The 288,358-nt window shown below is 35.0% G+C and overlaps 3 pseudogenes; 2 read left to right on the top strand and 1 right to left on the bottom strand.

Moving 5' to 3' along the window:
* The first annotated feature begins 62,857 nt into the window (after positions 1 to 62,857).
* On the top strand, positions 62,858 to 198,417 carry LOC140512352 (ubiquitin carboxyl-terminal hydrolase 16-like; annotated as a pseudogene).
* Positions 198,418 to 198,429: 12 nt separating this feature from the next.
* On the top strand, positions 198,430 to 199,114 carry LOC140512351 (ubiquitin carboxyl-terminal hydrolase 16 pseudogene; annotated as a pseudogene).
* A 55,673-nt stretch (positions 199,115 to 254,787) lies between these two features.
* Positions 254,788 to 259,235, bottom strand: LOC140512350 (uncharacterized; annotated as a pseudogene).
* Positions 259,236 to 288,358: the final 29,123 nt, after the last annotated feature.

The raw sequence follows: 288,358 nt of genomic DNA, 5'->3' as shown, positions 1-288,358 counted from the left end.
TACCTCACTACTGTACTGTCTTTATCAGTAAATCAACACACATTTTTTGAGTATCTATTATGTGGCATGCGCTGGGGATGAGAACACAAAGAAACAATCCCTACTTTCAAAGAGTTTATATTCTATAGGAGAAAACAAACAGCTCATAAATAGATAGCTACTTAAAATAAGTACAAATTAGTTAAATGTAAGGTAATTTGGGAGGGAGGGATTGTTTGGGAGGAACAGGAAAGGATTCTGGAGAAGATGAATGCAAACCTTGTAATGAAATAATTCCTACCTGAAATGCATTTGCATTTTCAGAGCCTGTAATCATACTTATAGAATATATATAGCATGAAGACAAAATGAATAAATGCAAGGAACCAAAGTAGATAGATACAAATTCAAATTAGGTCATATTATACTATTAGTTGGGAAGGATCAGGAAAAGCTTCCTGCAGAAGATGGTTCTTAGTTGAAGTATGGAGGAAAGAGATTCTAGGCATGATGAGCCAACAAAGGAGACTGTTTGAATAAGAAATATTTTAATACATGTATATGTTCATTTTATATATTATATATTCATTATATATATGTATGTGTGTATGTGTGTGTGTGTGTGCGTGTGTGTGTAATTGTTATCTAAACGTTCAATTGCTTTTCTCCAGTTAATCTTAGGGAAAGTGAGGAATAATTTTCTTATGGTTTGGTTCTCTAATGTGAATATTAGCTTAATGGGGATGGGAGAGGTAGATCTAGATCTTGGGATGAAAATAATAAAGAACCTTACTTATAGCCCTGGGGATCTAACCAAGGACCCTATTAAATGTTAGAATAGCGGATGAAAAATAAAAAGGATCATGTTGAGTTGTCCCTTTATAGAAAAACAATGTTTTCTAGAAGAAGTTTGTTTATAAATTTTTAAAATATTTTACATTTCTGAGTTGCATTTGGTGCTGGTCATTTCACATAAGCTCACTTATAGACTGTTCTGCTTCAAAATTAGTAGCATATGAATATAATAATTCTAGACTATGCCCAGAAAATGCCTCATCCTGATCATGGGTACTGAACAGTAGAGCTGATTTTTGATTAGTTGATAGCTGATACCAGTTATGACAAGTACGCATAGGTGTGGTAATTTTGGATGATTTGTATTGAATTAGAACCAAAAACTACTGTAGAGTGGTCAAATGCATGTTTAAAAACAACGATAATTTCGTCGATATTGAGGTGGACAGTGTTTTGTATGTATTATAAAGGTTTATTTTTTCGTTCATTTAGCTATTTGTTGATTTATTGATTCATGTCCAAGTAGTAATTAAAACTTCTAACTCTCCTTCCTTCTTATTTTATTTGAAAGTCAAAATTCTATTTTGCTTCAGGTATAACCATTTTTTGTAGAGATTTTGGACAAATGATTTTTATTCTATGATGTTTAAAGGGAGAATAAATAAATGTTTTATATGCAGTTTGAATCAGCATGACCTTTTTTTCTTCAGATTTTTCTGACCTACACAGTGGGATGGTTACAATTTTAGCCATGTAAAGTCAAGTAGAAATATATTTTTTTCAAAATCACATAAATAGTAAAATGATGACCTATGCAGCATGGCTAAAGACATTTGATTTTTAGAGCTGTGTTTGTAAGATTTCATATTTGCTAGAAAGCAGAAAAATCATTGATTCTCAGCTGAAAACTTTGAAAATATTGTTATGCTTATATGTGTCCATGAATGTTTGTATATATGTGTGAAAAAGACTATAAACTAAAACTGATTAAAATATATAATTTTCATTCCAGTGAAATTAAATCCTAAAAAAAATTGACACACAAATATCTCTTAATGTTATCCCAATAAGAGGGAAACAAGATGATTGGACTTTGCTTTGATTATTCTTTGACCTTCAGTACTTAGAGCAAGAAAATTCTAAAATACAAAGTAATAATAAATGTAAATCATTTCCTTAATAGTATTCCCTGAAAATCAGTGTAGTAGAAAAGATGAAGAGTTAGACTTGAAATCATGAAGACATGGTATCAATCCTTGCTTGTTACAAATATTGACTGAGTTACCTTGATCAAATTGCTAACCTTTTCATCACCTCCACAAAGCTTTGATCATAAATTACATACGAACTGCAAATTATTGGAGGGAGTTTTCATGTTGAGGGCTTCCCAAACTGATGAAACTCCTCCCACACTGAATCTGCAATTGAAGAGAGAACTTTTGTATGGTGAATGACTAAGCCAAAAACCAAAACAAACTCCTGAAAACATAATAATCTGGCTTTGAATTTTATTAATATTATCAAAAAATTGATATTACTTGTTCAATATCAATCTCTGGGAGAGTTTAATTACTATTGCTGGGGTGAACTTTCAGGACCTGAGATTATTGTATACATATGTGTGTATATGTGTATATATGTATCTGTCTATCTATTCATACATCAATCCATCTATGAGTCTATCATCTATCTATCTATTTATCTATTCCTGTTAATATATGATAAATTAGCAAAAGCCACCTAAGTACTGTAGTCAGGGTTCATATTCCTATGACATGTAAATGCCAGAGAAAATCCAAACTGCACAGTTCCAGAGCAGTCGAATGTCAAAAAAGTTGTTGATAACTTTGAGATGATGACTTTGAGATGATTTTGATGTGTTAATGAACTAACCCCTAGAAGAAAGAGATAGGAGTTGGTCTCTTTCCCCAAAAAGCACTATAACAATGAAATTTCAAATTTCTATCCCCTGCGCAATCCTCTTTCATCTCCATCAGATGCATATTATATAGTGCTCCCAACTCTAATCCATGGTTACATGAGAGATATTCTCTGCCTCTCTTCCTCCTCAATTTCTTCCTCATATTTCCTGTTTTCTTTTATCATCCCATTCCTTAGTTCCTGAGCCATACCATCTGTGTCTATACCTTTTTCTGCCCTTATCTCTGAATTATAGGCTTTTTGTCCCCATATGCTCTGTGTCATATAAAAATATGTCACATACTTTTGTCTCTGCCCTAGGTCAATTATTATCTCTCCTAGAGAGTTTCTAAAGAACCAAACTACACAATGCCCTCATTTCATAATTTGTGTGTGTGTGTGTGTATAATATATATGTATATCATGCTTATATTATATACATATTATATACATATATGTATATATATCCATGATGCAATATCATTGCCAACATACAGTTAGACATAGAAATATATAGGTATAGATAGAGATAGGTAGCTCCATCTATAGATAGAGATTAATTTATAGAGATAGCTACATAAATAGATAGATGGATCCTGGCTATTTATTAGAGTTTTAAAAAAGGAAAAAGCTTTAGAAAAGCACACAAATTCCATGATCATATCACTGCATGTTTATCACATTACATATGCCAAGAAGCAAATTAAAGTGGCGTGAAATTCAAGTAAATAATATAAATATTCTCTATTTTAAAAAGTCGTAAGTATTAAAATATCGTAAGTGAATTAAAAGGTTATATAATCACTGACTTCTATTTCTTTAAATAAAGGATAAATGTACTTATGTAGAGTGAAGTTTATTTAACTTCTATTCGAGCACCCTGCTTCTATGTATTTCATTGTTGGATGAAGATGATGCCAGTCTCTTAATTACTATGCTAGTAGAACACATGATCTGAAGGTTTCTGGAAAATTGCATCAAACCTAAAAGTTTTGATGTTCAAGAAAGGAAAAGAATATCTGTCACCATAGGACTATTTATGATGGCAGGGGGCTTAATCAGCATTTAGCCTGGACATTACTGATCCATTCTTAGCTAAAAACAAAAACAAAAACAAGAAAAAAATAGGTTAAAACCATAACTCCCATGTAGGCTCTGCCTCTGTATTAGTATAGTACAGGTAGAAATATATACTGGGGATGCTAAGAATGACATAATTTTTAGATTATTTGTAAATATTAATTTAAATATTAGTACCATAATTATGAGTTGTGTCGAACAATCAATAAATTTACAACAGTATTGAATGGACTGAAAAATATTCATATTCTAAATTATATCAAATATGTCATTTATAAGATATCCCAAACTGAATTAATTTGATGTGATAGCTATTTCCATCTCTGTGAAAAGACAAATAAATAAATTAGGAGAGTTGGTGTGACAGGAGAAATACAATTGCACTGGATACCTTGTCTTTCAGATTTATTTCCTATTACTGCATTTGACCATATTCTTATGTTATAGTAGCATTGACCCTCTCACTGTTCTTCAAACACAACATACCATCAGCTGTTTCTGTGCCTTTTCACTGGCTGTCCTCCATGTGTCAGCTCTTGCCTCACCTCTAGGTGCTGTTTCTCTGGCTTCTAAACAGCTCAAATTTCCCCTTATGCAAGAGGTCTACCCTGGTCTCTCCTCTGCTCTATAACTAATGCTTTCCCTCTAAAATCCCCTTCCATTTACATTGTATACATCTTACGTGTATAATAATTTATGCAAACTCCTTGAGCAGAGAATCTATTTTTACCTTTCTTCTCCTCCCCAGCACTTAGCACAGTGACTGATACATAATAAATTCTTCATAAATGCTTGCTGACTCTTGACTAGCTGATATTACACTGCTTATGACAGACCAAAATGCCAGAAGTACGATTATAGCTTACGCATCAACATTTGTTGAAACTAGTGAAGTAGAGAAAATCTATTAAATTTGTCAAAATCCTGCAGACCAAATCCACATATAACTTGATCCTTAGTCACTCAAAAATGAAGTTAGCCATAGGAAAACATGGTTTTAAAAAAGTTGAAAAGTATGGCTTTGGGAATAAGCAAGAAGAGAAGCCAAGGTTTTTAGACTACTCAGAAATCTTATATATGAATGTGATGAATATTTTTTCATTTAGAATGTTAGAAAGATCTGGGTATAATGATAACTAAAAATGTTACCCCAAATTAAATTTTGAATTCTTAAAAAGAAAATAAATATCTAGTTACTGATATAAAAGCTATACCAGTATCTTCTGACTGGTTACGTTGAGATCATCAACTAATAGGAAATCCAAAATCCATACAAAGTTAGAAGAAAAACTTAAGATGAAAAGTGCTTAGTATTGAAACACTAACAGCAGCTTCAGCTCATTTATTTAAATAAGTCATTGAATTAAAAATATTATCAATTGATAATAATAAAGATGTTACTTTTCATTATCACAATTTCTTAGCAAGTTTAACACACTTGAAGCAATCCCAACAGTCTCATTAGGGCTTCTCATTGCAACAATTGGAATGAGGGCTCCTTGAATTTAATGAGTTTAAAAATGAAGAAATTTGATCTTTTTCTTTTAACCATTAAAGCTGAGTTGGTGTTAAATTCCTCTCCAAATGAGGGATTGCATGCTAACCTAAAAGTCCACACTAGAAAAGGAAGAAGAAACCAATCAGCTAATCAAAACAAATGGCTTAATCAAATTAACACATTGAGTCTTCTAATTTTCATTAATTTTCCTTTTTTTCTAACTAGTTTATGATGTGAAAGCTCCTAATATGGCACCCCAGCTTTCCTTCTTTGTAAAGGAAAATTCTCATCTGTGATGGGTGTATGATGATGACAAGATTACAAGCAGTACATGCCTAGAAGTCCTGGGTAATTCTCTGTTCATGAGGTCACACTGTTTCTGATAGCAAGTAAAATTAATTCATTTAAATTCCTTAGAATAAGGAAATATAGTACTTGTAGTAAGAGAATTCTTAGAAGCAAAATATGTTTGTGCCCATAAATAAATAGATCTTAAAACCATAGTGAACAGACATCATAAAAAGGATTGCAGAAGTTAAGGTTTTATTGGCTCAGGCACAAAAGTAAAGACCCTAGAGGAGCCTAGAAACTATGTCAGTCAATAAACATTTGATCTATTTACAAAGTATAGAGCTATATCAGCCAAAAGCAAAACCAATATATGGTAAAAACTGTTTTGAACACCTTTCAAGTTGTACATTACTTCTTTATAGCAATTGTGTATATATATATATGTATGAGTATTTTTTCCTATATCAGCATGTAAGAGGACTGCAAATTATAGTGAAAGCTTGCTAATTTACATTAAATGTGAGGGGAAGAAGAGTAATAGTGATAGTAAGAGCAAGAGTAAAAGGTAAATATCAATGGGATACAGAATTAACGAAAAATTAGAGAAATGTCTAAGGAAAAAGTATCCAAAAGCACTCAGGGAAATTGACACTATTAGGGGTCCTTATTAACTTGAATTGACTCATTTTTTATATTTGTCTTCCAAGATGCCAGTAAATAACTTGAAAAATATTTATTGCTCTAAAATATCTCTGCCGATTGAATTATTTAATTACTGGCTTTCTTTAATATAAAAAGATTCATTCATTTATGATGGGGGTTGCCAGATACCAAGCTTTCTAACACTTTCAGAGACAGTGATTTCTATAAAATATAAAATGCTATACTAAAGTTTTCAAAGAAGTTGTAAAAAAAAAAAAGCCCTTGAGATATTATTTACACTAATAATCTGTTTAGCAAATTCCTATGTTCCCTCACTTCCCCATAGATAGTCCATTGCTACAATTTAAAAGAGCTTCCCAGAAGAATAAGATCAGTTATTCAATGCTGAAACCAACAGGTCCTTTTCTCTAATCTTATATGATTTTATTGGGGAGACCCAAGACTGGGAGCACAGAAGAGGAAGTAAAATCAATAAAGGGAGGATATCAGCACACCATGTGCTTCTCAAGTAAAGATGTCACTGACACTTCTGAAACCTGAACAGCCCCCTTCAACCCTTCAATTCAGCTCCAACTCTAGGTGATACCTCCAAAACAGGACTGGGAAAAGAAGGAGGAGGATAAAAAGCAAAATGAGGAAGGATGAGGAGGAGAAAAGAAACAAAGAAAGAAATAAATTACTATACAAAGTTGTACACTAACAAAATGGAAAATATAAGAGACAAATACCTTCAAAAATACAAAATATCAAAACTAACAGAAGATCAGAGACATATTGCAAAATAAAAATCTCTAAAAAATAGAATTAGCTGTAAAAAAAAAACAAAACAAAAACAGAAGTAACAACAAAAATTACCAAGGGGAAAGATTCACAGGATAATTTCATCAAAATTTTAATGAAAGATTAATTCCAATTCTACACCATTTATACTAAAATTTGAGTAAAAAGCACTTCAGCAGATTCTTTATATGAGACAAATGTAGTCCTAATGGCTAAAACATGAAAAAATAAAACAAACAAGAATCGTAGACCTTTATTATCTCAAAAAAAATTTAAACAATAAAATCCTTCAAGGCAAAAGCAATTGATCCAAGAAGATTCACATTCCAGTACTGGGATACTCTTTTATCTAATATCCCTTTCTCAGACAAGTAATGACTGTGTCAATGAGAATATCTGGCAATGTGATTAATGAAAACACTGAGAGAAAGTTTCTGGATAGCTAATAACTTATTAATGAGGTCAACTGGCAATCAATAAATTCATGGTCAGTGGTTTCAGTAACCAAAGATGCCAAGGGAGACATTGAAATCCCCTTCTGAAAGGAAACACTTTTGACAAGTGAAACTCAATGCTGATTGGTGAACATTTAATGAGAAGGTGAGGTAAAGTCTTCAGTTCCTCTTGCTGAGAAGATGGCTTGATGATGAGACTCAGAAGCCTCAAGATACCAGGGCAGGGGAAGACATTCTTACCTTTACATCTTTAGCAAGTCTTCTCCTTTATGAGCTTGGCCCTAAGTTCTAATGGAGGGGATCAAGAACAGGGAGTTCTTTCCCCAGTCAAAGGTTCACCCAGACTGGATTCTGCTTATACGCTACACAAAAATTAGATATCCTGGTTGGGTAGGGTCCTGCCCAATCTAGTTAACAAGTATGTTCTTTGAGGGATATGAGCAATCACTGGGTCATGCCCTTCAGTGAATGACTGTCCTTTTAAAGAGTTGGATTTTAACAGAAATAAAAGGAAAAGGGTAGATCACAAATTAGTAATTAGTTATTAAAATAATAGCATAATATTAATTTCTCTCATCAAGAACAATTTTCCAATACACATACATGCACAATATATATTTAATATATACAGATAGATATAGATGTGTTTATCTACATGTATTTCACATATTTACTTTTATGTATACATACCTACATACATACATATATATGTCTGTTATATACATATATGGAGGTCATTTTCAGTTGTCCTAATCTATATCTTGCCACTGGATCCAGATGACTCCATAGGAGTCTGGTAACTTTGCACAGTCCACCTTCACTTAAATGCAATTCACTTGTAAGTCATGGCATCACCTTCCTGGTGTCATGGTCCTCTTCAAGAACAAAGGACAAACAACAACATAAATGAATATGTGTGTATCTTCCACCTCTGTGATACCTTGGCCAAGTTACTTTAGCTCCTTTTAACTCAATTTCCTCATTTACAAAAAGAGATGATGGTTGCACTCTATGGCCCTGTGTGTTCCCTGCAGGTCCTTCCTATATTAGATCAATGATTCTACAAGTCTATGTTTGTGGTATTCTAACATTCATTGCTTTATAGTTGAAGTCATCACATGTAAAAGAGCATGTAGGAATTTTAGTACACAAGAAAATTTTGACAATCCAGCTATTTTACTAAATTCTAGAAGTAAATATTTAGCCAAAAAGGAAGTATAGTTCCCTTCTCCACCCTCCTCCCACCTTCAGTATCTAAAAGTAAAGCAAGCAAGGAAGCAAAGAGATGGGAGATAGAAGAAAGTTGGTGGGACTTGTAGAATTATAGTAATTCTTTTATCTTTGAGGGGGTGGAGATGGTTCATAAGTTCAGTACTTAATCTTATTCTTTAAAATGGATTTCTTGAAAAGAAATATTCTAGATCACTATTGATTAGAAAAATGCAAATTAAAACACCTCTGAGGTACCACCTTACACCTATCAGGTTGACTAATGTGACAGAAAAGGAAAATGATAAATGTTGGAGAAAGTGTGGGAAAATTGGGACACTGATACATTGTTGGTAGAATTGTAAACTCATCCAACCATTCTGGAGAGCAATTTGGAACTACTCTCAAAGGGTTATAAAACTCTGTATCTTTTTATCCAGCAATAACACTACAGGTCTATATTCGAAAGATCATTTTAAAAAGGGAAAAGGGTGCACACCTACAAAAATATTTATAGTAGCTCTTTTTGTGGTGATAAAAAGTTGGAAATTGAGGAAATGCCCATCAGTTGGGGAATGGCTGAACAATCTGTGAGATGTGAATGTAATGGTATAGTATTGTGTGATAAATAAGGATGAGTAGGTGGATTTCAGAAAAATCCTGGAAAGACTTAACATGAATTGATGCTGCATAAAGTGAGGAAAACCAGAAGAACATTGTACATAATAACAGTAACACTGTGCAGTGATCTACTATGATAGACTTAGCTCTTCTCAGCAACACAGTGATCTAAGACAATTAAAAACAACAACTGAAGACTGAAAATGGTACCCACACCAACAGAAAGAACTATGGAGTCTAAATACAGATAGAAGCATGCTATTTTCACCTTTTGTGTTTGTGTCACTTTTCTTTTTGTTCTATTTCTTCTTTACAACACGACTAATGTGGAAATATGTTTCATGATTGTGCATGTGTAGCCTATATCAGATAGCTTACTGTCTTGGGGAGGAAGAAGGGAAGGAGAAAAATTTACAAATCTTGTAAAAATGAATGTTGAAAATTATCTTTAAATGTAATTGGAAAAAAAAGAAATTATTTTTTACAAAATAATTCATTTCTACGTATTAAAGATATCTTGAAACCAAACAATCAGAACTCATGATTGAATTAACAATACCTCCGTTTCCTGTCATTTGTCTTCCAATACAGTGACTTGCCTGAGATCACACTTGGCATAGATAGGATTAGGACACAAGTCCTGTGGCTCCAGTTCTAGCACTCTTTCCACTCTAACATGCAACTCCCATTTATGTTGTCACTTACGTTGATAAAACTTGCCCACTGCCCTTTATCTTCCATCCATCATTGCCAATGTTTGCTGTAGTCCATTCTAGGCTTAATATATTTCACTAATTCCACTTTCTCTCTCTCTCTCTCTCTCTCTCTCTCTCTCTTTCTCTCTCTCTCTCTCTCCCCCTCTGTGTTCTTCTCCTCTTACCTTCCACCAAAGAATAAAACTTAGCTGTCAAGCAGGCCAAAGTGGGAAATAACTCCAATTGCTTTTTACTGAATTTCTACCTTCTACTTGACAGGCGATGAGCAGAATGAGGGCACATTTCTCTGATACATCTTGCCAGGGCTATCCAGTCCTATTAGAGCAAACTCTGTGTTTGCTTTATTGCAGTCATTATGATTGAGTCATATCCTGCTTGATTGAAAGTAATGATACATATCATATATAGGTTGCCTCTTTTTAATTAATAACATAAAATATACTCTGTAGCACTACAATTATTCTGAACATAATTTCATTTGTTTTCTGATGTTTCAGAAGTCACTTCAGAATTTTGAAATACCATTTGAGTATCAGTGGATTGGTCAATCACAAAAGTGTCATTTTATTTAAATTTTCTATTAACATAATTTCAGGTGACAACATTTGTTATATTAATACTAACCTTGTCAATATCTCGCTTCCACATAATAAGGATATTTTGGTTTTAATAGACATGAATGGTAAAGAGCAATCCAAGGTGAGAATTGTTTTCTTCCTGTCTCCACAATTATTTTTGGAAATATAGCAGGGTAACTGTCCCTAGTACACAACCTGTTCTCAGTGCCAAAATCTTACAGATGATCATTTAATATAATTTTAAATAACAAGTGAGGAATATGTTACCGAATATATAATTTGTTCAAATGCATTAAAGAATGCTTTCACAAAAAATGATCTTATAATTTTATTAATTTTTTTTTCTCCATATGGAAATACTGATGGCTCTTTGGTTGATGAGGCCTTATTTGTTTAGAAATGAGCAGTGGCACCCCCACAGGGTCACAAAGAAGCCTTTTATCAGTAACAGCCTTTAGGCCACAGTTTGCAATCAGTGAATATTTATATTAGTAGCAATTGCACCAGACAGTAATTATCTTATCACAGAGGAAAAGGTTAGAATGAAGCTTCTCCATTGGCCACCTACTGTGTGGATAATTAAGTATCTCCATGGTTTCTTTCATTACTGCATTCAATAATAGTTAAATACCAGGGAATCCAACCATAATCAGACATGATTTGATGAGACATAGAGAAAGAGAAAAAAAATTTCACTCTCAAGTTTTTACTCTTTAATTTGAAAGGCAACAGCAAACATTTCTATAACATGCTCCAGTCAACTTGTGATGCCCAATGAAACAATTTATTAAATAGGAACACTTCCCCGTACCTTGTAACTTTCTAGAAAGCAAATTAAAGCAAATATAATCAAAAACAAATAATTGTATATTTAAAAAGTATATGAAAATATAATTTGGGGAAAAGATAATCACTGAAAAAATCAGTATTCAATGTTTAGATTAATTTCAGCAATATTTTTTTTCATAAACACTAAATCAACAATTTTATTTCTTTAGATAAGCAAGAGTTTCTTCGGGGTGCACATTAACTTTTTTGTGTCTCAGAAATACATTCTAGTAAATAAACTTTCACATTGTATAACATGGAAGCCTAGTGATCTAAAAAGATTTGTATGACTAAGTTGATTTATATTTTAATTTTGGAAATAAAAGATTGATTATAAATAACATTATGACAAGGCACAAATTTTCTCCAACATAATGATACTGAACCATGTTCACTAATTTCAGGTATATATGGAACAAATACACTCATAGCTACATAGTTTTTTGTATTGTGGGGTGGGAGTGGGAGTAAAAGAAGATGAGCACTGACAGCTAAAATATGTCCTTTCTAGAAACCCTCAAGTAGGGAGTGAAGTCTGCAGCAGAGTGGAGACTTAAGAGAGGTATAGGGAACCTTCAGCCTTTTCTTTAATCTCATCCTGTTCAAGGCCAATGTTACGAAAGATTATATGGCCTTAGTTGTCTAGAATTTAGAAAATAACATTCTCCAAGTGGATTGCCAAGAATATCCCTTTATAGTGAAGTTTCTCGATAATTTTAACAGCTAAAGAATTCGGAACAATATTAAAGTGTAGTGCCTGTAGGCTCGTCTTCCCTGCATACATCCAGTTCCTCAAGTAGAACTTTGGAAACATTTTAGGGTCAGTGTTTTCACTTGGTTCCACTAGCATCACAGTATCACCCCACTGTTCTCACTAAAACTTCAGAAGTTGACAGAGAAGTTTCAGGAAAACCAATTGACTACCAAGGGTAATGAAAGTATTACTTGAGTGGCCAGAAGGGAATCAAATTGCACATATTACTGGAACACTTTGAACAGTACATATTTTTTTTCTTTTTTGGTACATGTCCATTGGTACAGGAGTATTACACTGCATGCTCACTTGTCTTATTCGAATAATGTTAGTATGTCCCCATAGCTCTTCCGTTCAGGATGTACTCCATTATATACTCAAGAAAAAGGTGAATGCACCTGATCAAATAACTGCAAAAAAATAGTTGAAAAACCAGTTTAAAAATAGGAATGCTTCTCTGCTGATGCTAGAGAGATTGAGAGTCAGTTTCAAAGTCAGGAAAACCTGGATTTAAATTTAACTTGTGACACCTACTGGCTGTGTGATCATTGGCAAGTAAATTAACTTCTCAATGCTATAGGAAACTATAATAAATTATGTGTACATATATGCATATGTACATATGTGTATAAATATGCATAAATACATACATATCTATAAATATATAAGTAAAAATAATAAATCCCTATATTTTCAAAGAAAGAGCTTACTCCTCTTGGTAGAGTGAGATACCTCCTTTGGTACTTCTCTAGAATAATAAAATCATAGATCCAATTCTTATTTCTAGGCTAGCACTGATGCTGAAACACTGAAAAGTAAAGTAAATCTCAATTCAAATAGATTCAATAAATATTTCTTAATTGGCTATCCAGTGCAAAGAACTGATTCAGTCATAGGTAATATAAAAAACAAAAACACAACAGGCCTTGCTTTCAAGTTTACATTTATTATGGAGAAATAAAAAATAGTAACAATAAAGCAACAACGAGAATGTGTATGACAAGCTAACATTCGTAAAATACTTTATGCATACTATGAAGTACTAAAATAATAAATATTAATATCAAAAATAATAACATAATAAATATTATGATTAATAATTAAATAATTTGAAATTATATATAATATGTGCATATCTGTCTATATCCAATTTTCATTGATCCTCACCACAATCCTATGAGTTAGGTACTATTATTATCCACATTTTACAGAGGAGGATTCAGGCTTTTCTAATCCTCTCCTCTCAATCCTATTCTCTGGGCTAGCCTTACCCCCACATCTGAACTTCTTGAAGGATGATTATCTTCAATTCTATGTACCATGTGAGTCCATATTTCTAAAAATGTAACTAACTAATCCCCTCATACGTGGATTTCAGTGGTTCACTAGTTTATAGAGGATTTATATTGGGGGAAGTTAAGTCACAGTCTCCCACAAAGACTACAAATATACATCCAATTAGTGGAGAGAAGCAAGTATAGATATCATTCATGAAAGGCTCACAAGTTGAGAACACAGATGGATATGTGGAATGGCAATTCACAACTCTGAAACTGTTAGATAATTGATGCCTTCATATGATATCCTCTACGCTGCTTCTTGTTAGTAAAGTTGTCTTGGCTAGGCTAATTACTTTGCTGGACTCATTGGTCAGCCTCTCCCTGGGGCACATTATTCTATCAGGTGACCAGAGTCTTAGCTGATTCCAGTTTCTGCCTTCACTGAAACTCTTGTTTAGGAAACTGTTAGATACTTTACAAAACACCATGTCTTTACCCTATGAAAAAAAAGGAATAGAAAAAAGCTGCCTCAGCTCTGCTTTCCAGTAGTTTTAACTGTAAAGCTTACCTTCTTTGAGATGCAGGATCATAGAGCCAGGTGCTAATCTCTTTCTATCATCAACTTCCTATACTTTAGAGGGAGTCAGAAAAAAAACGGATTTATCTTATTTCAGGTAGTAGGCAAGTGCTAGTCTCCAAAGGTCATGTTTTCTATTGAAGACATTGGTGCTGTTGGGTTTTATATTATTCTATTTCATTTTGTTTTGAGTGGAGAAACATCCCCTCCCTTTCCAGATGCACTCTGTAAAGATCACAAGGGAATTATTCAAAGTCAAAGCCAAAAGCATCCTGTTGATCTCAGTTTTTCTTCCATAGTTGTCTCTCATCTACACTAACTCTCCAGAGTCCATCTATCAATATAAAAAGCCTCAATTTGCCCATATAAATAGAACAGAAAAATATACTGAGAAAAATCCATATCCAAGGAGGGATAAGTCTGTTGTCTTTATCAATTTTCAGATGAGTTTCTAGATCATTTTGTATTTAAATGTCACTAAAAAGCTACAGTCTTTGCAAATTAAATATGAAATTGTCAAGGTTTCATAACTCTGAAAATATTAGATAACTGATGCCTTCTTATGATATCCTCTACACTGCTTCTTGATAGTAAAGTTGTCTTGGCTAGGCTAATTACTCTGCTGGACTCACTCATTGGGCTTTCTCTGGGGCACATTATTCTATCAGTTGACCAGAGTCTTAGCTGATTCCAGCTTCTGCCTTCACTTGAAATCCTTGCTTAGGAAACTGTTAGATACTTTACAAAAGACCATATCTGTCTTAATTCTGTGAAACAGGTAGAAGGCCTTAATTAATCTCAAAGTTCCCTGATTACTCCCCACTATTAAAAAATAGACAAACTCAGAAAAGAAAATGGATATCTATACTTGAATATTGTCTTAATGTAGTTTGAGTGAGATTCCCTCTACATTCTAAAGTGTAGACATATATACACTATAGGTGTACATAAGGTAGAGATGCATTATTGCATTACTTTGGCACAGTGATTCAAGAATTTTGAAATCTCTTCAGCTCTTTGTTGGGTAAAGAGAGACCACAAAAATCCATTAAAATGTTGATGCTGATTTACTTCTTCTTAAAGTCAATGGTCTTTTGCAGTCCTCAGTCCCAAGGATGACTAACTCACCTCTTTTTATAGCACTGGAGAATTGGGAAGGAGGAACTGGACTATGTTAAAGTAGGCAAGATGATGATGATGATGATGATGATGATGATGATGATGATGATGATGATGATGATGATGATGATAACGATGGTGGTGGTGGTGATGATGATGACAATAATGATACAATGATTGTAATGAAAAACAAATTGTTTGCAGCTAAGATAAGTGGATAGGTAAAAGACCATTTACATCCCCAAGGCACTGAAATAATATCTCTGAGCCACTGTCAGATCTTTGGAAAACTGTGAATAAAGGGACAGGTATCACAGTACTAGAGATAGGTGTGTCCTGGTTTTCAAGTGTAGTATCACTAGAAATAATACATTAAGAGCCTGTCTTCTTAGCTGTTGCTGGCAATATCATTTTTAAAAATCAATTTCAGTGAGACATTTTATTTTTACATTGTCTTAGTACATTCTCTCTCCTTTTCCTAGAAAGTTATCTATTAGATCAAAGGTATAAAAAAATGAAGAAAAAGCAAAACTGATCAATATCTCAGAGAAATTTGATAATATATGCACTATCCCATACGCTACCCCCAATGCCAAGCAAAATCAGGCCTTGGAAGCCACTGAATCAGCAGCAGCAACATCTACTTCCAAAGTTCCCATAAATAGATGGTAAGGGGGTCACACAACTGATGAGCAGGAGATTATGGGATCTCTTTGTAGCTGCAGTGGAACAGGGACCCTCCTCATAGTTCCAGGGCAGAAAAGAATGCTTGTGGTCACTCATAGCCCAGGAGAGTAGTAAACACACCTCTTCTTAGATCATACTACTTGGAAAGAATTGAAAACTTACAGGTCCCTAGCAGTATCTCTGCAAATAGCTGCACAAAACTGAAGCTTGGGACAGACACTCCCTACCCTGGAAACAGAACCTCATGTTAGTCAAGAGTTAAAAGTCAAGGAATAGACTGGAAAAATAAGCAAACAACAGAAAAAAATTCTGATCATAGAAATCTACTATGGTGACAAGGAAGATCAAAAAACAGACTCAGAAAAAGACAGCAAAGTCAAAACTTGAACATTGAAAGCCTCCCAGAAAAACTTGGATTAGTCTCATACCATGGAATACCTCAGAAAAAATTTTGAAAATCAAGTAAGAAAGGTAGAAGGAAAATTGGGAAAAGAAATAAGGGTGATGCAAGAAAATCATGGGAAAACATCTAAAGCTTTTTAAAGGAAATGGTAAGAGAGATACAAAAAAGTCAATGAAGAGTAAAATGCCTTGAAAAGCCAAATTGGTCAGATGAAAAAACAGGCATAAAAATTTGCCAAAAGGGAAAAAAACTCCTTAAGAAGTGGAATTGGCCAAATGGAAAAGGAGGTACAATGTAAGGGGCCCAGAGGGTCCCAGGGGGTGCAAGTCAGAGGCAAAGCCTGTTCCCGTGGGAACGGTGCTGATGCGCACCCTGGCAGAAGCTCTGTGTGACCCTGGAACCTGATGTTCCTGCAGATACCAATGTCCTGTACAGTAAAGTTACAAGTGAGCCTGGGAACCCAGGAACTAGCTGCAGGAACAAGATAAGCTTTCTTCCTTACTGCGGGTGTAAGGATGTGGAACAGTCATGAGATGGTGAAGTAATGGGATGAGCTCAGCATGTATGTGATTGGTGGATCAGCCTTTATAAACCCTAACCCTCAGCTGAATAAGGAGTTGTTGTTGCCTGGATCATCTTGTCTCCAGTCTCCTTCCTTCAGGGCCCACAGAGTAGAAGCCTGTGGGTCAGGGGGATCCAGGGGTTCGGGCTCTGACCCCGAGCAATTGGCGCCCGAACAGGGACTGGAAGGGAAACCGAGGTCCCCCTGCAAGGCGTGGGCTCGGAGTCGCACGAGAGTGATGCCACCTGCATGCTCCAGTCAGTGCCCCGGTGGTTCTGTGGAGCTTGGGAGAGACGTGCACTCGGCTGACTGGGACAAGAAGAAGAAAGTTACAGACTGTGAGTAACTCTGCTTATAGATAAAACAGGTAGAGAGCTTAGTCCAGAGAGATCATATCCAAAGCTACAGAAAAAACGAACAGGAACTTATACAGATGGCAGAATGGCTATGACAGGATTGCCCAGAACTGCAGGAGTGGAAGAGATGATGCAAAGGTGTGAAGATGTAGGTTCGGTAACATTCGCAGCTCATGTGAAGGAACAGGTAAAGAGACAGTATAGAACTGAAGCTGCCAGCATGAGACAAGGACAGAAATGTTATAGCTGTGGAAAAACAGGTCATTTTAAACAAGACTGTAGGAGCAGGCCAGGAGTGAGGCCTAAAACACCATGCCCAAAGCGTAGAAGAAAGGGTCATTGGCCCTCAGAATGCCGAGGAGCCCTGCCACAACAATACTCTAGCCCAGGACCTGAAGGAGGGACAAACCTGACAGCATGGAGAGCCAAGCCCAACAAGGAGACTCAACGCCTCAGACAATGGTACCGAGTGGCCACAGTGAAAGAAAGAAAGCCACATACCTAGGTTGTACATAGTGTCTGTGTCTGTGTTCTGTCTTTCTGTAATTTGTGTGCATGTGTTTGTGTGTTAATACCGCCGATGCCCTTGTGCTGGTTGGAATGCAGTTATCTCTTTTCCTCCCCCTCTGTTTCTCTCTCTCTGATGGCTGCAGCATCAGGGAAGAGAATGGGAGAGAGAAAGAGAGGAACTCCTCTTGTGTAGTTTATGTGACTGCTAAAGTCAGTTCAGGTCAGGTCAGAAACACGTACCAAGAAACAATGAATGTGACTTGCTCAATAGTTGTAATAGATAGAAAAGATTTTTAATAATTGACTTTTACATCAGGACAAGTTTTAAATTTGAGTAGGAAGGATTGTAAATGAAATCCCATATGTATGTGAGCCCTGTTAATCTTCATTGCTTATTGCAACTCCATGAGTATAGAAAGAACTGTGTCTGGTTCTGAGCTGTGAGCAGTGAAACTTGCTGTTTAAGGTAAAGGCATTTGGGACTATAGCTAGTTTCATTTTAAGTTTGAGTTTGAATTTGGGTATCGTTGCTTGCATTAAATCAGTATCTGAGAGAATTGCCACAAGTTACTCAGAAGGACTGTGATCCTGCACTGTTAACAGGTGAAGTTTGTATCTGGATAGGAAACACCGAGGGGACAATTCTAGACTCACTCTAGGATGGGATCCTCCTGGTCAGTTTTTCCCTTGTGTCCTGGAAAAAGGAATGTTTCTCACCTGACTATTCCTGAGTCTGGCTATGGAATAGATACTGCATGGTTTGGAGTATTGCACTGTTACCCAATTCAAACAGAGTCAGGGATGTTTTACCCTGTCTTATTTGGTATGCCACATGTCCCTGCTTTTCCTTCTATAGCAAATTTCTCTGAATATAGCAAGTGACCAGCAACATATGTGAGCCCTTTTGTACTGGGAACACCAATATTAGTTTTATCGGAACACTGATATTATTTTACCTGAACTTGGTATGATCAAACATTTATGTACATTCCTTTCACCCTAAGATGTCCTCATTGTGTAGAAGCATTTTAAAAGAAGTACCATTTTTCTGTAATCAGTCTTATACTGTTACCAACACGAAATTCCCCTGCGCATTTTCCCTGGGCATTCTGTGATGATTACGGCTTTGGTTCATTTGAGGAATGTTACTTTCGCTTTCACTATCATTGTAAACGGTTTTGTCTTCAAGTGACACTGTTGTAAAGGCACCGGACAGATTTCCGGAAGATGTGCTGCAGCAGAAAAGATCTTGCTATTTTGACACGCAAAGGTTGAAATCCATGTGTGCATGTATTCTCCACTTCATTTCTACGAGTTTTCTTCCAGCATGGACATAAACAAGCCTGTGCAACATTGCTGGACGTCTCTTCAGTTGTGCAGTTCGAGTTAGGGGTCTCTTTTGTGTATGGCCCTACAGCTCTGGTAGTGACGCTATGCCTTGTGTGCTACCTGTCTGTGGTAGGAAGGTTGTGGAAGGTAAAGCAGTCTGGATGGTGGGTTCAACAGCTTTGGATGCATAACAGGTTTGATTGACACTAGGGAAAGCAGACGGGAAGGTGGGGTGTGTGGGGTCATCAAGGTCCTTCATATCCCCCGATCGTTGCTCCAGGTACTTTTGTGCCAGTATCAGGGGGTTTAAGCATGTCGGGAAAGTGTGGGGATGTATGTTCAGAGGAATGATGTAACTACCATTTTTAACCCCTTCTGGTCGATTTTGGCCTTTGCTTGCTTCACCTCCTTGCCAGCTTTGTCTCCTCCAGGTTTCGTGTCTTCCACTTTGGAGATACCGGTTCTGGCTCTCTGTGACTTACTGTCTGCGGCTCGTTACCCTCTGGGCTGCTGTGGCCTCTCCACTATCGGGACCTTGTGTGCCTGGGACGGCTCTCCGTCCCCTCTCATCAGGATGCCAGCTGCAGACGCTGAGACCTTCGTCCCTTACGCCGTAGATCTGGGTTCTTCCCTTCGTCAAAAAACAAAACGGGGGAGTGACGTGGGCCCTCAGTTTGGCCGTAGTGGGCCCTCAGTTTGGCCAGATGTACTTGGGCCCTAAGACTGACTTCGCATTGTATACAGTTGAACGTATGTCCTCGGACCCTAATACTGAAATCACTTTTCCCAAATATGTTTCTCTCTAGCCCCTAAATACCATCTCAGGCAGTGTCTCCCTCAAGGACACAGTCTGCCCCAGCAGCAGCCGTTATCTCCCTCAAGGACACAGTCTGCCCCAGCAGCAGCCGTTATCTCCCTTCCTCCTGTAGCAGTCAGCTGAACCTATAGGAGTCATGTGCCAGTTACGTAGTACTGTTCACTGACCAGTCATGTGTATCCTAGACTCAATTGTATTTATATTGTCACTCAGATGTCAGATGTATGTATATTGTTACTCAGATGTATATATTGCTATTTTGATTGGAACGGGATCCTCACTTATTAGGCCACCACTCCTTCCAGACCAGACACACCACCATGAGGTATTAAGGATGATATGTATTGTACTTTATCTCGATGTATCAATTCTCTATCAGACCCCTTTGCTATGATTATACAGCAACCCACATATGCTATGTTCCCTGCTAAGGTAAATCATACTTGGTATCAAACTCAAGAGTATACATTCTCTGTAGAAAGAGATGGTGCAACATCTGGCTGCTAGATGTGACAAAAACTATGTATTAGCTGTGTTGTGATTGCTTGTTTCTTTACATCTGCTATGGCCTTAGGCCTGCTAATTAGCTATATGTACTATATGTAGGAGGGTTAGCGAGTATGTGGGCAGAGGTGCAGAGCAGTATAATAGTAGTGATTGTGATGGGACAGATACCAGACTTCACCTGTATAGAACTACGGACTTGGATCACAACTGTGGCTCCCCTGGAATTGCTTGTATGGTACCTCAGAGCTGCAAAAACAAAAAGGGGGAGTTGTAAGGGGCCCAGAGGGTCCCAGGGGGTGCAAGTCAGAGGCAAAGCCTGTTCCCGTGGGAACGGTGCTGATGCGCACCCTGGCAGAAGCTCTGTGTGACCCTGGAACCTGATGTTCCTGCAGATACCAATGTCCTGTACAGTAAAGTTACAAGTGAGCCTGGGAACCCAGGAACTAGCTGCAGGAACAAGATAAGCTTTCTTCCTTACTGCGGGTGTAAGGATGTGGAACAGTCATGAGATGGTGAAGTAATGGGATGAGCTCAGCATGTATGTGATTGGTGGATCAGCCTTTATAAACCCTAACCCTCAGCTGAATAAGGAGTTGTTGTTGCCTGGATCATCTTGTCTCCAGTCTCCTTCCTTCAGGGCCCACAGAGTAGAAGCCTGTGGGTCAGGGGGATCCAGGGGTTCGGGCTCTGACCCCGAACAGTACAAGAGCTCACAGAAGAAAATAATTCCTTAAAAAATTAGAAGGGAGCAAATGGCAGCTAACAACTTGACAAGAAATTAAGAAATAATCAAACAAAACCAAAGGAATAAAAAAATAGAAGACAATGTGAAACATCTCATTGGAAAAGCAACTGATCTGGAAAATAGATCCAGGAGAGATAATTTTAAAAATATTGGACTACTTGAATGTCATGATCAAAAAAGAACCTAGACATTATCTTTCAAGAAATTATCAAGAAAAAACTATCCTGATATTCTAGAACCAAAAGGTAAAATAGAAATGGAAAGAATCCACCTATTACCTCCTGAAAGAGGTCCCAAAATGAAAACTCCTGGGAAAATTATAACCAAATTTCAGAGCTCTCAGGTCAAGGAGAGAATATGGGGAGCAATAAGGAAGAAGCAGTTCAAGTACAGTGGAGCTACAGTCAAGATATCACAAGATTTAGGAGCTTCTACTCCTAAGGATCAAAGGGCTTGTAATGTGATATTTGAGAGGGCAAAGGATCTAGGATTACAACCAAAAATCACCTACTCGACAAAACTGAGTATAATCCTTCTGGGGAAAAACTGGCATTCAATGAAACAGAGGACTTTCAAGCATTCTTGATGAAAAGACCAGGGTTGAATAGGAAACACGACTCTCAAATACAAAACTCAATTGAAGCAGAAAAGGATAAATAGCAAAGGGAAATCATAAGGCAGTTAATAAGTTTAAAGTGTTTACATTCCTACATGGGAAGATGACACTAGTAACTCACAAAAAAACTTTCTCATTATTAGGAGAGTTAGAAGGAACATATATAGACAAAGGGCACAGGTGTGAGTCAAGTATGAAGATATGACATCTAAAAACATAACATTAAGCAGTGAGAAAGGAAAAGGGAAATGTAGAATGGCATAAATTATCTCATATAAAAGAGAAAAGAAAAAATTTTTGCAATGGAGAGGAAGATGGGGAATATGGGGAATCGTTAGTGAACCTTACTCTCATCAGAACTGGCTCAAAGAGAGAATAATATACACTCATATGAGTATAGAAATCAATCTTGTTCTGTAGAAAGATAATAGGAGAAAGGGCTGAGAGGATGAGTTGGGATATGATTGAAGAGAGGACAAACTGGGAGAGGTGGTAGCCAGAATCAAAACACTTTTGAGAAGCCCACAGTGAAAGAAGAGACAGAACATAATAAACAAGGAAGAAGTTTTCTCTGATAAAGTCATCATTTCTCAAATATATAATTATAAATCAAATTTATAAAAGTAAGAGTCATTCCCCAACTGATAATCAAAGTTATGAACAGTTTGCTGATGAAGTAATCAAAGCTTTTTATAGCCATCTGAAAAATTGCTCTAAATAACTGTTAATTGAAGCAAAGGAAATAAACTTAATTCTGAGATACTATTTCACACCTACTAGATTGGTAATAAAACAGCAAAGACAAAGTGGCATATGTTGGAATGGATGTGGGAAAAATGAGACATCAATGCACTGTTGGTGAAGTAGAGAACTGCTTCAACCATTTCATAGAGCAATTTGGAAGTATACCCAAAGGGCTATGAAACCAAGCAAACCCTTTGACCTACCAATAACACTACAAGATCTTTATCACAAAAGAGATAAAAAAATAAAAAGAAAAATACCTATATGCACAAAAATATTTATAACAGCACCTTTTTGGTGGCAAAAAAAATTGGAAATTGAGGGGATGTCCATCAATTGGGGAATGGTTGAACAACTTGTAGTATGTGATTATGATGGAATACTATTTGACTATAAGAAATGATAAGCAGGATTCTCATCAGCTCAGAAAAACCCAAAGAGACTCACACGAGGTGATGCACAGTGAAATGTACTATGTACAAAACAATATTGAAAGGTGATAAGCTGTGAATGGCTTAGCTATTTCTAGCAATACAATGTTTCAAGACATCTATGGACTTGTGATGAAAAATCCTGTCCATCTCCAGAGAAAGAACTGATAGTGTTTGAATATAGATTGAAGCATACTTTTTTACTTTATTTTTCTTGAGTTTTTTGTCTGTTTTCTTTTACAATATGACTAATATAAAATTTTTTACATGACTACATGTGTATAACCTATATAGAATTGCTTGCCTTCTCAATGGAGTGTATTTGGGTGGGAGGAAGGTGTAAAATTTGGAATTCATAGTTTTCAAAAGTTAATATTCAAAATTGTTTTTACATGCAATTGGGGAAAAAATAAAATACTAAATATTAAAAAGAAAAAGAAAAATGGAACCCAACCTAAGACATGAGCTTTTGGTGCTAATTGGAAAAAGCAAATAAAACAAACTATGGGGTCAGAAAAAAAAAGTTTCTATTCTATCTGTCTCACAGATCATTATATTTTGTTTATATAGCAAATATATGCTCCTTAATGTTCTTGCTTTTGGATTCTCTTCTTCTAGATTGTTCTTCCTCTGAGTGGATTCATATTCCAAATCTATGATTCTCTCATTTGCTCCTTTGGAGAACCTCATTGTTCTTGATTTTCTGCTAATTATTTCTTCTGTGTCATCCTAGGAGTTTACCATTTCTATCTATCTAACATCTTTTGTCATGATTTTGATTTCTCTCTTGAATCATTTTGGAATATCCTGTTCCAGTTCCATGATGTCTTTGAAATGTTTAATACTCTGTGAGTCTTTGAGGTGCAGCTAAATTTGTTTTGGCAATATGTACATTCTCAAATTCTGGTTAAATTTATTTTATCTGGAATATTGGGGACAGATGTTTTTCTTAAAGTTATCTTTTTTTCATATCTTCTATGTTAATTTATCTGCATATACTCTGGATTTTTAGCTGATTTTTGTTTCTCCTGATATCTTCAGTGATTTTCATGTTATTTTTTTATATTCCCCCATCCTCCACTTCTTCTATCTCTTTTTTGTTTTTCCTTGCCTCTTTTTTGGTTGGATTATCTCTGGGACTAAACCGCAACTATATCTCCAATTTCTCTTTGGTTGGATTTGCTTTTATCAGCCTTTGTCCCCCAAGAAATTTCTAGGCTGAAAGTATCGACTCCAGTTAGATGCCAGTTCCCTTTCCTTTAAAGTTCAACCTGCCCTTAATTCCCGGCATTCTTTAGTTTTCTGGATGACCCTACCAAGTGTTTATCTCTTTATTTCAGTTTTGGAGATGGGTAGGGTATGTTCTTGGCAATTTCTGAAATCATTTTGTTTCCAAACACAGCAGCCATGACAGGAAGAACACATGCCTCCTTTTTAAGGCTCCTTTTCTTCCATATGTGACTTAACTGATTTGAGTCCCCTGCTTGTTGTAACAAGGTACTGGGGAAAAGTTGAGAGGGAGATTGCACAAGTCAAACTGTAGCAAGGTAATCCCAGAGTAGGGTCTCAAAGCAGGAGCCTGTAGGTGGCTATGTGTTCCCTGAATGAACATGCAAGGTGGTGGTGAAGAAGGGATGCGGAATGAGTATTTTACTTATTAGCATCATACACTGTTACATCCTACACTGTTCTGGACTTCTTGCTTTCTTGTTAAGAAGGAACAGCTATATTTCTATTTTATCTGGTACAAAGTTCCATGTGTGTGTATTTGAAGTAGTAGGAACTGAAAAAAAAGTTTATTTTCCATCCTGTTTGTCACATGACCCAGAAGTCACTGTCATTTATTAATTGACACCTATGCTACTTTTTACTTATTTATACTTGTGAATGGAGAGGAGGCATAATCATTTATTTCTCTCCCTTTTTATTTCTTCCCTGACTCCACTCCAGTTTGAACAATAGGTCCTGAAAAGGGAAAGTGTATTAGGAATGAATTATATGACTGGATTCAGGAGGAGGTTTTCTGTTGTTAATAAACTTCAACCTCTTCATCAAAACTGTTTTGTCCCTTGAAAGTGGGCATTGCTTCCTTTGGTCCAAACACATTTCATAGAGCCTGAAAGGAAGAAGAAAGTACAGAGGAACAAAAGATACTCTTAGCAGGAAAAGAATTATATGAACTGATTAAACTGACATTATTGACCAAGAATACTTGGCCTGGTGAGCTTATTCCCTCTGTCCTCCTCATGATGAACAGTCTGGCAGGCTTCAGCTCTTTCTCCAGTTGGCCTGGTAAGTGAGTGACAGGACAAGTCTTAGTCTGTCTTTGTCTGTCTACTTCTGTCACTAGATGTCTCCCTCTGTCTATCTGTCTTTCCCCATTTCTGCCTCTTTCTCTGCTCAAAATTTTATTGGTAGTGACTTGAAGACACAGAATGCAAGTTTATTACATTTGCAGATAACATGAAGCTAGGAAAGTTGGCTAATACATCAGAGGAAAAAAAATAATGATCCAAATAGGTCTTGAAAGCTGAAAATAATGGGCCAAATGCAAAATCATGCAATTTTACTTGGACAGTTTGCTTTTAGGCGTCATGAATTGAGATATAGCATCCAAAATATGGGAGGTAATTAGTCAGTACTCTGCCTTGATCATGCCAGATCAGGAGTGTTATATTCAGTTCTGAATGCTTATCTCCTTAAGAAGACTATTTTTAACATGAAACTGACTTTTCATAATATACAAGATACTATCCCTTTAAATATAAAATGCATTCAACATATAACTTTCAAAATTATCCTGTATGTTTGTGTCTCCTTCTAGTTTGTTTTGTATCCCAATTTTTTCTTCACAAAACAATTCAGTGATTTATGGACTACACAGACAAAGGAAATGTTTCAGGTGGTGTTTGACTATGATAGGAACAAGATTAGAAACTATGCCATATGATAGCAGAAATGGGTTATTTTGGTTGGGTGAAAAGAAGATTTGGAAGGGCATGATTATAATTGCCTGCTAGAGTTTGAAAAACTATCACATTAAGAGAGTTTACCATTGCCCCAACTGGTCCAAGCAGACGTAACTGAGAGCAATGGTTGCTGTTGTTGTATTTGTCCTTCATTCTCTAAGAGGACCATGACATCAAGATGATGACATGACTTGCAGTTGACTTGGATTTGAGTGAGGGAGGGCTGTGCAAGGTCACCAGCCTCACTTTCTCCTCCCAAGCTATCTGGGTCCAGTGGCCTGATATTCATCAGGATGGCTGGAGAAGGCCCAGGATGCGATGGGAGACCCTGTCCCTTTCAGGCTAAAGTCTTAGAGCATTCTCACTTTGAGTGAGATACACCCATCCAATGAATAGGCTTTTTTAAGTTGTAAGAGCAACAGAAAACATTACAGAGAGGCAGATTTTTTTTTCTCAATATAAAGGAAAAAAGAAAGGAAAAAAATAACCAGAATATTAACCACAAGAACTTTATGGAAGTGAGATGATCTTTCCCTTTGCACTGGTTCCCTGCTGTGTTGGTCCCTGAAAGATGTAACTGTCTTCTTCATTACTCTTTCTATACCATTGTTATGTTAGTCTTCCTTTATATGCCCAAGTTCTGAGCTCAAATGTGATCTCAGACACTTAGTAGCTGCGTGACCCTTGGTGAGTCACTTCACCCCATTTGCCTCAGCTTGCTCATTTATAAAATGAGCAGGGGAAGGAAATGGCAAACCACTTCAGTATCTGTGCTGAGAAAACCCCAAATAGAGTCATGAAGGGTAGGACACACCTGAAAAAAGGGAAAACAAAACCATGCAAAAGCTAAGTGACAGTGAAGAGAGAGCTGGGCTTGGAGTTGGGTAGCTAAGTTTCGAATCTGCCTCAGATACTTCCCAGAGCTGTCTACTGCTGAACAACTCATTAAACCTCCCTGGACTTCATTTTCTTCATCTGTTAAATGGGAATAATAATAGCATATATCTCCTAAAGTTGTTATGAAAGAAAATGAGATGACAGTTGTAAAGTGCAGCTATATAAATACTAGCTAGTAGTGGAAGTGGTGGTAGTATTGATGGTAGCATTAGCAGCAGCTGTACCAGTGTCAACAACAGGTGAAGCCTGATTCAAAGCCAAGTCTTCTAGGTCAAAATCCAACTTTTCATGCACTACAAAACACCCCACTTCTTCTTTTCCCCCTAGGAAAAAAATGTTTAAATATTAATCAAGTCTAAAGTCTTAACCATATTAAGTACTTATAGTTAAGGAGGTGAGATAGGAGTAAGAACAAAAGTCAGAAAACATCCAATCAGATATAAAAAAAAATGGAGAAAGTCAAAATAAGGTAGAATTATATGTCAAGGAAAAAGTCTGAAGGGCGAGATGTCAACCATGTCAAATATAGTTCAAAAAAATAAGAAGAGTGTGAAAACTATTAAATTTGGCAAGAAGATAGTCTTTAGTTACTCAGATTGAGTGTTCCCCATTGAAACTGAACGCCATTACTGATGGGAATGGACTTCAGATCACTTTTGATCCAATGCACTCTTCTTGATTTTTCTATTTGAAAAAGACTTCTATTATATTTCTATTTGATGCTACTTCGTGTTGTTTCAGTATAAGCATAGAAGACAGCAGATGAGTTGTCCACTCATTTTTGTAAAGAAGGAGTTGAACACATTCGATTATCTTTGTCATGGAGATGTAAGAATAGGAAAACTATTGGATTTGGTCTCAAAAATCCTGAATATAAATCATTACGACTCTGGTGTTGGCTAATCTTTTGTTTGCAAAAAGTAAAATAAAAATCTTTATTACCCATTTCAGATAATTAAAGTGAAGCAAGTATTTTAAAACTTTTATTATGATTATAAAACACCCCCCCATTACATTGTGAGTGACACAAGGAAAGAAACCATGCATATCTCATAACCTGATGTCTTCTCTTTATTTATTGTGGTTTTGTACAAAGTAGGTGCTTTATCAGTCTAGGGAATGGAAGTTTTGCATCCTTGTTATTCTTTCTTGTATGGATAATTGAAAATACTTCTTTTAAGAAGTTGCTGTTGTTACTGTACCATTTCAGTTGTGTCATATTTCATGACCCTATTTGGAATTTTCTTGGGAAAGACTGGAATGGTTTGCCATTTTCTTCTCCAGTGCATTTTGCAGTGTAGGAAACCAAGGCACATCGTGTCACAAGGTCACATGCCCAGTAAATGTCTGAGGCCACATTTGAGCTCAGATGTTCCTGACTCCAGGCTCAGTGCTCTTACTTTTTAAGAAGACAACTTGCAAAATTACCATGGCTTTCTCTAAGCAATAGGCTGATTTCTTTCCTTCTTTTCTTTTCCTTTTCTTTCCTTATTTTTTGTCCAAATTGGGGGGAAAGTCTAATCAGCAAATAGTCTTTCCATAGATATTTTAAAGGGCGAATAGATGTTATCACATCTGTGTGTTACCAAGGAAAATCTGTTGCATATAAACTGTGAGTAGGAGAGGCAATCATTAAGAGATAATATAACTACTAATTTTTTATTCATTTACCTGACCAGATAAATTGTAAGCTTACCTTTTAATAGAGCTTAATGGGATTTCTCACTGTTTATGAGCTGCCGCTATACCGTGGTAATTAGTATGGAGGTGTTATTCACTTTTGTCCTAATAAGGGTTTCATTTTAACCTTTGTAAGAGGTCCTTGCTATTTTTTGCTTCATTGCTTTGCTTTATTGAACATTATACTACATGGCAAGCAATTAAGTATGATTGTGGAGGAAATTAAATCAGCAACAGTGCATTAATGGTCAGGCTTAAATGCCTAAAAGCAACAAAACTGAAGTTAAGGTTGCACTTCTATACTTAACTCTTCTCATTGTGCCCAGGTACTGTGGCATGTACGATGTGTTAAATCATTCATGCTTTGAAGCCCTCGACAATACTTTCACACAATGGATTTAGTTGAAGACAGGATTTAAGTCTTGTCAGGGCAGAACTGAAAGCATCCTTTATTAATAGGATACCTGGGATTTAGGAGAATTAGTCTCTACCCGTTGCCCACATGTTGGCAGATGGAGAGTTCTCACTGACATGGGCAAAGTCCAGTGAAGTCTGCTTTATGTTCAGAGTACAAAGAATTATCTCAATCTTTCAGATCCAGTGATCAATGCTTATATGAACATAAATTATTCTGCAATGCTCTTATAAGTGTGCTTTTTTTTTCTTGTATCATTTAGTGCAGTATAGCAGAAACTAACATGAAATAACAAAAAGAAAAGGTAGGAGAGTTCTGGTTCCACCACTTACTCAAGCTCTAAGCCCACTGCTTCATTGGTTAACTGAGAATGAGGGCCTGTAATGTCTAATTAAGTATTTTGAAGGACTCTTCACTAGAATGTAATTTTCTTAGAAGGTAGGGAATGCATTTTATTTATATTGGTAACTGTCTTGGTATTTAGCACAGTGTGTTTTACCTAATAGGTGTATAATAAATGCAGTGAAAACATACAAGTCTGAATGAGAATTTAATGGATTAAAATATGTGACATCAATTGAATAATATAAAACATATGAAAGAAGAAGAGGAGAAGGACAAGTGGAATGACAATCTAAATAAGTACAGCTCTTCACATATTTAAAATGCTAATGAAGAGACAGTGAAGTAAGTACAGGGAATTTACTTTGGGGGATACTATATGATTTAGTGGGAAAAAATTCAATTACAAGTCAAGAATGTTGGATTCTGGTTCTAAATATGTAGCATGTCATTTGGGATGTCAATTACCCTCTCTAACAATGTGTTTCACCATTATGAAAACTAATAAAACTTCTCAAAAAATTCTCATTCCAAGGTCTGGAATACATTCTGCTATAATAACTTATATTTACAAAAAAAAAAAACATGCAGGGAACATTTAGTGAATATTCACTCTGTGCTGAGGACTGTGCTAGGCATTGGTGCTGCAAGCAGAAAAATGAAGCAATCAGTATCTTCAAGGAGCTCCTATTCTATAGAATGAAAAAACATGTATACATATGTATGCATATAATGGGAGCAGCATTCATGTGGAAGACCTGGGAAGATTGCTTCTGGATAGGAAAGATGATACAATGGAAGTGTCCTCTCCCTTAATTAGAAATAATTAAAATCATGTTGCACCTATTCTGGTCTTATAACTACATGGGAAAAAGAAGATATTTTTATTATTTGTGGAACTGGAATCAGGGTTGCAGTCAAACTAACAAACATGGGTGCACTGGACCCATCTCATCGCACATATAAGAGCAGATTGTGATCATTTACATATGACAGAAATGATTATTAATAACCAATGATTTGAGGAGATATAGAGTTTCCCCTTTCTCTATAGTCCTCATTTCAAAGTTCAGTCTTTTAAAGGACATTACTTATAATGAGATTGGATCATCATTCTGCCAGTCTTGGGCAGATCCCAACCAACTAGAGTTGTGCTCTATCATTGTGCTGTACTCAGGCTTGGGTGGGAATAAATTCTTTGAATAGATTTCCAAAAGGATAACTTAGAAGTAAATGAAATAATCACAGTTCATTAAAAGAGTTCTAGCTCCTCATTGTAATATTCATTCTCTCATTAATTGTTAACCAATCAGAGCTGATCACCACCCTCAGGAGCATCTCTGTTCCATGAGCATATATGCTGAGAACCCTCCACTGTCATGATTGTCTTGGCGATCAAGAGTGCCACTAATATTTTTTTGTTAAAATTCTGTCAATAATAAAATAGAACTTATGTCTCTTAAATATTTTAAACACCACACAGCTCAGAAAGTGCTACAAACTGAAACTTGATTTATTATTTGATTAATTGTCTAGACTTTAGAAAATGATGGAGAAAATGGTAATAGTGAAGATCTAACTTAGACATAATATACATATTTTTTAATCTTCTAAAAATAGGGACTCATCATTGAAAATATACCAGAAAAATACTGCTAGCAAGCCAGATAAAATGTGTCACTCTGGCCCTGCCTGGGATGGAAAGCAGATAAGCTTCCTGGCTCAGAGTGAGGCCTCAGGTCCTCTCCTACCCAGAACTGGTTTGAAGCCAAGAATGTATAGCTCTGTTATTACTTCTATCTTTTTTTCCCGCTGTTCTTGCTTTTGTCTATTCTTTCCCATTTTCAGATGAAGGACTTGGGAAATCACTAAGATTTCATGAACTTCAATAAGTCAAAAGAGTAAGCCATTAGAATTCCAAAAGTTGGAATCCGTACTATGATTTTCCATACGCTACATCATGAGGATCAAAGTCCCAAGTGATCTGTTCCACCCATTCCAGGGAATGGTAGAGAGCCATGTACAAAGTGAATTGTGTTAGCCTCCTATCCACTGGACCGATGTATTGTAGGGGAAAATGAGCCCCACATGTTTGGGAGAATTCTTGGATGGGAATTTTAAAACTTTTGGCTAGTTATTCAAAACAAATATGCCTCCATAAAAAGAGAACTGATGCTAATTGGTTAAATCTAATTGAGACACTAATTACTGGTAGCTACTAGTGAGAGAGGAGGCAAGAACATACATGAAAAGGGGCTTGAGCCAAAGGCATTAGAGCAAAATCATTCCCTGTGATTTAGAGGTACCCAGAACTTATAAAGGAGAAATGTAGCCAGCTTTGTTCTGGGAGTGAACACAGAGTGTGGCTACATAAGTATGTACAAAATAAGTTTATACAAAATATCAAGTGACCTAAAGAGCTGGCTTTAAAGCCAAGAAAACCTGAATTCACTTTGTGTTTCTGACATTGGCTGTGTGACCCTTGGGCACGCAGAAACCTCCCGAAACCGATGAAATCATAATTTAACTCCTATTAAAATATGAAATATTATGTATCAGTTTTAGGGGGAAAATATTAACTTGATCTAGTTCTAAAGGTCTACAAGACTAGTAATAAATTCTAAGGTCAGTTACATGACTCTGAAACTTGGAGTTACAAAGACATGTTTGAGTGCTGCACTATATAGTTGCATAGTCCGGTGTAAGTCACATACTCTCTGTGTTTCAGTTTCCCATTTGTAAAATGGAGATAACTTCTGTCTCACAAGGCTGCATAACTTAAAGCACTATATAAAATGAAGCTATTACTGCTACTCTTATTAAACTCTATGATTCAATTACTCTAATACTATAAAAATTTGCCAGATTACCATTTCTCATCTTTGCAAAAATGAAACTAATGTTTTCCACTCCTTGACATATTCTCTTTGGTTTTCCCTTATCTGTTCTTTTACCAAATCCCTTCCCTCTTGTCCCCCTTTTCCCCCTGACAGTCCTCAAACTACCCCCATTCCCTCCTTCCCTATTATGACTATGGCTAACAGATGCTCTAGCCAGACTGAACTCATTTCTTTTTGCTCACTGCATTCAGCCTTGTACTTAATTCTGGGCTTGCCTCTTATCCCCTTACTATGAAGGAAAATGTTCACTTTGGACCTCGGTAGTCATTGATTAGCAGAAGGGAAGAGCAATGACTATGCTCATTATACCTGAATATAAATCCTGTCCTGATACTTGCTACCTGTGTGATCTCGGGGGAAAAAGTCCCTTAACTTTTATGCTCCTTAGTTTTTTATCTATAAAGTGAGTCAGTTGGGTTAGATCAGGTTTGGGAAATATGCAGCATCAAGACCACATGTGGCCTTCTATGTCCTCAAGTGAGGCCCTATGACTGATTCAAAATTGTTAGGGCTGCACTTGAGCACCATCTCTGTAGTCCATTATAACTGTCTATAATACTTCTGTAACCCTTATAAAAATAACAGATCTTACCTACAACAACTTCAGCAAGCCATAGAAAGTCATTCAACTCCTATTAAAAGGTCTTCACTTCTCACTTTGCACCATCCTTTCCTAGGAATCTTATTCTTCTACTAAACAGCTGTAGAATTATGGAATGTGCTGCTTTGTGGGTTAGAGAGTTCCCTATCATTAGCTCTTAAAAAAAAGAAAAGATGGGGGGCTGCTTGTTAGAGTTACTATAGACATGATGTATCATTCAATTTAGAATTGCATTGGGTGACCTCTGAGGTTTCTTCTAATGCTCTATGATGGGATGATTCTTTTAGCAGAATATAAATTTTAGGTTTTACTACAGATTTAGGTAACAAAAATGTTAATGGGCTGTATCTTTTTTTCATCTAGGTCTTTCTGACAAACTTAAATTGCTTTAAAGTTGTTGAGATTGCTTTTCTCCATTTCATGACACTAATAGCAAAACTTATTTTAGTTCACTTGTAAATATGAGTGATTATTATAATATTTTAGAGAATGCAGTTACTGAATTATATTTCATTATATCTTTGCATGTTATTAAAGTGCATCCTCTTCAGAGTTTACATAGGAATCTCACAACTTTTCTATCAAATAGCAAGTCAAATTATTATTTGAAGTTATATCATGAATTCTGTGTAACAATTCAAATTTTTTTTAAACACCATTTTTGATTAATCAGAGAAAAATTTCCAAATTCTGCTCTTTGCCATGAAAGCAGCAAATTCGCATTCTTGATCACTTGACTAAGATATTTTGAATCTTTGTTCAACCACAGAGGGCTCAAACTATTTTTCTGAATGATGTTACCTCTTACATCAGTTACTGAGGGCTCATGTGAATACTTGCACAGGCTCCCAGAAGGGGAAAAAAGATCTATTGACTTTAGGCAAATAAGCAGTAACACTGAACTTTGAGTTTGCCTTATACTTTTGTAGGTTGATAACATGACGTGAGGATAGGCATGATAGTATGAAGTTCTAAATCATCAACTCATTCACCAATTTTGCAGTCATCTGGTATCATTTGGTGGAAGCTAAGAAATTATTGATACAACATTTTTAATACCCAGAACTTATTCTCAAGTACTCATTCTTTTGAGATCTAGGTTATATTTGTCTGAACCATAGTAAGTATATTTACTTGAAGGTAGCAGCACTTGCTGATATCAGTTGTTTGGAGACTGCAATGTCACATAGAGGCTTTATAATTATCCAAATAATTAATGGTTGCCTCTTGAATTAAAAACCTTCACTCAAAGTCTGTATGAGTTTTGTGTTTTCTGGAATGGGCCTGTTCTAAAACAATAAGTGTGGGTGTTCCTCAGAACTTTGATTCAAGTAAACATTCTGCATCCTGTCCATGCGAAATAAATTGCATGTTACTGTCTTCTCCATTCAACTTTTTGAGTGAAATTCTGCTTTAAGAATAACTAAGGGGTGGAGCCAAGATGGCGGAGTAGAAAGACGCACATACACATAGCTCCGAACCCACAACCCACAGAACGACTAGAGGAGACCAACCCACGGTGAATTCTGCACCCAGACGCCACGGAATATTGGAGCGAGGGAGATTTCTGTTCCGGAGAGACCTGCAGACCTCTCGCGGGGGGTCCTTCGCGCTGTGGACGGGGCGCCGGGACTGGGAACTGAGTGCAGCCCTGCAGCGGCCGCGACACCGTGAGGAAAAGATCCGAGCAGGCTACGGAGACGGGATATCCTGCGGCCACGCGGGTCCCTCCACCCACAGAGGGACCTGCAAACCTCTCGCAAAAGGTCCGTCACGCTGCAGACGTGGAGCCCAGCCCAGACCTGTGGCGGCTGCGGCTCCGAGAGGTACAGATCTGAGCAGGCTTCAGAGACGGGATCTCCAGCGGCGGCACAAGCCCCTCCACCCACAGGTGACGAGAGTGGGTGAGAGAGTCTCTTTGGCGGGTCGAGAGGGGAGTGGGGTGCCCCCATGGCTCGGGCCCCCCCGGAAGATAGAAGCTGAGAGGCGGCTGCAGACAGGGGCTCCCCAAGCGGGCGGGAGCCTGGATCCATTGTGGAAGGTCTGTACATAAACCCCCTGAGGGAACTGGGCCTGAGAGGCAGCCCTGCCCCGACCTGACCATCTGAACTTAATTCTCACACTGAATAGCAGCCCTGCCCCCGCCAAAAGCCCTAAGGCGGGAAGCAGCATTTGAATCTCAGTCCCCAAACGCTGGCTGGGAGGACCAGGAGGCGAGGTGGGTGTGAGGAGAATATGCAGAGGTCAAGTCACTGGCTGGGGAGAATGCCCAGAAAAAGGGAAAAGAAATAAAACTATTGAAGGGTACTTTCTCGGAGAAAAGACACTTCCTCCCTTCCTTTCTGATGAGGAAGAACAATGCTTACCATCAGGCAAAGACACAGAAATCAAGGATTCTGTGTCCCAGCCCACCCAATGGGCTCAGGCCATGGAAGAGCTCAAAAAGAATTTTGAAAATCAAGTTAGAGAGGTGGAGGAAAAACTGGGAAGAGAAATGAGAGGGATGAAAGAGAAGCATGAAAATCAGATCAGCTCCCTGCTAAAGGAGAACCAAAAAAGTTGAAGAAATTAACACCTTGAAAACTAGCCTAACTCAATTGGCAAAAGAGGTTCAAAAGGCCAATGAGGAGAAGAATGCTTTCAAAAACAGAATTAGCCAAATGGAAAAGGAGATTCAAAAGCTCACTGAAGAAAATAGATCTTTCAAAACTGGAATGGCACAGATGGACGCTAAGGACTTTATGAGAAAGACAGATATCACAGAACATAGCGAGAAGATTCGAAAAATGGAAGATAATGTGAAATATCTTATTGGAAAAACAACTGACCTGGAAAACAGAATCAGGAGAGACAATGTAAAAATTCTGGGACTACCTGAAAACCATGATCAAAAGAAGAGCCTAGACATCATCTTCCATGAAATTATCAAGGAAAACTGCCCTGAGATTCTAGAACCAGAGGGCAAAATAAATATTCAAGGAATCCACAGAACACCGCATGAAAGAGATCCAAAAAGAGAAACTCCTAGGAACATTGTGGCCAAATTCCAGAACTCCCAGGTGAAAGAGAAAATATTGCAAGCAGTTAGAAAGAAACAATTCAAGTATTGTGGAAATACAATCAGGATAACACAAGATCTAGCACCCTCTACATTAAGGGATCGAAGGGAATGGAATAGGATATTCCGGAAGTCAAAGGAACTAGGACTAAAACCAAGAATCACCTACCCAGCAAAACTGAGTATAATACTTCAGGAGAAAAAATGGTCTTTCAATGAAATAGAGGACTTTCAAATTTTCCTGATGAAAAGACCAGAGCTGGAAAAAAAATTTGACTTTCTAACACAAGAATGAAGAGAACCATGAAAAGGTGAACAGCAAAGATAAGTCATAAGGGACTTACTAAAGTTGAACTGTTTACATTCCTACATGGAAAGACAATATTTGTAACTCTTGAAACATTTCAGTATCTGGGTACTGGGTGGGAGTACGCACACACATGCACACATGCACACATACATAGAGACAGAGTGCACAGAGTGAATTGAAGAGGATGGGATCATATCTTAAAAAAAAATGAAATCAAGCAGTGAGAGAGAAATATTGGGAGGAGAAAGGGAAAAGTTGAATGGGGCAAATTATCTCTCATAAAAGAGGCAAGCAAAAGACTTATTAGTGGAGAGATAAAGAGGGGAGGCAAGAGAAAAATATGAGGTTTATCTCATCACATTCCACTAAAGGAAAGAATAAAGTGCATACTCATTTTCATAGGAAAACCTATCTCATAATACAGGAGAGTGGGGGACAGGGGCACAAGCAGGGTGGGGGGATGATGGAGGGGAGGGCATGGGGAGGAGAATGCAATCCGAGGTCGACACTCATGGGCAGGGAAAGGATCACAAGAGAATAGAAGTAATGGGGGACAGGATAGGATGGAGGGAAATATAGTTAGTCCTATACAACACAACTAGTATGGAAATCATTTGCAAAACTACACAGATTTGGCCTATATTGAATTGCTTGTCTTCCAAGGGGAAGGGGTGGAGAGGGAAGGAGCTAAAGAAGTTGGAACTCAAAGTGTTAGGATCAAATGTAATGTTCTTACCACTAGGAAATAAGAAATACAGGTTAAGGGGTCAAGAAAGCTATCGGGTCCTACAGGACAAAAGAGAAGACGGAGACAAAGGCAGGGAGGGAGGATAGAGGAGAGAGCAGATTGGTCACAGGGGCAATAAGAATGCTTGTGTTTGGGGGGGAGGGAGGGGATAAAAGGGGAGAAAATTTGTAACTCAAAATTTTGTGAAAATAAATGTTAAATATTAAATAAAAAAAAGAATAACTAAGAATAAGTGTGTAATATTTCATTTAAATAAACTTTCCTTTTCAACTTCTTCAGGCCACTATTAATTATAGGAAACTTTCCATATTGCTACTTCAAAATCAATGCTTTATTTTTCTAAATTATAGAGATTCCAATTCTTTGTTGTGTCTTTCACCTTTGCTCACAAGGAAACAGACCTTTTTTTCCCTGCTCCATGTTAAAGACTTTGCTTCTCTTTACAGCCTCATTAGACTGATTCATTCTTTAAAGCATAGATGTAACATGTCTTAAGAAGTCAAGGATTTGAGTGAGGATTTTAAAACAGCCCTGTTTCTCATCAACATCAATTAGTATTTTTTGAACACCCACTGGGTGCATGACACTCCTAATCACCTTTCTTAGCAGTGCAGCTCCTTATTTAGTTTGTTAGTATGTCCTTTGAGAGAATAGGCAATGAAAAGAAGAGGCAGTGAAAACACAAATCACTCAAGTGAGATTATTGTACTCGTTAAGAATTTTTTTTTAAATAAAGACTTGAAGAAGATTGAAAGCTTGGTCAAACTTAATTCTCTGTCTGCCTGTCTGTCTGTCTCTCTCTATGTCTGTGAATGTTTTGTGTAGATTTACTGTAATCAGCATTCCTTTTAACTCAAGAGAAATAAATGAAATATATCTATGACTGAATAGGAACAGTGCCAGATTCCTAGCAAAAGTATTATATGAATGGAAAATAAATAAGCTTCCTTTTTTGTATTTGACTCTTGGCTGGGCATAAAAATGAAATTGTCCCTTAATTTGGGGAATCTGCATAATAAATTTCAAGCTATAAAATGCTGAAAGAACAGAAGACTGACTCATGAAGACTGGCTGTAATTGTTAGGTATAGTTTCTGTTTGCTTGGTTTTGTTCACTTTTATGATTTCTTGGCTTTAGGGAATTCCCACTGAGAAAACATTTTCTGCTCATGCAGATGGGCAGCTCTTTATAACTTAGGATCATAGCACCAGAGATTCAGAGCAGCGGAAGAACTTAATCTTAGATTTTTTGTTTGAGACACTGAAAGGTAAGTATTTGTCATAGATTTGATAGTCAGTGTATATCAAAAGCATGACTTAAACTCAGGTTGTTCTGAGTTTGAAGCCAACTATCCATTTACTATATTGTATTGTGTAAAAGTATATTGAGGATGGACAAATAGATTGGAGACATAAGGAAGGTAGAGTAAAATAGATTTTTTTCAAGTAAATGTCATCTGAAAGAGAAAATCCCCTTCTCTCCCACTTGACCCCAGAAGAAAGAAATAGAAGCAGTGTTTAGAATTTGCAAAGAAGCAAATGCAGTCTTGATGTGAAGAAAACATGGGAGCAAACTCATCCAAAGGTACAATGTGTAGCAACAGAGTAGGTTTCTGATTATGGAAGATCTTTAAGTAGAGATAATCAGTCAATAAGCATTCATTAAGTGCTTACTATGTGCTATTTCAAAGACATATGGGAAGTGGAGCAGCATGTAGTAAGGTGGTAATAATTAAATCTCAAGGTGTGTGGAGGGAAGGAATTTGAAAAAGAATAGAAAATCAGATGATTGCTTGTTAAAGATGTTACTGCAAAGAATGTCTATTTCGTTAAAATTTGAGTTCTGCAGTTCTAAGATTCTGGGAAATTTTATTCAGTTTGGTGAGATATCAGGAACTTGTCAAGTATACTTTGCCAAATATACTTTGGCAATCTTTGGTGAGAAATCTCCACTGTTTTTGCTTACTAATTTGTCATATAATCACACTCTATGAACATCAACTGCTATAAAAATTAAAAGAAAAATAATAATGATTTAAACATGCAATTGTTTTGCAAACAACAGGTAATATTTGTTATATTTGTAATAGGATTCCATCTTTCCCTCCTTCCAACAATTGAAACCAAAACCAAGTAGTTATTTGGTTAAAATACAATCTTCTTGTTTGGAAATTCTGCTGTGAAATTATAGTCCATAGGTATGTTACAGCATAAAGGAAGTGAAAAGAAGCATTTACACTTCTTTGTTCCTCACAGTGGCATAATCACAGGTAATTGGCTAGCCTTTGGATAACTAAAGTACTGGTCACACCCTCGTTAGCTTTTGGAAAACCAGAGAGCTCTACAGATGACAAACTCTCTGAGGACTCACTGAGAAAAAGAAAACTTATTTTCTGTTAGGAACCATCTCGGTCAAATGGGTAGAACCAGGAGGATATTGTGGAAAGTAACATTTATATTTTGATGACAATCAACTGTGAAAGGCTTAACTACTCTAATCAAGACCGTGATCCACAACAATTCTGAAAGACCAGTGATGAAAAATGCTATCACCTCCAGAGTGAGAACTGATGAACTCTGAGTGCAGACTGCAGCAGATTTTTTTTTATTTTCTATATTGTTCTGTCCTATTTTTTCCCATAAGACTAATGTGAAAATATATTTTGATATCTTCATAAATATGAAGTCTGCCCCATTTCTTGATCACTCAATGGGTAAAGATAGGAGTGGAGGGAGGGAAAGAGTGTGACATCACTCCCTTAATTTGATTACTTAATTTATTTGATCACAGCTTGCAATTCACTGACTTAGCTTTTGAACATCCATATTCCCTTCCATATCAATATGAGACTTTAGAATAAAATTTTGATATAGGGCTCTTATAGCTACCCTTTGTTTAAAAAAAGGTAATAATATTATTTTGAAATGAAAAATTTCAAAGCTCTTCATAAATTTACATTTGTTTAACCTCAATATTAGGACGAATGTGATCTTATCAGAATGGGCTTTCTCTCCTGGAATGAAGAGCCTAATCTATCATAGTTCATTTTTTTTTTGTTTGTAATTTTGTCTATGTCCTCCCATCAAATGTACATAGCGTTGCTAACCAATCAAATAGAAGATTTTGACTTAAGTTTTTAAAATTTCATGGCCAGCACTTATATTACTACTATTTCATCAGAATTCTTTATTCAGGTCAAACATTTCCTGGATGAACATGTACACTTTTGGGTTAGAAGTAATCATTGATAATATGCTTTATCTTACTTATACCATGGTATGTTCTTCCATTGACTTTTGGTACACCCACAGCTTTGCTTCTTTGGAGACCATAATTCTCCATATATAATCACTAGAAGAAAAACTATGTTAAAAATAAAATAAAAATAGGTTATTATATCAGGGAGCAACTTGGGATCTCTGAAATTATTGTGCATACCTATCAAATTGTGCAATGGGAAATTATTGTGCTATAAAGAATGATGAAAATGAATTCAGAGAAACACAGTAAAAATCTATATGAACTTATGCAGTGCAGAGTAAGCAGAGGCAAGAAAATAATATATTCATTGAGTACAATATAATCAGAAAGAACCACCAAAAAAATGAATGTTAAAAATTTGTCAAAAAGAAGCATGGTTTAAGGGATATGAGAAGATACTCTCTACTTATGCCACATAAATTGTGATAGTTCTTTAAATTCACTGCATATATTTTAAGACTTTTTTGGATGTATTTATCATTTTATCTGATTTTTTCCTCTTTATGATTTGTGACATAATACAACTCTCTTGGAAGTGAAGAGATCATTTGGAAAAAGTGTGATGTTAAAGATAGATATCAATAAAACTTAATATATATTACATATATATATATATATATTACGCATTTTCTCAGATATAATACAGCCTCCTCAATTCTAGGGTCACCATAGTGACCATCTATGCAAATTATATACAGTAATAGACTAACTCAATTTTATGTTTATTCAATATATTATAATCTAGAAAACACTCAACTATTATTTATTTTTCTATGTAGGCTATTAAATAAAAATTTTCAGTGTTCATTAATTTCCTTAGAGAAGCCAAAGTATGCTGGTGTTCATAGAAATCAGCACATAGTCATCAGAAAGGAGGAGCATAAGGATAATCATGTGTCCGTTAGCATATTTTTCCATTTGCACTCCAAGCAGGACACTCTCTATGACAGTGGCAATTACCTTTAGGAACAATATTTATCCCTCTTTTCTCCCATGCTTGCTATGGATATTTGGAGGAGGACAACTACAATTGCTGCTACCCAAGAATGTGACAATCTTAACATACACATGTGTGTATATAAACATGTGGGAGAGAGAGAGAGAGAGGGAGAGAGAGAGAGAACAATGGTATTGAGTAACTGTGAAGATTGTATTTTGGTCTACTGAGTCAAACCTCTTGTTTTATATAAGCTATGACTATAACCACAGTGAGGTCTATTCTTCACAACTTTCAGTCATTTTTTGTTCCTGGGAAGATATAGTCTGCTATAGAACATGATTTATCAAAGTCTTCTCCGCCTTTCTTTAAGGAAACCTTTGACAGATGTCATTCTATTAATGATTTTATGAAGATGATAAAGCAGGTATCATTCTGTAGTTGCTGATATTTTCTCAATTGATTTTATTTATAATACCCACCAAATTTTCTATTTTCTTTGTAACCTTAAACCTTGAAGAGCTACATAAATGCTTACCATTTTCATTATTGACATTTCTGTCTTTCAAATATCTTGAAAATTTACCTTTCAAATGTTTTCAAAATTGTTTTACCATCAGCGTAGATTTCCATTGTATAATCTATAATTGGATCTATTCTTCCCATCTTTGTCTTCTTTAGTAAACTTTTAAAAATTTAATGCAATTTTTTTAATTAACAAAAATCTGACAATCCCTTCCTTGAATTTATCTTATCCTCTTGAGAAAAGGGAAAAAAAATAATGTTGGTAGCAAATATGCCTAGGGAAGCAAAACCAATTCTTGTGCTGGCCATGTCAAAAAATAAAGGTCTCATTGTGCATTGTGAATCCATGACCTCTGTAGCAAGAAGTGAATAGCATATTTCATCATGAATTTTCTGGATTTCTGATTGGTCATTGCATTCAGTGTTTTCAGATTTTTTTCATTTCATTCCATTCAGAGTTTTCAAATATTTCAAAATCATTTGTCTTTACGATACTGTTTTTGTATAAATACTTCTCTTGTTCTGCTCATTTCAGTTTACATCAGTTCATATTAGTCTTCTGATTTTTTTCTCTGAAACCATCTTTTTCATCATTTCTTACAACAAAGTAGTACTCTTTACTGACATTTCCATTTAATATTTTGGCAAATCAATGACTATGGTTTTTAGATCACAGATATATCTATCTAGAAATGTTGATATAGGTTTCCACTATATTGATGGTGAAAATAATTTTTCAGTTATAAAACAACTAAAAGTCTTATTTGTTTGTTATTTTCCTTCAGATTTTTAATATATAAATGCTTTTAAGATGATAAGACTTATTTGAGTTTAAAAAAGATTTTCCTTGAACAGGCTAATTTTCCTCCACATAAACTTTGTTTCTTTGTCTTTGTGTGGCACAGAGGTGCACTTGACTTGCTAAAGTTTATCTATGCCAGCAATTCACAATATCTGCTTGGTTTAGAGTTTTCTAGTTCAATGTCAATATCACTTGCTGTATCAGAAACAATACTAGTAGTTTGGAGACTCCTAACCAGTTTTTCAGTCACCCAGTGATTAAATATTTGGTTATGGCAACCCAGGAAACAAATAAATATGTAAATAAATAAAATTACTTATGACAAAAGAAATGTGATTAATGGTTAAAAAGCAGCATTAAGTCATATTATTTTTTTCTGAGGAGTTTGAACTCATGAGCTATAGAATCCCCATAGTTATGCAGTGTTGTAAATATCCCAACATGATAAGAAGTCATCATCATACCTCTTCAGTGGGAAAAAATATTCTGAGTCCACCTAAAATTCCTTTCAATGATCAAAAAGAAGTAGAAGTAAAACCAGCTGAGGAATATCAATATGGTATTTGCATCCATTCCAATATTCCATACATTCATTTAGCAATTCTTTGTTGTGTGCCTGTCGTGTGATAACACAAATCACTGATTTCTGTGTGTGGTCAACACATATTTTAAAATTAATTTCTCTGCCAAGACCAATATCTTGGTTGTTTTCTCAATTGCATTGAGTTTTAATTAATTTAATATAATGCATCATTTTATGTTAATAAGTCTTTACTGAAATTGAGTTCAAATATATATACACATACATACACATGTATGTTTATGTGTGTATATTTATGTCTTTATCATATATGCATACACACATATATACATATAATATATGTGTATATATACACACATATATATAGAGAGAGAGAGAGACAAAAAGACAGACAGACAGACAGACAGAGACAGAGACAGACATTAAGCTTTTATAGCAATTGCAAATAAAACGACGAGCAGGGTTTGTGCTATTGTATTGCATGCTGGGAGTTGATAACCCATACATAAATGAAGATTTCTTAAACAAGTGTTTATTTCAAAGATAAACCTATCCACAGGGTTGATGTATACTTATAGTTGGCACAGGATTTGAACATTGCCTTCTATCAACTGCTGCTCACATTTTCCCACATAATTTTCTCCAAGCCAAGAAGTCTAGGCATTTACTAGAGATTTCCGTAAAAAGCCTCATATTTAGGATGAACAGCATCTCAGATGCTTTCTTGACCAAAATTATTGCACTGTCAGCTAAAGGGAAGGGAAAAATAATTTTAATACCATGTACTTTCAGCAATGTTAAACCACATTTTGTTTCTAATATAATCTGATATATTTCTCACTAATCTTTTTGGGCATGTTACTTTATGTGGTTGACCTACCCCTACATTTAAATTCATAGGAATGGAAATTAACTTTGGATATAAGGAGAAATTTTGTATTGAGCCATGTTTTACCCAAAAAGTTGTATAGATTTTACATTTTTAAGAAATGTTTTGTAAATTTATTTTTATTCTTACTCTAACTACCTATTGTTTCTAAGAACTGGCATCCAGGTGCATGGTGACTAGAAGCAGAAGAAATAGAAGAAAATAAGAAAAGGAGAATAATAATATAATTGAAAGTCAAATCCACCATAGTAACGGAGACATCTATACACAATAAGAATGAAGAGGGCATCACCAGCCCCAGCCTTCCCTCTTTTAGGTTTCCCACAAACTACCTCTCTTAAACAAATCACAAACAGTCCCCTTAAACAATATTCTCACTCACAATCAGCTGCAGGCTTGCCTGTGTCCTTCAGTTTTGACTGCTCTCTCATTAATTTCCCCTCAGCTCTGCTCTAGCTCTGCCTTTTCCTATTCTACCCTTCCTGTTTCTCCCATTCAGCAGACTCATCCTACCACAGGCTCCATGTGACTCAGACTTCCAAGTGACCCAGGCAGGTCACATTGACCTATTAATGAATAGGAAAAATCTTCCCATTTAAAAGGCCATTACATCATGTTAAACATATTTTCACATTAATCATGCTATTAAAGAAGACTCAGAACAAAAGGGGAAAACAATGAGAAAGAAAAAAATCATAAAAAAGAGAAAGTAGAATGCTTCAATCTGCATTGAGACTCCATATTTCTTTCTTTGTATGTGTTCAGCATTTTTAATCACAAATCCCTTGGAAATGTCTTGGATCATTTCATTGCTGAGAAGATCTATGTATATCATAGTTTGTCATCAAACAATGTTGTTACTGTGTATTAGCGTTCTCCTAGTCCTGCTCATTTCATTCAGCAGGTGTTCATATAAGTCTTTCCAGGTTTTTCTGAAATCTGCCTGCTCATCATTTTGTATAGAACAATGGTATTCCATTACATTCACACACAACTTGTTCAGCCATTCCAAAATTGATGGGCATCCCCTCAATTTCCAATCCAATCATTGTTATGTTACCACAACAATGGTGGTTTTATATTTATATATGTATGTATGTATGTATATTATACATGTGGATCCTTTTCCCTTTTTTATGATCTCTTTGAGATACAGACCAAGTAGTGGTATTGCTGGATCAAAGGGAATGCACAGTTTTATTGTCCTTTGGGCACAGTTACAAATTACTCTCCAGCACTACTAAGACTACAGTCTTTGGAGAGATAACACTCATATCAAAACTACATTCTTTCATTATATAATCCTAGAACAGTAGGCTCACATAACTGGTAACTATTCTCTCCTTAGCCTCATATACCAAGCTTATGTCTTCTCATCTCCAATCTATTTCCTTTTCTCCCCATTTCTTGGCACAACTCTTAACCAGCTGCCCTTCATCCTCAGTATCATAAATCTACACTCTTTTTGTCCTACTTGTGACGATTGACTCTCTAAAAGAAACTAAACCATGTATTACCCACTCCAGTTCCAGATGTTCCAATTCACATGCTTCCTTCCTTCCCTCCTCCTGCTCTCATTTCCCCCTCTCCCTAACAATAAAGTAGGAGGAGGAGATGGTGTCTTCTTTACTCCATATTGATACTCCTTCTGCTACCCATTATTCAATGCCTTCTTTCTTTCAGGTGCATGCCATCTATCTATATTATCCAGGACGTATCCTAGTTCTTTTAATCTACCGTGTTCCAGATCACTCTATCTACTTTTTAAAGGAGTTGACTCCCTATCTCATAATCTTCTCCAAACCAAATCCTGTTCTCGTACTTGGGAACTACAATATATACCCTGATATCTCCTTAAATACCCTGTCCTCCCAGTTTATCCCATAACCTAAATCTTCAGTCCACATTTCCCAACCAAGACATGGGTCACACTTTAAATCTCTCCGTCACCTGTAATTGTAACCATCACCATCATTTTGAACTTTGAAATCCACTTCTTTAATTAATGATCATTTCCTGACAGCCTCTTTCCTTCTACTTCCTTTCTTCTAAAGCTATTCTTTGTCCTGACCATAATTTCTAACATCTTTGTCCCTGTTTTCCCTCAGTATTCCTGATCTATTACTCTATTTACACCTTCCTCTTTTCAGACTTACCCCTTTAGTTAACCATTTCAGATGTACACTATCTGCCACACCTCAGTGCCTTTTTATAATGTATTAATGCCATTCCCACAGCTTTCAATCATGAATAAACCTAGACTGACCGCTTATAGTCTTAAAATGCTTTATAAAAGCTTTGGAACTTGTGAACAGACTATGACTTGTTCTATTCTAAATTTGGGTTATCTAATCTTAACAGTGTGTTTAACAACAAGATTAATTTGGCTATTCTCTCATGTGCATGAATGTCAGCCAACTATGTAGCAAAAGCAGGTGATTATAAGGATAGAAAGAATTTTGCATTTCAATCTATCAAAAAACCCAGAGGAAGTTCTCATCTGAATTCTGTGGAAGAATTATGAAAACAAACATGGACAAAAAAATCATACAGTATAAGAAAAGAGTTAACACTGATGTGAATAGACCCAGACATACTGTTTGTCCTGAATTATAAATTCATTCTCTGCTACTAGTTTACCATCTAACATGCTCCACCACTAATGCATAATTACTCTCATGATTCTTTTACCTCCATACTTGTTACCTGGTCCCTTGAGGACAGTAATATACTTGAACTCATTGTTCATTGATTAACATATTCCCAACCCATTATACTCTACTCATTCCAGTAATTAAGAATCTCTAGTTATTATTCTACAAATTCATTCAAAGTCTTCCTCTGCCTGTTCACTTACTCCCATACCTCTCAATATGATCCTTTCAATGTTTCATTCCACATCTACCTACCTCTTCCACTTGGTTCTCTAGAATGTGTGCCCAATAATTAACTGATATGCTTTCATCTTAAAATATTTCCTTTCCTCATGTTTTCATCTTCTTTATTCACTAATACTTAGCTCTCTCATGAAGTGACTATACCTCTGGTTACCCTTTGCAGTAATGGTTGCATTTTTACTTATATGCCAACTCACTTGTAATGGTGGGGAAATCAAAATATACTACTTCTCCTACTGACACTTCTAGTCTCATTTGCCTTTGTCACTCATAACCCCCCTTCCTTTGAAGTTCATCCAACCTACATAGATCACACAACCAAGATTGTGGTAGCTATTATCTACTGAGCCCCATGACTTCTTGCTTCCTTCCTGTGCAAGTTCAATGCCTACTTCTTTCAAGGCTCTTCTTCCTCCTAACTACTGTCCTCATAACAGGAATTCAACATACAGTTTGATATTTCCTCAAATACTTTCACTTCTTACATGTTCAACTTACTAATTCTTTCACGACCTCTTCTTCTGCCCTACGTTAGCTTCACACTGGGATAGTTGTAGTATTGACCACCCACAGGTGCCATCTACTTCTACGTTAATGAACTATGACATTCCTGTATCTGATTATGATCAATTGTCATTCTACCTTCCCTTCTGCCTTATGACTCCTATTGTTGATTATCAGCATAACCTTTACTTCCTTTTATTTTCTCAGTTTTTTCCAGGGTCATCGGCCTTTCACTGCATCTCGATTTCTTGGTGACCCAGTGTGGTGGTAGACTATTCTCTTACTCTCTGGTAGCTTACCTCTTCTTACCTGTCACCAATTTTGCCATGCTGAGTCCTAGCCTTGGATGACTCCCAACATCCACTGCCTTTATCTTACTCTGCTTCATTGTTGTCTGTCTCCTGTGCAACTTCCATTATTCCTTAGTCTTTCCTTAATCATTCTCCTCTCAGCAAGTATTACAAATCTTTATTTTCTCCTCAAACCCCCAAAACCTCCATCACTTCTCTGTCTCAGCAGATGTCTTTTTACCTGCTTTAATGAAAAACATTGAGAAAATCTTTCATGAATTCCTTCTCTTCCATGATTCCACATTTCAAAATCTCATTAAATGTTTTTATATCTTCTAGTTATTTAATCCAACCATCTAGTTTTTACCCTCTATCATCCATTGACTGTCTCTGAACTCTACTTTCACCTTTTTACTAATCAAATCATATCTGGACAGATAATATAATTTTCTCCTCCGCTTTTATGTGTTATTTCCCCAATTAGAATATGATCCTAGAAAATAGGGGCTATTTTACTTGCCTATATTTGTATACCCTGCACTTAGTAAATCGTCTAGCACAAAGTAATTTTCATTTTCACTTTCAACCCCACTACTACTCCTGGTAGTCCCCCTGAGGTTACTATTGCTCCCTTAATTGCTAAAAATAATTTCACATTTTTTTTTCACAGCATATGACACTGTTGATCATCCTCTCCTGTTGGTACTATCTCTCTCCTCAGTTTTTATGGCAGTGTTCTCTCATTTCTTTTGCTACCTGTCTGACAGTTCTTTCTCAGGTTACTTTGTTAATTGGCAATCCACTTCCTCAGTGTCTCTCTCTTTTGTCATACTCCTGTTCTTTGTCATCTCATCTCCTTCTCAGTCTCCTTCACCCACATGGATTCAGTTAAAATCCCTATATAGAAGACTCCCAGAATTTTCTCCCCAAACCCATTCCCACAACTGTCTACTAGATATCCTCTCCTGGAGGTTCTAAGAGGATTTATCTTCTACCCCAACCCTGCCTTTACTACAATATGTTTTTTCTGTTGAGGACACCATCAGTGTCCCAGTTCCCCAATTTTATAATCTTGGACCATTCTTAACTCTTCCATATTTCTCAGTTCCTTTATTCAATTTGTAGCCAAATCTTTTCAGTTCTTCATCAACAGCACTTCTTATACCTTTCTCCTTCACCACCCACATTCATGTCCTTATTATCTCTCACCTGTATCCTAATTGGTTCTACTGCTTTCAGCCTTCTCTCATCAGTTCTTCACACAGCTCCCAAAATAATTACTACGTCCATGCTCAGAAATCTTCAGTTTCTTTCCATTGTCTCTAGGACAAAATGAAAACTCTTTAGATGGGGATTTCAGGCTTTCAAATCTATTGCCTACTTTCTTTACCAGCCTTATTGCATACTACTCCCTTTCATATATTATATAATCTAGTCAACTTGGAGGGAAAAATGTGCTCTCTGAATTCCATGTCCACCGCTTTGCTTTTACACAAGACATCCTTCTTGTTAGGCAAAAAATAACACTCTCCCTATCTCCACCTCTCAGAATCTTTGCCTTCCTTCAAGAATCAGATCCAGTGCCACCTCCTGTGCCTTACTGACATCTACTAGTTTGAATTGTTCTCTATTCCCCAAATTTTCCTTGTACTAGGCCTACTTCTGTACTTGTCCCTAAATTGGAATGTGAGTTTCTTCAAAAGAGAGACTTTTTTTTTGCCTTTATGTCCCTAGCACCTAGAAAATATCTTATACTTAGGTACTTGGGTATTTATTTTAATAAATGTTAATGTAAAATGTTAGTCTAAAATATTTGTCATTTCACATATCAGAAATGTGAAGCTCAGAGAGAATAAATGGCTTGCTGTAAAGTTGGTAAGAGGCAGAGAAAAGAATCAATGTATACATACCCTCTGAAACTAAATACAGGAATATATCTGTGATAACATGGTGTTTATTTAATACCATGCATTGCTTCCTTGAAATTTCAATGTTTAAAAATTAAAACTTCCTACCATCATGGATCTATAGCTAGAAGGAACTCATAGCCCATTGAGTCCAAACCCATAATTTTGCAGATGAAGAAACTGAGGATCAAGGAGATATGGGGACTTGCCCAAGGTCCCAGATTCATTAAAGCATCAGAAGTAGAATTGAACCAAGACCCTTGAACTTTGGAGCCAAGGCACTTTTCACACGGTGCTACTTTGAGGAAAAATTTCTGGGAAAATTCAAATTTGTCATTGGATTTATATAGTACCAAATTCATTTATATTTCATTCTTCCCTTAATTTATTAAGAATGAGAGGTGAAGAGAACACCTTCTACTGGTTAATACTTGTTCTATTTTCAAACTTTTAATTTCATTCTATTCTTTCATGTCCTATTCCAGAGATTCAGGGATAATTTCTGAAAGTGTAACTTTAAGGTTATGTTTAGAATCTCATCAAAATATGGAAGTAGGAAGTTACTCAATGTATAATTCAAAAAGTGTATCTGCCAAATATTTATTTCCTACACACACACACATACACACACACACACACACAGCTAATCATTATCACATAGGAAAGCAGTAGCATAAATACTTAAAGAAGAGGTAATAATAATTTCTGTAATACTCTCCCAGGATTTTGATATTTAAATCTCAACTGAGCATAAGATACTTTGATTACTAGTTAAGCATTTTATATTTTCTGCATTGTTAGCCTTCATGTGGCTTATCTTCTAGGAATGAAGACCAAGACTTTATCTCAATCGTTTATTTATTTTCTTCTACTCTAAGATTACTAACAAAGTTTCTTTTTTGGGGGGGAACGTGGGGAGTCTTTCCATTGCCACCAGTCATCTCTGATCCAAGGACTACATATTGCCAAACTTTCTCAAATTACATGATGGCCTCCAAGTCTGGACACATTAAATCTAGGATCAATACTATTTTAACTTGAAAGTAGAAACTCTTTTGCCTTTTTTTGTATGCTTAGAACTTAGTACAGTATAATAATTTCCTAATAAGAAACTCTTTTGCCTTTTTTTGTATGCTTAAAATTTAGTACAGTATAATAATTTCCTAATAAAAGCAAGTTGAGTGCCTGAACTAACATTAGAAAAGAAACAAACAAATAAAAAAGACATGAGGCAACCCAAAAGTGGATAGTGCCTGCCTAGAATAGCGTGGAATTTAACCACCATGTGCTCATAGCAGTCAGGTTGGAAAATAGGATGAGCTACATTTCCCCCACTGCTTATCAGAAAGTCCAGTGAAAGTCAGCTACTTGTTCCCATGGTAAAGTCGAAGGAAGAAGAAATCAGGGAACAAATAACTTTTTTTATAGTGGTCTACAGTCATCAGCTTCTCCAGCTCAGTAAGTAATAAATAATGGTCTTGCTATCCCAAACTGTCAAGGCTTTTCAGTTCTTAGTAATGCTCACAGATCAATCAAAGCACATGTGGTCCACTGGAATGAGGAAGGACAGTTTGTGTATGTCTTCTATTTCCATTTATAATAGTACGTGTGAAGCCATGCCCTTTAGCATGAATGATCAAGGGCTTATTCTCTAGCTTCTTGCTTCTTGTTGGGTTGTCAATCATCATTTACCTCCTCACCATATACTCCTATCATGAGGACTGCAGGACCAACTAAACAAAAGGCATTGGTCACAAATATCTTTTAGGAATGGTCCAAGAAAGCTCAGAGCTTAATAAAATAGAGAAGCAAAATCAGTGATTTTGTGACTGGTAGACATGTATAATAAAGGCAGGCATAGAGATCCTATCTGTACCACTTAATTGCACTTAAATTCAACCAAAGCACATGATGGGATTAAGATTCAACTATCTAAATCTGAATTCACAAAGCTGCTCTTGGAATTTTAAAAATAATCTTCCTTAAAGAAGTAAGGCACAAATTGATCATCTGTAGAGTTGAAGGAGTTTTCAACCTACAAATGAAATAGATGATTGAGGTTATGGTTCTTGAATTTACACTAGACCAAATGTGACCAAAAGCAAGACTGCCTTAGCCTCAGATAATCCTGATAACTTTTTATTTTTATTTTTAATTCCTGCTCAGAGTGGTGGCTCTGAGTGTGTACTATGCTCTACCAAAAGATGTTCAGCCTTCCCTGTTCAGAGAGAGGCTTCCTAGCTAATGGGCAGTGGATGACCAGCAGAGAAAAATAAAAATCATAAAAATAATGTAGTCAGAGGACATAGAATCTGCTCCATAGACAGTTTTACTTGGAAGGTGAGCATTATTCAGGAAATCTGGGTGTTCTGACCACTTGGGTTGTGACTGTACAGTCAGACATGTTTGCTAAGACTTCTTTTCCCTAATGGTGGTGCTTCTGAGTTTAATAGAATTAATAATAACTTTTTTTAAAACAAAAAATGATTTCTGTATTTTTCATTTAAGTAGAGACAACTATAAAAATAATTTTCCTATTTTATTCAAATGAATTTAAGAATTGTTATGATTTGTGACAACAAGCAACTCTTAAATATATGATAAAAATTCATTAATCTGTTTTTAACCTTTTGGTTTGTCATGAATTCATTTGACAGTCTGGTAAAACCTAGGGACTATTTACAATGATGATTTTTAAGTTCATAAAAACGTATCTAGAGAACTTCAAAGAAACCAAGGAAAAAGATGTAAAAGAAGCAGATTCAACAATATCAGACCTTCAGTTATAAGGTAAGAGCACTGTTGAAGTACAAAATGCATAATTTTGACTACTTTAAATTAATATTTTCTTACATAAATAAAACTTATGTAGCCAAGAATAGGAGGAATGAAGAAAACTGGGCAAAATGCTTTCGTAGGCAGTTTCTCAGATTGGATATGATTGGGTTGGAATCTTTCTGTGATATAGGAAATGATGAGTACGTTGATTTGTTTCTGCTTGTCCTTTGTTCTTGAAGGGGATGCCATGTCTTGGAAATGAAGAGAATTTAAGTGAAGGAGGAGTGTGCAAAGCCACCAGTCTCACTCCCTTACCCCAACCCTACCATCTGTATCCAGTGGCAATATATAGATCAGGATGACTGGAGATGGCCCTGTATGTACTTGGAGACCTTGACCTCTTCAAGCTAAGGCCTTTCTTAGGTCTCAGTTTGACTGAGGCAATGCCCAATCAGTGATTAAGACTAGGTAAGAAATGAGGCAAAAAATGGCCTTTTTCTCTAGCGGAAAAAAAATTGCTCAAAGAAAATGTAAAGAGTAACTGTTTCTGTTTTGTCCTGAAACACTGGGATCTTTCCTTCCCAGATTGGTTGCCTTATAAAAACATGGAAAGACTTAGACATCTGAAGGAAGATGCTATCCACCTTAAGAGAAACAGACAAGAAGTCTATTTGATGCAGTACATTTTGTCATATCTATGTGTGTGTGTGTATGTATATTTATATATTATATGTATATGTATGGTGTACACATGTATACAATTTGTATACAAGTAAGTATGGAGTTATATATTTATAATAGCCATACTTAATTATAGCCTTCTTTAGGGTAGAAGTGGAGGGGAAATAAAGTAAAAGGTGTACAGCAGAGAATAAAAGAAAACCTACAAGCAAACAAAAACTGGACAACTTTGAAAACAATGTGTAATTTTTTATGTTTCCTTGAAATGGAAATTTGTTCTTTATATTAAATCCTCTCTCATGTCCTGCTGTGTTCATGACAATTTTTTTCCTTATCTCATTTTCTATTGAAGTTTAAAGTAAAAAAAAAAAGGAAAAAGAAACATTATATAAAAATATAGTTATCAAATTTAAAAAAAAATGAACTCTCCTACTCCCAGATTAAGAACCTCTTATGTAAAATACAATGATTAATGCATATGATCATAGATATAAGTGATAGATTTAGACTGGGGTCATTTAGTCCACCCACTAATTTTTAAACTGAAAGAAATAAAGACCTAGAGAAATAAAAGTTATTTGCCCATTTATAAAGTTAAGTGGAAGAACCAGGATTTCAATCCACATTCTATGTTACACACACACACACAGACACACACAGACACACACACACACACACACACACACACACACACACACACAGATTTTCACAGGCAAAGGGAAAAATGTGAATTTAACACCAGAATGTCTACCCTTAGACCAAGGAGAGAAGAAAGCAAAGAGCTGTAACCTCGTTCCATCAGAAAGGGCCAATTCACCAGGGCAGAATGTACCATCATCAGAGGGGCTACCAGGACCCATATCTGGGGACTGCTTTGGACTCTTGATATTTAAGTATAACTTTGACGGAAGTCAAAGCTTACCTCTTCCCTCTGATGGATGGTTCAGGTCCTTTGCCCTTTTTACTCTGAAACTAGTCCTTCTCAAGGGTGAAGGAGATGTGTGCCCATTCCATACAGCTATCCATGACAGAAAAGAAGTAAGGGGGTATCTGAGCCCCATTACCCTCTCTTTGCTTTGTATGTTCCCTTATTGAAATTCCACTGCTTCTAGAGCTAATTCACCCTGAGAGTCACATTCTTGTTCACTTTCATTTCAGCTTCAGTGAAAAATAGTGGTTTAATTCATGTGGGGACTGTAGGATAGATAGATCTGTATACAATAATTGTCTTTATTGCTTTAAGGAGGCACAACACACATTTGGACAGCCACTAGGGAGGTTCAGGCTACTAGTCCTTATATGAGACTCACCACATCCCAAACACATTCAGCCTAGGTGTGTGGGGTGAGGTGAGGTAGTTGTCTTTAATCTCCTAGGACTCGTCTCAAGACCATTCTGTTCTTTCTCCATGCCCACTAGGTTCAGAGACATGAGTCTTTATGTGGAATAACAGAAAAGTCAAATGGTTTTAGATTTTTAACCATTGTATTGGCTATTTTTCCCCCAAGCATAGAGGCCTTTAGGTTTAAAGAGACATCGTTTGTTCACACAGCTAAATTACATTCTTGGGTGTACAGATTCTTAAGTTCAGTGCTCTTTCTTATATCAGACTACCCAGACTGTACATCACCCATACACAGATGCTAATTAAAAAATTTCTGGTTTAGTGTTGTAAAACATAGGTCATTTATTGACAACATCTACCACATGAGGCTAGCATCTTTCAGCCTTCTGTTCTTTGGGATTAATAATCAGTTTCCTTAGTTTTTTTTTTCTTTTGTTTTTGTTAGCCAACTATTTGATCTTATGGCTTTCTTATAGGCCATCTGTGCTATTTGAAGTCCCTGAGAAATATAGTCATATAATTGTGTAAGGATGAAAGAAAAATGACAACATCTTGGGAATTAGAAGTAAGACTTGAGATGTGATGTTCTTATTTCAAAATCTTAGGTTTTTAAATAAATAACTTCTAAAATTGTAAAGATTTAAGAATATCATGAAAAGACTATAAAACTATAGAGCATTTGTATTACAAATGAATCCCTCTTGAGATATAGTTTGCTAAGTAGAAGAGGAATGCTTATGGAAGAAGGACCAGGCTACTGTCTTTTTCATTTGATTGTTCAAGGCTTCATGAATAATGAAACCATAGCTCCAATATTCTTATGGGGGATTCTGTTATTTTTTTCTGTTGTGCTTATTAATCACTATCTTATACAACACGAACTTCCCTGCTTAATTTATTCAGTTCTTTGCTAAGAGAGAAGAGCCCTGAGGGTCCTGCTTTCTCTTTATACAATGTAACTCAGGCCTGTAACTGGTTTTGTCCTTTTTTGAGGCTCTGATAAAAAGTGTCACATAAAATAGTATTCTTAACTTTTACAGTACACTTTTATTAATTATGATAAAAACAATTGAAAGGAAAATGTGCTCTCTTTATATATGTGCATGAGAACCATAAAACATTGCCATGAGCAATCTCTAAAATCATGTTTATTAAATATTAACCATAGTTTCATTAGTAATTTGAGTGGCACAGATAATATGAGATAGACATTGAGGAACTCACTACACTCATTGTATTTGGAAATAACAAAACAAACAACTACCTACCATACAGTTAGCATGAGAGAGGATTCTGGGAAGATGGCGGATTAGGTGGGAAAATTTTCAGTTCATCAGATTTCCTCCACATAAAAAAAAATAAAAAATAAAAAAGATCAAAGAGCAGTTGCAATCAACAAAAGTCAGATAAAGCTTGGTTCTGAAAACATTTGAGAAGATGAGGTTGGGCCTAAGTGAAGTGCAAACACTTCCAGGCCAGCTCTCTAGAATCAGCTAACCACAAGCCCTGGGGTCAGCTAGAGTTGGAGACTGCCCCAGCCTTGGAAACTTTCATCTCATGGACAAAGTGGGGGTCTGATGGCTTAGTAGGAGAAGACTGGAGGACCTTCCCCTGTCTAGGGATGCCAAGGACAGCTATGCTGAGCTGACACATGCAGGCTGGGCTGCCACTGTGGGGATAGGGGAGAAAGAGCTAGCACGTACCTGGAAAGAGAAATAGCAAAAGGACCAGGTTAAAGAGGGAACAACACTAAAATGTAGAAGAATAGAAAAGCCTTCTAAATTCAGAAAGAAATAATAGGGCAAGGGGAATAGGGCACCTGGGGGAGAAGATAAGGGGAGGGACACTTGGCAGGATGGGTAGGTTAAGCAATAGGAAGTCAAGGTAGCAGGTAGTGGTAAACCAGAAGGGGGAGGAGGGATAGGAATAGGGTGAGGAGCCAAGTGAGGAAAACTAGAAAGGAGGAAAATATGCAACAAGAAATTATAGCTTAGAATGGAAATAGGATGAATTTATACATAAAATGGAAACTGACAGCAGATTAAAAATTTGAGTTCAACAATATGTTGTTTTTAGTAAATACTTTAAAAATGATAGATACACATAAAGATAAAGTAAATGTCAGAAGTAGAATTTATGTTAAAAAAAAAGCAGGGGCAGTAACCATAAAAGACAAAGTTAAACCGAAAATAGATTTAATCTAGAGAAAGTGGGGAAATTATACAGGGTGTCAGTAATATTATTCTATATTTTTTTAGATCACTTAAAATAACTAGACACTATAAATTACCTGAGAGTATACTTCCCCAGACACAGCAACTAAATGAACAAACACGTAAAAACTTTCTATACAAATAAAGTTAAATCTATATAGTTGTTGTTCGCAAAGAGACAAAGCCAACATAAAAAAAAAAATGACAATTTTACCTAGCTAACCTATTTAGTGAATACCATCCCAATAAAATTACTAAAAAGTTATCTTGCTGAGTTAGAAAAGATAATAAAGTTCATTTGGGAGAATAAAATGTCACTAATTTTAAAGAAAAAAGGGAAAATCCATATAAAGGAAATGAAAATTTATTGTTTATATTGAATCTTCTCGTATGGTTTGCTGTGTATACGTTGTTTTTTTCCTTTTTCTAATTTTGCATTTAATTTTAAAATAAAAAAGGTCACTTTAAATCTAGGAGGACTAAGAAATTACATATGTTATATAGAAACAAAATATATAGAAATACATAACAATATATATGTTATATAGAAATTAAAATTTCTCATTTTCTATTTAAGTTAAAAAAATAAGAGTATTTAGGAAAAATAAATAAGTAGCATTATTTTTATTTTATGCTGGATAATTCTGCTTGTTCATATCTTTTGACCATTTATCAATAGAAGAATGAGTAGCATTCTTCTAAATTTGACTGAATTTTCTATACATTTTAGAAATGAGGTCTCGGCTGTAAAAAATGTTTCTTAGCTTTCTGCTTTCCTCTTAATTTTGCCTACATTGATTTTGTTCAGGCAAAGCCTTTTCAATTTAAAGTAATAAAAATTACCAATCTCTCATTTCACAATATTTTCTATAACTTGTTTGGACGTAAATCTTCTCTTTTCCTTAGATCTGACAGGTAAACTATTCCTTGTTCTCATAATTTGCTTATGATATCACTCTTTATATTTAAATCATGTATTTATTTTGACCTTATCTTGGTATAGAGTGTGAGATATTGGTCTATGCCTAGTTTCTCCCATACTATTTTCTGGTATCTTCAACAGTTTTTGTCACTTTAATGAGTGTTTATCCCAGAAGTTGTGGTCTTTCAACTTATAAAACTGTGGATTACTACATTAATTGACTACTGTATCTTATATACCCAACCTATTCCACAGATCCACCACTCTATTTCTTAACCAGTATGAAATAGTTTTGATGATCCCACTTACTAATATAGTTTTAATTCTGGTATGCCTAGGACACTTTCCTTTGTATTTTTTATTAGTTCCTTTAATATTCTAGACATTTTGTTCTTCCAGATGAATTTTGTTATTATTTTTCTAACTCTATAAAATAATTTTTGATGGTTTGATTGGCATGACACTGGATAAGTAAATTAATTCAGGTAAAATGGTCATTTTTATTATATCAGCTCAGCCTACCCATGAGCAATTTATTCTTTTCCAGTTGTTTAGATCTGACTGTGAATAGTGTGAAAAGTATTTTGTAATTGTGTTGTTATATTTTCTGGATTTGTCTTGGCAGGTAGACTCCCAACTATTATATAGTCTACAGTTATTATCTCTTGGTGTTGGACTTTGTTAGTATTTTATAGAAATGCTGATGATTTATTTGGATTTATTTTATATCCTGCAACTTTACTAAAGTTGTTAATTATTTCAAGTAGTTTTTTCAGAAGATTCTCTAGAATCCTCCAAGTACACCCTTATATCATCTCCAAAGAGTAATAATTTTGTTGCCTCATTCCTATTTCAATTCCTTCAATTTCATTTTTTTCCTCTTTTTTCTAAAACTAGCATTTAAAGTGCAATATTGAAAACTAGTGATGATAATGAGCATTCTGGTTTTATCCCTAATCTTACTGGTAAAGATTCTAGATTATCCCCATTGCATATATTGCTTGCTGACAGTTTTAGATAGATAGTACTAATCATTTTTAAGGAAAACTCCATTCATTTCTATGCTCTCTAGTGTTTTTTTTAATGGGAATGGATGCTGTATTTTGTCAAAAGTTTTTTAGCATCTGTTGCAATTATCATAAGATTTCTCTTAGTTTTATTATTGATGTGGTCAATTATGCTGCTAGTTTTCCTACTAATGAACTATCTCTGCATTCCTGGTATAAATCTCATCTGGTATGATATAGTATCCTCAAGATAAATTTCTCTAATCTCTTTGCTAATGTTATTTAAAATTTTTGCATCAACAATCACTAGAGAAATTGGTCTATAATTTTCTTTGTTTTGGCTCTTCCAGGTTTAGGTATCAGAACCATATTTGTATCATAAAAGAGTCTGCTAGTACTCCTTCCTCACCTGTTTTTCCAAATAGTTTATATAGTCTTTAATTGTTCTTTGAATGTTTGGTGGGGAGGGTAGCTGTCCTTCATTCTTGAAGAGAATCAAAATGACATCACTATGTTAGAGTCAAGTTTCAGTGCACCTGACTGACTAATCAGACCAATACAATCTCAGAATGTTCTATGACAAGTTGGGCATAGATAGTCTGTGTGAACATTGGGCATAGAATCTATAAATTTGTATATTTTGAATCTTTTTGATCTATTTCAATTCCACCTTGCTCATACAGTACAACACTTTCTCTGATGTGGGCATGCCATGCTGAGCAGTCCTGTGCCAGTGTCTTCCATGTCACACAATCAATTCCAAATAATTCATTTGTAAATCCCTGGACATTTTTTCATAGGGAATTCATTGATGGCTTGTTTAATGTTTTTTTTTCTTAAACAGGGTTCAGTATTTTATTTCCTGTTCTATTAATCTGGACTATTTATGTTTTTGTAAATTTCACTTAGATTGTCAGATTTATTGGCATTCAGTTGGGCAAAATAGTCCCTAATTATTTCTTTCCAGGAAAACAGCTCTTAATTTTACTTATTAGTTCAATCGTTTGAATGCATTCAATTTTATTAATCTTTCCTTTGATTTTCAGAATTTTGAATTTGGTATTTAATTAGGAATTTTTAATTTGCTTTTTTTCTATCTTTTTTATTTGTATACCCAATTCACTGATCTCCTCTTTCCCTATTTTATCTATCTAAACATTTAGAGATGTAAAATTTCCCTCAGGACTGCTTTGGCTGTATCCAATAAGTTTTGATACATTGCTTCATTATTATTATTCTCTCTGATGAAATTATTGATTGTTTCTATGATTTGTTGGAATCACTTATTCTTTAGGACCAAATTATATAATTTCCAATTAGCTTTTAGCATATTTTGCCTTGGTCCTTTATTACATATAATTTTTATTTCATCATGATCTGAAAAGGATTCATGTAACATTTCTGCATTGGATTCTATGGTTTTTATTCCCTAGTATATGGTAAATTTTTGTGTAGGTGCCGTGTGCCACTGAGAAAAAGGTATGTTCTTTTCTATTCCCATTCATATTTATTCAGAGATCTATCGTATCTAACTTTTCTAAATTTCTATTCACCTATTTAAATTCTATCTTGTTTATTTTGTGGTTGGATGTATCTAGTTAACACAGGAGGAGGTTGAGGTGCTCTCCTAGTATTCTTTTGCTGTCTATTTCTTCTTGTAATTCTCTTAATTCCTCCTCTAAATAATTTGGATGCTATAGCACTTGGTACTTTTATGTTTAGTATTGATATTACTTCAGTATTTATGGTAACATTTAGCAAGATGTAATTTCCTTCCTTATCTCTTTTAATCAGATCTATTTTTGCTTTTCCTTTGTCTGAGATCAGGACTGCTATGCTTGCTTTTTTTTTTGTTGTTGTTACTTCAGCTGAAGATTAATACATTCTGCTCCAGCCTTTTACCTTTATTCCTTGTGTTTCTCTCTGCTTCAGGTGTTTTTCTTATCAACAACATATTAGGATTATTTTTTTTTAATCCACCTCCATTGTTTGGGAGAGTTCATGCCATTAACATTCACAGTTATGATTACTGTGTATTTCCCTTTATCCAATCTCTCCCACCCCCATTTATTCTTTTCTTTCTCCTTTCACCCTTTCTCTTCTCATCAATGTTATGTTTCTGACCACTGCCTCCTCCAATCTGCTCTCCCATCTATACACCTCCCCTTCTCCTCTTTCTACTTTCCCCTATTACTTCTGCACTTCCTTCTGCTTCCCCTTCTATCCACCTCCTTCACTTTTTTTTCCCCTTTTCTTTCCTACTTCTCTAAAGGGTAAGATAAATTTCTGTACCAAAGTGAGTGTGTCTATTATTCTGATGAGCGGAATCTGATAAAGTTCAAACAATGCTTACCACCTCCCTTCTTTCCCTCTGTCATAATAGATCTTTTGTGCCTCTCCATGTGAAGTAATTTACCTTATTATGCCTTCTACTTTCCTCTTCTCCAGGAAAATAACTTTTTATTCCTTACTTTTTTTATATCATCACATTAAAGTCAACTTAAGCCCACACCCTCTGTTTATGTGTAACCCATCTAAATACCCTAATTAAGATACCATTCTCAAGAGTTGAAAGTATCATCTTCTTATGTAGTGTTGTAAACAGATTAACCTCATTGAATAACTTTTTTTTATTCCTGTTTATCTTTTTAGCTCTGGTCTTTTCACCAGAAAAGTTTGAAAGTCCCAAATTTCATTGAATGTCCATCTTTTCCCCTGAAAGATTATCATAATTTTGCTAGGTAGTTGATTCTTGGTTGTAATTCAAGCTGTTTTGCCTTTTGGAATATCATATTGCAAGCCCTATCCTCCTTCATTATAGAACTGCTAAATCCTGAGTAACCCTGTCTGTGGCTCATTGATATTTAAATTGTTTCTTTCTGGCAGCTTACATTGTTTTCTCCATAAGCTGAAAATACTGGAATTTGGCTACAATATTCCTTGGAGTTTTCATTTTGATATCTCTTTCAGGACCCAATGGGTGGATCTTTCAATGACTAATTTATCTTCTGGTTCTAGGAAATCAGGGAAGTTTTCCTTGTCAATTTCTTTTCTTTTTTATTTGTCTTTGTTTATTTTAGTCAACATTCATTTCCACAAGATTTTGAGTTCCATATTTTCTCCCCATCCCTTCCCTCCCCCCACCCCAAGATGGCTTTCATTCTGATTACCCCTTCTCCCAGTCTACTCTCCCCTCTAGCACTGTACTCCTATCTCCTATCCATCTTCCAATCACTTTCTTGTAGGGCCAGATTGATTTCTATACTCCATTGCCTGTTGCCAGGCCTAGAGGCCTGTGTGGGCTACCCGAGTCTTTCTTACCTCACCTCCGAGGTCTTCGGTTGGCCAAAACCGGATGCACTTATGAGAGAAAGGACGTTCCAGAGTCAAACAAGGGTTGAGCTTTATTTCAGGGTCTGGGTTACAAGTGCAGGGGGTCTTCCTTAGGAGGAAGAGGGGGAGATTTCCTAAGGAGGCTAAGCTTAAGGGATTGGAATTAGAAGTACAAGCGGGGAGAGAGGGGGAGGGGAGAGAGGAAAGAAGAAAGCGGAGCCTACTGTCCTATTGGCTCCACACGTGCTAAGAGAGCTTTCAGGCTTCCTCAATCCTACTTAACCTTCAGCCGCACAGTTTGCATCTCAATACCGTGCTGTTAGGTAACTAGGTGTGCTCCAATCCAGGACAATCTCGAGGGCAGGGAGACTCCACCCATCACGTATCTCCTGGGGAGAGGCGGAAATACCCGAGCTAGCCGAGCTAGCTCAGTCTGACCTTCTCGAATCCCCACTGTTCATGGAGGGCCTCGTAAGACTCTAAGATTTACAAGTCCCACTTTTACCCTCCCGAGACCATCCACACGGATTTGAGCTTCCAATCCCAACAGCCTGTATATCTTATTTCCCAGTTGCATGTGAAAACAATTTTTAACATTTGTTTTTAAAACTTTGAGTTCCAAATTCTTTCCCTTCTTCCCTCTCCACTTACTCTCATTGAGAACACAAGCAATGTTATGCATGTGTGGTTATGAAAAACACTTCCATGATAATCATGTTGTAAAAGACTAGCTACAATTCCCTCCATCCTGTTCCATATCAATCATTCTATTCTCTCCTTTTACCTTGTCCCTTTTCAAAAGTGTTTTCTTTGACTACTTCCTTACCCAATTTGTCTTCCCATCTATCATCCCCCCCATGCCATTCCCTGTACTTTCCTGCAGGGTAAGATACCTAATTGAATGTGAGTGTGATTCCCTCCTGAAGTCAAATCTGATGAGTAAAATTCACTCATTTCTTCTCACCTCCCCTATCTACCTCTCCATTGGAAAAAGTTTTTCTTGCTACTTTTATGTGAGATAATTTACCCTCTTCTAACTCTCCCTTTCTCTTTCCCCCAATATATTCTTTTCTCACCTCTTAATTTTATTTTTTAGATATCATTCCTTCATATTCAACTCACCTTTTGACCTCTTTCTATATCTATATGAATGTATATATGTATATGTGTATGATTATGCTCATGAAGCAAAAGAACCTGAAATCACTGTAAATCACTCTGGTAAATTAACAGAAAATGCCTGTTGGATGTGAGGATGAGCATCAGACACAACAAACTCTTGATGGCAAAAATAGGAGGAGATCCAAATTCACCACCAAACAATGATGATCCAGATGGTAATAACAAATACCAACATGTACCAAATTATGTCAACACATATAGCAATGTTAACGCAGTAGATGATGTATGGCCGGTTTATCCACAAGGGGTAATATTTGACAAGAGAGGCATGTATAAGAAATCACCAGACTTAAAAACAACTGCACCTTTCACTTGTGAAACCAACACACCAGGACAAATACTTCTAAAATTTACTCTACAGTTTACTGATCAATATAATCAGAATTTGCAATCAAATGCAAAAATAAATATATTTGCCTCATTTTATTAGAGAGGTAAATTAACTTTAAATGGTAGATGGAGAGCATCAGTAACATTTAATTCAAACACTGACATATAATTATGAGTGTATACACATGTGTGTACATATATGTGTATGTATGTATATGTATGTGTGTATATATGTATACATATGCATATGTGATTATTTGAATTTTAAACAATGGGTACCTGACTATTAAGGAAAAACTGCATTTCTCATCATGCCTGGAAAACAAATACCTTTCAAGTTAATTGGTATAATATTCACAATGTGTGTGAAAACAAATTACTAAAATGCATATATAATCAATAAAAGCTTTGCAAAGAATCAACTAAAGTATCTTGGAAAACCAAATATCTATGGCAAATTGCCTTAAGTAAGGGTGGGTAGGTAGGCATGCCATTCACTGTCTTGTATATGAGCTGACATCAGCCACCAACCATCCAGCTAGCTGGAATACACACATACACATACATATATACATATACACACATATGCATATACATACATACATGTACACATATACATATGTTTCCTTGGACTACCCTGATACTGAGAAAAGTCTCATGAGTTGCAAAAATCATGTTTGTAAGTAGGAATTAAATAGCTCAACTTCAATAAGTCCCTTATGATTTCTCTTTCCTATTTACCTGTTCAAGCTTCTCTTGATTCTTGTATTTGAAAGTCATAATTTCTATTCAGCTCTTTTTTTTATCAAGAATGTTTGAAAATTCTCTGTTTCATTGAGTGTCCATTTTCCCCCCTGAAGTATTATATTCAGTTTTGTTGGATAAGTGATTCTTGGTTTAAACCTAGCTCCTTTGGCCTCTAGAATATCTTATTCCAAGTCCTCTGGTCTCTTAATGTAGAAGCTGCTAGATCTTGTATTATTCTGATTGTGTTTCCACAATACTTAAATTGTTTCTTTCTGACTGCTTGTAATATTTTCTCCTTAACCTGGGAACTCTGGAATTTGTCTCCAATATTCCTAGGAGTTTTACTTCTGGGATCTCTTTCAAGAGGTGATTGGTGGATTCTTTCCATTTCTCTTCTCCCTTCTAGTTCTAGAATTTCAGGGCAGTTCTCCTTCATAATTTTTTGAAAGTTGATCTGTAGGATCTTTTTTTTTTTTATCATGACTTTAATGACCACCTGGTTCAATAATTTTTAAATTATCTCTTCTACATCTATTTTCCATGTCAGTTTTTTTTTCAATGAAATATTTCACTTTGTCATCTTAATAGCAAGCAAAGTAAGATTTTTTTTTCTGTTTTTCTGGATTGAGTTTTAGCCAATTAATTGCCTTTCATTGAGTCTTGCCTTCAATTGAATCAATTGAGAATTTTTGATTGGAAACAGCATATATATTGTATGGTATTGCTTGGAAAATTGAAACAGAGCTAAAAGAGAGAAGTGGGCATGAACAGGCTAGGGGAACATGCTTGTGGGGAGGCCTAACAGAATGTTGGTGATATTGGTGCTCTGACCATTGATCTGTGTTGATTTCTTAGAAACCCTGATTGTTGATCTGTGCTAATTTCTCAGACAGAAGCCCTGTCTGTTGGTCTTTATGAGTGAATTGAAATGATGGTGTTGGTGTTGTGTATAAATGCTGTTATACCTGTTAGCCTTTGTTTTCCTAGAAACAGAAACTGTGAGCAGAAACCTCTGGAGCCTGCTGTCAGGCAGAAGCAGGAAGAGTTTGGAGAGGAACAGTCCCCATGGACTGAGATAAGGAGCAGGAACAGAAAAGCTACGTGTGAACCCAAGCAAGAGCTGGGAACGGTCAGTCCATGAGGAAGAGCCATGGGATTTGGATGTCGGTTTTGAGTCAAAAAATAAGAGGGCTTTACTTGGACACTGTGTATTGGTTAAGGAGATTTTTCTTACAGTGACCTAGAGGTGGATAGTGTGGTATTGTCTGCTACCCCTTAAGGACGCATCATGATAGGGAAGGTCCTAGCCTGGGACACCCTGACTTTGGGTTACAATGATATATGCTATGTACCATATGACACATTTAGTGTTATGAGATACATATATGTATTAGATGATATGTTTTACTTAAGGATGTTTCTATGAATGTTATGCTTTTATTTATTGAATAATGTTTAGTTTATTGCTGACTAAATAGAGAGCTCATTATACTATGTGATTATACCCTTAAAGTCATTCACAGCAGCAGTCCTTGGGTGTGCTACTGTGATTTGGCATTACAGTCTTCTAATTTTTTTTTTTCATTTTTTGGTTCTGTTTTATAACTTCTTAATTTCTCACAAACTCATTAAGTTCCATTTGCTCCATTCTAATATTCTAAGAATTATTTGTTTCAGTAAGCTTTTGGGCCTCCTTTTCCATTTGACCAATTCTACTTTTTGAGGCATTCTTCTCCTCATTGGCTTTTTGGACCTTTTTACCATTTGAATTAGTCTATTTTTTAAGGTGTTATATTCTTCAGTATTTTTTGGGTCTTCTTTAACGAACTGATGAGTTGTTTTTCATGCCTTTCTTGCATCACTCTCATTTCTTTTCCCAATTTTTCTTCTACTTCTCTAACTTGATTTTCAAAATCCTTTTTTGAACTCTTCCATGGTCTGTGACCAATTCATATTTTTCTTGGAGGCTTTAGATGTAGGAGCTTTGACTTTGTTGTCTTCTTGTGGTTGCATGTTTTGATCTTCTTTGTCACCAAAGTAAGATTCTATAGTCTGTTGATTTTTTTTTCCTACACTGCCTGCCTCATTTTCCTAGCCAAATATTTCATTTCTCTCTCTTTGTTTAGGTAGTTCTCTGCTTCCTGTGGGGGGAAGTGGCAGTGTACTCTCCTTAACGTCAGAGGTTTTGTGCAGCTGTTGTCAGAGATACCTCTTGGTGCCAGTAAATTTTCAGTTCTTCCAAGGTGGAATGATTAAAGAAGTATTTGCTCCTTTTCTGGCCTGTACTCTGGTCTGCAAGTGACCACAAGCATTCTTTTTTCTTGGAACCATGGGAAGGAATCCTTCTCCATAGAATCACAAGTTACATCACTTCAGTGCTCCTCCTCACCCCAGGACCACCACTTAGGACTGTGACCCTGATCCAAGCAGGGCAAAGCAAGAAACTCCTGCCTCAGTGCTAGCAAAGAGATCCTTGCAATAGCCCTCTGATCAGCTGCTCAATCCCACATTGTCTACAGGTGGTTGCTCTGAAAGCAGTTGCTGCTGCTGCCCCCTTCACAACCACTCCACCACCCTGGGGCTAGGACTGGATCATACTACTCTTTCATCCAGGTCTGACAGAATTTTCCCACTGACTTTCTATGCTGGCTTTGCCATTTGTGAATCAAAAAGTCTGCCACAGCTGCCAGTGATTCAGAGAGTCAACCTTTCAGGCTGTCTTAGGCTAGAGACTTGTTTCACTTCATCATGTTGTCTGTTCTGCAGCTCTAGAATTTGTTTAGAGTTTTTTCTTACAGGTATTTGGAGGAGTTTTGGTGGCAACTCAAGCAAGTCCCTGCTTTTACTCTTTCATCTTGGCTCCACACTCATCCTTGTTAATTTCTTTAATGCTCCTGTCTAGGGTCTTTTTTTTGATCATGTCTTTCAAGTAGTCCAATAATTCTTAAATTATCTTTCTTGCATCTATTTTACAGATCAATTTTTTTTCTTCCCAGCAAAATATTTTGCATTTATTTATATTTTTTTCATTATTTTGATTTTGTTTGATTGATTTGTGGTGACTAATAAAATCAGGAGCTTCCACTTGCTGAATTCTGATTTTTAAGGAATTATTTTCTTCAGTTAATTTTTGCACCTCCTTTTCTATCTGGTCCATTCTTCATTTTAAGGAATTTCTTCCTTCAATGGATTTTTTACCCCAATTTGGACAATTGTATTTTTAAGGAATTGTTTTCTTCAGTCAATTTTTGTCTTTCCTCTTGTGAGATGCTGACTCTTTCTTGCATACCTCTCATTTCTTTTCTCCAATTTCTCTTCTACCACTCCTATTTGACTTTTAAAATTCTTTTTGAGCTCTTCCAGGAAGGTTTTTTGTTCTTGAGACCAATTCATATTCCCCTTTGAGGTTTCACATGTAGGTATTTTGACAACATTGTTCTCTCCTTAGTTTGTGTTTTGATCTTCCCTATCACCATAATAGCTTTCAATGACCATGGTTCTTTTATTTTTTGCCCTTTTTTTTTTTTTTTTTTTTTTTTACCTATTTCATGGCTTTTAGAGTTGAGCTATGCTTCTGCAGCATAGAGGGCACTGTCTCACACTTCTTGTCCTGGTGTCAGGGACCTGATTACTGACTTTATATGCCAGGGGTCTTAGGTGCTGGTAGCTTGCCTATTGTGCTGAACTGGCTCGCCTTAGGTGCACCAATTGTTGCCTGGTTTCTAGGGTTGGCAATGTACCTTCTGTACTGGAGCTAAAGGCCTCATAGCTGGTCTGCTTTACCACGGGCATACTGAGCTCTAAGAACCTCCTGCTGACTTGCCCAGGTACTATTGTGCTGGATTGTGTTCCCTTTACACCCAGGTGAGACACACTGTTCCTGATGTCCTTTTACATTATCTTAAGCTAGAATATTGTTTTACTCCATTTTTTGTAGGTTCTTTCACTCCAGAATCTGCTTCAAGACTTGATGCAATGTTGTTTCTGAGGGAAACTGGGGATAGCTCAGGCAACTTTCTAGCTTCTCTCTGCCATCTCAAAAGTACATTTTAAAAGGGCAATTAGTTACTAGGCAGGTAGTTACACTTCAATATGATATCAGAGTCCTAATTTGTTTCCATACATTAATATCCTTGATGGTTATTCAGTTTGTGGTGTTACTGGCTATATCTACTCAATATATTTGAGGCTTCCTTTTGTTTTGTTTTGTTTTGTTTTTAAATAGCTGCCATGCAACAAAATTAGCCTAAAATATCTTGACTTCTTAAAAAACTACATTATTGCAGAGATGGGGAATAGTTTTTTTTGACATCCTAGATTAGATAGGTAAAATGTAAGCTCCTTAAGGTAGACATTAATCTTATTTTTGAATTGAGTTTGCACTGTCTTATTTTAATCAACATTTTGACATATAACTGTCAACCAACTATAAGGAAAAATGTTATTAAAGGCTCTGTGCTGAGTTATAGTTTGTATAGCTCTAGTCTCTAATTTATATTGTTTGTCATTGTTGCTCCTCTCATGGTACTTTTCCTTATCCTTCTCCCTTTCCTCATTTTCCTCCTCCCTTTTCTCCCCCTTCAACATTAGATCATTTTTTATTACACAATAGAAAGAACAATAGTCACAGGACCTGGGTTCAAATTCTAGTTATGTTATTTACTATTCTTTAAACTTGACTAAATTATATCACCTTCCTGGACCTCAGTTTTCTCATTTCTATTGAATTGGTGACCTCTAAGATCTATTTCACTTCTGAATTTATAATTCATATGAATTTGAAACATTTCATAAAAAATACTAAGTACACTACATTGCAGTCTAATCAGTTGATCATAAATGTTAAGTTTTAGCTAGATACCTAAAGAGATGTAATACTTCAGTTTTAATGTGAACTGATGGTTTGACTTACTGAAAGTTCTCTTTGCTTCTCTCATTTTAATAATGGTGAAAAATAGAATCCAATGCAATCATATAAGCATCACTTTCCTTTCTATTTTCAACATAAGTATTCAAATTAGGTGTGATCTTTATAATAATTATCTGTTATTTTCTTCTAAGCTTCTCTAAATAGTTTACATTTTCTTTATCAGCAGCAAATCTACAAATGAATTCAGCACATCAAACATGCTCATGTGAAGAACACCTTTTTTGTTATTCCTCATGACAAGCCAGAATAGAATCTGTTGTATTAGTTTCAAGTTGTAGCTATAGACCCACTCACACATGGTGATATCATGAGGGTTGAAAAACTGAAGAAGTTAATAAGTTAAGAAATTTGTAATGTTTTGACTTCATTAGAAAATGAAGGAGAATGTAAATGCAGTTCCTATCCTTTCCACATTTTCTTTACTCCACAAGGCAAATTGGGCCCTTTGGAATGGTATTAACTCCACTAAGAACAATTAATGTGTACTAAATACTCTCTGGATAGAAGGTACCAAAGATATATCTGTTTGATATATCATACCAATTAAATATATTTTGATAAGCGATTAAAATAACTTGAATGCATAATAAAGGATGTGAAAATAGAAAGGATAAAAAGAGAATTATTTAGAAATAATAGTTTGGCAGCATCTTTTTGTTCATGTGATTATATAATTAGATGCACTTCTGTGTATGTATATATGTATATAAATGCATACATTATATATACATAAATATGTGTATATATGTATATGCATATATGTATATATGTACGTGTATATATATATGTATATATATATATATATATATATATATATATATATATATATATATAAATGTGTGTGTATCTGTGTATAAAATTAAATACATATTCTTTCTTCCACATAAATGCTTGGGGCAGCTAGAGATTTATTTAACTTTGTTCTCTGTGAATCATTTTTGTTAATGCTTTGGAGGTGACAATAATCTCCCTATTGAATTTTATTCAAGCTTAATTCTTCCATCTAAATTCTTATGAATTCAAATTACTTTACACTGTATAGGTGGTGCAGTGGATAGAGTACCAGTGCAGGCATCAGGAGGACCTGAGTTAATATCTCAAGTCAGACAATTGACACTCACTAGCTGTGAGACCTTGGGCAAGTCACAACCCCAATTGCCTCATCCTGGATCATCTCCAGTCATCCTGATGAATATCTGGTCACTGGATTCAGGTGACTCTGGAGGAGAAGTGAGGCTGGTGACCTGCACAGCTCTCTCTCACTCAAAACAAAGTCAAGTGCAAGTCATGTCATTATTTCTCTGATGGCATAGTCTTTTTCAGCAACAAAGGATGAGTGCACACAACACACACACACACACACACACACAATTTTCAAAGCAAATAGTACTTATTTCATTGTTATACCAAAAGGTTTACAATAATAGCTCCAAAAATAATTTGCAATGTTCAAAATCATTTTGTATTTTGCTCATACTATGAAATGATTTGGCTAAATTGATTTATTTTATGGAAATTTGTCACCTATTTTCAATGAAAGGTGGCTATATACTGGGTCTTATAAATAAGCTGTGTTCCTTAATTTTTCACATATTCACATTACAGGAATGAATTTTTAGTTAGCAAATAATATGTATTTTTGTCTAAACGAAATATTCTGACGACAATTATTGTCATTCCGAAAATCTGTTTTATGTTAAATACAGTTTCATTATTTTTATTATTATTATCAATAGTAAGAAATGGTATAGATTTAGCAACCACACATGTGGAACTTTTAATTATCTTATAACATTATTTTTACATGCAGCACACAAATCTGACAATTGGCACAAAATGGAATAGTACAACTTTTCAAAGCAAAAACTCTGATACAATTATAAGTGACTTAGATATGATAACACCAGTTATCACATATGGTATGCTAATGGCAGATCACAGAAATAATATTTTCTTTCCAAAGAATCTTAGAAAAATATGTCAAAGCCTTTTCCAAATGGTAATTCAGTAGACCTTCTGTCACTTTTGAGACAAATCAATTTTACTTTCCCGTTCACTCAAGGAGTGAAACTCAAGCACAAAACAATTGAATGGCTGACTGAAGTCTGAAAACAAATAAACCAAAGACCACCACCACCAACATAAAACCACTAAACCTTTGAGAACTGTCAAAATAAAAAATAAATCAGAAATTTTTATATTTCTAAAACACATAAAATAATTGTTTTAGTTAGATTTTCAGTCAATATTTGTCTTTTTTTATTCATGAAAATGTGTACACTGTAGCTAAAATATGTTTTTTTCTCTTTTCATCCATTTTCTTGCATAATGTTTTTGAGGGTGAGAGTGGTTCTCAACAAAGCAGGTGTGTCAAGACAGGATGTAATTGACTGATAAATGATTATATAAACATTAAATTCTAAAACTTAAAGAGGAGAGAGTAGCTATGATTTGGCTCTCACCTTCTTTTGAATTCATAATGCTTTTTATATTATCATTCATTTACCACATAAAGTCATTTAAAATATTATCACAGAACTGCTTTTTTGGGTAGAGAAACTACATTTTCCTAAAATCTATCAGTAAAATATTTCCCTAAATGAAAATTAAAGTTACAGTATTTAATTTTGATCTGTGATTCCATGGGGCATCCCTACCCCTATCATTTTTATTCAGGATAGGTAGCTAAAATGTATTTGAGTGTTGACTTTCTTAATAGGAAGATTATGTAAAAATGATTATATTTCATTGATTCTGCCTGCAACAAAATGAAGAAATTGAATATTAAAATCATGCTAGTTATATTTAAAACAGAGTAGTGATTCATACATTTAGCAAAATTTTATTAAATTCCTATTATATGCAAGACATCATGCTAGAGACTGGCATTATAAAGATGAAAAATTGTGCCCCTGTCAACAAATTTATCATGGATGAATGAAAAAGGCACAAGTAAATAAAATGAAATTTGGAAAATTATTACATACATAAGAGAGGGGGAAATTTGGCTTCAGAGATTAAAATTTATACTTCTAGCTTAGACACTGAAGGAAGTATTAGATATGAGGAAGCACTTGGATTAGAAAGACTGTCTATAGGTAGAGATAGGGGAAGGATTTTGCAGTTATGAAATAAATAAACTGAAGTAGAAAGGAGCAGAACAAGATTGGGCAGTAGAGAGAAGTAGTGATTCCATAAAAAGGAATAATGTGAAGTAAGGCTAATATCATGGAACCAATATCTGAAAGGGCTGCCCTGCCACAATATATGTTAGGAAAATGTGACCAAGTCAGGACTTCATTGGTTAGGGAATAGAAAAGCAAGGACCCCAACATACACAGGAGGGATGGCTGTCACAGGTACTTTGATCTGCTTTTCTAAAAGGAAAAGAATTTTTGAGGGGTGAAAAATCACTTTAATCAAGCACATATACCATTAATTTAGTTGAGAGGAAAAAGTCAACACCTTGAACTTCAGAGAAAATACAAACAAAAGAATCAAGCTCAACAGACAGGGTTTCCAGCAGCCCGAAAAAAGGCAATACACACATCACAGATCAGCAGACAGATCCAACTGTCTGATCATACATGCATAGTTAGTAGAGAGAGAAGCAAGAACATCTGGGTTTTCAAAACAAGGGGGACACTTAGTGGCTTACTAGAGTCTCATCTGGCACACAAAACTTTTTCCAAAAACTAAGCCCCAAAGTAGAACCGTACCTCAGAGTACTTATACATTTTTCAGAACCAGGGGGCATGACAACCCTAGAGAATCAGTGCCTCATTAACAGAATGTACGGGCTTTCTTACAAATCTTCCCTAATCAAACTTCCCTTAATGGGCAGGTCCATTAATGGGTGGGGAATATCTTTAATCTCATTAACATTATAGAGAAGCAGACAAGTTTACAGCTACCTGCTGGCCTCTGGCTGTGTTGAAGGTGGCTTTCCTATTACCTAAGAGGGTGATGGCTCCCACTGAAACTAGAATCTGCAACCCTGCAACTTGGTGAGTATCTGAAGATCTCAGAAATCACCTAACCCTCACCTGCTGACCAGATGACAATTTTCCATATGAAAACAAGTCAGGCTACCTAAGCTAAGTGCTACAGTGTCACTGATGCATATCCTTGCTGCATTAGGGCTAGAGTCTTCTTTTGTCAGTTGTCCAATTACTTGAGTGCCTCATTTCATTTCAACTTTGAACCTTAATTAATAAAGGTATCAGGCTTATCCTCAAACAGTTTGAAAGTTAGGTAATAGCCACTTTTATTTATAACTGAGTTAGGCAAAATAAAATAATATCTCACTGTGCTGATATTCAGGAAGAGACACTTCTCACTCTGCACTTTGTGCATACTTCCAAATCTACCTTGAAATTCAACAGAGCAGTGGGTAGGTTCAAATGCGAGTGGGGGAAGGCTAATATGATAACAGATTTAGAGCTGGAAGGAATTTTAGAGGTAAGTGCATCTAATCCCATTAATTTACATTTGAGAACATAAGACTCAGAGCAATTAAGTGACTTGACCAAGGTCATGCATCTGGTAACTATTTGATTCTGACTTTGTACACTAGTTTTACTGACTCCATGTCATTCTGACCACTATACTATGTTCCTGAAAAGCATAGACTACCCTGCCTGGTAAGAAAAGTAAATTATTAGGTAGAGATTTTATATGAAACCTTGTTAGTACGGAAGATAACTCCCCCTCAAAAAAAAAAAAAAGCAGGTGGGTACAGTGGTTAGAATAATGGGACTGTAGTCAAGAACATATGAGTTCAAATCCAGCCTGAGACACATGACCTGTGTGACCTTGGGCAAGTCACCTAACTTGTCTATCTCCCACATAAGAATAATGATGGTACCTACCTCACAGACTTGTGAGGACCAAACAAGGCAATATTTGTAAATCACAGAACATTGTCTGGCACATAGTGAGCACTTATTAAACACTTGCTCTCTCTCTTCTTTCAGCCCCCAATATTAGCCAATTAAATAGTCTGATGCTTCGATTCTTATTGTCTGCTGGAGAGTAGGCTCCACCTAGTGTTTGTTCCATAATGACACTCTTCCTGACCCACTCCACACATGTACCCCTGCAATTCTCGAAGCTCATTTTACCCAGGGCCACAAGAATTTCTTCTGTGGTACAGGAACCAATTGCAGAAAGTTTTACAAACCAGATTGAGAAGTTTTCAATTCCTTTCATAGGTAATGGGAAGCAAGGCAGTATATAGAGCAGGACAGCATTATGTACCCTAGATTCTTGGACAATAGAAAGACTTCTTTGACAGTGATTTAGAGAATTGATTATAGGAGCTAGAGTAAAGGCAACCAGAGAGAAAGCTTTTACAATAATGCAGCAGAGATGACTTTTAATCCTTTAAATTCTATCATATTCTACATTGGATATAGTCTTTGGTTCTTTTTTGTTATTGTTACTAAGTGAAACACAAAACTTTTTTAAAAAATACAATTGTTTCAAAGGATGTGTTGTAACTAAAATGATAAACTGTATAACTTCTTGGAAAGACAAAGTAAATTAAGGATTTCTTTCTTCATATAATGAACCAAAATGTTGAATTTGCTGAACTTGGAAAAAGCTGGGTGATGCAGATTCTACAACTGGCAATTTTTTTTATTCCAAAATCATGCTAATTTCTTCTCTTTACCATCAGACAGAACTTTCCCAATAGTGAAGTTTAGAAGTTCTTTAAAGTTTACTCCACACTTAGTAAATACCTTGAAGATAAATTAAGAATCACTTACTTACATTCAGACTATGCATAGAAACAGATTGACACAGCTGTAGATAATAATTATGAGACTAAAACTGCTACCCTGCATTGTAATTCACCCTTAAGTGCTATTCCCTAAGATATCAATAGTAACATAATGTACAAATGAGGAGTAAATTTAATTCAAAGTCACAGCCAGCCTTTTATGAACTGTCAGAGAGAAACCTCTATACATTCACTGGGATTGAATGTAGAATGTCAATGGGAATTTAACACAATGTAGATCTCCATATAAACATGAAAAATCATGAGTCTTCCACAGCAAAAATAAATTATGAGACGAATGGAGATATATTACAAAACAAAACTAAGAAAAAGCAAAAGCATACTGCATATGCTAGTTTGTACCAGGATCATACAGCTGGCGTTTTTTAAATTTAATGGCCATTTGTTTAAAATATTTGCTATAGAGAGTAAACTTAACAATAATATTGTACTAATTTACTGCTGTGAACTTTATCATACATGATAAAAATTAGATTTTGAGAAACTTAAGCATGAAATACAATGTCACAGTTTAATATTATCCTTCTAATTTGGTATGAAAATGTTTTACAAGTAGAGAGCTTAAGGAATATCTTAGACCTTGTGTCTTTATCTGAATGTACTAATTTCTGATGTGTCTTTTCTTTTAGAGTATTTAGAATATTCATTCCCTCAGATTATTGGTGACTCTAATACCTGCTAGCAAACTGACAAAATTGATACATATACTCATATGTATGTGTATATATACATATGTATGTATACATACATTTACTATGTATTATATACATAAAGTATATTATATAATATATATTATATATATGGAGTATATTGTATAAATATAGTATGTATTATATTTTTTTTCTTTTTGGTCTGTGTACTCTAGTCTTGCTCCTATTAATCAATGTATAAATGAAATATTTTATAGTTTAAAATTTCTGATTCTCAGTTTTCCCTCTTATAAAACATTAGATCATATACTAAGATTCTATGACTCCCAGCGTATTATCCTATGAACTTTCCTCTAACTTTTATTGTATCTACCATACTATTTGCAAAATGATTAAGTATGTTGTAAATTTTTATGGAAATATTGTTTCTTTTATTAAATATTTCCTTTATGCTATATTTATACAATGTTTAATCACAGGAAAAGGACCATAAAGTTCAAAGACAGTTGTCTTTCTTCCTAAAGCTCTCCACATAGATCTACAATCAGAATTCCGTCTTACAAGGTATTATGAGTAGAAAATTGTGGGAAAAAAACAAAAAAACCTAACATATCAGGATGAGAACAATATGAAAATCCTTTCAATGGGACCACAAAATAAATGAGTATTATATACATGACTGTTACAAACTAGCGTACAAGCCCTGCACCCATATCTCCTAAATGACATTTACTTTTACTTTCCTAAGATCCCAAAGTGCTCGAAAAGTTGTCAAATGATAAAATAAATATGGGATAGGGTTCTTTATAATGATGGAACAGTAGAGACCATTAGAACCCAGACCAGTGCCCAATACCTCATTCTACTGCTTCTCTTCTACTGAGTCCTAGATAATCTTATGGAAATATAAATACCTGTCTTGAGAGTATGGTCTAACCTGAAACTCAGAGACTTTAAGCACACAATGCACAATTCCATTCGTACTTAGCTTCTGATGACAAAATTCTCATTTCCATAAAGTCATCAAGATTCTATGGTCTTAAAATTCCCTCAGAAATTCTTTTCTTATGAAAACTCTTCCTCTCATGACAAAAATAATTTCAGTTTTCTGCATTGAATCCAAGCGTTATCTTTTCTATTAACATTCACATCTCAATTATTTTTCTACATGCAACATTTTTTTTAGTATAACTCCTAATGCTTGGCAGACAGACATATATATATATATATATATATATATATATATATATATATATATATATATATATATATATATATATATACATAAAGAGAGAGACGAGAGACAGAGAGACAGAGACATACAGAGATAGAGACAGAGATAGAAACTCATTGAAATAGAACCAAGAATCACCCATCCAGCAAAATTAAGTATAATACATCAAGGTGAGAAATGATCATTCAATGAAATAGTGGAATTTCAAGCTTTCATAAGGAGAACAGAATGAAACCAAAAAACTTGACCTCCAACATCAAGACCCAAGAGAAATACAAACAGGTTAAAAGGGAAAAGAAAACATAAGAGATTTGACAAAGATAGACTGTTTCTATCCCTAAATGAGAAGATGATGCTTGAAGCTCTTAAAATTGTATCAATTACAGTACAGATAAAAAGAATATAAAGAAACAGAGGGTATGGGTATGAGGTGAATTTGAGGGAATGACATAAAAGTTAAGGGATGAGAAAGAGGAGTACAGTGAGTACAGAAGGAAGGGAGAGGTGGAATGGAGTAAATTATCTCACATGAAGAGGCAAGAAAGACCCATTACAATGTAGGAGAAGATGGGAAGATGATGGGCATCTTTTGAACCTTACTCTCAGCAGTATTGCCTTGAGGAGGGAATGGCATACACGTGTAGAAATCTATCTTATCTGACATGGGAAGAGACTGAGGAGCAGTGGTGGGAACTAAAAAAAGGGAGAACAAATGAGGGGAGGTGGTAGACAGAAGCAAAACATTGGTGAGGAGAGAAAGGATGGAAGAAGAGAGAGAATGAACAGGAGGAAGAATAGGATAGAGAGAAATACACATTAGTCATAACTGTGAATATGAAGGATATGAACTCTCTTATAAAACTCTCACTAAAACTCATAAAACCAGGAAGTGGATATCAGAATAGATTAAAAACCAGAATCACACAATATGGTGCTTACAAGAAACATACTCGAAGCAGAGACACACACAGAGTAAAGGTAAGGGGCTGGAGCAGAATCTATCATAGTTCAGATGAAGGAAAAGAAAAATTAAAAGCAAGGGTAGCAATCAGGATCTTAGACAAAGTAAAAGCAAATAACAGAATTAATTAAAAATGATAAGGAAGGATACTATATCATATTAAATGGTACCATAGACAATGAAGCAATAATATTAGAAGAGTAAGGAATAATCTGCCCATTAGCTGTAGGGGAGGGAAAAATTCATGGCCAAAAACAACATAGATAGCATTATAAAACGTAGAATAGATAATTTTGATCATATTACATTAAAAAAAAATTGTACAAAGAAAACCAATGCAGCAAGAATTAGAAGGAAAGCAGAAAGTTAGGAAACAATCATTTCAGTAAATGTCTCTGATAAAGGCTTCATTTATCAAATATATGAGAAGTTGGTCAAAGTTGCGGGAATGCAAGCCCTTTCCTAATTGATAAATGGTTAAAGATATGAATAGGAAGTTTTCAGATGAAAAAATCAAAATGATCTTTTTGCATATGAAAAAGTTCTCTAATCAGTTTTGATTAGAGACCCATAAGTCAAAGCAATTCTGAAATATCACCTCACATCCATCAGATTGGCTAATATGATGAAAAAGCAAAATTATAACTGTTGGATGGGATGTAGGAAAACTGTGACACTAAAGCACTGTTGGTGGACTTGTGAACTGATCCAGCCATTCCAGAGAGCAATTTGGGACTATGCCCAGAAGGCAACCAAATTGTGCAAACTTTGATCCATCAATAACACTGCTAGGTCTGTATCCCAGAGATTAAAAAAAATGCAAAAGGACCTTCATGTATAAAAATATTTGTAGTAGCTCTATTCATACAAAGTATCAACAACATTATGTGAAAAGCAACTATGAATGATTTACCTCTTATCAGCAACAGAGTGATCCAAGACCAGTAGAAAGGACTCATGGTGGAAAATGCTATCAACATTAAGCTAAAGAGCCAATGGGCTCCAAATGCAGATTGAAGCATAACTTTTCCAATTACTTTATTCTTTCTCATGGTTTTATTTCCTTTTGATTTGTTTCTTCTTCCACAACTATGATGAATATAGAAATATGTTTTATGAGAGAGCACTTGTAAAAGCTATATCAAACTGCCTCCCATTTTCCGAAGCAGGGAGACAAGGGAAAAATTGAAACTCAAAATCTCGTAAAAATGAATGCTAAAATTTTATTTATATTTAATTTAGGGAGAAATTAAATTAAGTACTATTTGAAAAAACAAAAAAAGTAACAATTAAAGCGTAAGAAAACAAATATGAGTCAGTATCAAAGACCTCATTTTTATACATTCAATATTACGGGTGTGATATGAAATTGCAAAAGAATGTATTAGTGAAACAATTCTTTCAAGATCATTTTTCATTTCCTATCATTGTTTTTTCTTGAAAAATTTTTAATTAATCCATGAAAAGGTTGAAAATAGATTGACTAATGTAAAGAGGTGCATATTTACATATATGCCTATTTTAATAGCAGTATGTCATAAAGTCCCATCCAAACTGTTCACTTGTTATTTCTTAAATTGTGAATTCCAGCTTATGCCTCCAGCTCTTTGCACAATCATGGACGGAGAAGAGGCATCCTTAAGGTCACGTATGGCCTTTATTAAATATAGTAAGTATTCTTTTACTAATGGGTTATTATTTTTATTTAATTTTAATTTTTATTATATATAATAGTATATATTTATTAATATCCCATAAGTAAAAGGATTTGTTCTGTAGAGTTTGGATTCAATCAAAGGATTGCATTTGAGGACGCAGAGGACCTCAAGACCTCAGGTTCCCTACCCCTGGCAGGTTGTCCTACATTCCTAGAATACCCTATTTCCTCACCTTGACTTCTTAAAATTAAATTTCCCTTAGGAGGAAATCTACTGCATTGTCCTACAAAAAGTCTTTCTTAATCCTCTTAGTTTGAGAATTTTTTAGGGAACCAAGTTATCTTGTATTTACTTATCCATTACCTATTTCATATTTTCCTTATTGGTATAGGCTCTCCCTCTTCTGTTTGTGGTCATTTAGCCAGTAATCCGAGTTCCAATGTACTTTGTCAGTTAGAATACACTCTAAATTATTGCTCTCAAGCCCTTAGCAATGTTTCCTTCCAATATCCAGATAAATATCACACCTACTTCACAGGTGTGATATAAGACACATAGTGTTATAGCAATATAACAAAGTAATAAGAGGGCAGTTTCTCTCCCCCCAGTAAAACCTCTAAAACTCGTTCACCACAGATAGGTACACATTCTGTGAGCAGAATTAGCTGCACAGGCATTATTTACAAGGCAAGTTAAATCAGGGAATGTATGGGACAAAACTTTTGCCTCTGGCCCTGCAAATATACCTGGTGTATACTTATAATGCCGCTCCTGCTTCTTCATGTTGCTTGTGTTACAAAAGTCCTCAATGCCCATATCCACTGATCTCACAGCTGTTCCCTGCTGGATACCTCCCTCTTCTCCATCTGGTTTTCAGTTCTTCATCTTTCTACAAGGTCATCTGAAATCTTGTACAATATCCAATAAGGTTGCTGTGTAGTAAGGACTGCAACTACTTCAGCACGTTTTTTTTTTGTTTTGTTTTGTTTTTTGTTTATCCTCCTACTGTACCTTTACTGTGATCCTCAGCCAAGGTGCTCTTTTTGGGCTCCAACTCCGTCCTCCAAGTATTGGATAATGTTAGGATTAGCAAACCTTTACCCTATAAAGGAGGGATTAAATTTTCCCTAATTCTGTTTATTAGCAAAAAGTCTATGAAAATCTCTTCAGTTCTCTTCATAGTCTAAGCCAGTACATAAAGAAACATTTAGACAAAATTTCTTTTTAAAATCAGGAGATTTAAAAAAAGATTTAAAATCAGAAGATAAAATAAAGTAACAATACCAAGTTAGCTTTTCAAAACTCTTCTTAGAATTATTCTATTTTACTTTTCTAAGAATTGAACTTTTCTATAAAAGTCTTTGGCATCTACTATATTCTCCTGGGCTCCTAACTCAACTGTTACCTAATTTATGCCCAGAATCCCATTTTAGTGCTTAGAACTTATCATTTTCATCTAATCAAGGTCCTCATTCCTCAAACAAACAAACAAACAAACAAAAAAAACCAAAACAGAAAATGAAGTTGAATAATATTATACAGAGAAAGCTTTTCTGACAATACCCTCAATAATATTCCTCTTTGCTATAAAAGTAGAAATGACCTTCCTGGCTAGAGAAAGCTGAAAAGACTGGTGAATTTTATCTGCAGTATCTCCACCTATATAGCTCAGACTAGTTTCTCTTAACTCTTTTTGTATATCTTTTTATTGTCAGTGTATATCATGCGTATTGTACATAGGGTACCTAAATATTTTTCAACTCAAAGTAATGAAAATGTTCATTTCCATTGTTGATTCTCAATATTACCATAGTATGAGGCAGCAAATGATTTGAATTTATAGATGTATACATTCAAACTATAAATGAGACAGTCATCACATGCAAATAGATAATTCTTGCCAAAGAGCATTTAGAGGACAGGAAGGAGTTCAAGAATGTATTATTATGTGAGAAAATCTTCAACTACTTCCTGAGAACATTGTGTAGCTATTTCATTTTCATTCCACCCCAAATTTTATAAAAGCTAAATTACATCTGAATATACATTTAGTGATTTTGATTTATAATAGGAATTGTGTATGTGTATGCCTGTGTATATATGTATAAATGTGAACATATATATATATATATATATATATATTTCCTACTTCATTCAAAGGACTATGCTAGATGCTGGGATATAGTATATAACAATACTGTATCTACTTTTAAACTGGCCAGTAAATATTGACATAGGAGGGAAAATGCATTAGCTTCTATTGAACCAACCTTGACCCATGGTCTTTAATTCCTTTTCAATCTGTCCACTCACTAGAATTTTGTATGACACTTCCTCACCCATCTGTTCAGTAACATTACACAAAATACCCAAAAGAGTAGACTGAAAATATTGCAAAGCATATGGTGAGTAGTATTGCTGGTGTTCCAAAAGTTAATGGGTTTGGGGATTAATTTTCTTTTCACTCACTTGGCATGCAGAAGAAGTAGACAAGTTTAGAAAAATCTTGACATTTTATTGAAAAGTAAAGTAGGAGGTAAGGGAAGGGGAAGAAGATTCAGTTTGTCCTTACAAAGTTACTTTTTAAGTTGCATAATAAAAAGAATGTCAAACAAAATATGTGTATGCATGTACACAGATACATACATACATATATATATATATATATATATATATATATATATATATACACACACATTTGTGTGTGTGTGTGTGTGTGTGTATGGCCTATCCAGTGAATGGATGTTGCCTCACACTAAGTGAATACCTGCAAAAACCTTGTCCTAAAGGACCCAAGGTCTCCCAGTGCATCTTGGGTCATCTCTAATCACCCTGATGAATATCTGGTCACTGGATCCAGATGGCTCTGGAGGAGAAATGAGGCTGGTGACCTGCACAGCCCTCCCTCACTCAAAACAAAGTCAAGGGCAAGTCATGTCATCATTTCTCTGATGGCATGGTCTTCTTTTGCAATGAAGGATGAACACGATATATATATATATATATATATATATATATATATATATATATATATATATATATATATATATATATATATATATATACACACACACATATACATATGCATATATATATGTATCACATGTGTATATAACTTTAAACTTTTTAGTGATGGTTGATCATAGAAGACTGATGTCTATCTTGAGGTATTACAAAGGATAACGTAGAGAAGTGATAGTCTTTTGTTCAATGTTTCTTTGTGTACAGATTTTTTATTGATTTCTATTGGACTGAGGGTCTTGGTTCCAATCTTGAATTTTAGTCATATCATAAGTCCTATCCAAAGGTCGAAAAAAAAAACAAAGCTACATTTGAATAGTAATAATAACTTAATAACAGCATTTTATCTCCTTTGAACTCAGTCTTCTTGGTGTTGGGGGAGATTCTTTACAAAGCAAATGACAAGAAACATCAAAACAAATGCATCTATTTTATAATATTTAACTATTCATAAAGAAAACAAATTTAGTATTTTTTAAAAAAAATTACCTACAATTTGAAAAGAGATTGTAGATGACATTGTCTTTATTTATAAATTAATACCAGTAATTGGCAATAACCTTCTTATCACATAAAGATATATAAATGAACATAATCATAAAACAAGAAAAATATTTATTTTGAGCACTATTTCTCTGTAGTATACCAATCGGTGATGATGGAACCCATACAGAATCATGGTCTCTTGAGCAACTCTGGCACCATTTGTCTGCAAGCTCTGCTCTTTTGTTTTCTCTCCTGTGTGCCTGCTTATCTTTTATTTGACAACATTTATCTACTTCAGCCTTTTGCACTACATTCTAAACATTAATTAATCTGTCTAAATAAATTTCCACTGGAATCCCCTGTGTTTCTAGCTTTTCAGCTTAAGTCCAGGCATTCTTGATTTTGAGCTTATCACACTCAAAAAACATTTCCTTTTGTAAAAACCATCTTTAATATATATCTATTATATATATATATATACACTTCAGAACTACAAACATCTAAATTATTTCTTCATTTTATTGCTTTCTAAAATTTAATACAAAAGCAGCACAATAATACGTGATAATTTTTATTTTACATTTAATTCTACATTAACTGAATACCTCTTAGATATATATATATCCATATTTTCCAACCCACATTATATTTTAGAAAATGGAAGTACTAAGCAGAGTTTGTTATTTAGCCTACTCTGAAATTGTTAAGAGACTTTCATTACATGGAACAAATCAAATTAAATCAACAAATTTTTTCTTCATTGCAAATATGCATTAAAAATTCAGAGTCTCAGGTTGGAAGGAACCTCATAGGCTATCCAGTCCAGTTCATGGGGGATCAAGAATTCCCTGCACATCCTCAACAAGTTACCACATAACCTTTCATTGAAGAAATCAACTTTGGAGGAACCCACTACCTCTGGAGGGAATCATGAAAAATTTAGAGGGCTCAAATAATTTGACATTTTTTCTTTATTTTCAAATAGATCTATGACTTCTTTGTTGGGGGTATTACCTCTAATATTGGGGCATAGCGTGTGTTCAGGGAAGACTAGTACCTCTGGTGTGATGACTGCTGAGCCTTTTTCAGGGCTGCTTTCAAATTTTGGTGTCCAGCTGTTCCATTCAACCCTCATCAGTGCTCCAAGAAGCTATACAATGCATAGCAGCCACACCCCAGTAACACGTTTTGGCAGATGGGCTAAACCAGGTTGAGGTCTCAAATCCATTGGTGAGACCAAAGTGGAGGGAATGTTGGTGCATGATTTTCTGTTTGCAGATGATTGTGCACTCAATGCAGCCTCTGAAGCTGAGATGCAACAAAGTATGGATCAATTCTCTGCTGCTTATGCTAATTTTGGCCTAACAATTAACACCTAGAAAGGATAGGTGCTCCATCAGCCACCACCATACCATTCATATGTGAAACTATCAGTTACAGCAAATGGAGAAGTTCTAAATGCTATGTATAAGTTTACTTACCTTGATAGTTTACTTTCCAGGGATGTACACATTGATAATGAGGTGCATTGCCAGAACTAGTTCAGTGTTTGGGAGTCTCCGAGGGAAAGTATGGGAGAGAAGAGGTATTAGACTAACTACCAAACTACAGAGCTGTTGTGCTTAACCTCTTTGTTGTATGCCTGTGAAACATGGATAGTCTACCTGTGCCATGCCAGAAAAGTGAATAGCTTCCATTTGAACTGCCTTAGGAAGATTCTGAAGAACACCTGGCAGGATAAGGTACCAGACACTGAGCCCGTTACTAGAACTAAAATGCCAAGCGTTCAAACTATGCTTCAGAGAGTGCAGCTCTGATGGTCTGGCCACGTAGTTTGAATGGAAAACATACACTTGCAAAAAAGACTATTTTATGGAGAACTCACATAGGGCAGGTGATCACATGATGCTCAGAAGAGGTGATACAAGGACACTCTCAAGGTCTCTCTCAATTGGAGATTGATTATGTTACATGGGAGAAACTGGCACAGGACTACTCAGCATGGTGTGCCCACATCATGATGGTACTATGCTCTATGAGGGAAGGATAATTGAAACAACTTAAAGGAAAGATGGGCTGCACAGATTTAGAGTAGCCACCCCATATGTTCATGTGGACTGTCTAGCTATCTTCTCTTAGCATGTAACAAGTTCTTAGCAAAACATTTTTCATTCATTCTTTTAGTAGCAGTACTGTAATGGAAAGCTTGAATAAAATGCACATATAACATGAACATTTAGCCCTATATTTCACAATTTCTTTTATAACTGAGTATTCACAAGTTTAAATTACTAATGAGAATTATTTTTTTTAATTTTATTTTTATTTTTTAATGTTTAACAATCACTGCCATACAATTGTGATTTTATCCCCCCCACCTACCCCCACTACCCCCCTCCCTCCCCTCGACTCCATACAATTCTGTATAGATTCTACATATACTTTCCTATTGAGTATATTTTCACTATAGCTATGCTATGTAGTCAGACTCAAATAAATGAAAGAAATCGTATAACAAATCAGAACATGATACACAAACACATACACATACACAAACATGATCTGCTACATTTTGTGAGTGACTTCCATATTTCTTTCTCTGAGTGTGGAAGGCATTTTGCCTTGAGAACCACCTTTGGGATTTTTTTTTTTTTATAAGAAGTTTTTGCGTTATTACAAAAATCCAAGTCTACCAGAAAAAACTCTCACACACTGTGATCGTTGCTGTGCACAAAGTTCTCCTGTTTCTGCTCCTTTCACTCAGCATCAGGTCATATAAGTCCTTCCAAGCCTCTCTGAAGTCTTCTTGTTCATCATTTCTTATGGCACAATAGTACTCCATTACATTCATATACCATAATTTATTCAGCCATTCCCCAATTGATGGACATCCCCTTGACTTCCAGTTTTTGGCAACTACATAGAGTGCTGCTATAAATATTTTTGTACATGTGGGACCCTTTCCCATTTTTATCATCTCTTGGTGATATAGTCCTAGTAGCGATATTGCTGGGTCAAAGGGTATGCACATTTTTGTAGCCCTGTGGGGATAGTTCCAAATTGCTCTCCAGAATGGTTGGATGCACTCGCAGCTCCACCAACAATGAATTAGTGTTCCAACTCTCCCACATCCTCTCCAACATTTATCATTTTCTTGTTCTGTCATGTTTGCCAATCTTATAGGTGTGATGTGGTACCTCAGAGTTGTTTTGATTTGCATCTCTCTAACCAATAGTGATTTAGAGCATTTTTTCATATGATCATAGATAGCTTTAATTTCTTCTTCTGAAAATTGCCTGTTCATATCCTTTGACCATTTATCAATTGGGGAATGACTTGTATGATTATACATTTGCGTCAGTTCTCTATATATTCTAGAAATGAGGCCTTTATCCCCGAGCTTAGCTGTAAAAATTCTTTCCCAATTTACTACATCCCTCTGGATTTTGGTTGCATTGGGTTTGGTTGTGCAAAAACTTCTCAGTTTAATGTAATCAAAGTTATCCATTTTGCATTTCATAATGCTTTCTCTCTCTCCTTTAGTAAAGAATTCTTCCCTTCTCCATTGATCTGATAAATACACTATTCCTTGCTTCTCCAGTTTATTCATGGTATCAATCTTTATACCTAAATCATGTACCCATTTGGACTTTATTCTTGTGCACGGTGTCAGGTATGGGTCTATGCCTAATTTCCGCCACACTGTTATCCAGTTTTCCCAGCAATTTTTGTCAAACAATGAGTTCTTATCCCAGAAGCTGGGGTCCTTGGGTTTATCAAACAGAAGGTTGCTATATTCCTTGCCTACTGCATCTTGAGTGCCAAGTCTATTCCACTTGCCTACCTCTCTGTTTCTTAGCCAATACCAAGTGGTTTTGATAATTGCTGCTTTATAGTACAGTTTGAGGTCTGGTAGCGCTAGGCCACCTTCCGAAGCATTCCTTTTCATTAGTCCCTTTGATATTCTGGACCTTTAGTTTTTCCAAATGAATTTTGATATTATTTTATCCAGCTCTTGAAAGTAATTGTCTGATAGTTTAATTGGTATGGCACTAAATAAGTATATTAATTTGGGTAGAATTGTCATTTTCATTATATTAGCACGGCCTATCCATGAGCAACTAATGTTTTTCCACTTAGTTAAATCTGACTTTATTTGTGCAAAAAGTGTCTTGTAATTGTGTTTATATAATCCCTGGGTTTGTTTTGGCAGGTAGACTCCTAAGTATTTTATACTGTCTACCCTAGCTTTAAATGGGATTTCTCTTTCTATCTCTTGTTGTTGGACTTTGTTGCTAAAATATAGGAACGCAGAAGATTTTTGTGGGTTTATTTTGTAACCTGCAACTTTGCCAAAGTTGTTTATTAATTCAAGTAATTTTTTACTTGAATCTCTGGGATTCTCTAGGTAAATCATCATATCATCTGCAAAGAGTGATAACTTAGTTTCTTCTTTGGCTATTCTTATTCCTTGAATATCTTTATCTTGTCTAATTGCTACAGCTAACATTTCTAGAACCATATTGAATAATAGTGGTGATAATGGACAACCTTGTTTCACCCCTGATCTTATTGGGAATGCATCTAGCTTATCCCCATTGCATATAATGCTTGCTGAAGGTTTTAGATAGATACTGCTTATTATTTTATGGAAAGTTCCCTTTATTCCTACGTTCTCCAATGTTTTTAGTAGGAATGGATGTTGTATTTTGTCAAAAGCTTTTTCTGCATCTATTGAGATAATCATGTGGTTTTTGTTAGCTTTGTTGTTGATGTGATCGATAATGCTAATAGTTTTCCTAATATTGAACCAGCCCTGTAGTCCTGGTATGAATCCTACCTGATCATAATGTATTAATCTCGTGATAAGATGCTGTATTCGTTTTGCTAAAATCTTATTTAAAATTTTTGCATCTATATTCATTAGGGAAATTGGTCTATAATTTTCTTTCTCTGTTTTGTCTCTTCCTGGTTTGGGTATCAAAACCATATTTGTATCATAGAAAGAATTTGGGAGGACTCCTTCTTCCCCGATTTTCAAAAATAGTGTATGTAGTATTGGAATTAACTGTTCTTTAAATGTTTGATAGAATTCACTTGTGAATCCATCTGGCCCTGGAGATTTTTTCCTAGGGAGTTCATTGATGGCTTGTTCAATTTCTTTTTCTGAGATGGGGTTGTTTAAGTATTCAACTTCCTCTTCTGTTAATCTGGGAAATTTGTATTTTTTAAAATATTCATCCATCTCATTTAGATTATCCAATTTGTAGGCATAAAGTTGGGGAAAGTAGTTTCTAATTATTGTTTTAATTTCCTCCTCATTGGAGGTGAGTTCACCCCTTTCATTTTTAATATTAGTAATTTGGTTTTCTTCTTTCTTTTTTTTAATCAGATTGACCAAAGGTTTATCAATTTTATTAGTTTTTTTCATAAAACCAACTATTGGTTTTATTTATTAATTCAATAGTTTTCTTAATTTCAATTTTATTAATCTCTCCTTTGGTTTTCAGTATTTATAATTGGGTATTTACTTGGGGATTTTCAATTTGTTCTTTTTCTAGCTTTTTCAACTGCAAGCCCAAGTCATTGATCTCCTCTTTCTCTATTTTATTTATGTAAGCATTCAAAGATATAAAACTTCCCCTAATAACTGCTTTTGCAGTATCCCATAAGTTTTGGTATGTTGTCTCACTATTGTCATTCTCTTGAATGAAATTGTTGATTGTTTCTATGATTTCTTCTTTAACCCAACCCTCCTTTAGAATTAGATTATTTAGTTTCCAATTGATTTTTGGTTTCTCTTTCCATGGCCTTTTATTACATGTAATTTTTAATGCATTATGATCTGAAAAGGATGCATTGATTATCTCTACCTTTCTGCACTGGATTGTGAGATTTTTATGTCCTAGTACATGGTCAATTTTTGTAAATGTTCCATGTACCACTGAGAAAAAGGTATATTTCTTTTTATTCCCATTTAATTTTCTCCAAAGATCTATCATATCTACCTTATCCAGAGTTTTATTTGGAGGGCTGGGGTATGCCTAGAAGTTAATGTGTGTTCCTGCCCCTCCTGGGGCTTGTCTCCCGGCTCTGAGGCTTGCCTGGGTCTCAGTGCGAATTTTCTCTGCCCTGGGTTGTCTGTCCCTCCAGATCGCCTCCGTCACAGTAGGAAGAATTCCCCCTTGCCACTTTTCCAGCCTCTGGTGTTATGAGACCACCCGCCCCCTTCTGCTGTTCCCGCTGGTCCAGGATTAATCTGGGGAAGAATTTTATGGTTCCCTCACAGTCATCAGGGGGGAGGAGAGAGCACTTAACTGATCACTCCGCCATCCTAGCTCCTGGAAGTTCAAGTAGTTGACCCACCGAAGTCCAGTCTTCAGCCTGAAGGTTTCAAGGGCTGCTGCGCTGATATCTGGCGCTCAGCGGCTCTCATCAGCTCGGCCTGGCTTATCTCCTGCTCCGCTGGTCTCGCCCGCCACTCTTGGGCCCCTCAGGTCCCCTCCGCCCTGTCGCGCTGACCACGCTCGCTGTGCGCCGGGGTCTTACCCCAGCGGAACAGATCCCTCCCATGGACCCTCCAGTCCAACCTGGGCTCCGAATCCGTCAAAGTCCGTCACCCACTGGATTCTATACCTCCAAAGTCTGGTCAGACTCTCCCCCCAGAGATATCCAGAGGAGTTTATCCAGGAGCTTGGGTGAGTCGTTGCTTTCACTTTGCCATCTTGGCTCCGCCCTCCGAGAATTATAATTAAGGAACTTGCATATTGGTCAGCAATTTTCTCCAAGCCCATAGTTCTTTTACCCAGTGAAAGGCTGGGTGTAGTGATTCACAGATGCATTAGGCTTTTTAACAGAGTGTGAGGAAGAGGAGGAGGAAGAGAAGGATCTTGTCAAGATAATATTTTCATGAAAATATAAATTCTTTTTCCTTCTCTCTTGGCTTTATGCTTCTTTTATGCCATCATAGCATTCTTTTCCCAGAAGGACAGAGGAATGTATAGAACTTCTAATCACAGTCTATTTTTTTTATTACCTCCATCTTCTGTTGCTTTCACAATAGCTTTCACAATACATAGTCTTTTGTCATGCAATCAAATCTTCAACCCCCTTTATTACTTCTCAGAACAGTCCAGTGCTAGACCCAGAGAAGGGTCAGCTGCAAGCCAAGTTTTTCAACAGGAAGCTCTCAAATGAAGGGTTCTATCTGGAAGAATGCCCTGTCAAAAAATACAAGAAAGCAATGGTCTGGAACTGATTTTAAAAATTACTCTCCATATAGAATTTGTATTTCAACAGATAAATGCTACTAACCAGCTACTAATGTTACTAACTGAAAATCTTCATTTTTAGTGCTTTACTTTAAACATTCTAAAAGTTCTAAAAATGTAATTGTTTCCCTTTAATTTACTATGCACCACATATTTTCAATTTGAGTAAATTTATTGAGGCAGTATTTTAAATGCATGTCTTCTTGTCCATTCACCTCTCAACAGTGAAGTAATCTGTTCCTTGTTAGTGTAATCTATTGGTGGATTTGCTTCAATTTCTGTTGGCAAGTGAATGATGCTAGTACTATATTTAATTTTCTAATTAGTTGTGCATTACAATAAAACAAGTTAAGCCAGATATGTAGAAAGAGTGAAGAATAAGTGATAGACAGCCTATGTGCTTTATTGGTATCCATGTAATGGCAAGAGATCTAGGTGAAGATACTGGGTGAATCAATTATGGAGGATCTGTAGTGGAGGAGGACAGAATCAGTGCGTGTATTTTGTGTGACAAGGTAAGTATAAGTCGTGACTTACAGTCTTAGAAAAAATACCCACACAAATGATATAAAAACTCTACTAACCTTTTGAACTGAGAAGAAAAATGAAATATTTTAAGTTGTAACACCGTGGTCTATTTAAATGGTTAATTTCCACTTTGACATAAATTCTCAAAAAAGTTTTTCCAAGTCCTTAACTTTACCAAGGTACTAACTAAAGGAAACTTCTGCTAACGTCCTCAATCAGGCTTGTCAACTACATAACTACTGGGATTCTTTTCATGTATGAGATCACTTTCTACTTTTAAATTCTGTGCTTTCACCTCTCATGGCTTGGAAGGGACTTTCAATTTTTGAAGATTATATATGCAAATTTAAACTCTGTAGGTCTTTTCAAGTGGAAAAAGCCTTAAATAAAGAGCTATCTCCACCAAGCACCACCAAAAACAACAACAACATTGTTACAATAGACTGAGGGCTAGCCATCAGTAAGTTCGTAGGAGTTCATCATCAGGAGAGGAGTATAACAGTAAACACCCCAACATAAACAGAGGGACCTACTATTACAGGTTCTTTGATCTGTTTTTCTAAAAGGAAGAGCAAATTTTGAGAGGCTGACAGTCTCCTTTTATCAAGAACATATATAATTCACCAATAGAAAAAAAATACAAGAAAAATAAAGACAAAACACAGGCTTCCAATTGTCTGACAATTACATACATGCAGAGGGAAAGACCAACATCCGGGTTATCAAAGGGGTGGGTGGGCTGCTTGGCAGCTTCCCAGAGTCTCATCTAGTACAAAAACCTTCTTCCAAACTAAGCCCCAAAGTAAAATTTCACCTTTGAATCTTTACACACTTTTTAGAGCCCGAGGGCATCACAACCCTTGAGAATCAGTGCCTCATTAACAAAAGGTGTGGGCCTTCCTACAAATCTTCCCATGCCCATTAATGGGTGGTGAAGATCTTCCCTAATCACCTTATTCAATCGGAATCACTGCATACTAAAACAAAAACAGCAAAAGCTTGTCCTTACAAGGAACTATAAGGTGCAGAAAAGCTGAACTCTGCATTGGGATGCCTATACCATTAAAAACAATAATCAGCCTTGAAGTAAGATAACCAAAGTGAATCAGTATGCAATAATAATTCATATTTTCTAAATACAAAAATGTTTTTATTCCAATAGTCCTGTGGAATGTATAGTGGATGTGTTATTTACCCTCATTTTGGGAATGAAGAAATAGACTTCTAGAATTTGTGACTAGAACATGGTCATATAGGTTGTTATTGTTGTGTTTGTCCTTGGTTCTTGAAGAGGACTATGACATCATGATGACATGACTTGCAGTTGACTTTGATTTGAGAGATGGAGGGTTATGCAAGGTCACCAACCTCACTTTCTTCTCCTGAGCCATCTAGGTCCAGTGGCCTGATATTCGTCAGGACAAATGAAAATGGCCCAGGATACAACGGGAGAGCCCGGTACTTTCAGGTTAAGGTCTTATTACATTCTCATTTTGAGTGAGATACACCCATTCAATGAATAGGCTTCTTTAAGTTACTCAAGGGATGACTCCTTTAATACAAAAAAAAAAAAAAATCTCAAACCTGGAGGGGAAAACTCTCAGTGTTCCTGAGGGGAAGAGAAATAATTACTATTTAGTTATTGCATTCACTCTGGTCTAGGTGGGTGGGGACTTGTCCAGTCTATGAGCTCCAGAGTGAATTGGGTCTAAGTCTTGATATTTAAGCAAGAAAAGTAAGCTCAAAGGAAAAAAGACAGGTTTTGGCCATGGAGTGTATATTTCCCTGGCTAGAACACCTAGAGAAGAAGAAAGGAGAGAAAAGAGGAGGAAAGGGGAAGGGAGAGGAAGGGAGAGAAGGGGAGGGGAGGGGAGGAGATGAGCTGCTACATACTCACAAGTTGTGTTTGTCCTTCATTCTCAAAGAGGACCATGACAAGGTCATACAGATAAATAAGTAAAGGAGTCATGATATAAAGTCAGATCTCCTTACATCCAGTTCTCACCATTTCCCCTCTGCTGCATCTCAAATGCAAAGATCAATATGCAACTATAGTGCAAAAAGGCTTAGATTTTGAAATAATACATATTCATTGTAGTACTGATGATGGCAAAACTCTTATGTAAATATTCCATAAACCTTAAAGAACTATGTGAGTATCATCTCTATTTATTTATTTTTTACTTTGAATGTTGATCCTTTCAATAAAGACCTACTCTGAATAAAGGAGGTGTCCCTTGGGTCTCCACAGATTTCAAGTTCTGTCAGGTAAGTAGGCTTAGAGGCTTTAGGAGGCTGAGCTAGTGCACTTTAGAATTTAGATATGTCACTGAGCTGAATTTTTTTGTGTATTAGCTGTGTTAGTTTCAGAGAAATTCACCAAGATGACCAAATGATAGTAAATTTGTCATCCAACGGAAACTCTAGATCATCTACTAAATTACAGAGAGATTGTGGTCTGCATTGATGTAAGGATACCAGCATCACCAACGTTATAGATCTTTGAAGTATGGAATCTTGAATCTAAAGAGTTTTGTGGAAAATATAGTCTTCATAATTCTTCATGCATTTTTTCCCTCAAATTTATCAGATTGTCAGGTCATATATCAATGCTGGTACTCTTATAATATCTTCTGACTCATATTGGACTTCAATTCACTCTTTTTCGACATTTTCTAGTATATTCTGCATTTTCTCTTGTGATCATTCTACTTGATGATAACTAATGTTTTGCCATTTTCCTGCCATCTATAACACTGCACCATCATCCCTGGATTGATTTTTCATTTTACTTATCTAGACAAGGATTCAAAACCTCACTTTGCTCTCTCCTGGCATTTTTGAGAAGCCTCAGCTAAATGTTTCCTTTAGTTCTCCTAACCATATTTTAATGACACATTATTTGTGTTCATCTTTCACTATAAGCTTCTCACTGTATCTTCTTTAGACCTGAATTTTACATATGAAGTAGTAAAAAACTGTTTTGGAGTCACAGAGGTGTTTTCATTTTGTCTTCCTTGTTTCTTCATTAAGATTATTCATGGCACTATTGTTAGAAGTTTTTGTTAGAATTTGTTATTCTTAACTGTATTTCCTCTCTAGGCAAGATATTTAAGTTCCAAGCATAAATTATATGTTTTCCAGGAATGAATTCTTCATACCTAAAGCAGTGGTATAACCGAAAATCATTTTTTCATTCTTGGTAGCTTTACCATGTGTCTATCTTCATTATGATACCAAATTTCCTTTTGAATGAGATGCTTTATTATAACAACTCTTAAGACTTCTTTTCTAATAGGACATTCTCAATAGCTATCATACGTATCCATTGAGCTGCTAGAATCAAAGTGTCCTTCCTAATACCTTTGAGCAATTCAGGAACGAAAAACAAAATAAAATATTGCCCAAGTAAACTGTCTGGTTATTTTATTGAATTAATTGTTCATTTAGATTAAGAAAATAAAAGATATGCATACTGATAGGGCCAAAATTTTATAGGTCAATTTTTCTTGCAAAGGAATTTTTGAAGTTAACTGTTAGAAACATTAACAGACATTATGAAGATTGTCAGTCAGGATAATTATTCCCTGGTGGGGACATTAAGATCCACTAATGGGTTTCTTAGAAAATTGATAAAAATTATCTGACAAATCAATGCATAGTCAGACAGTGTTCTATTTAGAGCACCTTGCTACTGATATTATAATTTTCATACTAATGCTTCTCCTATTTAATAAATTAAAAGAAATAAAACCTCAATGTAGAATAATTCTATTTAATTCTACAACAAGCTAATTTGTAAAATAGGAAGTGATATAATCATTTTATCTTCAATATATATTTCTCTTCTAGTAACACTAAACTTTAATAGCGTACTTTATTAAAAATGAACCTTGTTTCCATGCATACCTACCTAAATAATCACTATTATTTTATTATAAATGTTCTAATGCAACAGGACTTCTTCACCTTCTTCTTTATTTATTTATTCAATGGTAATTTACAAGGTACTCACTTGATAGAGCATCATCCTCGAGAATGAGGGTAGAGGTTTTTTAAAAGGAAAACTTTGTTTTGTATTTTGGCTCATTTTTTTGTCACTTTTCCTTTCTTTTAAATTTGAGCTCTGCTCCCAGGATGGGAGGGGCACTGTCTCAGGCTTCAGTGGTTGAAGGCCCTGGCTATTTGCCTGGAGGTGCATTGATGTTGCCCTGAGGCCCATGGTGAATCCTTGTTTCTGATGCTGTGCTGAGGTAATGGGGTGGGGAGTGGCTAGTGCTGCTGGAGGCTATAGGAGTCTGACAGCTTACCAGGTGCTAGACTAGGATCCTAGCCCCTGTGGCTGGCACGTGCTGAGATGGGGTGCTTTAGGTTTCCTCAAAATTTATGCTGAAGCATGTGGTGGTCTGGCCTCTGGAGGCAGCCTGTGTGCTAGGAGCTATGCTGAAGCAAGTGATGGTTTTCATAGCTGGAGTCTGCCAGTTTCCTTGGCTATACTGAGGCATGTCGAGGGGTCCCAGTGTTGATGTCTGCCTGCTCCATCACACTGGGACTCTCCCTTGTTTGCTGAGATGGGGATTGCTATTGGTTTAATGGATGTTTCCTTCCTGGACTGCACTCCTCTTTTACCTGAGTGAGACAGAACTTTTTTGCTAATCTTCCAAGTTTCTTGGGCCAAAAGATTGCTTAATTGCTATTATATGGTTGTCTGGAGATGAATAAGGGAGAGTTAGAGCGATTTACTACTTACTTCATCATCTTGGCTCCCAGAACTTGATCTTTCTTGTTCTGTTTATCAGAAGACAAAGTATATACCTTTACTCAAGCTGGATTTTTTGAGAATACAAAAGAACTAAAGGATTGCAATCAATTACATTTTTAAAATTACCACAGATTATACACAGATTCTGAGGAGTAAAAATCTAAGGGAAGGACTAATAATACAAAACAAGTCTGGAAAAACTTCTCAGAGAAGGAGTGTTTTGAACTATGAATTTTAGAAACTGTTAGATGTAAATTTGGAGACGAGGTGAGCAGGCATGCCTAAAGGGGACATTTTCATGAGTTCAATAGCAAAATCAGATCTATTCAATGAATAGGTGTTACCTCACCCTAAAGGGTGAGGCCTAAAGGGGCCATTGTCTCCCAGTGCATCCTGAGCCATCTCCAGTCATCCTGATGAATATCTGGTCACTGGATTCAGATGGCTCTGGAGGAGAAGTAAGGCTGGTGACCTTGCACAGCCCTCTCTCACTCAAAACAAAGTCAATAGCAAGTTACATCATCATTTCTCTGATGGCATGGTCCTCTTTGGCAACAAAGGATGAATACAACAACAACAACCCTGTGAAGCAAAATTGGGATTGAGCAGACTTTTTAAAGGGGAATAGTAAAATACTTGTTTTGACTGGTTATGATGAAAATTTAGAAAATGCTTTATTACATACAGAACATGTTCCTTAGAGCAAAGCTCTGAAGTGCACATTGAAAATAGCATTATTTTTATTTTGTAGATGTGGAAAATGAGATTCTCTGAGCTGAAACCATATATCCATGACAGCACAGTGAACAAAAGGAAGAAGTAGGAACTGAATGCAGATTTTCTGTACATCCTCTTAATTAAAGCCAAAATTAATAAATATGGATTTTTAAATTACACAGATGACCTAACCAAATTCTTTGCCAATGGAAAAAATATTTAACAAAATCAGAGAAGTTCTAGTATATTGGTTTTGGTAAGCTATTAATTAAATTCTTTCAGATAATAGAGAGTTTGAATATAGCGAGTTGGTAATTACTTCTGGTTCTCTCTCTCTGTCTATCTCTTTCTCCTATCATCATCATCATCATCCCAGTATATTTCATAAAATAGTATTTCTTCTTAAGACTTGGAAAACCATTAGTGGAAAAAGTCTTTAATTTCCTCTTCTATTTACCCAAACGCGTAATTGCATCCTAAATTTTCATCATTAGAGCAAGCAAAATATTTTGTCCCACAATGAACAGATGTGTTTGTTTTGGACAAGACCAATAATTTCATCAGTAAGGGCATTCCAGTCAGTGATTAATCCTAAAGAAGATTTACTAATGCAGAAGGGAAATTGTTCTTCAACCTAGAAATTAATCAATCAATAAGTATTTAAGTATCAACCACATTCCAGGCCCTCTTCTAGACCTTCAGAATATAATTACAACAAAGGAATTAATCCTTGTTAACAAGGAATTTATATTTGAAAGTAAAATATCTGGTCCTAAGCCATGTCTGAGGCATAAAGGTGTCATGTAACTTGCCCAGGGGGCATGTAGGCAGAATGTTTTAAAGACAGGATTTGAACTCAGGTTATCTTGATTGTAAAGCTGGCCCTTTATCTGCAATGCCAAGTTATCCCTCAGTTAACAGATGAATGAAAAATACATCCATCGTTAAAAGCAAATATTTAAATTTATATTTATATTTTCAAACATCTCTATCACTCCAGGTTTCACTTTGCTGTTAATTAGTGAATGGAGGAGTCTCTAATTTGATTTAATGTTTTACTTTATTATTTTAACTTGTTGCTATAGTCAGATCTCAAGTAACACCTTTATTGTGTCTCCAATTAATTTTCAGGAATTTTTCATTTCTTGAAAGGCTTTCCTACAGACCTGAGCAACTTGTTTCCCCATAGTCATTCCTCAATTGTCCTACTTATTACTATTCACTATCTGATTTTCAATAAATGTGTGATCAATTGCCTTTCTTTGGGGAAAACATCTTTGATTTCTGTATCAGGATAAAGTTTATTCAATAGTTAGATACATTTTATCCAGCTGGGATGTAATAAGTTTGAAAATTATAAAGTGAGAACAATCAATTCTTTTTTTCCGTTTTAATTGATTTCTAATAGTTCCACGTATCTGTGTAATCTTTATAAAAGGAATTACATTCAAAGCACATTCTTGTGTGTATGTATGTGATTCAACTTTCAGTTCCTGCTGTTGGAATGATTTCCAATTATTCTTAATAATCCTAAAGATTGGCTGTTAATAGCTTGAATGGAATGGTAGGTTTAATATAATACTGTTTTCTTTAAAAAAGCATATACTTTCCTTTTGAGATTTCTGGTCATTATTCATACATTTTTTTTTGAAACTATCCTGAAAAAGAAAGATAGCACACAGAGATAATAGAAAGAGATCTTATTTTGTTTATCTTCTCATCAGCTTTCTGGGGCAGGAGTAGACTGCAATAAATCACCAAAAAAGAATTATAGAGCACTAATGGTATAAATGATGGTATTTTTTTTAAGAAAAAAAATAGGCTAGATATGTACAGGGCAAGGGACAATCTACATTAATTCTTGTGCCTAGATGGCATTTTCTCTTTCTCAGAAGAACTTATTGATGATCCCCAATATGCTGAATAGATTTCCCTGAGCTAACCTTGTGGAAGAAATGTACAAACTCCAGCTAATTCAGGCAGGCCTGGTTGAGTTGAATTATCAATGCTGAAGGCTGAAGGGTATACAGTGGTCATTCACTACATAGAACTGGATCTCCAATCAAGCCTGACAAAATGTCTTCTTCAAAGTAGGGCAGTAAGAACTTGCTGAATAAATGACTGTATGTAAAATGAATGAATGATGTTAAGAGACAGTCTATGATTCTTTAAACTGGTATTTAGAGAAACATTTTGGGATCAACTAGAAGAAAACATTTACCCAAATTTATTTCAAGGAAAGAGTTTACAACTTTCTTTTCCATGAGTAGAATGACATCTTCAGGTATGTTCTCCTACCACCATAAGGGAATGAGAATGCAAAGGCTATAACAACTATGTATTGCTACATATTTTTCTAGTTAGTACAAGTACTGTATTAAAACTTGAATACATCCAGTCACCCTAGCTGTGTGCTGCTAAATGTTTAACCACAAGCTCTCTGGGGGGCGAGGGAAATAAAACATCACAACATCTATTTATTTTTAGTTTAATATATAACATTATAATTTCCTCTATCATTTTTATATGACTAGAAATCAATAAAACAATAATTCAAGCTCTCACATGTAGCATTTGCTGACTTCCAAAGTGTAAATACTCACATCGAAAATGTAATTACTGACACTCAAGAAGCTGTTTGAGTTAACTCCAGCACATTCCTGGGTGACTCTAAACTTGTAAATTCCCTTTAATAGAAGACTGTGGTGCTCCAAGAAATAAAAGGCTAGAAAGAAAGACAGAGTCAGTTGTGAGCTGCCCACTTCCTAGTCCAAAAAGTATTGATAACTAGAATCTATTGAAAGAAGAGGAAGTAGAGGTAACTATTATATTTCCAACCTGAAAAGCTTTAGTGAAGGAAAATTGCAATTTATTCTTCTTTTTCCAGTTTTGAAATTCTTGTTAGGTAAACTTTGAGGTTTTTGATTTAACCAGTCAGTCAGTTTACCCGTTGCCAAAATAGACAGCATAAAAATGAAAAATTCATTTAACCAGCTAGATGTCTTGTTTACTAGATGCCTCATCAGACAAGAAGGTATTTGCATGGCTCCTATGTACAATGTACATATACACGATAAAAAGACAAAATGGAAAACTATCCCTATTCTCAAGAAACATATTCTGAGAAGGTGAAGGAGGAAAGCTGGAAAATAGCATTTAAATAACTTGTATATAGCAATTTGGAAGGCATACTACAAGGGTCAGGAAATGGAAACAGCAAAATAGCTGAGCAATGAGGGGAGCTATAAGGATTTTACGAGATGGAAGTTAAGAAGGAATAATTTCATGTCTGAAAGACAACCCATGGTAAATACAGAACTGAGTGACAGAATCCCAAGTTTATAGAATAATAATATGTAATTTTGGATGGAATGTAAAGACACAAAAGACAGTAATGAGAAATAAACCTGTGATGGTATGTTGCAGTCAGATTATGAAGAGCAGTAAATGTCCATGTAAGGATATTATAGCTTATCCTTGGTGAACTAAGAAGTTATTAGAGGTAGTCAGGTGACTCAGTGGATAGAGAACTTAGCCTTGATTTTGGAAAACCTGAGTTCAAATCCAGCCTCAGACACTTATTAGTTGTGTGACCTTGAGCCAGTCACTTAACCTCTTCACTTTAATTCATGGAAAAGTAATTTTAAACCGTTCCTTTATCCTTGCAAAGAAAATCCCATAGCTAGTATGGTCCATGGGAAGATGAATAATTGGACATGACTGAATGACTGAACACCAACAACAAGATGTTCTTCATCCATTTATGTTACCAATATCTATTAAATGCTTACTATATGGCAGATGATGTACTAGGTCCTGGAGATAGAGAAAACAAAACAAAACAAAAACTGTCACTCCACTTAAAGAGCTTATACTCGATAGGTTAAAGACACTTGTACCTTGGTCATTTGATCTTTAAAGAAGATTTCATATAAGTTGTTGGAATTGTGTTTCCTTGTTATTCTTGCCAAATTCCCTTATATTTTGACAGGATTGATTGATTACTTTGTCACTTAATGCATAGAGTATCAGTTGCAAGACATCTTTGTTTGTTAGATCCAGGTGGTTTGATCCAGGTTGGCCTAAAATCCTATTATCCATTGATGGCATATATAGAATCTTACTATCATGCTCCACTTCAAATATTCATATTCAACACCAGTGAACCATTTTGTCTGGAAATTATTTATATGACTTTGACATACTGGATCAAACAGTACACTTAGTTAAAACAGTTCACAGTGGGACTCTGATTTTGTTAGAAACCAAGACCTGTGCCCAGATCAATGTATTTTACTCTCTGAAATGTAAATTCCTAGCAACAGTCATAACTACAATCTAAGAATTATGAAACTTGTATCAAAAAATTCCCCTTTCCTTACATCATAAAAATCTTAAACACAAGTATGAAAATTATTAATGGTAATATAGAAATAACTTTAAAAATCTGTTCACATAATCAAGAAGCAGTTAACCCACATAAAGACAGAAATGTTACTTGACTCTGTGAACAGACTTTTTTAAGTCTGATTTTACTCTGTGTGTGTGTCTGCGTGTATTTGTGTGTGTGCTTGTGTTTGGGGGGGGGGGGAGTAGTTTACTTTGATTTATTTCCGAAACAAGTATTTTTAAAGACGTTCTTCCAATAATGTTTGGAGATATCTGTGAAGTTACTGTCACTTGTTTCTCATCCTCGTCTGGATGGAAAAATAAATGAAAGTTTCCAGTTTAACTACGTTGGATTCAATCATTTAATTGGCAGATTTTCATAGCTACAATAAGACATGGTTTTATATTCATTCTCATGTCTCTTTCAAAAAGTACTAATATCCCAGATTCCAAAACCCTTGTAGAACATGTTTATTGTCTTCTCAGCATAGCTTTATTTTCTTACCTTTTGACATTTCTTTAACTAGTATTACTTAATTTCCTAAAGGTAGTATGTTTTATTTCTGTTTCATCACATTAGTAATGATTGTCAATACATCTAGGTCCCAACTGCATCCCCTTAAGTGGCCACATATATTCAGGTTAGAAATATTCTAAGTAAGGATTACATAAAATATGGCAATCTTTCCAGTCTAATATATGTAATATGGACTCAAAAAATTCAAGCACAACTGAAGATTCATTGTCTGTACTAGTTGGTACTTAACTTTGCACTATGGTGATAGGAACTGGATGACAAGGTTGTACAGATGAAGAGCTGAAAGAGATCCTAAATAATAAAATATAGACTGAAATTTGTCCTTCAACTAGAGATAAAACTAGAAACATAAATTTAGTTAAACTATAGTACAACTATTAAAAAAAAAAAACTTCAGTGACAAAAATCTGAAAGGATTGATTGCATTATTTCCCATCAGAAATCAATTGTTATCTATCCAGAGTATTCAAGCAGAAGCAGAAGCCATAATTATAACAATAAATTTAAAAAATATGGATTCTTGACTTAGAGCTTCTGAGTCCCTTCCTTGCCTAGTGTTGCAAATAAAATATTTGAAAGTAGATATTATGTAAAAAGCAAACAAACTGAGTAATTCTAGAAATTAGAGAGAGCTACTCAAGTTTTTTCCTACCACCTATACTTACTGGGATTTGCAGGACTACTATGTTTTCTCCTCTCAAGTTTCAGAAGCAGTTAGCATCTTACTTCTAGTATTTCATTAAGTTGATACAAAAAAGGCATAAAAACAAATAAACATAAAAACCTTGAGGTTTATAAATACCCCTTAACTGAGAAAATCTACCTGCCCCTCAACATGTTGATCAATATCATCTAATCAAGTCCCTTATTTTCTTATGCTGTCACTGAGCATATAAAGCACACATTTTCCCCATGGTGATACCAGATGGACTTCGGAAAGAGAATCCTGGTATAGACACTATATTAGAAATTTACATAGAACTGCCAACATATCAACCTCATTGATTTTCAGTCTCTGTGGTTCCTTCTATCTATTGGTCTATGACCTTACATTCATGTAGTAATGATCATTTTTCATTTGAAATGACAATAAGAGCCAAAGAGACAACATGCCAATAGTTTCTATTCAAGCTGTTCCTCCAGAGTTTTTAGATATTTGAAATGCTGGCATACTAAACCCTGCTCTGCTTCCAGCTTGTTAGTATTTCAGATACGTGTAGGGCATAATTAATTAATGGTCAATGTGCATTTATTAAATACCTGTTATATGTCAGGCACTGCACTAAGTGCTTTGAATACAAAGAAAAGCAAAAGAAATCCTCTTTACTCAAGGAGTTTATAATTCAATCGGAAGGACAATTTAAATTATTTACAAATGCTTCACACATGATAAACTGGAGATAATCAGCAAGGAGAAGGCACTAGAATTAAGAGGGATTGGGAAAGATGTCTTGTAGAAGATGAGGTTTTTAGCTAGGACTTAAAGGAAAGATGAAAAGCCATGAGACAGAGATGAGAAGGGAGAGGTTCATAGGCATGAGGTAGTTCTAGTGAAAATACCTTGAGAGAAGACTATGGTCCTTTCCCTTCATGTGAACTACCTGACAATATTATTTCAAAATTTTTGTTATTCTTTCTTTTCTACTATAAAAAGCACAAAACAATGAATTTGGAATATTTTCCATATCATTATGAATGTGTTATGCTTTGTTTTTCTTGTTTGTAGGTACTTAAATCTTAAAACAATGTATTTAGAGATTTTTTTTTTCTTTTTCACATTACTCGTGGAAGTGGGGCACAGACAAATGAACGACCATGACCAGAACACAATCATTGTGTTTTGCCTGTTGCCAAGTCATGTGGAAAAAGGTGAGAAGCTTCTGGAAACATGCAAAAAATACATTAGAAGGACTCTGATTCTAGATTCAGGGCATGCTTAGGTTTTCTGATTGCTTTCTGTCATATAAAGAAGAATGTGTTGGCTGTTGTGCTGTAATTGAGAGTGCTTCAAAAGTCCAAGAAAAGTCTCTGTGATGCACTGTTGCTCACTCTTCCATTTCAGGGTCACAGTTGGCTGCGAATGGACAAGTAGGTGGTGCACTGGATAGAGCACTAGTGCAGGAGTCAGGAGGACCTGAGTTCAAATCTCACCTCAGTCACTTGACACTCACTAGCTGTGTGACCTTAGGCAAGTCACTTAACTCCGATTGCCTCATCCTGGGTCAGGCATCCTGATGAATATCTGGTCACTGGATTCAGAAGACTCTGGAGGAGAAGTGATGCAGGTGACCGGCACAGTCCTCCCTCACTCAAAACGAAGTCAAGTGCAAGTCATGTCATTATTTCTCTGATGACATGGCCTTTTTTGACAACAAAGGATAAACACACATTGGCTGTGAATAGAGCTCTTTATTTTTGCCTCTTTGAATTTCTTCTTTGCTGTTTTTAGGTGAAGGTATAGGTCTTAGCTGCAACACTGTGTGTATTAAAAGATGGAGAAAACCACCAGAAGTATGAAAGCCAAATTTTCTGAAGAGCTGATCTGAGTGGTGACCAGTCGTAGACTTGTGTGATCTAACAAAGTAGTGAATTGAAAGATGGAAAGAAGGAAGGGTCATAATTCTTCTCTTGGCTATGCCATATTCAGAAATAATCCTTGGGCTGGTGTTACTTAGGTTTGAACCCACCTGTCAGGAACTAATTAATTATTGGGAAGAGAATATGTCTGGGCATTTAGTGGAAATTTTTGTAATTCTGGTTTTCCTATATTTTCTCAGTAAAAGCAAATCCCTTTGGAAAAGCAGATTTATTTTAATTGTTCATATGAAGTGTGACCATAATCACCAGTAGTTAACATGGGGAAGAACATGCCAGAATGGGGACTAGGTCTCATTACATTTGCAATGATTCGCCCTGGTCCCTCAGGCGAAGAGAAACCTGAGGCAAACCTAGAACTTTTCTCTGGGGGATCAGATTCATTCTTGTGAGTGGTTTGTGTTAAGAATACTCAGAGGTTTATATGATCTAAACTTAAGTCTGATTTTACAAATGTGGATTTGAATTGTAGATTCTCTGATGACCTAGGTGATAACAAGACTGACAAGAATGCATAGAATCCTTGCCTTTGCAAACATTCTCACTCTCTTAAAAAATGCCATAGATTGATATGTGAAACTTAATTACAAGCAAAGACCAGGACAGTATCTTCAATAGAGCAGCTGCATTCAGCTGGAATCAAATCTTGAGCTGGGCAACCTACAAAGAAATATTAGAACAATTAGATGTAGGGTAACAAATAATGAACCATGAAGGATGCTAATTGTTTTAAAAGAATTGCAAGCATTAATGATGCAGTTAGGTTGGAACTGAAAAGACATTTTCATTGATTTTATATATATATATATACATATATATATATATATATACATACATATATATGTATATATATACATATATATATATATATATATATATAATGACTTCCTCATGTCATACTATTCCCCCTACCAAGGATTGGGCTTTGAATCATTATTTCTCTCAAGTATATACTTTTGGATTTATTTATGTAGATTAAAATTGTAAAAGCTCAAATACTAGCTAAACTTTATTTGACACACTCATTGTTTAATGGGAAAATCATAGCTTCCACTTTTTCTGCAAATATTTTTCTTAAACTATTTTATGTTTTACAATAGCTTCAGATAAAATAGTTGTAAGTCAAATATTAAAAGAAAAACAATTTTCTATGTTATGAATTTGTAAAATTCAGACATAAAATGAATTCCATTCATTCACTTTCTTTTTCATGAGTTTATAATTTCAGTGCAATAAAGCTTTCAGTTTTAATACATAAAATGTCCTGTAGTAATTCATGCTTTAAGCTTTAAAAAGACATGATATTCCTTTTCAAATGTGACTTCATCATCTCATTAGTTTGTTATCCTCACTACAGCTTTGAAATTTCAATATATTCTATTATTGAATGCTTTAAAAATTGTCTTCTATTTTACACTCTCACATTTCTTTGGAAAATGTAATTTACTTTAAGGCATAAATGCAGGTTGTGAAATAATTAGCTGAAACTACGAAGATTATTTTTTAAAATTATCACTTTAATGAAAACTGTTGTCATATTCACAAAAAATGTAAAAATGTTTTGACCAGAGACAACTATTGTTGCTCATTTCAACTCCTATTCCTGATTCAATTTTAATCATAACTCCTCTGTCATTATAACCTCAATCCCTTTGATTGACTTCTAGAGAATGAATAAACCCTTCAAAAACACAGCTCATATTTTAAATATACTTTTCTTGAAGGCAAATGTCTAAAATTCATGAAAGCAAGCAAGTATATTTTTGCTTTGAAGATATTGCTGCTGCTCTCATTTTGTCATCTATCTGTAAAAGCTCAGTTTTATCCTTTTCATGGATAAATTTCTTTTTTTTTTTGTACCTCCCACCAAGTCTTTGCCTCAGCAGATTTATCACCAACACTATTGACACCCAGCAAAGGCTTATCAAGCTAACAAATCTTTTCTCCTTTCTGCTTTCCAAAAGAAGAATCCTCACAAGCGTCTATGACCTTTGAGAGACTGAGTGAGCTATAGGATATGGAAAGATTTTGGAGGACTGGGGATTATAGATTAATTTTGAAGATTTTTGTATCATAGAGCCAGAGAGGACCCTAGAGACCTAGAGACAGTTTGAAATGTGAGATGGCAGTCAGGACAAAGGTTAGGGCTAGACAAGTAGAAGCAAGAGTCATTTAAATAGAGATAATAAATTAATCCATAAGAATTGAATTCACCAAGTAAAATAATAGTTTAAATGCAGAAAAAAGAGAGATGAGAATAGAGAAGAAAAAGGAAGGGAAAAGAAGAGAAGGGAAGAAAGAAGAATACCAGAAAGAGAGCCTTGGGGGATACCTACTGTTAGTGTATATGATATTGATGAACATCTAGCAAAGGATAAAAAGATAAATGGTTTGATAGGTTAAAACAGACTGAAAATAGTCCAACGGAAACCTAAAGAGAAGAGATTATCAAGAAGAGAAGTATAAGAGTACCAAAAGCTACAGAGTGCTTCGAGAAGCCTGGTGATTGAGAAAAGTGTCTTAAAGTTGGCAATTAAGAAATCATGGGAAGCTTTAAAAGGAATGGTTTTGGGTGAATAAGAATGTAGAAAGTATTGATTATGTATGGTTGGTTGGTTGCTGTCCTTTGTCTTTGAAGAGGACCAAAATGACATCACCATGATAAAGTGAAATTTCAGTGTGTCCAACTATGGCTGATTAGACCAATACAAGCTTGGAATGCTCCACCACAGGTTGGGCACAGATAGTCTTTATGAATATTTGTGGTAGATATCTCAAATTTGCGCATCCTGTGTTTACTTTGTGCTGTCTCAATTCTGCTTTGGTCAAAGAGCACAGCACCTTTTCTGTGTGGGCATGACATGCTCAGTGGTCCTGTGTCAGTGTCTCCCCATGCTGCACATTCAAACCCAAAGTTCTTGAGGGAGACCTTGCGAGTGTCCTTGTATCCTTCTGGCCACCATGCGATCGCCTGCCCCTTGCAAGTTCTCATAAAATGGTCTTTTTGGCAAGCATACATTTTGCATTCAAACAATGTGGACAGCCCATTGGAGCTGTGCTCTTTGAAGCATAGTTTGAGTACTTGGCAGCTCAACTCGAGCAAGGACTTCAGTGTGTGGTACCTTATCCTGCCAGGTGATCCTCAGAATCTTCCCAAGACAGTTCAAATAAATGTGTTTCAGTTTCCTGGCATTGGGCTGGTAGACTATCCATGTTTCCCAAGCACATAACAGAAGTTGGCACAATGGCTCTGTAGACCTTAAGTTTGGTAGGCAGTCTAATAACTCTTCTCTCCCAAACTTTTGTTCTGAGCCTCCCAAACACTGAGCTAGCTCTAGCAATGCATGCATCAACCTCATTGTCAGTGTATACATCCCTGGAAGGTATACTACCAAGGTAAATGAACTTATCCATAGCATTCAAAACTTCTTCTCCATTTGTTATAACCAATGGTTCCATGCATGAATGCTGTGGTGGTAGCTGATGGAGCATCTGTTTTTTTTTTTGTTTTTTTTTTGGTGTTAATTATTAGGTAAAAATTAGAACAGGCAGCAGAGAATTGATCCATACTTTGGTGCATCTCAGCTTCAAAGACTGTATTTAGTACACAATCATCTGCAAAAAGAAAATTATACACCAACACTCCCTCCACTTTGGTCTTGGCTTGTAGCCTTTTCAAATTGAAATTGAAATTGATGCCATGTTCAACCTCATTGAAAGCATTTGTCAATGTGGCTGAAAGCATCATGCTAAAAAAGCATGGGAGCAAGCACACATCCCTGTTTCATTCCATTGGTGACTGGGAAGGAACGAAAATTTTGTCCATTATCCAGAACCCAGGAAAACATGCCATCATGATATTGATGTACAATATAGATGAACTTCTCTAGGCAACCAAATTTTGACATAATTTTCCACAAGCCCTCATGACTAGCAGTGTCAAAGGAACAGGTGGACACCAAATGTGGAAAGAGCCATCACACCAAAGGTGCTGGTCCTCCCTGAACATACCTTACACAGCTGATTATGTATATATCTTTTGTGTAGACATTGTGCTAGGTATTGGGGAAGCCAATATAAAAAATGAAACAATTGCTACTCAGAATGATCTTATAGTCTATTGAACAGGTCAAAAATTCATATATAATTGCATACAGCAGAAATTTTATTTAAAGACAAATTTACACAAAGTAGTTAAATACAAAGTTCTACTAGGATGAGAATACTAGGATTTGTTTCATATATGACTTGGTCTTGAATTTCAGCTGTATCTTAAAGGAAGAGAGGAATTCTGTGAGAAAGAGATAAAGAGGGAGTGCATTCTAGGTATCAGAAACTAACAGAACAGAGCAACAGAGTTAGGAGATTGAGAGTAATGAGTGAGGAACAGAGAGGTCAGTTTGTTTGAATTACCCAGTGTGATTAGCAATAAAGAGGAAGATCAGTTGGGCAATAGATCATGTAGAGACAAAACAGTTTTTTTTTTTTAAATTTATTCTGAAAACAGTACCAAGTTACTAGATTTGGCTGTGATGAGAAGTCACTGGTCAAGTATAATCTTAAGGAAATTACATTGCCAGAAGAATGTAAAATTAACTGGAATGCTGGAGTGGGGGGAGAGGGATACTGGATTATTGCAACAATCTAGGGTAGAGGTTTTGAGGGCCAGAATTAATGTATCTGTGCAAATGGAGAGAAGGGGTCATAAACAAGAGATGTTGTGAATGTAGAAAATGATATGATTTATCAATTAATTGCATATGTGGCATGAGAGTAACTATACATATAATGGTTCCTTCCACAGAAATAAGGAAATTTAGAAGAATGGAGAATCTAGTGGAAAAGTAATCATTTCAGTGTCCAATATGATCAGATAAGACATAGCTGAGAAATTGTTGATGCAGCACTGAAGTACAATGGAGATATCAATGCTGAATTTGTATGTATATATATATATATATATATATACGTACATATACGTATATATATATGCACGCACATACATACATATAGATATATTCGCATACACACACACACACACACACATATATATATATATATATACAAACAGAGAGATAGACAGATGATGGATAGGTAGATAGATGATAGATAGATAGATCAATAGATCAATTGATCAATCTTGGGATTATCTGGAAAGGAATCATAAGTAAAAGCACAAGGCCTTGTAAGTTTATCAAAACTGAGACTGTAAAAGGAAAAGATTGATGAAGCCCAAAATCTGGGACAATATTATGACTAAGAAATGTGAAGCTAGTGGTTAAGAGTGAACAAAAGACTGAGAAATCATAGCCAGAAAGACAGGAGGTGAATCATGAGAGAATAGTGTCTTAAAACCTAGAGATGAAAGAATATCCAAGAGAAGGTGGCCAACAGTGTCAAATGCAGGGGATAAATTGAAAGGGGTAAGCCTGAGAATAGACTATCAGATTTGGCACTTTATATGTTATTGTTAGTTTTGGAGGGAGCAGTTTCAGTTGAGTCATGAGGTAGAAATATAGATTAAAAAGGTTTTAGGAGTGAGGAATTGAACCAGCAAGTTCAGGCAGTTTCCTCAGTAAGTCTGTTTCAAGAAAGAAGAGATATAGGACCTCGAGTAAATGGTGGGGAATATTGAAGTTATTATTGTTATTATTATTTTGATGAGTGAGGATCTAAATATGCTGGAAAACAGTAAGGAAGGGGAGAGAGGAACACACACACACACACAGAGAGAGAGAGAGAGAGAGAGAGAGAGAGAGAGAGAGAGAGAGAGAGAATCAATTTGTGAAAGAGTGGGGGTAAGAGAGAGTGATTGGGAGACAAGGGATATTAATGAAAATGGTAGAAACATAAATTATTAATGCGAGTTTTCTTTCCAGCTTGGTTTGAAAGTAGGAGGGGAGGAGGCAGAAGGTGGATATGAGCAAGATCTAAGTTTTGTTAAGAGACTATGAGCAATGAGAATGAAGGTAAGAGATTCAAGAGCAGAGGACAGTGGTTTTATTGAGAACCCACTACATTGTAAACATTGTTCCAACTACTGTGAAGCATCCAGCAATGACTGAGAGACAGTTCCTATCCTCAAGAAGTTTGTAACCTGGTAAGGAGAATAAGTCAAATATATAAGTAACTATAGTATAAGACAATAAACAGAAATATAAAACCATAACTTAGTTCCAAGGAAGGAGAGATTTCAAAAAGATAGCATATTTCTATGAGCTTCATTTTCCTCCTCTGGAAAATGAAAATGCAGAGCACAATACATTTGAAGATTCTTTTAGCTTTACATTTATTATTAAAATATCATTTTATATTTATAATGGTACATAAATAATTATCATATAATGTATTATGTTATCATGATAGGTATCACTAACTGTGTATTGAACAACTCTACTTAGATGTATCATAGATGGGTACAAATAAATGTGTCTAAAACAGACTTTGTTACCTTAACCTCAAAACCTTCTTGTAAATAGCCTTATTTCTGTTAAGACAGACAGCATCCCTCTAGGCATCCAAATTCATGATCCCTGTAAACAAACTAAACTCTTTACTCTACTTCATCTCTCACACATTCAATGAATTACTAAATCTTGTTGATTTTCCCTGCATAATATATCTCACATCTTATTGTTTGTCTTTATCCTAGTTAATCTCTTCTTTAGTTCTTTCCTGCATTTCAGAAATAGTCTAGTAATTAATCTCCTTCCATTTGATCTCTCCCCTTTCCCAATGCTCACAACAATAGTCAAATTGATATTCCTAAAGTATAGATCTTCCAGGTCAGTCCTTTGCTCAAGAAAGTTCAATGCTTCTTTTTTACCTCTAAGATGGAATGCAAAGTCTTATCCTTGAGTTTTAAACCCTTCTCAATCTGGTCCTATCCAACCTATCTAAGTTTACTGCACATCATCCTCCTCACATCTTATATTTCAGCCAAATTATTTTGCTTGCTTTTTTCAATACTGGGTATTTCATATTCACTGTCTGTGCCTGTGCATTTTAGTTAGATCATCAAAGGATCATGGATTTTGATGAAAAAGTTTTCTCAACAATCATTTAATCCAGCCCTCTAGTTTTACAGGTTAGGGGATTGAAGTCTAGAGAAGTTAAATGACTTGTTGAAGGTCACAAGGGTATCAAGTGATCACAATTGGAACCCAGTTTCTCAGAATCTAGACCAAGTCTTTTTCCCACTATACCATCTTATCTTCCAGGAATTTGATTATTCTGAGAGGGAAGTTGAAGAGCAAACTCATTTCAGGAAGTTATAAATAATCACCTTTGAGGTTCCTTCAAATCATGACCTCATATTCTTTAAGAAAGTAGAGGGACTATCTATTATTCTCTATTTAGTTTGAACACACATAATGGAAGAGTGGAAGATGAAGTTTGAGACAGAGGTCATATTGTAGAGGACATTGAAGGACAGGAACACTAAATTAGGGATTAATTTAGTCAATGAGGACATATGGAAAGTTTTGAACAGGGACACAACATCATAAGAGCTGTCTTTTGGGAAGTTTACAATTTTGATAATTTTTTAGACTTGATAAAGTATATTAAGGAAAAGAAATTAGAAAAAAGAAACTAACTCAATCATGAGTTGTAAAGACCTGTATTGACACTGACAATACAAATTTAACAGAGGAAATTTAAAAGACATTATTGACATAAAATCAGAAAAATACATAAAAATATTTTTAAAAGTCTTTTAATATAGTGGAAAGGAGTCATAATGGAATTTGCTCCATATTTTCAATCCATGTCTAGGAGAATGATGGTGTCATTAGTAAAACTACTTTAGGACAATCAAAAAAAGTTAATTTTATATAAGAAGATGATGAGTTCAGTTTTGGAAACACTGAGTTTGAGTGTAAGTGGATAATGGAGACAACCAAGAAAACTGGAAATGAAGTACTGGAGCTTAGAAAACACAAGAAAGCTAGTGAAATGATAAGCACTTATGTAAAAAGCAGAGATCACTGAAGTTTTTGGGACAGATGAGATTGTAGAAGAAAAGATTGTAGAAAAGGAAGAGGAGGGTAGAGTGCAAAGGCTTTAGGAATATCCACAATAAGGGATATTAGAAAAAGAAGCAGTCAACAAATGAAGAAAGAGAGGAATAGTCCTGGAGGTAGCATGACTGGGAAACTAAGGATCACTGAAATCTAGTGTAGTGATTTTCAAACAGAAAAGTGTTGGGGAGTGGTCAGTAATGTTAACCACTCCACCTGGAGGAGAAATTTAAAAATGCCATTGTTCTGCAAGTAAGAGATTACTGGTTTCAAGATCAGAATTAATGGAAGAATAGATGGAATAGGTGGGTTCAAACTAAACTTGAAATATGATTGATAATTACAGGAAAGAACAAAACTTGAGAAAATAAATGTCTTTTTGTTGGTGTTTTAGGCACTTTCTGGGGGACAATGTATAATCAGTCATTGCCTACACAATGCTTATGTATACCCTAGTTTGAGGTTATACTTATTTGTGAAATCTATAGTTGTGACCTCCTTTGAATTGGGTTCTTTAGTGAAAGAGATTGGTGGGGTAGTTTAAGCATGATTATGTTTCACTGTTTGTAGTGAAACTCATAAAACATTATTTAAAATAACATATATTTTGATTGGGAATTTTAAAAAGGGGAACAGAAAAATAGGTGATGGTCTCATTAAGAAATAAAATTGTCAAAATCAAGTAACGATACATCATTAAGTTAAGACTTTTGAAGAGTAAATGGTTAATTAGGGGTATGACATACCTCTATTTTGACAAGGAAGTGAACCAGAAAAAAGAAGGAAAGAGATGCTGTCTGTGAATGGCAATGGACCACTAATCTCACAATGATAATTTAAACAGTTAGTGTCTTCAGAAGCAGGGAAGTGTTAGAGAGGTAATTAACACCTTTCTTCTGAATTGCATCCTGTGGCTGAGGTAGTCAAGAGTTTCACAAAGGTCTTGAGGCAGCCCCAGAGGTGAGTAAAAGATAAAAGCTTCACCTTTTGAATGACTCAGAAAATAAATGGTTGGATAAGCCACTTAGTACAGCTAAGTAGTAACAAGGAGACTTGGGGCAAATTGGCCATCACCACTTCCAGTCTGTATGTGATGAAGTGAAAGATTATGTTTACAGTCAATTTAAGTGTTATCAGACTACATTTGATGTAACTGATTCAATTCTGGTTGCTACATTATAGGAAGGGCTTGGGTAAACTGGAGCATATAAAAGAATATTAAAGTGCCTTGGAAGATATGCTAGACTCTGATTCAGGTAAATAAATGGGAAATGATTACTCTACAATGAAGAAAATTTTGAAACAATGATAAATGTCATAAGAATTACCTTTAAGATTATCATGTAACAGAAAGAACGATTTCATTTTTCTTTGTTCCAGAAGGCAGAACTAGGAGCAATGGGTGGGAAATATGAACAACATTAAATTTTTATATAAGGTACTTTTCTGTAGGATAAGATAGATTTTGATACCAAATTGAATGTGCATTTTATTCTCTCCTTAAACCAAATGTGAAGAGAGTAATGGTCACTCTTTCCCTCTCACCTTCCCCCAATTCCCCTCCATTGAAAAAGCTTTTTCCTGGCTCTTTTATGTGAGATAATTCGCCCCATTCTATTTCTCCCTTTCTCCTCCCAATATATTCTTCTCTCACTCCTTAAATATTTTTTAGATATCATCCCTACCTATTGAACTCATTCTGGGCCCTCTTTATATATATATATAATCACTCCAACTACCTTAATACTGAGAAAAGTCTCAAAGTTACAAATATGTTCTTTTCATGTAGGATAATAAACAGCTCAACTTTAGTAAGTTCATTATGATTTCTCTTTCATGTTTTCATGTTTTTCTTGATTCTTTCATTTGACAGTCAAATTTTCTATTCAGCTCTGGTTATTTCAACAAGAATGGTTGAAAGTCCTCTATTTCACTGAATAATGATTTTTTCTCCTGAAGTATTGTACTCAGCTTTGTTGGTTATGTAATTCTTGGTTTTAATCCTCTGGAATGTCATATTTCAAGCCCTGCAATATGTTAATGTAGAAATATAGATCTTTTGTTTTCTTGATTGTATTTCTGCAATACTCAAACTGTTTCTTTCTGTCTGCTTGCAATATTTTCTCCTTGACCTGGTAGCTCTGGAATTTACCTATAATATTCCTAAGAGTTTCTCTTTTCAAACCTTTTTCAGGAGGTGATTGGTGGATTCTTTCAATATTTATTTTGCCCTCTGGTTCTAGAATATCAGGGCAGTTTTTCTTGATAATTTCATGAAAGGTGATTTCTAGCCTCTTTTTTTTTTTTTTCATCATGGCTTTCAGGTAGTCCAATAATTGTTAAATTGTCTCTTGTGGATCTATTTTCTTGGTCAGTTGTTTTTCCAATGAGATAGTTTATCTTGTCTGCTATTTTTTCATTCCTTTGGCTTTGTTTTATAATTTCTTGGTTTTTCATATTCATATTCAGCTTCCATCTGCTCCATTCTAATCTTTAAGGTATTATTTTGTTCAGTGAACTTTTGGACCTCCTTTTCCATTTGGCCAGTTCTGCTTTTTATGGCATTCTTCTCCTCACTGGCTTTTTGGATCTCTTTTGTCATGTGGGTGAGTCTATATTTTAAAGTGTTATTTTCTTCAGCGTTTTTGGGGTCTCCTTTAGTAAACAGTTGACTTGTTTATCATGATTTTCTTACATCACTCTCATTTCTCTTCCCAATTTTTGGTCCACTTCTCACACTTGATTTTCAAAATCCTTTCTAAATTCTTCCATGGCCTGAGACCAACTTATATTTTTATTGTAGTCTTTGTATGTAGGAACTTTGACTTTGTTGTGTTCTGTTTGTATAAGTTAGTCTTCCTTGTCAGCAAATTAAGATTCTATAGTCTGATTCTTTTTCCAATCTTTGCTCATTTTCCCAGCTATTTACTTGACTTTTGAGCCCTTTTCAAGGTTCTTCTCTACTTCCAGTGGGGTTAGGGGGTGTACTATCAGCCACTTCATCCCCTCACAACCCATGGGCCTAGAGCTCCACTGCACTTATCCATGCTGCTGCCACCACAGGCTCCTCCTCTACCCACTCCTCCATCCCCTCTGCTACCCTGGGGTTGGGGCCTGTCCACTCTACTTTCTCAGACAGGTCCTACAGATTTTTTCCATTGACCTTCCAATTTGTCCTCAGGATTTTGAGTCATGAAGTCTGGAAACCACCACGTGTGCCCAAGATTCAGTCTCCCCAAGGCCTGCTCAGGTCCTGTCTGATACTAGACTGTGTTCTGCTCCCAGCACAGCAAGACTGATACTTCTTGGCAACTCTCCAGGCTATCTTGGGCTGGAGATGTGACTCATTCTAATATTCTGTGGGTTCTGCAGCCCCAGAATTTGTTTAGAGTAATTTTTACAGGTATTTTGCTGGGTTTGAGATGAGAATACTAGCAAGTCTGTGCTGTTATTCTGCCATGTTGACTTCTTCCCCCCATTTAAGGTAAGCTTTGAAGGAAGTCAGGGGTTCTCTGAGACTGAGATGTGAAAGAATTTCATTCAAAACTTGGAACTAGAGATAAAATACCTTAATGAGGGCCAGGGGTGAAAATCAGATCACTTGGATTAGAGCATGCAGTGCATGAAGAAATGGAAGTTAAGTCATGCAAAAAAAGTCTGGAAATTAAAATGACAGGAGCAAAGTGTGAAGAGCTTCAAATGGTCAATAATGGGGCTTGTATTATGTCCTGGGTTTTGGAGAAAGTAGTTGGAAATGCTAGAGAACAAGAGAAAAATGATAAGAATGGTGGGGTGGGAATTATTATTTTAGCAGATATTAGGGAAATGGATTGAAACAGGTGTAAAACTGGAGTCAAGGAGATGATTTCAGAGGCTATTATAATTGCCTTAAGAAGAACTGAAATGATGAAAATTTGAACTAAAAGGATGTCTGTGTGAATGGAGAAAAGGGGCAGATGTGAGATATGTGAACATGGCAGAGAGAGGGAGCCACTCAGCTTAATTCTTCTAAGAGTCTTCTCCAAACAACTTTAAAATAATGTCTCGGATTGAATCTTGTAATGACAGAGCAAGGAAAAGGTCACAGTGAGACATTTCACAACCTAAGACAGCTAAAAAGATTAGCAGGAGAGTTCTGTGGCACCAGGGTGGGCACTGCTCTGGAGCACATGCCCCACAGCAACAGCAGGCTTTAAGAGCTGTGGCAATATGCAACAGCAGCATCAACTTCAGGAGCTCTTAACTGAGATTGTAAGGGGGATAGAAAACTGGTCAGAAAGTGATTATGGGGGCCCTTTTTGGGGTACTAAGTATAGTTAGCACTGACTGGAACTTCTATTGCCCATACACAGCTCTGGTTGCAGTTCCTAGGTGAATAGGAATGCTTGTGGTCAGTTACAAAGGAACAGGTGATCTGATCACATTTCTAGTTCCAAAAGAAACACTAAAACATATGATTATTGGGTATAAGGGACTCTTTCCAGGTAAAGACCAGATTTCAGACACGAAGGACAGTGACTAGTCTTTTCACTGTATCACATGTAAGTATCAAAAACTTGTAGAAACACAGAACTAGCTAGGAAAACATCATAAAAAGTCTGAAACTTTGGAAAGTGACACCCCAATTGCAGGAGAATGGAGATGAATGTTAAAGTGAAGTTTAAAGTCAAGATAGAGGCTGCAAAAAAAAGCAAAAAAAAATAGTATTTGACCAGAAAAAGTAACTACAGTGACAGAAAAATAAAGACACAAATGTAGAAGAAAACAATGTGAAAACAACTACAATCAAATCCTGAAAGAAAAGAAAAGCTAACTGGATGCAAGTTTAATAAGAATCTCTGGAAAAATTAAAGAAGAAATGAGAATGGTAGAGGAAAAATTGAGGAAAGGAATGAGAGTGATGCAAGAAAATTATGAAAAGAGAATTAATAGTTGGTAATAGAGGCACAAAAATAATGAAGGAAATACTTTGAAAAAACATAATTAGTATAATAGTTAAAGAGGCACAAGAATTCACTGGAGAAAAGAATTCATTAAAAAGAAGAGTAAGACAAATGGAGTTGAAAGGGTATAAAAATTTGTTGATGGGAAAATAATCCCAAAAAGTAGAATTGGCTAAAAGGACAAAGAGATAGAAAACTCACTAAAAATCCCTTCATATTTAGAGTTAGATAATTAGAGGTTAGTCACTCCATAAGTTATCAAGAAACAACAAAACAAAGACAAAAATGGAAAAGAAATTGAAATATGTGAAATATTTCATCATAAAAAAAAAACCCCTACTCACTTGGAAAATAGATGGAGAAGAATTAATTTAAGAATTATTGGACTAACTGAAACCATGATCAAAAAAATTATCTAGACACCATATTTTAAGAAATTATAAATAAAAAAAAAATTTATATCTTACATCCAGAAACCAACATAGATATTAAAAGAATATTCAAATCTCCCCCTGAAAGAGATCCCATAGTGAAAACTCTCAGGAATATTATAGCCAAATTTCAGAGTTCCCAGGTAAAAGAAAAAATATTACAAGAGTTCAGAAACAAACAATTTAAATATCAAGGGATCATAGGACTACACAAGGTTCAGCAACTTCAATGTTAAAAGGAAGAGGATTTGGAAAAATATGATATCCTGGAAAACAAAGGAGCTATAATTATAACCTAGAATAACCTATCCAAGACTAAGCATAAACCTTTTGGGTTGATAGTATATTTAATTAAAAAGAGAACTTTCAAACATTCTTGATAAAAAATCGGAGCTGAATAAAAAATGTGACATTCAAAGAGAAGACTTAAAAGAGAAGCATAAAAAGATAAACATGAAAGAGAAATCATGAGACTAAATAAAGTTAAACTGTTTAGAATCCTTTTGGAGAAGATAATAGGAAGAAATTCCTAAGAATTTTGTCATTATTGGTGCAGTTAGACCCAATATATCTAGACAGAGGGTATAGATGTGAGTTGATTACGCTTCTATGAGCTTAAAAAAACGAAGGATCAAGAAAGAGAGATGCGGTAGTAAAAAGAATAAAGGAGAGGTAGAATGGGGGAGATTATCTCACCTAAAAGACACATACAAGGAAGATCTTTGATATACTTATACACTTGTTTGGGTATATAAATCTTTCTTAACCTATAGGGAAATGGGAGGGGAAGGGGATAAGAGAAAACAAAGGAATAATAAAAGGAGGCAGATGAAGGGGGTCAGTAGTCACAAGCAAAACAGATTTTCCAGGAGGGACAGGATAAAGGATAGAAGGATAAACAGAAGGAAATTGGATGGAAGGAAATATGCAGTTAATCAACTTAACTGTGACTGTGAATGGGATAAACTCAAAAATTAAGACAGAGAGCAGAATATATTTGAAACCAGAATCCAAGAATATATTGTCTACAAGAAACAAATTTGAAATAGAAAGACACACACAAAGAGTCAAAATAAGGGGATGCTTTCATGCTTCAGTTGAACTAAAAAAAGGCAGATGTAGTAATCATGATCTCAGATAAAGCAAAAGGAAAAATAAGCCTAAATAAAAGAGATAACAAGGGAACCTACATTCTGATAGAAGGTACCCTAGACAATGAAGTAATATCAAATTTTTTAATAGCAAGTCTCTCTGATAAAGACCTCTTTTCTAAGAGAGGAAACTGAGTTAAATTTATAAAAATAAAAATCATTCAGAAATGGAGAAATTGTCAAGTTATATTAACAGGCAGTTTTCAGAAGAAGACATCAAAACTTTTTGTAATCATATGAAAAAATGGTTTAAATCACCATTGATAGGAGAGAAGCAAACTAAAACAACTCTGAGGTATTATTTCACACCCACAAGAAATGACAACTGCTGGAAGGAATGAGGGAAAATAGGTACACAAATGAGCTGTTGGTGAAGAATTAATTATTTGGTAAAAAAAAAAAAAGTTAGGAATACTGGAAAGCAGTATGGCAGAAAACTGGTCATAAACCAAAATCTTACACCCTTTCCCAAGATAAGGTTGAAATGGATACATGACCTTGATAGAAAGAGATATTTCACAAGGAATTTAGAAGAATACAGAACACATTACTCATCAGACTTAAAGAATAGGCAAACAATTTGTGAAAAAACAAGAGACAGAGATCAGAGTTAGGTATAAAATGTATAATTTAGATTGCATGAAGTTAAAGAGTTTTTATACAAATAAAACAAATGGAGCCAAGATCAGAAGAAAAGAAGAAAACTGAGAGTGGGGGGATTTCATAGACAATTTCTCAGGTAAAGGTCTCATATCTAAAATATGTAGTGAACTTTGTCAAATATATAAGAATATGTGTCATTTCTTAACTGATAGGTATCAAACGATAAGAATGGGCAGTTTTCTGATGATGAAATAAAAAAAATAGCCATACAAAAATTTTCTAAATCATCAAGTAGAGATATACAAATTAATATAACCTTGAGATATCTTTTTACATCTACCATATTGACTAACATGATAGAAGTAGAAAGTGACAAATGTTGGAGGGGATATGGAAAAAAGTGGGACAATAATTCATTGTTGGTGGAATTATGAAATGATCCAGTCATTTTGGAGAGCAATCTGGGATTATGCCCAAAATGTTATTCAACCACCTATACTCTGATTCAGCAATACTACTTAGCTTATTTCCAAAAATAATTAGGGGAAAAGGAAAAGAGCCTGTGTACTTTAGATATTTATGGTAACTTTCTTTGTGGTGGCAAAGAACAGGAAATTGCAGGGACACCCATCAATCATGGAAGGGCTAAAGAAGTGTTTTTATGATTTTGATAAAATACTACTGCATTGTAAGAAATGATTTTAGCAAATGATTTTAGCAAAACATGGAAACATTTGCATGGAATAATGAAGATGGAAATGAGCAGGATCAAGAAAATACTGTAACATGTAACAACAGCATTGCTTTTAAGAATAATTTTGAGTGCGTAAGTTATTTTTACTATTATAAATACTCTAATTATAAAGGAGATATCAAGAAAGATGCTAACTCCATCCAGAGAAAGAACTCATAAATAAAAGTGTGAACAGAATAATTTTGCATATGCACCTATCTGAGTCTAATGGTAGCCATATCTAGGGTTAGGGTTTGGGAGAGTGAAGAAAAAAAGAAATTTATATGACAATTTTGTTGTACATTTGAATGGAATAGAAAGATGTTGATGGTAAATTTGCAGTTTAATGTGCAATCATTTTTTTTTATTGTACCGTTATGTAAATGTTTATTTTATTCTATAAATTAAAAATAAAATAAAATTTTCAAATGCTATGCACCTCCAGAGAAGAGCTGATGAACTTTGAGTGCAAATTGAACTGTAGTTTTCTCACTTACTTTACTTCTCGTGCCTTTTTTGGAAAATATTGCTAACATGGAAATGTTTTACAAGATTTCACATGTAGAATTGATGTCAAGTGCTCGTTTCTCCTTGAGTGGGTAAGCTATGGGAAGGAAGAAGAGAATTTTGAACTCAAAAAAAGAATGTAAAAGGTTTGAGATAGAGAGTTAAAATTGATACAATTGGCAATAGTTTAGATAGAGAGGGTGAAAGATGAGTAGAGGATGATACCGATAAAATAAAGGTGTTCGTCTACAATATCTCTGAATTTCCCTAAAACTTGACATTCCATTCATTCCAAATTTCCACAGCTGCAGTCATAAGTGAACATGCCATCAAATGTCAAGATAATGGCATATAACTAACACCCAGATACATTAAATAAGGATGATTCCATACAACTAAAGTAAAACAAACAATAATTTGACCTCTCAGAATAAGTGGTTGCAAACATTATTGAACATGTTGGCAAAAGGCACAATGTTTATTTTAGTGCAGATTAACATTGACTTCATGATGTGAATGGAAATAACCCTTTTTATTTTTTGATCCTTGAAAACAACAGTTTATGTAGAGCTTGTTACTGCTTTGTTCCTATCATTCCTCAAGTATTTTTAAGCTTTGAAAAATATGTGAAATGAAAGCCTTTACATTTCAAAATAATCAATAGCATATTATATTATTCTTAGCTTTAAAGTATCCTAAACTTAAAAACAAAATAACTTCTATCAAAGAAGCCATAGGAACTAACATCGATATAACTCTGTATAAAGCATATTGCATGAATTATCTGATTTGATCCTTACAACAATAACCCTGTGTTTTAGGTGCTATTGTTGTCGCTATGGTACAAGCAAGGAGACTGAGAATGAGAAAACTGAAGTTACTCACCTGGGCTCATACTTCTTAGCCAATGTCTAAGAATGAATTCAAACCCAAGTCTTCTTGACTTCAAATACCCTCTTCCATACGCTCAGCCATGCTACCTCATAATTTGATAAAATGAATAAATTAGGGGAGGGCAAGAATACATATCCAAATGTATCTTAGATGGCTTTGATCTCTGATGTCATGATATCTCATTCATTAGGAGTTGTTTTTAATTTATAGATTTGTACCTATTCTACCAACCAATAATGTATTCATACTACTTCATGCCAAACTACATCTAAATTGCCAGATCATTAAAAACCTCTTATTAGAATTTGCCTAGATTCTTGACTTAATTGATTTGTCAAGTCTCTCTATTTAAGCAGATAAGACTGCCATATGTTATCATTCTGTGAAATTATTATTTATCTTTCCATCAATCCTCCATAGAAGATCTACCCAATTCATTCAAAGGGTTCCTTTGATTCTTTTACTATCTTGAAACTATCACTTTGACTACTCAACTGTTCATTCTTATTTTTAATATATAACTGAGCCTTCTCATTTTCTAATCTTGTATGTTTTTGAAAATGTTTTATGCCATTTCTCATATGTAAATATAAAACAATGTGATAGCAAACTACCATTTATTTGTGTCTTCCATGTCTCTTTCAGTTTTATTCTGGATTATTTGAATTTTGATACTTCCAAATCATATAAAGTATAAGACATGAAGTAAGTAAGATTCTCCCTTTTACATTTACTAAGAGTAGTGTGATGGTTCTACTGCTTAAATTCTCGGAGTCACAATTCAGTCATTTTAAGTTTGGGGATAAATATGTCTTTAATACCTACTAGTAGGTGCAAGATTAAGATTGTGAGCATCCTTATTATGAATCACAGGAATTATTATTTTGTAGGAAACATTATTTATTATACTGTTTGGGTAAAATTATAATACTGTTTAAATGCAACTCTGTGTGATGAAAAGCTTTTCACACTCAAAATATTAAACTGGTAACCCTAGAAATTCTGGAGATGGTTACAAGACATTTCTGTTTTCTCCAGGCCCCAGATCTGCTTAAACCATTCTTGTTTTGTGCTACCACATCCAGAAACTTCTGATGAGTCCACCTCAAGCTTTAGTTTTGGATTACAGTTTTTCATATCGAATACAAGTTTCCTTGCTTTGAAGCTGACCTCGTGGGGGAAAAAAAGTTCAGTTGTGTAGTGGAGTTCCTGTTTGGAAAACTGCTATTAAAATATTACATAATATAAATCTTACAGAATTTGGGAAGAGGAAACCCATTCCCTTTAAGGATCACTCTTCTCTACCAAATGATATGACAAATTTATTTCTAAAACTATTTCAAGTTTTGGGGCTTGTTCTTGGGAATAACAACCCCCACTGAATAAATAAGGAAACATAGGCTCAAAGGGCTTAAGAGTTAGAAAGATAATTATGGAATCATAGAATGTGGTGTAGTGCCAATGTGATATTCACAGCACCTATGGCAGCCAAGAATATCCCAGCACAATTTTGACTTTCCAAATGGAAGGCAGAACCAAAACATTGATTCAGACACTGGAAAGTCAAATCCATCATAGTAACAAAAATCTATACACAACAAGGCAGAGAATGACACTAGCCCCAAGCCTTCCCCCTGCTAGTTTTCCCCACAAACCAGCTCCCTTAAATAAAATCACAAACAAACTCTCTCACTCACACTAGCCAGCTGCCCACATCCTTCTTAGTTCCAACCAGACTCTGACCAATTTCCCCTCAGTTCTGCTCTATCTCTGCCTCTTCCTAGTCTACCTGTTCAGCAAATTTCTCCCACCACAGGCTGTATGTGATTCAGTTATGTAACTCGGACCTCCATGTGACCCAGGCAGGTCACGTGGGACTTTAAATGAATGGGAAAGACCTGCAACAGATGTGGCCTGTGTCCATCTACTCCTGCCTATATCTGAAAAGAATCCTCCCTACAACAAACCTGACATATTGTCAAAAAACCTCTATTAAAACATCTCCAAAGTGGCTGAACCCATATCAAGTCAGGCCATAAAGCCTAAATACATATCCTCTTAAATTCTACCTAGTGCTCCTGGTCTTCTATTCTTCCTTCAAGGACAAGTCTAAATTTGGTTCCATGTAACTTCCATTAAAATACTTGAAAAATCTTCATGTAGTCACTAATTCATCTCTTCACTAGTAAGCATCTTGCCTGTAGGGATTATTTTATTTCCTCTCTTAACTTGCATCCCCACTACCTAGCAGAGTGCCTAAAACATAATAGGTTTTGAATAAATGCTCTCTGATCAATTGATAGTAATTTTCAAGGTTAAAATCAAGTGACTTGCAGAATAGCTGTACAGAATCATTGTTAGAATATTGTAGTTAAATACATGGACCAGGGTAAATGGGCAGATTGAGAACTGAAAATATTGTGCAATATCACAAATGTAAAACAGCAGACTGAAATGATTTTTTGAACTGTCACCATTTATCATATGACTTGTCAATTATCTAAAAACTTAAAACTTTAAAATGAGCCTTATTTTTTTCAATTTGTCAAAGGGAGAAAGTAATGCTCGTGAAATATGTATTTTGGGAGGATTTTGGATGAAAAGCAACCCTACCTTCTCCTTAAATATTTTGAAATTTGCTAGAAAGAAGTTAGATTTAAGATCTCTTATTAATCAGTGGAAGAGCTAAAACTTCCAACCCATTATTCTTTCTATCACATAATACTATCTTCTTCTAATGAATGTAACTCTTTTTCTCAGGTTAATTCTACTTCTAACCAGTTTCTGTATCTCATATAAGAGTTTAAATGAAAAAAATCATTAAAATTATATAAATATTATATTCTCTTTATTGATATCCCTTATTTTGGGTGGATTTAAAGTAACTTTTTAATGGACATGGTTTCTGCTATGTCTTTTACAAGATGAGGTTTGTCAGCTTTAGATCCCAATAAAGGCTCTAAATTTAATCACTTTTGAAATGATTTTACTGCAGACTCTTAGCTATGTAAAAGTTCAAGAGCTTAATATAGAACAGACTGTTTCTATGTTTTCAAATATATTTTGTGGTTAATTTTGACAAAGCTTAACTATTCCTATTTGTCCATAAAGCTGAGATTCTATTGTTGCTGGTAATGTAGAACAGGGGTGAAAATGATAATTGAAAAATAAAAATACTCCAAAGACCAAATTATCATAAAAACTTGTCCACTTTCTCATGCTATTAAAATAGGTAAAATAGGGATGATGGAATTTCTTCTCTTTATATGTGAAGTGATGAATGAAATAGAATTTATTAAGCATCAGGTACATACAGTCTTTAGATAGATATTACTGATAAAAATAGAAAAGTTTTCCCGCCTTCAAGGAGTTTAAATTCTATTAGTGCAATATGTACATATATTTAAGTAGAGTCAAGGGACATAGAGTAAAGCCTGGAATGTTAGGCTGCTGCTAGGGGGGAATGGGTTTTAGCTGTGCAGTTTGTATATTCTTTGTTCCATTGAGTATAAGGCATTTTCCATTCTGGGTCATCTCCAGTCATCCTGATGAGTATCAGGTCACTGGATTCAGATGGCTGTGAAGAAGAAGTGAATTTGGTGACCTGCACAGCCCTCCCTTACTCAAAACAAAGTCAAGCACAAGTCATGTCATCATTCCTCTGATGGCATGGTCTTCTTTGGCAGCGAAGGACAAACACAATAGGGCATTTTACTAGGCAATATACTAAAAGAGACTTTTGTTCACAAAAATGTTTTTACGATGACACTGGATTTGTCAAAGCTATTTCCACAAAATGCATCCTCTCACAATACCTCCCAAACATAAGTTTTAAGTTAGGCCTCCTAATAGATTGGTTGTAAAAGTCAGCTAAGCAAAGAAGCAAGCAGAAGTCTATTGAGTACTTACTATGTGTCACTACTGTACTAAGTGCTTTACAAATATTACGTCATTTGATCTTTAAAACAAGCCTGAGATGTATGTAGGTGGTATTATCCCCATTTTATACTTAAGGAAATTCAGGAATACAAAGTTTAAGTGATTTCTCCCATGTTATACAAACAATAAGCATCAGACTAGATTTGAACTCAAATCCTCCAGCCTCCAACCCCAGTGCTCTATCTACTATATAACCTAGTTGCAGGAAGTTTTTTTTAAGATAAATTTTGTGAACCTGAAGTATTTCATTAATGCATGAATGAATTTATTATCAGTATAATTGGAGCAAAATATTATAATTGTGAAGCCACTTTCCTTTTTCAAATAATGTACTAAGTACAATACATATTATAAGAAGAACATATTTTCTAATGGAACTTGTGAGCTTATATAGATTGAGTGAAGGCATAGGAAATGAATAAGTAAAGAAATATCTAGATGAACATTTCCATATATAGTAATGGATGATGATAATATACTTTATCATTGATTTCAAGAAGATACAGTGTATTACATAACAATACTTTATTGTCACTTATGCTTTTGAAACCCCAATGTACTCTACAAACTATGAAGAATCTAATCAAAATGAAGCTAAGTTCCTTGTAACTCTCAAGGGTTTCTATAAGAAGATCTGCACTGGGAAAGACAACAGCAAATATAATTAAATTCCTAGATTGGTCTTCGAGTTATTAGAAGCATTAAGCCACACAACTCTATTTATGATATTGGCCTTGGAATCAGGAGGAAGTTGGCATGCTGATACATACTGGTCTTGTGACCCTGGACAAGTAACTAAATCACTCAGTGACCTACATATACCTTTAATAATGTATAAATTTACGAAGATCTCACCTCAGACACTTGACACTCACTAGCTGTGTGATCTTGGGCAAGTCACTTAACTCCAATTGCCTCATCCTGGGTCATCTCCAATTATTCTGATGAACATCTGGTCACTGGATTCAGTTGACTCTGGAGAAGTGAGGCTGGTGACCTGCATAGTGCTTCCTCACTCAAAAAAAAACCAAAATCAAGTGCAATTCATGTCGTTATTTCTCTGATGGCATGGTCTTCTTTGGCAATGAAAGACGGACACACACACACACACACACACACACACACACACACACACATTTACAAAGAAAGTGAGGATCTGCATTGGTAAAGGTATGCTATCATAAAGTAATTCCCTATACCACTGAAATAACGTATCCAATTCTTATCGCTATTGAATCATTATTACATCCAACGTTCCATACGACTGCCATCGTTTTGGTCCTCATTAGAACTGTCAAAATCAAATTATTGTGAATTTTTAATGGAATGCTTTTGAAATTTTCCTCTTATAATAAGAGTCAATAGAAAAAGAGATTTGTTTTACAATTAACTTTGTGGGTTTACTTAAATGTCACAAAGAAGACAATTTTTCAATGCTTTTTAAATGAAAGAAAAATCTATTTTCATGAGGTGATTTCTCTAAGCAGTAACCTTTGATAGTCAGGTCCATTCTAGTTCCCATAAGCTGTAAGTCAAATTATTTTATTTCCTTTCTGCAAAAAGCATTAGAATGTTCTCGTAACCAGCTTTATTTCAAATAATTCCTTCCACTTTTATACTATTATACAGTACACACAGAGCAGCTGTAGTGCTAAAAACACAATTAGCATAATACCCTTCAAATCCTGTGTTGCTTATAGAGCCTCCCCAAAGTCTTACTCAATTGATTAACTCCAACTGATTTACCACTAAACTATTCATTTAATACAGCAATCTGCAAAGCAATTTGGATCAAATGCTTCACAATGAAGGGGAAAACAATATCAGGCCAAAAAATGACATCACAGGACAACTTTGGGAGTAATGAAAAATAACTTGCAGTGTAGGAGTCAGAATGTTGTAATATCAAAGATCTCTATGTATGTGTGTGTATATGTTTACATGTATGTATGTATATAATCTGATTAACCAGACAATTAAAATTCATATATAAAATATCACTCCTAATAGGCAGTGCCTAAGAAAATTCTCAATTAATTAAATAAATGTGGATCTGAAGTGGTCTGAAGGACTTTTAAAAATATTTATTATTTACCCATGTTCTTATAGTCTATTATATAGATAATAATTTAGGGCATAATGAAAACCATTCCTAGGTCAGAAATCAGATTCACCTGGAATTTTTAAAGCCTGATTAATTAATGGGATAGTCTCTCATAATTACAAGGGTTTGACATTTTGGAGAAATTTCTGGTAACTGTTGACAACGATAGCCCTGTAAGACCTTAAAGATGACAAGTTATGTGAAAAGGATACCATTTCTTCAAGTTGTCAGCTTCCATGAGCTGGTTGAAGAAACAGATAAGGAGTAGAAAATGAAAATGTGTCCCCTTTCTCTTCTGAAATATATGATTAAAGTATTTTTTTCCAACTCAGTTTGGGTTGTGCCCTGAAGAACAGTACTGTGACCATGCTGGGCATAGGTAAGAGGATGTGACTACTCACTGGATGAGAGAACTCTTAGTTTTTGATACTGCATACAGTTTATATAATAGAAATGTGATTGCAGATGGCTGGAGAACTTTGATAATGTGTTTAGAGAATTTGTAAGTGAACATTTTTTAATATAACAGGTGATTTTCCTGGAGTTACATACATATGGTTAACCACGCACCAACATGTTACTTCATTCTCAACACTTGCTATGCTGCAGAGAGCTAAGAACACTTCTCCCAACCTTTCATTATTTTCTTAGTTGAATTAAGATATTCTTTAGTTCTCAAAGAGTTAATTTACTGTTGCATATTTGGGGGCATATTCTAATATGTATTAGTTCTCTAATTTTTGTTTGCTGCTTATTTTGATAAGTAATCATACTAGTTCAATTTATAATGGTCTTTTGTTTTATGAGCATTTGATGGAATGGAACGAAATTGCTACACTAAATGTTTATGACTTGAGACTCATCAAATTGTTCTTTTTTTCCCCTCAATACCAAAATAGCATAGCCTTAGGCTATAGATGTTTGTGTTGTGGTAGCTATAACTCCAGTTCAATACCATTCTTGAATAATAGTCCAGGGAAGGTGTAAGAGACTAACTGTAATCTTTCTATTCACTACAGAGATAGAAATTTCAATCTTCCTTATACATAGTGTGAGTCAGATGTCAGATCAGCAATCTATCCCTGATAAATATCATATCTTAAGCAATATGTCTTTGTATGTATATCCTACATAACTGTTAGTTTTCTGAAATATTGGAGGGAATTGCATTCTTTAGTCCTTATCCTTTTAATTAATCCTTTAGGACTGAAGACAGGAAGAAATGCATTCCTTGAAGTTTAACTTACTCATTTTCAGGTCTCTTCTTCTTCTACCTCTTCTTCTCTTTTCCTCTTTTCTTCCTCCTTTTCACCTAGACTACATGGATAATGTATTAGAATGTGTTAACTAGAAAAAAACGCATCTTGCAAGACTTCTTTCAACTCCTTTAAGTAAGAAATTTAGACCCACTATGGTGTTGGGATTCACTGTGTTAGGTGAAATCAATCATTAATTCAACGTCTATTTTGAAAAGAACATTTTTCTGTGTACTTTTTCAAATGAATCCCAGGATAACCGTAGTTATGTGATTTTGTCAGGAAGCCTCCTTGTCTTTGCCTTCCCATTAGCAACCACACTGCCTTCTCTTATCCCCAAGTAAGAGACATCATGGCACAGTACAACCCTATTTCATTCTTAGGAGAGAAAAATCGCCATTTTTCCTTGCCCAGAGCTATTAATCAAGGACATGCTTTCTATATGCTGGTGGTGTCATAGCAGACTCCCTAACGGTACAGAAGTCATGCTCAAGTGACAGCTGGGAGACAAGTAGTAATTGAACATATTTAAAAATCCACCCCATGTACTGAACAGATTTCAATGTCTGCTTTGTTTAAGGTCCACTGAGTTGTGAAATGGCTGCTTCTTTCACACAGATGTTAATATCTCCAGGCTCTTCTCTAGCTTTGCAGCTTCTCATTTACATATTTGCAGTAAGTTTGCTGTTCATGAAGTGAGACACAGTTCCTTGTCACTCTCTTTGTTATAATAATGCATGTTCGGGACTAAATATGAGCAACTGTAATTACACCTCATTAAGGCTTAAGAAGAAAAATAATAAGGAACATAGCAATAGGTGTTCAGTCACCAGTGCTTCATTAGTTCCTTTACTGTTTAAATACCTGGAGCTGATGAATATAAATTACTCAGAAAAAAAAAAAGTTTTAAAAGTTTTTTCCTTGTTCTTTGTCTTTCTGGAAGGGAAAATATATGTAGTGGAATAGTGTGATCTTGTATATTTTAATGTTGTGTATACGTGCATTTTCTTTAAGAATAAATTGATTTGGGAATTTTGTTGAACTACTACAAGTCCATCTTTAATAAACATAACAGAAAGTGTTCAAGTTAATTCCAAATAGGCAAGTAGCTAAAGATCTAGGGTATAGCTAATATCCAGAGATGATATTGTTTGCTCTTGGTCTTTCTTAAATGCACCTTCCTAGGAGGCAGAACATGCTCATACAGTTTGTCCTGTTCTATATTTGTTTTGTTTTTTCATGACAACTGAAGATATATCTGTCATGCTTATAAATTTTGTAGATGAGAAGAATAATTAAGGAGGGATATCTATCACATTTTGTGACAAAGTAGGTTTCCCAAAAATATTCAACTGATTAGAAAGATACACTCAACTGAAAAAGATGAAATTTAACAGAATTAAATATGAAAATGTTGGTTCAAAGAGCCAACTACTTCACATTTTGGGAAGGTCATTTTAAAGTTGAAAAACCTCTACAGCAAAGAGCTGAGATGTCTGAAGACCATACCATCTCAGATGAAAAATGAGGAAATTCATTATGTCTGGCATGAGGATAGACCTAGTTGGGAATGTTAGTTGTTTTAAAGTATGTGAAATATCTATGCAAGGAGGATTAGATTGTCCTGTTTTGCTTAAGAGGGTAAAGTAGTAGCAGTGTGTGGCTATTAAAAAGAAGGACATTTTTAATTCTTTTTGAGGAAAAATAAGCAATGAACAAAGCTTCCTAATCATAATATCTATCCAAAAGTGAAATGGGCTGCATCCATAGGTAGTGATTTTCCCATCAATTGATTTTATGTCAAAGGCTGAATTGACACTCAGAGATCATAAGGTCCTAGATGTATAATAGAAAGGCTGGAAGAGATCTCACAGACTAGGTATAGTATAGATTAAACTAAATTGTCTCTGAGATTCCTTCCAAACTTGGCATTTTGTGACTTATTTTGGCAGTGTCTATCATACTTGTACTACACATGATCTATAGTATCCATGGCTTGAATGATCCATTATGTCATTACACTGACCCCATATAGGTGAAATTTCCAGGAAACTACCTTATATACCTAAGGGTGAATAGAGATGTTATGTTGTTTCTATCAAGATTTTTGTGGTCAAATAGTGGTATTAATTTGGGTCTGTTTTTTTTTCCCCAAAGGACCAGTAAAAATTAAAAAAGAAACAAACAAACTATTTTCTGGTATGCATTCTCCCCATTTTTAAAAGAAGTATTTCCTTATTTAGTTCTATAGCAGTAAGTACCCTGACACATTCAGGATGGCCTGCTGGCACAGGTTCTTAGATCCTCTTTTCTAAAAGGAAAGTAACTTTTTAGGGGTCAACAATCTTCTTTAATCACATATATCAATATGAAATACAAGAAAATCCAAGCAGAGAAATAAAGGTCAACAGACAGGGTTTCTAACTGATTGACCATAAGTAATACATATGTCACAGATCAACAGACAGATCCAAACGTTTGATCATTAGATATATATATATATAGTTATCAGAGAGAGACTTTAGGTTTTCAAACTCAGGGGGGGCCTCTTAAACAGTTACCCAAAATCTTATCGGCACATGAACCTTCTTCCCAAAAGCAAAGCAAACTCCCACCTCAGAATATATATACAGTTCTCAGAGCTAAAGGATATCACAACCCTTGTGACCCAGTGCCTTATTAATTAACAAATGGTATAGGCCTTCCTACAAAACAAGCCTCTCCTAATCAATCTCCCCTTAACGAGCTCCAGATCTGGACTGAACAGATATTTAAATCTCGTTAACATTACAAGTCCAAATAGATGAATCAAGATAACTATATAGAATAAAGTATATTAAAATTTGTGATGAATTTCCAGGTCTGTAACTATGTAGCTCTATGACCTTAGGCAAGAAGGTATCATATCCTATAACTCTAAATCAACAACCTTTTCCACTGACCCATGATATTTGACTGTACCTAGAACAGTGCTAAACAAATGGTATTGCTGATGACAAATGGACATGATAATGCAGTTCCTCAAAGGGTCACAGAGGATCTGAGAAGTCTATTAACCAATCAATAAGCATCTATTAAATATTCACTATGTTTCACATAATATGGTAGGCCTTCCTGATTCAAAGACAATGAAACAATTCCCACTTTCAGAGATCTATTGAAATTAGAGCCTAAAGGAATTTAATGCTCATTGAATCAAAACCCCTTTGTTTTATGGATTGGGAGAGGTGTAGAGATAAGGTCACTTTCCCTAGGGCACACAAATAGTTTGAAACAAAGCTAAAATTTTAATTTATATCTTTTGATGTCAACTCCCTGACTCTTTACATTACATTGCTTCTCACATATTTAACTAATCCATAATGGTTAATATAAAAAAAGGACCATTTTTCAATTTAATATTGTTATAAAGTGTATTTCTATGGATTTCTGTTGCTTCTCTTTCTCATTATTGCAAGTAAAAAATGTATAAGTAGATTTTCTACTTTTAGAATGAGCTTACAATTTTACTACTAAGGGATTAAAATGGTTGTGAGTTTGATTCATTATTTGATGTCTTATTCTTAACCAGTGTATGTAACAAGGGGATGAAAACCGAAACATCTGGGGGGTGGGGGTGGGGAATGTATAATGATGATGACTATATTTAGCTTGAAAGAAAGAAAGGATATATGTTCAAGATGATACATTTAGACACATGTATTTGCTCAATTATTTCAGTAAAATTTCATACCGAGTTGAGAAAGATTTTTTGAGGGAGAAAAGATTCAATTCATTGTTTTCTTTAAGATCTAGATTTTCTCTTTAAATAGCAAGATTATATTTGTTCCTGTTTAATAAAAATGATATTATTTATGCAATAGGTTACTGTGCTCTATCTTCAGTCAGATTCAAAGTTTTTATTATGTTTTCAACAAAGTATATTACAAAAAATAAAATGACTTTTTGATTCCAATTTTTGGAACTTTTATTTAGAGTAATAGATACACAATATTCAGCAGAATGTAGTACACACTCTTTTTTATCATGTGAGCACTCCCCAGTCAATTTGGATTTTCTTCTTTGTCTTCTCTTTTAAACCATAAGTACAATTTGTCAAACTGATTCATTGTCATTGACCTTTATCACTCTCTCTATAATGGTGATGACATCATTTAATTTACTTAAAAAAAATAGTTCCATCAGTGGAAACTGCCAAAGTTTTATCTGAAGAAAAAAAAAGAAATATGAAAATTCTCAAATAGAAACAAAATGGACAAGAGAACAAACAATATCTATCCTTAAATTTTAGGCTTCATTTTATATCACCTGCATTTAAACAGAAATGAAGGTGATAATAAAAGGATTTGTTGAAATCACACTGTGTCTGTGGCTATGAAGCACTAAATACACAACGCTTCTTCTTCATGTGTTGGTCTGTATGCCGCTCTTTTTGTATGATGCTTTCAGCATTGCGTAAACATAGGTGCATTTTGATAATAACTCCTCGATAAGTTGGCTCTTTATCCTCTCACTTTAGAAGCCTATAATGCCTTGAATACAATCAGGGACATAACATTGTTTCATTCTCAGATTTACATGTCTTCTCAAAGAATATTCAATTTGATACTGAAAACATTTATCAAACGTCTGTTATGTACAACACACTATGCTGGGCTCTGGAGATAAAAAGAAAAAAAAAACAAGCTAACAAAAAAATAGCAGTTAGTGTCATTAAGGCTGTTTTAACATTCTTCCAGAGAATGTGGTATGTATGCAGATAAGGAAATGCAAACATATAAAGTATTTCAGAAAGAGAACATGAACAAGTAGGAGGAGAGAAAAAGTTTTTTTAAATGCTTCATTTTAGAGGTGGCTTCAAGAATCTCTTTTGACAAAAGGTACAGAATTTAAGGAAGGAGAGTGTAAATTATGTTTCTAGATAACTGAAATGAAACATTTTACTCATTTCATTTGTTATCAGAGAAAAATATACTTATTATCTTGTCATTCTCATCTTTTGATGAGAATAATGATGATCAATTTTAATTGAGGAAGGTTTCCTAATCGCAGTTTAAAGAAAAATAAAACACTTTGGATAAAATTGATCAAACATTTTTTAAAAATTCAGCTTAAATTTGTTTAAACTCAACTAATTACAAATTCTACCCCAATACAATAATAAAACTTATTATGAAACAGTTCCCTCTATAATAATTGTTTTTATCTGAAAAGACTTATCAGGAATCTCTAATCAAATGAGGCAGATATGTGATATGAGTATATAGAGTGCTGGATAATGTGTAAGAAAGATGAGTTCAAAGTCTAGTGTCAAATAATTACTAGCTAACTGACCCTGAGCAAGTCACTTGGCCTTTGCCTGTCTCCGTTTTCCCCTCTTTAAAGTAAGCATAATAATAATACCACCCATAATTTTTATAAGAAACAAATGGTATATTAATAAAGGTTTTTGCCAAACTTAAAGCATTATATAAGTGCTAGTTAGTATTAATGGGCATGACTATAGTTCCACTAAATCAACTAATTAAATTAGTCATGAATTCAATTAAATCAATAAGAGAAGAGTAATTGATATAAATGATTTCTTATATGTACACAAAAAACATATTTACCTCAGTTTTCAATTTTAGAGATGTTTTAAGGGTTAAATTCAAACCTTAACAATGGAAGTTCTTTATACTAGAAATTTAATCATTTCATTAGACAAATATGAAGTTACTGAGTGATTTAAAAAAAAAAAAAACTAGTATCTGAGATCCTCTAATCCTAGACATCCATTTTACCCACAAAAATGTTCTTTTTTTGTGCAAAATTCTTTGCTAAAAATTCATTACCCTTTCTGAAAGTCACAATTCCCTCTAGAATCAGCTTCTTAAGTGAAATTTTCTTACTAAATCATATGATATATATGTTTATTATAATTATTATTGTTATTATATCTTTTAAAATCTCCAAAAAGTTATCAAGAATGTTAATGTACACTGCCACATATAATTCTGATGAAGATGAAAGTAAATCTTTCTTCTTAAGGAATAAGAAAATGAGAAGTGAGAAAATACTTTATATCAGATTTCAGGGGGCAGAGCCAAGATGGTGTAGTAAAAGCATGGACTTCCTAGAGTTCTCCCTTCAAACCCAGTCCAATAGCAATAAAAATGACTGTAAACAAATTCTCGGGCTACAGATGATGAAGTGAAGCAAGTCTCCAGCCCAAGAAAAGTGTATGCCGGGGGGCAGAGCCAAGATGGTGGAGTAGAAACACACAAATACACTAGCTCCGAACCCACAGCCCATGAAATATCTGTAGAAAAGAGCTGCCAATAAATTTGGGAGCAGGAGAAGCCACATAACAGCGGAGCGGACAAGATTTCTGTTCCAGAGAGCCTGAAAACCTCTCGCTAAAGCTTCTTCTCTCTGTGGACTGGGAGCCTAGCACAGCCCTGCCGTGGCTGCCCAGAGCCGAGAGGAGCAGATCTGAGTGGGGAGCAGATCCGAGGAGGCTTCAGGGATAGAATCTCCAGCAGCCGCGCGGGTCCCTCCACCCACAGGTGACAAGGATCAGTAAGAGAGTCTTTTCGGTGGGTCGAGAGGGGAGTGGGGAGCCCCCATGACTCAGGGCCCCTCAGGAGGCACCAGCGGAGGTGGGAGCAGACCCGGGCTCCCCAAGCAGGCAGGAGCCCAGATCCATTGTTGAAGGTCTCTGCATAAACTCCCTGAGGGAACTGAGACCGTGAGATGGCCCTGCCCCCACCCAGGCAGCTGAACTTCATCTCACACTGAATAGCAGCCCTACCCCCACCCAAAGCCCTGAGGCTGGGAAGCAGCATTTGAGTCTCAGAACCCAAGCACTGGCTGGGAGGATCCGGAGGTGAGGTGGGTGTGAGGAGAATATTCAGAGGTCAAGTCACTGGCTGGGAAAATGCCCAGAAAAGGGAAAAAAAACCAAGACTATAGAGGGTTACTTTCTTGGTGAGCAGGTTTCTCCTCCCCTCCTTTCTGATGAGGAAGAGCGGTGCTCACCATCAGGGAAAGACACGGAAGTCAGGACTTCTGTATCCCAGCCCACTCAATGGGATCAGACCTGGGAAAAGCTCAAAAAGAGCTCAGAACATTTTGAAAATTATGTTAGAGAGGTGGAGGAAAAACTGGGAAGAGCAATAAAAGACCTGCAAGCAAAGTATGAACAGCAGATCAGCACCCTGCTAAAGGAGACCCAAAAAAATGCTGAAGAAAATAACACCCTGAAAAATAGGCTACCTCAATTGGCAAAGGAGGTTCAAGAAGCCAATGAGGAGAAGAATGCTTTCAAAAGCAGAATTAGCCAAATGGAAAAGGAGATTCAAAAGCTCACTGCAGAAAATAGTTCTTTCAAAATTAGAATGGAACAGATGGAGGCTAATGACTTTATGAGAAACCAAGAAATCACAAAACAAAACCAAAAGAATGAAAAAATGGAAGGTAATGTGAAATATCTCATTGGAAAAACAACTGACCTGGAAAATCGATCCAGGAGAGACAATTTAAAAATTATGGGACTACCTGAAAGCCATGATAAAAAAAGAGCCTAGACATCATCTTTCATGAAATTATCAAGGAAAACTGCCCTGAGATTCTAGAACCAGAGGGCAAAATAAATATTCAAGGAATCCACAGATCACCACCTGAAAAAGATCCAAAAAGAGAAACTCCTAGGAATATTGTGGCCAAATTCCAGAATTCCCAGGTCAAGGAGAAAATATTGCAAGCAACTAGAAAGAAACAATTCAAGTATTGTGGAAATACAATCAGGATAACACAAGATCTAGCAGCTTCTACATTAAGGGATCGAAGGGCATGGAATAGGATATTCCAGAAGTCAAAGGAACTAGGACTAAAACCAAGAATTACCTACCCAGCAAACCTGAGTATAATACTTCAGGGGAAAAATTGGTCTTTCAGTGAAATGGAGGACTTTCAAGCATTCTTGATTAAAATACCAGAGCTAAAAAGAAAATTTGTCTTTCAAACACAAGAATGAAGAGAAGCATGAAAAGGTAAACAACAAAGAGAAGTCATAAGGGACTTACAAGAGTTGAACTGTTTACATCCCTACATGGAAAGACAATACAAGTAACTCTTGAAACTATTCAGTATCTGGGTACTGGGTGGGATTACACACACACACACATGCACACGCACACACACATAGAGACAGAGTGTGCAGAGTGCATTGAATAGGATGGGATCATATCTTAAAAAAAATGAAATCAAGCAGTGAGAGAGAAATATATGGGAGGAGAAAGGGAGAAATGGAATGGGGCAAATTATCTCTCATAAAAGAGGCAAACAAAAGACTTTTTTAGTTTGGGGAAAAAGAGGGGAGGTGAGAGAAAAACATGAAGTTTACTCTCATCACATTCCACTAAAGGAAGGAATAAAATGCACTCTCATTTTGGTATGAAAACCTATCTTACAATACAGGAAAGTGGAGGATAAGGGGATAAACAGGGTGTGGGGGATGATGGAAGGGATGGCATGGGGAGGAGGGTGCAATTTGAGGTCAACACTCATGGGGAGGGACAGGATCAAAAGAGAGAATAGAAGTAATTGGAAGCAGGATAGGATGGAGGGAAATATAGTTAGTCTTATACAACATGACTATTATGGAAGTCATTTGCAAAACTACACAGATTTGGCCTATATTGAATTGCTTGCCTTCCAAAGGGAGGGGGGGGGGGAGGGAGGGAGGAAAAGAAGTTGGAACTCAAAGTTTTAGGAACAACTATTGAGTACTGTTTTTGCCGCTAGGAAATAAGAAATACAGGTAAAGGGGTATAGAAAGTTATGTGGCCCAACAGGACAGAGGAGAGGATAGAGACAAGGGCAGAGAGGAATGATGGAGGAGAGAGCGGAGTGGTGATGGGGGCAATTGGAATGCTCGGTGTTTTGGGGTGGGGGGAGAGGAAAAGGGGGGAGAAAATTTGGAGCCCAAAAATTCTGTGAAAATGAATGTTAAAAGTTAAATAAATAAATTATTTTAAAAAAGAAAGAAAAGTGTATGCCCAGATGTGACCTGAGAAAGACTTGAGGGGAGGGGAAGAGGGGGGAATGGGGCACTGAATCTGTGGCACCTATGGTGGTTTCCAGACTTCACAACCCCAAAATGCAAAGGATAAGTTGAAAGGTCAGTGGAAAAAACCTGCTGGATCTCTGTGAGAGACTAGAGTTGTCTGGTGCTAGCCCTAAGGTGGCAGAGCCCAAGGGAAGCACAGCAACAGCAGTAGCAGCAGTGGTAATTTTTGGAGGCTTAGGCCGACAGATTGCGGGGGAATTGAGTGGGTGACAGTCCACACCATCCACCATCATGGGAAGCAAAGAACTAACTGAAGAAAGAGCTCAAAAGTCAAGAAAATGGCTGGGGAAAGAAGCAAAAAGCAGAAAACCAGAAAAAGAATCAGACTATAGAATCTTACTTTGATGACAAGGAAGACCAAAACATGCAAAGAGAAGAAAACAACAAAGTCAAAGCTCCAACATCCAAAGCCTTCAAGAAAAAAATATGAATTGGTGTCAGGCCATAGAAGAACTCAAGTAAATCAGGTAAGAGAAGTAGAGAAAAAAATGGGAAGAGAAATGACTATGATGCAAGAAAATCATGAAAAATGAATCAACAGCTTGCTAAAAACGACCCATAAAATGCTAAAGAAAATGACATCTTAAAAATAGACTAACACAAATGGCAAAAGAGTTCCAAAAAGCCAAGGAGGAGAGGAACACTCTAAAAAGAACTGGTTAGATGGGAAAGGAAATACAAAAGTTCACTGAAGAAAATAATTCCTTAAAGATTAGAATGGAGCAGATGGAAGGCCATGACTTTATGAAAAATCAAGAAATTATAAAACACAACCAAAGGAATGAAAAAATAACAGATAATGTGAAATATCTCATTGGAAAAACAATTGACATGGAAAATAGATCCAAGAAAGACAATTTAAAAATGATTGGACTACCTGAAAGCCATCATCAAAAAAGAGCCTAGACATCATCTTTCAAGAAATTATCAAGGAAAACTTCCCTGATACTGTAGGAAAAGAGAGTAAAACAGAATCCACCAATTGTCTCCTGAAAGAGATCCCAAAAGAAAAACTTCTAATAATATTGTATCCAAATTCCAGAGTTCCCAGGTCAAGGAGAAAATATTGCAAGCAGACAGAACTAAAAAATTTGAGTATTGTGGAAACACCAACAGAATAATACAAGATTTATCAGTTTCTATATTAATTGATCAGAGGACTTAGAATATGATAATCCAGAGGTCAAAGAAGCTAGGATTAGAATCACCTACCCAGCAAAACTGAGTATAATCCTTCAGGGAAAAAAATGGATATTCAATGAAATAGAGGCTTTTCAAGAATTCTTGATGAAAAGGCCAGAGACAAATCGAAAGTTTAACTATCAGACACAAGAATCAAGAGAAGCATGAAAAGGTAAACATGAAAGAGAAGTCATAAGGGACTTACTAAAACTGAATAGCTTATATCCCGACAAGGAAAGATAATATTTTTCACTCTTGAGACTTTTCTCAGTATTAGGGTAGTAGGAGGGATTATATACATATCTTTATCTATCTATCTATCTATGTATCTATGTGTCTATCTATCTAGATATAGACAGAGGGTACAAGGTGAATTGGATATGAAGAGATAGTATCTAAAAAAGTAAAATTAACAGGTGAGAAGGGAATATATTGGGAGGAGAAAGGGAGAAATAGAATGGGATAAATTATTTCTCACATAAAAGAGGCAAGAGAAAGCTTTTTCAATGGAGGGAAAGAGGAGTGAGGTGACAGGGAAAGAATGAAGACTTTCACTGGATTTGGCTTAAGGAGGGAAGAATACGTGCACTCAATTGGTTATGAAAATCTATCTTCCACTACAGAAAAGTAGGGGGAAGAGGAACAAGATAGTATGGAGGGAAATGTAGTTAGTCTTTCACAACATTTCTGTTACGGAGGTGTTTTGCATGACTACACATGTATAACCTATGTTAAATTGTTTGCCTTCTCAATTTGGGTGGTTGGGGAGGAGAAAAACTGGTGCTCAAATTTTAAAAACAAATGTTAAAATTGCTGTTTCATGCAACTGGGAAATAAGACATACAGGCAATGAGGTATAGAAATCTATCTTGCCCTAGAAGAAAACAGAGGGAATGGTGATAAGAGAAGGGACTGATGTCATAGAGGGGAGGGCAGTGTGGGGGAAGGAGTAATCAGAATGTATGTTGTCTTTTGAGTAGGGAGAAGGGACAGATGGGGAGAAAATTTGGAACTGAAAATCTTGTGGTAGTGAATGTTAAAAAACTAAAAATAAATAAATTAATTAAAAAGCTTTATTGAAATTTTTAATTTCAATACAGTAATGTCTTATTGCACAAGTCAAAAATGTTAAAGGAGTCTGATTTATACAAGGAACATCTTAGTTGTTGAAAAGCCATATTTGTCAGACTTGTCAGGAATGATATCAATTATTGATTATGCGTGTGTGTGTGTGCGTGTGTGTGTGTGTGTGTAAAGTCTACAAGATATGACCACATCAACTTATTCTTCCTGTTTTACTGATGGTAATTGATGAAACTTTCAAATAAAAAACATCCCTCCACTAAAGCTACTATTAGACACATGACTTGAATAGTTTTCTATTTCTAAAATCAGTGCATTTTCATTTCCCTTTTTTACTTTTTTTTCACTCTTCCATTCCTTTAATTTCTCCTTTCTCCTTTTTTTCTTTCTTCTTCCCTTCCTCCTTTCCTCCTCTAATTAACTTATAATTTCATTAATTTGATGATAGCTGGGTTGCCAACTTACTCCATTGATGGAGGTAGACATCATGTCTGAAACTTAGGCTTAATTTTCAGATTCACAGTAATATTATGTGCCAAAGTAGGATTTGAAGCCAGATTTCCTTGACTCTAAGGACAGCCCTCAGTATATGATACAATACTGCTTCTTTCATTACTTTTGAGATTAAAGGAAACTACCTATCACTCTTTCAAAAAGGAGATACCAGGTAAATCCACTGATTTTGAGAAAATTAAATTCAAATATGTAAATATAATTGATATCATTTTATTGGTAGTCCTTACATTCCAAATTTGAAGTTAACAGTAATGAAGATTTCTATTGTTGCTGTCAATCTGGGATATTTTTTTTAGAAAAAAATGTGTATTCATTTCAGGTAGACAGAGAAGGATCATGTCTTTCAGCCCTCTCATCCTAGACATTCTCACTATATAATGTCTCATTGCCTGTATAACATTCAATCCTTTATTCTCCTAGGACAAACCCTCTTTTGGAATGTCATATTAACTGTAAGAAAGAGAGGCTAAGGTCTTAAAATGGAAAAACACCTTCTCAAATATCATGATTGTTGATTCTAGAGAATGGAATCTTTGGCTTCACAACTGATCACATTTCAATTTATTTAATGACTGCCAAAACTACTTTATTACTTATAACCAGTGTAAGTCATTATGTTGTCAAGTTAATGAAGTGACTTTTTAAAAGACACATTTTATCAGAAACTTTGCTAAAGAAATTTGTCAGCCATTTTGCTAAAAAAAATTCTCCTTAACCCAACTCTATGACTTGTACATAAAGTCTTCAGAAAACTTCACATGGAGTGACATTTTAATTGGTAACATTTATATCAAATTCATTTTAGGAACAAGTAATGGATAGTATAATAATTCACCAACTTGAAGAACAAAAAAGAACTCATTTAGGTTCTGTTGTGTTAGCTAAGTACATTTTATTTTACTGCATAAACTTTGAAAAAAAAAAACTTGAGCATTCTTCTCTGTGCTTCAGAGTAAAAACAATGAGAGAATTAAAAGGAGAATTCTAATCCTTGATTGCTTAGGAAGAAACTAATTCTGCATTGTCCTATACTTTGGAAGATTAAGAACTTGCTCCCCTCTTTATAAACACTATTGAGTGTGAAGATTGATTAATAAACTAAATGACCCAGAAGAGATTTTTCCTACCAAATTTCCTTTGTTTCAAATGTTTAATTGCTATTTGACTATTTTTCTTTGTTCAATGGATACAGAGTGCTGGAGGAGGATTCCTGTTCCAGAGTTCACATTAGGCCTCAGACACTTACTAACATTGTGAAAAGTCACTTAGCCCTGTTTTCTAAGCTAAGTTTTCTAAGTTAAGACCTAAGTTTTCTCAGAAGCAAAACAAGCTGGAGAAAGAAATGGTAAACTACTCCAATATCTTTGCCAAGAAAACCCCAAATGGGGTCATGATGAGTCAGACACAACTGAAAATAAATGACAAAACAACAGTAGAAAACAATCAAATAACATTTTAACATTTGAAACAGATTATATTCTTCAGAAATTCTATAGGTACACATGGTAGATGTGAGCAGGCTGAAAGATTAAAGAAATCAAGACTGAAGAGGAATAGGAGCAAAGGATGTTATCAAGATGATCTAAAATATGAAAAGAAGATGGTGTGCTAACATGGCAAAAGAGGAAAATAATAAATGTGGGAAAATTGGAACATTAATTTATTGCTGGTGGAATCATGAGCTGATCCAACCATTCTGGACCACAATTTGTATAAATTCCCCAAAGGGCTATAAAAATGTGCCTACAATTTGACCCAACAATACCACTTCTAGGGTCATTTTCCAAAGATATCATAAAAGTGGGAAAATATCCTGCATGTACAAAAATATTTATAGCAACTCTTTTTGTGGTGGCCCAGAATTGAAAATGGAGTGAATGCCCATCAACTGAGGAATGGCTGAACAAGTTGTGATATACGAATGCAATGAAATATTATTGTGTTATAAGAAATGATGACTAGGCAGACTTAGGAAAAACATGGAAAGACCTACATGAACTGATGCTGAGTGAAGTGAGCAGAACCAGGAGAACACTGTTCACAGAAACAGCCACAGTCTGTAGTGACCGATTTTGGTAGACTTAGCCCTTCCCAGTAGTGCAAGGACCTAAAATAACTCCAAAAGACTCATGATGGAAAATGCCATCCACATCCAGAGAAAGAAGTCTGAATGCAGATCTAAGCATACTATTTGCTCATCTTTTTTTCTTTTGCCTTGTTTTGTTTTTTTCTTTCTCACGGTTCCTGCCATTCATTCCAATTCTATACAACATGACTAATGTGAAAATATATTTAATAAGAATGTTTATATAGAGCCTTTATTGGATTGCATGCTTTCTTGGGGAGAGGGGAGAGAAGGGAGTAGGAGAAAATTTAAAACTCATGGAAGTGAATGTTGAAAAATAAAAATGCATAAATAAATTTATTTTTTAAAACGATTACCTGGTCATCTGTTGAGGGAGAGGGATGAAATACTGAAGATTCCTGTGATGTCAAAATTCTAGAAAGTCCTCCTGAACTGTTTTTTTTGATTTTACTTGGACAAGAATCATTTAGAATTCCTGTGATTTGTGTCACTGGAGAGTATACACATATTGACAAAGTCCAACTCATTTGAGCTTTTGTGATTTGCAAAATTTGACTATGATTCTAAAAAAAGAAAAAGAAAGCAGTAATGAAAACATGTGTGTACGTATATGTACATACATATGTGTACATAAACATATACACATACACAAGTCTACATATACGTAAAGATAATTTATAAATTCTTAAAGATTACTTGTTTTTTTCAGTGCATGTATGTGATTTAGATTTTTATTTTGTCATTATCTTTAATTCAGTGGTAGTGATATAAAAGTATATTGCTATGTATATAAGTTTAGGGAAGATTAAAAAAAAAAAACACTTCTTTGAGTCTCAGTTTCCATAACCATGTGGCCATTTATTCCTTGATCCATCAATGTTTCTCAGACTTGTCACATAAGAGAAGCTTGTTTCCGAGAATAGCTAACTCTTTTCAGATTGCTGCTTACCAGGTTGATCTGTTCCTAAGAAGTTCATTGTTATGCCACATTATTTGAACTTGTGTTCTAGTGTAATTATGAGTTAATACTTACCTAATTGAGACAAAATTGAGGACAAAGAAGATTTATGACTCAAATTATCCAGAGAATTTCACCTGTTTCAACTTAGCTTTTATAATGTTTGTGTAATAAAATACTAAGACTTTCTTTACATACCCCAACATGAAGACTTGGGCAGTTTTCTGAATAATTCTGATGATAAAACAGCTCTGCTTCAATTATCAGAGCAATTAATGCCAAAGCAGCATTTCTCCCTGAGTTAGTCAGGTAATTGCAGCTCTGTAGATTTGGCTTAATAATTCAAGTGATAGCTTTTTCATGTTAGTATTAAGAAGGCACTTTTGTTGAAATGATTAGAGTTGCATTTACCATGAAACTTACTCAATACATTGTTATGTTATGATACATTACAGTGCCTTATAAGAACTCATATCATATTATATTATATGTCATCTATCACACATAAACTTTCAGTAAGTTCATTGAACAGAAGCAAAAGAAAAAAGAGACCTAAAATCAATGTTTTTTAATATTAAAAACAAAATTTTGTATGTTATTGTAAAAGTTCTAATTCTGTAAATAATATCTATATCCAAAATAAACATTTATGTCCTAGAGTTGAAATATATTTTTGTCCATAGTTATTCATTGCATTTACAATGATTGTTTAGAAGTGAGAGCTTTTTTTGTTTCTTTTAAGTCTTAACTGAAAATTTGAAATTGTTCTCCTGTTAATTTCAGTTGAAAAGGTTTTTGTATAACCTTAACCATGAAACTGGGACTTTTTTAAATAAAATAGTAAAATAGTAAGGTAAAACACAGGCTAATGACAGATTTCCAAACTGATTACTTCTAACAATTATAAATTCCCAAAACATTTGCAACAAAATTTATAATCAATAGGGATTCTTTTCGGAGATTTCCCAAGATATTAATACTTAAAAAAGTTAAATGTGTACAATTATTACTTTTTTTAGATTTTAAGAAAGAAAACTTTCCTTTTAAACTTCATTTAGTATGAATGGTTCATCTGCCTGCCCCCCCCTCCAAAAAAAATTGATCTGTTCAGCAAAGAGCACATGTAATTTGTCATATTTTTTTCTCTCCTGAAAGTTGCTTTCTTGACTTTTCTTCTTATAAAGAAAATAGAGACAAAAATATTGGTTTTAGTTAGTCTATGAATGAACCTTTGAGAAAGATTAGAAACTTACATCAAGAAGAAGCTGGGTTCAATTTAATGTCCTTAACGAGCTTTGGAATGCCATATGGCAACTACATTGCATAATGGATGGAACATTCTGAAGAAGACTGGCATTCAAATTTCACCCTTTTACTCTTATTAGTTGTATGACCCTGGACAAGTCATTAAACCTTTTGCTGTTTCAGCTTCTCCTTATGTAAAATGGACATAACAATGACACTTACCTTCCAGGGTTGTTGTGAGAATGAATGAAATATTTGATGTCAGCAATGAGTGCCCCATTTTTGTCAACTTTTTAAAAAATATTTTGGGTCAATTTCCAAAAGAGACAAATAAAATCTGTGGTTATTTGAGTCTTCTATAGAATCTATTGTTTAATCAATATTTCATTACCAATTTGAATTTGGAGTAGGTAATGTTTTTTTGAGTCCTTTTCAATAGACTTACAACAGAGTTTATGGTTGCCATTTGATTTCAATATCTCATGTTTAAGGTTGATGAGATATTCTAGTTCTCAGAGTGATTGCAGTAATTGACCTTTATAGCCCTCCTATAGATCAGTGACACATAAAAATCATGCTTTATCTAAATGTCTTGTCATTATATCACTCCTATCCCCCTCCTTGTCCTTTTCAAACATCTCTATAGTATAGACATGACATGCTAGGATTCAAATTGATTGTAAAGAGACTGATACTTGGCTTTAATTATCTTTCTTCAAGGACCTAAAGAGTTCTTTTAAAGAAAGTGTGATATTTCCTATGCCAAACACAAAGTATTTTAACTTAAAGAAATTTAAAGAAAGCCTGTGTCTTCCTTTATTAAGTGTCGTTGAATTTCAATAACCACAACATCTATCATGTACCATCTTAATTTTTAATTATTCATTTGTATACATACAGTTTCATTCTTTTTCTTTCTGTATAATATTAAGTAGAAAATGTATAGCTTTAATTGAATTTAACATATGTGCTATGGCTTGTTATTTATAACTTAAGCACCATGGCATAGTGGGAAAATGACATTAGCGTGGAGATAAAAAGTCACCTCTTCTTATTCTGGATCTGGCACTAATTTGCTATGTGATCTATAGAAATTAACTTAGCCTCTCTTGGCCTCCATCATTCTTATAAAGGAATGTTGATAACGGACAAGGTTACCTCTAGCTCTAAAGGTCTATAATTATTTAAAAGATTCTACCATGATGCATCTGGTTGCCATATATTCTAATTTCAAAGAGTTTCCCAGGAAATTAACACCCTCAAAGTGAGGTAGCCAAGTAGATAGTCTTGGGTACATTATCAGATTTGTTTGAATTCTGTATCTAAAAATATCTAAATGACAGGGTAAGTCACTTTTTTTCTTTGTCCCACATAACTTATCAATAAAATAAGAAGGTTGAACTTGAAAATTTCTAAGATATCATCACTCATCTATGGGAAATATAAACAAAATATACAAAATACATGATTTTTATAATATAATATAAATATAATGTAATAAAATATAAATAAAAATCTGCAAAATATAAATCCCCAAAGTTACAGTAACAAAACATTCTTTTATGAACCTTTAAAATAATACCATAAAAATTTCCCTCATTCAAATTGACAGAATCATTCATAGTAAGAGAAAACTATAAGAAAGAATAATCAATTTATTGTCTAGACAATGTACCTTCTAGTCCTATTTTTGCCACTTACTAACTGTGGGACCATTGGCAAATAACTTTCTCCTCCTCATTTTTCTCATCTGTCAAATGGACATAATAATATTTATGTACTATGAGGATGAAATGAAATATTTCAATTAAACTGTAGGCCTTAAAGTGTTCCATTTATACAAAATGCAGCATTGTGTTGTGTTGCAAACAGCATGGATAAGGTTCAAATTCTACCTCTCATATGTATTAGCCATGTTACCAGATACAAGTTAGGTAATTTTTCACTCCCAGAGGAAGCTCTTCAGGGATTTTCATGATAGATAAGTCTACCCTCTTTATTGGTGGAAGAATAGTGGATGCCCAGATTGGAGTCATCAGTGCAAATGAAAATGCAGGTATAACCAGCCCAGTCTGACTAAATCAATTGATCAATCAATTGAGAGGCATAAAATTTAAGAAATGCTGAATTCTAGCAGTATCATTTATTCCTAAACATCATCAGATTTGTGAATGTTTACTTGAACATTCAATAATAGCTAAGCATCTCAGTTTTTGGATGTGCTCAGTTCCTTAGGTGAGTCAATACTGTTTTCCTGTAATTTTCTTAAACCAATTTAATACAAGAAGAAGAAAATATAGATCAGAGTAGCAAATACATTAAGACAAAATATACTTTTTTTTCAAGCTTGCAAAAATAAAAAAGAAAGACTTTCTCTGATTGCACTTTTGATCTTCATTTCCTACTACATTGTCATCTTCTTTTATGTCACCTTGATATATAACAATGTCTTTCAATTAATATTTGCCTCAATACTATGCCTCTGTTCTTCATAATAGCCTGTGCAATTTTACAATCTATAAAGAATTCTAGTTTTAGCCACCTACTTCCAGTTAACATTCATGTTGTTTTATTTTCTGGCATTTTATTTTGCTTTAGATTTGTCATAATTTTATCTTAATGTGATTTTCATCTTTAATGTGGAAATTTAGTACAATTATTAACTTCTTACTACATAAAAGCATGTACCAGTTATAATGTCCTTCCCCCAAGAATACAAATGTTTTATTTCTTGATCTCAGGGAGCTTCAAAGTTAAGGAAACTGAAATATTCTGATTATATCTCCATTATTCCACATTCCTGAGTTAAAAATTAGAAAATTCTTCACAGGTTTTTTTTTTTTAAATAGAGAAGACTAAAGTTCATGGCTACTTATCAAATTAGTCATTTTTTCTCCATACTTCTCTATATTCACTTGTTCAAGGGATGCTTCTTCTGAACGAATCTTTAATTCCACTTCCAACAGAAGCAGCATCAGGTGCCCTGTGGTTATCCTGGATATCCATGGTAGCACCCCAGGAAAGCTGTGTTTTCAGCTGTTACAATTTGTTCTACTACAGATTTCCTGCTATCTGGGATTAGCTCTTTTATTCCAACATGAAGTGAATTAAAACAATAACAACATCCCTTACAACCTAGAGCAGACATTTGTTTTAGTATCAAATGTCTTCCCCGGAGAAGGAGAAGAAAATACTCCATCAATTGTTATAACCAGATAGACCTAAACTCCAAGCCTAGCTCTGACTAGAGCAGATGGAATTAAATTCTTTTGCAAAGTAGATACACCGTCAGCCTCAGGGATGCTATTTAACACTTAAATGTTCCATATTCAAATTACTTGGGAAAAATCATTATTGATAAAGAATAAAAAAAAAGGATAAAAGTATTAGTGACTGGAAATAAATTCATATAAAAAGAGTTATTATTATTATTAATTATTAACTAACTCATATCTTAAAAGGTTATTCACAGAGAAAGAAAAGAAAAATCCCTTAATAGGTGATAGTAAAGCTTTGACCATGATTATAACAGTCTCTTTCATGTGACAAATATGGAAAGAAATTTATTTTCTCATAAATTGACATTTTTGACTTCTTTTCCCAGAAGGAAACAAAACTCAAAATAGGATATAGGTTTATAAATTTAGGCAGATTATTGCATTCCAGATTAATATCAGATAATCATATTACAATAACAAAGAATGTTTTATGCGGTAGAAGCCTCTGAGATCATCAGGACCAATTGGACTTCCTTTTAGTTAACATCGGAAATAACGATGTTTTCTTATGCAGTCTAGGCCTGACAGGAGGGCTGAAATCAGAGCTTTCTTGTCTTGCTTAAATAAGCTTATGGTAATCAGACTCACAGTAGAAAGCAGAGGTTTTTGTTTATTTGTTTGTTTTGTTCCAAGGTTATCGTTTCATGTAAATAGAGACTTGATGATATGGTAACTCCCTTCACAGATGATGCAGATTAGCAATTAAAATCTACCTGGTATTCTGTGGCAATGGAAGGTCAAGTGACTTAACCATGGTTACAGAGCTAATATGTATCAGATGTGGGATGTAGGACTGGAACTGATTTTGTTCTTCTAAAACCAACCCCCTAGCCTCTGTGCCCATGTTTCCTCTCGAGAAAAGTCTTACTCTCTGAAGTCTTGTTAGGCTAAATGTATGTGTAAGATTAAATATGTTCCACTGTGAAGAAATTTAAATTCAAAAATATCTATTAAATATTGAATATGTGAAATTCAATATACTAATTATTGGGGATACAAAGGTCAACATTATTTTTTAACCTTTTTCAATAACTATACTATTGTGGAATAAAACATATAATGGATAACTATTCAAAATAATTTGAAGAGGGAGAAGTCCCCATGGAACTGGGAAGGTATTCAGTAGAAAGTGATACCTGAGCTTTTCTTTGAAGAAAGTGAAGGATTCTAACAGAAAATTGTTAATGTGTTCCAGGCATTGTGGACTATTGGTATAAAAACATGAATGTGTGAAAAGAAATATAATTTCAGGATAGGGTAAAAACAGTCTAGTGTGTTTGAAACTAGAGTACATAAAAGGAAGAAATATAAAATAAGTTTATGAAAGTAAGTTCAGCTATATCGTTCAAAGTTGTCAATGCCAAGCTAAGGAATCTGTATTTTGTCCTAGAATGGGTAAGATTCCAGTAGAGATTCTTTAGCTGAATAATAACATGGTCTGATCTATGAGTTAGGAAGATTATTTTGGCAGTTGGGTCACAGACGAATCAGAGAGGAGCTATGTTAAATACAGGGAAACATCATTCAAAACCTGAGGAAATTGGTTAAATGATTTGCCCATGGTCATATGGTATTCGTACAATATTGATAGAGAGATGCACTATTTATCTATTAAAGTGAGAGAGGAGTTCAAAGGAAGTGCTATTCCTATAGCATTAGCAAAAATCATCCAAGTATCATTGTTTTTGCCATATTGCTTAATACAGTCAATGTACATGCTTCCTTGCCCTCAAGTAGCCTAGGATTTTCCTATAGACAATCCCTTTGATGAAATGTAAATGTTAAGATTTTCTTTGGTGGTGAAACCAAGGCTTTGAGTTCTCCTTAAGGCATATCACAATTCCTGAAGAGAAAATAATGAGGATTAATGACTCTTCCTTGCTCAAAATCATAAACATATAAGTAGTGCTCACTTTGTGATAGAAGAGATTAACTTGCTGAAGAAAAGGAAAAGCATTCGTATTTTAACAAGATTTTCTACGTATAAATATACTATACCTTACATTTATATACTGTATAAAAATTTATGGAGTAATGACAATACTCAGTCTATTTAATAAACAAAACCTTATTGTTCTAGGCATATCCAGTCTCTTTCTCTGGAAAGGAACACACATCATCTCAATAGACTCCAGGGAATCATTTTTGACAAATATATAGTTGTGAGGGCAAATGTTGATGTGAACTTTGCTGATAGAGCTTCATTTTCTGATGGATAGTGAATTTGGGAGGGCAGCCACATAATCTCAGTTGAAGGAGAACATAAGGACACACCATTTATCCATGTTGAAAATTCATGAACAGAAGACATTTAGTTTCAATCATGATAAACTGTCAGTGATGAATGTTTCCTGGCTCATTCTGTTTCATAGCAGTCATGTAACGGACATGCTCATCATTTCAGATTTAGCATTTGAAGTACTTGTACCATCTATAAACTAGAGAGCAAGGAGGTATAAGTCATTAGATTATGGTCAACTAAATCACAATCCTGAAGATGAACAATTGAGTCAGATAACCATGGCCCTAATATCTCTCCTCTAGAAAAAATAACTTTGCTGATATCCAGATTCCTTCTATATAATCTCAACAGTCTTCAAGGGTGCAGTCTTTAGATAAAAATTCAGAATGAGCTTGCTTTGAGTGAGCATTCAGAAATGGTCAAGAGCACACATGCCCTGTTTATATGAAATAAAATCTGATCTCCATGATCCATCAAAGCATCCTAGATCACATAAATAAAATATTAAAAGGAACCTCTTCTGTCTGCCAGTGAGACTAGAAGTATAGACCCTGGGTACGGACTGAGCTGATACTTTCTCGTTCATATATGTTAGAAAAAAGTCATAGCAGAGAGTGATGGGGGAGATCATGTGTGCATAACTCTTGTCTACTATAATGGCTAAAGATGGCAGGAATGGATTTTCATTGTAATATGACTTTCTTTTTTTCATCAAAACATTTGGGCAATGCTTTGAGGATGCAACTCCAGTGTGTATTACAAATTCTTCAAACAAATAAACAGATTTGATTCAAAGGAAGGGCAGATTTCACACAGTGGCTCCCATCTGTTTATGTACAGTGATAAAGCAACGTGCACTGAGAAAATGGAGTGATTAAAGTGAAGTGATGCATTGTAATACATAATGATGGGCAAATTAAGAACATAGAGGAGATTGGCTTTGCTGCATTAAGAATAATCACATCGGTGATGTCTCTTTCTCTTGAAAGACAGAAAAGTCAACATGATGACTGAAGGGAAAAATAAAATACTGCATTTGAATTTAGATTTTGCATTTCCTGAAACTAACTAATTCATTGTTAGAAGTGTCTTTGACTAGCCTTATCTTGTTTAGGACTTTTCACAGCTGTGGTCTCCTTTGACTACTTCTGAACTCACAGTTAATAAACAGTAGAATGTAGAAGAATCTCCAAGACTCAATTCAACAAATATTTATTACCTATTATGTGCAAGATACTTTGTAGGGATTCAAAGATGATTAAGACACAGTCCCTTCTCTCATATTTATGAGAAAAAGCAACTAGTTATCAAAAATAAGTAATAAAAAGTTGATATTATTATGCACTGCACTTAGATTTGTAATATGTGCTCATGCATATATACATATTACTGAGAATGTTGTAAACACATTTTTTAACTTAACAGCTAAGCAATAATTCACACATATTTGTGCCTGAGACAACCTGAAATCTTTGCAAACCTTCCCACTTTTAATCTACTACTGGTGTAGATAGGAAGCAATTAGCAAATGCTGACCACTTTTACAAATGGTGAAGACGTCTTTCATTCTGATAGCTTTACCAGCTGTTACTTTTTAAAACATGATAATTACTTATAAGTATCCCAATCCCTTCAGGCCATAAAGGAAATGTGTATGGAGACTAGCCAGAAGATATTAATGGGGAATCATGCCATAGAAGGTATCATTGAATTCTAAAGAACATTAAACAAAATTTAGCTCACTGTTTCTCAAGTAGAACATCAAAAAACTTCAGTGTGTCTCATAGATGCCCTTAACTGTATTGTGACATTTGGGTTTTTCTCATTTTCCCCTAGAGATTATAGAATCAATCAATCAAAATAGTAAAGATTTAGTAATTGTCTACTGCATGATGGGCACCATGCTAGGTCCTAAAGATATAAAGATAAAAAAATGAAACAGTCTTGAATACTGGGACCTTACCTGCTTTGGAAGGAGGCATATATGTAGCATGGTGGCACAGAGGGAGTTAGAAACATCTGAGTCCAAATATGGACTCAAAAAGTTAGTAGAAAAAAAAGTTACTCTCTATCTGACCCTGAACAAATCACTTAACTTCTTTCTATATCACTTTCCTTACCTGAATAACAAGGACAAAAGTAGTATCTTCCTCCTAGAAATGTTATGATGATGAAAAAGAGTTAGTATTTATAAAGAAGTCTGAAAACCTTAAAGCACTAAAAAGCAACTCTTCTTACTATTATTGGAAAGTAATTATTTGAAGAATAAAGAGAAAAATTCAGGAAGTTAAGGAGGGATGAAAGTAGCAATTTGAGGTGATACTGAAAACTTCTGGTTGTAGGAATATACAAACACAAAAAATGTCAGCAGGGTGTTGTGGAAAATAATAAATGTTTAGACTGATGGAAAACTGGACTTGAGTTTTTCCGTAACCTGAAAAAAGTTGGGAACTAGTTACCTGTTGCTTCTTTATTGCATGACCACATTTTTAATATCCCAAGATAGATGAAATTCTGTTTTCTGTACATCACTTGTAATCTAGAGACTTCTTAGACTCATGAGCTTTCTCTACATTTCAAAAAATGTCCAGGTGACAAATAAACTGGATTTTTTTTCCCTTTTTAGTCTCAAGAATGCAGATATTTGTAAAAATTTAGGTATTTGTTAGACAAAGATGAGTCATTAAAATGTCAGCCAACACAGTACCGAGGAGATGCATAAGAAATATTTCTTAAATTGGATCTTATTGAATGTTCACTTCTATTACAATGTGTCTGCACCTCCTTTCTTTTCTTCTTTCTTCCTTCCCTCCCTCCCTCCTGTCTCTCTTTTTTCCTCTGTATATATGAATTGTGTGTATATATATATATATATATATATATATATATATATATATATACACACACACACATGAAAAGTTAGGCATGCATATGTACATATACATACATGGGATACTGACATGCATGTACGCATGTACACATGAATAAACATTATATGTGTATAGAGATACATATGTCTCTCTCTGTCTCTGTCTTTCTCTCTACACACAAACACACCTACAAACACAAACACACACACATATCCCATAGTGACAAATATAATATGGAAGAGGACCTTTGGGGAGGGAAGTCACATATCAATTTTTTTTCAAAATCTTCTTTCATTCTGTAGATGATGTGGATACCACTTCAGACCAGAACAAAATGGTGAATCATGTTAAAGTGTGATAAATATTGGGAAGGGGAAAAGAGAATATAGATTTATAGCATCTACTATTTTTCAGGTACTTGGCTTTTAGAAATATGACCATATTTCATCTTCACAAAAGCCCTGTTATATGTGCTGTTATTATTCTCATTTGACAGTTGAGGAAACTGAGGCAAACAGAGACTTTCCACCTAGTTGTCTGTGAATAAATAATAACATTAATGTGCCTGATTCAAGTCAACAATATTCAACTAATGTTTTGACTTCATCTAAAAATAGTAACATATCTATGGGATAGAAAATAGTGATATTTATGACAAAATCTAAGGTGCTTGCTTATAAGGTATCATTTCCCCATATACAACTCCCTCTCTCCTCTCACTTTTTAACTCCAGCAAAATCTTTTTTTTACCTTATATACTCTCACCATCTATTGGTATGGTCTGCCTCCCTTTATTCAGCAAGAGTTTGAGACACTCTCATTTTGATAATGAAATCATTATCAGAAACTTTAATCCCACAGTTAATCTGTGAACTAATTGGCATAGTTATTCCCTCCAGTGATGCGGATCCATGCTTGCATAAACTATACAACTCTTGTCCATGTTCAACTGTGAATGTTCATTGAGTCATTGCTCAGTTTCCTGGGACTGGACTTTTCCCTCATATTCTTTTTTTTTGACATCAAGGAGATAAAAATGGTGTATATGATCTTTTTGTCTTTGTTCTCATTATGTGATCAGATTATTATCTTTTTTGTATATTTCTTAGATTCTATGCTTCACTAATCTTGTGTAATTTCTTGTTTTCAAAGTGTTGTCCATGTCTACCATGCTATTCTCCTTTTCCCTCATGGTAATTTTTAAGTTATAGCTTCTGAGAGGTCTTGAACTTCAGTTCTTCAGATACCATTGTGTTCCATGACTTTGTTGTACTAAATATATATATATATATATATATATATATATATATATATATATATATATATATATATATATATATATATATATATATATATATATATACATATATATAGATAGATATAGATATAGATATATAGATATAGATATAGATATAGATATAGATATTCTGTATTTGGTTTGCTGTGATTTCCTTTTCTCAAAGAGATAGTCAAGTTCTTCAGTGTCATGAACTATGTGTCCAACCTTCTTTTAATCATTTCAAATACCTAATGCAGCACTTGACAAACATTAGGTTAAGCAAATGAAATTGATTTGAATGACTCACCACAGGATTTTAAATCTAGTATCTCTGTATTTTTAATGTCATATTTTCTCCTTTTGATGGACATAATGAAAGAAACAAGAAAGAAGATAAGTTCTACATATTTAAAATTTTAAAAGACAGAAAGCTTTGATTTCATTTTATTTAAGATAAAATGAGAAATTAAAAAGCCTAAGAAATAATGATGCTATGTAACACAAATAAAATTTCTAAAGATTATCAACATGAATGTCAATTTAATTATACAAAAATTTCTCTGAGAAATCTTTAAATATTTGTTGTTTTCAAGATAGTGCACTAGAGAAGTATTAAAGATACTCCTCTCAAAAGCATTATAAATCGTTTTCTTCTTTTTATTTTAAAAATGCTTACAAAAAAGCCCTAGGTAGGGTCATTCAGGTTTATCCTATCAAGTTTTAATTTCCTTCTGTATGAAATGAAACATCTCTTCTATCTATAACTGACAAAAAACACATTTCTTGTGCAATTGATTTCTTCTCTTTTTTTGGCTTTTTTTGTTCCTGTTTTTCTTTCTATTATTTAAGTTTCATGTTTCCAATATATAATTTTTACTTTTGTTTTTCTCCTATGATTATTCCTAATTGAGTTATTCTTTTTCTTTTTGTATGAAAATTAGCACATTGCTTCTTTATTTTATTAAGTCTGGCAATTTCCATATTATTTTGCTACATTTTCAGCATGTAAGAAAGTCAAGTGCTAAATAATAGTGAATTATTTTTATTTTAACATAATTAGAAGCAGCGACTTCACATTTAAAATTCTGCAAAGATAGCAAAAAACTAAAGATTCATGGCTTTTGAACATATTGTTTCTTGAAAACCAAACAAGAATCAGTGTAATTCATTTTTCTTTAAAAAAAAACCAAAACATTACAGCTAAGCAGTATAAAAAAAGGATGTTAATAATTGACACCACATATCTTGTTGAATCTTATACACTTATACATTTATATCTTATACACTGAAATATTACATCTTGTTCCCTGAGTAATATCAATGTGAAATTCACAGCACCCTTGACAGCCATTGAATATCGTGGTGTAATTCTGAATTACAAAATAAGATGTACTCACTACATGGAAGACAGAACCAAAACATCGATTCAGACATCCAAAAGCCAAATCCAGCACAGTAACAAAAATCTAAGCATAATAACAATATAGAGAACAGCACCATCCTCAAGTCTTTCCCCCTGCTAGGTTTCCCACAGAACAAGTATCTTAAACAAATCACAAATAGGCTTGCCTTAAAGAAAATGCCCTTCTCACCCTCACAGCCAGCTTAAGGTTTGCCTGCATCCTTCAGTTCTGACTGCTCTCTCATGAATTTCCTTCCAGCTCTACTCTAGCTCTGCCTCTTCCTCTTCCAGTCTTCCTATTCCACCCACTCAGCAAACTCCTCCCACCGCAGGCTCCATGTGACTCAGACTTTCATGTGACTCAGGCAGGTCACATGATCCTATTAATGAATGGGGAAGATTTCCTCACTGAAATCATCATTACAACATGGTAGCCCAATAATTGGATTAGTCTATGAAGGAGGCTGGAAATCATATAACAAGCATGGTACAATCCATTAACAAACTTTCTCTAGGTGTATGACCTAAGGTAAAGGTGCCTTTAGGAATTTTATAGGAAGAGGTCAGATAAAGTATATATGGAGCAAAAAAGTAAAACTACTAATTGGTGGCATCACAAACATGGCAGTACCTGTCTTTCTGTGGGATGTATCTTCATAAAGGGGGTAATAAATATCTTCATGGGGAAATAAGAAAACTTGAAGAAGCTGTGTTCAATTGTAGTACTACTTGAAAAATACATGTATTTACCTCAGTCAAACAATTGTTTACTTCCTTACTCTGGGTCTAAGTGCTTCATTGCATCACATCTTCCCTGAGCCTAGAATAGCATGTGATTCAACTTTAGTTTCTGGGGTACTTTATTGTATAATAGGAACACGGTGTGAAGATGTTACAGTATTTTTTTTTCTGAATGTTACCAATTATTAGTAATAAATAAATAGTTAAATAGAAATGTATAAATAAAAGAGAAGAGCACTTAGACATATCTTTCAAGAATATAAGAAAGATAATGAAAATACATATATGCTTGTCATTTCTTTCTGAAATAAGCCCATTGCAGTTACAATTATAGCATGCAAGCATAAAATTTCATAGTTTGCAAACTGTTTTACTACATTGTCTAATATGACCTTCACAATAATCCTTACAGAGAGGTACTACCATTATTCTCAACTTATAGATGAGAAAACTGTGGCCAACAGAGGTTAAGTAACCTGTCTAGGGAAACATTTTTAGTAAGTAAATAAGACTGGATTTGAATTCAAGTATTCCTGATCAAGTCCAACACAATTCATGATACCATCTAATTGTATGTTTAGCCAAGACAAGCATATATAAGAGGTGCGTAAATGAGCTATAAATGTTCCTTCTTACAATATTAATTAATTCCTCTGATGCATACATATTTGTACATGTATACATATATGTATATATTGCAGGAGTGTGTGTAAAAAATATAGATAGATATAGCTCTATTTCTATCACATATATTAAAGAATTTCCGTGTATTCTTGTGTTCTTGTATTCTTGTATTCAGTGTGTTCTTGTGAAACATATGTATCTATAAGGCTTGATTGAAATAATGTAAAGCATTTTCTTTTTTAAATTTATTTATTTTCAGTTTTCAACAGTCACTTCCATAAATTTTATATATATATATTTTTTATTAAACTTTTAACATTTATTTTCACACAATTTTGGGTTACAAATTTTCTCCCCTTTTTTCCCCCTCCCCCCCCCCAGACCCAAGTTTTCTAATTGCCCCTGTGACCTATCTGCTCTCTCCTCTATCCTCCCTCCCTGCCCTTGTCTCCGTCTTCTCTTTTGTCCTGTAGGGCCGGATAGCTTTCTTGACCCCTTAACCTGTATTTCTTGTTACCCAGATGGCATGCAATCTTACATGGGTTCCAGGTATACATTCTTTTTAAACACATTTTCATGTTAGTCATGTTGCATATAAGAATTAAAATGAATGGGAGAAACCATGAGGAAAAAACAACCCATAACAATAGAGAAAAGAGTCATTCTGCATTCTGACTCTTCTGAAATATTTTAGGTCCTTGAATTTCTGTAAAGGACTAAGTATTATTAGAAACAATCCTCGCATACTATGCCATTTACTGTGCATAACGCATAAACCATAATTTCATGCAGCATCAGTTCACGTAAGCTATTTTAGGTTTTTCTGAAGTCCACCAGTTCATCATTTTTTATACCACAATAGTATTCCATTATCTTCATATACAATAACTTCCTCATACGTTCTCCAATTGATGGGCATCCCTTTGATTTCCAGTTCTTGGACACCATAAAGAGAGCTGCTTTAAACATTTTTTTACATGTTGGGTCCTTTTCTGATTTTTATGATCTCTTTGGGATACAGCAGTAGAAATAGTATTGCTGGGTCAAAGGATATGCACATTTTTATAGTTCTTTGGGCATAGCTTCAAAGTACTCTCCAGAACGGCTGGGTCAGCTGACAGCCCCACCAACAGTGAGTTAGGGTTCCAGTTCTCCCACATCTTCTCAAACATTCATCTTCCTTTTTTTGTCATGTAAGTCAATCTGATAGGTAGGATGTGGTACCTCAGAAATGTTTTGATTGGCATTTCTCTAATAAATAGTGATTTAGAGAATTTTTCTTATGACTATAAATAGCTTCAATTTCTTCCTCTTAAAACTACCTGTTCATATTCTTTTTTTTTTTACCATTTATCAATTTGTGAGTGATATATTCTTGTAAATTTGACTCAATTATCTATTTTGATTATCTATTTTGCTTGTCATAATGCTCTCTATCTCATGAAAATTTCACCATTCTCCACAAATCTGACATATAAACTATTTCTTGCTCCCCTAATTTGTTTATAGTATCAGAATTTATACCTAGATCATGTATCCAGTTGGACTTTATTCTGGTATAGGGTGTCAGATGTTGGTCTGTGACCAGTTTCCACCACACTATTTTTCAGTTTTCTAAGCAATTTTTGTCAAACAGTGAATTCTTATCCCAGAAGCTGGGGTCCTTGGATTTATCTTACACTAGATTGCTATATTCATTGACCGCTGTGTCTTAACTACCTAACATATTCCACCAGTCTACACCTCTGTTTCTTAGCCAGTACCCAAGCAGTTTTGATGATTGCTGCTTTATAATACAACTTGAGATCTGGTAAGGCTAGGCCACCTTCCCTAGCATTTCTTTTCATTAGTTCCCTTGATATTCTGGAGCTTTTGTTCTTCCAGATGAATTTTGCTATTATTTTTTCTAGCTCTAGAAAATAATTATCTGGTACTTTGATTGATATGGCACTGAATAAACAAATTAATTTTGGTAGAAATGTCATTTTTATTATATTAATTCGGCTTACCCACGAGTAACTCATATTTTCTAGTTATTTAAATGCGACTTTATTTGTGTGAAGTGTTTTGCAATTGTGTTCATTGTCCCTGGGTTTCTTTTGGCAGGTAGACTCCCAAATGTTTTATAGAGTCTATCATAACTTTAAATGAAATTTCTCTTCCTGTCTCTTGCTGTTTGGCTTTGTTATTAACATGTGTGCTCAAGTCTCCAACTGCCTTGAACCTGACATCTTAAACTCAATATGCACAAAACTGAATTCAAGATCTTTTTCCCCAAGCTGCTCCACTCAAATCTTGTTTATATTTGTCAAGGGTACCACAATCCTTTTAACTGTGATGATATACTTTATTTCTCACGCTCTCTCATCACTAAACAATCTATTTCCAAGAAATGTAAATTAAATCTTTGCAACATATTTTACATATGATATCGCCCTTTCTTTTCTGATACAGCCACTGCCATAGCACAGGCCCTTATCACCTTATACATGGATTCTTGTAATAGTCTGGTTATCAATCTGTCCACTCCAAACTGTACAATTAAAAATATTCTTAAGTGCAAGCTTTGCCACATCACCCCTCTGCTCAAAAAGCTCCAGTTGCTTTGTATCACTTGGAGTTAGGGAGATTTCTAGTTATCTTGCCACTAGATCCAGATGACTCTTGAGGAGAAAGTGAGGCTGGTACCTTTGTATGGGACTTCCTCATTTAGATGCAATTCACTTGGATGTGATGTCATCACCTCTCTGAGGTCATGGTGCTCTATGAGAATGAAGGATAAACAACAACCTCTATGAGTAGAAATAGGAGCTGCCCCAACTGGAACTGGCCAATTGGACAACACAGATATTCCTTCCTCCCTTCTTTCCTTCCTTCCTTCTTCTTCCTTCTGTCCATGGAGGGTATCATACCCTTACCTGCAGGTGTTCTGATCCAAAGGAATGTCAATTTTGATCTCTAAAACTGTTTTTCTCTTGGAGAGCTCCTTTAACCCAGATCACTCTGGCTCTCATTAATTTGCCAACAATAAGTCCCAGGCCAAGCCCCACTTGGTCACTATTTGCATCCAGATGGGTTCAGAGTGAATGTAAAAAAATCCCCTCCAAAAAAATTTTTTTTCTGTTTTGTCCAGAAACCCTGAGGGTCTTCCCCTATGAGGCTGATTTTTTTTCTTTGACTAGGTAAAGAGGTCATTCTTTGCCTCATTTGTTACCTAGGTTTAATCCTTGAATGGGTATTGCCTTAGTCAGACTGAGACCTGTTAAAGAACTTAGCTTAAAAAGGCCACTGTATCTGGGCCATCTCCAGTTCTCCCGATCTATATCTCACCACAGGACCCAGATGACTTCAGAGGAAAAAGTGAGGCTAGTGACTTTGCACAGTTCTCTCTCACTTAAATCTAATGTAATTTCATATCATGACATCACCTCCCTGATGTCATAGTCATCAACAAGAACAAAGAACAAACAATAAAAATCACTGAGAGTAATAAATTGAATGTTGAACTAGTCTCTAGTTATCTTTCCCCTTTTCTATATATTGTTTAGTCACTTTTCAATCATGTCTAACTCTTTGTGATTCTATTTGGGGTTGTTTCAGCAAAGACAATAGAACTGTTTGTCATTCCTTTCTACATTTTATTTTACAGATGAGGAAATAGAGGCAAATATGGTTAAAAGGCTTGCCTAGAGTCACACAGCTATTATCGACTGTGCCACCTAGCCACCCCATTCAGTCATTACATATTATAGCCCATCATTTATTTTTCTATTCAGTGACAATAGTTTCCTTACTGTTCCTCATACAAGATCCTGTTCTTTTGATTCTGGTCATTTTTATTGACTCTCCTCCTTGAACAGAATATTCTCTCTCCTCATGTTCACTTCGGGGCTTTCATTCTTTCTCTCAAATTCAAGGTAAAATCCTACCTCCCACAGGAAGATTTTCTCAATCCCTCTTTATTCTGGTGACTGCCCTGTATTATTTCCTACTTAGCTTATATGTAACTTGTCTATACAAAGCTAATTATATGCTGTTTCCCTCATCAGATTGTGAGCTCATTGAGGACTTTTTATCATCGAGGACTTTTTATCATCTTTTGTATCCCTAGCACTTGGCATAGAGTTAGGCACATAGTAGGTGCTTAATGGTTATTCTCATGCTTGAGGAGCACCATAATGGCATTACAAATTGAAACTGAAGTGTTGTGTGTCATACTGTGCCTAATCAGACCAAGATGAGCTTAGAAGACTCTAACACAGGTTTGGCACAAATTGTACATATGACAATATGATTTGGAGTTGAAATGTCTCTAAATTTGTGAATCTGATGTTTCTTTTGAGCTACTGTACCTCTGCTCATAGTGATTTCTTTGATGCTGATATTCTATGGCTGGTAGAACTGTGCCACAGTGTCTCCTAGGTCTCACATTTGATTCAAATATCCTTCTGAGAGAACTTGAGAGTGTCCTTGTATTGCTTCCTCTAACCTCTGTATGAGTACTTGCCTTCTGTGAGTTCTCTATATAATAGTATTTTTTGTAAATGTATGTTTGGCATTCCAAGTACATGGTCAGCCTCATCAGAGTTGTGGACTTTGCAGTAGAGTTTACATGCCTGGAAGTTCAGCTCAAGACACACTCTTAGTGTCTAGTATTATACCTTATCTTATCCTGTGATCTTCAAAACCTTCCCAAGACAATTCAAATGGAGAAAATTCAGTTTTCTGATGCAGTGCTAGAAGACTGTCCAGGTTTTTTTGACATATAATAATGAGGCTAGCATAACAGTTCTGTAGACCTACACTTGGGCAGACAATCTATTACTTCTCTCTCACACTTTTATTCAGAACCTTCCAAACACTGAGCTAGATCTGGCAATATATGCATCAACTTCATCATCTATATGTACATCTCTGAGAGGTAAGTGAACTTATCTGTAGTATTCAAAATTTTTCCATTTTCTGTAATTTAGGTTTCTACATATTGATGGTGTGGTGCTGACTGAGGAAACTCTCTGTTTCCTTGTCATTAGTTATTAGATCAAAATTAACACAAGCAGCAAAACATACTCTTACATGTCAGTCTCAGAGGCTGCATTAAGTGCACAATCATATTCAAATAAAAACTTTTACACCAACTCTTCCTCCACTTTAGTCTTGGCTTGTAGACTTTTAAAGTTAAATAATTTACCATCACTGTGATAGCTGAACTTAATGTCATTTTCTCTCTCATTGAAGGCATCCAACAGCATGGATGAAAACATCATGCTACAAAGCATGGAAGCAAGCACACAACACTGCTTCACTTCATTGGTGACTGGGAAAGTGTAAAAGCATGATCCAGTATCTAGAACCAATGGAAGCTTATCCTCATGGAACTAGCATATAATACCGATGAGCTTCTCTGGTTAAATAAGTTTTTTACATGGTCTTTCAGAAACCTTCATAAATGACATTATCTAACGCCTTAGTCAAATTGACAAACATTTTGTACATCTCTCTGTTGTACTCCTGGCATTTCTATTGGATCTGTCAGGCAGCAAACACTATATTAACTGTTCATTGACCCTTTCCAAAGCCACACTGGCTCTCAGGTAGGTGATCATCTTTCAGGTGAAAGGAACAACCTGTTAAAAAGGACTCTGATAAGAATCTTGCCAGCAATGACTAAGAGAGAGATCACCTTGTGACTTTATCAATAAAACATATTTCCCTTTCCAAAATTTTTGTACTTTTTTTTTTTAGTTTTGACCATGGTCTAAAATCTTCACTTGCCATGTAAGCAGGTTAGGGTTAGGTTGGGCAAAATACAAAAATTTTAGAGCACCTTTTCTAGCCCTTTCCTTGTGCCAGGAGTTAAGCAATGTGGTCCTTAAAAATGCTGCTCAACACCCAGGGGGCTGCTGAATCTTAAAGCTGGTCAATGTCAAAGAAACCTTATGTTCTGGGTCACTTGAGTATGTAGAGCTGTGATTATATCTACTGTTGCTGCTTCATCACTTGCCCATTGCCGCAGGATTTTGACATAGGTAAAAATGGTAAAATTATATGGGTGATGTCTATTGACTCACATATAAACTGTTAGGGAGTTACTAAGTTAGGGAGAATTGCACAAAATTGTCAGCCTCAATAGCTCTTCCAGATTCATTGAAGTCCAGTGGCAAGACAAAAGTCAAGATATCTAGTAATGGCTTGGGATGACTTTGATGTCTAATCTAGCTTTAAGTACTCCACAGGGCCTGTTTCAGTCACTTTCATGGCTGTTGGAACACTTTCTTCTCATTTGCTCATTCCACCATGGGAATAGACATGCATGGGATAGACACCCTCCACTATCTACTCACTGATGGATTTGAGGCCCTTCGATTACCCTCAGATTGGTTTAGCTCATCCACCAAAATTGTTTACTGAGGTGTAGCTGCTACATATGCTATACCTTTTTGGAGCCACAGGTGAGGGACAAATAACTGGTTGGATATTAAAAGTAGAAAGTAACCCTGAAAAGAGTTTTACAGCCCTCAGACTGAAAACCCTGAATACAAACACACACACATAGACACACACACACACACATATATATATGTATATATGTATATATGTATATAGGGGCAGCTAGGTGGTGGATACAGTATCAGTGCAGGAGTCAGGAGGACCTGAGTTCAAATCTCACCTCAGACACTTGACACTCACTAGCTCTGTGACCTTGGACAAGTCATTTAACCCCAGTTGCCTCATCCTGGGTCATTTCCAGTCATCCTGATGAATATCTGGTCACTGAATTCAGAAGTCTCTGGAGGAGAAGTAAGGCTGCTGACCTACATAGCCCTTCCTCACTCAAAACAAAGTCAAGTGTAAGTCATGTCATTATTTCTCTGATGGCATCTTCTTCGGTAACTAAGGATGAACACACACACACGTATATATATGTGCATGTATATATATATATATATATATACATATGCATATATATATATATACAATATATGTATATATACATCCATATATATATACACACATACATATTTATACATATGCATATATGTATATGTATACATATATGTGTATGCGTGTGTTTAGATAGATAGATGATAGATAGATAGATAGATATAGATAGACAGATAGATATACCCTGAATGTTTAATAAATGTTTATTGACTGAATGAAACTGGCTAAAGGAAGAACATGGACAAGCAAAGAAAAAAGCTATTATAGATGAGCTTCATAACAATTACTGGAGAGACTGTCTGCATTGAATAGATCACAAAAATTATAAGTATTTTAGGTTTTCCCAATTCTAGAAGACATAACTTAGCCTTTATTTATCTAGAAAGGTCAATATCTTCCCCATCATAAAATAAAGCAGATTTCAAGGATAGAAAACAGATCAATGGCAAAGAAGATTTATTGGGCCATGACAAACATTGACAATTAAGTAATTACTGTAGACTTTATCTAACATTGTCAAGTTAAGTACATTTAATCATGAATTTATTCAATTGGAATATATGAATGATATTCTTACATGACATCATTACAGTACTTTTAGGTTCTGGAATCCCATAGGTGTAAGGTAGCAGAAGTAACTTCCTGATTATTTCATCAAATTATCCTTAAAATTAATCAAATTGTTGATGGTCTGATCCTGAGTCTTTTCAGACAGCTAAGTTGATCCTTTGTCAAAAGATCCGTTGTGGTTGCCAATCTAATACTCCAGTTTTTGAGATTGGCATGACTTTCAGGGCTTGCTCATTAGTTCTATACTCTGAAAATCCAGGGCTGCATCCATGTCACAATGGGATATTACTGACTCTTTAAGGTACACTATGGTATGTTAATGCATAACTTAGAAAACTGAGTCATTAAGGGTCTAAATGTTACATAATTTGGATATTTGTGTCTTTGCAGTATGTAAAATATTAATTTTTTTTTCAAAGGAGCAAGCAGTTGCATTTTTTCAGCCATAAGAACTCACAATGTCTAGATTTTTTTTGGATCCAGCAGGGCAAAAGGATCATCAACTTCTGGTTCTGACTTCAAGGATCTGTTTTTGGTCTAGGGATATTTTGCATTTTTGTCTGTCTTAGATAAGAGTGTAGAAAGTATACTTATCTAAATGTCATAATGTCACTATGACATAAGGAATGTTTATTATACTTTACAGGCTCTAAAAGATCTTGATATACTAGAACACTGAATGCAGTTTATACATTAAGATAAGTTTCCCTAGAGATAAGTGTCAAGTCTCAACAAAAAATCATCATTATAAAGAGAAGATGGCATAGGCATGGGTAGATAACAGTTTGTCTAAAATGAAAGAAGGGAAGATGGTGGAGTAAAAACAGGGGTTTCCAAGAGCTCTCCCAAGCCCTGCCAAATACCTATACAAAATGACTCTGAACAAATTCTAGGGAAGCAGAACCCACCAAAACACAGTGAAACAAATCTTCAGCCCAAGACAACCTGGAAGGTTGACAGAAAGTGTCTGTTGCACCAAGTTGAGAGAGGAGCACAGTCCTGGGCTGCACCAGCACAGACAGGATCCCAGCAAACCTGTCACAAGCCTCAGGGGACTGGATCACTGGCAGTGTGGTTATTTTCAGACTTCTCAACCCACATACACCAAAGACAACTTAGAAGGTCAGTAGGAAAGAGCTGTCAGACTGATGAGGGAGGAGTGTGGACCAGCCCTGGCCCCAGCCCAACTCTGAGGCAGCAGCTGAAACAACTGCCATGGCTACTTCTAGAGCTCTCACCCCACAGGCAGTAAGGGAATGAGCAATGGATCTGAAGGAAAGTACAGGTGTCTCCTTGCTGGCACTGAGGCAAGAATCTGTTGCTTTTCCCATGCTTGGATCTAGGTAGCAGTCCTAGGGCAAGGAGAAGCACTGCCATAGCAGAGCTTGTGGCAGTAATGGAGAGGGAACCCTCCTAACAGTTCCAAGGCAGAAAAGACTGCTTGCTTTCGCTCACTGACCAGAGCACAGGCCAGCACAGGAGTAGCTGCCTCTCCTTAGATTATAACACCTTCGGAGAACTGAAAATTTACAGGGCCCTAAAACTATATCTGACAATACTTGCACAAAACCTCTGAAGCTTGAGGCAGTACACCTTCAATACTGAAAGCAGAGCTCTATCTTAACAAAGAGTTAAAAAGTCAAGAAAGAGGCTGGGAAAATGAGAAACAAAGGAAAAAAACAGACCTCAGACTATAGAATCTTACTTGGCAACAAGGAAGATTGAAACATATACTCAAAAGACAACAAAGTCAAAACTCCTATATCCAAAGCCTCTGAAAAAACATGAATTGGTCCCAGGCCCTGAAAGAGATCTAAAAGGGTTTTCTAAATCAAGTAATAAAGGCAGAGGAAAAATTGGGAAGAGAAATTAGAGTGATGCAAGAAAATCATGAAAAATGAGTCAACAGCTTGCTAAAGGAGACCCAAAAAGATGCTGGAGAAAATAGCACTTTAAAAAAATAGACTTAGTGGTGCAGTGAATACAGCATCAGCCCTGGAGTCAGGAGGACCTGAGTTCAAATGTGGCCTCAGACACCTGATATTTACTAGCTGTGTGACCTGGAGAAAGTCATTTAACTCCTGATTGTTTTGCTTACCCCTTCAAAAAAAAAAAAAAAGATTAGACAAAATGGCATATAAGGTTCAAAAAGCCAATGAGGAGAAGAATCCCTTAAAAGCTAGATTAGGCCAAATGGAAAAGAAGGTCCAAAAGATCACTGAAGAAAATAAGTCCTTAAAAGTTTGAGTGGAACAAATGGAAGCTAAAGAATTTATGAAAAATCAAGAAATTATTAAACAGAACCAAAAGAATAAAAAAATGAAAGAGAATATGAAATATCTTATTGGAAAAACAACTGACCTGGAAAATAATCCAGCAGAGATAATTTAAAAATTATTGAACTACCTAAAAGCTATGATTAAAAAAAAAGAGCTTAGATTTCATCTATTAAGAAATTATCAAGGAAAATTATCATGATATTCTGAAACCACAGGGTAAAATAGGATTTGAAAAAAAAAAGCCATGAAATGACTACCTTCTGAAAGAAATTCTAAAAGGAAAACTCTCAGGAATACTATAACCAAATTCCAGAGTTTCCAGGTAGAGGAGAAAATATCACAGGCAGTCAGAAAGAATCAATTCAAAGACTGTGGAAATGCAATCAGGATAACCCGAGATTTAGCATCTTCTAATATTAAAGGTTTAGAATATGATATTCTGGAAGTCAAAGGAGCCAGGATTAAAACCAAGAATCACCTACTCACCAAAACTGAGCATAATCAATGAGGGGAAAATTGACATTCAATGATACAGAGGAATTTAACACATTTTTGAGAAAAAAAGAGAGCTAAATAGAAAATTTGACTTTCAAATACAAGATTCAAGAGAAGCATGAAATGTAAACAAGAAAGAGAAATCATAATGAACTTATTGAAGTTAAACTGTTTATACTCCTTCATGGAAAGATGATATTTGCAACTAATGAGACCTTTCTAATTATTAGGGTAGTTGGAGGGAATATATACAGACAGAGGGCACAGGGTGAGTCGAATATAAAGGAATTATATGCAAAAAACAAAACAAAGAGGTGGGAGAGGAATGTACTTGAAGAAGGAGAAAAGATGAGGTAAAGTGGGGTAAATTATCTTACATAAAAGAGGCAAGAATTAGTTTTTACAATGGAGGGGAAGAGGGTGAAGATGAAGGGAAGCGAGTGAATCTTATTCTCATTTAATTTGGCTTAAGGAGAGATAATATACACACTCAGTTGGATATGGCAAACTATCTTACCCTACAGGAAAGTAGAGGGGAAGGTCATAAGACAGGAAGGTTGATAGAAGAGACGGCACATTGGGGGAGGTGGCAATCAGAATCAAACACTTCTGATGAGAGACAGGGTACAAGAAAACATGAGTAGTATGGAAGTGTTTTATATGACTACACTCGTATAACCTGTATCAAATTTCTTGCCTTCTTAATAAGTGCAGGTAAGGAGGGAGAGAGAAAGGGTGAGAATTTGGAACTCAAAATTATAAAAACAAATGTTAAAAATGATTTTTGCATGTAGCAGGGAAATAAAATAAATAGGCATTATGGTGTAGAAATCCACCTTACCTTATAGGAAAGTAGAAGGAAAAAGGGATAAGAGAAGTGGTGATAGAAGGAAGGACAGAATGAAGAGGGATGGAAAGAAGAGAGGGCTGGAGGAAAAGAACAGAGAGAAATAAAGTTAGCAATAGTAAAAATTGAAGCAAGCTTCTCTGATAAAGTCCTCATTTCTCTAACATATAGAGAATTGCATCAAATTTATGTAAAAAACTAGATCCATTGTCCAATTGATAAATGATCAAAAGATATAATCAGTTTTCAGATAAAGTAATTAAAGCTATGTATAAGCATATAAAAATTTTTCTAACTCACTATTGATTGGAGAAATTCAAGTTGAAACAATTCTGAGGTACCATCTCATTCCTATCAGATTAGATAACAGGATAGAAAAGTAAATGACAAATGTTGAAGAGGATATGGGAAAAATGTGACATTAAGGTACTTTTGTCAAAGTTGTGAATTTATTAAGTCATTCTATGGAGCAATTTGGAACTATGCCCAAAGGACTATAAAACCATATATTGCCTTTCACATAGCAGTACCACTAGGTCTGTGTTCCAAAAGAGCTAAAAAACAAAAAGAAAAAGGGCTTATATGTACAAAAAAACATTTATACCAGATCTTTCTGGGGGTGAAGAATTAGAAATTGAGGGGATGCACATCAATTCTGGAATAGCTGAATCATTTGTCATATATAATTGTGATGAAATACTGCTGTACTAGAGGAAATGATGAGCAGGATACTCTCAGAAAAACCTAGAATGACTTACATGGCTTGATGCAAAGTGAAATGTAATGGGTACAAAGCAACAGAAATATTGTAGAATGATCAGCTGTGAGTGACTTAGTTATTCTCAGAAGACTTGGGGTGAAAAATGTTGTCCATCCTCAGAGAAAGAACTCATGGTGTCTGAATACAGATTAAAGCAGCTCCAAACACTGATGCCAAAATAAAAGATTAAAGCAACTTTTTTCACTTTTATTTTTTCTTAAGGCCCTTTTAAATCTATTTTCTTTCACAACATGATGATTATGGATATATTTTGCATGATGACACACATATAACCTATATGTAATTGTTTGCATTCTCAGGGAGAGGAGAAAGTGAAGAGGGAAGAAAGGAGAGAATTTGGAATTCAAAGTTTTAAAAAAGAAATGTTAAAAATTGTTTACATGTAGTAGGGTAAAATTAAATACAAAAAAATAAAAGAATAATAAAATGAGGGAGGGGATTTAGAGAGCTGTGAGATCAAAATGAGTTAATTTCATTTTTATTTTCAAAGTGTAATTAAAGAACTGACAATCCTTTTTATACTCTGCCTTCTTCAGATGTTACCTGGAATATTATATTCATGATTTAGCACAACAATTTAAGAAAGATATTAACAAACTAGAGTACATCTAGAAAAGAGCAACAGGTGTGTTAGAGAACATTAGTCTATAGGAAATTTGAGCATGGAAAAGAAAGTACTTAGGTTTATTGTGGGAGTGGGGAGAATGTGGAAAGGCATGATAGTTGTATTTAAGCATTTGTAGGCTATGATATGGAAAAGGAATTAGAATTAGTTTGTTTAGTCCGTAAGTGTAGAAGCAGAAGCAATAGTTGAAAGTTGCAAAGAGGTTCAACTAGGCTAGCCATTGAACTGATAGGCCATACAAATTACTTCATTTACTGATTCAATGTACTACAGTGGAAAGAGGACTGGATATGTAGTTAGAAGACTTACTTTTGCAAATTGTGGGTCTTCTTTTTAATCTAACCTAGAGCCTCTCTATCACTCCATTTGCTTATCTCTGAACTGATAAGATTAAACTCAAACTCTAAGGTTTTCTTGAGTACTAACAGTTTGGAATTTAACTCAAAGCTGGACATAGAAATAGAGATGTGTATTTATAGCTATAGAGATAGAAGCATAGACATAGAGACACACACATATATATGTGTGTATATATATATATATACATATATACCTATATATGTATATAGTGCATGTTTACTGTAAAGTTGTGCTGCAAAAAGTCAGAAATGACTGTATACCCTATTTTTAAAGAACATTTAATTGATTAACATCTCTGCCATGTCTCCAAAGATAACAAAACTCTCCAGCGTATAAGAATAATCCTCTAGTCCGAAGATTTGAAATTGTGTTTTAGAACCCTAACTCTAAAAAGAAGTAGACCATTAAAACAGAAACTTTCCTGCTAATGTATTCAAAGCACTTTTCAGGAAAACAGATTTGTCAATGAAAAGCCATCTCAGTACTATGATGGTCTCTCAAGTAGGATGATAAACAACAGTGTATCCTGAAGTCATTTCAAATCATGATATTTGGGTTTTAAAATTGGGAATATAACTAACTAATATTTAGAAGTTGGAATGTTAATTTTTCTTTGAATAATTGATTACTTGGAAGATTATGGAGTTTAGGGAGAATACACTATGAATTCTTCTGTTTCCTAGTGCTGTGCTAAACTCATCATGGGCTTGATTCAATTTAATGTTTATCAACATGAGAGAGAAGGGTAGAGAGATGAGAAAAATGATTCATTTAAAGTGAGAGGGGGGTGGGAACCTGTGACCTTGAGGCCACAAATGGCCCTCTAAGTCCTTACATGTGGCCCTTTGACTGAATCCAAACTTCAAAGAACAAATTCCCTTAATAAAAGAATTTGTTCTGTAAAACCTGGACTTAGGCAAAAGGCCACACCAAAGGACCTAGAAGACCACATGCCTAGGCTGCCAGTTCCCCACTCCTGATCTAGACATTTTTTAATTAGTTTCTCTAAACTTGTTTTTCTTTAAATTTCAAAGAATTTGTCAATTGCTTGTGCTAAATAATAATAAGTTGGCAATGTGATATTTTAAGCCACAGTTACCCATTAATATTCTGTAATAAGTTGTGTATGTGCTTCATGAAGATTTATTCAGAGATGGTTTAAAAAATAAGGAAAGTTGATACTAAATTCATACCTGGCTTCCAAATGAGGTGAGTCACTTTGAATTTACTTATTACTTGTGTATTTCAGTTGTGAAAAATGGTAAAATGTCTTTGAAGTCCCCAGCATCTGGATAAAAATAAAAAAGATGACTTGACCTTGAAGATGATGAGTTGCTTTCCCCTGGTGTCTCTATGGTATTCCATCTGCTTGCTTGTACACAGCATGATATTGCCAACAGAGGGAGCTACAGACAGAAGAAAAATGAGTTGGGTTTTGTTTAGGAGTATAATTTGGCTAAATTGACAATATATTATATCTTAATGGCCCCTCAGAGTGAATCTAATTGATGATCCAACTTGAATATTCTCTTTGTATTGGATCAGAGGCAGACTGGGTGGTTAATTTTGCTTTCCTGCTGCTAATAGAGAAACTGCCATCTGGAGAAGATTTCAGCTACCAGGATATTCTCCATTGTTAGAACTTCTGTGGAGAACCTTAGAAGTTTCTGATGAGCTAAGAGAAAAAGAGAAAGCACTTACATTTGTACAGTGTAAGAAGATTTTAGTACACAAGAACACCAGAAACATTTTTTCCACCTATTAAAATTGAAGACAGTATTTCCTATACATTTAAAGATATCTGATTTTTAGGACTATATTTTCATAATAAAACAAAATGTTCCATTGAAAGTAATTGTAGACAATATAAAATATTTGGGAGTCTATTTGCTAAGACAAACCCAGGACCTATATGAACCCAACTAAAAACACTGTTCGCACAAATAAAGTGAAGCACAAGTAATTGGAAAAAGTATCAGATGCTCATGGGTAAGCCAAGCTAATAAAATGAAAATGACAATCCTACCCTAAATTAATTAATATATTTAGTGTCATAACCGTCAAACTACCTAAAATATTTTATAGAGTTAGAAAAATAATAGCAAAATTTATCTGGAAGAGCAAAAGTTCCAGAATATCAAAGGAAATAATAAAAAGAAATGCAAGGGAAGGTGACCTACCCTTGCCTGATCTAAAACTGTATTTTAAAGCAGGATTCATTAAAACTACTTGGTACTGGCTAAGGAAAAGAGTGTTGGATCAGTGCAATAGGTTAGGTACTCAAGACACTGTGGTCAATGACTATAGTATTCTACTGTTTGATAAACACAAGGACTCTAATTTCTGGGATAAGAATTCATTATTTAACAAAAATTGTTGGAAAAATTAAAAAATAATATGGCAGAAACTAGGTATAGGACAACATATTACACAGTATACCAAGCTAAGGTCAAAATTGGTCCAAGATTCAGACATATAAATGGAGACACTATAAGCAAATTAGGAGAGCAAGGAATAATTTACCTGTCAGATATATATGGAAAAGAGAAGAATTTATGACCAAACAAGAGAGAGACCATTATAAAATGCAAAATGGTTAATTTTGATTGCATTAAATTGAAAAGTTTTGCACAAAGAAAGCCAATGTGAACAAGATTACAAGGCAAGCAGAAAGCTGGGAAAAAGTTGTTACAGTTGATTTTTTACAGCCTAATAAAGGCCTCATTTCTAAAATATATAGAGAAGTGAATAAAATTTGTAAGAATACAAGTAATTCCCCAATTGATAAATGCTCAAAGGATATGAATAGGCAGTTTTTAGATGGAGAAATTAAAACTATCTATAATCATATAAAAAAAAAATCTCTAAATCACTATTGATTAGAGAAATTAAAATAAAAACTCTGAGGTACCACATCACGCCTATCAGATTGGCTAACATGACAAAAATGAAAATGATAAATATTGGAGAAAATGTGTGAAAATTGGAATGTTAATGCATTGTTGATGGAGTGGTGACCTGATCCAACCATTCTGGTGAGCATTTGGAATTACACCCAAAGAGCTATAAAACTGTGTATACCCTTTGTCCCAACAAAACCACATCTAGTTCTGTCTCCCAAAGACATCATAGAAAAGGGGAAAGGACCCCTATGTACAGAAGTATTTATAGCAACTCTTTTTATGGTGGCCAAGAACTGGAAATTGAGGGGATGCCCATCAATTGGAGAATGACTGAACAAGTTGTGTTAAATGAATGCAATGGAACACTATTGTGCCGTAAGAAATGATGAGCAGTCATATTTCAGAAAATCCTGGAAAGACTTATATGATTTGAAGCTGAGTGAAATGATCAGGACCAGTAAGGGTAGCATACCTTAATAGACTTAACTCTTCTCTGCAATACCATGATCTAAGACAACTCCAAAAGACTTATGATGGAAAATTTTATTCACATGTAGAGAAAGAACTATAGAGTCTGAAAGCAGATCCAAGCATACTATTCTCTCTCTCTCTCTCTCTCTCTCTCTCTCTCTCTCTCTCTCTCTCTCTCTCATTCTAATTCTTCTTTACAACATAACTAATGTGGAAATTAGCTAATACGATTGTGCATGTATGGCATATATCAGATTGCATGCTGTCCTAGGGAGGGGAGGGTGGAGGAACAGAGAAAATTTAGAACTCAAAATCTTATAGAACTACATGGTGAAAACTAAAAACAAATAAATAAAATTTAAAAAATACAAAAACTGAAGCAGAAATCACATTAAAAAACAATAATTGAATCATAATACTCCCTTTGAGGCTACTTTCTGTAAATTTCACTTATTCTAGGGGGTTGAATCCAAAGAGCAACAACTTCTACTTTTGATTTTGGAGTAATTCTATATGTTTACATTAACGCAGTCACTCACACTTCCCCACTGGTGAACTCCCATTAAAAATCAATTGACTTTTGGTAAGGGCACTTTCTAACATAGTTTAGTAAAATATAAATACTCCTCTTAAAGGCCTGGAGCACATTCTTCCTCCAATACATACTGATCCATGAGGGGAGTGGGTTCAGACTTAGAAAATAAAGGTAATGAAGTAACTAGGTGATGAACATGTGGCAAAGCAATAAGTCACAACTTCTGATTTTAGAAGTCCTTTCTCCTCTTGTAAAATCCACATACAGTCATCCATGGTTTCAACTCTGATGAGTAGTCTCCTCAGATGAACTCTCAAGATCTGTAATGTTTTCAAGACCACAATTAGCACCTCCCTCTTTCCTAAGAGGTCATCATTCCTGAAGCTGCCTACTGCCTTAGGTGCCTTTTTCTGTTTTTGTGCATGTCTAGCTTCCTAGTATGTGCCTGTGATTCCAAATACACATTGTCTCCCACTTGGCTAATAGTTCTTATAACAAGGAGATTGTTGGGAGGAGGATATGAGGTTCTCTTCCATCGACTTGCTGTCCTGTGCCACAAGCAAATAGATCTATTTTGCTAAATCATACCCAAGAATAAAATCCTCATCTCTATTATTAGAATCCTAAAACTTTGCATTATTAAGCTGCTGAACTGCCTAGATGTTCTTATGCATAGGCTCAAGAGATGTGCCTGATTCTCAGTCAATAAAACAATGAAAAAAATCGCATATTGTGCCCTTTGCATTTATCCAATGACCAAAATACTACAGTCCTCTCAGATTAAGGAGTTTTGCATATATTCTGGTGGCATTGTAAGACAATTATTTAAAATTTACTTTACATTATGTGATTATGCTCCTGGACCATTTATTTATTGATTCTATAACTGTATTAATTGAGATGGAGAGTGAAGTCCCTTTCTTACCTTGACTATATTCTGAGCCCTACATCCCCTCCCTTCTAAAGGTATCTCATTTAGTTTGCAATAATAGAAATGAATGAACCCTCCCTTAAGGATTAAATGATTTGGGTTTTATAAATAGGGGCTATTATTATAATTAGACAATTTCTTCCATCATAGAATGACATTTTTTTTTTCAATGAGCATAGGACTTTTTCAGTTATTGTTTGCCTAAATAGGTGAGACATATAACCATGGATTGAAGATCTCCTATGCATTTATCATACTCCCACTTGTAATTATTTTTGTGTGTGATCACTTATCCCATCTATCTACTGTGTAACATCCTTGAGTAAAAGGACTGTCATTTTTCTTCTTTACATCCGTATCATCTAATTCGGGTGAACTACGCACAGTAGCTTCTTAATAACTATTTCCTAAATATCATTGAATATTTGAATGGCAAAGGGTATCAGCAGTTTCTTGCTCTTATCTCTGTGCAGTATTGCATGTAGTAATATTGTACTAACTGAGACCTAGTTATCAGTATGGGCCACATGAAAATATAAATAAAAGAAAGAGATATAACTAACTACAGCCTCTCACATTCTCAAATTAAATACGATCTCTAAATGTTCTCGTTTTCTTCTGGCCTTATCTCTGTCCAGCAAAGAATATTTTCATGTACCACAAAATGCATGAAAATGACATCACAAATAAAGAAGGATAAAATGAATAGAGTTCATCAAAAGTTCCTAAGTCTAAAAAAGGTACTAAATTGAATAAAACAACTGGCCTCCACCTATTTATTCACCAGAACAATTGGCAATGCTATGTCAGAAATGCATCTACAGAAAGCTTGCTAGTTCCACTAAAACCTCTGAAGTGCCAGTTTTCCAAATTTAGTGACTTTTACGCCTCTGGATGCAAGGAATCTAAACCAATAATTAAAGCATTATTTTACCTGATCCAAACAAATCCTGATGATTGCCTGGTAAATGAACTCAGAGTACATAAAGCACATACTCGTCCTCTAATGTTATGTGGTTGCAAGTTCCAATTAAATGCTACCAATGTACAACATCTACTGGTAAGAGACTGATAGACAGTAATATTAGTTTTGATGAATAAGCTTCAGCACTCCCCCCCAGACCACCCAATGTTCTATTAGTATTTTCTTCTAATATCCTCACAATTGCTGACTTAGAAGGAAATATTTTTCAATCGTTGTGTTCTTATCATTTGATTACTTCATATAGTTCCAGTTTCTTGGGTTGACCAATTTTGTTACTCCAGTAACATGGTTAAATTGGGATAATCAGTCAAACAAAAAAGACTGAGAATTAATCTGTTTCTGACCTATTGGTCCATTTTACTCGTTCCTTTTCTACTTAGAAAGATGAAGGAATGAAAATATACTTCTTGACTAATTGGTAACAATGCACCTCTTATGAGAAAGTAATTATTGAAATCTAATTGTCCCCTTTTAGGAATTCCTTCTCTGATTCACATGGCACTCAATTCTAAAAGTATTCTCATTAATTTTTTCTTACATATTAGCTTATACATATGCATGACTAAAAAATAAAAATATATAAAGCCTTCCTTGTCATGTAGCCAAACTGAAACTAGGAACTAGAGAACAATTTGTTCTTTCGGTACTGATGAAATGACAAGAGAACTAGAGGAAGATACCATTTTGGAAGACGAACTATTTTTGGATCATGCCGACAAGGACTATAAATGGCATTTATGAATGAATTGGGATCTATGTTATAGAGAGTATCCACATTTATGAGATCATAGATCCATTGACATATCAACGTAAGAATTTGCTGTACTTATTTTCCAGAAAAATTTTTATTTTTTAATTTTTAATTTTTTAAAAAAAATTAAATTAAATTAAAAATTTTTAATTTTTTTTTTGTAATTTCATTCATTATCTCATCATATAGTGGATATCCAAAACAGGTCAACCAGAAGAGTGAAAGGCAAAAACTTCAGAAGTATTGAATGAATAAATGTTCAATTTTTAGCATAGAAAAAAGAACATTTAGGAAGGATAGAATACCTGCCTTCAATTATTTGAGGTGTTCTGTAGAAGATGACATGATTTGTTCCATTTGGCCCCATAGTGTAGAAACAGGAGCAAAGGTTGAAAGTTAATCTGGAGGGATATTTAAGTTTGATGTCAGGAAGTTCTTTTTTTTTTAATTTTATGACATTTTATTTGAAAGTAATAGTAATAAAAATATTATGGAATTGAACTGAAAAAGATCTTAGTGTTTATATATTCCAAATCTTTTGTCAATGAAACACTTGTGTCTAAGAGAGATTTATATATCAATAAAAAGTAACATAAAAGCAACCAGTATTAAAAACCCAATCTTTTGACTCAAAATACAGAATTTTTTCCACAGTTCTTTCCAGCTGTATACATTAATTTGCCTAGATTCAATTATGAATTAGAGCACAGTTTTCAGTAAACAAAAATATATGTACTTTTATTGTTTTCTGTTTCCTAAATTCACTGTGTTCCACTGTGTTTTTATGCCAAACCAGCTCTAATTAAGCTTATTCTACATTTTCAAACTGATTTCATTCTTTCTGTACTTGTTCTAGGTATGCATATTCAAACTCACCCCTAAACAATTTTGTCTGTAGGCTCAGCAGCTTAGATCTGTTTGTGATTGAAAGTTTCAAAGGTAAGTATGAAACTGCTTAGGTGTTTTTAACCTATCCAGCTTATGTTTAATAAGCATGACTGCTGGTGAGTATGTCCAGTCCTTGCTGTTCAGTTGTTTTGGTCATGTCTGACTGTGATTCCATTTTGTTTTATTTTTTTAAATTAATTTACATATTTTTGGTTTTCAACATTCACTTCCGTAAGTTTTCAATTTTCTCCCCTTCCTTCCCTGCTCCCCTCCCCAAGACAGCATGTAATCTAATATAGGCCTGATATATACATTCCCATTAAACATATTTTCACATCAGTCATGTTGTATAGAAGAATTAGAAAGAAGGACAGAACCATGAGAAAGAAAGACAAAACAGAGCAAAACAAAATAGTCTGCTTTGCTCTGCATTCAGACTCTCTGGATGTGGATGGTATTTTCCATTATGAGTTCTTAGCAGTTGTTTTAGGTCCTTGCATTGCTGAGAAGGGCTAAGTCTGTCAGTCACTCCTCCCACACTATGACTGTTACTGTGTACAATGTTCTCCCGGTTCTGCTCATTTCATTCAGCATCAGTTCATGTAAGTCTTTCCAGGTTTTTCTGAAGTCTGCCTGTTCATTATTCCTTATAGCACAATAGTATTCCATTATATTCATGAATAACACGTTTGAGAGGCTCCAAAGAAAAGTTTGAAGGAAAAGAGGTATTAGACTGACTACCAAACTGAAAGTTACAGAGCTGTTGTGCTGACCTCATTGTTGTATGCCTGTGAAACATGGACAGTCTACCAGAGTCATGCCAGAAAACTGAATTGCTTCCATTTGAACTGTCTTAGAAAAATTCTGAAGTTCAACTGGCAGGATAAGATACCAGATATTGAAGTCCTTGCCAGGTTTTCAAACTATGCTGCAGAGAGCGCAACTCCAATGGGCTTCCCACATTGTTCGAATGCAAAATTTATGCCTACCAAAAGAGACTATTTTATGGAGAACTCACATGGTGCAGGATCACATGGTGGTCAGAAGAAGTGATTCAAGGACACTCTCAAGGTCTCTCTCAAGAACTTTGGATTTGACTGTGCAATGTGGGAGACACCGGCACAGGACCATTCAGCATGGCGTGCCCATGTCAGGAAGGGTTCTATGAGCAGAATTGAGGCAGCACAAAGTAAATGCAGGATGCGCAAATTTGGAGTATCCACCCCAAATATTCACATGGACTATCTGTGCCCAACCTGTGGTAGAACATTCTGTCCTCATATTAGTCTGATCAGCCACAGTTCTATACATTGAAACTTCACTTTATTGTGTTGATGTCATTTTGATCATCTTCAAGAATGAAATACAACAACCAAACAACCACATCTTGTTCAGCCATTCCCCAATTGATGGGCAATCCCTCAATTTCCAGTTCTTGACCAACATTTATGAAAAGGTTTATAGGGGTTCTCCTTTTTGTTCATGTCAGTCCTTTTCCCAGTTTTATGGTCTCTTTGGGATAAAGCCCTAAAAGTGATATTACTGGGTCAAAGGGAGGAAGTTCTCAATACTTACAACTTCATGATAGTTGAATAGGCTTTCTCCTGAGCAGTAAATACCCCTTCAATGAACATCATCAAGTAACATCCAGATGACTACATGTCATGTATATTGCTGAAGGTGATTATTTTTCAGGTGTAGGTTTTATTAAATTGCCTTTGGGGACCTTTTCAAAACTGAGAGTTAATAATTCTGTGCTACTGATGGGGAATCCACTAGGAAATTAAACATTTACTCCTATAGAATTTTTCTTGCTTCATCTTTGTTGTACATGGAAGCAATATATTTATTTGTTTCTTTGTTTGTTTATTTATATGGTCTAAATACTTAATTCACTGAATACTTAGTTCAATATATGAACTAGTGCTGACCAATAATGCAATAGGCTCCCCTATAAGAAAGCAAAAACCTCATCACTATGGGCATTCACTTAAGAGAGTTACTGTTGAAAACATCAAAGTTTCATTTTAAAGTTGAACTAGTTAACTACCCTAAAGTTCATTTTAAATCTCAGATTTTACAATAATATTGTTCTAAACTATAGGAAATTGATATTATACTATATCATTTGATCACTAATATTAGTTTGCAAGCCATCATTTTCCCTATTTTGTCAAACCCCAACTATCAGCCTACCTCAAAAGGAGACCTCTCTCAATCTGAACTCAGGCTTGGTTGAGGAATGTTATCACTCCTAGCCCCCATGGCATCTGTACGTTTACCAGTTTAAATTGTGAGCCTAGCTTTTATTTACCCCCATAAAAAGCGAACCAGTTTGGGTTAGGCCCTCCCCAAGGGAGGAGCCTTTTTTCTTTGCTTTTCCTCATCAAAGTTTAGGGTGACTTGTTCCCTAAGGGGAAGGCCAAATTGGTAGGGAGGGTGGGACCTTATTGAGATGGGTTTTATTTCTTTGACCAAGACTTCTGGAGACAACTAGCATCTCATAAAGTAAGTAGCATTGCTTAAGAATCAGGGGGGATATAATCAGCCACATTTGAAGGTCAGGCTACTTCCCCAGCTCCAGATCAATCTTATCATTTGAGGATTAATCCTGTCCTGTCTCTCTCCACCCCCTAATTTTGAAGTAATTGGGAAGAAGTGTGAACTCTTAATGTACCTCATCATTAAAACATCTACCAAATCAGGGTTGCCTTGCCTTTGGCAGGGGACATCCAAATGATATACTATCAGGACAATTTAGAAAAAAAGGCACACCTAGGTTTACAAGGATCAGTTAGCTCTCATTCTGTTTCTTTGATTATTGAGATAAGTCACTGGACCAATAGCCTAGTTATTGTTTGTTGTTGTACAGTTGTATTTCAGTTGTGTTTGACCATTCTTGACCCCATTTGTTATTTTTTTTGGCAAAGATATTGGAATAGTTGCCATTTTTTTTTTCTCATTTTATAGATGAGCAAACAGGCAAACAGATGAAGCTACCTACCCAGGCTCACACAGCTAGTAGGTATCTCAAGACAGATTTGAACTCCTCAAGATGAGCCCTTCTGACTCCAGACCCTGCATGCTATCCACTCAACCACCTAACTGCCTAACCAGTATTGCTAGCCTAACCAGTAAATTGATCACACTCAAGTCACTGCCTTTTGCTGAGATGTCAGTGTGACCTATTTACCACCAGTTTCCACGTTGCTGTTAACAAATGACGTCTTGCTCTGGAGAATACTGCACTTTAGCATCACTTTAATTTGCTACAGAACTAACAGGATGCTTCTGGAAATTTCATTATAAATTATATTTATCCTTTTGAATTGCACTTGATTCTCAGTGTCATAGACTTTTAGAAAAGGGGCTCCAACTTCCTCATTTTTCAGTGAAGAGATAATACCTGCCAATATTAAATGAGTTGCCTGAAGTGACAGCCAAGCCAAAACTAGAAACCAATTCTCCTGTTTCCATTTTCCAGTATAGTATTCTTCCAACAGAAACTGTGCATACTTTTACACAAATCTATAGTTCTGCTTATAAACACTTTGCAATTGATTTTCTCACAGATTTGTTAATAAAATTTGTAGTGTTTAGAATGTCCTCCATAGAACTAAAAAGCAAATTTATATAACTCAAAATGAATGCAGAAATTTTATTTCAAGTTCAGAAATAGAATAATTGGCATAAATATGGATTTATGTAATATACTGTGTGAGCAGAAAAAAAAACACTCCATTGAATTGAATTTTAACCTAAGGAGAAATATCTTTTTTTTTTTATTCTAGCAAACCTGAAACACTTTGAGAAATCTTGAAACCATTTTAAAATTTAGATTAAGAATGTAAATGTTGTACATCTGAAGTTTTGGTTTCTTTATTTGAATTTCTTTGAAATATCAAATATACTGAGAAGAAGTAACAATTACTTTCGGAGAAAAATATATTTAAAAACTCCAAGAACAATAATAACTGAAACTACATATACAAAATCATGTAAAAAAGTTATTACTAAACGCCCACATAATAAATGGTAAAAAAGGTAAAAGGCAGCTTCAAAATACTCATTATTTTTCAGATCAAGTTTTGATGCACTGTTTTAAAAACAGAGGACCCTTTACTTCTCTGCATATAAATACTATCTTCATCATTATTGTTAAATATATAAAGATAAAATGTAATCTTACAAAATTAGTGTATGAGATAATCCTAACAATAGAGATAGTCACTGATAAGGGTCTTTAATCATTTTTTTTTTCTTACTACTGTCCTACTAATCACAAAAATGATAAAATCAATAGCAAAACAACTTGGAATTCTAACTTTGTTAATGTACTTGAATTTCAGGGAAACAAAGTTTTCATAGTTCCTCACTTGTGAGACACCATCAAATATGTTTATAATAATAAAAATTAAATTGTAACCTTGGCTCCAAATTTTTAAAAAATAGTATTTCTCTTTTTGATTTCTCATTTAACCAAGTCTGCATGCATTTAATTTAAGTTTATTTTAAATTTAAAGATTTTGGCAGGCAAAGTCTATCATGTTTTCCCTTATTAGCAATGGTATAAGATTTTTAAGGTGAGTAATTGACGGAGTAAGGGGACAGTGAAGTGCTTCTAGAACACAGAAAAGAGCAATTGTAACTGGAACATCTCTGTGTTTCACCTTTGTTCCTAATTTGCTTTAAGGAAACTTATTCTAACCAGAGGAGTTAACTAGTCATAGATAAATTATATGATTATAATAGGGAAAAGCAATACAAAACACTTATCACAGACTAATCTAACTTTCATAAATAATGAAGAATTGTGGCACTAAATTTTTACAATGTTATTAAAATAATACCAAGGAGCAAAAGGGAGATAAGATGGAAGAAAAAAGGCAGGGATTCAATTTAACTCTCCCAAATTTCTCTCCAAACAAGGTTATGAATGAATTCTGGAGAGGCAGAACCAACAAAAGCACATGGTGAAACAATTTTCCAGTTCAGAACAATTTACAGGGTCAGCAGAAAAGCCTCTCTCTCTGGGGTGACAGTGGAGCACAGGGCATTTCAGCATAGTTTGGACTGGGCAAGCCAGCAATAAGCCTTCAGGTCTAAATGGTCCAGCTTCCTCAGTTACCAGAGCTCTCAGCCCACAGACAGTAAGGGGGTTAGACAACTGGTCAGGAAGAGATTATCAGGGAACCTTTGCTGGCACTGGGTGCACAATTCCATTCTGCTTCTCTCTGTGTGCCCATTTTGTCACTTTCCATAGTTTATTTCTTGGAAAGATAAAATATTGTAAAATAGTTATAATTCTGCATTTGAAAATGTGTTCTTTTTAATAAATACAGAAAATAAAAGGAGTGAGGTAATGGACGAATTTAGATAAAAAATAAATTTCATCTCCATTAATTGAGAAAGCATTCAAAGCATTTCTTAAAAATGATGATTCAAAGCCCTTATTTTCGTGTACGAAGGATGGTATTCACATGATTGCATCAAGTGTCTATTTCTTAAATACATATATAATTTAGAAACAATCCCTGGATCTTGATCCTTCCCCCCCCAATCAACTCTTGATGACCTTCTTTCCAAATCAGTTCGTAATTAGCAACTTTCTATTTTTTTCTATTTCTATTTTTTCCGTATATTTATGTGTACATATTATCTTTGCTCTTTGAAAGAGATCTTTTGGGGTAGAGTGACTGTTTAGTTCACTAATACAATTCCTAACACATAGTAGAAATTTAATAAAAGTTTGATTGTTTGATTCTGTAGTAGGAACTATAAGCCAAAAAAAAAAAAAAAAACCTTCAATCTCTTTATGTCATTCAGTCTAACATTTTTGATGTTCATTTTAATGCATATTTTGTTAATGTACCGCCAGTATAATTCTAGATAAATCCACATTTTAAACTGATTCCAAAAGGATTTTCTACCAGACTTTTTTCCCCTTCATCTCCATTTTTAGTGTTCAGTATAATTAAACAAAGTTTTACTTTACTGTGATAGCTTGGAGAATTTTTGAGAATTCAAGTTAACTTTCTCTGCTTCCTTTTTGCATATTACTTAGCTTCACTGAATTGGGCCTATGTACTACTGCTGTCAGTTTAATAGATTGCTGACATTGTGTGACAACTTGAAATTCACAAATCTAAAGTGGAATGGGATCAAATGAAAGATGAGTCTTGAGACTATTTGTTGACAGAATTGGGCCAATCTGTAAATGAATCTGATCTGTTTTCAAAAGTATTGAATTGATGTCTTATCAGAATTAGGTCATTAGGGGAAAAGTCAAATCATTACTGATTCTGACACTTGTATTCTTTAGTTATTCTGAGAGTATGTAAAGAGGGAATTTATAAAAGGAAGTCATTCTCTAGGCTTTGAATTGGGAACATTTAAGAGTTATTCAAATATGTGAAAACAGAGTATGAGTTATAGTGGCATGATTAAAGTACAAAATGAGTGTTATATAGCTAAGCAAGGTCATGATAAAAATGTTCAGAAGATAATCTGCTCTAGTTCTATTAAACTCATGGGTATTTGGAGCTCTGTCAAAGTGTATATTTTATCTGCAAGATTATGCAGAATATCAGGCATAATGATAACTTGTTCATTTATTCATTCATTGACTTATAAAGTACATTCACTTGTTAATCATATCTGGAAATAATGAGCCTGACTCTACAATCACAGATGAAGGGTAGAGAGTGAACATATATGAATCCACAGAGGGCTAGTCTCATTAGGTTTCAGTTGGAGAGTTCTTTTTGCCTTTGTATTATACAGCTCCTTTCATGTGGGATCCCTAAGCCAATGAGTTCTCTCTCTCTCTCTCTTCCTCTCTCTCTCTCTCTCTCTCTCTCTCTCTCTCTCTCTTCCTCCCTATAAATTCATCAACATAGAAACCTATTCTCTAAAAAGAAATACTCACAATTGTATATGTGTAGGAGTGAATGTTTTATGGCACATCATAAGTGCTCAATAAATATTTGTTGAATTCATGATAAAAATTTCATTTTTATCATGCCACTCTGTTGTTTTCATTTAGGTCTAAAAGAAGAGCACACAGATGGAAAGTGGAAGAAAAACCTTCATACTTTAAGGAAAAGAAGAGTATTTAATCTCTGAGTCAATATACCTCTGCGGAATCAACTCACAATAGATAGATACTTTGAGTCAGGTATTTTAACCTTGGAAACTTACAAAGTATGATTCTCTAAATTACCTATTTTTCTTAGACTCAGATGTTCTCTGTATCAGTAGTTACTAATGATTTCCCAATACATTAGAAATTGTTTAATGATGGTCATGTCTATATCTGGCAGTTGCACTGGATAGTGGAAAGCCCATCCATTCATTTTGTCCAGTTGCACAATCAATTTCTGTTGCCTCAGACAAATTGATCAGAAAGTCATCGCATCAATTGTTAAGATGGGTGCTATGAACTCACATAGTGCAATCGGTTCATTTGCTGCATGTGAATATGGCTTATAAAGCTTTCTGAGACATATCTTGATGTGGCAACTCTATTCTGAAAGTCATTTAAACAAGTACCAGAAATTGGTTTTAGTTCTCCCAAAAGTTGTCATATATCTTCATCAAGGAATCTACTGATGTACTTTCTGATACAGTATAGCTTGTTTAAAATACCCTGCTTTGTCTATTTATTTTTATACCTCATTTTGAATGAAATAAATTAACTTTCCTGTAAGCAATCATTGGTAGAGAAATAACATTGGGAAGCATATTGGAAATTAACATAATTATATCAAGAGTCCCCTAGTGGTCAGATGCATTAGTTCTCAAATTATATTATGCATATGCAAATCCTGTAGTTCTGATTGAGGCCATTTTTCATTGGTATCAGGAACCACAAGGCACTGCTGCTTGAAATTTTTATGGAAGAACTTGACTTAATGTTAGAGATTTAATTCAGAAGTTTATCTTAATTGTATGGATGCTTTTAGCTGGTATACTTTATTCCTTCTCTCTTCTGTAAGCCAGTAAAAGGAACCAAGAAGTGTTCAGATAGAGTCTAGACGTTAAAGGAAACAAGACTGAACTGTGTCATGCCATACCAAGGGAGTAGATAACTTGTAAAATAAGGATTCTTACCTTGAATTCTTGGAAAGATATGTTTTTTCAGGGTGGGGGAGGCAGGCGCTTAGATGCAAAAGAATACATCTCATTTATTTACCACTAACTGTAATTAACCTTTTTCATTTATGACTTTTTAAAAAGACAATATGAGTTCTCAGGTGTACATAAATTTCACCACACTGCCAAAAGGTTGTTGACATACAGAAATGAAGAATAAGAACACATAATGTAGAAGAAATTGAAGGTCAAAATGCTGAAATATTCTGTAGAGTTCTTGCTCTACAGAAATAAGAAAAAAAAAAGACTGTGTCCAGTGAAGTTGTAGAAGCATCTAGAAATCAGATTCCAAGCTTTTAAAATAAAGCAAGGTGGAAAGGAAACTGATTTCATGAGAATAGATTATTTTTCTAGAATTAATATTTCAGTGAAATGTGGGCACAGATTTATAGTTATATTCAGATGACTTACCTTCCCTAGAATATTCAATTGCATTGAGTAGAATCGGCTATTAACGGTCAAAATCTAATGGAAAATAGAAATATTTATTTGCAAATTAATTAATACAACATTAGAAAATTGGACTGGGGACATAAACTTTGGTTAGGCCTAACAGCAAGGGGTTTCTTGCCCACATGTGAACTTCATCATGTTTTTACATGATTTTGTGACTATGACATGGACAAAGAACTGAATCACATTGGGCATACCAAATTTTACATTAATATCAAGTATGATTTCAGATATCAATGCATTTTCATCCCTTTTTCCACCAAGTTCTGATTAATTCATTTTAATGAATTAAAATTCTATTTAATTCATTTTCCCCTACTATGGATATTATTTATGAGTTTGGAAAAAAAAAAAAAAAGAAAATGAGAGAAGGTATAACCCCAGTGAAAATTATAGGTATAATGCATATGCAAGGTCTTTTCATCTCTAAGTAACTACTGTATTGATCTAATTATATTCCATCTTGAAACTATGTTTTAATATAACACATACCCTTAAACTTACAATTTTTCCAAAGGGATATATTTATATTAATAATATATATGTGTTGAAAAATATATATTGGTTTATGTACGCAGTGAAAATGTGTGTATGTAAATTATATACATGTGGAATTAAAATGTTTTATATTACTTTTAATTCATCTAAATATTAATTTTATCATCATTAATCTCTAATTTCTTATCTTGTGTTGATTTGATATTTTTTAAATGTATACCATTTAGTATAACTAATATGTTATTATGCATTTAAATGATCTACATAATAATAATGTTATAAAAATATAACTATATGTGATATATTTTATTATATAAACAAATATAATTATAAATAAAAATAAATAAGAGAAGTTCAAATTTAAACCTGAATCTGAATTCACAAGTATCATCATCTGTTTTCTCTAACTCCAATCTTATTAGATTTCATGACATTAAAATATATGAAAAATAACTTTATGTTTTGCTTGCATACTTTGAAGATGATGATAGTCACTGCTGTGATCATCTGCATTATTTTTACCCATGATGAGTTTAATAAAATTTTCTCTTGATCTTTCAAATATATGTTAACTATATTACTTTAAGTCAATCTTTATTTTATATTAAGTAGAATACTACAGACTTTTATGCAACATTCCACCACACTTTGATATCATATTAAATCCACTTAATTTACTCTACAAAGTCAAAAATTTCTTCAACTACCCTAATGTTAAACTAATTCCTCAACTACCCTATGCTGATTATTTTTGCCAACAATTGTTCAGAAATGCCAACTTTTGTTATAAAAATAGAAGAAAACCCTCATAAATCTCTTTTTAGGAGTATCCATAGAGTTGTCATAACCTCAACAATAAAGATTTTTATCAGCTACTCAAACCAAAAATTGGGTGTCTTTTTCTTCCTAATCAATTCCTGAATGTTATTATTTGCAATATCCCTCAGATTGGCCCAATTTTTCACACTAATTGTCCCTAGTTACCTTTAATCTGTTTTAACTCTCATCCATATCACTCTAATGAATAGCTAAGTGGTGTAGGAATAAGAGTGATTAACTTGGAATTGGGAGGATCTGAGTATGTTTCTAGCTTCAAACACTTCCCAGGTGCCACCCCAACTCTTTCACTTAATCTCTCTCATTCTTCATCTGTAAAGTGGAAATAATAATTTCACCTGTTTCTCAGGTTTCTAAAGTGTCATGGAAGTGTTATCTTTTATTATAAACCCTTGTCAGAGTGTTAGACTATGGAGAAAAGCAAAGATAGTAGAGTAAAAACAAGGATCACCTTAGCTCTCCCAAGTTCTCTCTCTCTCTCTCTCTCTCTCTCTCTCTCTCTCTCTCTCTCTCTCTCTCTCTCTCTCTTTCTCACACACACACACACACACACACACACACACACACACCATTAAAATTATGCCTCTCAATGAATTCTGAAGTGGTAGAACCAACAAAAGGATGGGGTGAAACAATTTTTAAGTCAGGATAACTTACAAATCCACAATTTAGACCTGTCTTCCTGTGATGAGAGTGGAACACAAACCAGTAAAGGCTACCCCAAGCAAGGTAACACTGAGGTCCTGAAATGTGATGTAAGCCAGCAGTGAGGCCCTACAAGTGCGCACATGCCAGCAGAGGTTCCCAGCCCAAGAACAAGCCAGTAGTGTCATCACAGGCCCAGGAAGAAGCCAGCAGCGAGGTCCCATACAAGTCAGAGGCAGGGCTCTAGGCCTCTGCACCAGGCAGCCAATAGCATACCACACTAAGCACAAGCCAGAAGCAGGTCTTGAAATTGATGGAATTGATAGTAGTAGCTTCAGGAGATCTCAGCCCACAGATGGTAAGTGGATTGGACAACTGGTCAGAAAGAAATTGCAGAAGAACCTTTGCTGGCACTGGATGAAGGATGTTGTAGTGCCCATACATGTTTCTGGGTCTTATTTTCAGCAAGAGAAGGAGGACAAATAGGTACAGAACAGGTCAAGCACAGAAAAGAGTGTTTGTGATTATTTAAAGCACAGAGCATAGATTTTCAACTCCTGAAAGAGATCCCAAAACGAAAAATGCAGGAATATTATAGACAAATTCCAGAGCTCCCAAGTAAAGGAGAAAATATTGCAAGATACCACATACACGCACACATATATACATTCATATACAGAGAGTATATATGTGTACATACATATATCTATATATCCATACATATGCACTTATGTATGTATATATACACACATATAATGGAGCCACAGTCAGGATAAATAGTATTTAGTAATTTCTATATGAAAGGTTTGCAATAGGACATTCTGGAAGGCACAAGAGCTAGAGTTACAACCAAGAATGCCCTAACTAGTGAAACTAAGTAAAACGCTTCAGGGGCGAAATGGGATATTTAATAGAATTGAGGACTTCCAAATTTTCCTGATAAAAAAGAGCTGATTGAAAAATTGACATTCAAACACAAGACTCAAGTGAGATATAAATAAATAAACAGGAAAGAGAAATCATAAGTGATTTAAGGTTAAACTGTTTACATACTACATGGGAAGACATTATTTGTAACTCCTAAGATATTTTTCTTTATTGGAGCAGTTAGAAAAAATGTATACGTAAGGAGGGCATAGGTATCAGAAATGATCACCAAAAAAATTAAATTAAATTAGTGGAAGAGAAAAAAGACATGAACTGAGAGAAGGGAGAAGTACAATAGGATAAATTATCTCATATAAAAGTAATATGAAAAAAACTTTTATAATGGAGGGCAAGATGGGGAACAGCAGAGAAAGCTTGAACCTTACTCTCTTTGAAATTGGCTCAAAGAGGGAATAATGTACACACTTAGTGAGAATAGTAGGAGGGAAGGAGGAAAAAAGAAAGTGGAGTTCAGATAAAAGAAGGCAGTGAGTAGGTGGCAGTGAGAAACAAAAGCGATTTTTAAAGAGGGATGGGGTGAGAGACAGACAGAAAGATATGGACAGACACAGAGAGAGAGAGAGAGAGACAGAGACAGAGAGAGACAGAGACAGACAGAGACAGAGAAAGAGAAATACCAATGAAAAGTGAGCAATCAACAGTTTCAAAGACTACATATTTGTCTGGTTATGGAGGCAAGACCACAGGATCACAGATTTAAAATATAATTTTATGATTTCTGATCAGTAAATGTTCGATTTGTATACTTATTTTACACATTTAGGTACCTGGGGTCACATAAAAATTTCTCCTGCAGAAAGGGGTCTCTAGAGGAAAAAGTTGAAGAAACTCTTCATTATACTACTTATCCTGTGCCTTACAGTATCACCCAGGCAATATTCATAGCCCTGAAGGCAACTATGAATATGCCAACCTAGTTCAGAATTGGAAAGTATTACAGACTCTCCACATAGAAGGCAGAAGAATAACATTTATTCAGACACCAGCAAGCCAGATCCATCATAGTAGCCAAGAAGTCAATACACATTAGCACTACTGGGGACAAAGACATTTCCAAGCCTCCTCCCTACCCCTCACTGGGGCCTTCCAACAAACAAACATGAGCACAGCCTAGCTGTGCCTGCTTGTATGCATCTTCTGTCTCTCTCTATCTGTGCTCTAACAGCTCTCAATAACTAGGTTACATGGAACTATTAGTGAATGGCAAAGATCTTCCTATTTAAATTAGTATTACATTTACCAATCAAATTACCAAAACTGTATTATGGAACTGGAGAAAATAATAACTACATTCATCTAGAAGAAAATCACAATGTAAAAATATCACGGGAATAAATGAAAAAAAATGTAAAGAAAGGTGATCTACTGAGACCAGATATCAAGCTGTTTTATAAAGCAGTAATCATTAAACAATTTTCTACTGGTCAACAAATAGAATGCTGGACCAGTGGAATAGATTAGGTTATGTTCACAACAGAGTAGTAAATGACCATCATGATCTAATGTTCGATAATCCCAAATATCTAAGATTTTGGAGCAAGAATTCACTATTTGACAAAAATGTCTGGGAAAACAGAAAAGCAATTTGGCGGAAGTCAGGTATAGATGAATATCTCATATTGTATACCAAGAAAAGGTTAAAATGGATAAATGATTTAGAAATAAGGGGTGACATCATAAGCAAATTAAAGAGCATAAAACTTTATCTATCAGATCTATGAAAAAGGGAAGAATTTATGATCAAACAAGAGATAAAGAGCATTACTAGATGTACAATGGACAATTTTGATTATATTAAAGTTTAAAAGTTTTTGCACAAACAAAACCAATATAATCAAGATTAGAAGGAAAGCACAAAACTGGAGAATAATTTTTTTACAAATGTCTCTAATGAAGGCATCATTTCTCAGACATACAGAGAACTGAATCAAATTTATAAGAATTTAAGTCATTTCCTAATTGATAAATGGTTAATGGATATAAACAGGCACTCCCATTGAAGATGATCTCCCTCAGATATGGAAACTGGAGCTGAAGATGATGTAGTGTTCCTTCTCTGATCTTGATCTAATGCTTCAGGATCAACAAGAGGGAAAGTGACAACTAGGAAGTCCTATGATTTAGTGGCAGGAACCTATTCAAGGATAAGTATCTTGGAGAAGATTAGAAGGAAAGCACAAAACTGGAAAATAATTTTTTACAAATATCTCTAATGAAGGCATCATTTCTCAGACATACAGAGAACTGAATCAAGTTTATAAGAATTTAAGTCATTTCCTAATTGATAAATGGTTAATGGATATAAACAGGCACTTTTCAGATGAAGGAATCAGTTACCTACATTTTTGTAAAAAATACTTTAAATCATTATTGATTAGAGAAATGTAAATTAAAACAACTGTAGTATTGCCTCACACTTCTCAGCTTAAGAGGACAGAAAAGAAAAATGATAATTTTTGGAGGGATGTGTAAAAATTGGCATACTACTGTACTGTTGGTGAAATTGAGAACTTGTCCAACTGTTCTGCAGAACAATTTGGAACTCTGCCCAAAGGCCTATAAAAATATGCATACCCTTTGACCTACTAGTGCCACTCTTAGGTCTGTATCCAAAAGAGATTTTTAAAAAGCAGAAGGACCTATTTTTAAAAAATATTTACAGCAGCTCTTTTTTGTGGTTGCAAAGAATTGAATATTGAAGAGATGCCCATCAGTAAGGGATATGGCTAAACAAGTTGTAGTATATGATTACAATGGAAGAATATTGTGCTATAAGAAATTCATGCATTTCTAATAAAGCTGCCCCAGCCCCAACATTCTAACTTCATTATAAACCCCACTGACAAGCAGACACACTGTACCTACCTAGGCTCTCCACCAATGTCCTAACTTCTTCATCACTGACTCACTGCTCAATGGTGCAAGAGATGTGTCCCTGAACTCTTGGTTCCCACAGAAATAGCAGGCATATCTATATGATGGGATCTCAGCTACTGCTCCCAGACCCATTCCCACAGAAACAGGTGTTTTCTGGTATGCAATCACAATCACATGATCCATTTAACCCAAGACAGGACTACAATACCTAACTATCCTTCCTAACCAGACAGGGCCACAATAGCTAGCCAATCAGAGAGCAGCCCCACCAGGATGCCCAAGCAAGATCCCAAAACTTTCCCTAAGTAGGTATCTGCACAGTCATAGTAAAGAAATGACCTAGAGTATACTTATGATGTGGAGAGGCTTATTTTAATATCATTATCATACATAGGTATCTCCCAATGGTTTTTCTATATGCATTGTGGATAATTACATATGCAGTTCCACTATGGCTGGGACCTCTTCCCTATTACTTAATACCCTGTCAAATCCATCCTGCCTTTTTAATGTTCATAATTTCTGTTTTGTAATTTCATCTTTACCCTATAAAAGTCCATCTTGCTTTCTCTGAAGTTGCTGGTTCCTTTTGGAACTTAGTCCACTTCATGAGAGGCATCAATCTCAATAAATGCCTATAGAGGTGGTCTAACTGCATTCTTTGATCCTGTTCCACCACAACACATCATGAAACGCCAACAGTTTTTGATGCCTGAGATTTTAAACTACAACAAAATGATGAGTAGCATGGTTTCAGAAATATCTGAAAATCCATGAACTAATGCAGAACTTAGTGAGAAGAATCAGGAGAATATTATGCACAATAATAGTAATATTGTATGATGGTCAACTGGGAATGATTTATCTGTTTTCAGCAATTTTGTCATCGAAGACAATTCCAAAAGACTCACGAAAAATTCTATCTACCTCCAGAGGAAGAATGAATGATGTTTGAATGCAGATCAAATCATGATGTTTTTCACTTTATTTCTTAGAGTATTTTTTTTGACTTTATTTTCTTTTACAACATGATTACTATGGAAATATGTTTCTCATGATTGAACATGTACAGCCTACATAAAATTGCTTGCTATCCCAGGGAAGGGTGAGGGCAGAGAGAAAGGGAGAGGATTTTGTACTCAAAATTACACAAAAAAGTTATATTTTTTTACATATTATTGAAAATATTATTTGAAAAATAGAGCATACCTGCTAGAAGGAGAAAATACTTTCCTCTGCAAGCGTGCCACAGACATAAATGACGGATGATAAGCCAGACACATTTGATGAGTTAAAAATCACCATTTCCATTCATTGCAGAAGTGAAGGCTATAGAGAAAATGGCATGCAATACGAATCTGGAGGAAGCAAGATGTAGAGACATAAGGTAGAGCAAAAGTACCAAAGAAGACAATTCAATTTTGACAGAGTTTTGTCAACTGAGACTCCCATTGAAGATGATCTCCCTCAGATATGGAAACTGGAGCTGAAGATGATGTAATGTTCCTTCTCTGATCTTGATCTAATGCTTTAGGATCAACAAAAGGGAAAGTGACAACTAGGGAGTCCTATGATTTTGTGACAGGAAGCTATTCAAGGATAAGTATCTTGCAGAAGCATTTTACGCAAGTTAGTGCAAGAATTCAATTCTTCATTTTCCTCCCACTGTGTATTATTTTTGTATATCATCATCCAAGTTTCACCTTTTTGGTTGTGATTCCTAAAGAAGTATGTCTTCTTTATGTGTAAGGACAGCAGTGAAGGAATCCAATTCAAAGGTTCTCCCCTGTTCTGTGTTTGGTTGTGAGCAATGGAGGATACAAGAATATGTTCTGAGAGTTTAGAACTCCCAGTGGAGTAACTGGGGACAAATTATGGTCCACATATTATTGTAATTAAGCACCTATCATATTAACCTTCCTCTATCTCTACTTCCAAGAAACTATGGAGAGGAAAAAAAGAGGTAGACAATCTGATTCAATCTCTTTATTTCTAGTAATGCATATATAGACCACATATGTTCAAAGGATTCTCATCCCAAGTCTCATTCTCATACCCAGAGCAAGTTTATATCTCTGCCTCTAGTTTCTAGGTGTATCCCTTCAAAATCAGGAGTTGTATTCTAATGCTTCCATTGAATTTCCTGCAAATATATCCCCCTATCCTCTTTGAAATCAATTAAGTAGTCAGCCTTAACTAGCTTTTAGAAAGGTGTATTTCCTAAGAGACTATAGTTAGAATTGTTTATACAAAACATCACCCCAAATGTCTGTGACACATACTTACACAAGTACATAAAGAGTCCAGGGGAAAATGGTCTCAAACTTAGACCATACATATTTCTTGGTTGATAGAATTTCTCTCCTTTTTATGGGGTACTCAAGAATTTCTCCTTAAGCATTACTTATCTGTGTTCTATCTCCTGATGTGAATGTAGCAACCAACTGCCATTTCTTCAGGGAGTTATAATATGAGGGGAAAGAAAAAAAATCCACTGGAGCCTCCAAACCTCAACATGTCTTCCTCTGTCCAAAGTGCAGAAGAGAGGAGATTTATCATCAAAATCACCATGTGAAAAGGCTTTCAAATACTTTTCACACTTTGTCTAAGGTCTGGTATTAGTTCCAGAAGTTTTCACATATTATATATGAACTAAAATGTTGTCAGGTTCATAGAAACACTTGTTTCTCTAAACTATTTTCAGACTGATCATATAAATTCACAACCAAGAACTAAACTCAAATACCAGTCATACTAATTTACTGAATATGTCACTTTGAGTAAATCATTTAATTTTCTTAGGACTTAATCACCATATTTGTTAAACATGTATATGGAATCACATGATTTATAAGGTCCTCTAAACGTCCATATATCTCTAAATTCTACAATTTATGTTATGTTCTTGTGGTCACAGATAGGTTAGACTAGAGACTGATGGTGTTCAGTTGGTGTAAGTCATGGGACAGGTTAGACTAGAGACACTGATGATGGTTAGTTGTCTTGGGTAATGTGACAAATAGGAGGGTGTACAATGGCAACCCTACAACTTTCATGGGCCATCTGAAATCCTTTGGTGGGCCACAAGCCCCCACAGTCCCTATATTGTGTAGGCCTCATTTAGCTAATTTATTCTCTTTTAAAAATGCCATTTAATATAGGTGGAGCCAAGATGGTGGAGTAAAAGCTGGAACTTCCTTGAGTTCTCCCCCAAAGCCCTCCAAATATTTGTAAAGATAACTCTAAACAAACTCTAGAGCTACAAAACCTACAAAATAACAGAGTGAATCAAATCCGCAGCCCAAGACAACCTAGAAAGTGAACAGGAAGGGTTTTTTGCCCTAGTCAGAGAATGGGGCACAGTCTGAAGTGGGCTATCCCAGCACAGACTAGCCAGATCAGGCCTCAGGGGACTGAATCATTGGCAGCAGTGTCAGTTTCCAGACTTCTTAACCCACATATGCCAAAAAGGTCAATAGGAAAACTTTGTCTTTCTCTGTCATTTTTGAAAGAGGTTGAAAGAGGAACACAAACTCTGCCCAGGTCCAGCCACAGGGGGAGGTGCTGGTGGTGGTGGTGGCAGCAGCAGCAACAGCAATAGCAGCAATACTGGCAGAGGCTGCTTCTGGAGCTCTGGACCCACAGATAGTGAGGGATTGAGCAGTTGATACAAAATCCCTAAAGCCTGGGACTGTATGCCCACCCTGAAGCCCACCTTTACTGGAAGCAGAGTCCTACCTTGACAAAGTAAGAAAGTCAACTATTTGGTTGGGAAGATGAGTAAACATTGTAAAATAACTCAGACTATAAAATCTTACTTTGGTGACAAGGAAGATCAGGGCATACAAACAGAGGAGGAAAGCAGAGTCAAAGCTTCCACATCAAAAGCTTCCAAGAGGAATATGAATTGGTGATACTAGAAAATAAGTAAAATCCAGTCAATAGCTTGCTAAAGGAACCCTCCCAAAATACCAAAGAAAATAACACCTTAGAAACAGACTAACCCAAATGGTAAAAGAAGTCCAAGCCAATGATGAGAAGAATGCCTTAAAAAGCAGAACTGAACAAATGGAAAAGGAAGTCCAAAAGCTCACTGAAGAAAATAATTCCTTCAAAATTAGAGTGGAAAAAATGGAAGCTAATAACTTTGTGAGAAATCAAGAAATTATAAAACAGGACCAAAAGAGTGGGGGAAAAAACGAAGAAAACATGAAATATCTCATTGGAAAAACCACTGACCTGAAAAATAGATCCAGAAGACATAATTTAAAAATTATTGAACTACCTGAAAGCCATGATCAAAAAAAGAGTTTAGATATAATCTTTCAAGAAACTGTAAAAATTACCAAAGATTGCCTTGATATTCTAGAACCAGAGAGTAAAGTACAAATGGATGCTAAAAGGAAAACTCCTAGGAATATTGTAGCCACATTTCAGAGTTACCAGGTTAAGGAGAAAATATTGCAAGCAGCCAGAAAGAAACAATTCAAGTATTGAGGAAATACAAATAGGATAACACAAGGTCTAGCAGCTTCTACATTAAAGGATCATAGGGATAGGGATATAATAATCTGGAGGTCAAAGGAACTAAGATTAAAACCAAGAATGACCTACCCAGAAAAACTGAGTATAATTTCTTCAAGGGAAAAATGGTCATTCTATGAAATAGAGGGATTTCAAGTATTCTTGATGGAAAGACCAGAGTTGAATTGACTTTTGAATTTGACTTTCAAATACAAGAATCAAGAGAAGCGTGAAAAGGCAAACAGGAAAGAGAAATCATAAGAAACTTATTAAAGTGGAACTATTTACATTTCAACATGGAAAGATGATATTTTTAACTCATAAGACCTTTCTCAGTATTAGGGGAGTTAGAGGACACAGGTAGATAGAAATGATAAATAGCTAGATAGCTAGATAGCAAGATAGCTAGATAGCTAGATAGCTAGAGAGCTAGATAGATAGATAGATAGATAGATAGATAGATAGATAGATAGATAGATAGATAGATAGATAGATAGATGGATGGATGGATGGATGGATGGATGGATGGATGGATGGATGGATGGATGGATGGCACAGGGTGAGTTGAAAGGATGACATCAAAAAATAAAATTGAGGGGTGAGAGAGGAATATATTGGGAGAAGGAGAAAGGAAGAGATAGAATGGAGTGAATTACTTCATATAAAAGAGGCAAGAAAAAAATTTTACAATGGAGGAGAAGAGGAGGGAGGTGAGAAGGAATGAGTGAATCTTATTCTCATCAGATTTGGCTTATGGAGAGAATAATATACACACTCAATTGAATATCTTACCCTATAGGAAAGGAAGGATGAAGGGGAAAGAGGGTGGGGGATGGTAGAAGGGAGGGCAGACTGGGGAAGGGGATAGTTAGAAGTAAATACTTCAGAAAAGGGACAGGGTCAAAGGAGAAAATAGAATAATTAGGGAGCAGGATAGGCTCGGGGGAAATATAGTTAGTCTTTCACAACATAACTATAATGAAGGTGTTTTGAATAACAACACATGTGTAACCTATACTAAATTGCTTGCCTTCTCAATGGGGATAGGTAGGGAGGAATAAAAGGGAGAGAATTTGGAACTCAAAGTTTTAAAAATGAATATCAAAAATTGTTTTTATATGCAACTGGGAAATAACATATGCAGGCAATGGAGTATAGGAATCTATCTTGCCCTTCTAGAAAGTAAAGAGGAAGGGGAAAAGAAGAGGGTTTATAAAAGGGAGGGCAGCCTGAGGGAAGGAGTAATCAGAATTCATGTTATCTTGGAGTGGGGAGGCAGGGGAAAGATGGAGAGAAACTCAAAATCTTGTGGAAAGAAATGCTGAAAACAAGAAATAAATAAATTTAAATCTTAAAAAAAGAAATATATCCAATGAGTGAAAAATATAAAATGCCATTTAATACAAGAGGTGAGGCTGAAGGGTAATCACAGGCTACTTAGAGGTGCAGCTTTGCAAACAGTATCTGTAGGAAATTATTTATGCATTATGAGGCAAAATGTAGAGTTCTAGCAAGGTAAAGAAATGTACGAAGGGGAAAAAAGCTGTACTGGTTTATGATGAGATTGAAATTTTAAAACCTCTATGTAGACATATTTGAAAGGATTAGAACAAAGTAATTTGAAAAAATGTTTGATGAATATGAAATGTTACATTTGCCAGGAATGCAAGACTGAAAACATTGAAAAAGATAAACCTGAAGGGTAGAATAAAGAAAACTCTTCAATCTGACTGTGTTATAAATGTGACCATCAGAGTTGTGGCATAGATTCTCAAGAACAGCATTCACTGAAGCATTGCTTCAATTCAAACCCCATTATTTGGTGCTTAGTTTGTATACCTGAAGGGTGCGATGTTACTTGTGTAAAGAGGAAGTCCAATATAGCAGCTTGACTTGATTGGGTCAGCTAAGGGATCATATTAGAAATCAAATCAATGCTCAGACTCCAAGACCAGCATCACAAGATCAATGAAAAACTGAAACTGAAAACAAAGAATTAGAAAAAGACAGCAAAAATGAATGGGAGAGAAAAAGGAAAACATGACTAAAGATGATTGAGTTCTACATTCAAGTGACTATGAAAGGATTCAGTAATTTGGGGAATACATGTTTCTTTAATGCAGTTATGTAGAATTTGTTACAGATTGTAGTACTAAGAGAACTATTAAAAGAAGTAAAAATGTCTGAACAGGAGTGGGAAGTGAACTACTTCATTTATCCCTAACAGAACCTCTAGCAATAGACTTTGAACCTCTAGGTCCTCTTTCTTCAGCCATGTGCCAATTTCTTAATTAGATAAATGAAACCAAAAGGGGAATTGTAACACCTGAAAAGCTAGTTTCACAGAACAGTGTGATTTAAAATTTCTCAACAGCAAGATAGTCAGGGACAACTTTGGTGTCAACTGGATGGGATGAGAGCAGAAGAAATCCAAAGAGCAAGTACCAGTATTTTAAAACATTTGGCAATTCCACTGAAAAATTAGATGCAGAACTTGAACAGAAATAAAAGTGCACAAATATAGGGATTTTAAATGATAGTTATCCTGTTGGGACAAAGATCTATGTAGTTGTAAATGAAGTTTAAGAAATTGCTTTTTGTCCTTAGCAAACACGGAAGCTATGAATAATGAGAAATGTTCAATCTATCATTGTTTATATGTTTACTAGTCATGAGAAACTCCAAGGTTCAAGTAAACTGCTATGTGATGTTTTTTGCACAGAGGCAGCATAATGGACCAAAGACAGATATTAAAGATCAAAAGAAACAGGTTTACTACACTAATGCCAAAAAGCAAATCCTGATTTTTCTGGCTTCTCCAATTCTAACTGTTTTTTTTTTTTTTAAAGAGATTTCAACAGGCTGATCTTAATCTGTGCAAAGCTAATAAGCACATAAAATTCCAGATGTGATAGATTTGGCATTTTTTTTTTGGTACTATAAAATGTAAGAACATTGCTGAAGGAAATACAAAACTGTATTCTTTATATGGAGTTGTTGAACACTATGAGGAGGGCGCATTATACTATGTGAAGGCAAGATTTTCAAATTTCTTAGTAATCTGGTTTTTGATGGAACTAGTCCACAAGACCTTGAAAATGAATCAATGAAGGAGAAGTGGTTTCATAATAGTGATACATATGTATAAGCTATGCCTGCTACTGAGGTTCTATATTCATGAGCTTACCTCCTATTTTATGAGTGAATTAGTTAATCAGAAAAAGAATTCCACCCCAAATGTTTGTTTGGTTTTTAATTTAAAAATGAAGATACAACAAAAGACAACTTGAATCATGTCCACATAAATTTGAATATCCTGTAAAAGATCATGTGTCCTGGAATGCTGCAGGGAAAATGCTAAAGAGAATCACAAGTGGCAAATATTTTGTTTCTGTGTGGGTGAAAGGGAAAATAAAGATACGATCTATTGGTTCAATAATTTTTAAATGTCTTTTAAATCAATATAATGGATTATGCATTACTTGTTAGAATTTGTTAGAATTTGAGAAATGTTTGAAGAAATACCATAAAATGTCCTAATTAAGAGGAGACCTTTTTTGTTACTTCCCAGGAAATTCTTTATTTTTAAACTGAAGTTGCAGTGTTAAACCTCTCTGATAGTATCCAAGATTTAAAAAGAATACATATGCATATGTAACATATATCATATAGTATATATGGTAGAGTAAGAATTTATGTAATATATAATACATACATACACATACATATTTACTAAGTTGAATTGCTATATACAATTTATGAAAAATACTTCTAAACTGATATGATTCCATTAAAAACAATAAAAGGAAAAAAAATTTCATGATCCAATATACTGTCCTCTTTTTTTCTCTTTGAACCCTCATTCCCTCTTCCTTAACTTTTAAAGCATTCCCTTTTCCTACCACATAATTTTAATGTTATTACCTTTCAGATATGTCTAACTGGAAATCCAATACATATCTTAAACTCAATGTATCTAAAACAGAATTCTTCTTCTTTCCCCCAAAGCCTTATAGCTTCCTGTCTACCCCATTACTCTAGAGAAAGGCACCATTTTCCCAGTCCTTCAGGCTCACAACCTAGGATTTAACCTGAATTGTTTACTATATCTCACCTTCCATATACACACTGCTGACAAGGTCTGTCTATTTCATCTCCATAATATCTCTTCAACACCTCTGGCTCTCCTCCAACATTGCCACCACTCTAGAACAGACTTGCATCACCTAATGTCTTGACTGATGAAGTAGCATGTTGGTGGGTCTACTGTTTCAAGTCTCTCTCCACTCTAATTCATTCTTCTTTCATCCATTACAATGATTTTCCTGAAATGAAGATCTGATTATATCACATATGCCACCCCACATATATGCACAGACTCAATAAACTTCAAAGCTTTCCCATTTTCCCCAAGATCAAGTGAAAAAAATGCTCAGTTTAGAATTGAAGGCCCTTCCTAACTTAGAAACCTCCTATCTTCCAACCCTTGTACGTTACTCTCCAATGCTTGCCTTTAGATTCAATGACACTGAAACTTCTCAATCTTCCTTGAACAAGACACTCCATCTGTGGGCTCTAAGCTTTCCCTCTGGCTATCCCCTATTTGTGACAGATTGTTCATGCTCTACTTCAACTGCTGCCCTCCTTGGTTTCCTTAAAGTCCCAGTTTAAATCCTGTCTTCTATAGCAAGACTTTACTAACCCTTCTTAATTCTAATGATTTCCCTCTTTTAGTTGTTTTCTATTTATCCTGTATATGGAATTATTTAGACATTATTTGCTTCTTGTCTCTCCTGTTAAGTTTCTAGCTCCTTGATGACAGGGACTACCTTTTACTTCTTTTATTATCCCCAGTGCTTAGTCCATTACCTAATTCATCACAGGCACTTAATGAATATTGCTTGATTGATTAATTAATGTTTATTATGTGACATGCAATTTATTGTACATATATTTAGAAGTTCTCCTGGAGAAACTCTCTCCACAATGAAGATGAATCTTAGAAAGTTGCCAAAGGTCACTAAGAATTGATTTGGCTTGTGACCTCACAGTCACATTAAGGGATGTATATCCCTTAATACCCATTAAACTTTAGCCATCTCCACTCTACTTTTTCTTTTTTTTTTTTGAATATATAATTTATATATTTATAAATTTATATATTTTCGGTTCTTAACATTCACTTGCAAAAGAATGATTTCAAAATTTTCTCCCAATCTCTACTCACCACCTACCCTGGACAGTATGCACCCCATTCACCTCTTCTTCCAGCCTGTCCTCCCTTCTATTACAAACCCTTCTTCCATTCCCCTTCTCCTCTATTTCCCTATAGGAGAGAATAGATTTCTATACTTCATTGCTTGTATAACTTAACTTCTAGTTGCATACTAAAATAATTTTTAACATTCATCCTTAAAGTTTTTAGTTCCATATTCTCTCTCTGCCTTCCCACCTCCCCTCATTGAGAAAACAAGCAGTTCAATATAGATCATACATGTGTAACAATACAAAACACTTCCCAAATAGTTATGTTGTAAAAGACTAACCACATTTCCCTCTGTCTTATGCTGCCCTTCATTTATTCCATTCTCTTCCTTGACCTGTCCTCTTGCAATAGAATTTGCTCCTGATTATCTGTTTCCCCAATTTGCTGTCCCTCTATTATTTTTCCTCTCCTATCCCATTCCTCCTTGTCTTCCTGCAGGGTAATATGGATTTACATATCCAATTGAGTGTGTATTATTCCCTCTTTAAACCTCTTTTACTTAATTTTCAAAATCATTTTTGAACTCTTCCATGGTCTGAGACCATCACATATTTTTTTTTCAGGTTTTGGATGTAGAAGCCTTGACTTTGATGTCTTTGTCTGATGGTATGCTTTGTTCTTCCACAGCCAAAAAGATGGAAGAAAATACCTGTTCACCAATAAAGTAACCTGCTATAGTCTTTTTTCCCCCCTTTTTTGGGGGATTTTCCCAGCCTGTTACTTGACTTTTGAGTCCTTTGTCAAGTAGAGAGTATACTCTAGGGACTTGTAAGTTCTCAGTTCCTTCAAGGTAGCACAATCAAGTGAGAGGAGTTCACTCCTCTGATGGCCTGCACTCTTGTCTGTGAACAACTACAAGCACTCTGTTTTGCCCAAGATCTGCTAGTAGGGTTCCTTCTTCACCATCACCACCAACTCCACCACACCAGAACTCCTCTTCACCCCAGGATCACCACTCAGGGTTGAGATCCAGAACAGCCTCTTGATTTCCCCAGGGTTTTTAGGCTGAGAGCTCCAAAAGGGGACTGCTGTAGTGATGTCCACCACCCTGGCGCCAGTACTTGTGCCAGATACACGCCCCATTCTCATCCAGGAGAAAGAGCTTTCTCACTGACCTTTGAAGCTGTCTTTGGCATTTGTGGGTTGAAAAATCTGGGAACCTCAGTTCCTACCTGTGATTTCATGCCTTGAAGCCTGCTCCAGTCCTGTAAGAGCTGTGCTGTGCACAGCCAAGGCTGGACTGCACTCTGCACTGAGCCTGGGGTGATAGACCTTTCCTGTTGGTCGTCCAGGATGCTTTGGGCTGAAAATCTGTTTCACTCTGTCATTTAGTGGCTTCTGCTGCTCTAGAATTTGTTTAGAGTCATTTTTTACAGGTATTTTATAAGCTCTAAGGGTATATCTAGAGCAGATCCATTCTTCTACACTGCTATCTTGGCTCTCCACTCTACTTTTCCAAAATGAGATAACCACATTATCTTCTAGAGAATATTAAATTATATATAATGCATAAATATATAAATATGCATATATATACACACAGACATATATGTGTGTACACACAAACATTTGTGTATGCCTGTATATGTATATACATATGTGTATATGTACACACACACACACACACACACACACACACACACACACACACATATATATATATATATATATATATATATATATATATATATATATATATATATATATATATATATATATACCCACACAGCTATACATATGTATGAAATTCAAAACCTACATATCATCATCTTCTTCCTCTTCATTGATGAAAATTTTTATATGGAGCTTATCATGTGCCAAGCACTGTGACAAAGGTTTTACAGTTGTTTTTTCATTTGATCCTCAAAACTAACTTGGGAAGTAGGTGCTAGTATTACATTCATTTTATAGATTGGAAAACTGAGATAAAAAAAGAAGTTAAAGGACTAGCCCAGAGTCACAAAACTAGTAAGTTTCTAAGGCCAGATTTCAGCTCTGGTATTCCTAACTCTAGGCTCAATTGTCTATCTATTTAGCCATATAGTCACATCTCTTATCAATGTATATTAAAACCAAATATTTTTTCTATAGGCATCCAAATATTCATCTGTAATATTAACAATATTTTATGTCCTTTGGGAATCAATATACATTGTCTCCTTTACCTCAAACTGCTTTTTCTGTGCCTCTAATCATTATACTTTACCAGTGTTGGTTGGTTGGTTGGATATATGCATATACTATATATTACATACAAGGGGTTAACACTTGGAGAATATTGCAAAGTCACTTGAATTAAAGAAGATGCATTTGCTGTTTCTTTGATGTTACATTCGTTGTATAAATTAGAAAGCTGGGAACAAAGTACAAGATTTTGTTAAATGACACGTGAGATATTTTTGAGTGGTTTTTATATTTTATTTGATAATTATAAAACAGCACATAACAATGGGATAGACTAATTTCTTGCCAAATAACTTTGCAGCTTCAATTCTGTTGACTTAGAAGCAAAAATTCTTTCTTTATTGCAGGGCTGCTTTTCCTACCATTTGATAGGTTCAATAGGAAACTTCATTAGATTCCCTGCCCAAACTTAATTACTGGCAAGGGGTGTGTGTCGGACCAACTACACAATATGCTGGCGCAGCTTGACATCAGTTCAAAGTGGAGGAGACTTTGAACATAGGAGTTAAGCAACAGATTTTGCTGGTTGAAATCGGATGTCTTGTTGCATCTCACTACCTTTACCATTTTATATGCTTATGGAAGCAGCAGGTTTTGAAGCTGTTCCTCCACCTTGTCAATGTTTAAATGGTTAAAAGACTTCGGTTGTCTCATGGAAAAAGATCAACTATAGAGCAATATTACAAGTAAAGTTATTGCAACTTAAATGTCCATGGACAGTATATCATTAAATAGTAAAGTTGCCATTAGATTCAAGTGGACTCAGCAAATACTTGTTAATTCAAGTATCAGTAGATTATTCAGAAAATTGATAGACTGTTAACTGTTTATAGTGATGTATTCTGTACTTCAACATGTAAAAACATTTCCCTGATTTCTTCAGCGTGTGTCTCCTTTCCCCTGGCATATATTGCCATTCCTTCAATGATTTAGTAAACAATATTTCTGAGTTTTATGGTTTAAAAAAGAATTAATTGGGACCAAGCTGGTAGTTGGCCCCTTCCAATATTTTGCTTCAGTCACAAGTGGAGGGTTTATCATCATCCCTGTAAAGTAAATATTAATATTTGTGTTTAACTGGCTTAACCTTTGACAACCTTTGGTTAGCTTTCCACCAAAGTCAGGGATTAGAATATACGTTCTGTAAGTATACCTATGCTTACATTTATACCTATACAATATTTAAACTTATAACTTTACCCATACCTACACAATTATATAATGAATGGTAATTGAACCTGTGATTCCATTGCAACAGTGAACCTCTATATGAAGAAATTTACGCAATCAATTCAAGTTAACATTATCTCTTGGAATCATTTAAAAAAATACTCAGACTTAAAAGAAAGCTCAGAGTCACTTAGTCCAATATCCCATACAGTACAGAAATCTTTTCCACGTAATTATCATCACATAGTGGTCCTTTTTTGAATACTGCCAATATACAAAAAGTGCACACTTTTTTGTGAAGTACTCTATTACCTTGTTGGGCAATTTAGCCATACAAGAGAGTAATGATGAGATAATATATGTAAATTCTTTTGCTAGTATTAAAGTAATAAAGACAAGAGGGAAGGGAAGGGAATCACAGAAAGGAAGGGAAGGAAAAGGCATAACAGCAAAGGGTAAAATGGGAAAGGAAGGAAAAATATTTATTTCCTGGATTACTAGTGTTGAACATTCCTGTTATTATTTAGGTTGGACCATGGACAATGACAAATCGTGGAGTCTAATCTAAAGTCATATTTATCCAGCTTAGAAAGAGTTGCTAGAATTTGCGTTCCGTTAGCAATGGCCTGAGAACCCAGGATTGACTTTACAATTTTATGATATATTTAATAATGGACAGCTTGCTAGATTTGAAATCAGGAAGAAGCTTCTCATGCTGGTGGTAAATCATTCATACCTTCTGAACTTTGATTTGCTTATGTGCACGAATGATATTATAACAGCTATACCAACCTGAAAGACCTATTGTCAGGTTCAAATGAAATAATGATTGCATATGTTTTGAAAACTTTTAAGGGTTATAAAACATTTATTACCACCATTTACTGCAGAAAGCATAAAGGATTATACTATTTTCAAGTGCTTTGAGAGTTGCTGACTGCAATGACAAATGTTTATCCTTCTCTAAGTACCTAGCTTACTATTAAGGACTAATTTGGGTGCTGGGTAGAAAAGAGTAAATTAATTCACAAAGCAATTTCCAATTCGACAGACATTGACTGAATATCTCCTCAGTGCAAGGTACTGTCCTACATGCTGAAGCTTAAAAAATAAATAGGAGTTTGACCTTGTACCCACGTGGTTTAGCCATGAGCCATGTACACAAACACTAATGACACAAGAGAAATTTGATACTATAAAAGAAGGACGCACAAATGTTTACAGGATTACAAAGAAGGGAAATATTATTTCTCTTTGAGGAATCAGAGAGAGCTTCATGAAGCATGCATCATGTGAATATGACTTTGAATGCTGAATTTCAATAGGCAAATAGAGAAGGTATAGTAAGATAATTTTAGATGGACAGAATATTCTGAGCAATCAAAAAATGCCAGTGGGAAAGCACAGAGAATGTTTGAGAAATTGGTTGACTGAAAAATAGAGTGTGGCAGCAGTCCTATATGAAATAAGGCTGAAAAGGTTGACAATAGTTAGATTATTCTGGAGATTAAAGTTTTTTTTGTAGGTAATAGAGAATCATTGATTGGGAACAGAAGAGTGAAAATTTCAGATCTCTACTTTATAATTATTGCTCTAGCAGAAGTATACAGAATAAATGGAAAATTTTGATGAATAGCTATTAAAATAGTTAATAAAAGAAGTTCATAAACACCTACATTACTCTATCTATTATATTAAAGCAAAGGAAAGAATAACCATAAGTTTACGTGATTCAGTTTCTGATTGGACAGGGTTGAGAAAGCCTAAGGAAGAGGGAGAAGGAAGACTCTGAAACTGTAAGGAAGATGAAAATGTCATTAATGTTAAATTTCTCTAGATGAAAGGGAAGAAGAAAAATAATTATTCCAGACTAATGTACGTTGGAATTTAAACATTTCTGTGTCAATATTCCTTCTAAATATAAAAGGAGTTAAAAGAAGTCACACTATGAAGGTTCTTATGGAGTTATAAAAGGAGTTGGCAGAGATGATTTCATGATGTGATCAAAGATTTGGGAAGGGAAGTTGGGTTTGGGTCATAATGAGTTTTAGGTACCAATGGCATATCCAGATGGACCTATGGAACAACGATCTCTATGTACATACATACAAACATGTATATATATGAATATACATATACATATATGTATACACACCTACGTATATATAGACACATATAACACATACACATACATATATGCATTTTATCCTTCAAAAAAAGGTTGAAGTAATGTATATTTGTGAGTCATCCACAGAGACAATTGTTTAATCTGTGGGAGTAGCTGTAATTGTCAAGGAAAAGAGCCCATGTGACAAAACTCCAAGAGCTACCTAAATTTAGGAAATATGAGGAGAGATTGGAATTAGTAGAAATTACAGAGGAGTGGTCAGATGCATAGTAGGAAAACCACAGATGTTTGTGATAAAAGAAGACAAAAGAGGTCCAAAATGAGTTGAATTATACAGAAAGATTGAGGGAGAGGACATCAGAAAAGAAGCCATTTTATTAGACATTTAGGTATTCATTGGTGATCATCCAGAGAATAGTTTCTATACAATGGTGACGAAGAAGCCTAACTATAAGCGTATGCAAAATGAACCTTGTATGCTGTAAACCAGCATCCCCTGCTGTGATGAAGGTAAGGTAGAAACGTATTAGTCATAGATTATTTTCTCTAAGTTTATCAAGAGAGGTTTGGAGAAATGTGGGCTGTTATATCAAAAAGGTAAAAGGATATGTGAAAACCAAAATATTTCTTTTTGTTCTTGGAAATACTATGGGTATTAAAATACTTAGTGAAGTACCTGACCAAAGTAACTGTTGCTAATAATAAATTCATTCTTATTATGATCTGCTTAACCTTTTAATTCCCAGCAAGTGTTTGAAAAATGCAAGTGTTATAAAAATATAACAGATATTAATTTTGTATGGACTGGCACAACAGGACTCCAAGTTCTTTAATAGGTATTAGACATTCCTTTAATAAATCAACTTCTGCAACAGGAGATGTCTCCCTAAATCATTTTATGTTGACTTACCTGTTTCTTTCACCCAACTCCCTAACTGCAAATGAAAATCGCATTATAATTCTGATGATTTTCACTATTTTTTTCTTCTTTATTCTCATACTTGGACAGTTTTAAGATACTAGGATTCAAGGAGAAAGGTAAGCAAAAAGTGGCATTTTATCAATTGAAATGGCCGTATGCTTTTGTTTTATGTTTGCCACTTAGTGTTGTGCAAGGGATAGTTTAGAATTCTGCCTTTCTTCTATGTGCATCCAAATTTCAATGGTGATATCTAGTACAATAGCTTCTGGGGATATCTACACTTATAGAATCATCCCAGAAGCAAGCTGGATAAGCAGGAGGATTCCATTGCCATAATCTTTGCATTCTTTCCAAATAAAATTCTGAGAAAATTAATTTAAGCATAAGGTTTCACACTGCCAAAGAAGAAGAAATCCAATCAAGGGTTTTCCTTCTGTTTTTTTAGCACCAAGCATGTTGTTTCTTTAGTAACTAGTCTTCTTCATTGTAGAGAAACAGCAATTTACTTCCTTAGGTTGTATCAGCAATCCAAAGGTTTTCATCCCAGAAAATACAGAACTGAAAAGTGTGAATCTCACGAATACCATTTGCTATGAGTCTTCAAAAGAGCTATCAATGAAATCCACCACAATTAAGGGCAAGTCAACAAACAATGAGTAATCACTCATTACTGGACTCTGTAACATGTGCTCTTCCTGTTTGTGTTAAATTCAGACTTCTGGTTCAATAGGAAGATATCCTGAAATGCATAGTGCTAGTCTTTCTTGTTGTAGACTAAAGAACTAAGGAATCAGAGAAACAAAATACAAAGTATATCAGGTTCTTTTGTAATGGGAAGGATCTTCTACCAGAGTTTTCACATTTTATTCCCTTAAGAATAAACATCAGGTTCCTCTTTGGAGTATGCAAGTTCACAAAATATCTAAATTTCAGTGCAAATTTACCTAAATAGTAAAGGATATAGAATAAAGCTGCACATAAGCATAAAGAAGTGTTTTGGGGGATGGATCAACTCCTGAGAGAGATCCCAAAACAAAAACTCCCTGGAATATTATAGATAAATTCCAGAGCTCCTAGGTCAAGGGTAAAATATTGCAAACATCTAGAAAGTAACCATTCAAATATCATGGAGCTGCAACCAGGATAACTCACAATTTAGCAGATTCTACATTAAAGGACGACAGGGGTTGGGTTATGATATTCTGGAAGGCAAAGAAGCTAAGATTAAAATCAGCAAATATAAATATAATTATTCAGGGGAAAAATGTACATTTCATGAAATAGAGGACTTCAAGCACTCTTGATGAAAAAGCCAGAACTGAGTAGAAAATTAGACTTTTAAATACAAGACTCCAGAGAAGCTTCAAAAGGTAAACATGAAAGGGAAATCATGAGTAACTTAATAAAATTAAACTGCTTGTATTCCTACATGGGAAGATGGTACTTCTAACTCAATTGAGTATATAAATCTGTCTTACTTTACAGAAAAGCAGGAAGGGAAAGGGATAAGAGAAGGTGGAGGTTATAGAGGGGAGGGCAGATTGGATGAGGAAACAGTGGTAGTCAGAAGGAAAAGAATTTTGAGAAAGCACAGGGTGAAAAGATATAATAGAATGAATGGGGGATGGGAGTTGGATGGAGGAAAATACTGTTATAAATTGTAACTATGAAAAAAATTGAAGCAACTTTCTCTGAAAAAGATCTTTTTTCTCAAACATATAGAGAACAGAGTTCAATTTATAGAAAATAAGAGCCATTCCCAATTGATAAATGATTAAAAGATATGAACAGTTTTCATATGTAGTAATCAAAGCTATCTATAACCATATGAAAAAAGTTTTAACTCTCTATTGATTAGAAAAACACAAATTAAAAGAATTCTACTGAATTGTGATACTACCTCATATCTATTAGGCTGGTTAATAGCACAGAAAGGAAAAGATAAATGGTGGAGGCAATGTGGGAAAACTGAGACATTAATGCACTGTTGGTGGATTTTTAAACAGATTCAACTATCCATTGGAGAAATTTAGAACTATGCCCAAAGCTGCATAAAACCCTGCATACCCTTTGACTTAGCAATGTCACTTCTAGGTCTATATACCAAAAAAGGAACTAGATATACAAACCCCCCACCTCCCATTGAGAAGGCAAAAAATTTGATGTAGATTATAAATGTGTAATGATGCAAAACACTTCCATAATAGTCCTGTTGTGAAAGAAAACACAGGCCAAAATATCAAGAAAAATAAAATGAAAAATGTATGCATCAATCTGTATTCAGAAACCATCAGTTCTTTCTCTGGTGATTGACAGCATTTTTCATCATAAATCCTTCAGAAATGTCTCAGATGATTATATTGCTGAAAATAAAAAAAAAATAGCTATTTTTTTCTTTTTCTAGTTGCGCTTAGTGCCATAACCTGTGACTCAAAGTGGAATGTACAGTCTACTTCAATGGTAATAATTTATGTCCCATTTCAGAATGGTTCCATATCATCTTACCTTCTGGAATCTCCAATACTCCTAACATGTACTGCAGAAAATTTTGTATTAACTGATAATTGTGTCATTGTGTGGTATTTTATCAGAAAAAGTTGTTTTTTCTTGTCACTCATTTTAAGTAACAGTGCTGAAAATTCAATTATAGTATCTTCTCATTATTGTTTTAAAGTTGTATTTTTTCATAATTACATAAAAACAATTTTAACATTCCTTTTGTTTAAATTTTGAGTCCCAAATTCTCTCGGTCACTTTCACTCCCCCTCATTAGGAACACAAGCAATTCAGCATAGAATATATATGTGTAGTCATGCAAAATACATTTTCATGTAAGTCATTCTGTGAAGAAAACGCAGACAGAAAAAACCAAACAAGCAAATAAAAATAAAAAAATAAAAAATATTTTTGACCTTTATTCAGGCTCCATCAGTTCTTTCTCTGGAGGTAGACAATACTTTTGATCATAAGTCGTCACAATTGTCTTGGATCATTGTATTGCTGAGAATAGCTAAGTTATTCACCATAGACCATCATACAATATTGCTGATACTGTGTACAATGCTCTGGTTCTACTCATTTCACTTTTCATTTTCTTCTTTTCCATTCCCTCTCTCTTTAAACCTCTATAGTGTAGCTTCTGACTTCATCAATCAAAACTTCCCCCTTTAATATTATCATTGATCTCTAAATTGCCAAATCCATGGCCTTTTCTTTATCTTCATACCTTCAATTCTTATTAATTCTTTGGATCACCTTGTTCTCCTTGATACTAGGATACTACCCTCTAGGTTTTCCTGATAGTACTACCTTCTGGTTATCCTTCTGCATATCTGACTGTTCCTTTCAGTCTATCTTGTTCAGTAAACATCTAAGTCATGTCTGCTAATCATAGGTGTCCCATGGAGCTCTGTCCTGGATCCCTTATTTTTTACTTTCTATACTACTTCATGGTGATCTCATCATCTCCCATGAATTTAATGATCAGCCTTACGATAATTATGCCGTAATATTCAATTTTTTACCCAGATGACCTTTGGAATTCATTTCACATTTAATTAAGTCTCAGTTTCTTCACCTATAAAGAGGAGACTGTTATATGAGGTGGTGTTTAGGTTCTTGTACAATCCTAATTTTGTGATGCAGTGAATTAGTCATTCGGACTAGAGTGCCTTCATTTCTAATCCAATTTTCACACAACAGATATAGAAGCACAATGTCTATTAAGCTTTACCTGGGCTGGTAACCTAACATATATTCTATAGAAAAGAAGAAAATACATCCCATTTAAAGTCATTTCTTTTTTAATCTAATAGAAAGTAAGAAGAAAGAATAGTAGAGGTTGCTCTCTCTTCTCACTTTTTCCAAGGTGAAATCTTGGTAAAAGAGAAGATGTGGAATAAGGACACAAAATATAGCATAGAGAACCTTTCTTTGAAGCCCATTAAGTTTTACAATTTCTAAAAGCATTACCAGCAAGTTTCATCCTGATTCTCTCATTTATGTAAAACAATTTCTTCAAATATGATGTGACATTTGTATAATTTTTCTTCAACCATAATCCAATTTTCACAAATGTGAAACCTTACTAAATTCTTTTCCATTCATGAGCCTGATATTGACTGTTGAGATCTTTATTAAGTGCCGTCTTTTCCAATGTCCTGTAGTATAGATACTATGCATAATAACATTCAATTTTACCCATATAACAAATTCATAGTCATCTATGATGAACAAGTAATCATTATTGTTTACTCAAATGCTCATTTCATTGAACATTAATTGGTTTTCAATTATGAAGGCATTGATCAAGAAGACTATATTTCATTTTCATTTGTCCAACTGACTCTAGTTCTTTCTCGAATCCCACCCTCCACACATATTGAATGCATTAATTTTAACTTAGTATTTCAAAATAATATTTTGGAATGAGTACAAATCACCTGTGCCAATCCTTTGAGTATCAGATGGGCTCATATAATTTTCTCATTTATCCTCAGTGTGTTAGATCTAATTTTCAATTAAACAAATGGCTTATTGAAGAAGAATCATATTTCATCTACTGTTTATTCAAATAGCATCAAGTGAATTTTTAAATTAAGAATACAAATTAAACTGCTTATTTGATAAACAATCATCATTTACTCATATGCTAAAAATAAAGAGGATTTTCTAACTTGACTAAACCCATTTAATTAATTCTTCAGTAGTTCTAACAGTTTTTGGACTTCCATTGTTTGGTCTGTGAAGGGGACTGAACTTCTTCAAAAATGTTATGAGTTATTTATTAAAAATAAAAAGTAGTGGTGGTAGCAAATAGCTTTTCTTAATTAACGTTATAAGTATATTTTATTTGGAATAGGAAATAAATTTAAAAAAGTAACAGTGATCTAAAAGACAAAGGAAGAGAAGAAAAAACACAATAAAACATTGAAAACAAATCACAGAGATAACCAGAGTATTTTTCAAAGGGGGACACAGTAAAACATGACAATATTTGGGTAAACACTTTATGTTTAATAAATATCAAAAGAAATTAATCAAATACATGTAGCAGACTGATATTTTCATGTATAACCTTCCTTTTCTGGCCATCTTTTTAGATGTAATATTTGCTGATAATATTTTACCTGTAATAGTTTTAAAAATAGCAAAGTGTCTCATAGAAAGAAAAAGTAAAGGAGGAATAAATGATGAATGCAAGGTTTTGAGTCTGTGTGATGAGGATGTTTAAGGAAAGTAAAAGATATGGTTTCTAGGAAATTTCTCTATGTTCAGAGAGAAGAGAATTGCAGGTAAGAGAAAACTGCAAAAAGATCACTTTTCTTATTAATCACTTTGTTCTTCTTTCTCAGATATTCCAATTTTATTAATGCATCATGGTCTTAGTATGGCAGTGCCCAGTAAGAAGACTATTCTTGTCAATATTGAAAATTTATGGTTATTACAACAGAAGCTATGAGAATCTTTTACATAGTGGAGCAGGTCAATGGTCATCCTATGCCTTATTCTCTCCCTTAATCTTCCCGTCCCCTCAAATATATTTTCTTTTCCACCTTTGCCTCTACATATTTTAAATACAGAAGCAGAAATTCAAACTTTGCTTTATTGTAAAAAGTGACACTAGTAATCCACAATAAAGAAAGAAAGTCTGAAGATCACAGTCACTAGTGTTTAGATAAATCCTGAGTCTCAGTTCACCTTCTTTGTCTTCTGTTAGGTACCATCTGGTCAAGGCGCTAAAGAGAAATGACATACCTAAAAGGTGATGAAAGGCAGAAAATTTATAACAAGGGATCTGGCAGACCCACCTCCTAAATATTTTAAACTTTCTCCTAAAAACTTCCAGAGAAGGTCATTTCACTTTTGCAACTGTTTTCATTGTGAATTCTCAGCAGCATCCTGAATTTGTATTTCTCCCATCAACTGAACTTCTTGAATTTGCTTTCATCAGCTACATAATAAAAATTCAGTACTTAGAAAGCTACAAGTTAAGGTACATTTTAAATTCTCAAACTTAGATATTGTACAAAAATATGAACAGATGGTAAATATAACTCAGTTAATTGGAAAACATGAGAAAGTAAATAAGCAGGAAATATTTGATGTTAGTAACTTTAGGAATTATTACTTTTATATGTTAGTAGATGAAAAAATCTTTAACATACATACAAATTTTTAATGGTCACTTTTTAGTATTCTATTTTGAACTACCTTTTGATGTTTATAAAAATCAATAATACTGTAATAATAATAATACATATTTCATAAGTTTGAGATTTACAAAGTACTTTCAGTGAAACAATCACGTAAAGTAGATAATATAAGTATTAGAATTCCTTTATCTTCTCTCCCAGAGATTTAACTATGGAGAATTTGTAGGAGTTGAGGTGGAGTGACCATGTGGTTTTGCATGCATTCATTACACAGAATACCTAAAGTCTTCTAGAATTTTTGTCTGTGGAAAGAAATTCCATATACAAAAAGAATGTTTCAAAGTAAAAGCATGATATCAGAGATCTGAGAGGTGACTTTAATTTGCAAATTAAATTTGAAAATCTAAAAAGATTATTTAATTTTTAAAAAAGAAATATAATAAGATATTTCTTCCTACTTCTTTGAAGAGGTAGGGGACAATAGGTGTAGGAAATTTCATATTTTCTAGGCTATGTGGATATGATGAGTAGTTTTGCTGAATTGTTGCTTTACCCCTTTTCTTTATTCACTATGGAGGATTCCTTGTTGGAAGAGGAGAAGTATACATCAGTAATAGATAAAAATAGAAAAAAAAGCACTAGAATTTGGAGCAAAATGACCTAGTTTTTAATCTCCCCACTCTCCTTTCCTATCAATATATTATCTGATAAATCATTTAAACTCTCCTATCTATGAAAAGAGGAGATTGGACCAGATGGCTTCCAAAATCACTTTCGTTACTAAATCTGTGCCTCCATGACTGCAAAGAGTTCTTTGTTCAATCTAAACAAGAATTTTCTCTAGGAGAATTCTAATAAGTGAGTTGGTGAAAGCTTTTTCCTCATTTTGGATGGGAAACAAAGTTTTCATTTCTTTTTTTCTAAATATTAGTATTACTCAGGCTTTTCCGGGAATGTCCAGTTTGCCTATCATAGTGACCTCTGAGGAACCTTTAGATCATTTCCAGATTGTCTAATGTAGAAGCCTAATCATCATCATCTAGCTGACATTTATACAGTGCTTATTATATGCCAGGCACTGTGCTCAGCCCTTTACAATTATTTTCTCATTTGATCCTCACAAGAACCCTAAGAAGCAAATGCTATTACACTCCCCAGTTTAAAGATAAGGAAGCCAAGGCAAAAAAGAGGTTGAGTGACTTGCCCACAGCCATACGGCTAGTAAGGGTCTGAAGTGGATTTAAACTCAAGTCTTCCTGACTTCCAGCACTTTATTCACTGGATCTCCTAACTGTCCCTACTACATGAGTAGATGTATTCTTCTTTATTTGGCTGTCTGCATCTTTGAAAACTTGTGAGATTGAATTGGTCAGAGCTGAAGGACTTCTCTGAGAAATAGACCTGGAGGTATCTGGTTTCTTTCTTTCTACTCTGTGTTATTTGTCCACAGTTTCAGGTGCAGGAGATGATCTTCAGGACCTGAAATTTTTGAACCCATGATGACAACCTTGGAGCTAGGATTGCAGGCAGGATGGTGCAGCCAACTTCTCAGGCAGGGAAGCCTTGAGAAGTCAGATTACCTGAGACTTGAGTCTGAAGAGGGCTTTGATTTGTAACTGGGACTGTGCTCAATGGGAACAAAGTTAAGCAATGAAACTAATCCCTTTCTTTTTCTCTGAGAATGCAATGGTACAAAGTTTGTGTGTTGGGGAATTATGTCCATATAGTTACCCTATGTGGACAGAGGGAGAGGAGAGGAGAGGAGAGGAGAGGAGAGGAGAGGAGAGGAGAGGAGAGGAGAGGAGAGGGGAGGAGAGGAGAGGAGAGGAGAGGAGAGGAGAGGAGAGGAGAGGAGAGGAGAGGAGAGGAGAGGAGAGGAGAGGAGACGAGAGAGAGAGAGAGAGAGAGAGAGAGAGAGAGAGAGAGAGAGAGAGAGAGGAAGGAAGGAGAAAGAAAGAGGGAGATCTTAGCAACATGGAGACAAAATATTTATTTTAAAATATTCTACTTGAATTACTGGTCATGTGCAGGCATCACTTATTTAAAGCAGGAACGTATCTTAAGATCATCTAGTCTAAATACGTCACTTCACCGATAAGGATACTTAGGCCTTGTGCTAAGTGGAATACTCAGTCATATAGGTAACAGAGGAAGTATTTGAATGAAAAGCCTCTGACTTCAAATCCAGCACTTGCCACTGTCCTACACTGTCTCTCTATTAAATAATTTCAATTTTTAAAAGTATTTATGAAACACCTACCACAGTTTACAAGAGGTATGAAAATGTGTGGGATACATTTCCTCTCTCATCAAGCTTACAATCTAGTATTAAGGCTAAGAGAAGTTAAGCAAGTGTAGTTATTCTACAAAGCCAAATAGTTTGTTTTCCATGAAACACAGAAGAGGTGCTCCTAGATCAGAATATGTAAACTGGGCCCCACAGGCCACCTGTTACAAGCCTCCATTTTTATATGCTCCTAAATGAAATGGCCTTCATATTTTAAAATAAAGTTTTATTGTATTTGAAAATATGAAACTCATTTGGTTGAGGCACTACAAAAAAAAAAAGTGTCCTAACAGCTCTGGATTTGCCATCTCTACCCTAGATAATATCTCTCTGTATAATCCTGACAACAATTTCATCAGTTATGGGTTTTTTGTAACATATGTCTGTTTTATCAAGTGAAAAGAGCAATTTACTTGGAATCCGTTGGTATTCTCCATTTGGGAACTGTAGGATCGTGGACAAAGTTACATAATCTTTCTGACACTTAATTTGTTCATTTATTAAATGGGAATAATGGATTTTGTACAATATGTCACTGGATTTTTTTTTGAGGATAACATATCTAAATGCACATAAAGTTCTTTGTAACCATAAAGAACTGTGTAAATGTGCTCTATTACATAGGATGCCCCAAAAAGTCAGAATAGTTTTGAGTCAATTTGATAGTGTTTGGGGGGACCTTACATTATTATTTTACAAATGAGTAAATTGAAGATTAGAGAGCTTAATGACTTGAATTAGGTTACTTAGGAAAAAGTTGGGAAAAGCAAGGGTATTTTTAAGCTCACTATGGAAATAACAATAGAAATTATTCCTAAAGGAATTCAGTTATCTAAACTCTGAGGCATTTTATTTTTCTAATGTTGTATGAATAAAAGATACCTTTAGAGGAAAAGTCATTTGTATTAAGAATGTCCTTTTGCTTTCTGAAAGACATAGTTAAACACAATGCATGTATCAAAAGAACCGGTACAATAAATGTTTCAAAACTTTTAAACCAATCTATCTTCTAAAATGTATCAGTGCTCCCCTAATAACTTCAGCCTGCCCACAGTTTCTGTGAATTGGCCTTGGCGATATTAAAGGATTTGGATTGTCAGGCTGTTTTACATGCCTTTCTATGATTTACCAGTCAAGTCAACAGCCATTTCAGTTTTCTCTAGCTGTAAAATAGGAAGTGTGTGTCCAGGGAACATAAATCTGCTGCAGCTTTTCTATCCAATTTCAGTTGCTCTACTGCCCATCGATTCCAGTTGTGTCAAACTGTGCAAGCACAATGGAAAGGAGTATTAAGTTGGGACTGCCAAACTCATTTCACACAACAGTAATCACAATAATAATCAAAATAATATATAAGCATCCATGAAAATAGGCAGTCTCATGTATCAGAACTCTAAAGAAATCAGACTGGGCCACAATGAAATTAGGCAAGAGTTCCTAAAAGCCACCTATCATACCATGCCTTTGAATTTGAATTTTATTATAATGAATAATTTTATATTTCATGAGAATAAGTATATTAGTTTTAAATGTTTGTTTCCTCAACCTAATGAATTGGGGAATAACTAAAGAGGACGGGGCAGAATGCCATAAGGGCAATATTGAATAGGGGTCAGAGGAAGGGGTAGAGAAAATTCCTACTGAAAACTTTGTCAGTTGAGGTTTTTTTTTTTTAAAGTAACTGGAAATGAGATTTTATTATATTTATTCAAGACAATTAATGGATAAGATTCCATTATCAGTCTAGACATCTACTGTAACTGTTATCAGATGTCACCTGGGAAATACAGCAAAGTGCTATCATTCCAACAGAGCTCTGTGGAGTCAGCCAGGACTTGATACAGCCAAATAATGTGCTAGACAAAATGAGATAGTAATCTTTCATTTTTATTTCTATTTTCCTCTTTTTTTTTCAATGACCTTATTCATAAGATACTCAGTACTTTGATGCAGTCCCTATGGCTCAGTAGAGCTTATCTGCCCCTCTACTGACCCCCTAATACCCAAATTGTTTTATTACTCCCTCCATGCCCCAAACAAAATATCCCTATCCTTAATCTAATTTGCTAAAAAATCTAATTATGTTATTGATCTAGGATGACCATTGCATTGTTTCAACTACTTAATGAATAAAAGGGAAATAAGGAGGTTGGTATTCTTGTTACTCACCTTGTAGACAAGTCAAAGGCAGAGGATAGGACAGGGATAGATTTCTTTCATTTAAACCAAGCAAATATTTTCTAAGTGTTTATGATGAAAGGGATTGGATTCAAATAAAACTTTATAAAATGTGGAGTCCCTGCCTTTAAGGGATCTTAAGTCTGGACAAAGGATAAGACACACAGATAACTATAAAACAATAATATATTTGTGCATTTTAGAACAGCAAAGCAAAGTTATTGCTTTCATGTCATCCATCTCTTTTTCCCAGGAACTCAAGATGATTCAAGATGGGGAGGAAGCAGTAGGTAAGTTTGAAATCTTCTCCATAGTCTTTAGAAAGATGCAGCAATAACTTCCAAAGGCACAGAACCTCTTTTCATCAATGGAAAGGGTCATTCCCTCATGCTGGAGAACCCTGACCACATCATTGCTGTATAGTCCACTAAGAGATATTCATTTGAGATGTTGAAAGCATATCAGCCAAGTGAGAAATTGCACAATATACTGGAAGCTGGTACAAGTCAAGGATCAGATCTAGCTAATTTGATTCTTATATTGAGTAGGGCACCATGTTCAGAAAAGTATGGAATGAACGTTGGCCCTGTTGCTGATGATCTAATTCACCTTCATGCTCCTTTATGTACAGTCATCACCACTGGAAGACAAGAGTGGCCCAAGAGATTTAATAGAAGATTTTAGTTGAGTGATTGATGAAGCCCCATGGAAATGATTTTTCCTATGGAACAAGCAATAAAAGACTCTAGTGGATGAGGTCTTAAACAAAAAGGTGAAGTGTGAATGAACACCTGAGAACTTTTCTAGAAAGGGGTCTATGAAGGTAGGTAACAATAGTTCCGTGAGACGATAAGTATTCTTTTATAAACATGCTAAAATATGGGTAAATAAATTTGTATTAAAATAAATATGTTAGTGAAATAATGATTAACATAATAAAATTGTAGTTACATGGTATAACAATTATGACAAAGAGGAAACACATCCCCAAAGACAGGGGAATCTTGACACAAAGTGGAAGAAACCATGAGAAATACTATGTGACAAAAAATTGTCCAAGAATCCATTAATAGATACTTCTGTCAATCATAGCAATTAATGATGCAGAGATATGTAAAAATCATTTATTATGCTTAGAGGATATGCATCACTATATACAAAAATCAGTGAACCCTGCACATCAGTTTTAAGCAATTTTATATAGATTTCAATTATGTAGCCAGGATGGGTACAATGGAATTTTAAGGTAGTTTAAGGGAAAGATAATGAATTATATAACAAAGAACAGGTGGCAGAAGGGGAATATCTGTGTTAGGTAAAACAGTATACACCAGAACTGTAGCTGCTACATCAAGCTGGAATTTGCAAACTGACAGAGCAAAAACTAGCACATTTACCTAAGGACTATAGTCAATATCTTGCTTGATTTTGCTGAGTCTAGATAATTATGTGACCTGCTCATCTTAAGAAAGGTAAGCCAAAACATCCATTCTTATATAAGCCTTTTGGTGCTAAATGCTATAATATGGTAATATAATATGATGATAAATGTCATAATAAATTGTGAGAGGCAGTAAATTTATGTGGTAACGATGACTTATTAATATGAAAGGAAGACATAGATAGATGTTTCACTACTGAAATTCAACAATTTTAAGGTTTTATTTTGTAGCTATAAAAATAAAATGGATACGGCTATAGATACTGATTGTTACTATTTGGACTGGAAATATGATTTCATTGATATGGAAACTTATGTTAAGGAAACTCCTCTATCAATGAAGGTAATTGTCTCCTTAGAAACTTGAAGTCTTGGAGAATACGATTCACACCTCTACCTCACAAAACAGTATATAAATTCCTTGAAGGCAGTTTCTTGTTTCAGTTTTGTCTTTGTATCCCAAATGTCAATAGTAGAGCAATTTTTTAAAAAAATGCTGATTTTTGTTGCTTGACAGGAACAGCTTTATTTTAAAAATCTATACAGGTTCTCAGAATAATGACTTTGGCAGGAGGATATTGGGTGTTCACCTTACTCCTTTTCAATTCCTTCCCTCTTGCTTCAGATTAACAAGGATTTATTAAGCCTTTACTATGGGTCAGGCGAAACCAGTCCCTCCTCACAAAGAACTCACATTTTATGGTGGACTTAATGTATAAACATCTATTTTCAAACAAGTTCAATATAGGATAAATTGGAAGTAATCTTGGGCTTTTGTTTCTTACATTTTTGTTGCTGCTTCTTATTTTAGAAGCAACTCCGCTGGTTCTTAATGTTCACAACTTGTTCACCAAATTTTTTTTTTTAACATTTCTATAAATAGAAATGTTGAAAAAATTTTTTTGGTCATATGTCCCCATGACTTCCTGAAATTCTTTTCAAGTCTAAACTAACTACACCCAATAATCACTTAACCCCAGTCTCTCGCCTATTCACAACTGTTTTATGTCTTCATATTTTTGTAATATGCATTTAAAATCATTTCTGCACTACAGAATTCTAATATTCACTATGATTCTTTCAGGATGAAGGAAAATAAATACAAAAGAAAGAGCACAGGAGTCATTAATTCTGTTTTGCCTTTATAACAATTAATTATAAATGTTTTTCTCCCTACCATCCCCTTCCTTTCCATTGCTTGCTGTTGCTGCAATGTCGAATGTAAATGAGAAATATTTTAGTCGACTGTGTGTCACCTTGACAATCCCTGTGTAAGGAAATGTGGGGGCTTATGTGCACTTAATTACTCCAGACATTCAATAATATTTTAGCTTTTGCTTCGGAAATCAAGGGGTTTATGCATTTCCACACTAGCACATCTCTGATTTAAAACAATATATACTTTAAATTATGCTCATTATTGCCGGTGGTGTTGTATCTGAAGTTGAATTTTCCCAATTTCTCAGAAGTGACAGTTAAGTTATATTCTCAGCATGTTCAGCATGCTTAATGAACTCCTTGGGGAAGCCAGGATATCTGTAACACAATTAACTTCCCATTCTTATGTAAATGAGGAGTTTCAGGGTCCCCAACGGAAGCCTGCTTTTTGGCTACAGTTAGCAAATGTATGCCATTAAATGACACATGGAGCCTTGAGCTGAAATTTAGACTTCACTAATTTGTGCTATGACATGTGCAAAGTTGCTTTGGAGGGGATGTCAAACACAGTTGTTTAAATGTATCTGATAAAATAGGGATTATCACCCTTGGCTAAACTGTCATCAGCTGTCTGATTATGTTGGCCAATTTTTACTTCTAACAGAAGGAACACGTTGACGCCTCATTGGCGGGCAATATTTTCTTTAATATTACGTTTTGTCACAATGTAGTAGAGGTTATTTATTCCAGTTGGAATGAGTCCAATGGAGAAAAAAAAAAAAAGATTTCCTTCTATATGAATTTAGTCAAATTTTTTCCTCCTAACCTCTTTGCAAAAGAGCACAAAGAAACAAACAACAAATCTTATAGGTAAGGATCATGGCACTATGAAAAGATAAAAAGAAAAGAAAAACAAAAGGAAGCAATGTTAAAGCCTTCAAGTCTGAACACTTTGAATACTAAATCATTTATTTTGGGGGTGATATTTTTTCAACTGTAGGAACCAGTAAAAAAAAAAAAAATGAAATTTAAATATCAAACCAGAGAAACTTATGATTTGAGCTTTATTTCTTTTAGATTCCAGCAAAGAAAGGAACAAACAAAACTCTTTCCCAATTTAGAGAAAAGAAAAAAAAAAAAGTAAAACCACCTAGCAGACAGATTAAACTTAAAAGTCTTTAGACATCAAATAACTCTTACTCAGCAGGCCCTTTCAATCAATTAAAAGCAAATGAATCAGAAGTGTGTGGATTGCATTTCCCTTAGTATAAATGTGCACTTTAAAATTAAGGGAAAATGCCTGGCTAAGTGGTTTTTGAGTGTTCTTGAAATCAAAATACTTGAAAAAAATTCAGATTATTTCCTTAAACTAAATACTTTGATGTGTCCCATGAGCTGACATAGTGACAGTTAGTTTTCCCCTACCCTACCCAGGTTCTCTTTATTTTTTTCACAGAAATTAGAGGTCAGCTGGATTCCAAGTCCAATGGGTTTCCCAAAGCATTACCTATATGGCTTCATACCCAGGTCCTCCCACCTTGAGAGCTAAGCAAAACCTTAAAGGGTTAGAGAAATATATGGAACTTCCTTTAGTTCTCTGTTCTCTAAATTACTTACGTGTAACTTTCTGTAATCAGGCTCCTAGTTCTATAGAAAAAAAAACAATCTCCCTGAAATGTAATACTAATGTTTTATACCCTATAAGTTGCTTATTCTTTGCTTCAGTCCTACCCTAGGTGCCTCTCCTATGCTCTCAACAGATAGTTAGTTAATCACTACTGTGTTTACTATTATGGCATGGCAACAGGAACACAAGATATTGGTGAGAAGCTGTTTTGTGTGCCACACAGTATTGTTTTTTCTCCCAATGTTAAAAGTAACCCCTACTCCATATACATGATCACCCATTCATCAAGCAAATATTGTTTTAAGTCCTGATGTGCAGATTATTTTTCTATATGTGACATTGGTCTCGTGAAATATGTAGTCCAGTAGGATTTCATTCCTTGATCCTTTTTGCCATGGGCTAGATCAGTGTAAATATTCTTAGCCCGTAAGAATCAGCATAGAAGCCTAGCTAAGAATATTATCATAAAGATTGTCAACCCTATAATGACGATGATGGGTCACTGCAATAAGGTCTGTAAGGGAAGGAACATTTTTAAATTATTATCGTATTTCTTGAACAGATCTTAACCAAGCTAAGCATATTACATGCTCCCAATACATACTACCTATTGTTTAAAAATAGAGATAAAATATGGTCATTTATATACAATTATATTTGAAGCTATGTATAGGATCGTTCGGTTTCTAATTCAGCAACTAAATATGAGTAACAAAACTTAATGACAAACTGATCTTATTTAATTTCATATCCTGCCCCTTATGCCTTTTCTTCAAACGTTTGTTTCTGCCATTTTAGTGTGATTTTTTTTCAACCTGGATCAATAAGTTTCTTCAGTGCTTTATCTTAACCTTGAAAATTATTTCCCAATATTCCCCTACATACATTTTATATTCCAACTAGACTGACCTACTTACTATTCTCTGAGCTCAGCATTCCATCTTCTATCACCATGTCTTTGCTTATGTAACAGTGTCTACCATACTCTTCCACTACTGAAAGACAAAACATGTCACATTTTATCCTGCCCCCAGGGTTCTCGTGTACCTCATAGGATCTGAGGTGGTCTGCATTTTGCCCTCAGTTTCTGCTTCCACTGATGAATTCCCTCCAATGTGGGGGTTTCCTCCACTGGTTTCATTTAATCATTTAAAAGTTAGATTTGCTTTTAAAAAGGTATTTTTTACTTCAAAGTTATAAAAAATACACGAACATACTCCATAGTAAGTGTGGTATAATTCTCCCAATAAACCAACTCATTCTTTGTAGAAGAGAAGGAAATTAGGTCAATAACTTAACCTCAGTTCCTACATAGCAGAGTCCCAGTTGCAAAACCAATCCATCTTCTCCACTTGTTTTCAAGACTTTTCAAGCTGGCTTCTTAGAGCTTCCCTGTCAAGTTGGATGACAGCAATATACAACCTGGAATTCTGATTCTGAAGTCACCATAATTCAACTCTGGGTGCTGTGGAGATTATCACCTGTACCCAAAACTGAGAAGTAAAAATAAAACAGAGGAAAGAGAAATCTCAGTCCTGCTTCTCAGAGATTAGGGATAAAAGGGAAAGTGGAGAAAGGAAATTCCTCCTCTCTCAATAGTTCAATTGATGGCACCTCTTCGATTTCTGGAAGGGAAAGTATGCAGAGGAAAGTAAAAAAGTAGGGTTGTCCAAGTATGACAGTTTTGAAGACAGCCTGTTGTAGTTACACGGGCAATGCAAGGAGGTTGCTTCTACGGATATCTTCTCCCTGAAGAAGGGTGCTTCCATATTAAGTGATCTGTTGCCTAATTACATTTATATTCCCCTTCCCCCCACCCACCCCCACATGTTCCACTCTAGACATCCGATCCCTTGAAGGCACTCTTTCTTTACCTCTACCTTGGCATCCCTAGCTTTGTTCAAAGTTCAACTCACATGACATTTCCTAAGGGAATTCTTTCCAGTTTAGCTCCTACTTCTTGATTTCTATTTCTTCACATTATCATATATATGCTTAGCTGTTTACATATTATATTCCTCCATTAGAGGGCAGGGACTGTTTTTCATTTTTATTTTTTTCTATTGTTAGTGGCTGAGGAGCAGCAGTCTAGATAGTGGATAAGAGAGTCAGTCTCATTCAGAACAATTTGGTTTCAAGTATTAACTTCATTCCTGAGTCACACAGTTCAGGCACATCACATAAACTCTGGGTGTTTCCAAGGAGCTTTCCCTAACTCTAAGCTGCACAGCAGGTGATGATCATCATCAGTTGAGATAGTTTCCTCATTGACAGCTGATTATGCCAGTGATATCATAAGACCAATAAAAATTTTAAAAAAGACTTCTGGTCTAGCACTATGCTTTCAATATAATAAGTACCTATAAATGCTATTTAAATTGGTCAAACATTTTAAGATAATTACTATAGTGTCCAAATGCATTTATGTATGTTTCACCAAACTGGTTACTATAAACCTAAGTATTATCCATAATTGCATGCTTCCTTTTCTTGCTATAACAATTGATGTTTGTCAGGGGACTTGCCACCAGAACATAACAGTCAGTAACATTAAATAACCATCATAGCATCTATTGTGCATCAGAATTATAACTGTGTGGAAAGGAGTATGTCTTGAATCAAATATTAATGGCTTCAAAAACTGATGCCTTTGTAATACAGTATATTGCAGTGAAACTGACATTATAGAAAGAGTGGTGAAAGAAAGTAAAGAGACAGAAAGTGCTGATGATTGATATGAATGAAACATCTTTAAATTAATTGAAAAATCATATATGCATTATGTGTGTATGTTTCATGATAAATATATAAAATGGTTTATTTTTATAATTACCGATCAACTGATATCTATTTATATTTATACTGTCATAACGTCCAGGAGAAAAACAAAGCAAAAATTCTCTTTATAGTTACAGATAGGCAACTCATTTTTGTCTTATATTCTCAGTGACTTGACTGAGGAATTGAGAAGTTAAGTGGTTGGCCCACAGTCCCACACCTAGTTTATTTCAAAGGAATGGTAAGATTTTAATTCAAGCCTTCTTTGGCTTTAAAATGAAGCTCTTATTCATCACATTATACTGTCTCTACTATATGCTTATATACATAAGTATGTACAAATGCGTATATATTATTTATTTATTTTGCTTCTCCTTTTTTTCAAAGAAATCGAATCTTAGGTATCTGTTCTATTTATAAGAAAGCCCACTTAGAAACTTATGGTACAATATGCCAATTAGGACAAATTTTGTTTTATCTGTAAAAAAAACGTGCTGCCTTAATATTTACTCATAGGTTATATGGATACAAAGGCATTTATATTTAAAATAAAAATTCCATCAAGTTATATGGACTTGAAATTTTGCACGTAAATTTTAGGCACCCTCTTAGCTAACCCCTAATGACCATACTTTTCTACAATGATATAGATTTTTACACTTGAAATGCTCCAAGTAAAGCTTTACAAGGATCAGGGGAGCTTCTTGTCAGAATACCAAGTAATTAAAAGGCATCCTTGAGCTATCACATTTTCTTCTATACTTTTTAACGTCAGGAAGAAGCTGAAAGTGGTGGGCGAAGAGGGGATAGTGTATACCTTATATTATAAAATAAATAAATACACACATATTTCTATAAAGACAACCCATTTGGGTTGTACACCTGCTATGTGGCATGACAGTTTTCTTTCTGCCTGAATTGCTACTGTGCAATGAGAAAAAGGTCTAAGACATTTAGCTTAGGATTGGTGGAAGCCTCTCCAGTTGCTCTCTCTTAGCACCTCATCTGTGAGGTTTGTTACTTCTCAAACATGAGGTGAGACATGTATAGCTTTTCTTTAACAATTTTTCCTCAAGCTGTTTCCTCATCAAAATGCCCTTTCACCCCTGTTGTTTCCTACATATGGGTTCCAGGCCAGCCTCTGTCCACATTTCACAGATTTCTCTTTTTGACCTCTTACATTGTCTTGGTCTGGAGGAATGGGAATGGGTCACTCTGACCTTATGTTGGCTCCGCTGCTCCAGAACTTGGTTTGAGTTGTTATTTTAAAGTGGGTTGAAGATTAATGTTCGAAGAGCTCAGCTAATTGCCTTTTCTACATTGCCATCTTAGCTCTACCCTCATCACATTATTTCAAAGAAAATGAAACTAGTGATATTACCTAAACAAGGTAGTAATGCCAAAGATAAGTAAGATAATTGATAGTATGTGGAAGATCATGACACTTATGGATGGTATAGCATATACTCTGCATTAAGAAATTATTGGACTTGATGACATAAGGCCCATCTCTAAGATTCCACGACTTTTGATTTGTCTCCAGTCAAACACAATGACCAAACTATACCCATAATGAACTTCTGTCAGGACTTTGACTTTAACATGAACTTTTCTAATGTCTATCCCTTTTCTGTTATAGACTATTAATATAACAGAAATGTGGCACTGCAACACCCTAAAGTAGAAAGAGACATAGGAACTATATTCTGGTGTGGGGCAGGGGACTATGAGGAACAACAGTCTGGAGCAATACTTTTATCAACTAACCTGGAGAATGAGCACATGATGTCTCATGAATCATTTTGACCTACATATGATACTGACCAGAGTATGTATGATGTAAGCTATTGACCAGAATAGAGGGGAGGAGCTAATAAGGATGAATAATACAGTTCTGACCCCTTCACACCTTGTTTCCCTTCTGTCTAATGTTGTGAGTTTGGGAAATCATGTAGATAATGGTCAGTCTGTTGTAATGGCTTATACTGCTAAAACGGCCTTATATACTATATTAAAACAATGTTAGGCATATAGTCAGTGAGTATTTATGAATAGTGTACTATGTTCCAAGCATTATCATAAATTCTGAGGATATGAAGAAAGTTCAAAAAAGCCACTGCCTCAAATAAGTTTACATTCTAACATTCTAAATACATATATATAAATATATATGCATATATTTATACACACACACATAGAGAGAGAGAGAATATTGTTTGACAAATAGTACATAGACTTGCATTGCTAAACTATAGAGTGGACAATAATGGGTAAGAAGACTGGAAAAGTTAGAAAGCAGCAGTTCAAGAAGACCTCTGAATTCCAAAAATAGGACTTAGGAGTAAGAAATGATAATGACATTTTCAGATGCATATTAGACCTCCTTGTCTTAACTGGTTATTTTAATAGGCAGGAAGTCATGAGAGTCAGTTCCAGTGTGGTGGCAATGTCAGAAAAGAGAAGGTGGTATATACAAGAGATTCTACAAAGGCAGAAATGACAGTACATGGAAACTGATTGGATATGGTGAGTGTAGAGGGAAGAGGTAAAACAGAATGAAGGTAGATTCACACAAAGAGATGTCTAAAATGCAATCTGACCCCTAAAGAGAATGGATGGCTAGATTAGATGCAAGGTTTAAGAATACAAAAATAATTTCTCCACTATTAAAAAAGTTAACCGGTTGTTAATTCTAGACCTCAATAGTGCAATACTCAATTCTAGCCTCCAGAGAGAAAGATAATATTTAAAATAAAGTCTTAAATGACACTGCATAGAGACTTACATTAGGTGCTATCCTGAGTAAAGTATATAGACATGCATATAATGAAGACTGAACAGTTAGGTCAACAAAAAGACAATTATCCAGATTCCATGTCTGTATTAATAAATACAAAGAGAATTTTTTTTCACTGTTGTAGTTTTGAATGAGAGTTGTGATCATGGACAGGTAAAGCACTCTAGTGGGGGTGGTTCAGAGAAGTAAGTTTCCAGAAATTGAAGAATATCCAACTCTGCTCCCAATTCAACTCCTTGAAGGCCCATTGTAGGCTTTTTTGGACAGTTAGTTCCCTGCTAGCTATCCTAACTAACTAGCATCTCTCTATTCTCTCTCCTATCCTATAATATATCTATTCTATACATCTTTCCTCTCTTCACTCTACTACCACCATATACCCTCATTAAAAAAAATGATGAGTTATTAACTGGAATCAATATAAAATAGAGGAAATACTTTTCCTTTTTGGAGTTAAACAAGAACTCAAATCATATTTCTGTTACTTAAAATGTGTGGGACTTTGGACAAGTCATTACACTTCTGTGAGCCTCAGATTCCTTAGGCAGAAGATGGAGTTGTTGGACCAGAACAACTCCAAGTTTACTTCCAGTTCTAATGTATGATGCTATTTCATTCAGGCAAAGAAGCCACATACAAAGACAGATTGCACACAAAACAATAATTTTAAAGTGTGAGTTACTGACAGAAAGGAAAAGAAACCAGAGAGCATGACAATAAGGCTTTTCTATTTCATTTTTTTTTGTATTCTTTTAAAACACTATGAGCTTCTTGGAAGGCTTTATACTTCTTCAAAAAGACTAAAAAATTTCAAAATTAAAATCCCTTTGAAACTGTTCTTAGCAGTCTACAGGGAGCAAGAATTTGGCAGTCTCAGTAATGTGCTAGTGGCATTAGATGTACAAAAATTAATTGTGGCTATGGAGCAAACTACGAAATTACCTGTACGAGCAATAAATCTGTTTTTTCTTTTTTCTTGGAGAGGGTTAGTGATGTTCATAGCTATGCACTTCTAAATTAATAGAGGTATTCCATACTTCTAAAAGAGAATACAATACAAAACCCTAACTAGTTTTCCATGTTCTTTATCATTTAAATGAGTTCCCTGCAAGGGGACAATATTGGCATGATTTTTCTTTTCTTTTCGTATCAGAAAATACTTTTTCTTAAGTGGGTTAGTTGAGCCCTTTAATATTTAAAGTTATTTATTGCCCAACTCAGATTATGAAATATATCTTAATATCTCATAAAAAAGTATTCTCCAATTATATAGTCTCAAACCATGAAAGCCTTTGTTAATGAAGTAAAATAACACCAGAGAAACTCTTTACTGACATTCTAAAAAGTAAGCATTTCCTTCAAATAAGACTTTCTTTCTTGAATTGCTATTTCTATCAGACCACACTGTGCTACGTCACCTGATAAGGCATACCTTTGTACATTCATATAATCTTTAAATCTTAATCTCTCTGAATCTGTCTGTCTGTCTGTCTGTCTCTCTCTCTCTCTGTGTCTCTGTCTCTCTGTCTCTATCTTTCTATGTATACATATATATATGTATATATATAAATATAAACACATATCAGATGTCATTTTACTTGTGCAATATCTTTGCCAACAATATATTAATTTCCATGAAAGCTGCCTGTATAGCAAATGGGATAGATAAAAGAATTATCAATTCCACGTTACAATTTAAAAAACAGATTGAAAGACCTTCCTTTTGTCATACATTTAGATCTGAAATAGAATTCCATACTGGATCATCCTGTTTCTTTTTGTTATAACACTGAGGAATGTGACTCTTGCAAATGTAAGACTAAAAACCTCATTTATGTTTGACATTCCTAATTCCATCCACTAAGCAGTCATTATATATCTATCACATAAGAGATAGCCTATTAACTGCAAACAATTCAAAGAAAAACCAAAGACAACAACAAAGTGCTTACCTTCAGGCAACTTATATTCTGTTTTCTTTGAATTCTTTATTCAGTCAGGGACCAAATCCTATGAATTCTCTCCTTATATTGTCTCTCTTATGCATTGCTTTAATTCTCTTCCCATTCTTAACATCAAATTCAAGTCATTATAACTGCGCAACTATAATAGTTTCCTAATTGGTCTCCTTGCCTCCCAATTTTTCCTCCCCTTTCAATCGAGGTTGTATAATGTTGCCACATAAATCTTATTAATTACCCTTTTAATCATGTCACTCCCTGCTCTAAAGCCTTCAGTAATTATTAACTGCTTTCTACTTAGAGTTCCAACTCCTTAGCCTTGTATGAAACCTTATCTTTTACCACTCTACTACATAAAAATTTCATTCTGAAAACAAACAAAAAATGAACAAAATAAAAACCCACATTCTATTGATTATCCCACAGATTAATGTTTCTTTGAAACATTGGACTATCATTTGTCCTCTGTCATGTGTAAATTGGATTTAAGTGAGGCAAACTTGCATGAAATCGTCAGTCCCACTCTCTCCTCCAGAGTCATCACAGTCCAGTGGCAGGACACAGTCAAGATGTCTGGCAATGACTCAGGATGCAGTGGATGACCTTGGTGTCTTCTGTGTCTAATCAAGGTCTAAATGCTCCATGTAGCCTACTTCATCTGCCTTCATGGCCATTGGGACAAATTGTTCTCATCCACCTATTCCTCCAGAGGAAGACACCACCCTAAATTACCAATGGGTTTGAGACTCCTTGGTTACCCTCAACCTGGTTTGGCCCGTCTGCTGAAATGGTTAACCAAGGTGTGGTTGCTGTGCATGTTGCAGCTTCTTAGAGCCACAGGTGAGAGCTAAGGGGAACAGATGGACACCAAAGATGGAAAAAGCCCCAAAAAGGACTCAGCAGCCATCACACCAAAGGTACTGGTCCTCCTTGAACACACCCTGTACGTCTGCCTAAACTCATGCACAACCTATTCTATGAAACAGTGCCTTTTCTCAATCCCACTCTCAGCTTCATTCTTCTCTTGAGTTGAAAGTCTTTCTTTCTTTAATTTTTTCCCACAGAATACTTTGGAACTATTTTTTTCTCTTAGCAAATACTGCCTTGTGTCAAATCCCTTATCCTCCTTTAGTAGACTATAAACTCCATAAAGACAGAAATTTAACAATCTGTAATACCTACATAGCAACTTGTATTAATTAAATACTTTTAAAAATGTCAAATTTAATTCTGAATCTTTGCTCATATAGAATTGAACAGAGAGTAAAGAGTTATATTTGAAGTTGGTATGTGTGTTTAAATTTCAACTCTTCACTTATTCCCTTTGAGACTTTGGGCAATTCATGTAGCTTCTCCAGATCTCAGTTTCTCATCTGCAAAATAAAGAAATTGGACTAGTCTCTTTGACCTTTAAATCTGTGATCATCTGGTGTATTAGGTATTATTTCCCATAGTGCTGAGTCTATAGTAGGCACATATTAAATGAATCCTAAAATGTTCTCTCTTTTTCCTCTCTAACTGTGCAAACAACACCCACACTCCAAGACGCATAATAACCTACAATTCATTGACCAACCTTTTTCCATCCATTATGGTCAAAATGATCTCTTCTACTTCTTAACATCCACAGAATTTATTATTCATGCTTCTCACTTGACATTTATGTCCTTGTTTTTTAAATACATTATCTTACTGTGTGCAGCTTCTCTTCCTAATCAGATCATAATCAGTTTGAGAAAGGAGACTTTGTCAATTGTTACTGTGCTTTTCCCTTTGCACAACTTTGATTGTTTTGTCTGTCTGTATCTCTCTCATTGTGTGTGTGTGTAGCACCAATGTGATTTTGACAGCACCTATAGTGGCTATGAATCTGCCAGCACAGTTCTGAATCACAAAATGTAACAGACTCTTCACATGGAAGACAGAACCACCATTTATTCAAATGCTAGAAAGCCAAATCCCAACACCAGAAAAACAAATCTATCACAACAACAAAGTAATCCATCATAATGACCAGAAGACATATATAATTATAATTTATTATGTTATTATAATATAATATATAATAATATGTAATTATCATATATTATAATTATAATATGTAACAATAAATATATACTAATATATACATTATGAGGCCTTCCCACAAACATGTTCCCCTAAGCAAAATGCCCTTCTCTCACTCACAGCCAGCTGCTTCCTTCCTCTGTCCTTTCCAGCTCTGACTGATCTGACCAACTTCCTCTCAGCTCTATTCCAGCTCTACCTCTTCCTGTTTCACCCTTTCCTGTTCCACCCTTCCTGCTCCACCCATTAAGTAAGCTCTTCCCCTACAGACCTCATGTGACTCAAACTCATGTGACTTAAGCAGGTCACATAGTCCTATTAATGGATGGGCAAGATGTTCCTATTCCATTAAAAATACATTAGGAATACATTTGGTTCCAAGATCTTTCTTGTTATTCCATAGGTCAGTGGGGTAACTGATGTCAACAGAATTTTACAACAATATGTGTGTGTGTGTGTGTGTGTGAGTCCTGATGAAGTAAAAAATTGAAGAAAGGGTATTCTAAAGAGCTTTGATTTGAGAATAAGTAAGCATTTATTGAATTATATGCAATTAATTTCTTATCAGCATTCAAAGGAATAAATTATATGTATGAAGAAATGATTAAACAAATTACTATTATGTAAATAAAGTTTTTTCAATAAATTGAAATATATATGTACATATGATGATCAGTTGCAAAGAATCCTTTCTGGACCATGCTGACAGAGTAGCACTTACTATTTAAGGACAACCAACTGAGTGGCAACATGCCTTAAGCATACTAAGTCTTCTCCAGCTCTTTATCAAACAATCCCAAGACATCAGAAATCCTTCTGAGGCCATCTGTGAATGAAAATGGCAACTCCTTCACAACTTGAGATCTGAGAAATGTATCCACAGGACTGAGAGCTTAAGTGACTTGCCAAAGTCAAGGCAGTTTAAATGTATCAGGACTTGAATACAGGATTCCTGATTACTAGATCAAACTATATTTTTTTCTATTACTTCTGTATATTTGCCATATAGAAAGAAAGCCATTATTTTTAAATGCATTTTTTCATCATCAAGGAATGTTTTAAAACTTCAAAATATTATTGCTTTCATCAGATTTTATACCTTTATTCAATTATGTTCATTTTAAGATACACAATTATAAGAAGTTTTAAAGATGTCAAAGAAATTCACAAGTGATATCATTTGAATGAAATATTCTGTAGGAAAGTGTTTAAAGAATTGAGATAAAAGAGAATGGGATATGAACATATAAAGAAGCTAGAAATTGGGCTAAGTAGAATTTCCTGCTTTCCTTTCATTTGCATTTCTCCAGTCCTGTCTAATCAAATCTTTTACTTATTGTACTTTTTTCACTATGCATTGTAGAGTTAGCATATATACGTGTGTGTGTATGTGTGTGTGTATGTGTGTGTGTGCATGTGTGCCTTTTTACACAAAAATCCATAATACAGGGCATATGCATATTGCTTATGCAAATATATATAGTTATAGACAGATAAATAAAAATATGAACACATACGGATAATAGTATCTAAAATCAAAAGGAACTTTAGAGATTTCCATGTATAGAGTCTTCTTTCACAGATGAAGAAACTAGAACACAGGCAGATAAGTGATTTTAAAATCCAGAGTCACATTGTATTTAGTCTTTTTTCAGTTATGTTCAACTCTTTTTGAATTGGGGGGGGGGGGGGGGGGGAGTTTCTCAGCAAAGATCCGGGAGTAGTCTCTTCATTTTATACATGAGGAAACCAAAGCAAACAGAGCTAAGTGACTTATCCAGGGTCACACAGCTATTAATGTCTGAGACCAAACATGAACTCAAGTCTTCTTGACTCTGTACTGCTTAGTTGCCTAGAGTCACATTAGTAACCAGTAAATATTTAATAATATTTAAGCTGAAGTGTTCAAAACTTTAATCGAGTTCTTCCAGAGAAATCTTTGGAGCTTTCCATAATATCATCTTACCCTATGGGGAAAGAAATGAGAGATGTTCTCTGTTAAACAAATGTCAATGCAGCAAATATCATATTATTAGTATTCCACCCATCAAAAACTCCTTGAATCAATAACAGTGGAGATATTAAACTAATGATGCAAAGTATCTAAGGTAAAATCAACTCATACGAGGACTGTCCTATCTAAAATGAGTCATATACATATATATGTATATATGTAACTGGCATAAAACATACTAAAATTATTTTAACCTCAAATATAGCCATAAAGGCAGAGGGGAGACATATTTCTGATACAAATGATTCATTTAAGAATAGATATTGTAATGGTACAACAATTGTAGGAGAAATAATAATCTACTTGTGTTCTCTATTCCCCACCATAAAGTATTTAAATTCCGTAAAATACTTGTTGTTGTAACTGTTGTTTTTCTGAATGATTTTGTGCAGCCATCAAAAGAAATCTTGGAATCTTCCACTTAAACCTTCACAAACAGCAGTAGCTAAAAACACTTGTAACATCTCATGTTATGTCCATTATGTCCATTGTAGATGATTTTAATAAGAGAGACTATCAACTTTATCATTTTTATATCTTTTAAAAAATATTCATCATGAAAATTATTAGAAGAATCTCAAGAGCTTATGAATAATTTATTTGTAAATCTAAATTGCATCTTTTAAAATAATGCTTAAATTCATGCTTGGCATCTTTCATGTTATATTATATTACATTGCATTATATTGTATTGTATTGTATTATACTATATTATATATATTTTATGAATTTATGCTTCTGTGTTAAAAAATGAAGAGGTTTACTATTAAGTCATGCACTTTGGTCGAAATGTTATTGGACAGTTAATGGATAGGCACATTGTAAAAGGCATTTAAGGATTGAGTGAGAATTAAAGAACTTGAAAGAATGAAAAGTTTATCTGATGTTGTATTGGAAAAATTTTGTCCATTGACTCAGATCTCATAGAAATATAAAATTTTGAGTTGGAAAAGATCTATGAGTCCATTTTAGTCCAAATCCAAAATGAAAAAAGAATCTCCTTCATTCTATGCCTAAGGGGCCTTCCCTCATGTGACCTGAATGTTAAAACTCACAAAATAAAAATTTAGAAGAGAAATAGATCAAGTAATATTCATAGTTAGAATGAGAGTTTTTACCCAATAGGGAAGGAAGCAATAGCACGGGTATATAAAGGCACGCGCACGCGCGCGCACACACACACACACACACACACACACGCATACATACAGATTAATAATTGCATACTTCAAAAAGAGTATGCAGAAAAAATTGCAAAGCAACAGGGATGAGGTGGAGAACTAAGGAAAAGAGCTTTGTATCAAATGTCTGACAAGCATCTCCTATTCAAAATTTGTAACAAAGTAACATAAATATTTAAGATTAAGTGTCATTTCACAATGGATACATTATCAAAGTATATAAATGCATATTGCTCAAAGGAAGAATTCGAAAGTATTAATGACTTTCTGAAAGATTTCTCCAAATGCATAATAGTAAAAGCAAGATAAATCAAAATAACGGGATGTTTCACCTCACACTCAGTAAACTGGCAAACTTAACAAAGCGGGAATAGGCAATGCTGGATGACCAATAAAAGCCAGGTATGCTATACTACTGTTCACGGAGTTCTTGGACTTCTGCTGAAGAAGTGACTGAAATGTCAGACTTGACTGATGTCCTGCTTCATTATTCTGAACTCCATCCTCTCTCCTCCAACCCCTCTTTTCTATCGTGTCTTATGAGATGTAGCTGGCTTGTTAGAAGAGGCAGGGGGTTGATAAATATGGAAATTAAGCCAATGCAAAGCCAGAAATCTGAGTGCCCTTAACCTCTCAGAACTAGGCAATGTTTTAAGATTATAAAGTGTACAGAAGGTGCTAATATACACTGTAAAAGGGAATTTCCAGATTTGGAATTTTCCTCTACCAAAGGAATCACAGGTCCAGATTCTATCCCTACAAACAGGTAACTCATGTTTTAGAAAGCTGCCATCTGTCTGAGCATTACTTGAAGTTGGCTGCTGAGGGACTTCCACTTTTCCCTTTTCACCCCATTCCCAGACCCAAGCAATCCATTTCATTTTTGGACAGTTCTATTCAGATGTTTTCTTGCATCAGGACACAATCAAATTATTTGAAATAATTAATAACTTCAAAAAAAATTAGAGGATATAAAACAAAATCATTACATCATTGGCATTTCTATATATTCCCAACAAAGCCCAGGATCAAGATATAGAGAAATTGCATTTGACTTTAAATGCAATAGAAAATACAAAATAGGTGGCAGTCTATTGCCAAGGAAAATCCAGGAACTATATGAACACAATTGCGAAACACTTTTCACACAAATAAAGTCAAATCTAAATAATTAAAAAAATTCAATTGCTCATGGGTAGGCTGAGCTAATATAATGATTATTTCCCTTATTCTGTGCTATACCTAGCAAACTATTAAACAAACAAAACATTATTTTATGGAGCTAGAAAAATAATAACAAAGTTCATCTGGAAGAATAAAAGGTTCAGAATAAGGGAATTGATGAAAAGAAATGAAAGGAATATATCCTAGTCATACCAAATCCAAAAAAGCAGCAGTCATCAAAACTATTTGATATTGACTAAGAAATAGAGTGGCGGATCAATGGAATAGATTAGATTACACAAGATTAGGTACACAAGACACAGAAGTCAGTGAGTATAGCAGTCTGCTGTTTGATAAATCCAAGACTCTGAGGTAAGGAATCAGTAACTGACAAAAACTGCTGAGAAAACTGCAAAATAATATCACAGAAACTAGGGACTGATCACGTCTTACACTGTACTCCAACTTAAGGTCAAAATGGATATATGATTTAAACAGAATTAGCAAATTAGGAGAACAAGCAACAGTTAACTGTCAGAACTATGAAGAAGGAAACAATTTATGATCAAACAAAACAGAGAAAATGTTATAATATGCAAAATGGATAACCTTGATTACATTAAATTGAAAAGTTTTTGCAAGGAACAAAGCCAATGCCCTCAAGAAAGTCAAAGCATAGAGCTGGGGAAAAGAGTTTTTATAGTCAGTGTTTCTGATAAAGGTCTCATTTTGCAAATATATAGAGAACTGAATAAATTTATAAGAACACAAGTCACTCCCCTGAGATATCATCTCACACATATCAGATTGGCTAATATGACAGAAAAGGAAAATGATGGTTGTTGGAAATGATGTGGGAAAATTGGAAAACTAAAGCTTGGTTGTTCTGAATTGTGAATCATTCTTGAGAGCAATTTGGAACTCTCCTGAAAAAGCTATAAAATTGTGCGTATGATTTGATCCCAAAATAACACTACTGGATCTCTATCTCAAAGAGATCATATAAAGGGGAAAACTCCCACATGTACCAAAATATTTATAGCAGCTCTTTTTGTGGTGGCAAATTGGGGAATGACTGAACCAGTCATCCTTTATGAATATAATGGAATACTATTGTGCTGTAAGAAATGATGAGCAGAGAGACTTCAGAAAAACCGGGAAAAATGCAAATGAACTGATGTTGAGGGAAGTGAGCAGAACCAGGAGAATATGGTGCACAGTAACGGCATCTTTGTGAGATGATTAACTTTGATATGCGTGGCCCTTTTCAGCAAGACTCGTGATGGAAAATACCATCCACATCCAGAGAAAGAACTATGGAGTCTGAATGCAGAGGAAAGCATGCTTTTTTCATTTTTTTTTTTGTTGTTGTTGTTTTACTCTTTCTTTTAGTTTTACCCTTTTGTTCTAATTTTTCTTTCACAAAATGACTAATGTGAAAATAGGAAATATTATTATACATACATAACCTATATCAGATTGCTTGTCGTCTTGGGGATGGGGGAGGAAGGAAGAAGATGGGGGAGTGAGAAAAATGTTTGGACCAAAAAAATCTTATAAAAGTGAATGTAAAAAACTTTCTTTACATGCTGTTGAAAAAAATACAATTTAAGAAAAGCAAAAAAAAAATTTGATTTAAAAAAGAAATTCAGTAGGATAAATACCATAATAAAAGTTTTTTCTTCAAAGTTGTCCTTTGGAAGGCAATATATAACTTTCACATATGTAGTTACTGTTTAAAACATTCTTTTTAATAACTCATCTTTCAGAATTGCTTTCTGAACAAATTCAAACTTCATACAAACACTATAGTCTCATTATCTTTTATTCTATCTCTTTGTTGACCAGCATTAGCATTGCGAGAAGGATCCTTTGCACTGTTTCCAAGATTTGATTTCAGATTATTTGGTCTGCTTGAAAAATGCAAACACCCTCAAATGATATGAATTTATAAATCTTTGAGATCGTGTTTACATATTATTTCACACAATCACTTAAATGTGTCTGCATGTGTAGTCACTTCCAAAGGTAATTACAGGAATGACACGTTACAATTATATGTATGTGTATTCACACACATATGGTTATATATTTATACATATATATGTGTGTATATATGTGTAATCTAGAATTTTATTGTTGTTAAAAAACAGTTTTATAAAGGTACTAGATTACTTCATAATTTCAACCAGTATGTCAACACACACATCTGCACTTTTTATTAAAACATAGAAAAATATCACCAAAGGTAGTTGTGCCCCTGAGGCTTGTCAGAATGTTACAGATGTGTACTTCTTGTCAAACTTGACTTAGATGGTATAGTAAGATAAATCTTTTTGCATTAACCTGCTTGTCAAAAGAAAGACAGTAGAAGTTAAAGTTATAACAATTTTTCAAATGACTTTTTCAACATAGTAGCCTATCCTCAATAGAATAATTGGTAACCCTAGTAATAAAGCATTCATTAGAAAAATATTTAATCTGTTTCCATATCCCTGCAATTCAAATAGTACCAAAATAAGGAAAATTTAGCTTCTTAAACAATACCTAGTTACTAAGACATTCTCCATAGTGATAGCTTCAAAAGGATATTTAGAATTAATGTATCTTCTAAAGCTGAAAGAATATTCAGTAGGAATAATTCAAAATATAACAATTACCTTCTACCAAAAATACTATTACAATAGTCTTCCCTACTCTAAGACTGAACCATATTATCTCTCTGTCATTGTGATATGGATGGTAGAATTAAAGAGAGGAGGCTACATTTAGAGTGTAGAAAGGCCAAGTTTTTCTATTAAGGAGTAGAGAAGTCCTAACTGTCTTTTCAGGGATCCCTTCAGTGAAGTTTTCCCTGATGCCTTCCTATTTGGAGAATATTCTATCATTATTATACATCCCTGGTGCTACGTATTATCTTACACTTATTTTGTTTGATAGTTATTTATTCATTAAGCATAATTCTCTGGTAGATTATGAACTATAGAGAGTAGAAACAATTCCTTATTTATCCTGAAGCTCCCTTAATGACTAGTTCTTTGTACATTGTTTGTAATAAATGTTTAATAATAATGTTTATTAATAAATGTTTAAATGAATAAAATAGAACCTAATGGAAAAATCATCACAATCACTCTTTACACTTATGTAGCACTTCCAAATATATTATTATAGTTGATCATCAGCACTCATTATATTGAAAAAGAACAGGCATTGCCATTTCCGTCTGACAGATTAAAGCACAAGAGATCACAGAAGTGAGGTTTGCCCAACATCACGAAGCTAACATGAGACAGAGTTTAATTCAGACTCTAATTCATAATTCTAGGTTCTTGGCCTGAGACATTCTGCTAAACCCCTAGCAAAGAAAGAATGGCTGCTCCAAAAGTCCCAACTCAACTGGAAAGAAGGTACATAGATGACAAATGGTTCTAAATAATTTTCCCTCAGTCTTAGATTGCCTGTCTTTTGAGTATGAAAATCATTATTTTGGTAAAATATCAGGATCTGTTTTGGTTTTATTTTAGTAACCCAGGTCCATGAAACATAGTGTTTTACCAATCTCAGGCCTTTATTAAGTGTTTGCTTGTTAATTTGTTGATTAACACAAAACTTGACTCAGTAAGCAAACGTGAGTCAGTGCTGCTGTCCTCAAATGTAGATGGTTTGCATAAAGTGAAACTGTCTGAAATCGGTCTTAGACAATATATCTTTTGTGAAAACTCAAAAACAATGTATTTACATTTGAAAATATTCTATGTCAAAATTTCTGTGATCTGCAGCACAAAACGAAAACTGAATACCATGGTGATTCATGTGAAAGAGGATCAATTGTATAATTTTCCTTTTTATCTGAATATATACCTGGGTTTAAACTTAGATATTTTTAGAATGTAAAAGGAAAAATTAATAAAAAAGTTCGTAATCTTAATGAATTATTTTAAGCAGCTAGCAACCATAATAACATTGCTGCTAGATAGATTCCATGGTTTTGAGCAGTTAATGTACTTTCAATATTAAATCTTATATTTCTTAAAGTCTAAATTTGTTATAATCTATCATTTGAAATAGCAGTTATGGACAGAACAAAAGAGTCTTTAAAATATTTAGTGATAAGAGTAATTCTTCTTATAAGACATTTTAAATGCTTGTTTTCATTGCTATAGATAATTCTTGATTATTTGGAATAGTGGTGAACATGAATATCATGGATAAATTAAAAGCTAAAGTCAGAGTTCATTTTATCCAAGAGCTTCTGCTTCCTTTAGCATACAAGTTTTAATAAGCAGTGAAAAGTAGTCAAGTGAACTACTTTGAGTTTTGACTCCTTTTTATTGGTCCTGTCCATCTACTAGATGAGTAGATGACAAGCAGTGAAATGGTTGGTTAATTTCCAAACTGAATAATCGGTCTTTCAGTGATTGAGAGTTGACTGTATGCACCAAGGGGAGATATTTGAAAATTAAGGCATATCTTTGTCTCATAGAGATATTGCTTTAGTAATGACTTTTGATATCTTCTGTCACCTTTTTGTCTGAGCAGTGTTTGATTTAAAAAATAAAGAATCAAATGCAGATTTAATCATTTGAAGTACTCATTAAGTTCTACATGTCAGATTCCCAAGGAATAATTATTTTAGTTGGATAAAAATGATTACTCATAAAAATTCTGAATGTTTTAACAAAATGCAACCTTTGTGAATTCCAAGATACCAATTTGTTTCTAAGCAGATGTGCATTTTGTTATTTCTTGTAAAAGCAGCAAGTAATACATATATTTGGTTTAATTCATTTCAGTATCTTACCAGGGCTACATAGCTTGCAGAAAACAAAATTTAATACTGTAATTCAGAGCTTTCATAATATTAGATGAATTTTGAAGGTATAGGGGAATATATTATGCTTGATTGTGTCTTTGCATTTTTTTCCAAGTGATATTATCTTTTAACTTATATATATAAATATATATGTACATATATATATATATATGACTGTCTTTCTGTATGAATGTCATAAAAATAACACACCTAACTTATCTCAGCATAATGTGTAATTGCATTACTCAACAGGATTTTCAATGGCATTGATAGCTTAATTTGTTCCAAGTATTACACGCTAAATAGGAAACAAAAAGAGGAAATATACACATGACTTTTTTAGGAAGACTTGGGTTTAAATCTTCTCTTAGACACTTACCATGTCCTCATTAGCAATTCACTTAACCCATTTTGCTCAGTTTCCTCATCTGTAAAATGGAGAAAATAACAACGCTTATCTCCATGTTTATTGTGACAGTAATGGAGAAAATATGTGTAAAGCATCATCAAGATATTAGGAGACACTGTTTTCCAGAGCTGAGGCCCAGCAAGCAGGTTGTTTCCTGATCTTGGAATAACAATAATCATTTGTATTCACCTTCTAGATCATCCTAGCCACAGCAAAAAAACCCAAAAAACCAAAAATCAAAAACAAAAACAAAAACAAAACAAAACAAAACAAAAGCAAAACTAAAACCTCCCCAGAATTAGGACTTATGATTTCCCTATTTCCCAGAAAGAGGTGAAACTACAACCAACATGCTACAGCAGAAAGTCATTGATCACATCTGACATTCTGAACAATCCCTGTACTTACAACTGCTAACTAGATCAAACCAGGTTCTGCACTTCTGTTCCCATCATGCTAACTCTGGTTCTGTACCCCATTGAATGGTCACACGGTCCAATGACTTTTAAAACTTGGGGCAATCACAAGATTCAATGACTATAATAACTTCGAGACTGTTCCCACAGGACCCAAAAATGCTTATGTTGTTCCCAAAATGCCTGCGTTTTGAGGCCTCCATGGCCTTAAAATTTAAAAATTTTATTCAAGACCTATGAAAACTGTGTTGAATCCTACCTCTTTGTGGTTTTTATGCTTAAAAACTCTACCCCTACCACAAATGAGTAATCTCTGCTTCTCTGGAAGGTGGAATTCCACTTGCAAGCATTTTCTTTACTCTGAAATTAAGCTTCTCTGACCAGTCCCATCAGAAGTAAACTTTCCCCACTCTAAACTCTCAGTTATTAGCTAGATACTGTATGTGACACTTTCTGTGATATGCATTTGAATTTCTATTCACTTATTGTGAACAAAATATATCTTTGATAGCATTGTATCATCTTTGGTGGCTGTCAGTAGTCCTTCTGTGCAGAAGAAACTTAGGATATATTTGTTTGAATAAATGACAATGAATGTAAATGGCTTATTCTTTCTGGACATCAATGTATATATCCATAAAATAATGGAATTAGATTAGATTATCATTAATATTGCTTTCAACATTATGATTTTATGAACAAATGAGGAAAGCAGGACTTATATGCCAAATAGTTTGTTTTTTTCACAATAATTTAATATATATGCATCTTTAAGGGCAAAATATAGGCCAGTCAATATGCATGTATGGACAACTACCAGGAAATTGAAAGTTGATGATGTAATCAGAGTCATCCTATTTATATAGCACATTTTTATAGTAAGTTTTTTTTTTTTTCCTGGGATCAGTATAGCAAAAAACAAAGAAAATATGGGGAAGGGGAAGTGCGAATGTTTTGCAGTTTGAATTTTGAGTGAATTAGAAGTAGTTTAGAAATTTGAATTTCTAGAACGAACTGGATTGTTGATTTAGTTTGTCCAATGTTTATGGGAAAATCATATAATATTTATTATGCTTTGTCAGCATAAACCTGGCCATAATTTATTTTCACAAATGTCTTACAAAATCTGTTATTAATATGAAATATGATTTTTTTCCAGTTACTACTAGATAAAATTTAATTTGTGATGTGAGCTTGTTAATATTTAATATTCTCTTTTAAAATTTCTATTCTAGATTTTTAAACAGATGGCAATTATTCATTTTCTATACCACTTCTAGATTTCAAGAGAGTTGCACTATATTTTAAACATATGCTGATATATAATATGCTCATATATAATTATAGTTGAATACCCATATGCAATAGTTTCATACATACATACACATACACATATGTATAACTTTTCAGTCTTTCTTATCAATTTTTCTCATTTTGCTAGAACTTTCAAATGACAATTATAGTAGTAATTTTACTTTTGTATTTGACTTTTAACCATTCTCTAAGATAAAAATACTAAGAAGAGAGGAGTCATAATAGCCATAAGAACTAATCATAAATGTTTGATGTCTTTTTACCCAAAGTAGCTAGGTCACTAAACTTTTAAACTTTTTTCATTGACTGTAATATAAAGTGTTTCAGATTAAAACAAAAGAAAACACAAGCACTCAAAGAATTAACATACATTTCTAAAAATGTTAGTTTCTCAATAATTTTTTAAAAAGATTTTTTTTCAAGCAGCAATTCCAAAAATATATATTGAAGAAAAACTTATTTCTCCTGTAAACTGCTGAGGTAAGCAGAGCTTTTAGGCAGATATAAAAAGATCAGTTTGTCAATGAAAATGCTGACAATTGCATTGCAAACAAGAAAGATTTTCTTTGCTCCAAAGCAAATGGAAACAGCCTCTGAATCCTGGGAACAGCATTACTTAGAGTGCTGTGATTAAAAAAAATGGGACAGCTAGACTGCAAAATAAATAAATAAATGTACGTTGATAAGAGAGAGAGAACTGATAACCTCCTAAATGAAACTTAAGTGACTACTAAGAAGGAAATATTGAAGCCTGAAGCTTAAATCCACAAAATTCCAATGGAACTATTCTGTTTTTGACACTGGTTCAAAATTCCCATTAAAGTCAGAGAAAGTTTCAATCATATATGGAGATAGCTTTGCATGTAAACATCAACTCTTTTTGGCTTCACTTTTTTCTTAAGAATACTCTTCTGCATTGTCTTCATAAAATCAAAGAAACTAAAGAAAATAATGATAAAATTAGAATCATATTTTAGAGGCTTTAAAAATATTATGCAGATTAGAAAAAAAGACATTGGTTAAACTTTTAAAACAGCATTCTTATTAATAGTATTTCAAAAAGTATCTGAAGACAGTCACTAGCTTTTCATGATAATGTTCAGAATTCTTGAACTGTTCCTTGTCTCTCTAGCATGAGTTTTGTTGACCAGAAGATGATGGGTGTATGTGAAAAGGAATTCAATAATTCTTTGACTACCTTACCCTAATACCAAGATTTAGATAAGAAAACTCACTATTAAACTTGGTTTCAAAAGATCCATGACCAGTGACACATAATTATAAAATATACCAAGTTCTCTATTAACTTTCCTATAAGATTATGGTTAAAGCATAGGTGTTACAGAGGAGAGCAGAGATGGGGCTAGATTTGAGATGTTGTCTACATAGGGTGGGAACTTCAGGTGAATACTGGTCAGTACCTGATGTGCAATTTATATTTTTAGAAAGTTGTAGAGAGGTGGAACCAAGATGGCAGAGTAAAAGCAGGGACTTGATTAAACTCTTCTCCCAACCTTACCACCACCCCCAATACCTGTAAAAAAATGACTAAATAAATATTGGAGCTACAGAAACCATGGAATAATGATATGAAGCAAATCTCCAGCCCAGGACAGCCTGGAAGGTTGACAGAAAGTGTCTATCACTGGGCTGGGAGCAGAGTACAGTCTGTGCTGGCAAAGATGGGGTCTAACCAGGCCTTGGGGGGACTAAATCATGCGCAGCTGTGGTAGTTTCTAGAGTTCTCAACCCCAAAAGCCAAGGACACCTTGGCAAGTCGGTGAAAAAACCTGATCTGGTTGGACCTATGTGAGAGAGTAGTATGGTTCAGCCTCATCTCCAGAGTGGTGGAGGGGGTAGAGGAGCCAACAGTAGCAGCAGCAGCTGTTTCTGGAGCACTAGGGCCACAGATTGTGGGGGAATTGAAGGACTGACAGTACACCCCCTCTCCCCCTGGAAGCAGAGAACTACCTTGACAAAGAGCTCAAAAGGTAAGTAAATAGTTGGGGAAATGAGCAGAAACCAGAAAAATAATCAGACTATAGAATCTTACTTTGGCAATGAAGACCAAAATATACAAACAGAAGAAGAAAACAAAGTCAAAACTCCTATATCCAAAGCTTCCAAGAAAAATATGAATTGGTCTCAGGGCATGGAAGAGCTCAAAAAGGATTTTGAAAATCATATAAGAGAAGTAGAGGAAAAAAATTGGAGGAGAACTGAGAGTGATGCAAGAAAATCATGAAAGCTGAGTGAATATTTTACTGTAGGGGACTCAAAAACTATTGAAGAAAATAATACCTCAAATAACAGACTAATCCAATTGTCAAAAGAAATCCAAAAAGTCAAAGAGGAGAAGAATGCTTTAAAACCAGAACTGGTCAGATGGAAAAGGAGGCCCAAAAGCTCATTGAAGAAAGTAAGTCCTTCAAGATTAAAGTGGAGCAGATGGAAGCCAATGATTTCATGAAAAATCAAGAAATTATAAAATAAAACCAAAAGAAGGAAAAATAGAAGACAACATGAAATATATCACTGGAGAAAAAACTGACCTAGAAAATAGATCCAATAAAGGCAATTTAAAAATTATTACACCACCTGAAAGCCATGATTTTAAATAAAAGAGCCAAATATCATCTTTTAAGAAATTACCAAGGAAAAATGCTATGATATTCTAGAACTAGAGGGTAAAGTAAATATTGAAAAAATCTACCAATTATTTCTTGAAAGAGATCCCCAAAGGAAAACTCCTAGGAATATTGTAGCCAAAAAGATCAAAAAATGCATTTAACAATCATACATAACAACATTAAAACTACCTGACAAGTGGAATTTTTTAAAAACTTCACTGTTACTTCAAACACACCAAAGTGGAAAAAAAAAAGCACTAAACCAAAAGGTTGAATATTCCAGGGACTATCAAGACACTTAAACCAATACACTATTGGCAGAACTGGGAATTAGTCCAATTACACTGAAAAAACAATTTGGATTCATGAAAAAGTCCCATATTTTTTTACCCAGTTATAACACTATTATACATATAAACCCAAGGATTAATCAATCAAGAAATAGATATTTATCAAGCTTTGTGCTAAGCAACACAAATCCAGAAAAAAAATATATAAAAGAATGTCTTCAAATAGCTCACATTCTTGTATTGTATTATTGGCTATAATGTTTGGAATGTTAAGTATGTACAAAAAAAAAAACTATTAAAGACAGTTTGAGGAAAATAACACTAGAAACTAGAGAAAAGATAATGGGAATTGTCACGTACAAGAAAAAATGGTATTTATAACAGTATTTTTGTAGTAGAAAAGAACTAGAAGAAAAGTGAATACTCATCAATTGAGGGGATGGCTAAGCAAAATGTGGTGTATGAGTGTAATTTTACTGTATTTGACATGAAAAAACTATAAATAAAAATCATTGGTAATAAAAAGTACAGGATGACCATCATCATTGCAAGGAAAACCACGCTGAAGCCCGTAAGACTGATGATTGCCAACTTCAGAAAGTTGAGGGTTGATTATTTTCTCCTGCCTTGCATCAGAGAGCTTGTAACCTAAAAGGGACCAATGACACTTGCATTTTCAGGCATAATAAATGTGTTGATACATTTGCTTGGATAGGCTTAATTGTTGCTATGAGTGGTTTTGTTTGGGGAGAGGGAGAGTCAGTGGGAAATGTCAGCAATATAAAAAAATGTAAAAGAGCAGCCAAAGAACATTCTTTAATAGAAAAAATAATTAAAATGATATGTAAGGTTTTATAAAATTGTTTTCTACATTATACTCTCTAGGCTGACTGGATGCAAATGGTCTTTCCTACTTCATTTTCATAAATGCTTTTTGAAATTCCTCATGCTAGCTCATCTGCTCTGCCTTGACTGTTACCTTCCTTCTCATTTAACCTATCAATTTTCTTTGAATGAACTGGTATAATTTTAACTAAGTGGGATTTCTGCAAGCTCCCTTCCCCTTGCTTTTTCTTATCTTATAACCATTCCTTATATTTGTGATCATTGTTTGAAAATGAGCTTCTCTTACTAGACAATAATATTCTATTATACAAATATATCATAATATTTTTATTCTATTTCCCAACTGCGTGGTCATTCCTTAGTTACTGATACTCTGCCACCAACAAAAAAGTAAAAATGGAAATATTGTTTCTACATATGTCCTATTCTTTTTCTTTGATGTTTTTGTATATATGTGCAGTAATGGTATCTCTTCAGCATTGGATATGCAGAGTTTAGTAATCAATGGACATAGTTCCAAATTATTTTACATAATGGCCAAATCAATCCTTAGCTTGACAACATATGCTTTAATGTGCTAGTTTTCTCATAGCCCCTCCAACATATACCATTTGTGTGTGTGTGTGTGTGTGAATGACAAAGAAGTAGTGGACTTCACATGACATTTCAGAAAAGGCAAGTGAGAGAATTCATTTTACTCAATAATTCTTATTTGTTATTAGGACTTGGCTTTATTTTCAATGGGGTGGGAGGAGAAAAAATGTTTGGTAACTGAAAATAGTAATTTAGCAAAAATGGAAAATGACAAAAGTGGCAAAGTAATCATATATTAAAAATTGAATTGATAACTTTTTAGAGTATAAAAACCAGTAAATGTTCATGGGCTATAAATAATCATCTAATTTACATTGATGAATATTTAAATATGTCTTTTCTAGAGAGTGCTGTTAAGATAACAAAGACTATATCCCTAAAATCACAGAAACAATGTAAAAATTATACTTTACTAATTTTTAAAATAAAATTAAAAATTAATATCTGCAGATGGCAATAAGAAGAGAGATCAATGTATAGATATATACGTACACACATACATATGTACATACATTTTGGACAAAAATCCTCCTAAGTAAATTAACTGTCCAAATTATTCAGCTAAAATGTGGACTGAAGTTTCATGCCACCTTCTCTCAAACTTAATAGATCTCAGTGAAGAGCCAGGTTTTTTGGTACTGTTCCTTTCCTTCTCTCTTTCCTTCTCTCTCTCTCTTCCTTCCTTCCTTCCTTCCTTCCTTCCTTCCTTCCTTCCTTCCTTCCTTCCTTCCTTCCTTCCTTCCTTCCTTTCTTCCTTTCTTTCTTTTTCTTTCTTTCTTTCTTTCTTTCTTTCTTTCTTTCTTTCTTTCTTTCTTTCTTTCTTTCTGTCTTTCTGTCTTTCTCTCTCTCTCTTTCTTTCTCTCTTTTTTTGTCTTTCTTTCTTCCTATTGTTTTACATTCAGTCAGCAAGCATTTTTGCATCATACATTATGATCGGTTATTGAGATATAAACAACACCATCATCAACAACAAGAATAAAAAAAGTAAGCACTTACAGCTCTCAAGAAACTTGCATTCAGTGGGGGGAAATGCATGTTAACGTGTAAATAAGGAAAATATGAGGCAATTCCAGGGAGGGAGGAATAAATAGCAGCTAGGAGGATCAGGGAAGGCCATATGTAAGAACCATTTGAAAAGGGCTTTGAAGGAAGCTAGGTACTCTAGGAGAGGAAGGTAGGTGACTCAGTGGATAAGAGGGCTGGTCCTAGAACTCAGGAAGACCTGAGTTCAAATCTGACCTTAGATAATTAGTAGCTATGTGACTGTGGGCAGGTAGGTCACTTAACTATTGTTTGGCTTAATGTACTGGAGAAGAAAATGGCAAACCACTCCAATATCTTTCCCAAGAATGCGTTATAGATAATATTAGTGTGATATGATCCATAGGATCAAAATTTGTAGGACATGACTGAACAGCAACAAAGGTATTATAAGAGATAGAAGTGAGATGGGAAAGAATGACAGACATGAGGTTGCCCATGACAGGAAGTGTTGGAGATATTAGATGGCATGTTGTGTAGGAGGAACAATGAGTAGGTCAGCTTAATTATACCACAGAGTACCTGAAAGACAGCAATGTGTAATAAGTCTGGAAAAGTAGACTGACATAAGACTGATACTCTTCAGATGTCAAGCAGAGGACTTTGTATGTTACTCTATGGGAAACTGAAAGACATTTAATTTCATAAAAAGGGGAATGACAGTTCAGGAATATCACATTGGCAGCTCTCTGGAGTAGAGAGGAGGGAAAGAAGGAATAAGCATTTATTAAGCAACTAATATGCATCAGGAACCTTACAAAGAGCTTTACAAATACTATTTTATTTGATTTTCACAACCCTGGGAAGTAGGTGTTACAGTCTCCATTTTACATTTGAAGAAACCAAGACAGTCAGAGGTTAAATAACTTGCTCAGGTCAAACAGCTAGTAAAAGTCTAAGGCCAGATCTGAACTTCAGTAGTGGCAATAGAGGGAAATAATTAGAAGAGAAACTAATTTAGAGACTACAAGTGTATACAGGGAAGCAATAACAATGTAGCATGTTAGCTAAATGAATGAAGAAAAATGGGACAGAAGTCATAAATGTGTATTTGGGGTGTTTTGTATATTATACACGTGTGAAGCTGATGTGGCCAACTCCCTTCAACTTTGGGGCTCTCAGTTTTCTCATCTGCAAAATTAAAAGGTTGAAATAGATACTTATTTCTCTTCCAACTTTAAAGGTATGGTCCTGTGATCCCAGAATAGAAAAGATTTGGCAAGTGATTAGATATTTAATTTTCTTTTCTGAAGCTATTCAAATAAATGTTTAAGGAGTGAATCTATTATTTCTTTCATATAAGGAACTGGTGCAGTTCAATACTCTGCAACTTAGATTCAGAGTTGTCTACAACTCTGGGAATTTAAGGGGCTTGCTCAGTGTCAAACAGTCTGCATGCATAAGAGATGAGATTGGATCACAGGTCTTCCTAGCTTTGAGGTTAGCTCTCTATTCACTATGCAATGCTACCTGTATGTTTAATTCAAATCAAACAATGATTAAAAGTATATAGTGATCGTGAAAATTATGCTAGAATAGGGGTTGAAATATTTATCTATAAACCAGACATTCAAATGCTTCTGAATCAAATCTGAGAAGATGAAGTTTACTTGGGAAGCAATGAATAACTTGTCTCAATGTGGATTTTCCACTTTCTGGTTTAAGGATGTAATCATTAACTAGGGAACTAATCAAAGCATCCACATGACAAGGATTTTTATTTATTGTTTTTACTTCTCCAGTAACACAACCCAAGATCTGCTCATTTACATTCATTTGAGACTTTTCAATTATCAATCTTTCAGATGATTTAATTTACATAGAATTTGACAAAATCAGCTCTATAGGGTATTTCCCCCCCCTATGGCTCCACTCTTATATAATGAATATGCTCCAATGATGAAAATGAAATTGGAAGGTAAATAAATAATTTCTATGGATCAATGAATACATTATTAAAAGCATGTGTCATGGTGATAAATAGGGTGACAAAACTTTTAGAAAAAGAGTCTCTTCTGGAGACAGATCAACAGACATTAAGAAGGAGGACAGAAAAACATTTTGTAGCTATTTGATCAGCAATGCTAAACTTGCAGATCATACCGTGGGCAGTGAGTGAAAAAGAGGAAAAGCTATGTCAAATGGTGCTAAATTCACGTAGCCTTCAAGGATGAGGCCAGTAGTGTAATAAAAATTGCCTTCTTGCCCTGCCCTCCAACCTGCTTTGAATGATTCACAAAGCAGTTAGCAAAATATATTTCTAATGCATTCCTATTCTAAACTGGAAAGAGTAATATGAAAAAACAGAAGATAATTCAAAGTACTCCCTTTATTAATTCCTCATAGTATTTTAGCTGTCTAGTTTCTTGCATAGCATTCAAGCTGAGTGCTATACATCAAAATAAGAATGCTTCACAGATTTCTTCTAGTTCCATTATAATGCCAGGAATAGATTAATCAAATGCCTACTCCAAATAAAGTTACTTTAAAGGAAAACATTAATTCAAAGCTTGTATATGAGGTGCAATGTGATAAAATTTCACACAGAAGCACAAAAAGTTCTTTAATATTATACGTTTAAAAACTATAATCTAAAAATCTTAAATCAAAAGGAATCAGAGCATACAGGTGAGAATTAGAATAAAATCTGTCAATTAAGAAGTATTTATTGGGACTTTACTAAATGCCAAGCCTTGTGCTAAGCCCTGGGAGAAAATGAAAGGGAATCATTGGTAACTTGGTTACTAAATGCCTCCTGTGTTCATGACATGATCCATCTTGTTGAATTCTAGTTGCTTTGAGGGATCATCCAGTGGGGAGTGAACTGAAGAACAAATTGCAAGCTCCCTGAATGGCAATCATGGGTAATGTGGCAGGATTTGAGAAAAGGCTATCTGTGAAAAGAGGGGGAGATTTCTCTCCTCTTTGTTAACTTTTGACTTCAAAGGTGACGGGACATCTCTGAAACTGGTTGTATCATAAGACCGGGCCAAGTATGAAATGTTGGGAGAAATACAAAGTCGCATTTCTACTTACCCTGTGTATGTCTTCATTCATCTCTCTGGTGATGTGCCAGGTCCCTGACAATTCCTGTTTCTAGGACAATGCCTCTGCTAGTTTTGTTTAAAAAGGAAGTACTTCTGCAGATTTTTTCACAGGCTGTTATTATTGTTGTTATCAATATTATTGAGATAATAATATGCTATTATTTTTAGAAGACCTTAATTCTATGAGCCCCTTTCTGATGATTTTTTTCCAGTGGACAATCAGGGTATATATTTCTTGAGAAGCTGAATCCTAGTTATCTTGACATTTTTTACTACAAACAAAACCATAAGAAAGAAGAAAGCTACAACTAAATGGAAGGGTGACTCATAGTATTCCTTGAAGAGACAGAGAAATGAGTTAGTAGAGCATGCTTTATATTATACCCAAAGGCAACAAAAAACATTATATCATGGAATTTCTTGTCATCACATATTACAGGAGTAGTGATAAGGATATGAAAAGGAATATCTCGAAAATAAGTTTAGCTTATGCACCAACACTGATTACTGAAAATGAAGTGGTATAGACATTTTATGCAGACCTTATGACAGTCCAAAATAAATAAATTTTAATCTGATATAGGGACATTTAATGTAAGGTGAGAAGAGTTGAGGAATGAGGGAAATATATGTCAAAGTATGGATCAGGAAGAAGAAAGGAGGTTAAAGATTAGTGGATTATACATAATAAGCATATTTTTTAAATGTTGGACATTTTCTTCTAGAAAAAGAATTGGTAAGGTGTTAGATACATTGATGATCAAATAGCATCTTAAAGAATGAAGGTCATTTAACTTTAATAAACAGGAAAATATTTGTTACAGAAATGTCATTTATCCCTGAATCAACTGTTTGTGTAGAGTAACATGATCACTTTTTCAGAGGTAAAATCAGAATGGAGAGAAGGGGGAGGGAGACACCAAGCAAATTAGTGAGAAAAAAGATATGACATATAACGGAAGCAACTTACACCTTCGGTATTTTTTAAATTTTCTAATACTAAATGATTTTTAAGCAACATTCTACTGATTCTTGTCCTGTGAGAATTCCAGTAAGCAGAATTTTATAAACAGGTCAGCAACACTACATTTTATAAATTAAAAAGGAACATTTTAAAGACTTATCTTAGTTCTTTCTGTCTTTGATATGCATTTTAATGCTGAATTTCTGTTGTACAATTGAAATTATGAATACTATAGTGCTGAATAAAAAGAAGTACATATTTTCGTAAGTTGTATGCCCTTTTTTCTACATGTATGTACTAATTAGCCAGCCTCCTCTACGTAGAATAGGAGATCTTTCTCTTTATCCCTTATTCTTCACATTCCTTTGGCTAAAGGAAAAATAAAATTTCTGCTGAGGATGCACCTTTTTTTTTTTTTAACCTTTTTCGTCCAGGTGAAATATCAGGGGAAAATAATGTGGTTTCCTTACAATTCTTTCCTTTCTGAAGGCCAAAAATGACTGGAACAACCAAGCTAAAAATTGCTGGACTTTAGAAAGCTGTGCTTTCATCTATTATTTGCCACCTTATCAAAACCTTCTTGTGATCACACAAATACATACAGGTCATCACCTGCCTGAAGAGATTCATTCTCCATCTCAATTATGAGGGAAAAAGAGATTCAGTGAGCTAAGGTATAAGTGGCACTTTAGTAGTTAAAATAGTTAATATCTTCTCAAATTATTGTAAGTCATTCAATCCTGTAAACATAGTCTGTTTCTCTAGTAAATAATTTACATTTGTTTTCCTCTCCATTGGAAACCCAAAGTTCTAATTTGTCTAGCAATTCAGAAACCCCTCCTAGCCTTTGTCATTTTCCTCCTAATAAACTAAAAAAAAAAAGAAAAAGAAATAATGAGACAAGAGTCGGTTGAATGAGAAGTCAGTACTAAAGCCATTTTAGGAGGGTGAAATTGAAAGAGCAACCAAAAGGATATCCTGGGAGGGTGTGATTGGCTGAAAAAACAATCAGCTTAGAGATTAGGCCAAGCAAAATCATAAAGTATTTGTAGCTAATTTTAAAATAATTCTTTTGTAGAAATATTGATATGAATAACAATAAATTGTTCTTATTATACTGGAATAAAAAGAGAACCAGGAGGCATAGATAATACATTGTTTGACCTGTTAGGACACAGCAAACCTTGACAGGATAATATAATTGAGTAAATCAAATAAGATGAAATTTAATCAGGTCAAATCAAAAGTCCTCCAATCAAGTTCAAAACTATCTATACATGTATAATACGGGGAAGCTTGTCTAGAAAACAAAGCAGAAGCAAAAAATCTGAAGCTTTTAGTGGACTAAGTTCAATATGAGTCAACAGTGTCACTTCATAATCAGAAAGGACAACAAGATCTGTTTACATTAATAAAAGTAGCATAAAGAACATTCTACCTCTATATTTTGCTATTTTTATATATCCTCAACAATATAATGTTAATAACTAGGTATATATTTTATATAAAGATATTGGTAAAATGAAACACCTCCAGAGGAGAAGGGGGGAAGATAAGCATTTATACATCCCCTACTATGTGGCAGGCACTGTACTAAGCACTTTACAAATGTTATCTCATTTGATCTCATAGAAAAAAATAGGATTTAGGAAGGGAGAAAGTGAAGAAATGACTCTTTGTTAAATGCTTCTTATATGCCAGGCACTGTGCTAAGGATTTTATAGGTATCTCACTTGATGAGCTAGGATCATTTAATGATGGACAGATTGGCCATTCTTCACAAAAGAATCATTTGGAGGAGATGGAGATATTTAGCTTGGAGACATTTAGCTTGGGAGTCAGAGTGGGGAGGATAAGCTTTCTCCCAGTATTTGAAGATCTGGCATGTGGGAAAATAAGTAGTCTTGTTCTTTTTGACCACAATCAATAAAAATAAGAAAAGTGTGAGGAGAAGGCACAGAGGCACAGTTTCAATCCATGTAGGGAAGACAGTTTCCTTGGAAGGGTAGTATGGCCTTCATCTGTAGAATAATTCAAGTAGAGGCTGAATGATGACTTGGAATCAAGGATGCCTTTTCATGACCCTTGAGATTACCTCCTTCTGACAATATGTGTTTCTCTTGCTGTAATATTTCAATTTAAGTTACATTTAAAATGAATAGATGAAAATCAAGATCATATAAAAATAAGTTATATATATATATCCTTCATACTGTTTGTGTCTATGGAATTTTAACAAAAATTGATGTGATATATTAAACATATGTGTAGCAATAGAGAAAATTGCTGCATCTATGGGCCATTTCTGATTGAGTGACTGCTTTGCTTCATAACAAATATAAGTATATACACAAGATCACTCCATTTCAACTTTCGAACATCAATCATTTTGCAAAACTGATTACATTTTCTGAAAAGAAAATGCCAGATACATCTGCTTCTAAGAGCAAGTTTTAAGTTCTGCATAGCAGGTGGTATATTCCAAAATATCAGTCAAAACTTAAATTCCTTAAACCCCTAGTGGTAAGAACAAGTTTACCATTTCAACTATCTAATTCTTCATGTCAGTGTCATCACTCTAGCAAGTAAAATGCTGCCACCTGCTCTATTTCTTTTCTTTTTTTAAAACTTTAAAAAAGCAATTTGCCTTTACTCATTTTGGAGAGGAAAGGCTGAGGAAAAAGCTAGGGAGGAATATGAGAAAGGTACATAAATGAGGAATTAGATGGCCTGATGAGGGCACTTTCTCTGTCCTATTTGTAGATTGGCACTTTACAAGCCCAACGGAGATCCCTCTGGGTGGCTCAGTGCCTCAATCAAGTAAGTTTCAGGGATACCTTAGAGGTAGCTAGGTGGTGCAGTGGATAGAGCACCAGTGCAGGAGTTGGGAGGACTGAGTTCAAATCTCACCTCAGACACTTGACATTTACTGGTTGTGTGACCTTGGGCAAGTCACTTAACCCCAATTGCCTCATCCTGGGTCATCTCCAGTCATCCTGATGAATATCTGGTCAATGGATTCAGATGGCTCTGGAGCAGAAGTGAGGATGGTGACCTTGCACAGCCCTCCCTCACTCAAAACAAAGTCAAGTGCAAGTCATGTCATCATTTCTCTGATGACGTGGTCTTCTTTGGCAACAAAGGACGAACACATACACATCCCAGTTCAGGGATACATAATACAGTCTCCTTGGCATGGGTCATCAGGTGGCTTATCAGGTGAGAATTGTGGATAAAGTTCCACTCATATTAGTGAGAGGTATAAGTTCTGGCACCTGTGTGGATGGCTTAATGCTTAAGCAGGTTACAGCCCAGCTGAAGTTCTTTTCTCACTGTTGACACTGTTCAGGAGCCTCCTTGATTGAGTCCCACTAGTTCTCTGATGTCTTTGCTGCTTCTGGAGTATCAACTGCTGAACTGGTCCAAAGGTGGTGCTGAAAGTGGCCATTCCAGGGCAGTGGAAGGGCCTTTCTACTCTATAGGTCAGAATGTGCTGTACCAGGTTGGAGCTGTTGTGGAAGCAATGACCACACATCTGACTGAACACTCTGACTGAAGTGCTCCCACTCACAACAGTGGCATGGCCATTCACCAATGTGGCTGTGCTGGTGTCCATTCAGGCCCTGGCTCTGGCTGAAACATTTGTTGCACTGGCCACAGTGATGGGGCCTCTCTCCACCATGAGTTAGCATTAGGTGTGCAAGGCCAGCCTGGTGCACAAAGTGCTTCCCACACTCAGAACAGGCATAGGGCTTTTCACCACCATGCACATGGCAATGACTGGGTAGCTGGGAGCTGTGGCTGAAGGCAGGTCCACAGTCCTCACAAGAGAAGGGCATTCTCCTCTATGTATCAGTTGGTGAGTGACCAGATACTCATTCCTCCAGAAGGCCTTGAAGCATTTACCACACAGGAGGCTTCAGCTTAATGGGAGCTTGCTGTTGCTGGTGGTTCCTGGTACCCCGTAGAAAACCTTTGCCATACTCAACACCTTGGAGGGGCTTCTCCTCAGCATGGAGACCCAGGTGGCATTGGAAATTGGCATGCCACTGGAAACTCTGCTCACAAAAGGAGCACAGGAAGGTTGATTTGATGCCTTGTTCTGTTTCCCTGGCATGGGAAGGTAAACGTTGCAGAAGGTTGGATTGTCCTGGAAACCCTGACCATAGTCAGCACACAAAAAGCCTACTTCAGCAGAGTGGGTCTGCTGATGTTTTCTCAGGTAACCATTCTGCCAGAAGCATTCCCCACACTCAGAACACACATATGGACGTTCATCTGTGAGTGTCCTCAGTGTAGCTTGAGGATGGGACCATGGCCAAATTTTTTTTTTTTTTTCACAAAATGGGTACTGGTAGGGCTTGACGAAATTAGGGGTTCTTTTGTGTTCCTGAAGGTATAACAACTGGAGAAAGCTTATTTCATGCTCAGGGCATGTCTTTGATGTAGCCTGTGGTTTTGCTTTGATATCACAGACTGTTATTTCCCAAACTTCACTTTTACTAGGGGATGGTATTCCTTTACTCTCTGAAGCAGTAGAGCTCCATTGCCTTTTAGCACCACCACTAAGTCTCTTGTATATCTTCCCTTTTGAGTATCAAGGAAATATCCTTGCCCCATCTTTCCTGAAATTGTTGTAGGTTTTTCTGAACCTTCTTGCTTTGTTTTTTCCTCATTCTGTGTCCCAATTTGAAGCCCTAGAGGGAATGCAGGCCAAATTTTTCCACTATGACATTCTAAAGTGTCAGAGATTCCTTAAAATCCCAAGGAAGAGAAAGAGATGAAGATAAAAAAGACAATTGTCCCCTGTTAGCCCCCTACCCATCTCTTTTCCCAGTATCTGTTCTTCTAGGAACCATCATCGCAGTACTGATCGAATAGAGGGAATTGGAAGCATTAGGAGCAAAGCATATGTGTTAGATTTGGAGAGATTCAAGAGAAAGTTGAGGAGCAGAGGGACAGAAGAGGAGTTTGGAAAAATTTATTGGCAGCAGTCATTAAGAGTCTAGAGCAGAGATGTCACTCTCTCTGAACTAGATTAAAATGTAATCGAGAAATAGTTAACAAAAGAAGCAAAAAAAAATACAATAAAACAAATAATGCTAATATATAGTGTACTTGCAGGCATACTTTTCTATTTGTCCTGCTGTCCCTGTTTCCATTCTCTTCCCTTCCTCCTCCCTCTCCCCCCAACTTGGGATCCCAATAAGATAGTCATTCTGTAATCTTAAGAAGATCATCCAGAATTCCTAGCTCACCAGTACAGTTGTCACCTCCAGGTCTCTGGATCTCTCCTCCTGGGACTGGGAAGGACCGTAAGGAACAGTTGAGCCTCTCTTGGTAGAGATGGAATTCCCCTTATAAGCAAAGAATTAGCTGTTGCTTGGATCTAGCTAAAAGACTCCACTTCCCCTCCCTTGAAGGCTTGGCTAGCTTTGATTGGGGTTTCTGGGACTACTCTATAGTGCTCAGGCCTGTTCCTTTCTTTGAGGGTACTATTCATGTGGATATGTGGCCAAGGACTGTTGGCCTTGCTTTGTTAGACTGTCTGCAAATCCTTCACAAGGGTGAATACCTCATCACTATTTTTGGAATGTTTCCCTTGCATCCAGGCCTGAATATCTCCAGGTAGGAGATGGAGGAACTGCTCAAGCATCAGCAACTCCAGGATCTGTTTTTTTTTTTTTTTTTTTTTTTTTGGTGTGAACCTCTGTAAGGTTAATGGTATATAAAATCTTCCCCACCAGTTAAAAGGCCTCACATGGAGTCCTGGTGCAGAGCCAATTAGGCTATGGGCCATAGGGATTTCTACACCCTCTCAATTAAGTGCTGATTTCCAAGCTTTATGGCTCTCACTTAATCAAGTGCTGAGTCTTTGATTGGAAACAGTATATATTGCATTTCTTGGAGGGAAAGGTGTGGGGCAGAGAGAGAAGCAGGCAGGGAGAGAAGCAGGCAGGGAGAGGCTGAGGGAAGAACTTGCCATGGGGAACTTGCTTGTGCAGGGAAGCTTGAAGGAGAGAAATGTTGTTGGCTTTCCCTGGATTGTTGTTGAGTACCTTAGTAAATTTTATTCTAATATGGATGTTTTGAAATAATATTTTGATTTTGCATTAGGAGGAGAGTTTGTTATATTTTGTAAACCAACCATGGAGATATGCATGTATATTCATAGCAGCTGCTGTGGGTATCACAGTCTTTGGTCTTAGCTACTGGCATCACAGCTCTTGGAGTCTCCTGAGAGCCACCTTTGAGCCAGGTGCCTCTTGATAGCAGAAGTGCCTGAAATGCCATCCATAGGCTTCACATCTGGGCAGACCTCCTTGTGAACGGATTCCTACTCCCAAGAAAACTCTTCAAGTTTCACTTTTGGTACTTCTTAATTCAGGGGGATTTGGGGATATGGAGCTAATAGATTTGGTCTTGGAGATATCCTTTTCTTGGGTGAGAAGATGGGGAGCCTCACTTCATGTTGAACCATTGACTGTTTTGAGGAGAGAATTGGTAGGGTTAGAGCCATGTTTTTGAAAAAAAAAACAACAAAAACTCAGAAACCAATGTACAATATAGATTGTAGATGGGAAAACAAGAGAAAAATGTAAGTACTAAGACTAGTCAGTTAAGAAGTGATTATTACAGTCCACACAGACAAGAATGGTTCTTGAACAATATAGTCAAGATCTAAAATAATATTGAGAAGTTATAATAATGGAAAACATCAAATGAGTTAAAGGTTAATAGGAATGTACTTGTGTCAGAGGCTTGCTTCTGACATATGGGTCTTTGGTTATTTGGATCTTGTTACAATTGCCAACTTATTTCCTCTGGTTCATTTGTTCCTAGGCAGATGATCTGGGGAACTTTCATGTCTGAATTGTTTTGCTTCCTATCATATGGAATCTTGTGTAATTGAGTCACTTCCATCATGTCTGACTCTTTGTGACCCTATCTGGAGCTTTCTTGGCAAAGACACTAGAGTGATTTCATTTCCTTCTCCAGCTCATTTTATAGCCGAGGAAACTGGGACAAACAGGGTTAAATGACTTGCCCAGGGTCATGCAGCTGGTAAATGTCTGAGGCTGTATTTGAATCAAGTCTTCCTGATGTCAGACCCTGCCCTCTATCTACTATGCCACGTAGCTTCCAGATGGAACTTGGAATGTCAACATTTGTGATTTCCCTAAATGCTGCCCATCTTCTTCCATACAGGTTTAAAGTAAATGAAGCACCAAACATGAACTTTACATGATAAAGAACACAATATTATGACCTGAGTGTAGAGGGAATCAAAAGCCTCCTGTTTCAACTGCATCCAGTCTTAGTCCACGTGGCTACAGATGCCTATAATTTCTGACTTTGTTTTCACCTCAGAACTCATAACTATGACATCTTTCTTCCATTTCCATTGTTAGTAATGACACTAGAGAGCAAGATAAATGGAAAGAATAAGGCATGTGACCAAACTTAGGAGATCCTTGTGAACAAGAAGATAATATGTAGTTAAGATGAAAATGTTGTAAATGAATGTTATCTGAATAGTATATGCCAATAATGATGAGTGTAGATCATTATTCACATGGATGAAAATATTTGTTTCATACCTCTGGGTTTTTGACTCAGATGAAAATATAGAAATTGTCAAACATAGTAGTTGGGAAGAATAACAAATATATATGATAACATAGCATTCCAAACATTTTTAATATTCCAGAGAGAGATGCCAAACCAAAAAAGATGAAGTTCAATTGACCAAAATTCAACAAATATTTATTGAAAGTCTGTCAGGTTGGGAATATTATAACAGGTATCAAGGAAGACATATAGATAAATAAAATATAGTTAATCCCCTAAAAAAGCTTACAATCTAGATGGTCTATCCAATTTACTAAGGATAACTGAAAAATTATGTGTTTGGTTTTAAAAAATATCAAATTGTACTAGTGTAGCTTAGGAAAGGTTTTGCTTAGAACCATCTATATGAAGAAAACCTGTATTTTTTAGACAGAAAAGCAGCTCAACATGGTTTAAAGCATACTGGACTTGAGTTCAATCAAAAGCTAGCTTCAATTCTTACCTCTGACATTTCTTAGTTATATAAACATGATTAAGTCCCTTAATATATCTGAACTTTAAACTCCTTATCTAACAAGTTGGGATAATAATAATTCGAATATACACTTCCTGTAGCTGTTTTAAGCTCAAATGTCATATTTTAGTTGAAGTGTCCAGAAAACTGAAAAATGGTATCAGAGGATCTTAAACTTTCTCAAATCATGGCACCCTCAGTCACTCAGTAAATTTTTTCACTGCTCCCCAGGCCAGAAGAAATACTAACAGTCCCATTTATTAAGTAATTAGCACCAACCAATTTAATGAGTATTTGTGTGCTAACAAATTGGTAACTTTTTAATTCACATATATTGAAAGAAAATGTAGAATTTTAAAATTCTTAAACAACCACAATTATTTCATAATGTAATGAGTGCAGGTTGGTACAACTTCTCAAACCTATTCCCAATCCTGAATTGATTTCTCTGTGATCCATTCTTTTATCGAAGGAACTACCAAAAACCTAGCTTTCCATTATATGATGTAATAAAGAATGATTTTTGAAATATGAGTGGCATGGATGGAAGAAGGAGTAAATAAAAACATGTCTCAAATACACTAAACTTTCATTTAGAAATGTAGAATGTTTTACTTCAGTTTATTTTATTTTTAAAAACTAAAGTAATAAGCTCATAGTGTGCTTGATGTCTAACAAATGTTAAATATGGCTGTGTTTCCCTTAAAAATTTAGGCGGTCTTGTGAGTTCACTGTGGGACTCCTGGATGCCTTGACACACAGTTGGTGAAATGAGTTGTTATATAATTGTCAGTCATAATTATCATAGGATGAAATAAGACAAAAGAATGCTGTACAAATGCAAAAATGCAAACTTGGGTATATAAAATTGTGGCATTTGGGTCAAAAAAAATGCAGTGTGGTGGGTAAATCATTGGACTGGGAGTATAGAATACCTGTGTATCCATGGGGAGGTGATTAGAAACCATATGATATAAAGAATAGTTGAAATACTGGAAAATAAATAGTGTAGAAAATAAAAGAAAAGGATGGCATCTGACTTTAAATACTTTGAAATATTGTTGCATGGAAGAGAGAATGAGCTTAGTCCATTTGCTCTGGAGCAGAAAGTAAGGATCCATGGGTAGAATCTACCCAGAAATAGACTTTTGTTCATTAAAGGAAGAATTTTCTAGTGCTTGGTACTGTCCAACAATGAAATAGACTGATATGAAATGTAGTGAGTTTCTTGTCACTGGACACAGAGAGTCAGAGGTTGGATTATCATTTTTCAGGCATGTTGAAAAAGGGTGAGAGTTTAGACTGCAGAGCCTCTAAGGTCCTTTCTGATGCTAAACATTTAATAGCAGTCTGAGAAGGTCAAACACATAGCCATTATTTTAAAAGACTTTAAAGCTAGCACAGAACTGTGTAGGACAGAAATGGAATAAATAGGGCTGAAAACATAGCAACAGGTTCACTAATTGCCATTGTCCATTCTATTCTAAACTCAAGAAGAAGAATGGGGATTCCTTCTCACTTAATGGTGGAGATGCTTCAAAGTGAGAAGCACTGCAACATTAACTCATTTCTGGTTTCCATATTGAGAAGTAGTATTATCAGGAGGGCATGCCTTAGTATTCTCTTTCGGGTCTCCTGTATCTTTTGCCTGAATCTCACTTCTCTAGCTCCAACTTCTAATCAGGAACAAAGGTTTATGTAGGGACAGTTTCTATGCCCCCAGGTAAGAATTATTTGAATATTATAGCACCATCAACTTTTGCTAATTGAATTTGCTGACCTACTAAAATATAAGAAAAGTAAGCTAATTGAACATAAAAAAGCTGAACAAGAAAGTAATTATTTAAAAATTAACAAAATAAATTTTGAACACAATGAAGGAAGGTAGATAATTATTTTAAGTACAAAACAGAGTTCCCCTTTTTCCACTGTTGCCACTGACATTTAACTTGAATTTCTGATGGTTCCCCTAGAACCAGCACTGGCTTGACAAGGCCCAAAATAGATGGTTCAAAATTAGAGTCTCCTGCAAGCTAATAAACACATGTACCCTCATTTCTCGACATTTGACTCTGGTGATATGCATATTACCAATAAACACTGTAGTTGGGTATAATAAATGTGGTCTTGTAGATACATTCCTTGAGATCCAGAACTCTATGTACTAGCTCAATAAATCTGAAGAAAGACTTGCATTTAAAAATTTAACATATTCTCTTTCATCTGAGTTTAAATGTCTACAGTAAAAATAAATGAATTACTGTGGATTTAAACCTAGGCTAACTTGAGTAAGGGATCAATATTTCAAAGCCTGAAATATCTCTTTTTTTGCATGTGATTTAAAGGAATTCTTCAAATAAATCAAACTATGATTCCCAGGAATCTTCATTCTCAAATACAAGATTATGAAATGCCATTGAAGATGTTAAACCATGAAACAAAGGCTATCCTCCCTTTTAGGAAAAAAAACAATTTCTCAAACTTTTCAATTTGCAATTAGAGGAAAACAGGTTTTTAAAACTAATTGAAAATAAATATTTACATTTTGAGTAATTAAAATTATGACATTAAAATTGAGATTTTTATATAAAATGACTAGATTCCTATGAATTAAAAATATTGGAAATCATAACAAATGAGAATGAATGGTAAAAATAGAAGATTCCCCAAAATATTGATATTTCTCATCTTTATCTCTTTCATTTTATCTTTTCATGCGATAGATTTGGGTTTTTTTGCGTTTATAACACATGTAGCATATGCATGATAAAGCATATCCTTAATAACCCACACTTTAATTTCTCACCTATATGCTGATTCTGATCTTCCTGTTTAGTATCAAGTCCAACCTTTTATTCCTCCCTCGTCTCCCAGTCCATTATTCCTTTTCTCACTTCATTTGATTCCCCATCCAGCATAGATGCCAGGTTCAATCATTTCTACGACGCTATCATTTTTACTCTAGGATTCCTTACCTAGTTGACCTTCTGTGATTTCTGCCATCCACATCTCCAGTCCTGGATAACCCTTAGAACACTTGCCCTCCCCTGCTGTCAGATGTTGCTAAAGGAAGTCATGAAAAAGATGATTTGATTTACTACAGATTTGTGCTGTTCTGACCTCAGATGAACTCTTACTGCTAGGCAGAAATATTTTGTTCAAATGTCTTTTTATATTAAACCGTCTTATTCTCTCCTCTGTATTGTCTCAGGGAGAAGTGTTTGTTTTTCTCAACAAGGCTATACTATTTTCTAGTCCACAAATCTGCATGTTGCCTCTCTTATCCAAGAACTTAAAAAAAAAACAAAAGAAAAACCAGGTACTATATGTCTACCATGGACTAGGTGCTGTTTTTGTTTGAGGTATACTAATCCAAAAACAAAGCAGTCCCAGAACTCAAGAATTTCACCTTTTATTAGCAAAAGAAACACACACACACACACACACACACACACAAAACATTCATAGTAAGTATAGAAATATACAAAGTAATTTGTATATGAGGTATGGGATATGCACTGTAAGTGAGCAACTGAAGTGATTAGGTTAGGCTTAACCTAATCAGGTAAATAGTTGGGTAAATCTTGAACTGAACTTTGAAGAAAGTTGGAGCTGGTTTACAAGGGAGAGATAAGAAAATGTGCTCTGAGTGCAGGATAGGGCTGAGGTCCAGTACCATCGTATGAAAAGACACAAAGATTAGAAATAGAATGTCATGTATGGAAGGAGGAATGTGTCTGTAATGTAAAATACATAAATCTAGAATAATATAGCCTAACATAATGCAATGTGATATACTATAACACAATATAATATAAATATAATATACAATAACCATAGAATATTAACAGGTTGTAAAGAGCTTGAAATACTAAAGAGTTTATTTTTTTTTTCTGTGAAAAGGAGAAAACCATTGGAATTCTTTGATTAAGAGAATAGTGATATAACCAGACTTGAGCTTAAGCAATATTGCTCATGCAGCTGCATGGAGGATGGTTTGGAGATGGAGAGAGATAAAATTCAGGAAAAGCAAGAGTAAGAGGTAATGAGGACCTGAATGACTGTGGACAATATTTAACTGGACAATTGTAAGATGTATAATGGATAGCATTGATAATAATGGGCAATTCATTTGATAGGGAAATGTGAGGGAAGGGAAAGAATGAAAGAGGACCCAAAAGTCTTAAACTTGGGCATTTAGAAGAATGATAAGAGAAACAGAAAACTTATAAAGGGAGAATTTGGGAATAAAGATAAAATATTCTATTTCAGACATGTTGAATTCATGACATCTATAGGAAGTTCAGCAAAACACAATTGTTGATGGAGGACTGAAGATGAGGAGAGAAACTATTGTTGCTTTATAGATCTTTTGCTTATCACAGGGCTATTGCATATAATAAGTACTTAATAAATATTTTCTCATTAATTTATTCATTCATTAATTAGTTATTCCTTCATTCATATATAGTTCTTGTAGTTGCACGAATAGATATGGCAGCTGGACCTATGGAACTTGAATTCATAGCATCACAAATATTGAAAAAAGAGAAGAGAAATGAGCTCTAGATAGATACAAGATATAATCAAATATAGGGGAAGCATGATGGATGATGAGCATGGATACTGATCCCGCAGATGATACTAAGAAGAACCAGAGAGGTAGCAGGAGAATCAAGAAAGAACAACGTCTAACATAAACCCGAGAGTGTTTCCACTACTCTCCCCACTCCCATTTCTTCTCATATATTGTGTCTAGCAGCAAAAAAAAAAAAAAATGGCCAATCATATCAAATACTGTAGAGGACAATTTAAACAGACTGAGAAAATTCATCATAATTGGAATTTCAAAGACTATTGGTAAGCTTAAAGAGGGAAGTTTTTGTCGAGTAATGAAGTCAAAAGCTTTGACTGAGAAGGGTGTTTGTTTAACTCCTGGGATTGTGATTATTTTTTTTATTTTTATAATTTTATTTGTTTTCAGTGTTCTACAATCACTTCCATATAATTTAGATTTTTTCCCCTCCCTCTCCCTCCCTTCTTCCTACCTCTGCCCTTCCTCCCTGTGATGGCATAAAATTTTATGTAGGTTCTACACAAGCATTCCTATTAAATACATTTTCACCTTAGTCATGTTGCATAGAAGAATTAAAATGAATGGGAAAAATCATAAAACACACCAAAATATAATACATAAGAAAATGATTTGCTACATTCTGCGATCAAATTCCATAGTTCTTTCTCTGTATGTGGAAGGCATTTTGCCTTAAAAGACAACTGGGAATTTTAAGTCCTTGCATTGCAATGAAGTTCTAAGTCTACCAGAAAAAATTCTTGAACACTATGGTTGTTGCTGTGTACAGAGTTCTCCTGGTTCTGCTCCTTTCACTCAGCATCAGTTCATGTAAGTCTTTCCAGGCCTCTCTGACGTCTTCTTATTCATCATTTCTTATAGAACAATAGTATTGCATTGCATTCATATACCATAATTTATTCAGCCATTCCCCATGGATGGGCATCCTCTTGATTTCTAGATTTTGGCAGCCACAAAGAGTGCTGCTATAAATATTTTTGTACATGTGGGACCCTTTCTCATTTTTATGAGGTGTTGGGGATACAGTCCTAGAAGCAGCATTGCTGGGTCAAAGGGTATGCACATTTTTGTAGTTCTTTGGGCATAGTTCCAAATTGCTCTCCAGAATAGTTGGATCAGCTCACAGTTCCACCAACAATGAATTAGTGTTCCAATTCTCCCACATCTTCAACGTTTATAATCTTCCTGTTTTGTCATTTTAGCCAATCTGATAGGTGTGATATGGTACCTCAGAGTTGTTTTGATTTGCATCTCTCTAATCAATAGCGATTTAGAGCATTTTTTCACATGACTATAGATATCTTTAATTTCTTCCTTTGCAAACTGCCTGTTCATATCCTTTGATCATGTATCAATTGGAGAGATTTTGATCATTTTTTAAGAAAAGGATAAATTTAAAATAATAGCTTGGGTCAGGGGGAGATATGATCAGTTTTATGATGGGGATTTGTATTTTTTTGTTGTTGTTTTTAGGATAAGAGTGATCTGGGATCATTTCCTAGAAAGAAGGAAAAATGGAGATCAAAATGAGGAAGGGGAAAGTGATGCTTAAGAGACAAGTTCCCAGAGGAGACAGAAAATGAAAAAAAAAATCATGATATGCATTAGAGTATTTTGTTATTTGTATTGAGAAGGAAAGATCTCATTGTCTGACACCTGAACTGAGAAGGTTAGAGTAGGAGGATAATGATATTCATATTCTTTCTAAGATTATTGGTAATGTCTCCCTGGTCACATCCTTTTTGAGCACTTTTTTAATGCAGTCATTGGTATCTTGCATTTCTCAAAAGAAGTTCTTTATTCATCTGTAGTGTGAATCCATCATTATCTTATTTTTGTTATGGTTGCTCCTATTCAAGGATGCTTCTACTTAGAAAAGAAAAGGAGAAAAAGCAGAATTTTAAAATTCTGCCTGTAGAATTAAAAAATAATTTCTCCCTTTTCCCTCTAAATTGTTTATGATATGGCCTTTTTTTTCTAGCTCTTGTATTATTTTGGAGTTTATCTTGGTATAAAGAGTGAGCTGTTGGTCTAAACTAATTTCTGTGAAATAGTTGTATAGTTGTCCCATTAAATCTTACCAGTAGTGAATCTTTTCCCCAATAGCTGAGGTATTTGAGTTTATCAGACACTAAGTTCCTAAGTTCATTTGTTTCCAGTATTATTAACCAGGTAATTGGTACCCAAATATGCCTTATATTTTAAATGATCTCACTTTGATTTAATAATAATAATGAAAAGAAGGGCTTACATTGCTTATGTTTCCCTGTGTCACTATGGAAAATTTTGCCATCACATCCCATGGCCAAATGTATTCTGAGCATATTGGATTGATATAGCATTCCTTACTGTCCTTCCTCTTTGTTTCCTATACATGTTTATACTCTTACTTTTTGTTTTGCCTGCAAAATCTCTCTTCCCAATCGTTGGTCTTCATGGTTACTTCCCTGGGTCAATTTTGCCTTGTTGACAGTAGAGTAACATTTGTTTTTCTGTGGCATATTGATGTTTCCTTGAATTATATTTTTTAATTTTTTTTGTAGTAAGTACTTATGAAAACTTAAAGTTTGTTTTTATTTAAAATATGCTTGGCTTATATGTACTGCTTTCTTGCTCTCCCTTTTCTAAATAATGACTTTCTACTTAGATCCAAAAATACTTGCCAAGAAACTCCAGCAAGCAGTTCAATTTTGAATGAAGTGTGAACTTACTAAAAGTCCAAGACTCTTTCTCAGTTCAGGCCTTTAAAACTTGACTTAAGGAATTTCTACCCCTTCTCCAAAATTAAGATGGGGTTGGGATGAAGAGTGGTGATAGGAAGGAGCTCAGCAGGATTTTTTTCCGCAGAGAAGAATTATTGAATCTTATAAAAACAATTTCTTCATAGACTCAGAAACTTAAAGACATTTTGAATCAATAAAGATACAAGAAAGAAAGTTCTAAAAATAGCTAACCAATAACTAAACCAAGATCTTTAAATCACTTACTCAAGGATAAGATTGCTTCATAACATTGTAACATTAGTCAAGGACTTTTTAATACCAGTGCAAGTACTTGAATCCAATTTAGAGGTCCATCATTCTGTTCAAAGTAGGAAGTAGACAATCCTGCTGACAGTGCTCACAACTTGAACTAAAGCAGCATTTTTCAGAGTGGAAGGTTGGAATGGCTAGACAGGTCCCAGAGACTGAAAATTCCCAATCACGCTTGGAGTCACAACACCTGGCCTTCATGAAAAAGATTTTCTACTTGGCCTGCTTCCTGGAGCCTCTTTCTCCTTTTCTTCTCCCCCTTACACTCCCCCCCCATCAATTCATTTTATTTCTTTCATTATTTTCTTTTTTTTTTAATCTTCCAAGAGTCTTGTTAAAGCATCATCAACGTGAATTAGGCTTCCACAAAAAGAGCTGCTAGACTTAAAAAGTATATGGATAGCAGCTCTATTTTTAGTGGTAGTCTAATTTATATTGATGGTACTTTAACAGGAGCCCAATGCATCCCCTTTGCCTTGCTTTCTGCTGTAACTCTTTAGATTCAAGCATTTTCAAGGAGATCTCTCAAGAAGAAATCTCCCCTTCCTCTGCATTTTTTTTTTAAATCAGTATATCAGAACAGTAATAGCTTTAGTACATGAGCATGCTGAGTGGTTACAGAGAGATTTTGAGCACAAGTAAAAAAAGTTATAACCAACATTCCCCTAATAAGATCTTCACTGAATAAAGCAAACAGATCAGCTGGGAATTTCAGCTAGAAGTCAAATCCCTATTCAGTCAAATTTAACAACACTTCCTTAAAACATTACATCCACAGGAGACATATGGAAGCTGAGCTGGAAAGTCACTCTTTCCCCCCTCAAAAACAAACTCAAATTGGTTCTTTACCAGAACAAACTACTTAAGCTTTGAGTTGCCATTAGATTGGTTTTATATTTTATGTTTCTAATGATGAAGAACTCTACCAAGACAGACAATTTTCTTTGACAGAAATGCTAAAGCAAATTATATCAACATCAAGTAGAGTAACATATATATATACATATACATATATGATTTTTAAGAAAGTATTCAAAATAAGCTGTGATGGAAGGTAGAAGCTACCTAAAGCAACCTTAAGAGTATCTCACTGCGTATATATATATGACATCTAAATAAACAGGCTAGCATGGTTGTGTAGTGTATGAAAAATCAACACAGTTAAACCATATGAAAGGGGAGATTTTCAGTTATTATTCCCTCATTTAATAAGAAGTAAACCTCACTCAGGGGAGGAATTATGACCTTCTTGGGAAGGCAACATGGCCTTACTATATGTCCTACCAACTCAAGTGACTTGCTGCCCTGCTTCTGCCCTGTAAAGACCTGTAGACATTTTTAGTTATTTGGTAGCTGAAGCCTCATTTATGGCCTGTATCCCACAATTGCAATGTGGACTTCTTGAGGGCAGGGGCTAGCTTAGGTTTTCATCTGTATCCTCAGTACTAGAGAGTCAGGGTGGAGTCATGGAGAGCTGGCTTAGAAGACAAAGAGATCTGGGTATAAGATTGGTCTATGGTGCATACTGACTGTGTGAGCCAGACAAGTCATTTTATGTCTTAGGCAACAATGTAACATTGGGAAATTTGCAGAGAATGGGCATTGTTAGAAGGAGTTTCTGCTCTTGGGATTTTTCTATATTTAGAAAATCATAGGTTGAATCATTATTCAAGGCTTAGAACATAGTCATTTTTCTTTTGTTTTTCATTTGTTCAATATAGTATCACGGTAAGTAGCCTAGACTGAGAGACAGAAGGCCCATAATCTAATTCCCTATGAGTTTCCATATACAACTACTTGTAATATCATTTTACCTCCCTAAATTCCTTGGCCTTCAATTTCCTCACTTTATGCAATAGATCTGTTAGAGAACATGCATATATGTGTGTGTGTATGTATGTATATATGCACATACATTTATACATACATACACATATGCAAACATGTACACATATATACATACATGCAGAGAGAGAGAGAGAGATTCATACATGTATAAATACCTCCTCTGGCAGGATGGTAGGGGACGTTATGTGCCAAATGCTGGTCAGTTTTGCTTGACTATTTTTCTTTGTCCCAGAGAAAGATTCTGTGCTGGAAAGTAGAAACAGAAGGAAGTGATGATCGGGAGAAAAACAAAAGGGTATCAATAAAACTTAAAGTAAACTCTTAGAATTAAAGTAGAAGATTGCTAACCTTTCTTCCATCATTTGAACTCACAATCTAAAGTCAGCCAGGATGGTATAGTCAAAAGAGCACTTAGAGGACCTTGGCCTGAGATCTTTTTTTACCATTTACTGTGAAATCTTAGTTACTCACTTAATATCACCTAACCTTAGTATCTTTATCTTTCAAATGTGGATAATAAGATTTGTACTTTTTATCTCAATGAGTTGTGAAACTAACAGTGGTTATCATCTGCAATTTATCAATCTGAAATTGCTTTCATAAATGGGAGTATTTTTAGTGATTAGGTGTCATATCTAGGTCTTCACAGGACTCTTCAGTCTCTATTGAATTTCTCCTAAGTTCTTCATAGAACTTTGAAGGAATCTATTCCCTTTTATAATCAATCAAATCTATGGTATATTTTGTATGATTTCACATATGTAATTGATATCATATTACCTGACTTTTTCATGGTGGGGGGAGACACTGGAGTGGGGGAGAGAATTTGGAAATCAAAATTTAAAAAAAAAAGAATGTTAAAAATAAATATATTTTTTTAAAAAATCAAGTCTATGGGATAGGACAATTTAGTGGTAGAAAAGGGGGAAAAGGTATTATGTTTCATATAGATGTGTTTCTAGCACAAAATCAGTGATATAGGTCTCAGAGTACTGGATATGTAATCAAAGGACCTAGATTCAGATTCCTAATCTGCCACTCACTCTCTCTATGCCCTTGGACAAGTCATTTATCTTCATTGGGCCTCTGTTAACTCATCTCTAAATGAACAGACTGGACTAGATTATCTCTAAAATATTTTATAGGACAAAATCTGTGACCTATGATCCATAAACAGTTTCTACTAAAACTTAATTTAGAAAGCCAAAGGTCAAGGGCCCGGAGGATTAAAAACCAAAAGGTGTGCATTTAATGTTTGTCTTCTAGAATCCCCTCACTTTCTCTATAGGGATTCAAATCCTACTTTGCCCCTTGATGGCTCAAGGACTCTTTACTGGGATTTCTCACTCCAGTGAACATGCCAAGCAGCCATTCGAAATTCCATCTCTTTGATTAAAAACCCAATTTATTCCCCTTTTCATCTCGTCAGGCAGCATTGGAATGGAAGGAGAGTAGAATAAAAAAAGAAGACAAGGGAATAAGGATTTGTACAGAACTTACTGTGTGCCCATCATTGGGCTAAGTATTTTTAAAATGTTATGTCACTTGGGGTGGAGTCAAGATGGTGAAGTAAAAGTAGGGACTTGCTTGAGCTCTCCACCCAAACCCCCTAAATCCCTGTAAAACATGACTCTAAAGAAATGCTGAAGCTGCAGAACCCATAGAATGATGGTGTGAAGCAAGTCTGTAGGCCAAGACAGCCAGCAAGGTACAGAGGAGGCATCTATCACACCGAGCTGGGAGTTCAACACAGTCTAGCATGGGCTGCACCTGCACAGACAAGGCCTAAGCAGATCTGGGGTTGGGACTGAATCACTGGTCACTGTAGTGGTTTCCAGACTTCTTGACCCCAAAATGCTGAGGACAACTTGGAAGGCAAGTGAACAAAACCTGGAAGGCCTGTGTAAGAGCGGAGGAGGGTCAGGGTCCATCCCCAGCGTAGTGGAGAGGGTGGAGAAACTGGTGACAGCACCTGCAGCAGTGGCTATTTCTGGAGCTGTAGGCCCACAGATGGTGGGTGGAACAAGCACCTGACAACACACCAGTCCACCCTCACTGGAAGCAGAGAATGACCTTGACAAAGAGTTCAAAAGAAAAATAATTGGCTGGGGAAATGAGCAAAAACCAGGGGAAAAAAATCAGATTATATAATCCTACTTTGGTGACAAGGAAGATCAAAACATACAACCAGAAGAGATCCCAAAAGGAAAACTAACAATATTGTAGCCAAATTCCAGAGCTCCCAGATCAAGGAGAAAATATTGGAAGCAACCAATTTGAAGAAAGAAAGGAAAAATTCGAGTATTGCAGAAACACAATCAGGATAACACAAAATCTAGAAGCTTCTACATTAAGAGATACAAAGGCTTAGAATATGATATTCCAGGGGTCAAAGAAGCAAGGATTATAATGAAGAATCACCTACCCAGCAAAACTGTGTAAAATACTTCAAAGGAAAAATGGTCATTCAATGAAATAGAGGACTTTCAAGCATTCCTGATGAAAAGACCAGAACTGAATAAATGATTTACTTTCAAAAACAAGAATCAAGAAAAGTATGAAAAGGTAAACAGGAAGGAGAAATCATAAGAGATTTACTAAAATTGAACTGTTTACATTCTACATGGAAAGATAATATTTGTAACCCTTGGGAATTTTCTCAGTATTTAAGGTAGTTGGAGGTATTATGTATATATATATGTATATATATATATATATATACATATATATATATATACATATATATATAGACAGAGGGCACAGAGTGAGTTGAATAGGAAGGATTATAACTAAAAAATAAATTAAGGCAGAGAGAAGAATATATTGGGAGGAGAAAGGGAGAGATAGAATGGGGTAAATTATCTCTATGGAGGGAAGAAGGGAGGAGGTGAGAGGGAAAGAATGAACATTACTCTCATTGGATTTAGCTATGAAAATCTATCTTGACCTATAGGAAAGCAGGAGAAATGGGGATAAGGTGGGGAGGGGAATGGATGATAGAAAGGATGGCAAATGGGAGGAAGGGGTAATTAGAATTAAAAACTTTTGAGGAGAGACTGGGTCAAAAGACAGAAGAGAATAAATGGGGGGCAAGACAGGATGGAGGGAAATACAGTTACTCTTTGACAACATGACTGTTATGAAAATGTTTTGCATGATTACCCACGTATAACCTATATTAAACTGCTTTCCTTTTCAATGGGTGTGGGTGGTGAAGGAGGAAGGGAGATAAGTTGGAACTCAATGTTTTAAAAATGTATGTTAAAAAAATTGTTTTTATATGCAACTGGGAAACAAGACATACAGGCAATGGGATGTAGAAATCTATCTTGCCCTAAAAGAAAATAGAGGGGAAGGAGATATGAGAAGGAGGTTGTTTGTGATAGAAAGGAGGGCAGATTGGGGGAGGGGAAAATCAATGCATGGAGTTTTGGGCTGGGAGGAGGAGAGAGATGGGGAGCAAATTTGGAACTTAAAATCTTGCTGAAGTGAATGTTGAAAATTAAGAATAAATAAATAAATTAAGGAGGGAAAAAATCATGTTATTTCATCCTCATAACAACATTGTAAGATAGGTGCTATTATTATCCCCATTTTGCAGTTTACAAAACTGAGGCATACAGAGATTAAGTGACTTACCCAGAGTCACGGAGCAAGTAAATGTTTGTGGTCATATTTGACCTCAAGTCTTCTTGACTCAAATCCCAGCACGCTATATACAGTGCAGCCTAACAACCAAATAAACTCATAGGTTATTGTCAGCTAGTACTATAAACATCTATCAGTTACATCTTTTTAAAGATTCATTCCATTTTCATGTAGATTCCATTAGCTAAAACATTGATTATCACATTACACAGAGAAGAGTATAGTTTCAACATATATCTAGACAAAACAATGTCATTTGTACTATTGTTAGATACACTTAATTATTTTAGAACTCTAGCTGACAGAATGTAGAACCTCTCCCCACACTGTATGTCTCAACCCATCCAAAGCAGACCAAGATTCTGCGCATGCTGTAACAGTAATACCCCAACAAACATGGGGGGGGGGGGGCTGCTATCCCAGGTTCTTAGATCTGCATTTACAAAAAGAAAGGCAACTTTTGAGGGGATTAACAATCAGTTTGATCAAACACATGTATCAGTCCTTTAGTCAAGCACATATGTCATTCACCTAGTTCAGGGGAGTCAACGCCCTGAACCCCAAAGTACTCAACAGGCATGGCTTCCTCTATCTGACCATAATTCAACAGACAGACAGCTTTTTGACCATAATTATCAGAGAGGGAAGCATGACATCTGCATTCTCAAAGCTAGGGGGCTCCTTAATGGCTTCCCAGAGTCCTCCACTGGCACTCAAGCCTTCTTACCAAATTTAAGCCCCCAGTCAGTTGCATCTTAGTGTAAATTTAAGTCAAAGATTTTAATTTTAAACATTATCGTTAAATGGGAATGGCACAGCTTTGTTTTCTTATTCAGACATCAGAAAACTTCTACTGAGCTATGTGATGTGTGTGTGTGTGTGCATGTGTGTGTGCACGTGTGTGTGGGTATGTGCATGCACACTTTATGTGATAATATATAGAACAATATTCTGGTACTTTTCTACTTCCTTAGTGCACTAAAAATTGTAAGTGTTTTTCTATTTCTGGTATGCTACAGATTTTTTTTTTTCCATTCATTTTATTTACCTAAGAATGACAGTGAGGTTTCTCAGGGGATAGAGTGCCAGGCCTGGAGTCAGGACGACTTGAGTTCAAATTTGTTTTCGGACACTTAGTAGCTAAGTGACTCTGGGCAAGTCACTTAACTCCATTTGCCTCAATTTCCTCATCTGTAAAAAAAAAATTGTATCAGGAAATGGCAAACACTCTGGCATCTTTGCCAAGAAAAAACCCAAATGAATTTGCAAAAAGTCTGACACTAATAAAACAACTGAACAACAACAAAAATCTAAGAGTATTGATTTGCATAAAATATGAGTAAAAAACACTATAATTGAGCCATGCCCCCAAGGGAAAAGGGAATATCAGTGCTTCTACAGTGTGCCACCTTGTGTTGTATTGTACCTTTGCTAATCTAATTGTACCTTTGCTAAACTAATCTCCTGTTGATGGTCTTACTCACTACCTGTGTCTACACCTGTTTCACTGTGTAGGTATTTTAATTGCTTTGGTTGTCAGTTTCTTTTTCATATCTAGACTAGATTATAAGGTGCTGAAGGCAGGAAAGATTCTTCATTCCCTACATACCTTGCAGACTTTGAAATGTGTTCCTTTAACCAGAGTTATCTAGCAGGAGAATGACAGCTATCTATAAAGGAGAGGGCTATAGAATAAATAAGGAAAGATTCTGCTAAATTTCTGTTGGGTTTCTCCTTGTGATTATATCACTTTGACTGCAGCTATTATTCAATTGAGAAGTCCTTCAAATGTAATTGCAAAGTCAGGCACCTACAGGGAAATGGGGATCAAAAGCCCTCATCACTCCCAGATGCTACAAAGCCTTCACTTCCAGATGCTACCGAATTTACTCCCTAGGTATTTTTAAATTAGGAATCTGTCTTCGCAGGGAGAGAAAGACAGGAGGTCAAGCTAAATCAGATGATTCATCCGAACCCAAGAAAAAAAGAAATATTGTCCTAGGAGTCCTGTTGATATTGGAAAGGATTGTTTAGTGAATTTGAGGGCTAAGTTTCTGTCTAAATATCACAGTGGTTTGATAAAAGTTGCTCTCTTGACTAGATCAGGCTGGAGCCTGCAAATAGTGAGTCCTTTATCAGTGAGTCAAATATCCCTGCTGTTTCTGCAGAACAGGATGGAAATAATGATTACCTTTTACAATGACAAAAGCAGTAACAACTGCATGCTCTCAGAAACACCACCACTGCAGTTTTCAGTTTTACCTTTTAGACAATAGCTGCAAGAACTGAGATAATAAACTTCGATGTTTGCCTATAAAGTAGGTTAGTAATCATCCATGGAGATGGCTGCTGAGTAGACATGAGGAGTTCTCTCTGTGAATAGTAACCAAGTGGATTAGGTAGGAATGGAATTTTGGATTTATTTTAAAAAAAATAAAAAATACCTTTCTGCCCTTTCACTGTTTGTGTAGACAGCAGAAAGGAGTCGATGTCTTTGAAAACCCGTAAAATGAGGATGGTGGTTTTGCCTACTTATGATTCTGTGAAAAAGTCACTTTGAACTATTTTCTGTGTTGCTTAGGGTACTTGTTAGTTTTCAAGTAAGTACATTTCTTTCTCCTTGAGACCTGTATCACATTTCTATTTGGGGGGTAATCATAAGCAGTAAAGCCAGAAAAGAGAGAGTTCAGATAATGTAGACTTCAGCTTTTCCAGTAACCAGAAATTCTTCCTATTTCTGGAAGGTAAATAAATTTCCAGAAAAGGAATTTCTCACCCATTTTTATTTCCAGAAGATGACTGTATTGTACTTGAAATGGAAACAACTAGGACTATCTAATACAGAAGAATTAAAACATAATAAAATCTATTTCTTATTAATGCATAAAAATATGCATTCTTAACTAGAAGTTATGAATGCTATGAAACCATCTTTTTCACTCCCTTTTAATGTAATTGATGAGGAATTCAGGCCCAGAAAGACATAGCTTGCCCAGCCTTACACAGCCTTATTAATTGTAGAGACAAGATTCAAACTCAGATCTTCCGATTACAAATCCAGTGTAATTGACACTATGATACATTATCTCAAGATTCAATTATTTTACCAAATAAGGGAATATAGTTACAGAGAAATACCGACACTCTTACTACTAATAATTGGTATTAAAGCTAACATTTATAGAGCACTTTGTAAAATCAGAGCATATTCCACAGACTATATAATTTGATCCTCACAATAACATTGGAAGATAGTTACTAGTGTTATCCCTAATTTACAGGTGAGGAAACAAAATCCATGAGAGGTTAAATGGGTCAGACAGCTTATGTCTGAGGTAGAATTTGAATTTAGATATTCTTGATTGTAGGTCCTGGGCTGTATCCACTATCTAGATTAATTTTGTGTAAAAAAAATAAAATGGTAAAATTATATGTCTATCTGCCTTCTATCTATATATCTATCTATAGTTTTGGGAGTTACATGTGTGTGTGTGTGTGTGTGTGTGTATGTATATATATATAGTTTATAATTTTTATAAGTTTTCATGACATTGTTCTCTCCTGTCTTTCTTCCTTCTTGTTGGACTTGTCCTCAATTTTCTTTGCTGGAACTTCATCTAGGTCTCACCCATTAACTGTGATGGGTCCCCCCTCCCTCCCAATCCCCTGGGGACATCTCTTTCCCCTCTATAATATTTCATTTGGTGATCTCATCAGTTCTCATGGTTTCACCTATCAACAATACCATTAATTCTCAGACATTATGTCTCCAGTTATCTCCTGACCTCTGGTCTTGCAGCTCCAGATGCTTATTGGCTATTTCTAGAAATGTTAAATTCAATATGCCCATCACTGGTCTTGTTTTCCTCCTAAATCTTCTCTTCCTGTTGATGCAACCACCACCATCTTAGTTACCAAGGCTCACAATGTAGACGTCATTATTGACTCCTCATTCTCTCACTCTCATTTATAATTAATTGCAAAGACTTATCATTTCTACTTTAATAAGGGCTTTCATATGACCCTTTGTCTCCTCTGACAATGCCACCACTGTAGTTCAAGACCTCATCACCCTACACCTAGATTACTACAATATCCTTCTGATTAGTCTTTCTGCCTCAAGTCTTTCCCCATACCAGTCAATTCCCCTTTCAGTTTTAATAATGATCTGTCTATAGATCTCATTGAACCTCTTCAGTGTTCTATTGCGTCTATAACAGTGACTTCCTATCATATTTAATTGGCTTTTAAAGACCTCTATAATCTGGATGTTTCCTGAGCTCTCAGTCTTCTTAATCCCATCATCACCACCCCGTCATCCACATATTCTGAGATATACTGACACTGGCCTCCTTGCTGTTACTTGCAGTGGACACTCCATCTCCTAAATCCAGGTATTTTCACATGCTGTTCACCATTTCAGAAACACTCTCCCTCCTCCTATTTGTCTCCTAGCTTTCCTGGCTTCCAAATCCCACCTTTTGCCAGAAGCCTTTCCCAATTCTTCTTAACGTTTATTGATTATCTCCAATTTGTGTGTGTATGGATATGTATTCATAATATGTGTGCATTTATGTGTGTACAAAACATGTATATACATAAGAAGAATGCATATATACCCATTTAGAGATATATATATGTATATAATACTGTTTATACCTAGTTGTTTATACGGTTTTTACAACATTAGACTATAAACTCCTTGAGAGTAAGGACTGCCTTACTTTGCTGTGTATATGAGTCCCTTGACATAGTGCCTGGCATAGTGGGTGCTTATCAAATGCTTGTTGACTTGTAGACCCTGCCTCCTTTACGTAAGTTATATATTTGGAAACTGTGTGCTATTTTGATATATGTATACACATATTGACAAACACATAAACAATTAAGTTACAAATGAGTCAAATACAACAGAGAAAAATATGAGGGGAGAAGAGGCCTAAAAGAAAAGATAATAGAAGCAAGTTCCTGGTCATAGAGGGGAGGTTGGCATGTGGGGAATAAAAGGAAAAGCCAAAAGCCCAAATCTGTGAGAGTGTCTTATATTCCCACCCAAACAACTGGGAACATTGTGGAAGAAATTTTAGCATACATTCATTTGGAATAATTTTGGAAATATTGTCCCATAGAAATGATGAAAGATATTTTCAGAAAATATCTGTGTATTGTGAGTAGAGTTTAATGAAGAAAGCCAAGAAAACAATTTCTATAAGAAAAACAGCCTTGTCAAGGTGAAAAATGTTACAACAACTATATACAGTATTGAAATACTTAAGAACACTGATTAAAAAAATGACCATTTCTCCAGGATACATACGTTGAGTGAAGAGACAAACATTTTTTCTGTGTCGATTTATTTTGTTTGCATATGCATATTTGTTATTCAGTTTAATTTTTTTTTTTATTCAAAGAGAACTATTGCTGGGAGGGGATGAGCAGTAGTGATGGACAAAAGAGATGGCCCCTGTAAAAATTTTAAATGCCTGAGAAAAAGAAAAAACAGAAATTTAGAACATAGCAAAGACAAGCAAGATACTTTAGAAAGTAATGTGTAAAATTATTACGTAATTTTGGGAAATAATGTGAAATAAAAAATCAAAGTTTCATATGGAATATTTTTTGTGTGTTCTGCTATGAAATTGGAGATGTCCTTTTTTGATATTTAAATTCCAAAGTAAAAAATCTCATTACAAAAATTAAGTACTAAGGTCAACTTTGAATTGATGGGAAATAAATAGCCTTATATTCCTTGCATGTGACTTAATGTAAAGATTTCATAGATTCCACTCTGTGAGACTGAGTGTTTTGACATGAACATTCACTTCATTTGTTCAAGTCTCAAAGCAGCCTCATATGCATGTATGCATGCATACACAAACAACTACGTATATATGTTTGTATGTGTATATGTATGTTTACTTATATGTATATATATATATATAGAGAGAGAGAGAGAGAGAGAGAAAGACACCCAGACAGAAATAAAAGTGAGCATTTCACTATCATAACCAATATTATAATATCCTTAAATATTTAAATGTCTAAGTTTGACTTTGGATTCCTGTGGTTTTTGGTAGTTTTACGCTCTTTCACATGTACTTTTTTCTTTTTCCCATGGAATTTCTACCCTTCCAATGTGGATGGGATTTTGACATCTGGTGGAGCTCTTTTCACTGATCTTTTTCACCCTAAGACCTAAGCCACCTGCTGGAAATTGCACAGTATTAATTATTCATTTTTAAACTTATTTTTAGTGGTATCCATTAACACTTGTAAATTCTTCTTCTAAGTTCATTTACCTGATGCTTTAGTATTGTTTTATTAAGAGAAGTTAGGAGGAGAAAAGACCTAAGTCCAATCCATTTTTGAGTAAAAACTCTTTTTCTAAAAAGAATAGGTTTGTGTCCCTTTCTCATTTGTAAGGACTTGTGAAGTATGATCTTCTGGGTTCTGAGAAAACCTTCCTCTTTCTTTTCTTTTCAATGCTGCCCCCAATTAATATCAGATTGAATAAAAAGATTATAATAATAGTGGCTCAAGTTAATATAGATCTCAAGATTTTCAAATTATTTTTTCCATTAAAAAGAATGATAAAATAATATTGTACCTATATTAAAGATAAAGTAACTGAGTTTCATCATGGCTACCTGGCTTGCTGATTTTTAGCATGTTTGAGGACGTGAATGTTGAACCTATATTTTCTGTCTTTGTAATCAATATTTTCTTCTATGCACCATTCCCTCTCAAGGAGGAAAAACTAGTTATTAGTCCTACATATTTATATTACTTCAGTGTTAAGAATTGGTTAGTAACAAAATGGTTTGGAGAAAAACCTATCAAATGATCGTGATATCTTCTCCTCCATATACGAGGTATTTTCTGACTTGGTGTTATTATCTGCTTTCTTGGGGAACAGTAAATGTATTGGCACTCAATGTGAGTGAGTCAGGATCTTACATATTTGAGTGAAAGATACGTAGCGATTCTGACTCTCAACTGAATTTCTTTAGAGACTCTCTCTGTCCTTGGTATCTAAGAAAAACCATATACCACTAGTAAGTGGTCATTTGACTAGGGAACTACTTTTGGTGTCAGAAACCTCTGAGTTCAAATTTCATCTCAGAGATTTACTGTTTGTATGATGCTGAGTAAGTCATTTATCCTCCTCTTGAACTCAGTGTTTTTCATCTAAAAATGAGGTTAGACTCCATGGCCTCTGCAATTCCTTCTAGCTTTAATTCTATGATTTTATGCTCCTCTGTCTTCAATGGATTCTAGAGAATGGAAGTGCCAAGGGGGCTGGTACTTTCTCTCTCCTTTGACTAACAAACTTGCATAAGAAATTCCTCTGGACTTTTTTGATTTAGAGTCATTTTATACAAGGAAAACAAAATTCCTTCTGCTATCGATTGCTACTCTCTCTCACCATACAATGAAATGTATCTTTTCCCAATTCTTATGATGGGGTTTTGGGTGCAAGTGTTTGGACCCCAATTCTAAAATCACTTTTCTCTTTAAAAATCACATTTTTTCCCTGGCCTCAAAATGCTATCCCAGGTAGTTTCTCCCCTGCCCTTGGACACAGCCTGCCCTAGCAAAACTTCTATCTCTTTTCCTGATCCAGTAGCCAGCTGAATCTATAAAATTTATTAGTCTGAACCAGCTGTGTACTGGCTTAACTGGCTGTGTGCTGGGTCATAACAACATTTGCTACTCATTGACCAATCATATGTATCCTAGACTTAGACATACATATACTCAGTTAAGTTTATCTTGTCTAACAAGACATTGATGAGAGCAGCCTGGTATTCCTTAGTCAGTTCTGACCATTAGTTGACTTAGTGACATTTCAGGCCTAAAATCACATCTCCATGTAGCCCTGTTCCCCCCTACCCCACCTTGGGCTATTTCCCTATAAATTCTGGGTAAAATACCTGCATAGTAGATACCAAAAGTTCATGTTCCTTTAAGAACTAGCCACTCCTTAACCACTCCCTAATCCCGCCTTGAATCACCTAGTTAGCATTTTTGGCACATGTTTCACTATAGAATATCCTATATAAACTTTACCTGTACCCTTCTAAGTTTGCAGGTTCCCTAAAATCTCTTGCCCGATGAAAAATCTTTACCACCTTGATCTCAACAATGCTTGAGTCCATGAATTCTTTCCCAGATGGCCCACACAGGGAACTCCAGTCTTGGAATTCCTGTACCTCTATTTCTTCAGCACTCATCACTTATGCTCCCTTAACTTCTCATTGTGACAAACTGTGATCTCCACTGTAGAACCTAGTTCTGTAGAATTAATGAGTTTCCCTTCACGTCAGACTATTTTTTTCACAGTTTTTTTCCATCTCATTGTACCCACAAAAAGTCTTATTGTAGAAGAAATGCATTCATCTGCAGTACTAACATCTTGGGATAAAAGATTTACAACTTTAAGGGATTATACAGGCTAGTTAGTTCAACCGATATTTCAGAAGTAAATAAACTAAGAACCAGATACAGGCGGCAAAGTATAACAAGAGAGAATTTAACCCATGTCCTTTCACTCCATATGCCATTTTCTTTCTACCGTGCTATGCTGTGTCATACATCTTTTGTGTGGCTACTAGTCCTTTACACCCTGAGTCATGAAGATGACTGAGTATACTGTTTGTTCTTCATGGTCACTTGTAGATTTCTCTCTTTGTTGCTATCACCCAGCAATTTTTCTGCTGATGTAGGCTATCATTATTCATCTGTATCATGAATTCTCAAAGTTTGGTCTGGGAGACCTTGGGGGTCTCCAAGACCTTTTTTGTGCGAATCATCAAGGTTAAATACATTTTCACAAGATTACTGATGTTATTTACCTATAAAGATATTGTTCCTTTTCACAACTATATATCTGTGTGGGACCATATTTTCTTTATTTTCTTAAACCAAATCAACATATCACAAGAGATTGAATGCAGGAGTAAATATGGTATGCCAACTGCCATCTATGAAGTCAGTTATTGAAGAGATTTTCAAAATATATAAAATAAATTCCATCCTTTTAATTATTTTCCTTTTGGAAAATATGGCTATTTATTTTTTATTTATGTAGTTTGTGATAATTTATAAAGGGATTATTATTATTTCTTAAAATTCATATTTGAAACCATCAGTTATTATTTGTGGTATGGTAAATATTGATAGTTTTGACCCACCTCAACAAAAGTTCTTTGGCCTCCTCAATAATTTTAAAAATATAAAGAAGAATAGAGACCATAAATTTGAGAATTGCTAATCTATGTATCTAAGGCGATATCACTTGATTCTTGTTGCAGTCATCTACTTCCTTTAAAGGAATTTTTCTTCCTTTGTTTCTGTCCAAAATTTCTTATACTCACAGTATGTGTATATATGTGTTTGTATATATGCATATGTATATATACACATACACATATGTATACAAATATATATAGATACTTACATGTATACATGTATATATGTATATACACATTTGTGTATGTGTGTATTGATGTCCACTTAAGCTCTTTGATTACCTACATTACCAGTCTCTTTAAATCTCATGACCTATTACTTCAAATAATTTGAGTTATATGCAGGAATGGTCATACCTAATATCTCACAGTCATTCATGCCTGTGCCAGCTTTACATATATAACTTCCCATGTACCCTTTCCTCTCACATCTCCTACCTGTATCTATTAATCCTGCAATATCGATGATCATAGTAAACCTTCATGGTGTACTTTGGTCAAATTTTTCATTATCATTGAATTGGAACCCTAGTTCAACTACTAATAGTCATCTTATAAATTAGGGATTTGGATTAAATGATCTTTAAAATTCTTTCTAGCTCTAAAATATGCCAGGTGCTCTCATTGTGATCTCCGGTTCCTCCACCTAGAACACATAATGCTCTGACCTTGACATTCAGTTTTCTCATCTTCTCTCATGGATTAATTATTATCTTTATTCAGATGGCTCTCAAATGTTGAGCTCCATACTTACATCATCAAATATTCTCTGAATGTTGTTGTTTTCCATCATTAATTCTCAAAGAGGACCAATGACCTCATGAGTGTGATGTCTTGTTTTGCATATGACTTGGATTTGAGTGAGACAGAGCTATACATGAGCCTTACTCTCTCTTCCAGAATTGTTGAAGTCCAATGGTAATACAAAGGTTAAGATGACTGGTGATGGCTCAGGATCAAGTGGGTGAGCTTGGACTTTCTAATTAAGGTCTTTCCCAGATCTGTTTGTGTGGGCTCATGCCGATTCAATGACTAAACACTAGGTAAGAAATGAGACTACAGATATCCCAATTTAGCATTCCAAAGTTTTAAACCTTTGAGAGGAAAATTTTCAGAGTTTGGGCTATAACAGAAAGCAATTATATACACACTTATGCTAAATCATTAAAAATCTAAACAACAAGCCTTAGAAACTGGGTCTGCTATTAACCTTTTAATGAAAACCAGAGTTATTGGGAGTTAAAGGAATAGATTTAAAACACAGTGGGCTTCTTAAAAGCCTGTTTTTCAGAGATCTTTTTCGCAAAATCAAAAATGAAGATGAGCAGGACAAAAGTAAATTCTCAGCTTTTTGGAAGAAAGAGGAGGAAAAAAGTGTGATGGCAATCAAATTAGGATCTTTTGCTGCTTTTGTTTTACTAAAAGTGCCTGTGATTGAATAATATGATTAAAGAAGATCTTCCCCACCCATTTATGGGTCTTCCTATTGTGGGAAGCTTGATTAGGGGAGTTGTTTTGTAGAAGGGTCCCAAGTAACTTTTGTTTTTTCTCTTGAGACACTGGTCAGAGGGTTATGCCCTCTGATTCTAAAAAGTATACAAATACTCTGAGGGTGAGGTTTTACTTTGGGGCTTAGTTTTCCTAAGAAGGTTTGAGTGCCAGAGAGAACTCTGGGAAGCCACTTTAAGGAGCCCTCTGGCTTTGAATACCCTCATGTCAGTGCTTCCCTCTCTGCTAACTATGGTCAGACAGTTGGACCTGTCTGTTCATGGTCAGTCAGAGGAAGCCATGTCTGCTGACCTTTTTATTTCTCTATATTTTCTTTGAAGTTCAGGGTGCTGATGTCCTAAACTAGGTGAAGGATATATGTGCTTGGTGACAGGAATGGTGAAAGTCATTGTTAACCCCTTGAAAGTTGCTTTCCTTCAAGAATGTAGATCTAGAATCTGTGGTAGCAGGCCCCCTGTGTATGTCGGGGTGCTTACTGTTACAAGAAGGAGGAGGAGGAGTACATGCAGGAGGAGGAGGAGGATGATAAGAAGAACAAGAATGACATCCTGGTTCACTTCTCCCTACAAAAAACACAGCACCCATGAGAGGAGTAGGTTTAAACCTACTGGAGGTTTAAAACATGTGAGGCACACATGTCAAAAATATGTGTGATGAGGTTTAGCTCACATCAGCTCCTCTGAATGTTCTCTCCAAATAGAGACTTCATGCAGAAACTTCTTCTTGTTGTTTGTCCTTATTTTTCAAAGACGACAAGTGACATCACAAGTCTTGATTTATGCATAAATTGGAATTGAGTGAGGCAGAGCTGTATGAAGTCATCACTCTCTATCCTCCAGAATCATTGGAGTCCAGTGACAAGACACAACTCAAGATGACCGGCAATGACCCCAGTGGCTGAATAATTTCTACTAGGATATCTAATTGACAACCCATACACAATAAACTCCCCCGAATGATCCATTATCTATGTTCCATAGGAAATCTGTTTCTTCTTTAAATTTTTCATATTTATTGATGGTCTGGTCCTTAAGATTTAACTTTCAAGATTTTTTTAAGTACTTGTTATCCTCATGCAATATATCAAATCACTTATCAAAACCTGTCAATTCTGCTTCCTTAACACGGCTGCTGTCATTGACCTTTCTGTTCTCAAATCCTCATTATTTCTTGCCTGAATTATGAAAACTGACTTCTTATCTCCCTACTTCTGGTCTCTTATTTTTCCAAGGCCACTATGCACAGTTGCTAAAATAGTTTTTCTCAAGCATAAATCTGAAGGTGTCATACTCCTGCTCAAAAACATGTGATCTCCCTATTGCCTCTGGAAACAGCTACAAATTCTTCAGTTTGAACTTTAAAACCATTTACACTCTGTCTACAACCTACCCTTCTAAACTCATTTCACACTCCTTCCTTTCCCATCCTCCAAGTTAGTCACACTGACTTGTTCTTCTTTAAAATGGCATTTCATATCCTAATTCAGTGTATAGGCTTTTCCTGTGCCTACAATGTGCTCCCTTTTTTAATTTCACCTCTCAGAAATCTAAGAGGAACAGGTCAGATGTCATTTCCTTTGAGAAATCATTCCTGATCCATCTAATTGTTAATACTTTTATTCCAAATTACTTATTTTCATAAGTTTTATATCTTACTTCCCTCAGTTCTCATCCAGAATTTTATTGTAAATTTATTGATGAGGACTATTCTGTTTATGTGTGTAATAGGAGGCAGTTTGACCTAGTAGATAGAGAGCTGGTTGAGAATCAAGAAAACTTTGATACAAATTCTGTCTCTGAAATAAGCTCAGGATGTGAATTTGACCAAGATAAATTGATTCTTCACTTCTCAGACTCTCCAGACAACTTTGTAAGTTGGAGAAATTGACAAAGATTTGCTGATCCATAACGATAGTTTCCTCACTTGAGAAATCATTGCAGTTGCATCGCAGGGCTAACTCCAAAGTCCCAGGCCACCTCCTCAAAAGAAACAAACAAATAAATCTCCAATATTAGCTCATTCCTTGCACACAGTAGGTGATTAAGAGATTTATTTAAATTTAATAACATTTTTAATAAGTTCGTAGTATTTGAGCAGGTACGTATTAACAACTTTGTATACTACCAAGAAGCAGATTGTTCAGTAATTAATCCTCCCACTCATGCATTATCTTATTGATGTTTTATAACTGTAGAAATTAAATAGAACTAAAGAAGATACCATAAAGTAAAATGATAATTTATTTTTTATGCTGACAGATAATTGTAAAAGAGCAGATTTTTTTTTCTGAAGACCTATATGAAATTTGACATTTCAGTCTAAAATATTCTATAAGAAATCTTTAATAACTGTGATCACCCTACCTTTGGTTTCTCAAAGTATGTGTATGATCTTAAAATGGTGTGATTTAGAAATTATAATTAGAGAGAAAGAAAAAATGCAAGAACAATGGAGAATCAAGGAATCATGACTGATAGAGAAGGATTAATCACTGTTGACTATGACAACAATATATTTTTAATCAATGATATGATAATCTTAGGCAATATCAAATTACAACATAAATCTGACCTTATCATTTAAACAAATGAAGTTAAAAATAAGAATAATATTTATTTCCACTCTAATAATCACATATCACAAGATAGAACTGGATATGGATAGTTACAGATTTAAATATATAGATATATAGACATTTGTTGATTTGTTCATGAAAACATTTTGGCTCCCAAAAGTTTCCAAGCTTCTGATCCTTGATTTCTAAGAAGGCTGGGCCTTAGTGTCCTGCAATTTCTAGATTTGCCTGGTGACCATCATTGCTAGTGATGGGAGCCATAGAAAAGGGCTCAGACACAGATGAGGAAGCCTGAAAGATCAAACAATTACAAATGTGCATCATTTGGACCTTGAACAAGGTAAGTAGATGGTTCAGTGGGTAGAGTACTAGGTACTGAGTCAGGAAGACCTGAGTTCAAATCTTGCTTCAAATACTTACTAGCTGTGTGAGCCTGGGGAAATCACATAACCTCTGTTTGCCTTAATCTAGTAGATAAAGAAATGGCAAACCACTCATGGATCTTTGCCAAGAGAACCCCATGAATAGTACTGGATCAGACAGGACTGAATGACTCAACAACCACAACAAAGGAGGCAATTTAAATAGATTGAGTCAAGTTTTCCTTACAGCTGATATTTTTTTTTTATTTTGGAGTAAGAAAAATAAAGGAAAATTAAAGAATATAATGAATTAGATTATTTTAATCCTTTATTCAGATCACTTAGTCAATGAAATAATTAGTTATATACCACTTAGTATTTTTTTTGATATTTCACAATTAATGTCAGAATAGGTGTTTAAGATCACTTAATAACTTCATTATTCACAGAATTTAAGAGTTACAGGTGATCATGCATGCATGTAAAATGTTTTGAAATGAAAATATATATTTAAATTAATGATGCTACTATATGTAATCCAAAATAAAAATAATGATTTATAATGACTGTCTAGCAAGAATAAATTAAAATTCTACTCCAAACCATAGATTTTTTTCGCTACCAATTTGCCATGATTCTGTACTAGCTTAATTAAATCATGTTACTTTTTAATAACCTGGCAGCTTTGCTAATATTGTC

Source organism: Notamacropus eugenii, chromosome 6, assembly GCF_028372415.1.
Source record: "Notamacropus eugenii isolate mMacEug1 chromosome 6, mMacEug1.pri_v2, whole genome shotgun sequence".
Classification (NCBI taxonomy): Eukaryota; Metazoa; Chordata; class Mammalia; order Diprotodontia; family Macropodidae; genus Notamacropus; species Notamacropus eugenii.
Note: the sequence above shows the minus strand (reverse complement) of the source record. Positions and strands in the feature narration are given on the sequence as shown.